The sequence below is a fragment of the Scyliorhinus torazame genome, chromosome 8, assembly GCF_047496885.1.
Source record: "Scyliorhinus torazame isolate Kashiwa2021f chromosome 8, sScyTor2.1, whole genome shotgun sequence".
NCBI lineage: Eukaryota > Metazoa > Chordata > Chondrichthyes > Carcharhiniformes > Scyliorhinidae > Scyliorhinus > Scyliorhinus torazame.
Genome location: NC_092714.1, coordinates 272,279,629 through 272,567,986, shown reverse-complemented (window position 1 = coordinate 272,567,986; position 288,358 = coordinate 272,279,629). Strand labels below are relative to the sequence as shown.

At 50.7% G+C, this 288,358-nt stretch overlaps 1 protein-coding gene across 1 annotated transcript; it reads right to left on the bottom strand.

Annotated features, from left to right (window-relative positions):
* Window positions 1-48,496: 48,496 nt before the first annotated feature.
* rims4 (regulating synaptic membrane exocytosis 4) lies at window positions 48,497-241,693 on the bottom strand. The gene is made up of 6 exons (XM_072515339.1): window positions 241,444-241,693; window positions 131,309-131,450; window positions 81,450-81,562; window positions 64,872-64,973; window positions 59,025-59,164; window positions 48,497-48,884 (listed from the first exon to the last, which is right to left on the bottom strand). Exons 1-6 carry the CDS (start codon window positions 241,469-241,471, stop codon window positions 48,666-48,668), a joined length of 744 nt encoding a protein of 247 aa, XP_072371440.1. The 5' UTR covers window positions 241,472-241,693; the 3' UTR covers window positions 48,497-48,665.
* Window positions 241,694-288,358: the final 46,665 nt, after the last annotated feature.

Genomic DNA, 288,358 nt, shown 5'->3' with positions numbered 1-288,358 from the left:
TGAGGTCCCAGGTTCAATCCCGGCTCTGGGTCACTGTCCGTGTGGAGTTTGCACATTATCCCCGTGTTTGCGTGGGTTTCGCCCCCACAACCCAAAGATGTGCAGGGGAGGTGGATTGGCCACACTAAATTGCCCCTCAATTGGAAAAAATGAATTGGGTACTCTAAATTAAAAAAAAAGACACAGAACACTGTACAAAGGGTCTTAATACTTTAATCCTCTGGTCCACACTCCCCGAAGGCCTGCTCCCACGACCCCGCACAAACTCCCTATTGGCCAGGGTTCGCACGCTCCCAGACGATTGACCCCGAGCCGGTCATGTGGTCCGTGGAGCCCACCTCTCCCGTAAAGAGGAGAGTTAAGCACAGTACCACAGAGTTAAGCAGCACCTCAGCTCACTCATTCGCTCAGCAAAATGTGGTCCGCTGCATTTTTATTCAACTCAATGCTTTGCCCAGAGAAGCCATTGGAGATTCTTGAGAAATGAACCCTCGTTGAGAAATTGAGGGTGTTTCTGTTGAAGGAGAAACAGAAATGGAGTCACGGTGTAAGGTTGTGGTCGGGTGGTGGTTCTTGCCCAGAAACCTACCCAGCAACCCCATACTTTGAGAGTTAGAATCCCGTCAACTGGACTTAATTTAACAAACCTGCTCAATTATGAGTCACCACTTGGAAAATGACATGAAGATTCATTTTTTTTGAAAAAATGGTTCGCTGAGTGTCCTTACGTGAGAGGGATTCGTAGCCACTCCCCCCCACCCCCACAACCTACATGTGACTCCAGTCCCTCAGTGACTTCAATGGGAAGTCAAATTGGCCATTGCATAAAAGTAGGCACTTGCTCTGATTGCAAATCTCCTACTAGTGTTAGGATGTCTGCCTCCTACCCACCCCCCCCCACCCCCCACCCCCACACACACACACCCACCATCCCAGGGGTCAGCAATCTCCAGCTCCGCAACCCCAGGTACCTCCAAAACTCAGTCGAGAAGGCTTGAGCCACGTTGCTGTTGTGGGGATAAAAAGTTGCACTTTATTGTTTGAGATAATTATTTTTGTGAGGAACATCAGCAGGTGAATAAAGGTCTGTGGGTGATGTAGCTACACCATGCTTATCGCTACTGTCTTCGAAATAGAGGAACGTGTTTTCACCATTACTGTTTCCATTATAACTGACATGATCATTTATTCTCATTGTGCTATTAACACCTTTGTTTTAAGTCATGAGAATCAATAGCTGATAACTTCGTCTTAATTCTAAGCATCTTAATTTAAAGTTTGTTTTAAATGTCCCTTTATTGACCAAATTATAGTTTAAAAAGTTTAACTCGATAATTCATTTAGGTGTATTTTCAATTCTATTTATTTTCTACATAAATTCAATACATCTATTTTATTTGTTATATACACAAAATATGCATTCGACCAAAGACATTTTGCAGCAGGGTGCCACAATGGTTAGCACTGCTGCCTCACAGCGCCAGGGACCCGGGTTCGATTACGGCCTTGGGTGATTGTCAGTGCGGAGTCGGCACTTTCTCCCCGTGTCTGCGGGCAGGCAAGCACGGTCGCACAAATGGATAGCACTGTGGCTTCACAGCGCCAGGGTCCCAAGTTCGATTCCCCGCTGGGTCACTGTCTGTGCGGAGTTTGCACATTCTCTGCCGTGTCTGCGTGGGTTTCCTCCGGGTGCTCCGGTTGCCTCCCACAGTCCAAAGATGTGCAGGTTAGATGGATTGACCATGATCAATGCGTGGGTTATGGGGATAGGGCTGGGAAGTGGACCTAGGTAGGGTGCTCTTTCGGAGGGTCAGTCCAGACTCGATGGGCCGAATGGCTTCCTTCTGCACTGGAGGGATTCTATGGATTTGGTAATTTGGCAGGCATTTGGTTGAGAAATGCCAGTATGTTTTGTCTTAAGTCTCCTCATTTTGTGTTAGGCACATTTTTTCAAGAAAGGTTAATTGGGTAAAAAAAGGTTGCCGATTCGCCACCGCACCCGATATGATTGACTCTTCAAAACCCTTTGAACTAGCCAAACAGGCCTCACAAGGTAAAGTCTCCCCCCCAGTGCACGTTCTCAGGGCAAGCATGCCAGACCAATCCTGGGAGCAACTGGAGAGGGAGAGCATCTATTTGGACCCTGACTAAGTCATTCATCACTGACAGATCAGCGCAGAAAGCCCACTGCCTCAGCCTCTGATACCGATGCCTGTGACATTCTCTCTCTCTCTCTGGATCTGAGATTTATTATCAAGCCCTTTGCTGTTGCAGCCTGGGAGGAGATTGGGTTGCAGAGCTACGATGATGTGTTGACTCATCAAAAGCTGCTGGCGCCTACACAAGGTAAAAAGGAAACTAATGACTGGAGTTTCATTTGCACTAATGTATTTCAGCTTTCCTGTGCTGCCCAGTTTCTGATATTGGAATTTAATGGTGGTGGGGAAGTGCTGAGCATGTGAAGTCTGTAAGGAATGTATGTATAAGATAGGGGATTGCAAAGCACTGTCGCTGCAGCAAAAACCTTGTAAAAATGTAATTAGATGCAGATGTTTTCTATTTGATGTAAACAATTTGCCGTGTATACATTTTGGAAAGGATATGGCCTGGATTACCATGACACTTTTATATTTTTATCAATAAAGAAGACGCATTCTGCCTGTGTCCCTGTTTGTTTTATTACCGGTTGGAGCATTGGCCATGAAGCCTCGACAGGTCACGTTAACTAACTCAGTGAGCTCCACAGACCGGCTTTGATGAGTTGGCTTTGCTGGGGGGGGGGGGGCCGGCATGGTAGCACAGTGGTTAGCACTGTTCCTTCACGGCGCCAGGGTCCCAGGTTCAATTCCTGGCTCGGGTCACTGTCTGTGCGGAGTCTGCACGTTCTCCCCCCCGTGTCTGCGTGGGTTTCCTCCGGGTGCAGTGTTAATGGAAGCTTACTTGTGACAATGATAAAGATTAGTAAATTAAATTTGACTTGGACCAGGGTTCCATAAACTTGGCTTAAAGTCCCTGAAATGTCAAAGATGAAAGGGTGATTTAAAGAACAAAGAACAAAGAAATGTACAGCACAGGAACAGGCCCTTCGGCCCTCCAAGCCTGTGCCGACCATGCTGCCCGACTAAACTACAATCTTAAAGAGACGTTGACGTTTTAGGATCTTTAAAGGAACTGACAGAAAGAAACTTTTCCAACTGGTGGGATAGTCTCGGAGAAAGGGATATAAAATCAGAATCCAACCATTTCAGAGAAAGGTTAGGAAATATTTCCTCACACAAAGATACAAGTGTGGAACTCTATCCCACACAATGCACTCGATGCTAACTCAAGTAATCATTTCAAATCTGAGATTTTTGCTGGACAAGGATATAAAAGAACCAAGGCAAGATGATGGGGTTAAGATACCAATCAACTCTGGTCTCACATGCTGCAGGGGTCGATTGACCGCCTCTCCTTTGAAAATGCACAGACATTGGCTGGTGATGAACTGGGTTTACCTCCAATCCCTGAGCCCACAATATCCTCCAAACACTGGCTTAGGTTTGGGGGAGTATTAGGGAGAGAGGAGAAGGGAAGGAATGGGAGGAGGAAAAGGGCAGAAAAACAAGTGGAGGGAGAGGAAAGAGGGGGGGGAAGGAATGGAGAATGAAAGGGAAGCAGAGGAGGAAGAGAATGGGGGAAGGATGAAGGGCCTGAGGGGGAGGAGGGGAAGGGGGAGGGAGAGGGGGAGGGGGAGGGAGAGAGGGAGGAAGTAGGTGGAGGAATGGGAGGGGAGGAGGGGAAAGGGAGGAGGAGAGGGGAGCGGGAAGAGGAGGGTGAGAGGGAGGAACAAAGGAGGGGGCAGGTGGGAGAAGGCAAAGAAGGGTTGGGGGGAAAAAAAGGAGGGGAAAGTGAGGAGGTGAGGCGGCGGAGGAGGGGAGGGAGGGGGAAGGATGTGAAATGGGGTGGGGAGGAAGAGGAGATAGGAGGCGGAAAGGGAGGAGAAGGAGGGAGAAGGAGCATTTCAGAATAGGATTTGATGCCAACACTGTCCTGGCACAGCTTCCACCTCCCCTCACACCCAACCCGAGCTGACCTCCTGAGTCTGGCAGTATTTCCATGGTGGAGATGGGCTTGGCACGCGGCAGGGGGAGTGGGGCGGTTACCAGATCGCGTGTGGGGATGGAAGGTGGGACATGGGGCGAAGGAGGTGCAAGAGGGCAGTGGAGTGAGACATAAAAAGTTGGTTTACAGGTGCAACAGGTGATTAAGAAGGCAAATGGAATTTTGTCCTTCATTGCTAGAGGGATGGAGTTTAAGACTAGGGAGGTGATGCTGCAATTGTATAAGGTGTTAGTGAGGCCACACCTGGAGTATTGTGTTCAGTTTTGGTCTCCTTACTTGAGAAAGGACGTACTGGCACTGGAGGGTGTGCAGAGGAGATTCACTAGGTTGATCCCAGAGCTGAAGGGGTTGGATTACGAGGAGAGGTTGAGTAGACTGGGACTGTACTCGGTGGAATTTAGAAGGATGAGGGGGGATCTTATAGAAACATATAAGGTTATGAAGGGAATAGATAGGATAGATGCAGGCAGGTTGTTTCCACTGGCGGGTGAAAGCAGAACTAGGGGGCATAGCCTCAAAATAAGGGGAAGTAGATTTAGGACTGAGTTTAGGAGGAACTTCTTCACCCAAAGGGTTGTGAATCTATGGAATTCCTTGCCCAGTGAAGCAGTAGAGGCTCCTTCATTCAATGTTTTTAAGATAAAGATAGATAGTTTTTTGAAGAATAAAGGGATTAAGGGTTATGGTGTTCGGGCCGGAAAGTGGAGCTGAGTCCACAAAAGATCAGCCATGATCTCATTGAATGGCGGAGCAGGCTCGAGGGGCCAGATGGCCTACTCCTGCTCCTAGTTCTTATGTTCTTATGTTCTTATAAGCTGAAACACTCTTGACGGGTTCATCATCACGAGAAGAGGAGGATAGACAGCTGATGGAAGGATTATTCGTTGGGAAGGTGTCCAACTCCCATCCCTCAGTGGAACGAGGTCCTGTCCTGAAGATCAGGGGCTGATCTGATTGACCAGCAGCTCTAGAAGACAGTGGTTAGTGGGTGGTGCTGGGGCAAGGGGATGAGAGGGCCAGGCTTTGGAGGCCAGACAGGGAGGCACAAACGGTGGGGGAGGTGTAACACCTTGGGAGAGGGGGCCCAAATGCACACAGAATATACCCCCCCCCCCACACCCCACACCCCACACACCCCCCCCCCCCCATGAAGGAGAAAGCACCCTTCCTTCCTGCCGTTTCATAAACTTTGCTGAAAAACAGCCTGCCCATTCTTGATAGCCTTCCCCTGTCCAGCATGTTCTGGTAGTGGAGGCAGAATTAAGCCTTTAACCGTCCCTCAATCGAGCAGATAAGACCCCCAGAAGGCTGAAGGGCAGGAGGCCTAGCAGGTTGCCCTTCTCACTAACCTCATTCAGACATGGGCCAGGGGTGGGGCTATAAATCCGGCCTGATGTGTGGGATCTTGCTGTGTGCAAATTGGCTGCCACATTTCCTACATTTCAACAGTCTACACATATCAAAAATACTTCACAGTGAAATGCTTTGGGACGTCCTGAGGTTGTGAAGGGCAGTATATAAATGTAAATTCTTTCTCTGGACGGTGCTGGGCAGTGTCACCGGTGAGGAGAGTACGGCAGCAAGGCAGGTAAATTGTGCACCTGACGGCTGGAGCTCACAAGCTTCCATTGATTTCCCTTTACTTTGCATCTCTGTGTGAGATTATATCACACTGTCTCCCTCTGCAGGTGTGATCCTGTAGCACAGCTGTTACCCTTTCAATTAAAATACGTGCCTTTATCTAGCACTTTTCATCAGGGGTCTTAAAGCCTTCACAGCCAATAAAACGCAGTCGCTGCGATACTGTAAGCTGCCAATCAAATTCCAGAGAGAGCAAACTGGCCAGATTGTATTAAATGAGGGACACCAGGAGAATTCACCTGCTCTTCAAAGGAGGACATGGGGATATTTTACAACCACACAGATTGGGGCCCTCAGATGACCATCTCGTTTGAAAGACAGCCCCCAGCACTCCCCCAGTATTGCTTCGGAGTGTCAGGGTTGAGGGTTTTTTGGGTGGATTTTGCACCCAAACCTCATGCTGCAGAAACACGAGTGCCCCCGGTGGAGCCATACCTGACACTAAACAACATTTGTGCATTCCTGAACCCTCACCTCGGTCATTACATTCCTTCATTTCCATAGACTATTGCTCTACTCTTCTCCACGTAGAAGCTAACTTTCCTTTTTTTTTAGAAAATAGGAGCAGGAGGAGACCATTCGGCCCTTCGAGCCTGCTCCACCAATCATTATGATCATGGCTGATCATCCAACTCAATAGCCTAATCCCTCTTTCCCCCCATATCCTTTGATCCCCTTTACCCCCAAGTGCTTTATCTAACTGCTTCCAGAAAACATTCAGGGTGGCATTGTCCAGTCTGCCAGCCATGTGTTCCTAGGTGGCCCAACCTCGCCAGCAGCGGGATGCTCTGTTTCCGCAGCCGGCCAATGGGATTTCCCAATGTGGCCATCCCACACTGCCGGGAAACCCGTGGGCATTGCTACTCTGCCAGCGCAACGGAGAATCCCATCCAAATACTTCCTGTGGTAGCGAATTCCACAGGCCGACCACTCTCTGGGTGAAGAGATTTCTCCTCATCTCTGTCCTGAATGGCCTGCCCCGTACCCTCAGACTGTGACCCCTGGTTCTGGACACCCCCACCATCAGGAACATCCTTCCTCCATCTACCCTGTCCAGTCCTGGTAGAATTTTATAGGTTTCTATGAGATTCCCCCCTCATTCTTCTGAACTCCAGCGAGAACAATCCTAACCGATTCAATCTCTCCTCGTACGTCAGTCCCGCCATCCCAGGAATCAGTCTGGTAAACCTTCGCTGCCCTCCGTCTAGAGCAAGAACATCCTACCTCAGATAAAACTGCACACAATATTCCCGGTGTGAATTCACCAAGGCGCTGTATAATTGCAGCAAGACATCCCTGTTGCTGTGCTCGAATAGAAAATAGAATATAGAACATACAGTGTAGAAGGAGGCCTTTTGGCCCATCGAGTCTGCACCGACCCACTTAAGCCCTCACTTCCACCCTATCCCTGTAACCCAATAACCCCTCCTAACCTTTCTTTTGGTCACTAAGGGCAATTTATCATGGCCAATCCACCTAACCTGCACGTCTTTGGACTGTGAGAGGAAACTGAAACCCACACAGACACGGGGAGAGCGTGCAGACTCCGCACAGACAGTGACCCAGCAGGAAATCAAACCTGGGACCCTGGCGCTGTGAAGCCACAGTGCTATTTACTTGTGCTACCGTGCTGCCCTGAATATTCTCGCTATGAAAGCAAACACACCATTTGCCTTCTTTACTGCGTGCTGCACCTGCATGCTTACCTTCAGTGACTGGTGTACAAGGACACCCAGGTCTCGTTGCACATTCCCCTCTCCTAATTTATGGTCATTCAGATAATAGTCTGCCTTCTCGTTTTTCCTCCCAAAGTGGATAACCTCGTATTTACCCAAATTATACTGCATCTGCCATTCATTTGGCCACTCACTCAGCCTGTCCAAATCACATTGAAGGATCTCTGCATCCTCACAGCTCACCCTCCCACCCAACTTGGTGTCATCTGCAAATTTGGAGATATTACATTTTGTTCTTCATCTAAATCATTGATATATATTGCGAATAGCTGGGGTCCTAGCACCGAATCTGTGGTACCCCACTAGTCACTGCCTGCCAATTTTAAAAATACCCATTAATTCCTACTCTTTGTTTCCTGTCTGCCAACCAGTTTTCTATCCATCTCAATCCACTACCCCTGATCCAATGTGCATTAGTTGAAAAGTTTTCAAAAGTTTTCCTGAAAGTCCAAATAAACCACAACCACTGGCTCCCCCTCATCAATTCTACTGGTTACATCCTCGAAGAATTCCAGTAGATTTGTCAAGCATGATTTCCCCTTCAAAAATCCATGCTGACTCTGTCCGATCCTGCCACTGTTTTCTAAGTGCTCTGCTATAAAATCTTTGACGATGTCAGGCTCACTGGTCTATAATTCCCCATTTTCTATCTACCTTCCTTTTAAAATAGTGGAGTTACATTAGCTACTCTCGGACCTGCAGGAACTATTCCAGAGTCTAAGTTACAGATCCCAGAGACTGACTAGGGCGGACAGTAGCCATGAGCAGGAACCTATTCAAGAGCAGAGAACCATATTATGTGTTCTCCCCCCGGGGGCCATCTCTGGTCTGTCTCTTTGAAATTTCTGCCACCTCCTTGCTGATGTGAAACAAGCTTCCAGCAGAACCCTAATTTCACTCTCACCCATCTATCTCTTTCTTTCTCCCAATCTCTCGTGCTCTCTTCCAATTACCTTTCTCCCACAATCTCTCCCTCTTCGAATCTCCGCTTCTCTCCCCAAAACCTGGTTCTCTGTCTCGCCGTAATCTAACGGAAAAGTCGGGGCAGCTTTCTCCCGGGTCAAGCTCACACTTAGGGTGCGACCTACCTGAATGGAGACAGAGTCCCGTAGCGCGATTAGCCGGGTTTTTCCCAGCACTCGGAGCGGCGGGAATCCCATCCGGGGAGATCGGGGGCTTCAATGGGGAACTCCCCGAAGAGGTCGCGCTTAGCCACGTCTTCAGCTCTTACCTCTCAAACCCCTGACGCGACCCCTGAACTCTCCCAAGACCCCACTCACTATAAGGGGTTCCCAAGGGCCCCCCTGCAACCCCCCCCCCCCCCCCGCCAGCCCAAACAGCACCACACAAACAAATGCCAGCTTGGCACCTTGCCAGTGCCAGCCTGGCACCCAGACAGTGCCTCTCCCAGCTGGCAGCAACATCTTGGCCTCTCCTTGCATCAACCAGCTGTGCCATGTTCCCGTCTGAGGATTCAGCGTAAACCATTTCGGACAGAGATCGGGAGACATTTCACACAGAGAGTGGTGAGCCTGTGGAATTCATTACCACAGGAAGGAGTTGATGCTAAAACTTTGAATATATTGAAGAGGCGGCTGGATATAGCACTTGGGGAGAATGGGATCAAAGGCTATGGGGAGAAAGCAGGATTAGGCTATTGAGTTGGATGATCAGCCATGATCGTGATGAATGGCGGAGCAGGCTCGAAGGGCCGAATGGCCTCCTCCTGCTCCTATCTTCTATGTATCTCTGTAGTTGTGAGGCAGCAAAGTGAGAATCGTTGGAAATCACTGCAACAGAAATGGTTTCTTTCTGTGTTATTTTAGGAATAATGATACCATGAGGTATCGCATGTCAGGGCGTCGACTGACGCTCTGTATCGGGCCTGGTGCATGAAGACGTAACACAAGGGAGAGGGTGGGGGTAGGGAGTCAAAGGTTTCAACCCATTAAGCACGGCTGTAACTTCAAGAGAACTGAAGGAGGAGACAATTCATCACATTGGCAACTGCATCGAACCTCCACCGTGATGCATTGACACTTACAGACAGGTGTCAGAGAGTCATAGAATCGTTACAGTACAGGAGCAAACCATTCTGTCCATAAAACCTAATTTACTCTCTGTGGAGCAATGCCATCAGTGCCATTACCATTTCCATTGGGGGGGGCACGGTAGCACAGTGGTTAGCACTGTTGCTTCACAGCTCCAGGGTTCCAGGTTCGATTCCCGGCTTGGGTCACTGTCTGTACGAAGTCTGCACGTTCTCCCCGTGTCTGTGTGGGTTCCCTCCGGGTGCTCCGGTTTCCTCACAGTCCAAAGATGTGCAGGTCAGGTGGATTGGCTGTGATAAAAAGTTGCCCTTAGTATCCAAAACAAAGGTTAGGTGGGGTTACTGGGTTACGGGGATAGGGTAGAGGCATGGGCTTAAGTAACTTGTGCTCTTTCCAAGGGCCAGTGCAGACTCGATGGGCCGAATGGCCTTCTTCTGCACCGTAAATTTTGTGATTCTATGATTACCACACCCCCCCCCAACCAGGTATAGAGCTACCTAAAATCTAGTACTTGCAACGCAATTCAGTCATACTACCATTGTAGGCTCACGATTCATCGCCAGTGATGTAGTGAGTTAAATGATCTCCGCTGAGATAGGAATTGATTTATAACCGGTGGGCTAGGGGGAGCTGGAGCTCTGTTTGACAGAAGGTATCAGATAGCAATGGGTGTCCAAGCTTAAATGTCGGCCCTCAGGATAGAAGGGAAAAGAGAAAAAGTGAAGTCTAAACCTTATCTCAATCCCTGATACATTCCTATTCAGCATTTGCCACAACACTCGTGCCCCACCGACACCCACAAGTGGTTTAACTAGTTAAAGCAGTGAACAGCTCAATCACATGGAGGAAGAGTAATTTGAATTCCTAACTTACGTTGAGGTACCTGCCCTCACTTGGTTTGTCAGTGAGGGTTCTACAATGTGTCGCCGTATCCTCGGGTTAGGGAGGGGAAGGTGCACATGTTGGGTGAGACAAAAATCAAATTTGGCTCTGATGGTCACACATGTCCTGTCACCTTGCTGCCTCTGAGTGTCGAGCCTCACACAAAGAATTTGGAGGATGGGGAGAAGTATCAAAGTATGACAACATTTTCACACCAGCATGCATCAGGAGCGGGAGAATATTTGTCGAGGAAATGAGGAGGTCTGAACTGGTCAATGTACTGAGAGTTGGTAATCAATCCAAGTCAAATATATTCCAGCTTCCTTCCCTCACTGACAGGTTGTTTGTGTCCCTGCACGCGGTGCTTATTTATTCCTCGATTCCGGACTCTCCCATTTTCCAAGAAAATCGCCTTAAATGTAAGAAACTACATACAAGATTGGTCAACAGATCTACCAATCAGCAACTCTGCCAAGAAGGATAAACCCTAACTGCTCAAAGTAAAAAGCATTGAGATTGAGATTGAGAAGCTTGGGTCACTGTCTGTGCAGAGTCTGCACATCCTCCCCGTGTGGGCGTGGGTTTCCTCCGGGTGCTCCGGTTTCCTCCCACAGTCCAAAGATGTGCAGGTTAGGTGGATTGGCCATGCTAAATTGCCCTTAGTGTCCAAAATTGCCCTTAGTGTTGGGTGGAAGTGTTGACCTTGGGTGGGGTGCTCTTTCCAAGAGCCGGTGCAGACTCGATGGGCCGAATGGCCTCCTCCTGCACTGTAAATTCTATGAAATCTAATGAGAATCATAGTGCAGAAGGAGACCTTCAACTCATCATCCTGTGCTAGCTCTTTGGAAGAGCTACCTCATTTGTCCCACTTTGCCCCCTCCTTTCTCACAGGCCGGCAATTTTTGCTCCTTCAGCACTTACCCAATTCCATTTTGAAAGTTGCCATTGAATCTCTTTCCACCACCTTTCTAAATCTTAATAATTTGCTGCACAACAAATTCTCCTCTGGTCCTTTCACCTTCAATCTGTCTTTTCTGGTTACCAACCTTCCCGCCATTTTACTAGACAAGAGTGAAGCGAATCAAACACTAAATACCATTTTAGATAACTTGTGCTCTAACATTCTGGGCAGGTTTAGCTCAGCTGGCTGCACAGCTGGTTCGTGATGCAGAGCAAGGCCAACAGCGTGGGTTCAATCCCCACACCGGCTGAGGTTTGTCATGAAGGCCTCGCCTTCTCAACCTTGCCCCTCGTCTGAGGTGTGGTGATCCTCAGGTTAAACCACGACCAGTCAGTCTATGGTCATCTGGGACTGCGGTGACTTTACTCTAACATCCAGAATCAATACAAGTAAAACATGAATTAACAGGCAAAATGTGGTTGGTTATGAACTATAAATTGCAGATACAATGAATATAAATCTCACGAACCAGCTCAGCAGGGCACTCAGATTTGGGTGATCACACTCATTCACAAAGTCCTTCAAAGATCTGACTTCCTCATGAAGAATTTCAGCTCCACTCCTCCTACCCACTGCTGTGATATTCACCACAAATGGCACACACCTGCAGAACCTCCTCAACTTGGTTTGGATGGGATAGACCCACCAATGTTATCTTTGAAAAGGAGCATATTCTCAGCTCCTGGAACTGGATTCTCCTTCTTCGGCTTGCCTGTGCGACACTGCTAGGCTCTTAGGAGGAGCCTGCGATTACCCAGCTCGCATTAATCTGTGTCCTCTTATATGTTTCAACGTAGAGGTTTGGTTTCAAAATCAGTTTTTTTTGTTTGTTTTATTAGAAACTGGGATGGTCACTTTTCTTTCCGTTTCTCTTTGCTGTTTCCCTTTTCCAAACAGTTTCTTTTTTCAGTTAGGCCTCTTCTCCAAAAATATTAATGAGAAGAGCACAGATTCCCTCACAGCACCTCTGGCACAGTGGTTAGCACTGTGGCTTCACAGTGCCAGGGTCCCAGGTGTAATTCCCGGCTTGGGTCTGTGGTAGTATGTATTAGGGGTCATGTGGGACTGGAAGCCCTAATGTCATTGGCTGACAGATCCCGGGTCCTGGTTGGCCGTTGACCTCTAGCTCCGCCCTGAAGGCGGAGTATAAGAAGCCGGAGTCCTCCCCCGCAGGCCAGTTTACTACCGAGCTGCGGGGGAACAGACACGCTTAATAAAGCCTCATCGACTTCACTCTATTCGTCTCTCGGAGTCTTTGTGCGCTACAATTTATTAAGCGTGTCTAAAAAGGACTATGGAGCTCAGGATCATCCCGGAATGCCTGAGGATCAGCCCCCACGCAGTGAACGCAGCAGCAGCTTTCAAGCATTGGCAGACTTGTTTCGAGGCCTACCTCAGAACGGCCACCGGCCGGGTCACAGAAGACCAAAAACTACAGGTCCTGCACTCGAGGTTAAGCACGGAGATTTTCTCTTTCATCGAAGACGCAGAGGATTTCCAGACGGCGTTCGCAGCACTGAAAAGTCTCTATGTCCGCCCAGTAAACCAGATCTACGCTCGCTATCAACTCGCAACGAGACGGCAAAGTCCCGGAGAATCATAGAACATAGAACATAGAACAATACAGCGCAGTACAGGCCCTTCGGCCCACGATGTTGCACCGAAACAAAAGCCATCTAACCTACACTATGCCATTATCATCCATATGTTTATCCAATAAACTTTTAAATGCCCTCAATGTTGGCGAGTTCACTACTGTAGCAGGTAGGGCATTCCACGGCCTCACTACTCTTTGCGTAAAGAACCTACCTCTGACCTCTGTCCTATATCTATTACCCCTCAGTTTAAAGTTATGTCCCCTCGTGCCAGCCATATCCATCCGCGGGAGAAGGCTCTCACTGTCCACCCTATCCAACCCCCTGATCATTTTGTATGCCTCTATTAGGTCTCCTCTTAACCTTCTTCTCTCCAACGAAAACAACCTCAAGTCCACCAGCCTTTCCTCATAAGATTTTCCCTCCATACCAGGCAACATCCTGGTAAATCTCCTCTGCACCCGCTCCAAAGCCTCCACGTCCTTCCTATAATGCGGTGACCAGAACTGTACGCAATACTCCAAATGCGGCCGTACCAGAGTTCTGTACAGCTGCAACATGACCTCCCGACTCCGGAACTCAATCCCTCTACCAATAAAGGCCAACACTCCATAGGACTTCTTCACAACCCTATCAACCTGGGTGGCAACTTTCAGGGATCTATGTACATGGACACCTAGATCCCTCTGCTCATCCACACTTTCAAGAACTTTACCATTAGCCAAATATTCCGCATTCCTGTTATTCCTTCCAAAGTGAATCACCTCACACTTCTCTACATTAAACTCCATTTGCCACCTCTCAGCCCAGCTCTGCAGCTTATCTATATCCCTCTGTAACCTGCTACATCCTTCCACACTATCGACAACACCACCGACTTTAGTATCGTCTGCAAATTTACTCACCCACCCTTTTGCGCCTTCCTCTAGGTCATTGATGAAAATGACAAACAGCAACGGCCCCAGAACAGATCTTTGTGGTACTCCACTTGTTACTGTTTCCATTCTGAACATTTCCCATCAACCACCACCCTCTGTCTTCTTTCAGCTAGCCAATTTCTGATCCACATCTCTAAATCACCCTCAATCCCCAGCCTCCGTATTTTTTGCAATAGCCTACCGTGGGGAACCTTATCAAACGCTTTGCTGAAATCCATATACACCACATCAACTGCTCTACCCTCATCTACCTGTTCAGTCACCTTCTCAAAGAACTCAATAAGGTTTGTGAGGCATGACCTACCCTTCACAAAGCCATGCTGACTATCCCTGATCATATTATTCCTATCTAGATGATTATAAATCTTGTCTCTTATAATCCCCTCCAAGACTTTACCCACTACAGACGTGAGGCTCACCGGTCTATAGTTGCCGGGTTTGTCTCTGCTCCCCTTTTTGAACAAAGGGACCACATTTGCTGTCCTCCAGTCCTCTGGCACTATTCCTGTAGCCAATGATGACATAAAAATCAAAGCCAAAGGTCCAGCAATCTCTTCCCTGGCCTCCCAGAGAATCCTAGGATAAATCCCATCAGGTCCCGGGGACTTATCTATTTTCAGCCTGTCCAGAATTGCCAACACCTCTTCCCTACGTACCTCAATGCCATCTATTCTATTAGCCTGGGGCTCAGCATTCTCCTCCACAACATTATCTTTTTCCTGAGTGAATACTGACGAAAAATATTCATTTAGTATCTCGCCTATCTCTTCAGACTCCACACACAATTTCCCATCCCTGTCCTTGACTGGTCCTACTCTTTCCCTAGTCATTTGCTTATTCCTGACATACCTATAGAAAGCTTTTGGGTTTTCCATGATCCTTCCTGCCAAATACTTCTCATGTCCCCTCCTTGCTCGTCTTAGCTCTCTCTTTAGATCCTTCCTCGCTACCTTGTAACTATCCATCGCCCCAACCGAAACTTCACACTTCATCTTCACATAGGCCTCCTTCTTCCTCTTAACAAGAGATTCCACTTCCTTGGTAAACCACGGTTCCCTCGCTCGACGCCTTCCTCCCTGTCTGACCGGTACATACTTATCAAGAACACGCAGTAGCTGATCCTTGAACAAGCCCCACTTATCCAGTGTGCCCAACGTATCCGTCGCGACAAACCCACCCCCACCCCCCCGGACACCCCACAGGCTTGCGCGGTCCAAACGGGGGCGCCCGCTGCTATTTCTGCGGCCAGGCGAAACACCCCCGGCAGCGCTGCCCGGCCCGCGCAGCAATCTGCAAGAGCTGCGGGAAAAAGGGCCAATTTCGCGGTTGTGTGCCGGTCCCGCGAGGTCGCCGCTGTTCGGGAGAACAGGGAGCCCTGCACGCCGCTTACGCTCCCCAACCCCCCCCAGCGCCCCATGCACGACCCGCAGGCGCAGCCACTCTGGGTCCCGACCACCGCGGTCCCGGGAGAACAGCGAGCCCTGCACACCGCTTACGCTCCCCAACCCCCCCCCCGTGCCCCATGTATGACCCGCCGGCGCTACCACTTTGGGTCCCGACCACCGCTCTCCCCGGAGAAGAGGGAGTTCTGCGCGGCTCTAACGCCCCCCAAACCCCCCCCCCCCCCCCGCGCCCCACGTATGACCCGCCGGCGCTACCAATTTGGGTCCCGACCACCGCTGTCCCCAGAGATGAGGGAGCCCCGCGCTTTCCTAATGCTCCCCAACCCCCCCAGCGCCCCATGTGCGACCCGCAGACGCCGCCATTTTGGGTCCCGGCCACCACGAGGGGAGGAAGGGCGCCGCCATCTTGGACCACCCCAGACCTGTACGACGCATGGGGGCGGCCATTTTGTCCACCCCCGCCGCCATCTTGTGACCCCCCAGCCACATGCGATGTATGGGGCAGCCATTTTGTTCATCCCCTACGCCACCTTGGGCCGCAACAACGGACCCCAGTATCGACGGCTCCACGGGGTTCGAGGAAGACGCTCCACTACTACAACCAGGTCTCGCTTCAATAACGCTCGACCAAGCTCGGCCCCGGACACTCCAGACGATGACAACAACGGTGCTAATAAACGGGCACGAGACACCATGCCTAGTCGACTCCGGGAGCACGGAGAGCTTTATCCACCCCGACACGGTAAGACGCTGTTCCTTGACCACCTAACCCAGCGCACAAAAGATTTCCCTAGCTGCAGGATCCCACTCCGTACAGATCAAAGGTTTCTGCATAGTTACCCTAACGGTGCAGGGGAGGGAGTTCAAAAACTACAAGCTACACGTCCTTCCCCAACTCTGCGCCCCCACATTACTGGGATTAGACTTCCAGTGCAATCTACAGAGCCTTACCTTCAAATTCGGCGGCCCAATACCCCCACTCACTATCTGCGGCCTCGCAACCCTCAAGGTGCAACCCCCGTCCTTGTTTGCGAACCTCACCCCGAATTGCAAATCCGTTGCCACTAGGAGCAGACGGTACAGCGCCCAGGACCGGACCTTCATTCGGTCCGAAGTCCAGCGGCTACTAAAGGAAGGCATAATCCAGGCCAGCAATAGTCCCTGGAGAGCACAGGTGGTAGTAGTGAAGACAGGGGAGAAGCAAAGGATGGTCATAGACTATAGCCAGACCATCAACAGGTACACACAACTAGACGCGTACCCTCTCCCCCGCATATCCGACATGGTCAATCGGATTGCCCAATATAAAGTCTTCTCCACCGTGGACCTCAAGTCCGCCTACCATCAGCTCCCCATCCGCCCAAGTGACCGCAAGTACACAGCCTTCGAGGCAGACGGGCGATTGTACCATTTCCGAAGAGTCCCATTTGGCGTCACAAACGGGGTCTCGGTCTTCCAACGAGAGGTGGACCGAATGGTTGATCAACACGGGTTGCGGGCCACGTTCCCGTATCTCGACAATGTAACCATCTGCGGCCACGACCAGCAGGACCACGACGCCAACCTCCAAACATTCCTCCAGACCGCTAAAGCCTTGAACCTCACGTACAACGAGGACAAGTGCGTTTTTAGCACCAACCGGCTAGCCATCCTGGGCTACGTAGTGCGCAATGGGATAATAGGCCCCGATCCCGAACGTATGCGCGCCCTCATGGAATTTCCCCTCCCACACTGCTCAAAAGCCCTGAAACGCTGCCTGGGGTTCTTTTCATACTACGCCCAATAGGTCACCAGTACGCAGACAAGGCCCGCCCTCTAATACAGACCACGACCTTCCCCCTGTCGACAGAGGCTTGCCAGGCCTTCAGCCGCATCAAAGCAGATATCGCAAAGGCCATGATGCGCGCCATCGACGAGTCCCTCCCCTTCCAGGTCGAGAGCGACGCCTCCGACGTAGCTCTAGCGGCCACCCTTAACCAAGCGGGCAGACCCGTGGCCTTTTTCTCCCGAACCCGCCACGCTTCAGAAATCCGCCACTCCTCAGTGGAAAAGGAAGCCCAAGCCATAGTGGAAGCTGTGCGACATTGGAGGCATTACCTGGCCGGCAGGAGATTCACTCTCCTCACCGACCAACGGTCGGTAGCCTTCATGTTCGATAATGCACTGCGGGGCAAAATCAAAAACGACAAGATCTTAAGGTGGAGGATCGAGCTCTCCACCTTCAACTACGAGATCTTGTATCGTCCCGGAAAGCTGAACGAGCCGTCCGATGCCCTATCCCTCGGCACATGTGCCAACGCAAAAATTAACCGCCTCCAAACCCTCCACGAGGACCTCTGCCACCCGGGGGTCACTCGGTTTTTCCACTTTATCAAGTCCCGCAACCTCCCATACTCTTTAGAGGAGGTCCGTACAGTCACAAGGAACTGCCACATCTGCGCAGAATGCAAACCGCATTTTTTCAGGCCGGATGGTGCGCACCTGATTAAGGCTTCCCGCCCCTTTGAACGCCTTAGTCTGGATTTCAAAGGGCCCCTCCCCTCCACCGACCGCAACACATACTTCCTTAATGTGGTGGACGAGTACTCTCGCTTCCCATTCGCCATCCCCTGTTCTGACATGACCGCGGCCACAGTCATTAAAGCCCTGAACACCATCTTCACACTGTTCGGTTGCCCCGCATAAGTCCACAGCGACAGGGGGTCCTCTTTCATGAGTGACGAGCTGCGCCAGTTCCTGCTCAGCAAGGGCATAGCCTCAAGCAGGACGACCAGCTACAACCCCCGGGGGAACGGGCAAGTAGAGAGGGAGAACGGCACGGTCTGGAAGACCGTCCTACTGGCCCTACTGTCTAGGGACCTCCCAGTTTCACGGTGGCAGGAGGTCCTCCCGGACGCTCTCCACTCCATCCGGTCATTATTATGTACGAGCACTAATCAAACGCCTCATGAGCGTCTCCTTGTCTTCCCTAGGAGGTCCTCCTCTGGAACGTCGCTGCCGACCTGGCTGGCGGCCCCAGGACCCATCTTGCTCCGAAAGCATGTGCGGGCACACAAGGCGGACCCGTTGGTCGAAAGGGTTCACCTCCTCCACCCAAACCCGCAGTACGCTTACGTGGAGTACCCCGACGGCCGACAGGACACGGTCTCCCTGCGAGATCTGGCGCCCGCCGGCAACACACACACACCCCCGACACCATTCACCCAACCCTCCCCCTTCCTGCCACCGCCGCACCCCGCGGCCGCCCCCTTCCCAGGAGGATCGGTCCCCTTCCCACCAGGCCCGACCAAGAATAAAGCCCAAGCTGAAACCGTAAGGCTCCCGGAGACGACAACACCGGAACAAACACCACCACCACCACCGGGGCCGAGGCGATCGACACGGACGACCAGACCGCCCGACCGACTCGTGGCGTCGATCTAAATCAATATATGGACTTTTCACAAGAACATTTTGCTTTTTCTCCCGATACCTTCTGTAAATAGTTGAAACAGGACAAAATTGTACATACTGTATTGCCATATGAATGTTTTCCTCCCAGGACCAGCCCTGTAAACCCTTACCACCATGCGAAGCATCACCCCGCCGGGTTCATTTTTGACAAGGGGTGAATGTGGTAGTATGTATTAGGGGTCATGTGGGACTGGAAGCCCTAATGTCATTGGCTGACAGATCCCGGGTCCTGGTTGGCCGTTGACCTCTAGCTCCGCCCTGAAGGCGGAGTATAAGAAGCCGGAGTCCTCCCCCGCAGGCCAGTCTACTACCGAGCTGCGGGGGAACAGACACGCTTAATAAAGCCTCATCGACTTCACTCTATTCGTCTCTCGGAGTCTTTGTGCGCCACAGGGTCACTGTCTGCACGTTCTCCCCTAGTTTGCATGGGGTTCCTCCGGGTGCTCCGGTTTCTTCCCACAAGTCCCGAAAGACGTGCTGTTAGGTGAATTAGACATTCTGAATTCTCCCTCTGTGTACCTGAACAGGCGCCGGAGTGTGGCGACTACGGGCTTTTCACAGTAACTTCATTGCGATGTTAATGTAAGCCTACTTGTGACAATAAAGATGATTATTATTATTGTTATTATTATGGAATTTTTCCTCCTCCACGCTAAGGAGAACAATCCCAGCTTCTCCATTCTCTCGAGTTAGCACTGATGTCACACAGAGCCAGGGACCCGGGTTAGCACTGCTGCCTCACAGCGCCAGGGACCTGGGTTAATACTGCTGTCTCACAGTGCCAGGGATCTGGTTTACCTGCTGTCTCACAGTGCCAGGGACCCGGGTTAACACTGCTCTCTCACAGAGCCAGGGACCCGGGTTAACACTGCTGTCTCACAGAGCCAGGGACCCGGCTTAACACTGCTGTCTCACAGTGCCAGGGACCGGGGCTAACACTGCTGTCTCACAGAACCAGGGACCCGGCTTAACACTGCTGCCTCACAGTGCCAGTGACCCGGGTTAACACTGCTGTCTCACAGTGCCAGGGACCTGGGTTAACACTGCTGCCTCACAGAGCCAGGGACCCGGGTTAACACTGCTGTCTCACAGTGCCAGGGACACGGGTTAACACTGCTGTCTCACAGAGCCAGGGACCCGGGTTAACACTGCAGTCTCACAGTGCCAGGAACCCGGGTTAACACTGCTGTCTCACAGTGCCAGGGACCCGTATTAGCACTGCTGTCTCACAGGGCCAGGGACCCGGGTTTGCACTGCTGTCTCACAATGCCAGCGACCCGGCTTAACACTGCTGTCTCACAGTGCCAGGGACACAGGTTAACACTGCTGCCTTGACAGTGCCAGGGACCCGGGTTAGCACTGCTACCTCACAGTGCCAGGAACCCGGGTTAGCACTGCTGCCTCACAGCGCCAGGGACCTGGGTTAACGATGCTGTCTGACAGTGCCAGGGACCCGGGTAAGCACTGCTGTCTCAGAGCGCCTGGGACCCCGGTTAACACTGCTGTCTCACAGCGCCAGGGACGCGGGTTAACACTACAGTCTCACAGCGCCTGGGAACCGGGTTAACACTGCTGTCTCACAGCGCCATGGACCAGGGTTAACACTGCTGTCTCACAGCGCCTGGGACCCAGGTTAACACTGCTGTCTCACAGCGCCTGGGAACCGGGTTAACACTGCTGTCTCACAGCACCAGGGACCTGGGTTAACACTGCTGTCTCACAGCGCCTTGGACACGGGTTAACACTACAGTCTCACAGCGCCTGGGAACCGGGTTAACACTGCTGTCTCACAGTGCCAGGGACACGGGTTAACACTGCTGTCACACAGCGCCAGGGACCCGGGTTAACACTGCTGTCTCACAGCGCCTGGGACCCGGGTTAACACTACTGTCTCACAGTGCCGGGACCCGAGTTAGCACTGATGTCACACAGAGCCAGGGACCCGGGTTAACACTGCTGTCTCACAGCGCCTGGGACCCGGGTTAACACTACTGTCTCACAGTGCCGGGACCCGAGTTAGCACTGATGTCACACAGAGCCAGGGACCCGGGTTAGCACTGCTGCCTCACAGCGCCAGGGACCTGTGTTAATACTGCTGCTTCACAGTACCAGGGATCTGGTTTACCTGCTGTCTCACAGTGCCAGGGACCCGGGTTAACACTGCTGTCTCACAGAGCCAGGGACCCGGGTTAACACTGCTGTCTCACAGAGCCAGGGACACGGGTTAACACTGCTGTCTCACAGAGCCAGGGACACGGGTTAACACCGCTGTCTCACAGAGCCTGGGACCCGGGTTAACGATGCTGTCTCACAGTGCCAGGGACCCGGGTTAACACTGCTGCCTCACAGCGCCTGGGGCCCGGGTTAACACTACTGCCTCACAGCGCCTGGGACCCGGGTTAACACTGCTGTCTCACAGCGCCAGAGTCCCGGGTTAACACTGCTGTCTCACAGTGCCAGGGACCCGGGTTAACACTGCTGTCTCACAGTGCCAGGGATACGGCTTAGCACTGCTGTCTCACAATGCCAGGATCCCGGGTTAACACTGCTGTCTCACAGCGCCAGGGTCCCGGGTTAACACTGCTGTCTCACAGAGCCAGGGACCCGGGTTAACACTGCTGCCTCACAGTACCAGGGACCCGGGTTAACACTGCTGTCTCACAGCGCCAGGGTCCCGGGTTAATACTGCTGTCTCACAGTGCCAGGGACCCGGGTTAACACTGCTGCCTCACAGTGCCAGGGACCCGGGTTAACACTGCTGTCTCACAGCGCCAGGGTCCCGGGTTAATACTGCTGTATCACAGTGCAAGGGTCCTGGGTTAACACTGCTGTCTCACAGCGCCAGGCTCCCTGGATAATACTGCTGTCTCACAGTGCCAGGGATCCAGTTTAACACTGCTGCCTCACAGTACCAGGGACAGCGTTAACACTGCTTCCTCACAGTGCCAGGGACCCGGGTTAACACTGCTGTCTCACAGTACCTGGGTCCCGGGTTAACACTGCTGTCTCACAGTGCCAGGGACCCGGGTTAATACTGCTGTCTCACAGCGCCAGGGACCTGAGTTAACACTGCTGTCTCACAGTACCAGGGACCCGGATTAACACTGCTGTCTCACAGTGCCAGGGATCCAGTTTAGCACTGCTGCCTCACTGTACCAGGGACCCGGTTTAACACTGCTGTCTCACAGCGCCAGAGACCCGGGTTAGTACTGCTGCCTCACAGAGCCAGGGGCACGGGTTAGCATAGCTGCCTCACAGTGCCAGGGACCTGGGTTAACACTGCTGCCTCACCGTGCCAGGGACCCGGGTTAGCACTGCTGCCTCACAGTGCTAGGGACCCGGGTTAGAACTACTGCCTCTCAGAACCAGGGACCCGTGTTAACCCTGCTGTCTCACAGAGCCAGGAACCTGGGTTAACACTGCTGTCTCACAGTGCCAGGTACGGGGTTAGCACTCCTGTCTCACAGTGCCTAGGACCCGTGTTAACACTGCTGCCTCACAGTGCCAGGGTTCCCGGATTTGCACTGCTGCCTCGCAGTGCCAGGGACACGGGTTAGCACTGCTGCCTCGCAGCACCAGGTACCCGGGTTAACACTGCAGCATCACAGTGCCAAGGAGCCGGATTAACACTGCTGCCTCACAGTGCCAGGGACCCGTGTTAGCACTGCCGTCTCACAGTGCAAGGGACCTGGGTTATCAGTGCTCTCTCACAGTGCCAGCTGCTCTGGTTAGCACTGCTGTCTCACAGTGCCAGGGACCTGAGTTAACACTGCTGCCTCACAGTGCCAGGGACCTGAGTTAGCACTGCTGCCTCACAGCTCCAGGGTCTCAGGTTCAATTCCAGCTTTGGGTGACTGTCTGTGTGGAGTCTGCACGTTCTCCCACATCTCTGTGCATTTCCATCGCCTGCTCCTGTTTCCTCCCACAGTCCAAAGCTGTGCAGTTTGGTAGGGGATATCAGTGGAGTGCTCTTTTGGAGAGCCGGCCATGGGCCGAATGGCCTCCTTTTGCATTGTTGGGATTCTATGTATGCGAAGAGAGGACAATGGGAGGTGTTCCTTTTTATTTCAGATTGTTTCAAAGGATGTGGGTGTCACTGGTTTGGCTAGTGACTTCTCTCCACATTAGCTGAAGTCCAACATTCCGGACAGCATTTTAGTAATTATTCTCTGCACCCACCCTGAAACCTTGACATCATTCCTGAATTATAATACTCCAGGTACTCCAGGTACCAGGTACTCCGCCTTCTCAACCTTGCACCTCACCTGAGGTGTGGTGGTTCCTCAGGGTAAATCGCCGCCAGTCAGCTCGCCCCCTCAAAGGGAAAGTAGCCGATGGCCATCTGGGACTGCGGTGACTTTGCTTTCACCTCTATCCAGGAGCGGTCTAAACACCATTTTATCAAGGTTCAGTGTAATGTCCTTACTTTTGGGCTCTATAGGCTGAATATTTGCTTTGGGGGTGGAAAACAGGAGCCAGGTGTTTTGCCAGATCTCAAACCTCTCCCCAGGGTAAGGCAGTCACTCATTGGAATTTGTATTGGACGACCCACGTGATTGGCATAGAACATAGAACATAGAACATTACAGCACAGTACAGGCCCTTCGGCCCTCGATGTTGCGCCGACCTGTGAAACCACTCTAAAGCCCATCTACACTATTCATTTATCGTCCATGTGTCTATCGAATGACCATTTTAATGCCCTTAGTGTTGGCGAGTCCACTACTGTTGCAGGCAGGGCATTCCACGCCCTTACTACTCTCTGAGTAAAGAACCTACCTCTGACATCTGTCCTATATCTATCTCCCCTCAATTTAAAGCTATGTCCCCTCGTGCTAGACATCACCATCCGAGGAAAAAGGCTCTCACTGTCCACCCTATCTAATCCTCTGATCATATTGTATGCCTCTATTCAGTCACCTCTTAACCTTCTTCTCTCTAACAAAAACAGCCTCAAGTCCCTCAGCCTTTCCTCATAAGATCTTCCCTCCATACCAGGCAACATCCTGGTGAATCTCCTCTGCACCCTTTCCAATGCTTCCATATCCTTCCTATAATGCGGTGACTAGAACTGCACGCACTACTCCAAATGCGGCCGCACCAGAGTTTTGTACAGCTGCAACATGACCTCATGGCTCCGAAACTCAATCCCTCTACCAATAAAAGCTAACACACCATACACCTTCTGAACAACCCTCTCAACCTGGGTGGCAACTTTCAGGGATCTATGTACATGGACACCGAGATCTCTCTGCTCATCCACACTGCCAAGAATCTTACCATTAGCCCAGTACTCTGTACTCCTGTTACTCCTTCCAAAATGAATAACCTCACACTTTTCTGCATTAAACTCCATTTGCCCCTTCTCAGCCCAGCTCTGCAGCTTATCTATGTCCCTCTGTAACCTGCAACATCCTTCCGCACTGTCCACAACTCCACCGACTTTAGTGTCATCTGCAAATTTACTCACCCATCCTTTTACGCCCTCCTTCAGGTCATTTATAAAAATAACAAACAGCAGTGGCCCCAAAACAGATCCTTGTGGTACACCACTAGTCAACCACTGTTGTCCCACGACTGCAGAACAAACAGCTACCAGGTGAACACAACAGGCTTGCTTCTGTCAGAGAAATAGCATTGACCCATTCCACACGATAGCCACAGCTCTCTTGTCACAGTTCCGTCAGATTCCACTGAACCACTTTCACAGGGTACTGAATTCAGCACCAAGGACAGCGAGCAAAGGCTCAAAGCGTTGCAGGCACAAGTTACAGAATGCAATGCAAAGCCGAGGAACATTGCCCGAGTATGATTATATTGCCTGTTAATGTGTTTACGGGTGTATAATTCAGTGCTGTAAAAGAAGGTGGCACTCATTTCCCCTTTCAGAGCCAGGTACATATCCAACATCATTTATTTATGGGATATGGGTTTTGGTACCTTGCCCAGTACCTGTTGCCCATCCCTAATTTTTCCAGTTGAGGAGCAGGAGGTGGCCATTCAGCCCATCTAGTCTGTCCCATCATGCATTGAATCCCTGGATGACCTGCGACCCAGATCCATATGCCCACCTTTGCCCCAGGTGCTGTAACGCCTTTTATTAACAAAAATCATTCAATCTCATTTAAAGTTAACAGCTGGCCTGGAGTCTAATGCTGCTTGCGGGGCAGATGTTCAAAATTTAGACCGCCCTCCGTGTGGGGAAGCGTTTCCCAATTTCAGTCTGAAATATCTGCCTCTGATTTTGAGACTCTGCCTCGCTCCCCAAGCAGTGGAAACAGTTTCTCTCCACCTCAGCTCTCGGTTCACCTTAATATCCTGAAAACTTCCGTTCAATCATCCCCCAGCCGTATAAACTGCAGGGAATACAGCCATCTTTTGTCATTTCTCTTTGTGATTTAACCCTTCGAGTCCAGGTATCACTTTGGTAAATCTACTCTGCACTCTCTCCAATTCCAGTACATCCTGCCTAAGGTGTGGAGTGCCCAGAACTGCTCACAGTGACTCCAGATGCGCGCCATTCGCTGGAGGCAGGATTCTCCAGCGAGACACACCCCGGACCGCAGGCATCCCGGCGATGTGGGGTGGCGTCATTTTGAATTCCCATTGACGGCAGCAGGAACAGAGAATCTCGCCGCCAGCGAACGACGCGGCATTAACCCGCCTCCGTGAAACACGTGGCTGGGAGTCTGGGGAATCCGGAGCACCGTCTAACCAAGGCTTTGTATAGTTGAAACATGACTTCTAGATATAAAGACCAGCATTCCATTAATCTCCTTGATTATCTTCTGTACTTGTTAATGGCAGATTAATGATCTATATGCCAGGACCTACAACCCTGTTTGGAACTCCACAGTATCCAGCGTTTTACCATTTACAAAGTTCCCTCTTCTATCCTATTTCGGTTGAATTTGATGACTTTTAAGTCCATTATAATCCATTGGCCATAGTTTAGCCCATTCACTTAACCAATTAATATCAATGTAATTGTATGTATCTAACTACACTGCTTAAAATGTTGCTCACCTTTGTGTCATTGACTATTTTGGTTCCATGGTTTTATATCTCATTTCGGGCTTGGACTGTGTTAAAGAACTTCACCTGTTGGAAACTGATTAGGCAAACTGAATTTCCGACCTACTCTTTCAGTGGGTGAGACTTTCAGCCGCAACTTACACAATCTACAAAGCTTGCAACATGCAACTGTCCCAAGTCCTGCTGCAATGCACTGAAGGAAACTCCATGTGCCCTGGGTCAATGCCAACACCAGGTTTGCCCAATATTGTGGATTCTCCTATATCTGATATTTGTGGTAGCATTGTTCCTCTGTTCTCTCAGCTCTTTGTGTGTGTGTGTGTGTGACTGTGTGTGTGTGACTGTGTGTGTATCTGTGTGAATCTGTGTGTGTCTATATGTATCTTTCAGCTCTTTCTGTGTGTGTATGCATTTGACTCTGTGAGTGAGTGTCTGTGTCTGTGTGTGTCTGTGTGTGTGTGCATGTGGGGGCATATCTGTGTGTGTGTCTGTGTGTGTGTCTGTGTGTACCTGTGTGTGTGTGAGTCTGTATGTGTGTGCATGTCTGTGTGTATGTGTGTGCCTGTGTGTGTGTGTCTGTATGTGTGTGCATGTCTGTGTGTATGTGTGTGCCTGCATATGTGTGCACGTGAGCATGTATGTGTGTGTGTGCATATCTGTGTGTGTGTATGTGTGTGCCAGTGTGTGAGTGCCTGTGTGTGCATATGTGTGTGTAAGTGTATGTGTGTTTGTGTCTGTGTGCCTGTATGTGTGTGCATGCCTGTGTATGAGAGTGTGTATGTGCCTATACTTGAGTCTGTGTGTGTGTATGTGCGTGCCTGTGTGTGTGGATGGCTGTGTATATGTGGGTGGCTCTGTGTGTATGTGTGTGCATGTGCGTGCCTATCTGTGTGTATGTGTGTGCCTGTGTGTGTGTGCCTGTGTATGTGTGTGCCTGTGTGTGTGGATGAGTGTATATGTGGGTGGCTCTGTGTGTATGTGTGTGTGTATAAATGCCTGTGAGCTTGTGTGTGTATGTGTGCCTGGATGTGTGTGTGTCTGTGTGCATATTTATGCAAGTGTGCGTGCCTGTGTATGTCTGTGTATGTGTCCAGTGTTTGTATGTGCATGTGCATGTGCTTGTCTATGTGTGTGTGTGTGTATACATGTGTTTGTATGCATGTGCGTGCCTGTCTGCGTGTATGTGTGTGCCTGTGTGTGTGCCTGTGTATATGTGTGTCTGTGTGTGTGTAAGTGTCTGTGTGCCTCTATGTGTGTGTGTATGTGAGTATGTGCCTTTGCGCGTGTCTGTGTATATATGTGTGTGTACATGCCTGTGTGTCTATGCGTGCATGTGTGTATGTATGTGTGTGCCTGTGTGTGAGTGCCTGTGTGTATGTGTGTGTATATGTGACTGTGTGCCTGTCTGTGTGTCTGTGTGTATGTGTGTGTAGGTGGCTGTATATGTGTCTGTGTGTGTATTTATGTGTGTGTGCATGCCTGTGTATATGTGTGGTTGTATGTGTGTGTGTATATCGAGGACAGTATAATTCAGACTGGGAATGTTGACAGCAAGGTATTCTCTGGCTAACACAATATTTAGGCTTCATTAGAGCTGTCTAACTTGTGTTAAACCAGCAGGAGGCGCACTCGTGACATACAAACATTCTTGGTGCATGTCATCTCTTTATGTGAGAAACTGTTGGTTTTCATTCCAGATCCCTCCTGCTGGGAAATAGATCCACGGATACCAGGGACGGGATTCTCCCCTTCCCGCGGGGCGGGGGGTCCCAGCGGGATGGAATGCTGGGAAATTGATCACAGATACCAGGACACAGACAAGCGATTTTTCTTTTTCTGACCCTTGGCCACGATTCCTGAACCAATCCCATCCTCAGCTATTTTCTGTAAATATGCTCTGGTCAGTGGAGAGCATTAAGGAGTGAGCCTGAACTGATTGCAACTCTTCCTGGTTACAGATACACAGGCCAATTGAAATTAAAATGACCTTGAACATTCACTAGCTCCACCACTGACACACAGCCGTGTGTACCATCTACAAGATGCTGTGCAGAAACTCGCCAAGGCTCCTGAGACAGCACCTTCCAAACCCACAGGCACTACCAACTAGAAGGACAAGAGCAGCAGACACCTGGGAACCCCACCACCAGGAGGCTCCCCTGCAAGTCACTCACCATCCTGACTTGGAAATATATTGCTATTCCTTCACTGTCGCCGGGGCAACATCCTGGAACTGCCTCCCGAACAGCACAGTGGGTGTACCTACACCTCAAGGACTGCAGCGGTTCAAGAAGGCAGCTCACCCCCACCTTCTGCTGGGCAACTAGGGATGGGCAACAAACAGGGTTGTTTAGCACAGGGCTAAATCGCTGGCTTTGAAAGCAGACCAAGGCAGGCCAGCAGCACGGTTCAATTCCTGTACCAGCCTCCCCGAACAGGTGCCGGAATGTGGCGACTAGGGGCTTTCCACAGTAACTTAATTTGATGCCTACATGTGACAATAAGCGATTTTCATTTTCATTTCACTAGCCAAACCAGTGACAGCCACATCCTTTGAAACAATCTGAAATAAAAAGGAACACCTCCCATTGTCCTCTCTTCGCATACATAGAATCCCAACAATGCAAAAGGAGGCCATTCGGCCCATGGCCGGCTCTCCAAAAGAGCACTCCACTGATAGCCCCTCCCAAACTGCACAGCTTTGGACTGTGGGAGGAAACAGGAGCAGGCGGAGGAAATGCACAGAGACGTGGGAGAACGTGCAGACTCCACACAGACAGTCACCCAAAGCTGGAATTGAACCTGAGACCCTGGAGCTGTGAAGCAGCAGTGCTAACTGAGGTCCCTGGCACTGTAAGGCAGCAGTGCTAACTCAGGTCCCTGGCACTGTGAGACAGCAGTGCTAACCAGAGCTGCTGGCACTGTGAGAGAGCACTGATAACCCAGGTCCCTTGCACTGTGAGACGGCAGTGCTAACCCGGGTCCCTGACACTGTGATGCAGCAGTGTTAACCCGGGTACCTGGTGCTGCGAGGCAGCAGTGCTAACCCATGTCCCTGGCACTGCGAGGCAGCAGTGCAAATCCGGGAATCCTGGCACTGTGAGGCAGCAGTGTTAACACGGGTCCGAGGCACCGTGAGACAGGAGTGCTAACCCCGTACCTGGCACTGTGAGACAGCAGTGTTAACCCGGGTTCCTGGCTCTGTGAGACAGCAGGGTTAACACGGGTCCCTGGCTCTGTGAGGCAGCAGTGTTAACCCGGGTCACCGGCGCTGCGAGGCAGCAGTGCTAATCTGGGTTCCTGGCACTGTGAGTCAGCAGTGTTAAACCGGTCCCTGGCACTGTGAGACAGCAGTGTTAACTCGGGTCCCTGGTTCTGAGAGGCAGCAGTTCTAACCCGGGTCCCTAGCACTGTGAGGCAGCAGTGCTAACCCGGGTCCCTGGCACGGTGAGGAAGCAGTGTAACCCAGGTCCCTGGCACTGTGAGGCAGCAATGCTAACCCGTGCCCCTGGCTCTGTGAGGCAGCAGTACTAACCCGGGTCCCTGGCGCTGTGAGGCAGCAGTGCTAAACCGGATCCCTGGCACTGTGAGACAGCAGTGTTAATCCGGGTCCCTGGTACTGTGAGACAGCAGTGTTAACTCAGGTCCCTGGCGCTGTGAGACAGCAGTGTTAACCCGGGTCCCTGGCACTGTGAGACAGCAGTGTTAACACGGGACCCAGGTACTGTGAGACAGCAGTGTTAACGCTGTCCCTGGTACTGTGAGGCAGCAGTACTAACCCGGGTCCCTGGCGCTGTGAGGCAGCAGTGCTAAACCGGATCCCTGGCACTGTGAGACAGCAGTGTTAATCCGGGTCCCTGGTACTGTGAGACAGCAGTGTTAACCCGGGTCCCTGGCACTGTGAGACAGCAGTGTTAACCTGGGTCCCTGGCACTGTGAGACAGCAGTGTTAACCCGGGTCCCTGGCTCTGTGAGGAAGTAGTGCTAACCCGGGTCACTGGCTCTGTGAGGAAGTAGTGCTAACCCGGGTCCCTGGCTCTTTGAGACAGCAGTGCTAACCCGGGTCCCTGGCTCTGTGAGAAAGCAGTGTTAACCCGGGTCCCTGGCACTGTGAGGAAGTAGTGCTAACCCGGGTCCCAAGCTCTGTGAGGAAGTAGTGCTAACCCGGGGCCCTGGCTCTGTGAGGAAGTAGTGCTAACCCGGGTCCCTGGCTCTGTGAGGAAGTAGTGCTAACCCGGGTCCCTGGCTCTGTGAGGAAGTAGTGCTAACCCGGGTCACTGGCTCTGTGAGGAAGTAGTGCTAACCCGGGTCCCTGGCTCTTTGAGACAGCAGTGCTAACCCGGGTCCCTGGCTCTGTGAGAAAGCAGTGTTAACCCGGGTCCCTGGCACTGTGAGGAAGTAGTGCTAACCCGGGTCCCAAGCTCTGTGAGGAAGTAGTGCTAACCCGGGGCCCTGGCTCTGTGAGGAAGTAGTGCTAACCCGGGTCCCTGGCTCTGTGAGGAAGTAGTGCTAACCCAGGTCCCTGGCTCTGTGAGACAGCAGTGCTAACCCGGGTCCCTGGATCTTTCAGACAGCAGTGCTAACCCGGGCCCCTGGCACTGTGAGACAGCAGTGTTAACCCGGGTCCCTGGCTCTGTGAGACAGCAGTGTTAACCCGGGTCACCGGCACTGTGAGACAGCAGTGTTAACCCGGGCCCCTGGCTCTGTGAGGAAGTAGTGCTAACCCGGGTCCCTGGCTCTGTGAGACAGCAGTGTTAACTCGGGTCCCTGGCTCTGTGAGACAGCAGTGTTAACCCTGGTCCCTGGCTCTGTGAGACAGCAGTGTTAACCCGGGTCCCTGGCTCTGTGAGACAGCAGTGCTTACCCGGGTCCCTGGTACTGTGAGACAGCAATGTTAACCCGGGTCCCTGTCACTGTGAGGCAGCAGTGTTAACCCGGGTCCCTGTCACTGTGAGGCAGCAGTGTTAACCCGGGTCCCTGGCTCTGTGAGACAGCAGTGTTAACCCGGGTCCCTGGCTCTGTGAGACAGCAGTGCTAACCCGGGTCCCTGGCTCTGTGAGACAGCAGTGTTAACCCGTGTCCCTGGCTCTGTGAGGAAGTAGTGCTAACCCGGGTCCCTGGCGCTGTGAGACAGCAGTGTTAACCCGGGTCCCTGGCTCTGTGAGGAAGTAGTGCTAACCCGGGTCCCTGGCTCTGTGAGACAGCAGTGTTAACCCGGGTCCCTGGCTCTGTGAGGAAGTCATGCTAACCCGGGTCCCTGGCTCTGTGAGACAGCAGTGTTAACCCGGGTCCCTGGCTCTGTGAGACAGCAGTGTTAACCCGGGTCCCTGGCTCTGTGAGACAGCAGTGCTAACCCGGGTCACCGGCACTGTGAGACAGCAATGTTAACCCGGGCCCCTGGCTCTGCGAGGAAGTAGTGCTAACCCGGGTCCCTGGCTCTGTGAGACAGCAGTGTTAACCCGGGTCCCTGGCTCTGTGAGACAGCAGTGTTAACCCGGGTCCCTGGCTCTGTGAGACAGCAGTGCTAACCCGGGTCCCTGGCTCTGTGAGACAGCAGTGTTAACCCGTGTCCCTGGCTCTGTGAGGAAGTAGTGCTAACCCGGGTCCCAGGCTCTGTGAGATAGCAGTGTTAACCCGGGTCCCTGGCTCTGTGAGACAGCAGTGCTAACCCGGGTCCCTGGCGCTGTGAGACAGCAGTGTTAACCCATGTCCCTGGCTCTGTGAGGCAGCAGTGCTAACCCGGGTCCCTGGCGCTGTGAGACAGCAGTGTTAACCAGGGTCCCTGGCTCTGTGAGGAAGTAGTGCTAACCCGGGTCCCTGGCGCTGTGAGACAGCAGTGTTAACCCGGGTCCCTGGCTCTGTGAGACAGCAGTGCTAACCCGGGTCCATGGCTCTGTGAGACAGCAGTGTTAACCCGTGTCCCTGGCTCTGTGAGGAAGTAGTGCTAACCCAGGTCCCTGGGTCTGTGAGACAGCAGTGTTAACCCGGGTCCCTGGCTCTGTGAGACAGCAGTGCTAACCCGGGTCCCTGGCTCTGTGAGGCAGCAACGCTGGCTGAAAGTCATTCAGTTCAGATTTGGAATTTTATTATTTTGCATGCATTCCTGGGATAAAATAATTTATGTAAATAAAGAAGCCAATTCCTTTCCTGCGGATATTTCAATGTGATATTCACCGAGACATTGTTGTGTGTACAAATTCAAACGACAAATTTTAATCATTAAAATCAAGCAAACAGGAGAATAACTGAATGGCCAGTTAATTCTGGCTTTGTTTGGGGCATTGATGGGGAACATGTTGGGTGATGATCCCGCTGGACTGGCTGGACTGCATCAAAGACGGGCAATGAGATCTTTTATATTCATCAGAAAAGGCAATCTGGATATGTTTAAAACCTCATCGGAAAAATTAACTTACATGTTGTTCGAACTCACAGTATAGCATGCTCTCAGCACTGCCCTCCAACAAAACAGCTCTCCCTCAGCACTGCCCTCCAACAAAACAGCACTCCCTCAGTACTGACCCTGTGGCAGTGCAGCACTCCCTCAGTATTGACCCTCTGACAGTGCAGCACTCCCTCAGTACTGACCCTCTGACAGTGCAGCACTCCCTCAGTACTGATCCTCTGACAGTGTGTCATTTCCTCAGTACTGACCCTCTGACAGTGCAGCATTCCCTCAGTACTGATGCTCTGACAGTGCAGCACTCCCTCAGTATTGACCCTCTGACAGTGCAGCACTCCCTCAGTACTGACCCTCTGACAGTGCAGCACTCCCTCAGTACTGATCCTCTGACAGTGTGTCATTTCCTCAGTACTGACCCTCTGACAGTGCAGCACTCTCTCAGTACTGACTCTCTGACAGTGCAGCACTCCCTCAGTACTGACCCTCTGACAGTGCAGCACTCCCTCAGTACTGATCCTCTGACAGTGCGTCATTTCCTCAGTACTGACCCTCTGACAGGGCAGCACTCCCTCAGTACTGACCCTCTGACAGAACAGCACTCCCTCAGTACTAACCCTCTGACAGTGCGGCACTCCCTCAGTACTGACCCTCTGACAGTGCGGCACTCCCTCAGTACTGACCCTCTGACAGTGCGGCACTCCCTCAGTACTGACCCTCTGATAGTGCAGCACTCCCTCAGTACTGACCCTCTGACAGTGCAGCACTCCCTCAGTACTGACCCTCTGACAGTGCGGCACTCCCTCAGTACTGACCCTCTGACAGTGCGGCCCTCCCTCAGTACTGAGCCTCTGACAGTGCAGCGCTCCCTCAGTACTGACCCTCTGACAGTGCAGCACTCCCTCAGTACTGACCCTCTGACAGTGCAGCACTCCCTCAGTACTGACCCTCTGACAGTGCAGCACTCCCTCAGTACTGACCCTCTGACAGTGCGGCACTCCCTCAGTACTGACCCTCTGACAGTGCAATGCTCCCAAATACCCCAATGAGTATCTGAATTAGGTTTCATTTATCATTCACAGTGTTTCCCTTATTTACTTGTTATGCAATAGCAAACCTGGAATGTGAGAATAGTAATTTCAACACTCGCAAAGTTTAATCATTCAATTTATTTTGTAAAATATTCAGATTAGATAAACACATCATTTTCCAGTTTTACAAATAGGTGTAAAAGGCCTTTGGCAACAGGCTCCTGAAGTAAATAAAAACTTCACACCAAAGCATTTATCTGGAAAAAAAGGTTCTTTTGCAATTTTAACATTTACATCAAACTGTGCAATTTGCCATACATCACTTTGTCTCAAATTCCATTCTTGAGTGATGTGGCAGGACTGCGATTGACCACCTTACTGATTCATACCAACAGGATTGATCAGACCTACATACTTAGAATTCTACCATCACACGTCACGGGTAAAACATTAAGTTTGACATCAAGGTCTCTTGGTGTTTGATATGTTCCGAGTCGCTCAGAAAGGGGATTGGGTCAGAGGTTGTGGGTGATGCAAATGCTAACGCACAAAACACGACAACTCTCAACTTGTCATTACCGAGGGAACGGGAACAGCTGTTTGATTAACCTAAGGGGCAATTCTGGAATGGTTCTACTCTAATATAAACTTCCTGCACAAAAACCTCTGAAACATTTTACAGTTGGGAGAGAAGAAGTTAAGGAGGAAGCCAAACTTTGCTTCTTTGGCTGTAAGCTCGTGCGATGGGCGTATTTTGTTACAAATGTGAAGTGCTTTTTTTTCCCAGGTCTAACTTTGTCTTAATTTTCGCTCCTTCCAGGGGCTTTGACAAGAGTTCTGCCCCAGAGTTAATTTGATCCACAAAAACCCCACCCTCCAGTTCACTGAAGCAGTGAAGCAAACACCAATCAGTCGTCACAAAGCACCTTCTTGACGAAGGTGAATGAGAGCTTGTCATCTAATGGCAGGACTAACTCCATTGTTTATGGGATGGCATCAACACTCCCTTCTCATTGCGCACATGAAAGCACATGAAAGGCTCTAAGCTACAACATCTCAGTAATTTGTTCATTTCATTGGGAAGGACGCGCTCACAGTGTTTGGGTGATTATTACATTCATTTCTTATTTATCAACTTGGTACAGTTGAGCAATTGGCTTGGGAAAACATTGTGCTAGAAAAGGATTATTACTCTGGGAGATATTTCAATGGGTGTTACCTCAGCTCTTAATATCCTCTAAGCGATTTGATTCAATGTGGCAAAAATGCATTTGATTGAACATTTACACAATAACTCTCTACAATTATCAGGAGAAATAGTGAAGATTTATAGCTGTGGATCTGAGTTAGTCTCACATCTGTGCTTTACATTCTTTCCTTTTATGACTCCAGGTTTAATCCATTCATTTGAATGTTGAAAATGACCTAGAATTACACATCTTTACAGCACAGAAAGAGGTAATTCAGCCCAGCTGGCCCATGGTGATGTTTCTGCTCCGCACGAGGCTCTGCCCATATTACTCCATCTCCCACTATCAACTTATCCTTCTCCCTCATGTCTTTATCTAGTTTCCCATTGAAGGCATATATCCTATTTACCTGAATCATTCCCTTTGGGAGCGAGTTCCACATTCTCCCCACTCCCTGTGGGAGTAAGTTCCACATTCTCCCCACTCCCCGTGGGAGTAATTTCCACATTCTCCCCACTCCCTGTGGGAGTAAGTTCCACTTTCTCCCCACTCCCCATGGGAGCGAATTCCACATTCTCCCCACTCCCCGTGGGAGCGAGTTCCACATTCTCCCCACTCCCCGTGGGAGCGAATTCCACATTCTCCCCACTCCCCGTGGGAGCGAGTTCCACTTTCTCCCCACTCCCTGTGGGAGCGAGTCCCACATTCTCCCCACTCCCCGTGGGAGCAAGTTCCACATTCTCCCCACTCCCCGTGGGAGCGAGTCCCACATTCTCCCCACTCCCTGTGGGAGCGAGTCCCACATTCTCCCCACTCCCTGTGGGAGCGAGTCCCACATTCTCCCCATTCCCCGTGGGAGAGTGTGCCACATTCTCCCCACTCCCTGTGGGAGCGAGTCCCACATTCTCATCTCTCTCTGCGGGAGCGAGTTCCACATTCTCCCCGTTCCTTGTGGGACGAGTTCCACATTCTCTGCAATCCCCGTGGGAGCGAATCCCACATTCTCTCCCCTCCCTGTGGGAACAAGTTCCACATTCTCCCCAATCCCTGTGGGAGCGAGTCCCACATTCTTCCCACTCTGGGCAAAGAGGTTCCTTCTGAATACCCTATTGGATTTATTGGTGGTTGCCTTATATTTAATACTCCCAGTTTTCACCTCACCACATGTGGAAATATCTTCTCTTTGACTACCCTATCAGAATCTCTTCATAATTTTAAAGGTCCCGACTCGAACTTGGGCATGTTTTCTTTTTCTTAAAGTTAAGAGTGAGCATGCAAGTGTCATTTAAATAAAAGGACCTTGACCACATTACACAGCGTTTAATTAATCTGCTCTCAGTGAGGGTCTCAATTTGCAAAGTCTAGCAGTTTAGAAATAAAACAATTCTCGTGATGAATGCGTCACTGGTTATCCAATGTGTTAAGTGGGCACAGTATGGACAGAGGTCAAAGATTGATCAGTGTGCTGGGGTCAAACCCGGGTGCCAGTATCATCAACAGAGTGGATCCAAATACAAGGGACCCAAAGAAGAATCCTTTCACTGAAAGATATGTGCAGTTGGATTCTTTGCTGATGTTGTATATGCTGCATTCATCAACTCAGAGGTTTGCTCGTCGCTTGTGCAATGCCCCTGGGCACTTTGCTTATATCGTGTGAATGAGGATGATTCAGTCCATCAAACTAAATCTGCTGCTTCAAATATGACTGCCAACGATGTTGATGCCCCGTGAACGAATTTAAAAAGCGTTTCTGTCAGAACACCAACCATTGGCTCAGGGTTTGCATTATGGGCACGACCATTTTAATAAACCTGAATTTCATGCTTATTTTAGGCGCTCTGTGTATGAAAGCACCACAAGCTGGCCATGCCTCTGCCACTATTCCCAATGAATCTTGTCATTCCCATGCGCTATGCCATTTTCCATGCATCCCGCCACCAGTTTCCGTGCATCTTGTTATTTTCCGTGCGTTATTTCATTTTCCATGCATCCCGCCACTGTTTTCCGTAGATTCTCCCGTGCAGCATGCTACTACTCATGCACTCCATTAGTCCCCATTCATCTTGTCATTGCTCATGCATACCGATACAATTCCCTTGCATCCCGCCATCGTTTTCCATGCATCCTCAATTTCCTGTGCATTCCTTCAGTTCGGCAATATCCTTCAAAGCCCATTTCCTAGCTGTAGAAAACCTCACTGAGAAACAGAAATTAACTGCCGACGTGGGAACAAGAGGGACCCATTCAGCTCTTTAAGCCTTTCAATTAGATTTGATTGATTTGTGGTCCATATAGGTTTGTATGTTCATCTTTGTCTGTGCAGACATATATGTGTATAAGTGTGTAAGTTCAGCCATTAAAGTAGGAAGTTATTTGGGGTAAGGAATCAGACTTCAAAAAAGTTATTTTCTGGATTGGCCAGTAGGATTTATACCTTAGACTTTCCTAACTGATACTTACACTTCTGTTGTAAAGGGAGTTTGTCTTCTACCAAGTTTATTAACAGTAAAGCATTGATGGATCCACTTACAAGGTAACACCACAGCTAAAGATACCATAATAATAACAATAATAGCTTATTGCCACAAGTAGGCTTCAATGAACTTACTGTGAAAAGCCCCTAGTCGCCACATTCCGGACCAGAACCCCCAAACTCAGTCAAGAAAGGCAATGCTGCAGAATATTGGAAAAAGCCAATAGACATATGAGATACTGCAGTCTAAACTACTGGGCCAGTGATCCAGAGCTTGTGTGTTCAAATCCCACCAGGGCCAGTTCGGAAATTGAATTCAATAATTGGTGAGCTGTGCCTGGAAATTGCCATTAAAAATCTGCCAGATCATCACAAAATCACAACCAGTTTACCAATGCCCTTCAGGAAAAATGGACTTCCCACTGCCACCTGCTGTGGACCGCATGTGACTAAAGTCGCTCGCTTGACTCTTAATTAGTACAAATTAATTTATGGGATGTGGGCGTCGCTGGTTAGGTCGGCATTTATCGCCCACCCCAAGTTTCCCTTGAGAAGATGGTGGTGAGCTGCCTTCTTAAACTGCTGCAGTCCCCGGGAGGTGTAGGTACACCCACTGTGCTGTTAGAGGTGAAATTCCAGGAAGGAACGGCAAAAGTGAAGGAACGGCGATATGTTTCCAAGTCAGGGTGGTGAGTGACTTGGAGAAGAACCTCTAGGTGGTAGGGGTTCCCAGGTATCTGCTGCTCGTGTCCTTCTAGGTGTTAGCGGTCATATGTTTGGAAGGTGCTGTCTAAGGAACCTTGGTGAGTTCCTGCAGTACATCTTGTAGATGGTACACACGGTTACCACTGTTCATCAATGGTGGTGGGTTTGAATGGTTGTGGAAGGAGGAGCAAGCAAGCGGGCTGCTTTGTCCTGGATTGTGTCGAGCCTCTTGAGTGTTGTTGGAGCTGCACTCATCCAGGCAAGTGGAGAGTATTCCATTACACTCCTGACTTGTGCCTTGCAGATGGTGGGCAGGCTTACTCACTGCAGGATTCCTAGCCTTTGATCTGTTCGGGTAGCCACAGTAACTAATATGGCTAGTCTAGTTCAGTTTCTTGTCAGTGGTAACCCCCAGGATGCTGATAGTGGTGGATTCAACGATGATAATGCCATTGAATGTCAAGCGGTGATGGTTAGATCCTCTCTTGTAGGAGATGGTCATTACCTGGCACTTGTGTGGTGCAAATGCAACTTGTCACTTGTCAGCCCAAGCCTGGATATTGTCCAGGTCTTGCTGCATTCAGACACTGACTGATTCATTATCTGAGGAGTCAGGAATGGTGCTGAACATTGTGCAATCATCTGCGAACATCCCAACTATGATGGCCAGCTCGGTCTGTAGTGGTATTCCTGCGCCACCTTTGGTGTTGGACATTGAAGTACTGCACCCATCAAGGCATCGAGAGATGAGCATTAGGTACTCCCCTGTCCAGTGGTGGGATCTGTATGGAGTTGGGGGAGGAAGGATCATGGCTTCCATCAATCATTTTGAGGTCAGTCAATGTTTCTTTGGAGGACCTGCCTCCATTTGACTCCCAGGAACCTCTGTCCCTCCTCATCCTCCAGGATTGTCCTGCAAATCTGGAAGCTTCTCTTCTCGACCTTTGATCTTGGACGTGTCTGTATCATTTGGGTGAGAACTTTTGAATTAGCAAAAAGCTAAGAGGAAAGCGCAACTAGGATTAGTCCTCTTAAAGCAGAAAATAAGTTTTCGGCAAGATGCCCAAATTGATGAGGAATTTTGGTTGAGTAAATAAGGAGAAACTATTTCAGTGGGAGAAAAAATGGTAAAAAAAGGGGTACAAATTCAGGATGACGAGGAGAAATGAGGGGAATTCCTTTTATGCCGGGAGCTGGTATGACCTGGAAAGCGCTGCCTGAATGGACGGTAGAAGCAGATTTAGTCGGAACTTGTGAAAGGAAATTGGATAAATATTGAAGGGGAAAAGTTTGTAAGGCTATAGAACATGGAAAGTGGGACAAATTGCATAGCTCCTTCAAAGAGATAGCATAGGAGTGATGGGCCAAAAGGCCTCCTTCTGTGCTATATGAATTGAGTAGCAGAATGTGACGTCAAGTGAGATACAGCAACATCTGGCCGAGGTTTACTTTTTTGAAAATAAGGGGACGCTTTTTGCCAATAGCCTCATTGCAAAGTGGCGACTGTCGAGAGTTGATGGTCTATAGTTTGAAACTATCTTCGCCCCTCGGCGGTTTAGTTGAGTGACTGCCAATTTTACTCATGCTCGGTCAGAATCTCAAACTGACATTTTGCAGCCAAGTTAAATTCCAGAGAATGTTTATAAATCAGGTTTTGTTTCAGAAATTCATTTCAGGAGCTCAGGCAAACTGGGCAAAATATTCCCAGGAGCCTTTTAAACAAGGATTTTCACCACCAAATTCTTCAATTTAATTTTCTGCTGCAGTAAATTGGCAAAAATTGATTCCTTCCTGAGTTTGAGGGTAGGGCTTATTGCAATTATTTAGTTCATGGCTTCTGTGCTTTAGTATGTAGCTTTTAGTTTTAGAAATTAAAGTTTTAACTGCAAAAAATGAAGTAAATGAGATTATAGCAAGTTTGGAGCTTATTATGCTTAAAAGGTTGTGGCCATGTTGATTTAAAAGGTTAACAGATGGAAAGGTTGGATCAAGGGACAGCAGGTGGACTTACTTAACCTGGAGACTTGATGTCTGCAATGCTTGCAAGAAATGCAGTTCCGAGAGATGCTTTGGTTTCATGAGATGGAGTTTAATTTGTTTAAAAGCATTCAATGAACTCTTAAAGGTTGGAAAATCCATTCACTTCCATCAGGATCAAATAAAAAATTGTAAATGAGGGATAATTAAGCTAAAAGCTGGGCTGAGGAGAGTCCAGAGAAGATTATATTGTTATGGAGATGGGCGGAGTTTAGGGGTGATCTCCAGTTTCAATTTATCGGGATGTTTTTGCTGATAGTTAGTTACAGTTTGGACCTCATGTAGTTTGCAGCTCACCGAGATAAAGTAACCAAAAGGAAGGAGAGTCAGATAGATCTGCGCGATAAGCTGAATAAAAAACTAATTACTTCATGAACCGTGTGGAAGATGGGTGAGGCTTACTCTCAGTTTGAATTTTGTGAGGGATCAGAAGCTGGAAGATTGCTTGGTTAAAAATAGTGGACAACCCTACCGTGGTCTTCACAGAGGCTTGTGCCAAAAAAGTGAGAGTAGAGATATCTTGGAAGTGTTGAAAAGTAACCCCAACAAGAGACTGAGGCCACCACTGTCAAGAGAGGGTGAATTAAAGTTTTACAGCTGGAGCTGAGGGAAATTCTCCAGTGGATTATGGCATACTTAGGAGTGGTCTCTACAGAAGTAAATGACTTTAAGATTGAATTGACTTATAAGAGAAATCATAAGGGAAGTAAGGAGTAAACTTGAGTAAACCACATTGTTAAGATAACAGTGCTTGTCTTGTTTCAGTCTTTTGTGTACAATAAAGTTAGTTTTGTTTTTAAAAAAGCAAAACCCTGTGGTATATTTCTATCGGTTAAAATGAGATGTTCAGATATCTCTTTAAATTTTAAAACTCTCTAACTAAATTGTAACAGGGTGCAGTGAAGAAATATTATACCCTCTCATTGTTTCTTTGATAAAATACTAGTCCAAATCATTGCATATGGAAGGAGTTGGCAAAACAGCCTCATATGCCCATTCGCTATTCAGTCAGATCATGGCAGATCTTGAACCTCAACTCTGTTTTCTCAGCCTATCCCTTGATTCCCCTTGTGTCCAGAAAGCTGTAGAGTAGCTCAACAATGCCATGGTTACACTATCCTCCAAAGGTTGTCCTGGACTATATATACCTAGTGAACACTGCAAAATTGAATTTTAGTATCAACATTAATCAGACCCTAAAATGTTTGTGCTTCACTATACAATGGACATTTATCTAAGCCTTCAACATTGTATGACTCACTTATAAATGCTATTAATGGATTTTACCGCTCAAGTCTCTTGACAATATTTTCCAAACTTGGAAACTAACTTTGAGGCGTGTCACTGATGCCCCGAGAAGGTGGTGAATGCGTGTGAATTATTGCAGTAGTTGTTGTGGCTTACTGCGGTGAAAATGTAGAAGTCACTGCCACTGGGAGTGGTTGCTGGAAGTAGCGTGGGCACATTGATGGTGAAGCTAGATAAACGCAAGAGAGAGAAAGTAACAGAAAGAAATGCTGATAGGGTGAGGCAAAGAGGGATGGGAGGGAGTTCCTGTGGAGCACAAACACCAGCATGGGCTAGTTGGGCCAAATGGCCTGATTCAGAGCTGTAGCTCCTAAATAATGCTCACTGTCCTGAGGATTAGTGATACTCACAATTCAAATAGATTTTTGACAAGTTAACCTTTGTGGATTGGCCTCTACATTCCTTTCCACCAGCCTCTGCACTTCAGAACTGAGTTTACTTTTTTTAACGCAGTTTTCAAATGGTCAGTAAACTTTAAAGTTCTTCCAATATCGCCAGAAAGACACAAGATGAAGGTGGGGACAGGGAACGGGAACTGCTGGATAGGAGGAAGTCTGACACCTGGGAAGCACAACATGACCGAGAGCGATGATCGGGGGGGGGGGCACAAAGAGATTTTACAATCAGCAGTTTCCTACCTCAAAGGTGCCACCTGTCAACAGGTGTAATGGCCCCAAGATCAAAGTTCCAGTGAAACTGAATATTTACTCGTTTGCTAAATAATTTGTTGCACCTTATTGGAGATTCTGGAATGAAATGCAATGGCACCATGGTCCAGGCTTTCTGCCTGAGGTGAGAACATGGGAAATTGGGGCAGAGGGCCATTCAGCCCCTCAGGCCTGCTTGACCATTCAGAACAATCATGGCTGATATTCTACCTCAGCTCTATCTCCCTGCATTCGACCTGTCGACAGTCAGCAGATTTCAGCTGAGACATTGAACACAATGAGCTTGATGAAACAGTTAATCCGATGCCCCCGTCCCCACGCCCCCCTCTCAACCCTCTTCATTTCAATCCACCACAACATCCTTCCATCCCTTTTCCCTCATATACTTCTCTCGCTTCTCCTTAAATTCACCTCGACCGCCCCGTGCTGGTGAGCTGCAGCTTTGTTGAAGGGTCATTCGGACTCCAAGCGCTAACTCTGTTTCTCTCCCCACAGATGCTGTTGAGCTTGTGCAGCATTTTGTGTTGTTTTTCCCTATTCCCCCCCTTTACTCTCTCAGCAAAGCCCTTTCTCCGGGCTTCCTCTGTTAGGTTTATTACTGACTGTGGCCTTAAATGTTGGTCTGCCGACAAGCAGAAACACCTTCTTTACATTTATGTTATCAAACGCTTTCATTAATTTAAAAAACTTCAATCCGGTCAACTCTCGGTCTGCTCTTTCATGGAGAAAAGTGTACTCTCCTGGTAACTCTGGTGCCATTTCTTTCTTTTCACGTTCTGCAACAGCGCTTCTGAGTCCTATTTTGTCATATTATGAAGAGGTTTGATAGGCTGGATGTAGTCAGGTTCCCAGTTGTGGATGAGACCAGGCCTTGGGTCTCTAAACCACAAGTCCCGAAAGACGTGCTGTTAGGTGAATTGGACATTCTGAATTCTCCCTCTGTGTACCCGAACAGGCGCTGGAATGTGGCAACGAGGGGCTTTTCACAGTAACTTCATTGCAGTGTTAATGTAAGCCTGCATGTGACACTAAAAATGGTCTCCTTCTGCACTGTAAATTCTATGATTATGTGCATTTGAGGCCAAACTGGATAAACATATGAGGGAGAAAGGCACAAAGGAGTGCATTAATGGGTTGAGATGAATGATGCGAGGAGGTTTGTGTGGACCATGAACACTGCTGTGAAGCATGGTCTGTTTCTGTGCTGCACATTGTCACATGGTGACTGCACAATGCTCCAATTGCATTAATTCCTCAGGTAGGTGCAGAATGGGATAAGCAAAGGCAAAGATTTCTTAATATGCCCCAGATACTAACCCTGACTTGTAAAAGTTGTTAACCTGAAAAAATTGCAATTTTCTGTCGTCCAGGGGAGCTAAGACTAATTTTGTAAGAAAAACCGACTGAAATCTGCAATTCATCCAAGTAAACTCCAGGGGGCTGGATTCGCCGGCGCCTCAGTCGCGTGTTTCTCGACAGTGCGCCGTCCGCTAGTGGCGTGATTCTAGACTCCCACCGCTGGTCAATGGGATTTCCCATTGAAAACACCCCCCACACCGTCCAGCGGGAACAGAGAATCGCAAGGGGCAGAGAATTCCGGCCCCAATCACCAATAGGGCACTTCACTCTGACTCCTGCACACGTCCAACCACCAGAGTGAGAATGGGTGCAGTGAAGGGGGGGGGGCAGGGGATGAGGAATAATGAGAGAGGGAGGAGAGAAAACGGGAGAGGGAGGGATGAGAATTGAAGAGGGCAGGTTCTGGCTGGCATGGGTGCCCCCGCTTCCGCCAGTTACATGCAAAATAGAAACTCACATGAAATGAATCTCAAATTTTACTGACAGTCTCTGTGAGACTCACTGCTTGAGCAGCTTATGACCCCAAAAAACTGAACAAGGTGATACTGGCTCTGTTATTCCCCAGTAAATTTCACAGCAAAGTTCTGGAACAGGCGTAGATCCTGACACTGGCGTTTTGAAGTGTCAGAGAATGCCAAAATACCACCTGGCCCATTATGACATTTGAGATATCTATGGGCACAGGAAGTAGGACCAGGAAATTGGTTCTTTTTGTCCTTTTCAGTGCCTGAAATGCAACAAAAGGCCCAATTTCTCCCTCGTTGTTTGGCTGTAAGATCAACAATGTAAATAACAACAGAATTAAGAAATCGATAACTCCAACAGAATGAAAACCTCCAGGACAGATAATTAAATGAAAGGGTCCCACAATTTAGCAGCAATATCAACATCCATGCAGATTAAACCTCAGGCCATCCCACTATGAAGTTAATCTGCTTTGAGCATTAGAAGTAGGAGTTAAAATAGGCCATTCAGCCCCTCGAGCCTTCACTAGTATTCAATAAGATAATGACAGACCTTCCACATCAACTCCACTCCCCCACCATAATAATGTCCCAATATCTCTTGATTCTCTTTGATCACAATCTTCAATATGTGCAACAAGTGAGTATCCTCAGCTCTCTCTCCAAAGCCAGGTCCCGTCACTCTGACTCTGTTCCAATCCTCCTAATTCCCATTCACCCTCCCTCTCTGACCCCATTGCCTGCTCTTTGTTCCCCTTTTTCCTTCTGCCTCTGGCCTCCATTCCAGATGTCCACTCCCCACCTATTCCCCAGCTGTCCCCCTATCCCCCCCCCCCCCCCCCCCCGAATGCCAGTCTCCACTACAATCCCATCCTCCAGTCTTACAATTCCCGTCACCACCACCCTAGTGCCCCTCTCCCTGCCCCACCCCTGCCACAACTCAGAAGACCCTCACTAGCTCTCAGTGGCCACTTTGTGCCAGTTCATGACTGTGAGGCGGGCGCAATACAGACCTCAAAGTTTCTTTACCTAGCAGATAAAAGAGGAAGTGGCCCACATGACCGGGAGCACCACCTAAATCCTCCCCCTCATTCACCCCATCTAAGGATGCTTTGATGCCAGTTTCGTAGAACATAGAACATACAGTGCGGAAGGAGGCCATTCGGCCCATCGAGTCTGCACCGACCCACGTAAGCCCTCACTTCCACCCTCTCCCCATAACCCAATAACCCCTCCTAACCTTTTTGGCCACTACAGGCAATTTATCATGGCCAATCCACCTAACCTGCACGTCTTTGGACTTTCGCAGAGGAAATTCATGGTTGCAATTTCAATCGTCAGAAGATATTTCTGTGTAACTTTAAACGGATAGTGGAAAGTGGAATATTCACCTGTCACATTTTTTGCTTTCTGCTAGAGCAATCATTGAGGCTAAAAATTCCTTTGATACAATTTTAAAATAATGTTTAAATCACAGTAATGTACTGAATTGAGGTGAAAATTGGACCCTGTTCCTTAAAGTAGGGCAGGTGGAGGTGTTTGAGTGATGGGACTATCGATGTCTGTTGAAAATTAATCGGGCAAATAGACTTGACAGAGCTCTTGAACAACCATAGTGAAATAGTTGCTTGATGGTACAGAACTTGAAGCTTGCTGAGAAGAGAAATGTTAGCGAAGCATTTCATGGTTTACTTATCAGGACAAACACAAGAATACCAAATTTCAAACAATCACAACAATCTATACTACAGGAAAAAAGGTTGCTGACCTGTTAGCAAGTCGACTCTGATTGGCAGATATTACCATGGAGAAAACAACATGGGGCTATAGAGATTGTTTGAAGTTTGGCATTCTTTCATTTGTCCTGATGTGTGTCAGATGAGATCTTTAGCAACACCTCTCTTTTTTCAGCATGAAAGAGACTAATGATGAGGAGTCACGGACTGCTAACAACTCCTCTGAGAATTATTGTTTTGTGCTCTAACAAGAATTGGAACCCAATATCAATCCATTAACTCTGACTTGGTTACCCATTGCACTAAAAGTACCTGCAGCCTGGGCAGGACAGGTGAACCTTTTTTAAAAGCACGCAATTCAATCCAATACAAAAGAAAGGTTTTATAAGAAGAATGTAATTGGTGATTTGATAGGACAGGAGAGAGCAGTAGACTTCAATCTTCATCTCCTGAGTGTAAAATATCACTCAAGTGAGGGCGTTTAAATTAATTGAAGTGAAACCAGGGGTTACGATGGGAGGGTGAGTTCTGTCATAAATATGTGGTGCTGGATTCTCTGCCGATGGGATTCTCAGTTGTGCCAGCGGAACATCCAGTGGCGTGGGGCGGCCACAACGGAAAATCCCAGGAACTCCGGCTTGCGGACCGGAGAATTTCCCGCCCAATCCTCCTCTCTACTCTACAACCAGATAATAATGCTTCACACTCGGGTGCTAAAGATGCATCCCCGAATGCTTAGCAATTGTTGCTGCCACTCTTAACACGCCACATTATTTTTAAAGAATAGTGAAGGAAAACTCAGGCAAAATGAGACAATCTAATCGTTGATTCCCAGCTTGGTATTGAACAAAACGTCCATTTTGTTTTTTAAATAACAGAATTAGCATTGACGTGAAGTAATCTTTATGCCTGTAACATTCCAAATGGTGGTTGGGATAAATGCAGCAGTTAAAGTCAGTCTCCAGTCCCCTCCCGAGAAACAACTATGAACCCAAATATTACAGAGTTCCTTCTGGAGAGACCCTCACAGTGCACAATTCTAAAGGTTTCAACCACTTTCAAAAGTTCTATATTAGTATACATTTAAAATTAAACCACTAACGGGCTCTCAGAGTTTGATTAAAACAAAGGAAATGTGTCGGATTATACAATTTACCTACTAATAAAGTTTATTCCTACATTGTCACATTTATCTATCTTCCCTCAATTGTAATTAGCAAAATCGCTGTGGGTTTTATGGTAATTTTGAACCCTGTTCTTATCGTTTATTGCTAACGTCTACAGTAAGGCTACTTTTGTCAATGACATTACTCACATTTTCCAACATATATTGAGAAGAGAAATCCGACATGGCTGAGTGCAGCCGGCTCCTAAATTGCTACATGTGCGGCATCTATACATTTTAGTGATTACAGATCAGTGTAGAAATACTGAAAGGTGCCAGAATTTAGAAATGTGCTTTGCCTTTAAGTCACTACAGGGCTAACATTTACCCAAACATGCAGATAGCTAACTCTTCATCAAATTAATCTAACTGTTAACAATTAAATCCGTTGCAACAGCAACACTAAACCTCTCTTCTGTTTTGCTTAAACTCTTTATCGTTAAATATAGAATAAGTCACAAACTTATCTTCCAGCACCATTAAAAAAGAAACAATTGCAAACTTCCTCCGTTAGGCTGCTGTTTGATAATTCTAAAGAAACCAGGCTAATTAGAGTAATATGAGGTTTCGTTTTAAAGAATAACATGGTAATATTAACAATAGGTATTGTAACGTAGCAGCTAGGCTAGTGTGAAACAGAACTGTTTTGTGAATTGGTAAACAATCAGAGCGGGTTAGAAGGGAATGGTCTACAGTGATTCCCTCCCTATTTTTATTGCTTTGAAGGGATTAATTCCTTTAACTGCCATTGACAAATCCTTCAGTATCATAAATTAGACAAAATTAATTTGGATTTCATATTATAATATGGGTAATTATTTCATCTGAAGATTCACTCCAGTCTCACACATTTTGAAATTGATGCAAAGGAAGTGCTTTTTCGACAAATTTATAGCTGGATTTAATTTAATAAATGGCAGTAAAAAAAACTGACTGGGAGTTTCTTCGGAATAGCCAGTGATTTAAATGTAAATGCTGGGGGTTGAGATTGGACATTGACTTTTGCTGATAGATTCAAAGTAAGATTTAGTTTGGAATACGAACTGAAGCTTTAATCAGAATTATCCATCGCTTCAATTAGACCGAAGATCCCTCCCTTCCAACGTGAGCTTCCCAACCTTGTACATCATTTGCTTTCAGTGCAGAGAGGACAAGGCTGGCGCAGTTCCGAACACATTTACTCCATGCTAAGCCCAAACAGCCTTAATCTAAAATGCTATTCTCGCATGCTGCTACCTACAACTACTGCATCCTCTCTCAATACACAGAGAATGTCTAAAGGTTTCAAATCATTCTTAATTAAAGAGAATTCCAGTTTCGTTTTAAAATATTCAATATGCACAGCTGCACGAGCTGCATATTCCGCAAACTCTCTTCCTACCCTCTTACACTCTCTCGTCAAATAAACTGTTATTCTTAATTCACGTCCATCAAACTGATCCTCACCCTTGATCAACATTCAAGGTTGACACGCTTCCCATCATTCAAGACGATTATTGCCAAAAAAAAGAGTCCTGCTATTCTTTTTTTTAAAACCAGTGCTTTAAGTGGTGAGATAGATTAAAGTAGCACTGAAAACTACATTTTACTTATTTATTTATTTATTGGTGTAAACTCTAAGGAAGCAAATTGTCATGTCGAACACGTTGGAAGCATGTGGTGACGTAACGTAAGTGCAATGCCAAGACAATGGAATGTCAATGGTGATCTATCCATGAGAATTGCTTTCCCAACTCTCAGGAATGATAGATTTTCTCTTGGAACTAAAGGACCAAATGTGCTGTTTGCCCTACCAGTTGCCAACACCTCCATTGCAGACTGATTTACGGAGCTTACAATTAGGCTCTAAACCTTTAAGACAACTTTGCACCTTTAATGCAAGTAGTCGAAATACATTGCTTGCTTTCTCAAGAGATGGGCCCTTCAAACAGTCATGGTTTTAGCAGGTGCGTTAGAAATGTGCTGGATCAGAGAATGATAATCTAAGAAACCATCAAAAGAATTCTAAACGGCACTTGGCACATTGACTAGATGGTGAGGTAATAGAAGTCTATTAAAAAACTGAGCATGGTTTTAGACAACTGCCGCATGAAACAATGCAACTACGACCGGCCCTCACAGGGACGGTGCCAGACATAGGGGTGGAAATGACCTCCTCCCCTCTTTGACGTCATTGCCAGTCACTCGATTATCCTTTTGCCGAAAGGGGCTCCAGGTGGGAATGACCGAGTCAAACATGCATCGCGTGGAAGGACACCCCCTCCCTTCAAGGGGCCCCCGCAGCCCGTGCGCTCAGCACCAAATAAAAACTGAGAAAGGTTCCACTGTTATTAGGATCGGTCACAGCAGGGTCCAACGGTGCTCTCCAGGGAGAGTTGCGAGGCGTTGCGCAGGAGCGGAGCCAGAGGCGGGTCCACCATGGAGCAGGTGGGAAAGAGCTTGTACCATCCAATCGCGGTGCTTGACAGATCCAAGTCTTCCAGCAGAACCTGGGCCACACCCATGAAGTACTTACGATCCATCCGCCCGTAATTCCCCCACACAATCACCTTGCAGGATAGAGAGAGAAAGGAAATAAATCACACCGGTGGATTTCAATCACGCCATCGTTGTAAAAATACTTCTTTTTTCATTTTAAAATCTGCAGGGATGGTGGAAATCACTCCTTGTCATGCACATTCTCCGGGCAAGGGCAATAAAGATGGCCGGACCACAGGGCTTCAATGCCCTATTGACCCTGGTCTTTATTCAGGCTCCGACTGCCCTCTCCCCAGAACCCCGCAATGATTTCCTCCTTCAATCGCCTTTTGAAAGCTACTCTTGAACCTGTGCCCACAGACACCAAAGACAATAAAGCAGAATATCAGCAATAAAAACAAATCCCCTGAAAAATAAGGAACTTGCATTTCCACAATGCCTGTTCTGGCCTGTGAAGCAATTTTTGAAGTGTAGTCACTGTTGGAATGTAAGAAGCGCAGCGGGCAATTTTTACACAGCAAGATCCCACAACTGATAATGACCAAAGAATTGTGTCTCTGTGATAGAGCTGAGGGGTAACCCTTGGACAGTTCCCTGGACTCCTTTATGTCCTAGTGCCTCGGTTTAACATTTTTTAAAAAATTTCTTTTATAAATTTAGTGTACCCAATTCATTTTTTCCAATTAAGGGGCAATTTAACGTGGCCAATCATAGATCATAGAATTTACAGTGCACCCTACCCAAGGTCAACACCTCCACCTTATCCCCATAACCCAGTAACCCCACCCAACACTAAGGGCAATTTTGGACACTAAGGGCAATTTATCATGGCCAATCCACCTAACCTGCACATCTTTGGGCTGTGGGAGGAAACCGGAGCACCCGGAGGAAACCCACGCACACACGGGGAGAACGTGCAGACTCCGCACAGACAGTGACCCAAGCCGGAATCGAACCTGGGACCCTGGAGCTGTGAAGCAATTGTGCTATCCACAATGCTACCGTGCTGCCCCCTACCCTGTACCTACCCCTGTACATGCCTCGGTTTAACATTTAATCCAAGATGCTGCCTCTGGCAGTGTGGCACTGGGGGATTTTATGCTTACAGTCTGCGGAGTGGGGTTTCACTAAAATAAATAGTTACTCGGGGACCCAACTGTAGCAGTGAAGAGAGGGGACCTAACAGGTGTACAAAATAATCAGGGGAAGAGATAAGATAAAATTGTTTCCCTTGGTGGAGAATTCTAGAATCAGGGGACATAGATTCAAGACAAGAGGCAGAAGGTACAGAGGGGACATGAGGAGGAACTTTTTTACCCAGAGGGTAGTGAGGAGTCTGGAATTCACTGTCTGGGTCGGTGGTGGAGGCAGAGACCCGAAACTCTTTTAAACAGTACCTGGATCGCCACCTTCAGTGCTGTAAGCTGCAGGGCTGTGGATCAGGTGCAGGAAGGTAGGCCTGGAAGGGGCAGCATGGACAAGATGGGCCGAATGGCCTCCTTCCATGCTGGAACCTTTCTCTGATTCTATAATTCTAACTTGTTAAGAGTCTGATTCAGCAGAGGGGATTTCAGACCTGCCCCGGCCTTTGATGAGTGCATCTGCGCCATGGGAGACATCTCAAAAGTTTATCATGAGGTTTAAATATTTAATTGTAAAAGCAATCAGTTACCGTTGATGTATGCAAATAAGGTGACTTCTGCAACCTCGAAAAATCCTTGCAAAAACAAGGGTCAATCCAGACAAGATCAACAACCAAAACTTGCATTTATATAGCACCTATAACATAGTAAAATATCGTAAGGTGCAATTATCAGGGAAAGATTTGGCAGCAGAACTAATCACACTGACACATGCACACCTTCACACACGCACTCACGCACTCACACACACACCTTCACACACACACACACACACTCACACACACCACACACCTTCACACACACACACTCACACACACACACCACAAACCTTCACACACACACACTTTCACGAACACACTCACACACACACTCACACACACACACCTTCACACACACACACACTCACACACACACCACACACCTTCACACACACACTCACACACACACCACACACCTTCACACACACACACACACACACTCACACACACACCACACACCTTCACACACACACATACCACACACACACACCACACACCTTCACACACACCTTCACACACACACACACCTTCACACACACACACTCACACACACACCTCCACACACACACACCTTCACACACACACATACCTTCACACACACGCACTCACACACACCACACACATACCTTCACACACACACACTCACAGCTTCGCACACACACACACCTTCACACACACACATACTCATGTTTACACACACACACACATGTTCACACACACACACCTTCACACACACACGCGCACTCATCTTCACACACACATGCACTCACCTTCACACACACACCTACTCACATTTACACACACACACATGTTCACACACACACACCTTCACACTCACACACACACTCATCTTCACACACACGCGCACTCATCTTCGTACACACTCACAGCTTCACACACACACACCTTCACACACACACACATACTCATGTTTACACACACACATGTTCACACACACGCACTCATCTTCACACACACACACTCACACACACACCTTCACACACACACACACAACTAATCACACTCACACACACACCTTCACACACACACACACTCACACACACAGCTTCACACACACCACACACCATCACATACACACCCACCTTCACACACACACACCTTCACACACACACACACACGCACACATACACACATACACCTTCACACACACATACCTTCACACACACGCACTCACACACACCTTCACACACACATACCTTCATACACACATACCTTCACACACACACTCACACCTTCACACACACACCTTCACACACACTCACACACACACCGTCACACACACACACACACACACATACACACACACCTTCACACACACACGCTTACACACACCTTCACACACATACCTTCACACACACACACTCACACCTTCACACACACACACCTTCACACACACACGTTCACACACACACACGCCTTCACACACAGGCACTCACTCACACACCTTCACACACACACACTCACACACACAACTTCACACGCACACACTCACACACACACCTTCCTACACACAGGCACTCACACACACACCTTCACACTCATACACACCTTCACGCACACACCCTCACACACACACCTTCACGCACAGGTACTCACACACACACCTTCACACACACACACTCACACACACACCTTCACACACACACTCAAACACACACCTTCACACACACGCACTCACACACACACACACTCACACACACCTTCACACACGCATACACTCACACACACCTTCACACACGCACAGTCACACACACACCTTCACACACGCACACTCAAACACACACCTTCACACACACGCACTCACACACACACACTCACACACACACCTTCACACACACACACATTCACACACACACCTTCACACATGCACGTTCACACACACACACACACACTCACACACACACCTTCACACACATGCATTGAGACACATACTCTCACCTTCATACACACACACACACACACACACACATGCACTCACACACAGGCACACTCAAAGAACAAAGAACAAAGAAATGTACAGCACAGGAATAGGCCCTTCGGCCCTCCAAGCCCGTGGCGACCATGCTGCCCGACTAAACTACAATCTTCTACACTTCCTGGGTCCGTATCCCTCTATTCCCATCCTATTCATGTTTTTGTCAAGATGCCCCTTAAATGTCACTATCGTCCCTGCTTCTACCACCTCCTCCGGTAGCGAGTTCCAGGCACCCACTACCCTCTGCGTAAAAAAACGTGCCTCGTACATCTACTCTAAACCTTGCCTCTCTCACCTTAAACCTATGCCCCCTAGTAATTGACCCCTCTACCCTGGGGAAAAGCCTCTGACTATCCACTCTGTCTATGCCCCTCATAATTTTGTAGACCTCTATCAGGTCGCCCCTCAACCTCCGTCGTTCCAGTGAGAACAAACCGAGTTTATTCAACCGCTCCTCATAGCTAATGCCCTCCATACCTGGCAACATTCTGGTAAATCTCTTCTGCACCCTCTCTAAAGCCTCCACATCCTTCTGGTAGTGTGGCGACCAGAATTGAACACTATACTGCAAGTGTGGCCTAACTAAGGCTCTATACAGCTGCAACATGACTTGCCAATTCTTATACTCAATGCCCCGGCCAATGAAGGCAAGCATGCCGTATGCCTTCTTGACTACCTTCTCCACCTGTGTTGTCACTTTCAGTGACCTGTGGACCTGTACTCCTAGATCTCTCTGACTTTCAATACTCTTGTGGGTTCTACCATTCACTGTATATTCCCTACCTGCATTAGACCTTCCAAAATGTATTACCTTCACACACACTCACCTTCACACACACACAAACACACGCACTCATCTTCACACACACACACACCTTCACACACACACATGCACTCACCTTCACACACACACCACACACTCAGCTTCACACACACACACTCACCTTCACACACACACACTCACCTTCACACACACACACATGTTCACACACACGCACTCACCTTCACACACACACACCTTCACACACACACACACCTTCACACACACATTCACCTTCACACACACACACTCACCTTCACACACACACACACCTTCACACACACGCACTCACCTTCACACACACACTCACCTTCACACACACACACTCACCTTCACACACACATTCACCTTCATACACACACACACTCACCTTCACACACACACATACTCACCTTCACACACACATACTCACCTTCACACACACATTCACCTTCATACACACACACACTCACCTTCACACACACATTCACCTTCATACACACACACACTCACCTTCACACACACACACACTCACCTTCACACACACACACTCACCTTCACACACACACTCACCTTCACACACACACACTCACCTTCACACACACATTCACCTTCATACACACACACACTCACCTTCACACACACACACACTCGCCTTCACACACACACACACTCGCCTTCACACACACACACTCACCTTCACACACACACTCACCTTCACACGCACCCACTCACCTTCACACACACACTCACCTTCACACACACATTCACCTTCACACACACACTCACCTTCACACACACACTCACCTTCACACACACACACATGTTCACACACACACACACACCTTCACACACACACTCACCTTCACACACACACTCACCTTCACACACACACTCACCCTCACACACACACACTCACCTTCACACACACACTCACCTTCACACACACACACTCACCTTCACACACACACACTCACCTTCACACACACACTCACCTTCACACACACACTCACCTTCACACACACACACATGTTCACACACACACACACACCTTCACACACACACTCACCTTCACACACACACTCACCTTCACACACACACTCACCTTCACACACACACACTCACCTTCACACACACACTCACCTTCACACACACACACACGTTCACACACACACACACACCTTCACACACACACACACCTTCACACACACGCACTCACCTTCACACACACACTCACCTTCACACACACACACTCACCTTCACACACACATTCACCTTCATACACACACACACTCACCTTCACACACACACACACTCACCTTCACACACACATACTCACCTTCACACACACATTCACCTTCATACACACACACACTCACCTTCACACGCACACTCACCTTCACACACACACACTCACCTTCACACACACATTCACCTTCATACACACACACATTCACCTTCATACACACACACACTCAACTTCACACACACATTCACCTTCATACACACACACATTCACCTTCATACACACACACACTCACCTTCACACACACACACACTCACCTTCACACACACACACTCACCTTCACACACACACTCACCTTCACACACACACTCACCTTCACACACACACACTCACCTTCATACACACACTCACCTTCACACACACACACACTCACCTTCACACACACACACTCACCTTCACACACACACTCACCTTCACACACACACTCACCTTCACACACACACACTCACCTTCACACACACACTCACCTTCATACACACACATTCACCTTCACACACACACTCACCTTCACACACACACTCACCTTCACACACACACTCACCTTCACACACACACACACTCACATTCACACACATACTCACCTTCATACACACACACTCACCTTCACACACACACTCACCTTCACACACACACTCACCTTCATACACACACATTCACCTTCACACACACACTCACCTTCACACACACACTCACCTTCACACACACACTCACCTTCATACACACACATTCACCTTCACACACACACTCACCTTCACACACACACTCACCTTCACACACACACTCACCTTCATACACACACACACTCACCTTCACACACACACTCACCTTCACACACACATTCACCTTCATACACACACACTCACCTTCACACACACACTCACCTTCATACACACACACTCACCTTCACACACACACTCACCTTCACACTCACATTCAGCTTCATACACACACACTCACCTTCACACAGACACTCACCTTCATACACACACTCACCTTCACACACACACTCACCTTCACACACACATTCACCTTCACACACACACACTCACCTTCACACACACACACTCACCTTCACACACACACTCACCTTCACACACACACACACTCACCTTCACACACACACTCACCTTCATACACACACACTCACCTTCACACACACACTCACCTTCACACACACACTCACCTTCACACACACACTCACCTTCACACACACACTCACCTTCACACACACACTCACCTTCACACACACACACGCACTCACCTTCACACACACACATTCACCTTCATACACACACACACTCACCTTCACACACACACACTCACCTTCACACACACACTCACCTTCACACACACACTCACCTTCATACACACACACTCACCTTCACACACACACTCACCTTCACACACACACTCACCTTCACACACACATTCACCTTCATACACACACACACTCACCTTCACACACACATTCACCTTCATACACACACACACTCACCTTCACACACACACTCACCTTCACACACACATTCACCTTCATACACACACACACTCACCTTCATACACACACACTCACCTTCACACACACACACACTCACCTTCACACACACACACTCACCTTCACACACACACTCACCTTCACACACACACTCACCTTCACACACACACTCACCTTCATACACACACACTCACCTTCACACACACACTCACCTTCACACACACACTCACCTTCACACACACACACACTCACCTTCACACACACACATTCACCTTCATACACACACACACTCACCTTCACACACACACTCACCTTCACACACACACTCACCTTCACACACACACTCACCTTTACACACACACTCACCTTCATACACACACACTCACCTTCACACACACACTCACCTTCACACACACACTCACCTTCACACACACACACACTCACCTTCACACACACACTCACCTTCACACACACACTCACCTTCACACACACACTCACCTTCACACACACATTCACCTTCATACACACACACACTCACCTTCACACACACACTCACTTTCATACACACACACTCACCTTCACACACACACTCACCTTCACACACACACTCACCTTCACACACACATTCACCTTCATACACACACACACTCACCTTCACACACACACTCACCTTCATACACACACACTCACCTTCACACACACACTCACCTTCACACACACACACTCACCTTCACACACACATTCACCTTCATGCACACACACACTCACCTTCACACACCACACACATGCACTCACCTTCACACACATTCACCTTCACACACACACTCACCTTCACACACACATGCACACTCACATATATATTCACTCAGTCCATACACACTCACTCATGTGCGCACACATACCTAAATATTCACACGCACACACACAGAACACACATTGACACAGAGTCTGAAGAGATAGGCGAGATACTAAATGAATATTTTTCGTCAGTATTCACTCAGGAAAAAGATAATGTTGTGGAGGAGAATGCTGAGCTCCAGGTAAATAGATTAGATGGCATTGAGGTACGTAGGGAAGAGGTGTTGGCAATTCTGGACAGGCTGAAAATAGATAAGTCCCCGGGACCTGATGGGATTTATCCTAGGATTCTCTGGGAGGCCAGGGAAGAGATTGCTGGACCATTGGCTTTGATTTTTATGTCATCATTGGCTACAGGAATAATGCCAGAGACTGGAGAATAGCAAATGTGGTCCCTTTGTTCAAAAAGGGGAGCAGAGACAACCCCGGCAACTATAGACCGGTGAGCCTCACGTCTGTAGTGGGTAAAGTCTTGGAGGGGATTATAAGAGACAAGATTTATAATCATCTAGATAGGAATAATATGATCAGGGATAGTCAGCATGGCTTTGTGAAGGGTAGGTCATGCCTTACAAACCTTATCGAGTTCTTTGAGAAGGTGACTGAACAGGTAGATGAGGGTAGAGCAGTTGATGTGGTGTATATGGATTTCAGCAAAGCGTTTGATAAGGTTCCCCACGGTAGGCTATTGCAGAAAATACGGAGGCTGGGGATTGAGGGTGATTTAGAGATGTGGATCAGAAATTGGCTAGCTGAAAGAAGACAGAGGGTGGTGGTTGATGGGAAATGTTCAGAATGGAGTTCAGTCACAAGTGGAGTACCACAAGGATCTGTTCTGGGGCCGTTGCTTCTTGTCATTTTTATCAATGACCTAGAGGAAGGCGCAGAAGGGTGGGTGAGTAAACTTGCAGACGATACTAAAGTCGGTGGTGTTGTCGATAGTGTGGAAGGAAGTAGCAGGTTACAGAGGGATATAGATAAGCTGCAGAGCTGGGCTGAGAGGTAAATGGAGTTTAATGTAGAGAAGTGTGAGGTGATTCACTTTGGAAGGAATAACAGGAATGCGGAATATTTGGCTAATGGAAAAGTTCTTGAAAGTGTGGATGAGCAGAGGGATCTAGGGGTCCATGTACATAGATCCCTGAAAGTTGTCACCCAGGTTGATAGGGTTGTGAAGAAGGCCTATGGAGTGTTGGCCTTTATTGGTAGAGGGATTGAGTTCCAGAGTCAGGAGGTCATGTTGCAGCTGTACAGAACTCTGGTACGGCCGCATTTGGAGTATTGCGTACAGTTCTGGTCATCGCATTATAGGAAGGACGTGGAGGCTTTGGAGCGGGTGCAGAGGAGATTTACCAGGATGTTGCCTGGTATGGAGGGAAAATCTTATGAGGAAAGGCTGATGGACTCGAGGTTGTTTTCGTTGGAGAGAAGAAGGTTAAGAGGAGACTTAATAGAGGCATACAAAATGATTAGGGGGTTGGATAGGGTGGACAGTGAGAGCCTTCTCCCGCGGATGGAAATGGCTGGCACGAGGGGACATAACTTTAAACTGAGGGGTAATAGATATAGGACAGAGGTCAGAAGTAGGTTCTTTACGCAAAGTGTAGTGAGGCCGTGGAATGCCCTACCTGCTACAGTAGTGAACTCCCCAACATTGAGGGCATTTAAAAGTTTATTGGATAAACATATGGATTATAATGGCATAGTGTAGGTTAGATGGCTTTTGTTTCGGTGCAACATCGTGGGCCGAAGGGCCTGTACTGCGCTGTATTGTTCTATGTTCTATGTTCTATTTATCTCTGTTCACCCACACACTGACTCACACACACAAATACCCATACTTACAGTCACAATCCCACACACACTCAGAATCACACACTCACACCAGCATCATCATACTCCCGCACACCCACACTGACAATGCCTGGAATACTTGGTGAAGTTTGTAGATCTGGACACTGACCATTGTTTGTCCAGTCCAGTGAGGTGTGGCCGCTGTGTGTAACAGCCGTGCTCACTCCACCCCTGAATTTAAACATTGTCACCTTCAGCCGCTCAATCGTGTTCCGTACCGACCTGCAGGATCTTTCCCTGCGGAGTCTCGGTGAAGATTAGGATCTGTTGGTACAGGGGGTCCAGAGATTTCTGAGCCATCTTGGTTTTCTTTTTTGCTACACATGTTCCGTTCTCCAACAGGTAGAGTTTGATGTAAGCAGCTGAAACAGAGCAAAGAAAAAGATTACAGACCCTAATCTGAGAGCATGAAACTCCATCCTCTAATGAGTTGTCAGAAGAGCGAAGACACATCGGAGAATGAATGAGCAGTTTGTAACATTTTGTTCTTGCACAATTGAGAACCTCAGTCTGAGCAAAACATGTCCTGCCCAGAAATCCACTGAACTCACACATGTTGCTGATTCCATTGAGGGGGTTAAAGGTGTAGAGTGGGAAATTCCTGAGATGATCCATTAATTCCATCCTGGCAAACCCAATTAGGTGGAGGGAGGAGAGAGAGCACTTACGGGGCAAGTGGATGGTTAGGGCGGGAATGGGTGGATGGTTGAGGGGTGAGTGGATGACCAAAGGGGGGATTGGTTGGTCCAGGAGGGGATTGGATGGCCGGGTAGGAGATTGGATGGTCGACAGGGACTGGATGGTCAAGGGCAGAGTGGATGATCAAAGACGGAGTGGATGGCTGAAGGGTGAGTGATGGTCGAGGAGGGAGTCTGATGACCGAGGATGGGATTGGATGTTTGAGGATGGGAGTGGGTGGTCAAGGGCAGAGTGGATGGTCAAGGGCAGAGTGGATGGACAAGAGCAGAGTGGATGGTCAAGGGCGGAGTGGATGGTCAAGGGCGGAGTGGAAGGTCAAGGAGGAGATTTTGATGGCCAAAGGGAGAGTGGATGGTCGAGGAGGGAGTGGATGGTCGAGGAGGGAGTGGATGGTCAAAGGCAGAGTGGATGGTCAAGGGCGGAGTGGATGGTCAAGTGCAGAGTAGAAGATCAAGGGCGGAGTGGATGGTCAAGGGCGGAGTGGATAGTCAAGGGCGGAGTGGATGGTCAAGGGCAGAGTGGATGGTCAAGGGCGGAGTGGATAGTCAAGGGCGGAGTGGATGGTCAAGGGCAGAGTGGAAGGTCAATGGTGGAGTGGATGGTCAAGGGTGGAGTGGATGGTCAAGGAGGAGATTTAGATGGCCAAAGGGAGAGTGGATGGTCAAGGGCAGAGTGGAAGGTCAATGGTGGAGTGGATGGTCAAGGGTGGAGTGGATGGTCAAGGGCGGAGTGGATGGTCAAGGGCGGAGTGGATGGTCAATGGTGGAGTGGATGGTCAAGGGTGGAGTGGATGGTCAAGGGTGGAGTGGATGGTCAAGGGCAGAGTGGATGGTCAAGGGAAGAGTGGAAGGTCAAGGAGGAGATTTTGATGGCCAAAAGGAGAGTGGATGGTCGAGGAGGGAGTGGATGGTCGAGGAGGGGAGTGGATGGTCGAGGAGGGAGTGGAAGGTCAAGGGCGGAGTGGATGGTCAAGGGCAGAGTGGATGGTCAAGGGCAGAGTGGAAGGTCAATGGTGGAGTGGATGGTCAAGGAGGAGATTTTGATGGCCAAAGGGAGAGTGGATGGTCGAGGAGGGAGTGGATGGTCGAGGAGGGGAGTGGATGGTCGAGGAGGGAGTGGAAGGCCAAGGGTGGAGTGGATGGTCAAGGGCAGAGTGGATGGACAATGGTGGAGTGGATGGTCAATGGTGGAGTGGATGGTCAAGGGTGGAGTGGATGGTCAAGGGTGGAGTGGATGGTCAAGGGTGGAGTGGATGGTCAAGGGTGGAGTGGAAGGTCAAGGGCAGAGTGGATGGACAAGAGCAGAGTGGATGGTCAAGGGCAGAGTGGATGGTCAAGGGCGGAGTGGAAGGTCAAGGAGGAGATTTTGATGGCCAAAGGGAGAGTGGATGGTCGAGGAGGGAGTGGATGGTCGAGGAGGGAGTGGATGGTCAAGGGCAGAGTGGATGGTCAAGGGCGGAGTGGATGGTCAAGTGCAGAGTAGAAGATCAAGGGCGGAGTGGATGGTCAAGGGCGGAGTGGATAGTCAAGGGCGGAGTGGATAGTCAAGGGCGGAGTGGATGGTCAAGGGCAGAGTGGAAGGTCAATGGTGGAGTGGATGGTCAAGGGTGGAGTGGATGGTCAAGGAGGAGATTTAGATGGCCAAAGGGAGAGTGGATGGTCAAGGGCAGAGTGGAAGGTCAATGGTGGAGTGGATGGTCAAGGGTGGAGTGGATGGTCAAGGGCGGAGTGGATGGTCAAGGGCGGAGTGGATGGTCAATGGTGGAGTGGATGGTCAATGGTGGAGTGGATGGTCAAGGGTGGAGTGGATGGTCAAGGGCGGAGTGGATGGTCAAGGGCGGAGTGGATGGTCAAGGGCGGAGTGGATGGTCAATGGTGGAGTGGATGGTCAAGGGTGGAGTGGATGGTCAAGGGTGGAGTGGATGGTCAAGGGCAGAGTGGATGGTCAAGGGAAGAGTGGAAGGTCAAGGAGGAGATTTTGATGGCCAAAAGGAGAGTGGATGGTCGAGGAGGGAGTGGATGGTCGAGGAGGGGAGTGGATGGTCGAGGAGGGAGTGGAAGGTCAAGGGCGGAGTGGATGGTCAAGGGCAGAGTGGATGGTCAAGGGCAGAGTGGAAGGTCAATGGTGGAGTGGATGGTCAAGGAGGAGATTTTGATGGCCAAAGGGAGAGTGGATGGTCGAGGAGGGAGTGGATGGTCGAGGAGGGGAGTGGATGGTCGAGGAGGGAGTGGAAGGCCAAGGGTGGAGTGGATGGTCAAGGGCAGAGTGGATGGACAATGGTGGAGTGGATGGTCAATGGTGGAGTGGATGGTCAAGGGTGGAGTGGAAGGTCAAGGGTGGAGTGGATGGTCAAGGGTGGAGTGGAAGGTCAAGAGCAGAGTGGAAGGTCAAGGGCAGAGTGGAAGGTCAAGGGTGGAGTGGAAGGTCAAGGGTGGAGTAGAAGATCAAGGGCGGAGTGGATGGTCAAGGGCGGAGTGGATAGTCAAGGGCGGAGTGGATGGTCAAGGGCAGAGTGGATGGTCAAGGGCGGAGTGGATAGTCAAGGGCGGAGTGGATGGTCAAGGGCAGAGTGGAAGGTCAATGGTGGAGTGGATGGTCAAGGGTGGAGTGGATGGTCAAGGAGGAGATTTAGATGGCCAAAGGGAGAGTGGATGGTCAAGGGCAGAGTGGAAGGTCAATGGTGGAGTGGATGGTCAAGGGTGGAGTGGATGGTCAAGGGCGGAGTGGATGGTCAAGGGCGGAGTGGATGGTCAATGGTGGAGTGGATGGTCAAGGGTGGAGTGGATGGTCAAGGGTGGAGTGGATGGTCAAGGGCAGAGTGGATGGTCAAGGGAAGAGTGGAAGGTCAAGGAGGAGATTTTGATGGCCAAAAGGAGAGTGGATGGTCGAGGAGGGAGTGGATGGTCGAGGAGGGGAGTGGATGGTCGAGGAGGGAGTGGAAGGTCAAGGGCGGAGTGGATGGTCAAGGGCAGAGTGGATGGTCAAGGGCAGAGTGGAAGGTCAATGGTGGAGTGGATGGTCAAGGAGGAGATTTTGATGGCCAAAGGGAGAGTGGATGGTCGAGGAGGGAGTGGATGGTCGAGGAGGGGAGTGGATGGTCGAGGAGGGAGTGGAAGGCCAAGGGTGGAGTGGATGGTCAAGGGCAGAGTGGATGGACAATGGTGGAGTGGATGGTCAATGGTGGAGTGGATGGTCAAGGGTGGAGTGGATGGTCAAGGGTGGAGTGGATGGTCAAGGGTGGAGTGGATGGTCAAGGGTGGAGTGGAAGGTCAAGGGCAGAGTGGATGGACAAGAGCAGAGTGGATGGTCAAGGGCAGAGTGGATGGTCAAGGGCGGAGTGGAAGGTCAAGGAGGAGATTTTGATGGCCAAAGGGAGAGTGGATGGTCGAGGAGGGAGTGGATGGTCGAGGAGGGAGTGGATGGTCAAGGGCAGAGTGGATGGTCAAGGGCGGAGTGGATGGTCAAGTGCAGAGTAGAAGATCAAGGGCGGAGTGGATGGTCAAGGGCGGAGTGGATAGTCAAGGGCGGAGTGGATAGTCAAGGGCGGAGTGGATGGTCAAGGGCAGAGTGGAAGGTCAATGGTGGAGTGGATGGTCAAGGGTGGAGTGGATGGTCAAGGAGGAGATTTAGATGGCCAAAGGGAGAGTGGATGGTCAAGGGCAGAGTGGAAGGTCAATGGTGGAGTGGATGGTCAAGGGTGGAGTGGATGGTCAAGGGCGGAGTGGATGGTCAAGGGCGGAGTGGATGGTCAAGGGCGGAGTGGATGGTCAATGGTGGAGTGGATGGTCAATGGTGGAGTGGATGGTCAAGGGTGGAGTGGATGGTCAAGGGCGGAGTGGATGGTCAAGGGCGGAGTGGATGGTCAAGGGCGGAGTGGATGGTCAATGGTGGAGTGGATGGTCAAGGGTGGAGTGGATGGTCAAGGGTGGAGTGGATGGTCAAGGGCAGAGTGGATGGTCAAGGGAAGAGTGGAAGGTCAAGGAGGAGATTTTGATGGCCAAAAGGAGAGTGGATGGTCGAGGAGGGAGTGGATGGTCGAGGAGGGGAGTGGATGGTCGAGGAGGGAGTGGAAGGTCAAGGGCAGAGTGGATGGTCAAGGGCAGAGTGGAAGGTCAATGGTGGAGTGGATGGTCAAGGAGGAGATTTTGATGGCCAAAGGGAGAGTGGATGGTCGAGGAGGGAGTGGATGGTCGAGGAGGGGAGTGGATGGTCGAGGAGGGAGTGGAAGGCCAAGGGTGGAGTGGATGGTCAAGGGCAGAGTGGATGGACAATGGTGGAGTGGATGGTCAATGGTGGAGTGGATGGTCAAGGGTGGAGTGGAAGGTCAAGGGTGGAGTGGATGGTCAAGGGTGGAGTGGAAGGTCAAGAGCAGAGTGGAAGGTCAAGGGCAGAGTGGAAGGTCAAGGGTGGAGTGGAAGGTCAAGGGTGGAGTGGATGGTCAAGGGTGGAGTGGAAGGTCAAGGGCAGAGTGGAAGGTCAAGGGTGAAGTGGATGGTCAAGGGTGGAGTGGATGGTCAAGGGTGGAGTAAATGGTCAAGGGCGGAGTGGAAGGTGAAGGGAGGTTTGGATGGCCAATGGGAGAGTGGATGGTTGAGGAGGGAGTGGATGGTCGAGGAGGGGACTTGGTGGTCGAGGAGGGGGTTGGATGGTTGAGGGAGTAGTGGATGGTCGAGGAAGGAGTGGATGGTCGAGAAGGCGAGTGGATGGTCGAAGAGGGGAGTGGAAGGTTGAGGAGGGGAGTTGATGGTCGAGGAGGAGTGGATGGTCAAGGAGGGAGTGGATGGTTGAAGAGGGGGGTGGATGGTTGAGGATGGGAGTGGATGATTGAGGAGGGGGTTGGATGGTAGAGGAGGGGGTTGGATGGTTGAGGAGGGGGTTGGATGGTTGAGGAGGGGAGTGGATGGTTGAGCAGGGGAGTGGATGGTTGAGCAGGGGAGTGGATGGTCGAGAAGGGGGAGTGGATGGTTGAGGAGAGGAGTGGATGATTGAGGAGGGGGTTGGATGGTTGAGGAGGGAGTGGATGGTCGAGGAGAGGGGTGGATGGTTGAGGAGGGGAGTGGATGATTGAGGAGGGGCTGAATGGTTGGGGAGGGGAGTGGATGATTGAGGAGGGGGTTGGATGGTTGAGGAGGGAGTGGATGATTGAGGAGGGAATGGAGGTTGAAGAGGGGAGTGGATGGTTGAGGAGGGGAGTGGATGGTTGAGGAGGGGAGTGGATTGTTGAGGAGGGGAGTGGATGGTCGAGGAGGGAGTGGATGGTTGAGGGAGGAGTGGATGGTCGAGGAGGGGGTTGAATGGTTGAGGAGGGTCAAAGGCAGATTTGTTCCTCGAGGGAAGATGATCAAGGGGGTGTGGACAGGGGTGTATTACCTGGTGGAGACTTGGTGCCTGGTTTCGGGGTAAGTCCTCGAGCCTGAATCACCTCCACCTCAAGCTGCCCGTTCCTCTCCAAAATTCCAATTTCCACATCACCTATCAAACAAATTGAAGCAAAAAATCTCTTGAGTGTTTGTTATTCAGCCCCTTGTGAACCTGAGGCATCTCAACATGACAGAAAGTGAAAAGAATGAATGAATTTAAGCAGAGAAAATTATTCATTCAGATAAAAGCAAAAAGTATTGAAGATTCGGGAAATCTGGAAGGGACATAATTCCCTGAGGTGACCTTCTACTTGGCCTGTCCATACATGCCATCCAATTCAGGATGCCAATAGGTAGCTAGGTGAGGCCCACCCGGGAAGGGACAGCCTGACCCTGCTGAGGCAGGTCAGGGACTGGGAGGGCATCTCAACACAGCAGCCCCCTTCGCTGGCCTTCACTGATTTGATCAAATAACACCGTAGGTCCATCAGTTTGGAGGGAATCCTCTCCGCTGGATCGATCTCAGGCGCAATTTTGATCTTTCCAGACACAGCCACCTCTTTGGGGTATGAAGCCTCCAGCTGTGTCCATTCAGTCTCCACACGTCACTGCAAAATGTCGGAAATGCTTCAAAATCACCTCGAACTGGCTGCCTGCCTCCTGGAATCAAGATTCTGAGGTCAGAAGTCATCCTAATGAGAGCTAATTACTTAGATACATAGAAAATAGAAGCACAAAGAGGCTGTTCGGCCCTTCGAGCCTGCTCCACCATCCATTATGATCATGGTTGATCATCAAGTTCAATAACCTTTAGCTCCAAGAGCTAGATCTAATTCCTTCTTGAAATTACACAACATTTTGGCCTCAACTATTTTCCGTGGTAGAGAATTCCACAGCTCCCCGCTCTCTGAGTGAAGAAATTTCTCCTTACCTCAGTCCTTAAAGGTTTACCCCTTATCCTCAAACTATGACCCCTAGTTCTGGACTCCCCCACCATCGGGAACATTCTTTCTGAATCTACCCTGTCTAATCCTGTTAGAATTTTATAAGTTTCTATGAGATCCCCTCTTACTCTTACTCTTCTGAACTCCAGTGAACTCCTAACCGACTTGTCTCTCCTCATATGACAGCCCCGCCATCGCAGGAATCATCCGGGTAAACCTTCACTGATCTCCCTCCATAGCAAGGATATCCTTCCTCAGAGAAGGAGACCAAAACTGCACACAATACTCCAGGTTTGGCCTCACCAAGGCCCTGTACAATTGCAGTAAAACATCCCTATTCCAATAGTCAAATCTTCTCGTTATGAAGGCCAACATTCCCATTTGCCTTCGTTACTGCCTGCTGTACCCGCTCGCTTACTTTCAGTGACTGATGTACGAGGACACCAAGGTCTCGCTTAGTATCCACCTCTCTCAATTTACACCCATTCAAATAATAATCTGCCTTCCTATTTTTGCTATCTTAGTGGTTAACCTCACATTATATTGCATCTGCCATGCATCTGCCCACTCACTCAGCCTGTCCAAATCCCTCTGAAGCATCTCTGCATCCTCCTCACAGCTCACCCTCCCACCCAACTTTGTATCATCTGCAAATTTGGAGATACTGGGCGAAATTCTCCCCCAACGGCGGGATGTCCGCCGACTGGCGCCAAAGACGGCGCCAATCAGACGGGCATCGCGCCGGCCCAAAGGTGCGTAATGCTCCGCATCTTTGGCATTTCCGCCCCGCCAGCTGGCGGAAATGGCGTTTGTTGCCCCGCCAGCTGGCGCGGACATGCGGCGCATGCGCGGGAGCGTCAGCGGCCGCTGTCAGTTTCCCGGTGCATGCGCGGGAGCGTCAGCGGCCGCTGTCAGTTTCCCGCGCATGCGCAGTGGGGAGAGTCTCTTCCGCCTCCGCCATGGTGGAGGCCGTGGCGGAGGCGGAAGGGAAAGAGTGCCCCCACGGCACAGGCCCGCCCGCGGATCGGTGGGCCCCGATCGCGGGCCAGGCCACCGTGGGGGCACCCCCCGGGGTCAGATCACCCGGCCCGCCCGCGGATCGGTGGGCCCCGATCGCGGGCCAGGCCACCGTGGGGGCACCCCCCGGGGTCAGATCACCCCGCGCCCCCCCCCCCCCCCCCCCCAGGACCCCGGAGCCCGCCCACGCCGCCTGGTCCCGCCGGCAAATACCAGCTTTGATTTACGCCGGCGGAACAGGCAATTTCTGGGCGGGACTTCGGCCCACCCGGGCCGGAGAATCCAGCGGGGGGTCCCGCCAACCGACGCGGCCCGATTCCCGCCCCCGCCCAATCTCCGGTATCGGAGACTTCGGCGGGGGCGGGGGCGGGATTCATGGCGGCCAACGGCCATTCTCCGACCCGGCGGGGGGTCGGAGAATGACGCCCACTATGTTTAGTTCCCTCGTCCACATCATTAATATATAATGTGAACAGTTGGGGTCCGAGCACAGATCCCTGGGATACCCAACTCGTCACTGCCTGCCAATCGGATAAAGACCCATTTATTCCAACATTTTTGCTTCCTGTCTCCTAACCAGCTTTCTCAGAACTTCCGGTACATTATTCATGTCTCCCTTCGTGAAGACAGAAGCAAAGTATAAAAATTTAGTTCCTCAGCCATTTCTTTGTTCCCTGTTATCAATTCCCCCGTTTCTGACTGTAAGGGGCCTACATTCATTTTCTTTTTCTCTTTACATACCTATAGAAACTTTTCCAGTCGGTTTTTATGTTCCCCGCTAGTTTACTTTCATATTGTATTTTCCCCTTCTTAATCAATCTCTGCTGAATTTTAAATTGTTCCCAGTCCTTAGGTCGATTGTTTTTTCTTGCTAATTTGTATGCCTCTTCTTTGAAGCTGACACTGTCTCTAATATCCCTTGAAGCCATTGTTTAGCCACAGCTCCCTTTCAACGCTTGCGTCAAATAGGAATAAACTTTTGTTCACCTATTCGTTCCTTGAATGCCTGCCATAGATCATAGAACATACAGTGCAGAACGAGGCCGTTCAGCCCATTGAGTATGCACCGACCCACTTAAAACCCTCACTTCTACCCTATCCCCATAACCCAATAACGCCTCCTAACCTTTTTGGACACTCAGGGCAATTTGGCTTGGCCAATCCACCTAACCTGCACATCTTTGGACTGTGGGAGGAAACCGGAGCACCCGGAGGAAACCTACGCAGACAAAGGGAGAACGTGCAGACTCCGCACAGACAGTGACCCAGCGGGGAATCGAACTTGGGACCCTGGCGCTGTGAAGCTACAGTGCTATGCACTTGTGCTACCCTGCTTGCCTGTCCGCTATTCTTCCTTTCAGTAATGTTTCCCCATCCGTAGCCAGCTCATGCCTCATACCATCATGGCTACCTTTATTGAGGTTCAGGACCCTGGTCTCAGAATCAATTGCCTCACTGTCTATCTTGATAAAGAATTCTATCATATTATGGTCACTCATCCCCAAGGGTTCTCTCACAACTAGATTGCCAACTAATCCTTTCTCATGACATAACACCCAGCCCAAGGTGGTCTGTTCCCTTGTTGGTTCCTCAATGTATTGGACCAGAAATCCATCCCGTACACACTTCAGAAATTACTCCTCTATTAAACTGTAACTAAGTTGAGTAACCCAATCTATACGCAGATTAAAGTCACCCATCATCACAGATGTTCCTTTAACATACGCATCGCTGATTTCCTGTCTAATGCTATTTACAACATTCCCACTGCAGTTTGGTGGTCTGTATACTATTCCTATGAATGTTTTTTCCCCCGTGGTGCTTCTTAACTCGACCCATTCAGATTCCATAATTTCTGTACTAATGGGGCGGATTCTCCGTTTCTGGGGCTAATTCTATTGGGGCTGTTTAGCACAGGGCTAAATCGCTGACTTTGAAAGCAGACCAAGGCAGGCCAGCAGCACGGTTCAATTCCCGTACCGGCCTCCCTGAACAGGCGCCGGAATGTGGCGACTAGGGGCTTTTCACAGTAACTTCATTTGAAGCCTACTTGTGACAATAAGCGATTTTCATTTCATTTCATTTCAAGTGGCGATGTCGGCGTGGGAACTGACGTTTTACAACGCCAAAGTCGGCGCAAACCCTCACCAATTCTGGGACCAGTGAGGGGCGAGCAGCCGCGCCAGGCAAAACTCCCGGTTCCCGCACCAAAAACGGCCGGATCATTGCCGGGTCCGTGGCCGTGCATGCGCACAGCGATGACCTGCAGAGGGCGCGCCGTACAGCACGCTGCTGGATGTGCACAGACCCAGCCTGCCAAACACTGCCCCACAGGACAAGCCCTGGCCACCCCCCACCAGTACCCCCAGCCCTCGCGGAAGCCCCTCCCCGGCTAGCAGCACAGCTCTCGGCCGACCGTGGCGGTGCTGGACATAGTCCGCGGCCACCACGCTGGCTTCCCGACCGCTCAGACCATACGTCAACCACGCGGACGGGAACTCGGCCCATCGGGGGAGGGCCTTCCGATGACGTGCCAATGGCGTTTGGCGCGTGACGCGGTGATGCCATTTTGGACGGGGTGGGGGATAGGAAACCGGCGCCCGCCCCCCCGATTTTGGCATCGGAAGGGATACTCCGCCCAATCGCCGATTACGACATCGGCGTCCGGCTGCCCTCGGTATTGATCCGGTACAGAATCGGTGGACTTCTACAACAGCAAAATCCCCAGAGCAATGAATCAACCGTTAATGGGCTCGCACGGCTCCACGAGGAACACGATCGATTCCAAACACAGAGTCCGATTCACCGGAGTCGGGATTCACACTCGAGAGACTGACAAGCTGCAGCCGCATATCAGCACCCACCCCCACCCACTCCCACACCCCCTCCCCACACCCACCCCACTCTCCACACCCCCCACCCCCTCCCCACACCCACCCCCCACACCCACCCCCACCCCCTCCCCACACCCACTCCCACACCCACCCCCCACCCCCTCCCCCCACACCCCCTCCCCACACCCACCCCCCACACCCACCCCCCACCCCCTCCCCACACCCACCCCCCACCACCTCCCCACACCCACCCCCACACCCACCCCCCACCACCTCCCACACCCACCCCCACACCCACCCCCCACCCCCTCCCCCACCCACCCCCCACACCCACCCCCCACACCCACCCCCCACCACCTCCCCACACCCACCCCCCACCCCCTCCCCACCCACCCCCCACACCCTCCCCCACACCCCCCCCACCACCTCCCCACACCCACCCCCCACACCCACCCCCCACCACCTCCCCACCCCCACCCCCACACCCACCCCTACTCCCCACACCCACCCCCCACCCCGCTCCCCACCCCCAACCCCCACACCCACCCCTACTCCCACACCCACCCCCCACCCCCTCCCCACCCCCACCCCCACCCCACTCCCAACACCCACCCCCCTCCCCCACCCCCACCCCCTCCCACACCCCACACCCTCCACCCCCTCCCCCACCCCCACCCCCCACACCCACCCCCCACACCCCCTCCCCACATCCACCCCCACCCCTCCCCACACCCACTCCCACACCCCACTCCCCACACCCACCCCCCACACCCACCCCCCACACCCCACCCCCCACCCCTCCCCACACCCACTCCCCACACCCACTCCCCACACCCACTCCCCACACCCACCCCCCACCCCTCCCCACACCCACTCCCCACACCCACCCCCCACACCCCACCCCCACACCCCACCCCCCACCCCTCCCCACACCCACTCCCCACACCCCACCCCCACACCCACCCCCCACCCCCTCCCCACACCCCACACCCTCCACCCCCTCCCCACACCCACCCCCCACCCCCCTCCCCACACCCACTCCCCACACCCCCACCCCCTCCCACAACCACCCCCCACCCCCTCCCCACCCCCACCCCCCACACCCCCCACCCCCTCCCCACACCCACCCCCCACACCCACTCCCCACACCCACCCCCCACCCCCTCCCCCACACCCACCCCCCACACCCCCACCCCCTCCCCACACCCACCCCCCACACCCACCCCCACACCCCCTCCCACACCCACCCCCCACACCCCCTCCCCACACACCCACCCCCCACACCCACCCCCCACCCACTCCCCACACCCACTCCCCACACCCACTCCCACACCCACTCCCCCCACACTGTCCCCACACCCTCACCCCACACCCACTCCCCACACCCCCTCCCCACACCCACTCCCCACACCCTCACCCCCCCAGCACCCATTCCCCAAACCCTCACCCTTCACACACCCTCCCCACACCCACTCCCCACACCCACTCCCCACACCCACTCCCCACACCCACTCCCCACACCCACTCCCCACACCCTCACCCCCCCAGCACCCATTCCCCAAACCCTCACCCTTCACACACCCTCCCCACACCCACTCCCCACACCCACTCCCCACACCCACTCCCCACACCCACTCCCCCCACACTGTCCCCACACCCACTCCCCACACACACTCCCCACACACACTCCGCACACCCTCACCCCACACCCACTCCCCACACCCTCCCCACACCCACTCCCCACACCCTCCCCACACCCACTCCCCACACCCTCACCCCACACCCACTCCCCACACCCACCCCCCCACACCCACTCCCCACACCCACACCCCACACCCACTCCCCACACCCTCACCATCCCAGCACCCACTCCCCACACCCACTCCCGACACCCACTCCCCACACCCACTCCCCACACCCTCACCCCCCCAGCACCCACTCCCCACACCCACTCCCGACACCCACTCCCCACACCCACTCCCCACACCCTCACCCCACACCCACTCCCCACACCCTCACCCCAGCACCCACTCCCCACACCCTCACCCCACACCCCAGCACCCGCTCCCCACACCCACTCCGCACACCCTCATCCCAGCACCCACTCCCCAGACTCACTCCGCACACCCTCATCCCAGCACCCACTCCGCACACCCACTCCCCACACCCTCATCCCAGCACCCACTCCCCTCACCCACTCCGCACACCCACTCCCCACACCCCCTCCCCACACCCTCACCCCCCCAGCACCCACTCCCCACACCCACTCCGCACACCCACTCCCCACACCCACTCCCCACACCCTCCCCACACCCACTCCCGACACCCACTCCCCACACCCACTCCGCACACCCACTCCCCACACCCACTCCCCACACCCTCCCCACACCCTCCCCACACCCACTCCCCACAACCACTCCCCACACCCACTCCCCACACCCACTCTCCACACCCACTCTCCACACCCACTCTCCACACCCATCCCCCACACCCACTCCCCACACCCACTCCCCACACCCACTCCCCACACCCTCACCCCCCCAGCACCCACTCCCCACACCCACTCCCGACACCCACTCCCCACACCCACTCCCCACACCCACTCCCCACACCCTCACCCCACACACATTCCCCACACCCACTCCCCACACCCTCACCCCCCCACACCAACTCCCCACACCCTCACCCCCCAGCACCCACTCCCCACACTCTCACACCCCTAGCACCCACTCCCCACACCCTCACCCCAACACCCACTCCCCACACCCACTCCGCACACCCACTCCCCACACCCACTCCCCACACCCTCACCCCCCCACACCCACTCCCCACACCCACTCCCCACACCCACTCCCCACACCCTCACCCCCCTAGCACCAACTCCCCACACCCACTCCCCACACCCAATCCGCACACCGACTCCCCACACCCTCATCCCAGCACCCACCCCCCACACCCACTCCCCACACCCACTACCCAAACCCTCACCCCAGCACCCACTCCCCACACCCTCACCTCAGCACCCACTCCCCACACCCACACCCCAGCACCCACTCCCCACACCCTCACCCCAGCACCCACTCCCCACACCCTCAGCCCCCAGCACCCACTCCCCACACCCTCACCCCAGCACCCACTCCCCACACACCCTCATCCTAGCACCCACTCCCCACACCCTCACCCCCCCAGCACCCACTCCCCAAACCCTCCCCCTCAGCACCCACTCCCCAGACCCTCACCCCAGCACCCACTCCCCACACGCACCCCCCAGCACCCACTCACCACACCCTCACCCACCCCAGCACCCACTCCCCAAACCCTCACCCTCAGCAACCACTCCCCACACCCTCATCCCGGTACCCGCTCCCCACCCTCATCCCAGCACCCACTCCCCACACCCTCAGCCCAGCACCCACTCCCCACACCCTCACCCCCCCAGCACCCACTCCCCACACGCACCCCCTAGCACCCATTCCCCACACCCTGACCCCCCCAGCACCCACTCCCCACCCTCACCCCAGCACCCACTCCCCACACGCAGCCCCCAGCACCCACCCCACACCCTCACCCCAGCACCCACTCCCCACACCCTCACACCAGCACCCACTCCCCACACCCACCGCCCAGCACCCACTGCCCACACCCATCCCCCCAGCACCCACTCCCCACACCCACCGCCCAGCACCCACTCCCCACACCCTCACCCCAGCACCCACTGCCCACACCCACCCCCCCTGAGCACCCACTCCCCACACCCACCCCCCAGCACTCACTCCCCACACCCTCACCCCAGCACCCACTCCCCACACCCTCACCCCAGCACCGACTCCCCACACCCCAGCACCCACTCCCCACACGCACCCCCCAACTCCCACTCCCCACACCCTCACCCCCCCAGCACCCATTTCCCAAACCCTCACCCTTCCCACACCATCCCCAAACCTACTCCCACACCCACTACCCACACCCACTCCCCACACCCACTCCCCACACCCTCACCCCCCCAGCACCCACTCCCCACACCCACTCCCCACACCCTCACCCCACACCCATTCCCCACACCCACTCCCCACACCCACTCCCCACACCCACTCCCCACACCCACTCCCCACACCCACACCCCACACCCACTCCCCACACCCACGCCCCACACACTCACCCCCCCACACCCACTCCCCAAACGCACCCCCCAACACCCACTCCCCACACCCTCACCCCCCCAGCACCCATTCCCCAAACCCTCACCCTTCCCACACCCTCCCCACACCCACTCCCCACACCCTCCTCACACCCACTCCCCACACCCACCCCCCACATCCACCCCCCACACCCACTCCCCACACCCTCACCCCGCACCAACTCCCCTCACCCACTCCCCACACCCACTCCCCACACCCTCACCCCCCAGCACCCACTCCCCACACCCTCACACCCCTAGCACCCACTCCCCACACCCTCATCCCAACACCCACTCCCCACACCCACTCCGCACACCCACTCGCCACACCCACTCCCCACACCCTCACCCCCCAGCACCCACTCCCCACACCCACCCCCCACACCCACTCCCCACACCCACTCCCCACACCCACTCCCCACACCCACTCCCCACACCCACTCCCCACACCCACTCCCCACACCCTCACCCCCCTAGCACCCACTCCCCACACCCACTCCCCACACCCTCATCCCAGCACCCACCCCCCACACCCACTCCCCACACCCACTCCCCACACCCTCACCCCCCTAGCACCCAATCCGCAAACCCACTCCCCACACCCTCATCCCAGCACCCACCTCCCACACCCACTCCCCACACCCACTCCCCACACCCACCCCCCAGCAGCCACTCCCCAAAGCCTCACCCTCAGCACCCACTCCCCACACCCTCACCCCAGCACCCACTCCCCACACCCTCACCCCAGCACCCACTCCCCACACCCTCAGCCCCCCAGCACCCACTCCCCACACACCCTCATCCTAACACCCATTCCCCACACCCTCACCCCCCCCCCAGCACCCACTCCCCAAACCCTCACCCTCAGCACCCACTCCCCACACCCACTCCCCACACCCTCAGCCCAGCACCCACTCCCCACACCCTCACCCCCCCAGCACCCACTCCCCACACCCACTCCCCACACCCTCAGCCCAGCACCCACTCCCCACACCCTCACCCCCCCAGCACCCACTCCCCAGCACCCACTCCCCACAACCTCACCCCCCTAGCACCCACTCCTCACACGCACCCCCCAGCACCCACTCCCCACACCCTCACCCCAGCACCCACTCCCCACACCCTCACCCCCCCAGCACCCACTCCCCACACCCTCACCCCAGCACCCACTCCCCACACCCTCACCCCCCCAGCACCCACTCCCCACACCCTCACACCAGCACCCACTCCCCACACCCTCACCCCAGCACCCACTCCCCACACCCTCACCCCAGCACCCACTCCCCACAACCTCACCCCCCCAGCACCCACTCCCCACACCCTCACCCCAGCACCCACTCCCCACACCCTCACCCCCCCAGCACCCACTCCCCACACCCTGATCCCAGCACCCACTCCCCACACCCTCACCCCAGCACCCACTGCCCACACCCACCCCCCAGCACCCACTCCCCACACCCACCCCCCAGCACCCATTCCCCACACCCTCACCCCAGCACCCACTCCCCACACACCCTCATCCTAGCACCCACTCCCCACACCCTCACCCCCCCAGCACCCACTCCCCACACCCTCATCCCAGTACCCACTCCCCACACGCACCCCCCAACACCGACTCCCCACACCCTCACCCCCCCCCAGCACCCATTCCCCAAACCCTCACCCTCAGCACCCACTCCCCACACCCTCATCCCGGTACCCGCTCCCCACCCTCACCCCAGCACCCACTCCCCACACCCTCAGCTGAGCACCCACTCCCCACACCCTCACCCCCCCCAGCACCTACTCCCCACACGCATCCACTAGCACCCACTCCCCACAACCTCAACCCCCCAGCACCCACTCCCCACACTCATCCCAGCACCCACTCCCCACACGCACCCCCCAGCACCCACTCCTCACACGCACCCCCCCAGCACCCACTCCCCACACCCCAGCACCCACTCCCCACACCCTCACCCCAGCACCCACTCCCCACACCCTCACCCCAGCACCCACTCCCCACACCCTCGCACCAGCACCCACTCCCCACACCCTCACCCCAGCACCCACTCCCCACACCCTCACTCAGCACCCACTGCCCACACCCTCACCCCCCCAGCACCCACTCCCCACACGCACCCCCCAGCACCCACTCCTCGCACGCACCCCCCCAGCACCCACTCCCCACACCCTCACCCCAGCACCCACTCCCCACACCCTCACCCCAGCACCCACTCCCCACACCCTCACCCCAGCACCCACTCCCCACACCCTCGCACCAGCACCCACTCCCCACACCCTCACCCCAGCACCCACTCCCCACATCCTCACTCAGCACCCACTGCCCACACCCACCCCCCCAGCACCCACTCCCCACACCCACCCCCCAGCACCCACTTCCCCCACCCTCATCCCAGCACCCACTCCCCACACCCTCACCCCAGCACCCACTGCCCACACCCACCCCCCCAGCACCCACTCCCCACACCCACCCCCCAGCACTCACTCCCCACACCCACACCCCAGCACCCACTGCCCACACCCTCACCCCAGCACCCATCCCCCACACCCACCCCCCAGCACCCACTCCCCACACCCACCCCCCAGCACTCACTCCCCACACCCACACCCCAGCACCCACTGCCCACACCCTCACCCCAGCACCCACTCCCCACACCCATCCCCCAGCACCCACTCCCCACACCCTCACCCCAGCACCCACTCCCCACACGCACCCCCCACCCACACCCTCATCCCTGCACCCACTCCCCACACCCACACCCCAGCACCCACTTCCCACACCCACCCCCCAGCACCCACTCCCCACACCCACCCCCCAGCACCCACTCCCCACACCCCCCAGCACCCACTCCCCACACCCTCACCCCAGCACCCACTCCCCACACCCACCCCCCCAGCACCCACTCCCCACACACACACCCCCAACACCCACTCCCCACACCCACACCCCAGCACCCACTGCCCACACCCTCACCCCAGCACCCACTCCCCACACCCATCCCCCAGCACCCACTCCCCACACCCTCACCCCAGCACCCACTCCCCACACGCACCCCCCACCCACACCCTCATCCCTGCACCCACTCCCCACACCCTCATCCCAGCACCCACTTCCCACACCCACACCCCAGCACCCACTCCCCACACCCACCCCCCAGCACCCACTCCCCACACCCCCCAGCACCCACTCCCCACACCCTCACCCCAGCACCCACTCCCCACACCCACCCCCCCAGCACCCACTCCCCACACACACACCCCCAACACCCACTCCCCACACGCACCCCCCAGCACCCACTTCCCACACGCACCCCCCAGCACCCACTCCCCATTCGCACCCCCCAGCCCCCACTCCCCACACACACCCCCCAGCACCCACTCCCCACACGCACCCCCCCAGCACCCACTCCCCACACCTTCACCCCAGCACCCGCACCCCACACACACTCCCCACACGCACCCCCCCAGCACCCACTCCCCACACCCTCACCCCAGCACCCACTACCCACACCCACCCCCCCAGCACCTACTCCCCACACACACACCCCCAACACCCACTCCCCACACGCACCCCCCAGCATCCACTTCCCACACGCACCCCCCAGCACCTACTCCCCATTCGCACCCCCCAGCCCCCACTCCCCACACACACCCCCCAGCACCCACTCCCCACACGCACCCCCCAGCACCCACTCCCCACACCCTCACCCCAGCACCCGAACCCCACACACACTCCCCACACCCACACCCCCAGCATCCACTCCCCACACCCCCCCCCCAGCACCCACTCCCCACACCCCCCCCCCAGCCAACAAGATGGTTGCACAGAGAATGAGACCCCGATTTGCAGATGTGGAGCTGGAGATCCTACTAGACACCGTGGAGGAGGCCACCCTGTGTCCCGGGGTGGGAAGGAGGTTGCCACCCACCAGCGTGCATCAGGCCTGGGCGCAGGTGGCAGAGGCCGGGAGCGCCGTGAGCAACACCGCCAGGGCTGGCCAGCAGTGCAGGAGGAAACTGCACGGCCTCCTCAGAGCAGCCAGGGTGAGTGACACCCTTAACCCAATCCCTGCCACCCGGAGGGCGACTGAACCCCACCCCACACCACATGCCAGCGTCCATACCAGCCGTGAAGGCCAGCTGCCCTGGCCACAAGCACCACATGCTGCCCACCCCCTGTGCTGCCTACGTCCGTGTGTTTTCTGTCCTTCCTCCTCTCGCTCCCTCATCAGCCGCGGCGTCAGTTTCCGGAATTTTGAAGCCACAAGTGAAACTCGCCGTCAGTAATTCCTCCTCGCGGATGCGCAGCATCGCGGACGCCCCGGGGAATGCCTGGTCAGGCCCGCTAATGATGCGCAAACGTCATTAACTGCCCGTGCGGAGCGGAACGCCTTGTCGCCGCGTTCGAGTCTCCAGAGCGCTCCATTCTGACGGGCGCCCGGCACCAGCCACGATTTTGGCCTGACGGCCGATTCTCCGCCCAATCTCCCCTCCCGATTTCAGCGTCGGCCAACGGAGAATCACTCGCCATCCTGACTTGGAAATATATCGGCCATTCCTTCACTGTCGCTGGGTCCAAATCTTGGAACTCCCTCCCTCACGCAGTATGGACGTACCTACGCCAGCCACGTGGGTTCAATTCCCCCGTACCGGCTGAGGTTGCTCATGAAGGCCCCGCCTTCTCAACCTTACCCCTCGCCTGAGGTGTGGTGACCCTCAGGTTAAATCACCACCAGCCAGCTCTTCCCCCTCCAAGGGAAAAGCAGCCTCTGATCGCCTGGGACCGTGGTGACTTAACGCTACACCACAGGGACTGCAGTGGTTCAAGAAGGCAGCTCATCACCACCTTCAAAGGGGTAATTAGGGATGGACAATAATCGTTGGCCTAGCCAGCAACACCATATCCCGTGAAAGAGTAAAAATGGTCCTGAGTGTGCCATGGGTCCTTGGTTTAAAGCTCCACCCAGAAGGTGCCACTTCGACCCGTGCAACTTGTGTTTCCTCAACACCTTACTGTGTGAGTTGGCCTCAATTCTGGGGGTAGGTATCTAGGTGGGGCCTTGACCTTCTGGCTCAGAGCTGTGAGCGCCGCCCGAGTGAGTGGCAGCTGCTACCCAGGATAACTTCGAAAATGAACTTTTCTCTCGCTTTTCAAGCACACGTGCTCAGTAGATTTTTGGAAGTAGAATTGCGTGAGTCTGAAAACTGAGATCTAATTCAAGTTCCCAAATCGCATCACAATCCAGGGGACGGAAGTTTGATCGTGTTATCAATAGTGCCCGACTCTGGAGATTCAATCACGTACCGCTGACCAGCTGTCCTTGTGAGATTGACAACTCTCTGGGAAAGCGTTTACGGGATTTTCATTGTAACCTGCGAATTGGGTGAAGACGTGGCAGCTGGTTGGCCTGAGAAGGCGGGAAGGGACTATGACTTTGTTTCATGAGGAATTGTTTGCAGGGGATCAATTGTTCTCAATTGTCCACGAGAAGCATTTCAGTTTTATTGGTTTGATAGTTCGAAGGAGAGCGGAATGTGTGATATTGCAGCAGGGGCAGCTTGGTGGAATTAGGATGGAGCTTGTGTGGAAAATAAACACAACCTTTGAGTGTTTGTGAACATGGCTCCTTTCCAAATAACGCCCGTGAGCAATTCAGTAACGCTGGTGAATAGCTTTGATTAAAGGGTTCATTTGTGGTGCTCTACTGGCCCCATGTGGTAGGAAGACAGAATTGATGCTGGATTCAGCAACATGAAGACAAACGTGCAGGTAGAGCCCGTTACTATACCGAATAGGGACTCCAGGGTTATCAATCTACTTACTTCAGATTGGCTAAGACATGGATGTGACCTGGCACTGACCTTATAAAAGAATTCAATGGCCATATTATTTACCTATTAAGAGATTTTTCCGGCTCAACAGATTGGGAAAGAACAGGTGTTGGAGTAGGGATAGGTTAGACGATGGGCAGCTCCTCTTTTCCCAAAGAGCAGTGAAATTCTGGAATGTATTCCCAGCTCTTGAGCTGAATGTGCAGCAGTGGTTAGCACTGCTGCCTCACAGCTCCAGGAACCCGGATTCAATTCCGGCCTCGGGTGACTGTATGTGCGGAGTCTGCACGTTCTCCCCGTGTGTGCGTGGGTTTCCTCCGGGTGCTCCGGTTTCTTCCCACAGTCCAAAGATGCGCAGGTTAGGTGGATTGGCCATGCTAAACTGCCCCTTAGTGTCCAAAAGGTTAGGTGGGGTTATGGGGATAGGAAGGAAGCGTGGACTTAAGTTAGGTGCTCTTTCCAAGGGCAGGTGCAGTTTCGATGGGCCAAATGGCCTCCTTCTGCACTGTAAGGATTCTAAGATTCCAGAGGCAGAGTAACAGAGCCAAGTGTTTGACAAACATCATTTGCCATCTGAGATCTCCCAGTTTTGATCAACTGTGGAGATCGGAGAAGAATTTTCCATAGTATTTATTCCCTGATTGGCCCTGGGATTTTCTCTGCTTTTTTAGGTCTCTGCGGGAAGATTATAGGGGAGGGGAAATTAAAAAGAAAGACTTACATTTCTATCGTGTCTTTCCTGACCATAAACTTTCCCAAAGTGCTTTGCAGCGAATGAAATATTATTGAAGTGTCGTCGCTGTTATAATGTAGGAAACACAGCAACCAAATTATACACAGCAAGATCTCACAGACAGCAAAGAGACCATTCTTCTCCGGTCAGTGCCTTACTGACCGATCTGTTACCCAGAGGTTAATAGAGACACCTGCCCCTAGCGGTGGAGCTCGTACTGTGCAAGAACCACGGGGAAAATAATAATTCCCACCCCAGAGGCTCCTTGTGGGCTGTTACAATGTTGATTGTGGAATAAATATTGGCCAGGACGCTGGGGAAATCTGAAACAAAAACAGAAAATACCGGACAATCTCAGCAGGTCTGACTGCATCTGTGGTGAGAGAAGGGAGCCAACGTTTCCAGTCTGGGTGACTCTTTATCAAAGCTCGGAATCGGTCCTGCGCATGTGCAGCACGGGTCCCGCCGATTCTCCGATCATTTTCCGCGTGTTCTGCGGGTGTTTCACGCAGCACCCGTGCTAGCCCCTCACCGGTTCCGGAATCGGTGAGGGTTTTGCGCCGATTTTCACACCACGGATCCTCTGTTGGCGCCGACAATTAGCCTCAGGATCGGAGAATCAAGTCTTCTATTTCTTTGTGCCTTACTGATCTTCTCTCTCTCTTTCGCACTCTCAAACACATTGGCCAGAAACTATTCCCCAATATGTCCCAGCGTGCAACATAGCCGCCTGCTGTCACTGTTACAGTAAGGGGGTAATTAATGTGTATGTGTGTGTTCTGTGCGGATGGGATGGGGAAAATCATATTGTCATCAGGCCCTCGAGATGCCGATGGGAGCCTGATTTGAGTTGAACACCTGTGGTCGGATTTCCCAGGATCCAGGAAACCCGGGAATGAACGGGCGGAATGAGCTGCCAGGTCCCACAGCATTAGCGCCTCCTACAGCTTTCAGTGTGCATCAGGAGGACCACATTCTCTCAGAGGCCCTGGAAAGCTGAGAGGGTCTCACTGCTGGAGTTCTAGTTGAGGTAACAAGTGTGTCTTACCCATCGATGGTGTGGCCAGGGTTTGCCGACCCACAAACTGTGCAGGACCCATTCCGTCCAGGAAATCTCTGAACAGCCCATCAGATGCCAGGCAAACTCCACTGTAGTTCAAGCTGGAGAGAGAAGAACAGTCCAGTTATTTGGAGGACAAGTTGTTGAATCTGGCAAACCAAATGTGGTTGCAACCCAATCATTTCACTGCATTCAACCAAGTATAGACCCAAACAATGTCACAATGCAGCAGACATAATGGATGGAAACATAAATCTTCATCAATCCTTCTGATCAAGACCCCCTCTGCTATTATTAAAGAAAGTTCCTGGCCTTTGCGGGGCTCTCGTCACAGACAAAATCCTAGGTAGCTCCTTATAACTTACAAACAGTGATGGTTAACAAGGTCCCCAGTGATTCTTATAAAGCATCACATGCTAACTTGTTCACTATCCTGGTGTCATCCACATCCTATCTGAAGAATGTTTGTCTACCTCACTCCGCACAGAGGAGTGCATTGAGGATGCAGGCTTGGTACACGTGCAGTTTGGTGTTTCACAGCCAGGTTGCTGTTGTTCCACACTTCCTTACTCAGCTAGGACATAGCAGCTGCTGCTTTTGTGAATCATGTGTTGGCTTCAGCGCAAGTGACAGATCATTGGTGACTGTGCAGACATGTGAAACTCTCAACAACTTCCAGTGTCAATGGGGGTAGATGGCAACATCCTGAACCATGACACGTATCTATCTGATCCTGCGGCTCAAACCAAACTCTTTACAGTAACCCGGCCCCAGACCAGACCCCAACAGTTGCTAGGATACGGGACAGAAACCCCAATATTTTAATTTAACTTCGTAAGACTGTGAGGAAAGGACACTTCACTCTAGCACTGATTCCTCGTACAAATAGGGATGTGGTTAATTAAAACAAACTTTATTACTCACACAATATTAAAATATCTTTGACATCACACCAGAAAATAACTTACAATTACTTTTTAAATAATACTACTCGATACAGTGAATGCAATAACACTCAATTGCTATCTTTATTCCCACTTAAGCAACAAGGAAAAAAGACATCTCAGCATTCAATATATTGTACCTACCAATGGCACTCAGGAATACTTGCTTTACAGAGATGTTCTCTGAGAAAGAGAGATTTTTGACACTGCTTTAAATACAAGATCTGACTCCTGTCAGACTCATGAAGAAACGCAGTCTGTATGGCATCAGAAGATGTTTCTCAGCTTGCTTCAACTTCCCCCCTTGTCCTCAGACAATGCTGCACTGCTTCAAAGATTGTTAATCTCATTTTAACCGAATTGCAAAGAGCAAAACCTGACTTGTGATCACAGCTTCACCCAGAACTACACTGACCTGCTTTTCCCAGAAAATGCCTCACATGTAGCTCCAGCCAGTAATTACATCATCTTACCCAGCTGAAATCTAAGTACTCCACACGGAGTCCCCTTAATCAAACCAAATTCCATTCGCCCAAGATTTTCACGATACTTTTAATTGCACCGTCGGCTCCCAAAATATATTTGCCTTTCAAACGAGGATTTCTTTGAAAACATGACCACAGCAGTTAAACACGCTCTAACTCAGGCCTTTAACCCTTACTACAACCAAATAGTAAGTTGTATAATACAATACATTTGAAATTTCTACACCTTAAAAAAATTGAACCAGCACTATAAAAAGATGGTTTAATTTTGCAAAAGGCTTTATTCTGAAACTACCCATAACTTCCTCGAATAATTTTGACAAAAACTGGATCCCTGATCTGATTGGAATTCTTTTGTTAGTCCGTATCTGGTAAAAGAAATGTGGTTGATCCCTCTGCGACCCTCCTTCCTGTATGTTTCTTAATAGAATGGCCTCCGGAAATCTAGTAGACACATCCATTATGGTCAACATTTTTGTTTTAGGCAGGAGGCCCACGCAGTCAATTAGGACCCGAGTTAACGGTTCTCAAATGCTGGAATGGGTATTAAAGGTGATGGTTTGATTGCCGCTTGGGGTTTCCCTATTACCTGACATGCATGACTCTTATGATAACATTCAATTACATCCTTATGCAGTCCAGGCCAATAGAAATGTTTTTGTATTTTTGCATGGGCTTTCTTACTCCTAAGTTATCCCCTGCTGCCACCACTTGCACTACCATTGAAACCATTAACTCATTAAAACCTCCTTTCTACAGCGCACTGATAACACCGCATGATGAACTTCTGCACATTTCTCATTTGTTTGAATATGTAAAGGTCTCCATTTTCTCATTAATACATTATTTCTAATGTTGCAACGCTCTGGTATACACTCAGATTCTGTTTACACTTATGCTTACTGATAGAATCATAGAATCTCTGCAGTGCAGAAAGAGGCCATTGGGCCATCGAGTCAGCACCGACCCTTGGAAAGAATACCCTGCCTAGGCTCACGTCCCCAACCCTATCCGCTAACCCCACCTAACTTTTTGGACATGAAGCAGCAATTTAGCAAAGCCAATCCACTGCACAGCTTTGGACTGTGGGAGGAAACCAGAGCACCCGGAGGAAACCCACGCAGACACAGGGAGAACGTGCAGACTCCACACAGACAGTGACTTAAGGCCGGAATTGAACTGATACAAGTAAGACAACTGCGTTATCTTTGAATCTTTCTGCTCCATTTCAACAAACTTTCTTGAACTAAAGATATCCGCTCCACCCACCGGCTGCTCTTGTTCTTTACCAACCATCTGATTAAACATCTGATCTGACACCTGAACCTCAGCCTCCCTATCGGAGCTCCTCGAGTTGTTTTCCTCCTGCCTCACCCTGTGACTGTCTGATCTTGTCAGACACAATCAGGAAACCCCCCAGGAGATGCTCCTTGCAACATCTTGACTTTCCACCGACTATTCAACCACAGTAGGCTGCACCCCCAGCTCTGATCCAGCTACACCATTACCCAGGATAAATTGTACCCCTGGAAAAGGTCAGTTTTCTATTCCTTCTACCACCACTTTCCACTGGACCCTCTAACCTTGCCTTACGTAATGGCACACTATTCCTCTCGCCACTAATTCCACATATTACCAACATTCCTGTCAATACTCCTTCCAAACTACATATCTCCTTAGTCCTCACCAATAAAGATTTTAATCTCCTTACCTACTCCTCCTTGCACATATGAGTAAACCTTACCCTCACAAATAAAATCCTTTAAACGTTCTGGCAGTTGCTTATCCACCGACCTCTGAACAGGCCGTATGCTCTGTCACACCTCTTCCATTACGAACACAGCATTACGAACACAGTATTAAAATCTTTAACATCACACCAGAAAATAATGTACAATTACCCCTTAAACAATAGTACTCAATATAGTGAATACAATAACCCTTAACTGCTATCTTTATTCCCACTTAAACAATAAGAAAGAAAACCTTCTCAGCTCTGAATCCGCTACCATTGGCAAAGAGTAATAATTGCTTTACAGAGTTGTTCTTTGAGAAAAAAAGATCTTTTGATACTGCTTTAAAGACAAAGGACAAAGAACAAAGAAAAGTACAGCACAGGTACAGGCCCTTCGGCCCTCCAAGCCCGTGCCAACCATGCTGCCCGACTAAACTACAATCGTCTACACTTGCTGGGTCCGTATCCCTCTATTCCCATCCTATTCATGTATTTGTCAAGATGCCCCTTAAATGTCCCTATCGTCCCAGCTTCCACCACCTCCTCCGGTAGCGAGTTCCAGGCACCCACTACCCTCTGTGTAAAAAACTTGCCTCGTACATCTACTCTAAACCTTGCTCCTCGCACCTTAAACCTATACCCTCTAGTAATTTACCCCTCTACCCTGGGGAAAAGCCTCTGACTATCCACTCTGTCTATGCCCCTCATAATTTTGTAGACCTCTATCAGGTCGCCCCTCAACCTCCGTCGTTCCAGTGAGAACAAACCGAGTTTATTCAACCACGCCGCATAGCTAATGCCCTCCATACTAGGCAACATTCTGGTAAATATCTTCTGCACCCTCTCTAAAGCCTCCACATCCTTCTGGTAGTGTGGCGACCAGAATTGAACACTATACTCCATGTGTGGCCTAACTAAGGTTCTATACAGCTGCAACATGACTTGCCAATTCTTATACTCAATGCCCCGGCCAATGAAGGCAAGCATGCCATATGCCTTCTTGACTACCTTCTCCACCTGTGTTGCCCCTTTCAGTGACCTGTGGACCTGTACACCTAGATCTCTCTGACTTTCAATACTCTTGAGGGTTCTACCATTCACTGTATATTCCCTACATGCATTAGACCCTCCAAAATGGATTACCTCACATTTGTCCGGATTAAACTCCATCTGCCATCTCTCCGCCCAAGTCTTCAAACAATCCAAATCCTGTTGTATCCTCTGACAGTCCTCATCGCTATCCGCAATTCCACCAACCTTTGTGTCGTCTGCAAGCTTACTAATCAGACCAGTTACATTTTCCTCCAAATCATTTGTATATACTACAAACAGCAAAGGTCACAGTACTGATCCCTGCGGAACACCACTAGTCACAGCCCTCCAATTAGAAAAGCATCCTTCCATTGCTACTCTCTGCCTTCTATAACCCAGCCAGTTCTGTATCCGCCTTGCCAGCTCACCCCTGATCCCGTGCGACTTCACCTTTTGTACTAGTCTACCATGAGGGACCTTGTCAAAGGCCTTACTGAAGTCCATATAGACAACATCCACTGCCCTACCTGCATCAATCATCTTTGTGACCTCTTTGAAAAACTCTATCAAGTTAGTGAGACACGACATCCCCTTCACAAAACCGTGCTGCCTCTCGCTAATACGTCCATTTGCTTCCAAATGGGAGTAGATCCTGTCTCGAAGAATTCTCTCCAGTAATTTCCCTACCACTGACGTATGCCTCACCGGCCGTAGTTCCCTCGATTATCCTTGCTACCCTTCTTAAACAAAGGAACAACATTGGCTATTCTCCAGTCCTCCTGAAGACAGTGAGGATCCAAAGATTTCTGTCAAGGCCTCAGCAATTTCCTCTCTAGCCTCCTTCAGTATTCTGGGGTCGATCCCATCAGGCCCTGGGGACTTATCTACCTTAATATTTTTCAAGACACCCAACACCTCGTCTTTTTGGATCTCAATGTGACCCAGGCTATCTACACACCATTCTCCAGACTCAACATCCACCAATTCCTTCTCTTTGGTGAATACTGATGCAAAGTATTCATTTAGTACCTCACCCATTTCCTCTGGCTCCACACATAGATTCCCTTGCCTATCCTTCAGTGGGCCAACCCTTTCCCTGGCTACCCTCTTGCTTTTTATGTACGTTCAAAAAGCCTTGGGATTTTCCTTAACCCTATTTGCCAATGACTTTTCATGACCCCTGCTGGCCCTCCTGACTCCTTGCTTAAGTTCCTTCCTACTTTCCTTATATTACACACAGGCTTCGTCTGTTCCCAGCCTTTTAGCCCTGACAAATGCCTCCTTTTTCTTTTTGACAAGGCCTACAATATCTCTCGTCGTCCAAGGTTCCCGAAAATTGCTGTATTTATCCTTCTTCCTCACAGGAACATGCCGGTCCCGAATTTCTTTCAACTGACACTTGAAAGCCTCCCACATGTCAGATGTTGATTTACTCTCAAACATCCGCCCCCAATCTAGGTTCTTCAGTTCCCGCCTAATATTGTTATAATTAGCCTTCCCCCAATTTAGCACATTCACCCTAGGACCACTCTTATCTTTGTCCACCAGCACTTTAAAACTTACTGAATTGTGGTCACTGTTCCCAAAATGCTCCCCTACTGAAACCTCTATCACCTGGCCGGGCTCATTCCCCAATACCAGGTCCAGTGCAGCCCCTTCCCTAGTTGGACTGTCTACATATTGTTTTAAGAAGCCCTCCTGGATGCTCCTTACAAACTCTGCCCCGTCTAAGCCCCTGACGCTAAGTGAGTCCCAGTCAATATTGGGGAAGTTGAAGTCTCCCATCACAACAACCCTGTTGTTTTTACTCTTTTCCAAAATCTGTCTACCTATCTGCTCCTCTATCTCCCATTGGCTGTTGGGAGGCCTGTAGTAAACCCCCAACATTGTGACTACACCCTTCTTATTCCTGATCTCTACCCATACAGCCTCACTGCCCTCTGAGGTGTCCTCCCGCAGTACAGCTGTGATATTCTCCAAAACCAGTAGCGCAACCCCGCCACCCCTTTTACATCCCCCTCTATCCCGCCTGAAACATCTAAATCCTGGAACGTTTAGCTGCCAATCCTGCCCTTCCCTCAACCAGGTCTCTGTAATGGCAACAACAGCATAGTTCCAAGTACTAATCCAAGCTCTAAGTTCATCTGCCTTACCCGTAATACTTCTTGCATTAAAACATATGCACTTCAGGCCACCAGACCCGCTGTGTTTAGCAACGTATCCATGTCTGCACTGCCTCAGAGCCATACTGGCCCTATTCCCTCATTCTCCCTCAATGCTCTCACCTTCTGACCTATTGCTCCCGTGCCCACCCCCCTACCATACTAGTTTAAACCCTCCCGTGTGACACTAGCAAACCTCGCGGCCAGGATATTTATGCCTCTCCAGTTTAGATGCAACCCGTCCTTCTTATACAGGTCACACCTGCCCCGGAAGAGCTCCCAGTGGTCCAGATAACGGAAACTCTGGCTGTATGGCTTCAGTTGCTGTTTCTCAGCTTGTTCAGCTCCCTTCGTTCGCAGCCAAGTCTGCACTGCTTTAAAGACTGTTAATCTCATTTTAACCGAATTGCAAAGAACAAAACCTGACTTGTGATCATTTTAACTGACCTGCAGAGAGCAAAACTGCATGACTGTTGCATCACAGCGCCAGGGATCCGGGTTCGATTCCCGGCTTGGGTCACTGTCTGTGCAGAGTCTGCATGTTCTCCGGTGCCTGCCTGGGTTTCCTCCGGGTGCTCCGGTTTCCTCCCAAAAGACGTGCTGTTAGGTGAATTGGACATTCTGAATTCTCCCTCCGTGTACCCGAACAGGCACCGGAGTGTGGCAACTAGGGGATTTTCACAGTAACTTCATTGCAGTGTTATTGTAAGCCTACCTGTGACAATAATAAAGCTTATTATTATTATTACTTGTAGTCACAGCTTCATACAGAACTGCACTGACCTGCGTTTGCTCCAAAATGTCTGATACCTTAGCTCTACCCAGCAATGACATCATCTTACCAATCTGAAATCTCATTAACTCCACAGGGAATTCCCCTAATCAAAACAAAATTCCATTCGCCCAATCTTTTACGATGCTTTAATTACATCCCTGGCTCCTAAAATATACTTGCCCTTCAAACCAGGATTTCTTTTAAAACATGACTACAGCAGTCAAACACACTCTAACCCAGGCTTTAAACCCTTACTGCACCAAATACCTATAATACATTGCATCTGAAATTCCTACATTCAGCACAACAGGCCTGGGTCAGTCCTTTTGTTGCTGACGATGTTCCTCGTATGGAATGCTAATGTAGCCTAGAGCGACTCTCTCTGGTGAGCCTGGTGCTCATTTATTTTGGTTCTCAGACAGCCAAGGTTGAAAGTTGTCCATTACTTCAGGTATGGAAGCAGACATCAAAGAACAAAGAACAAAGAACAAAGACCTGGGTGGAATTGTCCGTCCCGGCAGCTGGTAAATGGGGGTCTCCCATTGTGACCACCCCCACGCCGTTGAGAAATTCGCGGGCGTGAGTGTGCTGCCGGTGAAGCGGAGGATCCCACCCATGGAGAAACCAGCCCCCTGTGTGATTGAGTTGAGTTTAAACCTCACGGCGACTCATTTGTTTTGGAGATCTACCTTTTTGACAAAGCTTTTCTTCTCCTGTCTTAAGATCCCCTTCTGCCACTCAATGCCATATATTTGACCAGCCTCCTGTGAAGCACATTTCACTGCATTAAAGTGCTATATAAATACAAGTTGTTGTTGTACCATCTACTGTGGCCCAGAGTTAAGCAGCAAATCAATGATTCGAGGCAGACCGCATTAACCTTACTCAGTCTGGCTTTGAAACATTTACTCAGCAGTATCATAAAACCAATTTTGAACTGGGACTGAGCAATTGTTGTGTCTCAGTTCATCATTCTGGCTGTATTTTACCGTCTGGAATGATTATTAAAAAGCTTTTTAGAATAACAAGACTAGAAAGTGCAGCCATAAGACAGCAAAAGATCACCACATGTTCACATTCCTGGTCCATATTGAGACAGGGTGACAGCCGGTGCAAAGGATCGACAATTAGACACTGTTCACTCCGTTAGTTTTTTAAAAAAGATTTTAAAACAATTGCTGGAGTTTTCAACTATTAATTGCTCCATAGTGCCTCCTTCAGCTGAAACAGCAACAGCAATTCCACGATTGGTGTAAAAGGGTGGAGTGGATGGAGGTTAGTAACTGTAGCAGATTTATTTCCATTAGACCATAAGACATAAGAGCAGAATTAGGCCACTCGGCCCATCGAGTCTGCTCCGCCATTCAATCATGGCTGATAGTTTCTCATCCCCATTCTCCTGCCTTCTCCCCATAACTCCTGATCCCCTTATTAATCAAGAACCTATCTATCTCTGTCTTAAAGACACTCAGTGATTTGTGTTGTGTTATTCACCCTGGGGTAACACCATGCAGCTAAATGATCAAGCATACACCAAACGTAGGCATTGGTCCAATAAGATTTATTGAACTTCCGCAATGAAGCACACAGCTGCCTGTGGGCTGACTCTCTACTACTCTAAGTAAACTAACATTAACTATCTAGACCAGGCTAGCTCTGATCCACAGGTAGAAGGTGTTGAATGATTTGTACACCCTGACTGTCACTACAGTTGTCACCAGTGGAAAGAGGCGGAGTGCTGATGCCTCGTGTGTTTTATAGTTGGAAGCCCCCCTCTGGTGTTCTGTCTGGTGATTGGTTGTGTTCTGTTCTGTATGTTGATTGGCTCACCTGGGTGTCTGTCACTGCCTGTTTTTACCTCATGATGTGCATGGGTGCATATTATGACAATTTGTTCTCCATTATGAAGCCCTGGAGCTCACAGATCACAGGCCGCCTTCTCCACATCTACCCTATAGAACAGATTCATCATGTTAAAGACCTTTAAACCTTCTCTTTTCTGCAAAGTGAATGAGGATGTCTCGCACTCAGTCCATGAAAGCATAAGACCATAAGGCACAGGAGCAGAATAATAAAAATAATAATCATCGCTTATTGTCACAAGTAGGCTTCAATGAAGTTACTGTGAAAAGCCCCAAGTCGCCACATTCCGGCGCCTGTTCAGGGAGGCCGGTACGGGAATTGGACCTGCGCTGCTGGTCTTGTTCTGCATTACAAGTCAGCTGTTTAGCCCACTGTGCTAGACCAGCCCCTAGGCCACCTAGGCCACTCGGCCCATCGAGTCTGCTCCGCCATTCAATCAGGGCTGATATTTTCTCGTCCCCATTCTCCTGCCTTCTCCCCATGACCCCTGATCCGCTTATTAATCAAGAACCTATCTATCTCTGTCTTAAAGATACTCAGTGATTTGGCCTCCATAGCCTTCTGCAGCAAAGAGTTCCACAGATTCACCACCTTCAGGCTGAAGAAATTCCTCCTCATCTCTGTTTTAAAGGATCGTCCCTTCATCCGAGGCTGTGCCCTCTGGTTCTAGTTTCTCCTACAAGTGGAAACATCCTCCCCATGTCCACTCTATCCAGGCCTCGCAGTATCCTGTAAGTTTCAATGAGATCCCCCCCCCACATCCTTCTAAACTCCATCGAGTACAGACCCAGAGTCCTCAACCGCTCCTCATATGACAATCTGTTCATTCCAGGGATCATTCTTGTTACCCTCCGCCAGACCCTCTCCAAGGCCAGCACACCCTTCCTTATGCACAGGGCCCACTTTCCCACTGATACCCCATTTTAGTAAAATAAAATCAGAAGCAGAAATGGATAAATAAACTTAGTGAATCAGGTCCTGCTGGCTCTTATCATCAGCTTATCCCTTGTGTTGTTCATACTCTTCCTTGCTCTTTCTCTGCTTCCGCTTCTCTCTTTCAGAGACACAAGACAAGATAATTAAGTTGCCCTTGATAAATATATCGCTACATGCAGTGCTAGATAAATAGTAAGACAAGTTACAATTTGATTGTTGAATGGAAAGATGACACTTTCAGCTGGTGAGAGCCATCACCATTAACCAAGATAGCAGAAAGAATGTAGCTGAAATTTGAAGGCTTTACTTATCTTTTATACATTTATCTTCAGAGTTGTCACATGCATTTTGACAACATACATTTATAAAAGAAAACTATTGTTCCAGGTTCTAGGATATAATGGATATATCACCAATGTTGAACAGTGTCAGTTATCAAAACAAGGACAACTGGGGCAGATCCATTAAAATCAAAAATAGCAATGAAATCTCTTTGCCTGAATCTGCATTCAGCAGTGTGGTGATATGCATGTACACATCAATGTATATAGTTGTCTTTTCAGTGTACATAGTTAGCGGTATGACCTCTGACCAGCAGGTGGTGATAGAGATCTACCATGTGACTTGAGACACCAGCCAGTTGGTAGTGAGTGGTACAAGAGGATAGTCGCACTTAGAGTGGCTCCAGGAGAATTCAATGAATTCATTTAGTAGCCATTGTCTGTTTTACAGTTTGTTAGTTTCTTTCCGCGGGCGGGATTCTCCGCAATCGACGAGATGTCCGTCGACCGGCGCCAAAAACGGCGCGAATCAGTCCGACATCGCACCGCCCCAAAGGTGTGGAATTCTCCGCATTTTGGGGGGCCGAGCCCTCACCTTGAGGCGCTAGGCCCGAGCCGGACTGATATCCGCCCTGCCAGCTGGCGGGAAAGGCCTTTGGTGCCCCGTCAGCTGGCGCGGAAATGACTTCGCCGGGCGGCGCATGCGCGGGAGCGTCAGCGGGCGCTCAAGGCATCCCCGCGCATGCGCAGTGGAGGGGGTCTCTTCCGCCTCCGCCATAGTGGAGACCGTGGCGAAGGCGGAAGGAAAAGAGTGCCCCCACTGCACAGGCCCGCCCACGGATCGGTGGGCCCCGATCAAGTGCCAGGCCAGATCGCCCCGCGCCCCCCCCCGGACCCCGGAGCCCGCCCGCGCCACCTTGTCCCGCTGTTTGAAAGGTGGTTCAATCCACGCCGGCTGGCGTGGGTTGACAGCGGCGGGACTTCGGCCCATCGCGGACTGGAGAATCGCCGGGGGATTTCCGCCGACTGGCGCGATTCCCGCCCCCGCCGAATCTCCGAGGCGGGGTTCACGCTGGCCCCCGGCAATTCTCCGGCCCGGTGGGGGTCGGAGAATCGCGCCCCACGTGTTTGTTAATAAATCATCTTTCTAGGTAAAGAGCGAGATGTTCTGTGAGCATCATTACAAATGTTATAATACAGAGCACAAGCAGGAAGGACATGATGACATTGCTTTGAATTTTGTAATTTAGAAGGTAGTGGAACTCCATTATTAAACTTCTGCAGAGCAACATTATCCCTGATTCCTCTGACAAAGTATTGTGGTTACCCGTGTGCGAATGGGTGGCAATTTTACCCAAGCTAGATACATGGCTAAACTTGGATCTCCAAAGGTTATGCTGTTCCAATGTTAGCTTCGCAAGTACGACATCTCACTCACCACATGTGTGCACACCACTGAAATAAACACTGTCAAGTTGTTCTGTTTCTACATTCCATTTTGCTACCCATGCCTGATGTTATATGTTTTAGAAGAATAGCCTTTTAGTTTTAGAAATTAAATTTTGAATGTAAGCATAGTGGAGAGGGGTGGGGACTCAGTGAATATCCAAAGGCAGACAATCTCACAGGCTTAAGATAATTACAAATCAAAAGGAAACTTGTGTTTACTGGTAAAGTAAAACGCTGAGAGTCAGAAGATGGCAGATGTGTTTACTTAACTAAACAGCTGGAGACATGGGCCAGGGTTTTCCATTTCCAGTTCGCCCCGCGATCACTGGCAGAGAGGGCAGAGAATTGGCCGCTCAACCAAATCTCCCATTTAAAAAAATTTATTGCCCATCCCTAGTTGCCCTTCAGAAGGTGGGGGTGAGCTGCCTTCTTAAACCGCTGCAGTCTTTCAGATGTAGGTACACCCACTGTGCTGTTAGGGAGAGAGTTCCAGGATGTTGGCACAGCGACAGTGAAGGAGTAGCAATATATTTCCAAGTCGGGGTGGTGAGTGACTCGGAGGGGAACCTCCAGGTGGTGGGGTTCCCAGGTATCTGCTGCTCTTGTCCTTCTAGATGGTAGTGGTCGTGGGTTTGGAAGGTGTTGTCTAAGGAACCTTGGTGAATTTCTGCAGTGCATCTTTTAGATGGTGCACACGGCTGCTGTTCGTCAGTGGTGGAGGGTTTGAATGTTTGTGGAAGGGGAGCAATCAAGCGGCTGCTTTGTCCTGGATGGTGTCGAGCTTCTTGAGTGTTGTTGGAGCTGCACTCATCCAGGCAAGTGGAGAGTATTCCATTACACTCCTGGGGCGAAATTCTCCGGAAACGGCGCGATGTCTGCCGACTGGCGCCCAAAACGGCGTCAATCAGACGGGCATCGCGCCGCCGCAAAGGTGCGGAATGCTCCGCATCTTTGGGGGCTGAGCCCCAACATTGAGGGGCTAGGTCGGCGCCGGAGGAATTTCCGCCCCGCCAGCAGGCGGAAAAGGCCTTTGGTGCCCCGCCAGCTGGCGCGGAAATAACATCTCCGGGCGGCACATGCGCGGGAGCGTCAGCGGCCGCTGACAGTTTCCCACGTATGCGCAGTGGAGGGAGTCTCTTCCACCTCCACCATGGTGGAGACCGTGGCGGAGGCAGAAGGGAAAGAGCACCCCCACGGCACAGGCCCGCCCGCGGACCGGTGGGCCCCGATCGCGAACAGGCCACCGTGGGGGCAACCCCCGGGGTCAGATCGCCCCACGCACCCCCCAGGAACCCGGATCCCGCCCACGCCGCCTTGTCCCGCCGGTAAGAGAGGTGATTTAATTTATGCTGGCGGGACAGGCAATTTATCGGCGATAAATTCCCTCTGCCAGGAACTGACGGAGAATCCCGCTGCCGGGTAATCCCACTCCCGCTGGTGAGAAACGACGGAGAATCCCGCTGCCGGGAACCGACCGAGAATCCCTCTGCTGGGAACACGCGGAGAATCTCGCTGCCGGGAATCGACGGAGAGTCCCGCTGCCAGGAACCAACGGAGAATCCAGCAGCCGGGAATCAACGGAGAGTGCCGCTGCCAGGAACAGGCAGAGAATCCCGCTTGCGGGAACTGACGAAGAATCCCGCTGCCGGGAACAGGCAGAGAATCTCGCTGCCGGGAACCGGCGGAGAATCCCGCTGCCGGGACCCGGCGAAGAACCCCGCTGCCGGGAACCGACGAAGAATCCCGCTGCCGGGAACCGAGGAAGAATCCCGCTGCAGACAACAGGCAGAGAATCCCGCTGCAGACAACAGGCAGAGAATCCCGCTGCCGGGAACCGGCGGAGAATCCCGCTGCCGGGACCCGGCGGAGAATCCCGCTGCCGGGAACCGATGAAGAATCCCGCTGCCGGGAACCGAGGAAGAATCCCGCTGCCGGGAACCGACGGAGAATCCCGCTGCCGGGAACCGACGGAGAATCCCGCTGCAGCCAACAGGCGGAGAATCCCGCTGCCAGGAACAGGCAGAGAATCCCGCTGCCAGGAACAGGCGGAGAATGCCGCTGCCGGGAACAGGCGGAGAATCCCGCTGCGGGGAACCGACGGAGAATCCCGCTGCCAGGAACAGGCAGAGAATCCCGCTGCCAGGAACAGGCAGAGAATCACGCTGCCGGGAACAGGCAGAGAATCCCGCTGCCGGGAACCGACGGAGAATCCCGCTTCCAGGAACCAACGGAGAATCCCGCTGCCGGGAACCGACGGAGAATCCCGCTGCCGGGAACAGGCAGAGAATCCCGCTGCCAGGAACCGACGGAGAATCCCGCTGCCAGGAACAGGCAGAGAATCCCGCTGCCGGGAACCGACGGAGAATCCCGCTGCAGGGAACCGACGGAGAATCCCGCTGCAAGGAACAGGCAGAGAATCCCGCTGCCGGGAACCAACGGAGAATCCCGCTGCCAGGAACCGACGGAGAATCCCGCTGCCGGGAACCGACGGAGAATCCCGCTGCCGGGAACAGGCAGAGAATCCCGCTGCCAGGAACAGGCGGAGAATCCCGCGGCAGGGAACCGACGGAGAATCACGCTGCAAGGAACAGGCAGAGAATCCCGCTGCAGGGAACAGGCGGAGAATCCGCTGCCGGGAACCGACGGAGAATCCCGCTGCCGGGAACCGACGGAGAATCCCGCTGCTTGGAACAGGCGGAGAATCCCGCTGCCGGGAACCGACAGAGAATCCCGCTGCCAGGAACAGGCAGAGAATCCCGCTGCCAGGAACAGGCTGAGAATCCCGCTGCCGGGAACCGACGGAGAATCCCGCTGCCGGGAACCGACGGAGAATCCCGCTGCCGGGAACAGGCGGAGAATCCCGCTGCCAGGAACAGGCGGAGAATCCCGCTGCCGGGAACCGACGGAGAATCCCGCTGCAAGGAACAGGCAGAGAATCCCGCTGCAGGGAACAGGCGGAGAATCCCGCTGCCGGGAACCGACGGAGAATCCCGCTGCAAGGAACAGGCAGAGAATCCCGCTGCAGGGAACAGGCAGAGAATCCCGCTGCCGGGAACCGACGGAGAATCCCGCTGCCGGGAACAGGCAGAGAATCCCGCTGCCGGGAACCAACGGAGAATCCCGCTGCCAGGAACAGGCAGAGAATCCCGCTGCCAGGAACAGGCGGAGAATCCCACTGCCGGGAACCGACGGAGAATCCCCCTGCCGGGAACCGACGGAGAATCCCGCTGCCGGGAACCGACGGAGAATCCCGCTGCCAGGAACAGGCAGAGAATCCCGCTGCCAGGAACAGGCGGAGAATCCCGCTGCCGGGAACCGACGGAGAATCCCGCTGCCGGGAACCGACGGAGAATCCCGCTGCCGGGAACAGGCGGAGAATCCCGCTGCCGGGAACCGACGGAGAATCCCGCTGCCGGGAACCGACGGAGAATCCCGCTGCCGGGAACCAACGGAGAATCCCGCTGCCGGGAACCGACGGAGAATCCCGCTGCCGTGAACAGGCAGAGAATCCCGCTGCCGGGAACCGTTGGAGAATCCCGCTGCCGGGAACAGGCAGAGAATCCCGCTGCCGGGAACAGGCGGAGAATCCCGCTGCCGGGAACCGATGGAGAATCCCGCTGCCGGGAACAGGCGGAGAATCCCGCTGCCGGGAACCGACGGAGAATCCCGCTGCCGGGAACAGGCAGAGAATCCCGCTGCCGGGAACCGACGGAGAATCCCGCTGCCGGGAACCGATGGAGAATCCCGCTGCCGGGAACCAATGGAGAATCCCGCTGCCGGGAAGCGACGGAGAATCCCGCTGCCGGGAACCGACGGAGAATCCCGCTGCCAGGAACCAATGGAGAATCCCGCTGCCGGGAACCGACGGACAATCCCGCTGCCGGGAACCGACGGAGAATCCCGCTGCCGGGAACCAATGGAGAATCCCGCTGCCGGGAACCGACGGAGAATCCCGCTGCCGGGAACTGACGGAGAATCCCGCTGCCGGGAACCGACGGAGAATCCCGCTGCGGGGAACAGGCGGAGAATCCCGCTGCGGGGAACAGGCGGAGAATCCCGCTGCCAGGAACAGGCAGAGAATCCCGCTGCCGGGAACCAACGGAGAATCCCGCTGCCGGGAACAGGCAGAGAATCCCGCTGCCAGGAACAGACAGAGAATCCCGCTGCCGGGAACCAACGGAAAATCCCGCTGCCGGGAACAGGCAGAGAATCCCGCTGCCAGGAACAGGCAGAGAATCACGCTGCCGGGAACCGATGGAGAATCCCGCTGCCGGGAACCGACGGAGAATCCCGCTGCCGTGAACAGGCAGAGAATCCCGCTGCCGGGAACCGTTGGAGAATCCCGCTGCCGGGAACAGGCAGAGAATCCCGCTGCCGGGAACCGACGGAGAATCCCGCTGCCGGGAACCGATGGAGAATCCCGCTGCTGGGAACAGGCAGAGAATCCCACTGCCGGGAACCGATGGAGAATCCCGCTGCCGGGAACAGGCGGAGAATCCCGCTGCCGGGAACCGACGGAGAATCCCGCTGCCGGGAACAGGCAGAGAATCCCGCTGCCGGGAACCGACGGAGAATCCCGCTGCCGGGAACCGATGGAGAATCCCGCTGCCGGGAACCAACGGAGAATCCCGCTGCCGGGAACCGACGGAGAATCCCGCTGCCGGGAACCGACGGAGAATCCCGCTGCGGGGAACAGGCGGAGAATCCCGCTGCGGGGAACAGGCGGAGAATCCCGCTGCCGGGAACAGGCAGAGAATCCCGCTGCCAGGAACAGGCAGAGAATCCCGCTGCCGGGAACCAACGGAGAATCCCGCTGCCGGGAACAGGCAGAGAATCCCGCTGCCGGGAAAGGACGGAGAATCCCGCTGCCGGGAACCGACGAAGAATCCCGCTGCCGGGAACCGATGGAGAATCCCGCTGCTTGGAAAGGACGGAGAATCGCGCCCATGAGGTCTGCAGTTGTGTGAGTAAAGCTTTGTGTTGTACAAGGGTATCCGGGCAGAACGAGGGTTAATGTGGGACTGGACAATATTACTCCCCACAGCACGATGTGGAGAGTGACACGATAGCCGGCTGTGTGTAGTAGAGTCTGAAAGAAGCGAGCAATGAGACAGCACCCATGTAGGGTTGTACCTTGTAGAGGTTTAGCAATAAATGGTTTATGTTAAACCCATACAGGTCTCCAGATCCCAACAACACGGTATCAGTGAAGCATGGAGCCCAAAATCCTGAAAACATGAAAAAGTTTAGAAACAGGGGTGAAATTCTCCCCCAACGGCGCGATGTCCGCCGACTGGCGCCAAAGACGGCGCCAATCAGACGGGCATCGCGCTAGCCCAAAGGTGCGGAATGCTCCGCATCTTTGGGGGCCGAGCCCCAACATTGAGGGGCTAGGCCGACGCCGGAGGGATTTCCGCCCCGCCAGCTGGCGGAAATGGCGTTTGTTGCCCCGCCAGCTGGCGCGGAAATGCGGCGCATGCGCGGGAGCGTCAGCGGCCGCTGAAAGTTTCCCGCGCATGCGCAGTGGGGAGAGTCACTTCCGCCTCCGCCATGGTGGAGGCCGTAGCGGAGGCGGAAGGGAAAGAGTGCCCCCACGGCACAGGCCCGCCCGCGGATCGGTGGGCCCCGATCGCGGGCCAGGCCACCGTGGGGGCACCCCCCGGGGTCAGATCGCCCCGCGCCCCCCCCAGGACCCCGGAGCCCGCCTGCGCCGCCTGGTCCCGCCGGTAAATACCAGCTTTGATTTACGCCGGCGGGACAGGCAATTTCTGGGCGGGACTTCGGCCCTTTCGGGCCGGAGAATTGAACGGGGGGTCCCGCCAACCGGCGCGGCCCGATTCCCGCCCCCGCCCAATCTCCGGTACCGGAGACTTCGGCGGGGGCGGGGGCGGGATTCACGGTGGCCAACGGCCATTCTCCGACCCGGCGGGGGGTCGGAGAATGACGCCCCAGATATCGGCCTGCAAGAAGTGTGCCAGTATTGCAGATACAGTTGGACATTGCAGACATTGAGGCTGAAGGAATGTAATATGAAGGTCCAATTCCAGACTCAATCAAACACGGAGTCCATGGACCAAGCCCGATCACAAAAAGGCGGAGCAGAATTCAGTAAAAAGACAGACGTGACGCTGGAGTCACCAAAAATGGGGCTACTGCCCCACACACCGGCGTGAAAACGCTGGAGTTTCACTCCCCAGTTTCCTGCAAAAGATGAAGTGCTATTCACCTAACCGCAGGGGGCTGGCAGGGGGCCAGCAGGGGGCCGGCAGGGGGCCAGCAGGGGGCCAGCAGGAGGCCAGCAGGGGGCTAGCAGGGGGCCAGCAGGGGGATAGCAGGGGGCCAGCAGGGGGCCGGCAGAGGGATAGCAGGAGGCCGGCAGGGGGATAGCAGGGGGCCGGCAGGGGGCTGGCAGGGGGCCAGCAGGGGGATAGCAGGAGGCCGGCAGGGGGCCGGCAGGGGGCTGGCAGGGGGCCAGCAGGGGGCCAGCAGGAGGCCGGCAGGGGGCCAGCAGGAGGCCAGCAGGGGGCTAGCAGGGGGCCAGCAGGGGAATAGCAGGGGGCCAGCAGGGGGCCGGCAGGGGGATAGCAGGAGGCCGGCAGGGGGATAGCAGGGGGCCGGCAGGGGGCTGGCAGGGGGCCAGCAGGGGGATAGCAGGAGGCCGGCAGGGGGATAGCAGGGGGCCGGCAGGGGGCCAGCAGGGGGCCGGCAGGGGGCCGGCAGGGGGCCGGCAGGGGGCCAGCAGGGGGCTGGCAGGGGGCCAGCAGGGGGATAGCAGGGGGATAGCAGGGGGCCGGCAGGGGGATAGCAGGGGGCCGGCAGGGGGCCAGCAGGGGGCTGGCAGGGGTCCGGCAGGGGGCCAGCAGGGGGATAGCAGGGGGCCGGCAGGGGGATAGCAGGGGGCCAGCAGGGGGCCGGCAGGGGGCCAGCAGGGGGCTGGCAGGGGGCCGGCAGGGGGCCAGCAGGGGGATAGCAGGGGGCCGGCAGGGGGATAGCAGGGGGCCGGCAGGGGGCCGGCAGGGGGCCGGCAGGGGGCTGGCAGGGGGCCGGCAGGGGGATAGCAGGGGGCCGGCAGGGGGATAGCAGGAGGCCGGCAGGGGGCCGGCAGGGGGATAGCAGGAGGCCGGCAGGGGGCCGGCAGGGGGCCAGCAGGGGGCCGGCAGGGGGCCGGCAGGGGGCCGGCAGGGGGATAGCAGGAGGCCGGCAGGGGGCCGGCAGGGGGCCGGCAGGGGGATAGCAGGGGGCCAGCAGGGGGATAGCAGGGGGATAGCAGGGGGCTGGCGGGGGGCCGGCAGGGGGCCGGCAGGGGGCCGGCAGGGGGCCGGCAGGGGGCCGGCAGGGGGCCGGCAGGGGGATAGCAGGAGGCCGGCAGGGGGCCGGCAGGGGGCCGGCAGGGGGATAGCAGGGGGCCGGCAGGGGAATAGCAGGGGGCTGGCAGGGGGATAGCAGGGGGCCGGCAGGGGGCCGGCAGGGGGATAGCAGGAGGCCGGCAGGGGGCCGGCAGGGGGCCGGCAGGGGGCCGGCAGGGGGCCGGCAGGGGGCCGGCAGGGGGATAGCAGGAGGCCGGCAGGGGGCCGGCAGGGGGCCGGCAGGGGGCTGGCAGGGGGCCGGCAGGAGGCCGGCAGGGGGCCGGCAGGGGGATAGCAGGAGGCCGGCAGGGGGCCGGCAGGGGGCCGGCAGAGGGCCGGCAGGGGGCCGGCAGCGGGCCGGCAGGGGGATAGCAGGAGGCCGGCAGGGGGCCGGCAGGGGGCCGGCAGGGGGCCGGCAGGGGGCCGGCAGGGGGCCAGCAGGGGGATAGCAGGGGGCCGGCAGGGGGCCAGCAGGGGGATAGCAGGGGGCCGGCAGGGGGCCGGCAGGGGGCCGGCAGGGGGATAGCAGGGGGCCGGCAGGGGGCCGGCAGGGGGCCGGCAGGGGGCCGGCAGGGGGCCAGCAGGGGGATAGCAGGGGGCCAGCAGGGGGATAGCAGGGGGATAGCAGGGGGCTGGCAGGGGGCCGGCAGGGGGCCGGCAGGGGGCCGGCAGGGGGCCGGCAGGGGGCCGGCAGGGGGCCGGCAGGGGGCCGGCAGGGGGATAGCAGGGGGCCAGCAGGGGGATAGCAGGGGGATAGCAGGGGGCCGGCAGGGGGCCGGCAGGGGGCCGGCAGGGGGCCGGCAGGGGGCCGGCAGGGGGCCGGCAGGGGGATAGCAGGGGGCCGGCAGGGGGCCGGCAGGGGGCCGGCAGGGGGATAGCAGGGGGATAGCAGGGGGCCGGCAGGGGGATAGCAGGGGGCCGGCAGGGGGATAGCAGGGGGCCGGCAGGGGGCCGGCAGGGGGATAGCAGGAGGCCGGCAGGGGGCCGGCAGGGGGCCGGCAGGGGGCCGGCAGGGGGATAGCAGGAGGCCGGCAGGGGGCCGGCAGGGGGCCGGCAGGGGGCTGGCAGGGGGCCGGCAGGAGGCCGGCAGGGGGCCGGCAGGGGGATAGCAGGAGGCCGGCAGGGGGCCGGCAGGGGGCCGGCAGAGGGCCGGCAGGGGGATAGCAGGAGGCCGGCAGGGGGCCGGCAGGGGGCCGGCAGGGGGCCGGCAGGGGGCCAGCAGGGGGCCGGCAGGGGGCCAGCAGGGGGATAGCAGGGGGCCGGCAGGGGGCCGGCAGGGGGCCGGCAGGGGGCCGGCAGGGGGATAGCAGGGGGCCGGCAGGGGGCCGGCAGGGGGCCGGCAGGGGGCCGGCAGGGGGATAGCAGGGGGCCGGCAGGGGGCCGGCAGGGGGCCGGCAGGGGGCCGGCAGGGGGATAGCAGGGGGCCGGGAGGGGGCCGGCAGGGGGCCGGCAGGGGGATGGTAGGGGGCCGGCAGGGGGCCGGCAGGGGGCCGGCAGGGGGCCGGCAGGGGGCCGGCAGGGGGATAGCAGGGGGCCGGCAGGGGGCCGGCAGGGGGATAGCAGGGGGCCGGCAGGGGGATAGCAGGGGGCTGGCAGGGGGATAGCAGGGGGCCGGCAGGGGGCCGGCAGGGACCCGGGGAGCTTCATGCAGCTTTGGCTACGGATACGGGCCCCCGCACATCCGGTTCCGAGTCCTCGCATGCGCACGGCGGCGTCCTCCAGCGGCTGCGCCAATCGCCATGGTGGACTCGGACCACGGACCATCACGAAGAAACAAGGGCCCCTGATCGGCCCCACGCCACTGCATCGGTCCGGCCCGATCGCTGCCCCGGCCACCCATAAGGACACCCCCCCTCGGTGCCTGAACCCCCCGCCCCCCACCAGGGCGGCCGCGGAGATGAGCCATACCACATTAGGTCCACGCGGTCAGGGTCGGGGGGGCCTCTGGCAATGGCCCCCAGCCGTGCGGTTTCGCGGATGAGCGTTTCTCTGGGGGCCAGACAATCGCTGGAGCGGCGCAGGGCCCGATTCGGTCGGAAGCACCGATTCTCTGCCCCCGCGCCGAACGCGATTTTGGCACGGAGTGCGGAGATTCCAGCCCGTGACCTTTTAAAACCTGCAGCAATGAGGTTTAGCCCCAGCAGACCAGAGCGTGCAGCTGGAAGAGAGTTGCAGCACTGTCCACAGCCACAACTGAGCTCGGCTCAATGAAAAACAACTCCTTAGAACAGTAGCCTGGGTGGCATGTACCAACTCCTGCTCCTGCATGCGGACTCCTCCACCTGCACCTGCAGGAGCTGTATGTTCACCGACAGCCCCTCATGTAGCCCCTGGCTCTGCGTCTGCGTCTCCACGATCGATGGGACTGTCCGTTCCAGAAGCCCGAGACCCGCCTGGACGGCAGCTAGTCCCTGGGACCGGCCCTCCGACCGTCCGCCCCCTCGGGAGTTCCCCCCTCCACCTGCTGTGGTCAGCTGTGAGGTGAGCACCAGATAGTGCCCCAGGAACCGCTTCACTAAAGTGCCCGACCGAGGTGAGTGTCTCTGGGATGTTGAGGGTGTCGGAGAAGCTGTGATGGGAGATCAGTGTGTCCCTCCGACCCGAACTCCGGGGTGACCTGGGCCTTGGGCAGAGGGCTGGTTTCCGGGCTGCTCTCCCCCTCAGTGCTCCGCTCACTGGGGGAGCTCCGGCTGTGACACTCGCTGGGGGCGGGGGCGCCAGGTGGACTCACCCTATCTTCAGCAGGTCCTGCAAGACACAGGACAGGACACATGACGAGACCGCGAGCCGGGGGGGGGGTGAGGGTGAAGTGAGGGTGGCGTGGGGGTGGTGTGGGGGTAAATGTGAGGGTGAGGGTGGGGGTGGGGTGGGGGTGGGGGAGTTTGACACACGTGTTATGGGGGAGCCACAATTCACCGGGGTCTGACTTCCTCGCCCGCGGCCGAACTCCACCCCGGTGACCTCCCTTTCCTCCGGGTCTCCCACCACGCCCAGGGCACTCTGCTCACCACAGTGAGAGGCCGCAGGTCCGGCGGTCCCTCTTCAGTCCCCTTCCGCTGCCGGCGGTTGTGGCGGCCTTCTGCTGAGAGGGGGCAAACGGAAAACGACAGCGATAGCCCAGGGTTTGGGTAGCTGGTGGGCTCAGTGGCCAGGGCACCAATCCACGGCAGCCGGCATCGGTGCCAGCATGCGGTGCAGGTTCACAGGGATAGGCTTACGGGTTTGTGGGTTTGTGGGATGGGGTTAGCGCCAGGGGCACCGTGTGGCCGACTCATCCTGGCCGCCCTGAGAAGGTTGTGCAGTTTTTTCCGGCACTGCTGGCCGGACTGACGGTGTTGCCGTTGGCGCTGACGCCCTCTGCCACCTGCGCCCAGCCACAGTGAATGGTGGCGGCTGGCCACCTCCTTCCTCCGAATTCTGCGCTGGCGTCAACACTTTAGTCTTCGAAATGGAGAATCCAGCCGGTTGGATTTCTCAAACATATTGAGAACCGCTGAGTTGTTGAAAAATGACGTGGTCGAAATGAAAACCAGGAACTGAGAAAAAGTTGAACAGTTGCAAAAGAAAGTGGAGCTTCTCACACAGGAGCAAGAAGAGTCTCGGAAACAATTAGCAGAAGGAAAAGTACAGAAAATGAGCTTGATGGATAGCACAGGGGAGTTAGGCTCTGCCATTTGGGCAGCACAGTAGCACAGTGGTTAGCACAATTGCTTCACAGCTCCAGGGTCCCAGGTTCGATTCCGGCTTGGGTCACTGTCTGTGCGGAGTCTGCACATCCTCCCCGTGTGTGCGTGGGTTTCCTCCGGGTGCTCCGGTTTCCTCCCACAGTCCAAAGATGTGCAGGTTAGGTGGATTGGCCATGATAAATTGCCCTTAGTGTCCAAAATTGCCCTTAGTGTTGGGTGGGGTTACTGGGTTATGGGGATAGGGTGGAGGTGTCGACCTTGGGTAGGGTGCTCTTTCCAAGAGCCGGTGCAGACTTGATGGGCCGAATGGCCTTCTTCTGCACTGTAAATTCTATGATAAGGAAAAACTGTTCAGTGCAGAGAACCAATTTTCACATCCGGAAGAAGAATTTGTTCATGATAAATTAGAACTTGGTGAGCTTCATGCATCGACTGGGTAATGTGAGTGAAAATATTTCACCCAATCTCCCCTTTAAATCAAATGATTTTTAAGTCTCTGGTTATTGTACTGTACCGGGCTCCCCGAACAGGCGCCGGAATGTGGCAACTAGGGGCTTTTCACAGTAACTTCATTGAAGCCTACTTGTGACAATAAAAAATTATTATTTTTTTTTTATTATTGGTTCACCCACCAGGACAAATAACTTTCCCTGTTTATCCTATCAAAACCTCTCAACATTGGGCAGCAAGGTGGCGCAGTGGGTTAGCACTGCTGCCTCACGGCGCCGAGGTTCCAGGTTCGATCCCGGCTCTGGGTCACTGTCCGTGTGGAGTTTGCACATTCTCCCCGTGTCTGCGTGGGTTTCGCCCCCACAACCCAAAGATGTGCAGGGTAGGTGGATTGGCCTCGCTAAATTGAACCTTAATTGGAAAAAATAAATTGGGTACTCTAAATTTTTTTTTTTAAACTCTCAACATCTTGAAAAACTCAAATCAGTCGTCTCATAACCTTCTCTGTTCCAAGAAGAGCAGAAACGTTTGCACCTTTGCTTGTAACTGAAGTCCCTCATCGTTGGCAACATGCGGGTAAACCTTCTCTCTATTCTGTCTAAGGCTTTGGCATCTAATTGGGTGAGAATGTACCCTGTTGCTTGGCTTCTTCACCCTAACGCCAGAGCCCCAGTTTCTCTCGCAGACACATTATCAGTTCCTGCTGTCAGTAACTTGCCACAGCCAAAAGATACAATCCTAAACATGCAAAGGAGCAAGTCTAGCAAATGGCAAAAGCCAATAGATGCCCTGTTACAGCAGGATGGGCCCAATCTTTAGCAAATAATCCCATTGATTGGATTCCAAAGAATGAATTCAATGGTTCTTGTCATGATATTCAAACATACATCATAACACATACATAATGATAGACAGACCAACGGACCAATTAGCACACATAACACGACAGCCAATCACAGACAAGAGCAGACACAGTATAAGACAAGAAACACAACACCTCCTGGCCAGTCCATCTGGAGACAGCACAGGGCCAGGACCTCATTAACAAGACACTCACACAGTCACAACGTGCTGAGTACCAAATCAGATGTGTAAATAGTTTAATGGAATAAAACTGCGTTGTACCAATCGCAACCGTGTTGGTTCGTCTGTACCTCAGAGCACCCAACACTTCAGTTCTGACTGAAAGAAATGGCATTTGATGGGATGGAGAGGAATTCGGACTGAGTTACGCCCATTGGGATTCAACATAACAGGTTGAATATGACAGAGGTTTGTTTAATTCCTCCTGAGCAGTATCAATGGAGAATGTTTTAGATTATTTAAATATTACACAATCAAAATGAATGACAAGAGGTTTTCCCATTTGCTACACAATGTGGCGGCACAGTGGTTAGCACTGCTGCCTCACAGCGCCAGGGACCGGGTTAGCACTGCTGCCTCACAACGCCAGGGACCCGGGTTAGCACTGCTGTCTCACAGCATCAGGGACCCAGGTTAGCACTGCTGCCGCACAACGCCAGGGACCGGGTTAGCACTGCTGTCTCACAGAATCAGGGACCCAGGTTAGCACTGCTGCCTCACAGCGCCAGGGACCGGGTTAGCACTGCTGCCTCACAATGCCAGGGACCGGGTTAGCACTGCTGCCTCACAGCATCAGGGACCCAGGTTAGCACTGCTGCCTCACAGCACCAGAGACTCGGTTTAGCACTCATGCCTCACAACGCCAGGGACCTGGGTTAGCACTGCTGTCTCATAGTGCCAGGGACCCGGGTTAACACTGCTGTCTCACAGCGCCAGAGACCCGGGTTAACACTGCTGCCTCACAGTGCCAGGGACCCGGGTTAGCACTGCTGTCTCACAGTGCCAGGGACCCGGGTTAACATTGCTGCCTCACAGAGCCAGGGACCCGGGTTAACACTGCTGCCTCACAGAGTCAGGGACCCGGGTTAACACTGCTGTCTCACAGAGCCAGGGACCCGGGTTAACACTGCTGTCTCACAACGCCAGGAACCGGGTTAGCACTGCTGCCTCACAGTGCCAGGGACCCGGGTTAGCACTGCTGTCTCACAGTGCCAGGGACCCGGGTTAACATTGCTGCCTCACAGAGCCAGGGACCCGGGTTAACACTGCTGCCTCACAGAGTCAGGGACCCGGGTTAACACTGCTGTCTCACAGAGCCAGGGACCCGGGTTAACACTGCTGTCTCACAACGCCAGGAACCGGGTTAGCACTGCTGCCTCACAGCATCAGGGGCGCGGGTTAGCACTGCTGCCTCACAGCGCCAGAGACTCGGCTTAGCACTGATGCCTCACAGCGCCAGGGACCTGGGTTAGCACTGCTGTCTCATAGTGCCAGGGACCCGGGTTAACACTGCTGTCTCACAGCGCCAGAGACCCGGGTTAACACTGCTGCCTCACAGTGCCAGGGACCCGGGTTAGCACTGCTGTCTCACAGTGCCAGGGACCCGGGTTAACACTGCTGCCTCACAGAGCCAGGGACCCAGGTTAACACTGCTGCCTCACAGAGCCAGGGACCCGGGTTAACACTGCTGCCTTACAGCGCCAGGGATGGAGGTTCAATTCTGGCTTTGGGTGACTGTATGTGTGGCGTTTGCACATTCTCCCCGTGTCTGCGTGGGTTTCCTCTGGGTGCTCCAGTTTCCTCCCACGATCCAAAGATGTGCAGGTTAGGTGGGGTTACAGCATAGAGTGGGGGTCTGAGTCTAGTTAGGGTTCTCTTTCAGAGGGTCTGTGTAGACTCGACGGACTGAATGGTCTCCTTCTGCACTGTAGGGATTCTCTGGTTCTATATGATCAATGGGCAGTAAATTAAAATGGGTTTGCCTATTTAGATTCAGCATATTGGGAGAGTGAGCGAGTGAATGAGTGAGTGAGTGATTTTCTCCATTGGGATTTGAAACACAAAGTGAATTGGAAAACAGTCCATTAGAGTTTCAGATAAAAGATTTGTCTATCAGTGACCGTACAACATGTACAATAACGCATTGATTATAGTACTAGGCTAAGAGAGGTGTGGAATTTAAATTCTCATTGTAATTTGTGAAATGGAGACAAATTGTGGAATGGAAAAGAAGCCAAACTCCTTTACCTGATCTGTCTTAGACGTAACTCTAATCCAAGATTGCAAAGGTTGACTCTCAATGGCCAGTGAAGTACCCTTGTTGAAACAATATAGAAATCCCAGCATCTTTCCGGGGCAACTCGGGTTAGGTAATAAAAGTGGCAGCGACACACATTCCTAGAACGAATGCAGGAGTATCCATTGGGATTCTACACAGTGCCAATAAGCAGATAGGAGTTTGATTATTTGGAATAATGCACAAAGAGAATGATAAAGAGAAAGTCGCACTATGGGTTAATGGGATGTGATCCCAATGAATGGGATTATTTGGGAAAAGTGCGTTCGTCCACTGGAATTCTCAATGGAAGTGGATAGAGAGAGAGTTGCCCCATTGGAATTCCACCCAAAGAAGGTGCACGAGGACGGATTTATCCATTGGGATTAAACTCTATGTAAGTGGGAGGAAAGGTGACCAGCTATTGAGTTTCCCCATAACGGGAATGGGAAAGGCTTGTCGGTTGAGATTCCTGTGAACAAAGGTGAGAGTGGGTTTGTGCGTTTGGGATGCTGCAGACCGGAATGAATGTTTGACCAACGGAATGCGTCTCCTGGATCTGGTCTCAATGCGGTGGGAGTTGACTTTGATAAAATAATCGACCAAGGCGTGATCAGCAAAAATCTTCAGCTGAGTATTTCAGTAATATGAAATCCGCCTGGACAATTATCATAAGTGGATGGCTGCAAGGCCTCAGCATAAAGTTTAAATAAATCTTGCTCAACTGCTGAACAAAACAAATGCACTCAATTAACATCATTAAAGAAGGATTTATTGACTGTTCACCAATCAGGCGGGTCTTTGGCAGGATGACTGAATCTCACTGGGGTTAGAGGGAGTCCTGACTCAGCGACAACACTGAAATGCAAGAAAGGACCAATATCGATGCCTTTTTAAAGGATTAACATTTACCATTTTTCCTGCAAATTTTCTTGATTAAATAAAAGATTGGTTCAGGGCAAATGGTGTTAACTAATTTAATAGAGTTTTTTGATGAGGTAACAGAAGGGTTGATGAGAGTTATGCGGTTAAATGTGTTTGATTAAGTGCCACATAACTGGCTTCTCAGCAAAGTTGAAGCCCTTGGAATAAGAGCGAGTGCGGCTGAATGGATGTAAAGTTGGCTGAGTGACGGGAAACTAAGAGTAGAGGTGAACAGTTTGGACTGGAGGAAGGTGGAGATCCCCAGGGGCAGTTTGAGGATCATCGCTTTTCTATATTAATGACCTAGAATTGGGTCTTCAGGGCACAATTTCAAAATTTGCTGATGGCACAATACTGGTGAGTATCGTCCACGTCCCATGAACGAATTTTTTAAAAATTGGACCCAACTGCTCCATGCTGGTGTCCATGCCCCACGCTCCACACCACTCTCTTCCCATCCCTCTTCATTGCACCCTTTCAACATACCTTTTTATACCGTTCTCCCTCATGTGCTTACCTTGCTTTCCCTATCTTACTTAATGATCTGTTGAGCTGCTCACAGAAAAATACTTTTCACTGCAGCTTGGTACAAACAAACAAATCCAAATCCTTAAATGATTAATGATCATAATAGTACAAAGTAGACGTCCAAGGTTGTTGGGTGCCTGGGTTGGATGCGTTTGGTACAATTCATAGATTACACATTTTATTTCTTTTTCTATTTAACAACCACTTCGGTATCTCCATTTATGCTTTCACTGGAAGTTGTAATCCACTCCGCTCTCTCTATTTTGGGCACAGCGCAATGTGTTATCTATCAGCAATTCCGCTGGATCGATGCTCCCTGGAGGAAGAGGAGTAACAGAGAAATGTCCAGCCAGATCGGAGGCACCTCCCTCCCCACCCTGCCCGTGCCCCAAGCCAAGGAGTGGCAGCAACGATGTGCCTCCCTGTGTTTGGTTCATTGGAGGGTGCAGTAAACGATTGGGGTGAATGGACAGCTGGCATGGTCGCTAAATTTCCTGATGTCACAAAGTAAGGTAGGGAAGCAAGTTGTGAAGAGGATATAAGGAGGCTACAAAGTGACATAGATGTGTTAAGAGAGTGGGTAAAGATCTGGCAAATGGAGTAAAATGTGGGCAAATGCGAATTGTCCATTTTGGCAGCAGGAATAAAAAAGAAGCTTATTATCTAAATGAGGTCTTGTGGGACAGTGGGTAGCCTCTCTGCATCTGAGTCAGAAGCTTCAGGTTCGAATCCCACCCCAGTGGCTGGCACTAAGGGTGGCAGAGACTCCTGGTCAGCCACGCTTGACGTGGGGTGGGCCCCCCCCCCACCCCCACCCCCACCCCCCCCCCACCCCCACCCCAACCCCCACCCCCACCCCCACCCCCACCCCCACCCTCCCCCCCAACCAATACGCCCCTGACAACAGACTACCAACCTGTTCCGGGAATTACTAGCTATGGAAATGGATGGAATTCTGCCTTAGTGACCACTAGGTGGGGGAAGAGATTTGGAATATTATATAAACATTAGAGAGATTGCAGGGTTCTGAGGTGCAGAGGGATCTGGGTGGCCTAGTGCATGAATCACAAAAGGCTGGTATATAGGTACAACAATTAATTAGGAAAGCTCATAGAATGTTATTGTTTATTGCGAAGGGGATTGATTACAAAAGCAGGGAGGTTATGCTTCAGTTGTACCGGGCACAGGTGTGGCCACACCTGAAGTATTGTGTACGGTACTGGTCTCCTTATTTAAGGAAAGATATAAATGTGTTGGAAACAGATCTGAGGAAGTTTACCAGACTACCAGGAATGGGAGGGTTGGCTTCTGAGGAACGGTTGGAGAGGTTGGGTTTGTATTCACTGGAGTTTAGAAGACAAAGAGGCAACTTGATCAAAACCATTAAGATCATGAGGGGTATTAACATGGTGGATGTGGAGAGGATGTTTCCTCTTGTGGGAGAATGTAGAACTCGGGGTCACTGTTTAACAATAAGGGGTCGCCCATTTAAGACAGAGATGAAAGAATTTTTTTCTCTCAAGAGGGCCGTGAGTTTCCGGAACTTTCTTCTTCAAAAGGTGGTGGAGACTTTGAATATTCCTCAGGCAGCGGTAGATAGATTCTTGAGTAACATGGGGGTGAAAGGTCATCGGGGGGGTCAGCAGGAATATAGGGTTGAGGTCACAATCAGATCAGCCATTACTTTATTGAATGGGAGGGCAGGCTTGAGGGGCAGGGTAGCCACACCTGCTCTTCGTCTACGTGTTTGTATAAAGAGACTGGAAAGGGGTTGATCCGTGAGCGTGTGTGTGAAGCATGATTGAACGAAAAGGGACCGAATTCTAATCAGTCAGAGGAACTGGAAGGGAGTTGGTCCGCTGGAATTCTACATAGCAGGAATGAATGAGAAAGTCGATTTCAGCGGGAGCGGAGCAGGCTGGTCAATTTCAGCGGGAGCAGTGCGCAAGTGATTTCTGGGAGGTAAGTCTCTCCTTTAAAAACACTTGTCTTTGCAGGAGCAGGCCAGTCGATTTCAGCGGGAGCGGAGCAGGCTAGTCAATTTCAGCGGGAGCAGTGCGCAAGTGATTTCTGGGAGGTAAGTCTCTCCTTTAAAAACACTTGTCTTTGCAGGAGCAGGCCAGTCGATTTCAGCGGGAGCGGAGCAGGCCAGTCGATTTCAGCGGGAGCGGTGCGTTAGTGATTTCTGGGAGACCTTCACAGGAGCAGGCTAGTCAATTTCAGCGGTAAACACTTACCTGGTCCCCTTTTCGGTCCCTCTTTGCTGTTTTTAAAAAAAAAATTAGTGTTTAAGGCGGGAACAGGAAGTTCGACCCGCGGACTTCTGGGAAGACCCTCACCAATAAATTCTGGTGGAGAGGAAACCCGAGACACTACACGTGTAGTGTCTCCCACCCGCCCTCCTCCTCTAACCTAATAATAAAACCCTTTGGTGTGAGGTAAGTACCATATTTTATTATTATTATTATTTTTTTTTTTAATTTAATTTAGTTGTTAGCCAAATCTTGGTAGAAAGTTAGAGGGATGGCAGGGAAGGGAGTGCAATGTTCCTCCTGCAGGATGTTTGAGGTGAGGGATGCCGTTAGTGTCTCTGCTGATTTTACCTGCAGGAAGTGCTGCCATCTCCAGCTCCTCCAAGACCGAGTTAGGGAACTGGAGCTGGAGTTGGAAGAACTTTGGATCATTCGGGAGGCAGAGGGGGTCATAGATAGCAGCTTCAGGGAATTAGTTACACCAAAGATTGAAGATAGATGGGTAACTGTAAGACGGACTGGGAAGAAGCAGTCAGTGCAGGGATCCCCTGCGGTCGTTCCCCTGAGAAACAAGTATACCGCTTTGGATACTTGTGGGGGAGAAGACTTACCAGGGGTAAGCCATGGGGTACGAGCCTCTGGCACGGAGTCTGTCCCTGTTGCTCAGAAGGGAAGGGGGGAGAGGAGCAGAGCATTAGTAATTGGGGACTCGATAGTCAGGGGCACAGATAGGAGATTTTGTGGGAGCGTGAGACACTCACGTTTGGTATGTTGCCTCTCAGGTGCAAGGATACGTGATGTCTCGGATCGTGTTTTCCGGGTCCTTAGGGGGGAGGGGGAGCAGCCCCAAGTCGTGGTCCACATTGGCACTAACGACATAGGTAGGAAAGGGGACAAGGATGTCAGGCAGGCTTTCAGGGAGCTAGGATGGAAGCTCAGAACTAGAACAAACAGAGTTGTTATCTCTGGGTTGTTGCCCGTGCCACGTGATAGTGAGATGAGGAATAGGGAGAGAGAGCAATTAAACACGTGGCTACAGGGATGGTGCAGGCGGGAGGGATTCAGATTTCTGGATAACTGGGGCTCTTTTTGGGGAAGGTGGGACCTCTACAGACAGGATGGTCTACATCTGAACCTGAGGGGCACAAATATCCTGGGGGGGAGATTTGTTAGTGCTCTTTGGGGGGGTTTAAACTAATGCAGCAGGGGCATGGGAACCTGGATTGTAGTTTTAGGGTAAGGGAGAATGAGAGTATAGAGGTCAGGAGCACAGATTTGACGTCGCAGGAGGGGACCAGTGTTCAGGTAGGTGGTTTGAAGTGTGTCTACTTCAATGCCAGGAGAATACAAAATAAGGTACTGGTACAAATAAATAACTGGCAGCATGGGTTGGTACCTGGGACTTCGATGTTGTGGCCATTTCGGAGACCTGGATAGAGCAGGGACAGGAATGGATGTTGCAGGTTCCGGGGTTTAGGTGTTTTAGTAAGCTCAGAGAAGGAGGCAAAAGAGGGGGAGGTGTGGCACTGCTAGTCAAGAGCAGTATTACGGTGGCGGAGAGGATGCTAGATGGGGACTCATCTTCCGAGGTAGTATGGGCTGAGGTTAGAAACATGAAAGGAGAGGTCACACTGTTGGGAGTCTTCTATAGGCCTCCAAATAGTTCTAGGGATGTAGAGGAAAGGATGGCGAGGATGATCCTGGATAAGAGCGAAAGTAACAGGGTAGTTATTATGGGAGACTTTAACTTTCCAAATATTGACTGGAAAAGATATAGTTTGAGTACATTAGATGGGTCGTTTTTTGTACAGTGTGTGCAGGAGGGTTTCCTGACACAATATGTTGACAGGCCAACAAGAGGCGAGGCCACGTTGGATTTGTTTTTGGGTAATGAACCAGGCCAGGTGTTGGATTTGGAGGTAGGAGAGCACTTTGGGGACAGTGACCACAATTCGGTGACGTTTACGTCAATGATGGAAAGGGATAAGTATACACCGCAGGGCAAGAGTTATAGCTGGGGTAAGGGCAATTATGATGCCATTAGACGTGACTTGGGGGGGATGAGGTGGAGAAGTAGGCTGCAAGTGTTGGGCACACTGGATAAGTGGAGCTTGTTCAAGGATCAGCTACTGCGTGTTCTTGATAAGTATGTACCGGTCAGGCAGGGAGGAAGGCGTCGAGCGAGGGAACCGTGGTTTACCAAAGAAGTGGAATCTCTTGTTAAGAGGAAGAAGGAGGCCTATGTGAAGATGAGGTGTGAAGTTTCAGTTGGGGCGATGGATAGTTACAAGGTAGCGAGGAAGGATCTAAACAGAGAGCTAAGACGAGCAAGGAGGGGACATGAGAAGTATTTGGCAGGAAGGATCAAGGAAAACCCAAAAGCTTTCTATAGGTATGTCAGGAATAAGCGAATGACTAGGGAAAGAGTAGGACCAGTCAAGGACAGGGATGGGAAGTTGTGTGTGGAGTCTGAAGAGATAGGCAAGATACTAAATGGATATTTTTCGTCAGTATTCACTCAGGAAAAAGATAATGTTGTGGAGGAGAATGCTGAGACCCAGGCTAATAGAATAGATGGCATTGAGGTACGTAGGGAAGAGGTGTTGGCAATTCTGGACAGGCTGAAAATAGATAAGTCCCCGGGTCCTGATGGGATTTATCCTAGGATTCTCTGGGAGGCCAGGGAAGAGATTGCTGGACCTTTGGCTTTGATTTTTATGTCATCATTGGCTACAGGAATAGTGCCAGAGGACTGGAGGATAGCAAATGTGGTCCCTTTGTTCAAAAAGGGGAGCAGAGACAACCCCGGCAACTATAGACCGGTGAGCCTCACGTCTGTAGTGGGTAAAGTCTTGGAGGGGATTATAAGAGACAAGATTTATAATCATCTAGATAGGAATAATATGATCAGGGATAGTCAGCATGGCTTTGTGAAGGGTAGGTCATGCCTCACAAACCTTATCGAGTTCTTTGAGAAGGTCACCGAACAGGTAGACGAGGGTAGAGCAGTTGATGTGGTGTATAGATGGATGTGGTGTATGGATTTCAGCAAAGCGTTTGATAAGGTTCCCCACGGTAGGCTATTGCAGAAGATACGGAGGCTGGGGATTGAGGGTGATTTAGAGATGTGGATCAGAAATTGGCTAGCTGAAAGAAGACAGAGGGTGGTGGTTGATGGGAAATGTTCAGAATGGAGTTCAGTTACAAGTGGAGTACCACAAGGATCTGTTCTGGGGCCGTTGCTGTTTGTCATTTTTATCAATGACCTAGAGGAAGGCGCAGAAGGGTGGGTGAGTAAATTTGCAGACGATACTAAAGTCGGTGGTGTTGTCGATAGTGTGGAAGGATGTAGCAGGTTACAGAGGGATATAGATAAGCTGCAGAGCTGGGCTGAGAGGTGGCAAATGGAGTTTAATGTAGAGAAGTGTGAGGTGATTCACTTTGGAAGGAATAACAGGAATGCAGAATATTTGGCTAATGGTAAAGTTCTTGGAAGTGTGGATGAGCAGAGGGATCTAGGTGTCCATGTACATCGATCCCTGAAAGTTGCCACCCAGGTTGATAGGGTTGTGAAGAAGGCCTATGGAGTGTTGGCCTTTATTGGTAGAGGGATTGAGTTTCGGAGTCAGGAGGTCATGTTGCAGCTGTACAGAACTTTGGTACGGCCGCATTTGGAGTATTGCGTACAGTTCTGGTCACCGCATTATAGGAAGGACGTGGAGGCTTTGGAGCGGGTGAAGAGGAGATTTACCAGGATGTTGCCTGGTATGGAGGGAAAATCTTATGAGGAAAGGCTGATGGACTTGAGGTTGTTTTCGTTGGAGAGAAGAAGGTTAAGAGGAGACTTAATAGAGGCATACAAAATGATCAGGGGGTTAGATAGGGTGGACAGTGAGAGCCTTCTCCCGCGGATGGAAATGGCTGGCACGAGGGGACATAGCTTTAAACTGAGGGGTAATAGATATAGGACAGAGGTCAGAGGTAGGTTCTTTACGCAAAGAGTAGTGAGGCCGTGGAATGCCCTACCTGCTACAGTAGTGAACTCGCCAACATTGAGGGCATTTAAAAGTTTACTGGATAAACATATGGATGATAATGGCATAGTGTAGGTTAGATGGCTTTTGTTTCGGTGCAACATCGTGGGCCGAAGGGCCTGTATTGCGCTGTATCGTTCTATGTTCTATGTTCTAATTGTCCGTTGGGATTCTACAAGCGGGACTGCAAAAGATTTGATCCAATGGGAATCTATTCAATGGAAACAAGTGAAACTGTGATGATTGAAATTCCGCACAATGGAATAAATATAATGGCCCAGATTTCCCCATGACGGAGAGGCTCTCCGTCGTGGCAAAAATCGACGAACATTCGAAGTCCCGCCCCCTCCAAACAAGTCATTTCCCATCTTTATGGGGGCAGGAGTGGAGTTACGCCACGGTTCATGTGTGTACCATTCACTGAGGGAGCCGGCCAGTTAAATCACCAGCTACCTACACTGAAGTGGGGCATTGGAAAGCCAGGAGTGTGAAACACTGAGTGTGCAGGTTAGAACAGGCCAGAGGAAGGCTGCACTTGATGGATTCATTTGAAGAGCCAGGGTAATCCTTTGATGACACAGGTTCCCCTTTAGATAGGTCCCGGGACACCCTTGGGAGAGGTAAGGCACCAGGCAAGGGGCCCTTTGAGATTGCTCAAATTAAACACGATTATGCACTTTTAATGCACAAACTCATTGGAACTGTCAAATAGTTAAACTGTCCAGCTGTCAAGGAACTGTCAAACTGTCAAAGAACTGTCCATCTGTCAAGCAGCTGGTAAGGAACTATCGCAGCTGTGAAGGAGCTGTCAAAGCTGCCGTCCAGAAAGAGTCCAAGAATACTAGATGAATTGGAATAGTGGGGGTAAGGGAAAAAATGTGGTGGATAAGGGATATGGGCTGGAATAAGGAGTATGAGCACTTTGGGGGGGAGGGGGTGGAGGTAGGGGGCACGAGTTGACATTGGTTGACATGAATGGGGCATAGGGTGTGTAGAAGGAAGGTGACGGTATGGACAAGAGGGCTGTTTTTTTGTTTTCATCTTTTTTTATTTATTTAAACACAGTGCAGGTGCACAGAGGCAGGTCTTCTACCCAACGCGCTTCTGCACCCAACGGTCCCCACACTCGTTCTGGGGTCACCCACCCTGACTACTATTTCAGCCTGACCCCAGTGGAAATTCTGACCTGGGTGCAAGCATCTTTAAAGGTCAGGTTTGCCTAGCCGGGGGAATCTCCTGACTGTGTACACCCGACCCCGGGATGAAACTCTGGGCCTCCGCTTCTTCCTTCACAGACGCTGCCCGATCTGCTGAGGAGTTCCAGCATTTTATGCTTGTATTTCAGATATCAGGCATCCGTCGCATTTTTCTTTCGCACAGAAACCGTTTGATCATTTTAGTCTGTGAAAATCTAATTTGGACTTTGATCATTTTTATTGTGAGGATCCTTATACGAATTCCAAAATTTATTGCGATGGGTGTTTAATTTTAGCGACCTTCCCACTGTGAGGTCAATTTGCACATCACAAGGGATCAATGGACAAAATCTACAGAAAGCTGTTTGAACAATAAAATTGTCTTTCAGTCAAGAAATTAAACTGAGCTCCTCTCTGTACCCTCGGCTGGGAATATAAGATAGACATAGACACGGTGCAGAAGATTCAGCAGCACAATTTTGAGGAAGAACAGCTGAGTTTGTCCCGTGTCCTTTCAAATATTTGTCTCTCAATCCACATCACAAAAACATTACCTGGTCACTATCAATTTGCTGTTTGTGGGATCTTACTGTGCCCAGTTAGGCTGCTGGGTTTCCTACATTACAATCATGACAATTTGGGGCAGCACGGTAGCATTGTGGATAGCACAATTGCTTCACAGCTCCAGGGTCCCAGGTTCGATTCCAGCTTGGGTCACTGTCTGTGCCGAGTCTGCACATCCTCCCCGTGTGTGCGTGGGTTTCCTCCGGGTGCTCCGGTTTCCTCCCACAGTCCAAAGATGTGCAGGTTAGGTGGATTGGCCATGATAAATTGCTCTCAGTGTCCCAAATTGCCCTTAGTGTTGGGTGGAGGTGTTGACCTTGGGTGGGATGATCTTTTTACAGTTTATATAAATGACCTGGATAAAAGGGTTGAAGGGACGGTTGTGGAATTTGCTGTCAATGCAAAGAAAGGTAGGAAAGTAAATTGTGAAGAGGACATTGGAGGATACAAAGGGTCAGTGGAGGATGTGGTCAACAGGGCAGTGGTCAGTGAGGGGGTGGTCAAAGAGGGCTTGTCAGTTGGTGCTGACCAGTGGGGTGTGGGGTGGTCAGTGAGGGGGTCAGGTGATCGCTAAGCGGGTGGTCAATGGGGGAGGTTGGCAGGTGGTCAGTGAGTGGGTGGAGAGTGAGCAAATGGTCAGTGAGAGGTCAGCTGGACAGTGGAGGGTTGGTCCGTTGGATGCGATAACCAGCGGGTGGTTCAGTGGGGGGGTGTTCATGGAGGATGAGTTGGGTAATCAGGGGGAGGGAGAGGTCATTGGGGCGGAGTTAGTCAGAGGGCAGTCAGGGGGCACAGTCAGGGGATGGTGGCATAGTCAGAGGATCCCATGGGCTAGGGTGGAGGTGGGGAGGGCAGTGCTGTAGATACCCAGAAGTACAAATTGGTGACCATCGCTGTAAAACAGTCAGAACCACCAGGCGTTTGTGGTTTAGAATATACTTCCAGATCATTCCCCTTGCAGGGCAATTGCCCAACGCAAATGTGAATATCTTGGGTAATTTCCGAGCCATCTTTACCTGGGGACTGGTGGGGATCGTTCCCCAGCACATCTTTGGGGACCACCCCCACCTCCGTCATGACGCCCTGGCGCTCGCAGATCATGGGCCGCCTTCTCCACATCTACCCCATGGAACAGGTTCATCATTTTAAAGACCTTTGAAGCTCCTCTTTTCTGGAAAGTGAATGAGGATGTTTAGCACTCAGTTCATGAAAGCATAAGACCATAAGACACAGGAGCAGAATTAGGCCACTCGGCCCATCGAGTCTGCTCCGCCATTCAATCATGGCTGATAGTTTCTCATCCCCATTCTCCTGCCTTCTCCCCATAACCTCTGATCCCCTTATTAATCAAGAATCCATCTATCTCTGCCTTAAAGACACTCAGTGATTTGGCCTCCACAGCCTTCTGCGGCAAAGAGTTCCACAGATTCACCACCCTCTGGCTGAAGAAATCCCTTCTCAACTCTGTTTTAATGAATTGTCCACTTATGTCTGAGGTGGTGTCCTCTGGTTCTAGTTTTTCCTACAAGTGGCAACATCCTCTCCACGTCCACTCTATCCAGGCCTCGCAGTATCCTGTAAGTTTCAATAAGATCCCCCCTCCACCTTCTAAACTCCAACGAGTACAGACCCAGAGTCCTCAACCGTTCCTCATACGACAAGCTCTTCATTCCAGGGATCATTCTTGTGAACCTCCCCTGGACCCTTTCCAAGGCCAGCACATCCTTCCTTAGATACGGGGCCCAAAACGTCTCACAATACTACAAATGGGGTCTGACCAGAGCATTATATAGCCTGTGGTGTGGTGCTCTTGTTTCTGGCCCTGGTGCTCAAGAACTGGAGGAGTAATTGGCCGTCTAGTGGTAATTTGATTAAGTATTTCCAGACTTGGAATTTAAATACAATAAACAAGGGTGGAATTGAAAAGCTGTGACAGGATCACTGATGGAGACCATTGCTGTAAAGGCCCAGGCGGTTCATTAGTATCCCTCAGGGATAGAAACCCAGTGAAGGTTTTGGCTGGCATGGCCTTTATACAACTCCAACATGGTTGTCTCTGAAATAGCCTACCTCGCCACACAGTTAGGGGTGGACGGCATTGCCAGTGATGCCCTTTGCCTGTGAATTTTGCTACTTAATGAGATCAAATTTTGCGGGTACCAGTCACAATCAACCTCGCCAAGGGATGATCTCGCATGAGTGGATACAGTTAGTGAGTGCTCCCAGGCCACACACTCTTCTCCTCTTTGTCAGATTTTCTGTGCTCCCCTCCCCATCTGCTTTTCAGCTGTGACCATTGTGGCCACCTGGGTTGGCCGCTTCCTGACTTAAAATGGAGAACCGCAAAGACTAAAGGGAAATTCAGCCAACACAGGCAAAGACTAGCAAGTGCAGAAATCATGTGCATTGGAACTTGCAAAAACCAGACAGCACTGAAACCAGCAGCCATCTGCATAGTAATGAGCGATTCCAAGGCACAGTGGCAACACTTAAGGTGAATAAAGCCAAGCCAGACTCCTCGGCGCCAGCAGGAGCCAAGACAAAGGAAGGCCAACGGACATTTAGGGACCGCCCAGCAATCAGGGAACAACTCCAGTATTGGAGAAATCGATCCAAGTGATCAGAATGCAGTCCAATCATTTGGAACCAGGTACGGGGTCCGCCCCGAAGGGCGGGAAGCCCCTGGGGACTATAAAGTAATGCCCCCAAGTTCAAATCGGTCTTCTTGGCAGGGTCACTCAGCAACGCGAATCAGCCCTTGACAGTGACCTGCCTCGCTGCTGCACCGACCAAGTAAGTCTCCAGTCAACGCTCGCTACGAGACAGGCGCTCCTAGCTACAAGTCCATACCAGCTTTTGAATCCTGCAGACTCAGGACCTGAACGAAAGGCCATTTGTTCCCCTGACCTGGTGGGCCAATTCCGAAGCTAAGTATAGGCCTTTTAGTGATAGGAAGGGTCGAGAAAGTAGAGTTTATGCATGAGTAGTGATTTACTGTGTATAATAAATGTGTTTTGATTTGAATCTTACTAATTGGTGTGTTGAGTTATTGATCAGTACTTGAACTTGAACCTCGTGGCGGTATCATAAAGATACCTGGCGACTCTAGAGCAAAGGTTAAACAAACAGAGCAAATTACGAATTAAGAGCCAACCAAAAGTTAGCAACACCTTGGGCGAAATTCTCCCCCAACGGCGCAATGTCCGCCGACTGGCGCCAAAAACGGCGCCAATCAGACGGGCATCGCGCCGGCCCAAAGGTGCGGAATGCTCCGCATCTTTGGGGGCCGAGCCCCAACATTGAGGGGCTAGGCCGGCGCCGGAGGGATTTCCGCCCCGCCAGCTGGCGGAAATGGTGTTTGGTGCCCTGCCAGCTGGCGCGGAAATGCGGCGCATGCGCGGGAGCGTCAGCGGCCGCCGACAGTTTCCCGCGCATGCGCAGTGGGGAGAGTCTCTTCCGCCTCCACCATGGTGGAGGCCGTGGCGGAGGCGGAAGGGAAAGAGTGCCCCCACGGCACAGGCCCGCCCGCGGATCGGTGGGCCCTGATCGTGGGCCAGGCCACCGTGGGGGCACCCCCCGGGGTCAGATCGCCCCACGCCCCCCCCAGGACCCCGGAGCCCACCCACGCCGCCTGGTCCCGCCGGTAAATACCAGCTTTGATTTACGCCAGCGGGGCAGGCAATTTCTGGGCGGGACTTCGGCCCATCCGGGCCGGAGAATTGAGCGGGGGATCCGGCCAACCGATTCCCGCCCCCGCCCAATCTCCGGTACCGGAGACTTCGGCGGGGGAGGGGGCGGGATTCACGCCGGCTGACGCCCCATTTCTTTTTTTGTAAATATTTTTTATTCTCCTCCTTTTTCACACTTTCTCCCAAATTTACACCCAACAATAAACAATAATCAGTAACGAATTTAATATCAATCCCCCATATCAATAACAACAATCCCATCTTCCCACCAAACCCCAAACATTAGCACCCATGTTAACATAAACAAATGACAAAAAGGAATCAGGAATCACCCACAGTCACCATTAACACAGACAGTCCCCCTCCCCCAACCCTCCCAGCAACCCCCCCAATGTTCGATGTAATCCAATTCTCGAAAGTGCACAATGAATAATGCCCATGAATTGTAAAACCCCTCCATCCTTCCCCTCAGTTCAAATTTGGCCTTATCAAGTGTCAAGGATTCCAGCAGGTCCCCCCGCCACGCCAGGGCACAGGGTGGAGAGGTTGATCTCCACCCTAACAGGATCCGCCTTTGGGCGATCAATTAGGCGAAGGCTACAACATCTGCCTCCGCACCCGTTTCCAACCCCAGCTGGTCTGACACCCCGAATATGGCCTCCCGAGGGCCCGGGTCCAGTTTCACATGCACCACTATAGAGATTACCCTAAACACCTCCTTCCAGTTATCCTCCAGCTTTGGACAGGACCAAAACATAAACGTGGTTTGAGCCCCCCCCCCCCGCAATGTTCACACACATCTTCTATCCCCTCAAAGAGCCGGCTCATCCTCACGCTTGTAAGGTGCGCTCTATACACCACCTTCAGTTGTATCAGCCCCAACCTCGCACACGTGGTGGAGGCGTTCACCCTCCGGAGCACCTCACACCACAACCCCTCCTCCATACCCTCTCCCAACTCTTCCTCCCACTTTGCTTTGATCCCTTCCAGAGGTGCCTTCTCCTCTTCCAAAATAGCTCCGTAAACTGCCGACACTACCCCCTTCTCCAGCCCCCCTGTCGTCAGCACCTCCTCCAGCAATGTAGCTGTAACCGTTCCTGAGGGTGTTCCTCAGGATCAAGGACGACTCGATCTCACTTCTGATCGATGGGTCTGAGATGCCTAAAGTCCATTTTCGGGAGGTTGGTGCGCTCCCTCGAATGCCTCAACTTCCACCCTCCGCCCTTCACATTCCTGATGAAGCCTCTCAAATGTGTTGGTGTTTTCCCAAATAAGTCTTCTCCATTTTGGTTGGACGCAAGCTGGGGTCTCCCATGAGTGGGTGGGGATTTTAAAATCTTCAGCGATGCTTTGAGAATATCCCGAAAGCATTTTTGCTGCCTTCCAGGGAGTCTCCAGCCGTGATTGAGTTCCGAGTGGAGTGGTTGCTTCACGGATCTGGGGCGAGATTCTCCGACCCCCCGCCGGGTCGGAGAATCGCCGGGGGCTGGCGTGAATCCCGCCCCCGCCAGTTGCCGAATTCTCCGGCACCGGAGATTCGGCGGGGGCGGGAATCACACCGCGCCGGTTGGCGGGCCCCCCTCGGCCATTCTCCGGCTCGGATGGGCCGAAGCCCCGCTGCTAGAATGCCTGTCCCGCCGGCGTGGATTAAACCACCTCTCTTACCGGCGGTACAAGGCGGCGCGGGCGGGCTCCGGGGTCCTGGGGGGGGCACTCTTTTCCTTCCGCCTTCGATACGGTCTCCACCATGGCGGAGGCGGAAGAGACTCCCACCACTGCGCATGTGCGCGGATGCCGTTAGCGGCCGCTGATGCTCCTGCGCATGCAGCGCCCGGCATTGTCATTTCCGCGCCAGCTGGCGGGGCACCAAAGGCCTTTCCCACCAGCTGGTGGGGCGGAAATCAGTCCGGCGTGGGCCTAGCCCCTCAAGGTTAGGGCTCGGCCGCTCAAGGGGCGGAGGATTCCTCATCTTTGGGGCGGCGCGATGCCGGACTGATTTGCGCCGTTTTTGGCGCCGGTCGGCGGACATCGCGCCGACTACAGAGAATTTCGCCCCTGGTATCAGGCATTGAATGGCATGCCCTGTCCAATGGAGCTGGAGCTGGCTATCAGTGATTCGCACCTTGCTGAGCATATTGGAAGAGCAATCTGCTGGTGGACTGACTCTCTTGTCTGCTTATTTGGATGACATTATGGAATTTCTCGAATCCTTTGAGGTGCCTTCTTATCGGAGTCACTTACAATTAACCATTTACAGATCCTCTGGACATATCTATTCTTTCTCGGTCTCTGTACTTCTCTCCCCTCCTTTAAATTGCTCCTTCAAATGTACCCCTATAACTCAGCTCTCCTAATATCTCTTTACCTCTCCATTTTGACTAATAGCTCTCCTGTGAAGCACCTTCAGATGTTTTGCTCTGTTAAAGAAGCTAAATAAATACAAGCTGTATTTTTCTCATTTTCCATTGCACCATCAATTCCTTTTGTCATTTAATCACTCCCACTCGATCACAATCCGTTACTTCTTTTCCTCCCTCCCTGTCCTGATTTCCAGTCTTTGTATTACTTAAAAGCTCCGAACTCTCGGAAATCTGCCCAGTTGATGAAAGGTCCGAGAGCTGACCTATTAACCTGTCTTCCTCTTTTTCCACAGAAGCTGGTTGACCTGCCGTGGGTTTTCAGAACTTTATGTTTTGATTCCGGACCACTTCTTCTTTGTTCAATTTATGATGTTGCCTCGGCGACATTGCCATGAGGTTGGGGAGGTTCAGGCCCACCAAGAACCTGTGTATCCCATCCGGAGAACTGAGTTTGTTCCTGGATCCCTCGGGAAGGATACATTCCAGCCGGTGGCACCTTCCAGACCCGCCGAAAGACGCTGGGAATCCTGCGGAGAGTAACTCAATTCCTGACTCCCCAACTCCTGTCCACCATCTACAAGGCACAAGTCAGGAGTGCGATGGATTCTCTCCACTTGCCTGGATGAGCGCAGCTCCAACAACACTCAAGAAGCTCAACACCATCCAGGACAAAGCAACCCATCGAACCATAGAATTCCATAGAATCTATACAGTGCAGAAGGAGGCCACCTGGCCATCAAATCTGCACCGATCCTCTGAAAGAGCAGCCTACCTAAGCCTATTCCTCCACTCTATCCCCTTAACACCACCTAACCTGCACACATTTGGACACAATAGTACAATTTTGGCATGGCCAATCCATGCTTGGCTCCGTCCAGGACAAACCAGCCTGCTTGATCTCACCCGATCTACAAACATCCATTCCCTTCATCATCGACGCACAGTGGCACCATCTTCAAGATTCCCTGCAGCAACTCGCCAAGGCTCCTTAGGCAGCTCCTTCCAAACCCACAATCACTCCCATCTAGAAGGACAAGAGAAGCAGATACCTGGGAATACCACCACCTGGAGGTTCCCCTCCAAGTCACTCACCATCCTGACTTGGAAATATATCGCCGTTCCTTCACTGTCGCTGGGTCAAAGTCCTGGGTAACAGCACTGTGGCTGTATCAGAGGTTGCAGTGGTTTACGAAGGCAGCTCACCACCTCCTTATCAAGGACAACTAACGATGGGGAACAAATGCTGGCCTAGCCAGAGACACCCACATCCCATAAATGAATAAAATTAAAAGTACAGAGGCACAGCAAATGGAGGACAGGGCAAGAATGGGACATCAGCAGAACACAGAAGTACAATGGAGGAAGGAGAAGATGTCCTGTTCCTCTGAGCTCCACATTCAGGCAAGATCAAATTTATAAAATGACATTCATGTTTGTAACTCCAGCTCATCACTGGGGAGACAACAGCAACTTCTATTGATGGGCACATCACCCACAGTGAAATGAGGAATGGAAGATGACGAAATACAATGAGCCAGATAAAGGGCAGATGGCCAAAGACTTGGTCAAAGAGGTAGGTTATAAATATGGAGAGGCTTAAAGGAGGGTAAAGAGGAGGAAAGTTTCAGGGAGGGAATCCCAGGGCGCAATCTAACAGCCACGTCGCAGTCGACTGGCGACCCAACACGGCCGGTAAATGTCGCAAGAGATTCACGCCCCCGCCTCACAAGGTCTAATGGGACCTCACAAGACGTCGCGATCTGGATCACGCCCATTGTGGGCAGGGCCTAGATTTGTACATTTAAGTGTGCAGTTAGGCACACTCAAATATGTCTCCACCAGAGCTAACCGGCCCCCGGATCTAACGGCCTCACTGAGGAGACTCCATCATCTGCGAGGCCCTTGGCTGGTCAGCCTGCGGGCAGGGTGGCACCCTGGCAGTGCTGGTGCCACCCCGGTGCCAGGCTGGCAGTGCCGAGGTTGCATTTTGTCCGTGCCGGGGATCGGGTTAGGGGGTGCCCTGTCCTTATGAGGTAGGGGGTGTGGGGACTCGAAGGTCCCTCAACAGGTAAGTTAGGGGGGGGGGCGGTCTGGGGCTGCGTTGGAGGATCGAGATCGAGAAATTAGGGCGCCATCTAAAAATGGAAATAAAAGCCTGTCTCCTTTTTATCGGCCGTGTCGAGTGGGCCATGGCCGTTGAATATCGATAGCGGGGTCGCTATCTGTTTTTCCGTTAAATCACGCCACCAGCGTTCAGGGGGAATAGCTGCAAATATAGTCGATGCTTGCTCTGCTCAGAATGGGTCATGAAACATGTATACAATCCTCATTAACATCAACAATTAGCTTAACACCTGTTGCAGGCTGCCACGAGGAACTGTATCATCGAGGCAACCTGCGGGAAATGGGTGCTACTTTCCTACATTTTGTACCCGAGAATAGGAGTGCAGGATCGGGCCCACCTTCTCTTGAACAATTCTCATCATTTATACATTAAAATGTTTCAGATCCCTTGAATGGATGTTCTTTGTCTTGTTTTGTCCTTCCAATCTGTGATTCAAAAGTCAATCGCTCCCAAGAGGCAGACAGTTCCTGTCGGTTATCAGGAGCAACCACCGCTGTGACTGTGATTTGGGGAGAAGGCGGTGAGTGCTGACAGGCAGTAAGAGGAATCAGCCTGGAGCAGGCTTGAAGAAGAGGACCTCAGTGTCGAGCGGGAAGCCTGATTTGACAGGCATTCGAGACAGCCAAAGTGGGCAAGGAGCACTTCAGACGGAAACAGAAGGCGAGGTCGCAATGGAGCAGACCCAACAAGAGAAATGCTAATTATGTGGTGAACTCATTGACAGAGCAACTACATTCCGGGAATATCACTGTGAGCGGTAGGAAAAGCAGACAGGCTGTGGGGTCTGATCTCTCGACAGGGCAGGTAACCTGGAGTCTTTCAGATTCTGTAGGGATGGATAGGTTAGATATGGAGATGGTGTTACCACAAGGGGGGGGGGGCAAGGGGTTTGCAAAGACTAGAGGCCATAAACTTAACACAATTACTAATAAATCTAGAAGGGAATTGACAAGAAACTTCTTTCCCCAGTGGTTCAAGAGGTGCAGTACAGATTCACTCCAGTGACATTGGGTGAAAAGGATTAAATTACAAAACCAGTTTGCATAATCCGTGTTTGTATTCCCGCGAGTCAAGAAGATTAAGCGGTGATAAAGATCAGGATGATTAAAGGATTCGATCGGATAGATTAGAGAAGAAACTATTTCCTCCGGCATGAGACTCCAAAATAAACCTTAAAATTATATCCATGTTGTTCAGGAAATATTTCTTCAAACAAATGGTAGGAATCTGGAGCTCCTCCCGCAGAAAAGCTGCTGAGCCTGGATCAAGAGGAAATTTCAAAACTGAGACTCGGCAAGGAGACTGAATCAGGAGAGGAAAATGGAGTTGAGATACAGCTCAGCCTTGATCAATTGTTTGAACAAGCTTGATTGGCTGATTGTCCTTCATAGAATCAAATCACCGAATCCCCACAGTGCAAAAGGAGGCCATTCAGTCCATCGAGTCTGCACTGACCCTCCGAAGGAGCATCCTATCAAGGCCCACATCCTGCCCTAGCCCCGTAACCCCATCTAACCTTTTGGACACTAAGGGACAATTTAATGTCAGCACAGCTTTGGACCGTGGGAGGAAACCGGAGGAAACCTACGCAGACAAGGGGAGAAATTGGTCAGATTGGGAGAGGGGCAGCATGGTAGCATTGTGGACAGCACAATTGCTTCACAGCTCCAGGGTCCCAGGTTCGATTCCTGCTTGGGTCACTGGCTGTGCGGAGTCTGCACATCCTCCCCGTGTGTGCGTGGGTTTCCTCCGGGTGCTCCGGTTTCCTCCCACAGTCCAAAGATATGCAGGTTAGGTGGATTGGCCATGATAAATTGCCCTTAGTGACCAAAATTGCCCTTAGTGTTGGGTGGAGGTGTTGACCTTGGGTGGGATGATCTTTCCAAGAGCCGGTGCAGACTCGATGGGCCGAATGGCCTCCTTCTGCACTGTAAATTCTATGAAAGTGCAAACTCCACACAGACAGTCACCGAGGCCGGAATTAAACCACGGTCTCTGGCGCTGTGAGGGAGCAGCGCGAACCATAATGCTGCCTTGCCACCGTGCCACCGTGCCACCTTGCCACCGTGCCACCTTGCCACCGTGCCACCGTGCCACCGTGCCACCTTGCCAGGTAACTACTGTGTTAGTTTTTCTACACTTTGAAGTATGAAGTCCATGGAAGATATAAATGCGGCAAGGTTTTCAAACACACCTTGAAAGAAAAGTGTCTTACATTTATATAGCCCCTTTCACAACCTCAGTATGGCTTAAAGGGCATTACAGACAATTGAGTACTATTTTGATGTGTTCCCACTGTTGTGATGCAGTAAACGCAGCGGCCCATTTGCACATAGCAGGTCCCCACAAGCAGCACTGTGATAATAATAAAGGTATTCAGTAAAACCAAACAGGCTGAAGTGCAGTGCTAATTACATCGAAAAATTCACATATAGATTAAATATCAGGTTAAAAACAAGCAAATATGTAACCGTCATAGAGAAACATAAATAGAAAAGCAAATTCAGCAGTTAACAGGGTGTGGAACTGGTGCATAGCATTGTAAAGGAGAGTAAAATTGAATTAAAAACACTACCTCAATGTTGGCCTCTGACAGTGCAGCGCTCCCTCAGTACTGACCCTCTGACAGTGCAGCGCTCCCTCAGTACTGACCCTCTGACAGTGCAGCACTCCCTCAGTACTGACCCTCTGTCAGCACTCCCTCAGTACTGACCCTCTGACAGTGCAGCGCTCCCTCAGTACTGACCCTCTGACAGTGCAGCGCTCCCTCAGTACTGACCCTCTGACAGTGCAGCACTCCCTCAGTACTGACCCTCTGACAGTGCAGCGCTCCCTCAGTACTGACCCTCTGACTGTGCAGCGCTCCCTCAGTACTGACCCTCTGACTGTGCAGCGCTCCCTCAGTACTGACCCTCTGACAGTGCAGCACTCCCTCAGTACTGACCCTCTGACAGTGCAGCGCTCCCTCAATGTTGCCCTCTGACAGTGCAGCACTCCCTCAGTACTGACCCTCTGACAGTGCAGCACTCCCTCAGTACTGACCCTCTGACAGTGCAGCGCTCCCTCAATGTTGCCCTCTGACAGGGCAACACTCCCTCAGTACTGACCCTCTGACAGTGCAGCACTCCCTCAGTACTGACCCTTTGACAGTGTAGCACTCCCTCAGTACTGACCCTCTGACAGTGCAGCACTCCCTCAGGACTGACCCTCTGACAGTGCAGTGCTCCCTCAGTACTGACCCTCTGACAGTGCAGCACTCCCTCAGTACTGACCCTCTGACAGTGCAGCACTCCCTCAGGACTGACCCTCTCACAGTGCAGCACTCCCTCAGTACTGACCCTTTGACAGTGTAGCACTCCCTCAGTACTGACCCTCTGACAGTGCGGCACTCCCTCAGTACTGACCCTCTGACAGTGCGGCACTCCCTCAGTACTGACCCTCTGACAGTGCAGCACTCCCTCAGTACTGACCCTCTGACAGTGCAGCCCTCCCTGAGTACTGACTCTCTGACAGTGCAGCACTCCCTCAGTACTGACCCTCTGACAGTGCGGCACTCCCTCAGTACTGACCCTCTGACAGTGCAGCACTCCCTCAGTACTGACCCTCTGACAGTGCAGCACTCCCTCAGTACTGACCCTCTGACAGTGCAGCACTCCCTCAGTACTGACCCTCTGACAGTGCAGCACTCCCTCAGTACTCAGAGCTAACATCAACCTGGGGCAGGTCTTACACCTTGCTGCCTCAGCAGAGGGGACAGTTACCTCCTCTGCCATTCCCTCAGTGTACTACTCATGCCCGGTGCAGTAATGGTATCAGACATTGCTGAATATCGCACTGAATGCACATCACTCCACATTGGGTGGAATGCTCGGAGGGGAGGGAGGGGGCACTAATAATACTTTGACGTAATTTTCTTATAAATGTTTTTTTATCTGTTCACATTTGCTTTGAATTTTGTGTTTAATTCCGCTGTGTGCCGTTTGAAACCAGCTTAATTCTGCATTGAGCCAGCCCTGCTGTTAACATGGTCCTACACTTGTAAAATTAATTCACTGGTGATGACACGCTCCTTGTCAAGTATTGGGGGTAAAAACCCCAATGGGAGGCAGAATAAAAAGGGGGACGGCAAATCAGCAGCTCGTGATACACTCCGTGTCGCATTGGCCTCGTCGGGCAGGAAAACAAGGCGGAATTTTACAGTCCCGTCACCACGAGGACAGCCCTGGAAACCGTACGCTGAGCCGTCCATTGACTTTGGTGGGGCTGGAAATTCCTGGCGGCAGGAGGGGCGGTAAAATTTCACCTAAATGGCAGTTTGAAAAATCAACTCATCTGCTTTTGGCCTGGAGCAATGTCACCTCTGTTACTTTCTTCATTTTCATTGTATTATTCCCAGTTTTGTAATTCCAAGGAAACGTGTGCTGGGAAGCTCGTTCAGCTTCATTGTCCACACTTGGCTTGCACTCCCCAGAGCCACTGGTTGAAGGGTTATCTGATCGCAAACTTTAAAATGCTCAAAGGTTCAACAGGTCAGATGGGAGGAATCTATTTCCTCTGGTGGAGGAATCCCGATCAAGCGACATGTAGCAAAGGTGGGTACATGGAGTTTGAATACGGATCTGCCCCTGAGGTCCTGCTTTCCAACTCTTCCCTGAAGGAAGTCAACAGATCCACTGCAGTACCTGGCAATATGTCCTACAGGTCCACTCCTCTCTGGGGGAAAGAAACACTGAGCTCTGGACCTCCTGGTCGGGTTTGCTTTTCTGAAGGCAACTTCCAATGAGTATTCTTGGCATTAATTTCACAGAGTAACAGGGAAGGCACATTGGGGTGGGGCTTATAGCTGTTGTATTCCAGAAAACCAGAAGGTGAAGGACAGAACTGAACTGAAACTGAACTGGACCCAGCCATATAAATACTGTGACTATAAAAGTAGGTCAGAGACTGGGACATCCAGGACAAAGCAGTCACTTGATTGATATCCCATCCAACATCCACCATCTCCAACATTCACTCCCTCCATCACTGATGCACAGTGGCAGCCGTGTGTACCATCTACAAGATGCACTGCAGCATCTCGCCAAGGCACCTTCGACAGCATCTGCCAAACCTATGATATCTATCATCTAGAAGGACTAGGGCAGCAGAAATATGGGAACACCACCACCTGGAGGTTCCCCTCTGAGACACTCACCATCCTGACTTGGAAATATGTCACAGTTCCTAGGTCAAAATGCTGGAATTCCCTCCCTAACAGCAGTGTGGGTGTACCTACACCGCATGGACCAGCGGTTCAACAAGGCAGCTCACCACCACCTTCTCAAGGGCAGTTAGAGATGGACAATGAAACCTGGCCTCACCAGGGACGACCATATCCCAAGAATGAGTAAAGTATTGAGTCAGGATTCTGCTGCTACCAGAGTGTGTGTGGGGAAGGTGAGGAAGGCGTGACGGAGAGCGGATCTCCTCCGGTCCATTTATTTCCAATGTTTGGAAGAATCAAAGGTATCTCAACCGGTGAAATGTGTGAGAAAATTACAATCAGAAACAAGCGAAAGGCAATAATTGCACAATGTTTGATAGCAGATTGGTGTTATTGGCAAATGGGCCTATCACCAATTGGACCAACACTTTGTGCTTTCGTTTTCACAACTATTGGGACATGGAAGAGATTTGAAATATTGGGATCAGTGGGAGGGAAATTGGTTTTGGACACGTTAAAATCTCCTGTCCGATTTACACTTTTTCCAATTCTCCTTTCCCACTGCCCTCAGTTCCGTCCCCCTTCTTTCATGGAGATGCTAGGATAACACAGATTTCTCCCATTCCCCTCTCACCGCCTCGGAGCCCCAATGCCCCCAGGCTGGGCTCATCAGTCGTTTTGCCACTTACTTTCCTTCGGATCCGTAGCTGTTCATGCTTTCCTCAATGGACTCATGGCTGGCTTGACGCACCGTTCTGCTTGGCATCTCGACGGCCAGTCCTGTCTCCGTGCTGCGCTGGATTGCCCCTCGTAGTTTTCGACCATCTCCATCTAGAAGAAGAAGATGAACCCGTCAGACAGTGTTGGAGTTTCCTCCCTCGGGGGTTACGCGGCACCCAATCCGGTGTTCCAATACCCCCCCCCCGCCCAAGGCGAATCACGAGGCCACTCGTGTTCAGATAAGTGGAGAATGCCCTTATCGGGTCTCCCAAACTCCTGTGGTCAGGTGCCGGATCCCCCCCCCCCCTCGCCACCAACCCCTCCCCCCACTCCCACCCAGCGAGTCCCATGTATCTGAGACACTAAACTGTTGGGTAGAAACAATGACAGAACAAACAGCACCCAGCCACGTGACTCCAACCCATGGCAACCTTTCTTTATTTGACTCCGGGGGCTTTCGATTCCATAATATTTATCAGTTTTAATTTACTCTCCATCCACCATATTAAAATTCCAAGTCATAAAAATGATTCAAGAAATGAAAGTAATTATAGTTTGGCATTTTCATCTCCAAGTGACTCATTACAATTATGTAATTGATTTATCGACCATCAGCTCCTAACTCGACAGAGTCACGGTATCTGCTTGAACAGAACAATCCAGGAGTTAATGGTTTGGGTATAATGGGTCCTGTCACAGAGGGGAAATTACGGTTTTGAAGCGGGATTGGGAGTATCCGCCAGACTGATTCCAGGGATGGCGGGACTGTCATATGAGGAGAGGTTGACGAGGTTGGGATTGTTTTTGCTGGAGTTCAGAAGAATGAGGGGGATCTCATAGAGACTTATAAAATTCTAACAGGACTGGACAGGGTAGATGCAGGGAAGATGTTCCCAATGATGGGTGTGTCCAGAACCAGGGGTCACAGTCTGAGGATTCAACGTAAACCATTTCGGACAGAGATAAGGAGACATTTCTTCACAGAGAGTGGTGAGCCTGTGGAATTCATTACCACAGGAAGTACTTGATGCTAAAACATTGAATATATTCAAGAGGCGGCTATATATAGCACTTGGGGAGACTGGGATCAAAGGCTATGGGGAGAAAGCAGGATGAGGCTATTGAGTTGGATGATCAGCCATGATGGTGATGAATGGCGGAGCAGGCTCGAAGGGCCAAAAGGCCTCCTCCTGCTCCTATCTTCTGTGTATCTATGTATCTACACTGGCAAAGCCAAGGGGATTATGGGAGGTTTTGGAACCGTAAGAAGGCATAAGTACTCTGGCTGGTAAAGTTAATGAAGTAAGAATTATACCAGGCACAATGTTGGGTGTGGCTCAGTTGACGGCACTCTCTGCTCCTGAATCATGAGGTTCAAGTCCAGCCCACAGTTTGAGGACAAAAATCAAGGTTGAACCTCCGCTGTGGGTGCTGAGGGAGTACTCCGTGGTCAGAGGTGCTGTCTTTTAGGGTGACATGTCAACCTGCGGCCCCGTTTGAAATGAAATGAAAATGAAAATCGCTTATTGTCACAAGTAGGCTTCACATTCCGGCACCTGTTCAGGGAGGCTTGTACGGGAATCGAACCGTGCTACTGGCCTGCCTTCAAAGCCAGCGATTTAGCCCAGTGTGCTAAACCAGCATCTCATACGTCAGAAACATCCTGTGCTGCTATTTTGTGGAAGAGTAGAGGAAGCTCTCCAGTGTGTACTCACTGGCACTCAATCAACATCTCAAATAAAACCCAGATTATCTGCTCATTATCACATTGGTGTTTGTGGGATCTTGCTATGCACAATTAGCAGTTGCGTTTCCTACGTGACGACAGCAACTACACATCTAAAATACTTTATAGAGGACGAGATGTCTCGTGGTTGTGAAGAACACTGTATAAACGCTGGGGTTAGCGTAGCATGGTGGCACAGTGGTTAGCACTGCTGCTTCATGGCACCGAGTTCCCAGGTTCAATCCCGGCTCTGGGTCACTGTCCGTGTGGAGTTTGCACATTCCCCCCGTTTCTGCGTGGGTTTCGCCCCCACAACCCAAAGAAGTGCAGGGTAGGTGGATTGGCCACGTTAAATTGCCCCTTAATCGGAAAAAAATGAATGGGAAACCCAAACTTTTTTTTAAGAAAATGTAAAAAATAAACGCTGGGGTTTATTACAAATTCCGCAACCTCATGATTGTGACTTTTTTATGGCTGAGGCCTGGATAAACCTCATCACACCGAGAGCGGGATTCTCCGGACCCCAACACCATGTTTCTCGGCGACGCCCCATTCGCTGGCAGAGGTCATTCTCTCTTCCCGTCGTTTGTCAATGGGATTTCCCATTGAAGCCAACCAATGGCGCTGGGAAAGCTACAGGCGTGGGAGAGCGCTGCCGGTGGGAAGAGAGAATCCCAATGGTCAGAGAATTCCGGACAGAGAGTTATAAAGTTTTGGAATTCAGTTTGAAGATTAATGGCTGAGACAGAAGCTATGTCAAGATTAGATTGAATTGGTGGATGAAGAGAAGGGTGATGAAGGGGATATAGGAACAGGGAGGGCAGATATGATTCGGACTATTTTCCCAGCGGTGGGTGAGCCCAGACATGGACCAGTTGGGCTCAATGGCCTGTTCCATGTATCAACACCATTATTAAGGGGCAGTGGTTCGCACTGTGGCCTCATGGCACCGAGGTCCCAGGTTCGATCCCGGCTCTGGGTCACTGACTGTGTGGAGTTTGCACATTCTCCCTGTGTCTGCGTGGGTTTCACCCGCACAACCCAAAGATGTGCTGGATAGGTGGATTGGCCACGCTAAATTGCCCCTTAATTTGAAAATGTTTTTTAAAATGCTCCTTAAAACTCCCTCTTTGATAAATAAAGCTTTTGGTCACATGTCCTAATGTCTCCTTTTTACGGCTCAATGACAAATGTTGTTTGATAACATTTCTCTGTGGTGCTTCGAGACATTTTACTATGCTAAAGGTGCGACATAAATGCAAGGTTTTGTTGTTGGCTGTGTGAGCCTTTATAGAGACAATGAGAGAGAAACATGTCTGCATCCTGCCCATTCTGGGTGTGAAAATACACCAATTTAGCAGTGCCCAATTTACACAGAAACTGGCACCACTACGACATTCACAGGACCCAGATTTTAGACAACTCTAAAGCCAACCTTTAAACACCTTGAATACATAAATGAGAAAAGTGCCTCAGATTATTTAATTTTATTCTCCTCTGGGATGTGGACATCTCTGGCAAGGCCACAGTTTGTTGCACTTGAACTGAGCAGTTTGCTCGACCATTTCAGAGAGGCAGTTAAGAGCCAATTACATTGCAGTGGGTCTGGAGTCACATGTAGGCCAGACCAAGTAATGATGGCGGCACGGTGGCACAGTGGTTAGCACTGCTGCCTCACAGCTCCAGGGTCCCCGGTTCAATTCTGGCCTCAGGTGACTATGCGGAGTCTGCACGTTCTCCCCGTGTCTGCGTGAGTTTCCTCCGGGTGCTCCGGTTTCTTCCCACAATCCAAAGATGTGCAGGTTAGGTGGACTGGCCATGCTAAATTGCCCCTTAGCGTAGAAAGGTTAGGTGGGATTACTGGGTTACAGGAATAAGGTGGATGTGTGGGCGTAAGTAGGGTGCTGTTTCCAAGGGCTGGTACAGACACGATGGGCCGAATGGCCTGCTTCTGCACTGTAAATCCTATGATTCTATGATTTCTTTCCCTAAAGGACATTAGTGAACCAGATGGGTTTTGATAAACATCGATCGTAATTTCATGGTCACTATTTCTGAGACGAGCTTTCTATTCCAGATTTTATTAATTGAATTTATGTTCCACCTGAGCCTGGGCCTCTGAGCTATTAGTCCAGTGACATTACCAATATGCCACCGTCGCCCCAGCGTATAATCAGAGTTGTATAACTGGGCAAGCTGCCAACAGTGCCCGTAACAGCCGCAGAGTGAACCCAGCCAAAGTCAGTGATTTTGTTTGTTTATCAGCGCAATTGTCCCGTGGAAGTTAGCACTTCTGGGCAATTGCCGGGTGAACCCTTACATAGGAACATTCGAGAGGAATTCCCAGTGCATTATTGGGGCACCCTCTAAATGTGACCCTGGGGAACTAGGAACTTCTGGAGTGACTCCTGACCTCCAGGAAATGTAACTAGATATACATTCAGATTCAGCTCCATCCTGAATAATCCTATATTTCAGTGTTTTAATGAATTCAACCTTCAGAAAGACAGTATGAGTCCTCGCATTAATAGATGTGTCACCAGTTTCTCATTCCAGAGGCCCCCTCACCCCCGCTTCTCTACTCGGATTGTTAATGACCCCTGCAGTCACTCGCTGAAGTTAAGTTGGGAAAAAGGCTTTATTTGGAAAGAAATCTTTATGGGAGCCACACTGCCCTCCCAACCCATCGCCCCCCCCCCCCCCACTGTCAAACTCCCCCAATCCCAGCTCCATGTCCAAACCCATCTCTGTAAGGGGCTGGTTTAGCACACCAGGCTAAATAGCTGGCTTTAAAGCAGACCAAGGCAGGCCAGCAGCAGGGTTCAATTCCCGTACCGGCCTTCCCGAATAGGCACCGGAATGTGGCGACTAGGGGCTTTTCACAGTAACTTCATTTGAAGCCTGCTTGTGACAATAAGTGATTTTCTATTTCTATTAATCAACTTCAATTTCTATCGGTCCTCAAGATCGTTGAGAGACTGCTGGACACAAAACACGATTCAGGATCAGAAAATCACTCCAGACTAATCTCCACTGCCCTTACATGGAAAGTGCCCAATTGGTCTGCACCACTCCTGTTTTTCATGTCACCTTAATCAAGGTTTTTTAAATTCATTCATGTTGCCCATCCCTAATTGCCCTTGAGGGGGCCATGGGTCTGGAGTCACATGGAGAACAGGATACAGCAGATTTTATGATAATGGTTTCGTGGTCATCATTAGACTTTTTAATTCCAGACTTTTTTTTATTGAATTTAAATTTCACCGTTTGCCCTGCTGGGATTTGAACCCAGGTCCCCTGAGCCTTCACCCTGGGTTTCTGGTTTACTATCCAGTGACAATACCACGACGCCACCACCTTCCCATTGCGTCAACTGATTAAAAGCATGAACAGGATAGATAGAGAGGAACTATTGCCTGTGATGTGGGCAAAACTTTAAAATTGGAGCCAGTTCATCCAGCGGTGATGTCAGGAATCACCCTCTCCCCACAAAGCTGCTGAGACCGGGGTCAATTTAAAATGTCAAAGGTGAGATTGCGAGATGTTGGTGAGACCAAGATATAAAGGGTTATTTAATAAAAGGCAGTAGTCAGAGAATGTTCCTCCGGTATAACCAGGCTGCCGATAGACTCTCACAGCAGCCTCATTGCAAATGACACATCCTGAACGTATAACATCCACTCACTTTGTAGGCTCACCACGTGCCCAGCATTGGTGGGGAGAAAGGAGGTGGGATTGGGGGTGAAGGGGGTGGGATTGGGGGTGAAGGGGGTGGGATTGGGGGTGAAGGGGGTGGGATTGGGGGTGAAGGGGGTGGGATTGGGGGTGAAGGGGGTGGGATTGGGGGTGAAGGGGGTGGGATTGGGGGTGAAGGGGGTGAGATTGGGGGTGAAGGGGGTGGGATTGGGGGTGAAGGGGGTGGGATTGGGGGTGAAGGGGGTGGGATTGGGGGTGAAGGGGGTGGGATTGGGGGTGAAGGAGGTGGGATTGGGGGTGAAGGGGGTAAGATTGGGGGTGAAGGGGGTGGGATTGGGGGGAAGAAGATGGAATTTGGGTGAAGGGGGTGGGATTGGGGGTGAAGGAGGTGGGATTGTGGGCGAAGGGGGTGGGATTGGGAGTGAAGGGGGTGGGATTGGGAGTGAAGGGGGTGGGATTGGGGGTGAAGGGGGCGGGATTGGAGGTGAAGGGGTGGGATTGGGGGTGAAGGGGTTGGGATTGGGGGGGAAGGAGGTGGAATTGGGGTGAAGGGGGTGGGATTGGGGATGAAGGAGGTAGGATTGGGGATGAAGGCGGTGGGAATGGGGGTGAAGGGGGTGGGATTGGGGGTGAAGGGGGTGGGATTGGGGGTGGAGGGGGTGGGATTGGGGGTGAAGGGGGTGGGATTGGGGGTGAAGGGGGTGGGATTGGGGGTGAAGGGTGTGGGATTGGGGTGAAGGAGGTGGGATTGGGGGTGAAGGGGGTGAGATTGGGGGTGAAGGAGGTGGGATTGTGGGTGAAGGGGGTGGGATTGGGAGTGAAGGGGTGGGATTGGGGGTGAAGGGGGCGGGATTGGGGGTGAAGGGGTGGGATTGGGGGTGAAGGGGTTGGGATTGGGGGGAAGGAGGTGGAATTGGGGTGAAGGGGGTGGGATTGGGGATGAAGGAGGTAGGATTGGGGATGAAGGAGGTGGGAATGGGGGTGAAGGGGGTGGGATTGGGGGTGAAGGGGGTGGGATTGGGGGTGAAGGGGGGTGGGATTGGGGGTGGAGGGGGTGGGATTGGGGGTGAAGGGGGTGGGATTGGGGGTGAAGGGGGTGGGACTGGGGGTGAAGGGGTGGGATTGGGGGTGAAGGGGGTGGGATTGGGGAGAAGGGGGTGGGATTGGGGATGAAGGAAGTAGGATTGGGGATGAAGGAGGTGGGATTAGGGGGTGAAGGGGTGGGATTGGGGGTGAAGGAGGTGGAATTGGGGTGAAGGGGGTGGGATTGGGGATGAAGGAGGTGGGATTAGGGGTGAAGGGGGTGGTATTGGGGGTGAAGGAGGTGGGATGTGGGTAAGGAGGTGGGATTAGAAGTGAAGGAGGTGGGATTGCCGGTGAAGGAGACAGGATTGGGGGGGTGAAGGAGGTGGGATTGGGGGTGAAGGAGGTGGGATGGGGGTAAGGAGGCGGGATGGGGGTGAAGGAGGTGGGATTGGGGGTGAAGGGGGTGGGATTGAGGGTAAAGGAGGTGGGATTGCCGGTGAAGGGGTGGGATTAGGGGGTGAAGGAGGTGGGATTGCCGTTGAAGGAGGTGAGATTAGGGCGTGAAGGTGGTGGGATTGGGGGTGGGATGGGGGGTAAGGAGGCGGGATGGGGGTGAAGGAGGCGGGATTGGGGGTGAAGGGGGTGGGATTGGGGGTGAAGGAGGTGGGATGGGGTGAAGGGTGTTGGATTGGGGGTGAAGGAGGTGGGATTGGGGGTGAAGGGGGTGGGATTGGGGGTGAAGGGGGTGGGATTGGGGGTGAAGGGGGTGGGATTGGGGGTGAAGGGGTTGGGATTGGGGGGGAAGGAGGTGGAATTGGGGTGAAGGGGGTGGGATTGGGGGTGAAGGAGGTTGGATTGGGGATGAAGGAGGTGGGAATGGGGGTGAAGGGGGTGGGATTGGGGGTGAAGGGGGTGGGATTGGGGGTGAAGGGGGGTGGGATTGGGGGTGGAGGGGGTGGGATTGGGGGTGGAGGGGGTGGGATTGGGGGTGAAGGGGGTGGGACTGGGGGTGAAGGGGTGGGATTGGGGGTGAAGGGGGTGGGATTGGGGAGAAGGGGGTGGGATTGGGGATGAAGGAAGTAGGATTGGGGATGAAGGAGGTCGGATTAGGGGGTGAAGGGGTGGGATTGGGGGTGAAGGAGGTGGGATTGCCGGTGAAGGGGTGGGATTAGGGGGTGAAGGAGGTGGGATTGCCGTTGAAGGGGGTGAGATTAGGGCGTGACGGTGGTGGGATTGGGGGTGGGATGGGGGGTAAGGAGGCGGGATGGGGGTGAAGGAGGCGGGATTGGGGGTGAAGGGGGTGGGATTGGGGGTGAAGGGGGTGGGATGGGGTGAAGGGTGTTGGATTGGGGGTGAAGGAGGTGGGATTGGGGGTGAAGGGGGTGGGATTGGGGGTGAAGGAGGTGGGAGGGGAGTAAGGAGGTGGGATTTGGGTGAAGGAGGCGGGATTGGGGGTGAAGGGGGTGGGATTGGGGGTGAAGGGGGTGGGATTGGGGGTGAAGGAGGTTGGATTGGGGGTGAAGGAGGTGGGATTGGGGGCGAAGGAGGTGGGATTGCTGGTGAAGGGGTGGGATTAGGGGGTGAAGGAGGTGGGATTGCCGGTGAAGGGGGTGAGATTAGGGGTGAAGGAGGTGGGATTGGGGGTGAAGGGGGTGGGATTGGGGGTGAAGGGGGTGGGATTGGGAGTGAAGGGGGTGAGATTGGGAGTGAAGGGGGTGGGATTGGGGGTGAAGGGGGTGGGATTGGGGTGGAAGGAGGTGGGATTGGGGGTGAAGGGGTGGGATTGGGGATGAAGGAGGTAGGATTGGGGATGAAGGAGGTGGGATTAGGGGGTGAAGGGGGTGGGATTAGGGGGAAGGAGGTGGAATTGGGGGTGAAAGAGGTGGGATGGGGGTAAGGAGGTGGGATTAGGAGTGAAGGGGCTGGGATTGCCGGTGAAGGAGACGGGATTGGGGGGGTGAAGGAGGTGGGATGGGGGCGTAAGGAGGCGGGATGGGGGTGAAGGAGGTGGGATTGGGGGTGAAGGGGGTGGGATTGGGGGTGAAGGAGGTGGGATTGTCGGTGAAGGGGTGGGATTTGGGGATGAAGGAGGTGGGATTGCCAGCGAAGGGGTGAGATTAGGAGTGAAGGAGGTGGGATTGCCAGCGAAGGGGTGAGATTAGGAGTGAAGGAGGTGGGATTGTCGGTGAAGGGGGTGAGATTAGGGGGTGAAGGTGGTGGGATTGGGGGTGAAGGGGGTGGGATGGGGTTAAGGAGGCGGGATGGGGGTGAAGGAGGCGGGATTGGGGGGTGAAGGGGGTGGGATTGGGGGTGAAGGAGGTGGGATGGGGTGAAGGGTGTTGGATTGGGGGTGAAGGAGGTGGGATTGGGGGTGAAGGGGGTGGGATTGGGGGTGAAGGTGGTGGGATTGGGGGTTAAGGGGGTGGGATTGGGGATGAAGGAGGTAGGATTGGGGGTGAAGGAGGCGGGATGGGGGTGAAGGAGGTGGGATTGGGGGTGAAGGGGGTGGGATTGGGGGTGAAGGAGGTGGGATGGGGTAAGGAGGCGGGATGGGGAGGTAAGGAGGTTGGATGGGGGGTAAGGAGGCAGGATGGGGGGGTAAGGAGGTTGGGTGGGGGTAAGGAGGCGGGATGGGGAGGTAAGGAGGCGGGATGGGGGGTAAAGAGGCAGGATGGGGGATAAGGAGGTTGGATGGGGTTAAGGAGGCGGGATGGGGAGGTAAGGAGGCAGGATGTGGGGTAAGGAGGCAGGATGGGGGGTAAGGAGGCAGGATGGGGGTAAGGAGGCAGGATGGGGGGTAAGGAGGTTGGATGGGGGTAAGGAGGCGGGTTGGGGAGGTAAGGAGGGATGATGGGGGGTAAGGAGGCAGGATGGGGGGGTAAGGAGGTTGGATGGGGGTAAGGAGGCGGGATGGTGAGGTAAGGAGGCGGGATGGGGGGGTAAGGAGGTGGCGAGTGAGGGCAGTGCTGCGAGAGTGACCTAATGGTCGTCTTGGAAATGATTTGCTACAGCAGGTGTAAAAAGATGTTTGCACTCATGGGGGAGACTAAAAATTCAGCCATATAACTCCCCACCAATGGCCCCACATAGGAGAAAACTGTTCAGAATTAGAAGTGAATAGTTTGAGAACAGTAATTTATTAATTAATATGTTTGCAGGTCACACACAAAGGCAGGAGTAGTTTGTAAATCAATGGCAAATAGTGCGTAAATCAGTGGTAAATAGTGTGTAAATCAGTGGTAAATAGTGTGTAAATCAGTGGTAAATAGTGTGTAAATTAGTGATAAATACTGCGTAAATCAGTGGCAAGTAGTGTGTAAATCAATGACAAATAGTGTGTAAATCAATGGTAGATAGTGTGTAAATCAATTGCAAATAGCGTGTAAACCAGCGTGCAAAATGTGTAAATCAATGGTAAATAGTGTGTAAATCAATGGTAAATAGTGTGTAAACCAGTGGTAAATAGTGTGTAAATTAGTGATAAATACTGCGTAAATCAGTGGCAAGTAGTGTGTAAATCAATGACAAATAGTGTGTAAATCAATGGTAGATAGTGTGTAAATCAATTGCAAATAGCGTGTAAACCAGCGTGCAAAATGTGTAAATCAGTGGTAAATAGTGTGTAAATCAATGGTAAATAGTGTGTAATTCAGTGGCAAATAGTGTGTAAATCAATGGTAAATAGTGTGTAAATCAGTGGTAAATAGTGTGTAAATCAGTGGCAAATAGCGTGTAAGTTAGTGGTAAATAGTGTGTAAATCAATGGTAAATAGTGTGTCAACCAATGGTAAATAGTATCTAAATCAGTGATAAATAGTGTGTAAATCAGTGGTAAATAGTGTGTAAATCAGTGATAAATAGTGTGTAAATCTGTGGTAACTAGTGTGTAAATTAGTGGGAAATAGTGTGTAAATCAGTGGTAAATAGTGTGTAAATCAATGGTAAATAGTGTGTAATTCAGTGGCAAATAGTGTGTAAATCAATGGTAAATAGTGTGTAAATCAGTGGTAAATAGTGTGTAAATCAGTGGCAAATAGCGTGTAAGTTAGCGGTAAATAGTGTGTAAATCAATGGTAAATAGTGTGTCAACCAATGGTAAATAGTATCTAAATCAGTGATAAATAGTGTGTAAATCAATGGTAAGTTGTGTGTAAATCAGTGATAAATAGTGTGTAAATCTGTGGTAACTAGTGTGTAAATCAGTGGTAAATAGTGTGTATATCAGTGATAAATAGTGTGTAAATCTGTGGTAACTAGTGTGTAAATTAGTGGAAAATAGTGTGTAAATCAGTGGTAAATAGTGTGTAAATCAGTGATAAATAGTGTGTAAATCTGTGGTAACTAGTGTGTAAATTAGTGGGAAATAGTGTGTAAATCAGTGGTAAATAGTGTGTAAATCAATGGTAAATAGTGTGTAATTCAGTGGTAAATAGTGTGTAAATCAATGGTAAAAAGTGTGTAAATCAGTGGTAAATAGTGTGTAAGTCAATGGTAAATAGTGTCCGAATCAATGGCAAATAGTATCAGTTTGATGTAGATAATTTGCATGTTTGTAAATAATTTTAGTCTTCAGACAGAATTGGCAGCTGCATAACCTGCGTTCATCCGTGGCTACATTTCATTGGCTGTTAACATTTAGGTACAGCAAGCAATTAGGGAGGCAACTGGCATGTTGGCCTCTATTGCAAAAGGGATCTGGGTATAGGAATAAAGAGGTCTTGCTCGAGTCGTACAGAGTTTTAGTGAAACCACACCTGCCGTATATGTGCAGTGTTGGTCTCCTTCTGCAGCAGGAAGCAATGAAGACTGCCTTGAAATGAAATGAAAAATGAAATGAAAATCGCTTATTGTCACAAGTAGGTTTCAAATGAAGTTACTGTGAAAAGCCCCTAGTCGCCACATTCCGGCGCCTGTTCGGGGAGGTTGGTACGGGACTTGAACCGTGCTGCTGGCCTGCCTTGGTCTGCTTTCAAAGCCAGGGATTTAGCCCTGTGCTGAACAGCAGAACGGAAGGACAAAGTCGAAGAGACTCTGGTAAATGCCAGGAAAACTCAAAATGAAGCAACGCAGCTTAGCAAAGTGTTGAGGGACCTTCACAGGCTACCCGGTTCCCTCAGGTCAAACTGTTCTTCTGGAAAATTACAAAAGAGAAGCAAAATAGATTTACTGGCGCTCTAAATGAATTGAAGAGCAATCGGCAGAGAAGACTCAGCGATGTTCAATATTCCAGGAGGAAGTCAAGAGGTACCAGGAAGAGATTGAAGAGCTAAAGAACCAGCTGAATGGAAAAGCATTGAAAGGAAAAGCGTGGAGCTTTCCAAGCTGCGAGCAGATAACGAAGCCGTGAGAATCACAATTACAGAACTGAAACAAGCTACGACTTCACCGGAGACAGACCTGGTCAACAGGGAAATCAAAATGAAGGACAAGGGCAAAGATTTGCTGCGGATGGAGAAAGAAAATACAGAAATAAGGTCAGAAAATCTAAATCAGTGCTGAAGATCAAGGAACCGATAGGAAAATATGAATGCCTCAAACATATTGAGAACCACTGAGTTGTTGAAAAATGACGTAGTCGAAATGAAAATCAAGAACCGAGAAAAGGTTGAACAGTTGCAAAAGAAAGTGGAGCTTCTCACACAGGAGCAAGAAGTGTCTCGGAAACAATTAGCAGAAGGAAAAGTACAGAAGATGAGCTTGATGGATAATACAGAGGAGTTAGGCTCTGCCAAGGAAAAACTGCTCAATGGAGAGAACCAACTTCACGTCCGGAAGATGAATTCGTTCATGAAAAATTAGAGCTTGGTGGACTTCAAGGACCAGAATTCTCTTGAAAAATACCTGGAACAGGAAAAGCAATTGCTAATGAATCAGAACAGCTGGTTGATTGCCAAATTAACGTCTAAAATTGGTGAAATGTTGAAACTTCATCAAGAAAACAGCAATGAAATTCTTGAACTTCGATCCAACCTGAAGAACATGAAAGATGAGTTGCACAGAGAGGAAGGTTAGATCCAGACTTTAAAAGCAGATAAGGGAATTTCTAAGGAACAGATTGAGGATCTAGCAAGTAATTTCAGAGTCGAGGGAGAAGTCAGTGACCCCGGAAGAAAGATCCGAAAAGGCAGTGAATGCCGAGCTGATGTTCACCTTATAGAACTTGTTCATAGAATTTACAGTGCAGAAGGAGGCCATTCGGCCCATCGAGCCTGCACCGGCCCCTGGAAAGAGCAACCTACCTCCATCCTATCCCCAAAACCCAGTAACCCCACCTAACCTTTTCGGACACTAGGGGCAATTTATCATGGCCAATCCACCTAACCTGCACATCTTTGGACTGTGGGAGGAAACCGGAGCACCCGGAGGAAACCCACGCAGACACGGGGAGGACGTGCAGACTCTGCACAGTGACCCAAAGTGGGAATCGAACTTGGGACCCTGGAGCTGTGAAGCAACTGTGCTAGGCTACTATGCTACCGTGCTGCCCTCATATAAGTGTTCTGCAGATAACTCTAAATCCAAGACAACTGAATTACCAGAGTGGATGCTGGAATGAATGAAAAGCTTCATAAGCTTGAAAAAGGATTGGAAACTGAGAGGGTTAGCTGAAATGACAACTGGAGATGAAGGTCCCATTTTTGGAAGGACAGCATCCCAGAAGAACCTAGCTGAGCCCACAGAAAAAGAAAACCTGAGTCCATTCTATGAATGAACAGAGCGATATTCCCTCCAGAAGAAATGTAACAAATCCATTGTCTGAACAAAAGCACATGGGTCATTGATAAAGGGGCAGCTCTAAGGAGTGCAAAGCACAATCAGAGAGAGTCACCCAGGTACTAGAAACACTGAATACCACACTTTCAACTCCAAACCAACAAGAGCTGTCCAAAGCAATTGAGACCACCACTCCTCCGAATGTGACAAGAAAGAAATCTGGAAGAATCCAAAAGCAGACAGACCTTTTAAATTGGTAAATGCAGAGACTTCAGGAAGTTTGGGGGAGGAGGAGAGGAGGGATGGCATTGAAATAAAGATTATATTGTTAATATGTTTGGGTCAAGATATAGGGAGAGGCATAGACAAAGGGGGCAGGATTCTCCACTCCCGCGCCGATGTGCCCACGCCGTCGTGAACGCCGTCGAGGTTCACGACAGCGCGAAACGGCCCCGATCCCGACCGATTCAGGCCCCGACAATGGGCTAGGATCGGAGCCGTGTCATCTACACACGCCAGGCCTTGTTGCCACGTAAAGGCGGCGCCGCATAGATGACACGGCCGGCGCCGCATAACTGGCGTCACCCGCGCATGCATGGTTGCCGTCCTCCCTAAGTCGGCCCTGCAAGAAGATGGCGGACGCATCTCGATCGGTGGGCACCGATCGCGGGCCATCCCACATTTGAGGTACCCCCCGGTACAGGATCCCCCCTCGCCCCCCCCCCCCCCCCCCCCCCCCCGCAGGCCGCCCCCCCCAGCGTTCGCACGCTGTTCCCGACGGCAGCGACCAGGTGTGGACGGCGCCGGGGGGAACCCGCCGTTTTGGCCTGGCCGCTTGGCCCATCCGGGCCTGAGAATAGCGGGGGTGCCGGAGAATCGCCATTTTGGGTGTCTCCGGCGATTCTCCAGCCTGCGGCCCGCGGAACTTGATGGGGCCATTCCCGCCGCTTGGGAGAATCGCGGGAGGGCGTCGGACCGGCGTCCCGGGAAATTCTGGCGGCCCAGGCGATTCTCCCAACCGGCGCGGGAGTGGACAATCTCGCCCAGGGTGTTTGGGTTGGTAAAGGAAATTCCTAAATTGTTTTTCAAATACATTAAGGGTAAAAAGATAACGAGGAAAAGAGCCAGGCCCATTAAGGACCACAGGGTAATGTGTGTGTGGAGCCGGAGGATGTAGGTAGGGTTCTAAATGAATACTTTCTGTCGGATTCTCTCGTGAGAGGGACGGTGTGGGTATAGAAATCAGGGAGCATGGGCGTCATTCTCCGACCACCCGCCGGGTCGGGGAATCGCCGGGGCCTGCCGTGATTCCCGCCCCCGCCGGTTGCCGAAGTCTCCGGCACCGGATATTCGGCAGGGGCGGGAATTGGGCCGCGCCGGTTGGTGGGCTCCCCCGCTCGATTCTCCGGCCCGGATGGGCCGAAGTCCTGCCGATAAATTGCCTGTCCCGCCGGCGTAAATTAAAGTACCTATTTATCGCCGAAGTAGCTAATGTGATACCATTATTCAAGAAGGGAGGAAGGGATAAACCAGGAAGCGACAGGCCAGTCAGTCTAACCTCAGTGGTGGGGAAACTATTGCAAGCAATTGTTGTTTGTGGTTTATATAAATGATTTAGACATGAATGTAGGAAGATTGATCAGTAAGTTCGTGGATGATATGAAAATTAGTGGGGTGGTGAATAGTGAGGAGGATAGCCTCAGATATAGATGGGCTGATCAGATTGGGCTGACCAGTGGCAAATGCAATTCAAGTGTGAGGTGATGCACTTGGGCAGGACAAACAAGGCAAGGGAATACAAGGTAAACAGCAGGACCCTGGGAAGCACCGAGGATCAGAGGGACCTTGGTGAATACGTACACCCGTCCCTTAAGATAGCAGGGCAGGTAGATACAGTGGTTAAGAAGGCAGATGGTATTCTTGTCTTTATTAGCCAAGGCATAGAGTTTAAGAGCAGGGAGGTTATGCTGGAACTGTAAAGAACATTGGCTGGGCCACAGCTGGAGTATTGTGAGCAGGTCTGGAATCCACATTATAGGAGGGATGTGATAGCCACTGGAAAGGGTGCAGAGGAGATTTACTAGCATGTTGCCTGGGCTGCAGAGTTTTAGCTCTGCAGAGGGATTGGATAGACTGGGGTTGTTTTCCTTGGAGCAGAGGAGACTGAGGGGGGACGTGATTGGGATGTATAAAATTATGAGGGGCACAGATAGATAGACAGGAAGAGACTTTCCCCTTGGTGGAGGGATCGATGACCAGGGGGCAGAGATTTAAGGTAAGGGGCAGGAGGTTTAGAGGGGATGTGAGGAAAAACCTTTTCACCCAGAGGGTGGTGGGGAGTCTGGAACTCGCTGCCTGAAAGGGAGGTGGAGGCAGAGACCCTCAGAAGATTGAAGAAGTATTTAGATTTGCGCTTGCGATCCCAGGGCAGACAAGGCTATGAGCCAAGTGCTGGGATATGGGGTTAGAATAATCAGGTTGTATTTGACTGGCGCAGACGTGATGGGCTGAAGGGTCTTTTCTGTACTGGAGGCCTCTATGACTCTACCTTTGGACTGTGGGAAGTAACCGGAGCAACCAGCCGAAACCCACGCAGACACGGGGAGAAAATGCAAACTCCACACAGACAGTCACCCGAGGTCACAATCGAACCCAGGTCCCTGGCGCTTTGAGGCAGCAGTGCTAACCACTGTGCCACCGTGCCACCCGAAATGCACTGCGTAGAGTACTGGCCAAGAAGAAGTCAGCATGGAGATAGTATCTTGTTAGGACTATCCCTTGGAGATGTGTATAGAACATAGAACATACAGTGCAGAAGGAGGCCATTCGGTCCATTGAGTCTGCACCGACACGCTTAGGCCCTCACTTCCACCCTATCCCCATAACCCAATACCCCTCCTAACCTTTTGGACACTAAGGGCAATTTTATCATGGCCAATCCACCTAACCTGCGCATCATTGGACTGTGCGAGGAAACCGGAGCACCCAGAGGAAACCCACGCAGATACATAAGAACATAAAAACTAGGAGCAGGAGTAGGCCATCTGGCCCCTCGAGCCTGCTCCGCCATTCAATGAGGGAGCTTTACTCTGTATCTAGCCCCATGCTGTACCTGGCCTGGGAGTGTTTGATGGGGACAGTGTAGAGGGAGCTTTACTCTGTATCTAACCCCGTGCTGTACCTGTCCTGGGAGTGTTTGATGGGGACAGTGTAGAGGGAGCTTTACTCTGTATCTAACCCCGTGCTGTACCTGGCCTGGGAGTGTTTGATGGGGACAGTGTAGAGGGAGCTTTACTCTGTATCTAACCCCGTGCTGTACCTGTCCTGGGAGTGTTTGATGGGGACAGTGTAGAGGGAGCTTTACTCTGTAACTAACCCCGTGCTGTACCTGTCCTGGGAGTGTTTGATGGGGACAGTGTAGAGGGAGCTTTAGTCTGTATCTAACCCCGTGCTGTCCCTGGCCTGGGAGAGTTTGATGGGGACAGTGTAGAGGGAGCTTTACTCTGTATCTAACCCTGTGCTGTGTCCTGAGAGTGTTTGATGGGGACAGTGTAGTGGGAGCTTTACTCTGTAACTAACCCCGTGCTGTACCTGTCCTGGGAGTGTTTGATGGGGACAGTGTGGAGGGAGCTTTACTCTGTATCTAACCCTGTGCTGTACCTGTCCTGGGAGTGTTTGATGGGGACAGTGTAGAGGGAGCTTTACTCTGTATCTAACCCCGTGCTGTACCTGTCCTGGGAGTGTTTGATGGGGACAGTGTAGTGGGAGCTTTACTCTGTATCTAACCCCGTGCTGTGTCCTGGGAGTGTTTGATGGGGACAGTGTAGTGGGAGCTTTACTCTGTATCTAACCCCGTGCAGTACCTGTCCTGGGAGTGTTTGATGGGGACAGTGTAGAGGGAGCTTTACTCTGTATCTAACCTTGTGCTGTACCTGTCCTGGGAGTGTTTGATGGGGACAGCGTAGAGGGAGCTTTATTCTGTATCTGACCCCGTGCTGTACCTGTCCTGGGAGTGTTTGATCGGGTCAGTGTACATAAAAAGATAACAACTAGGAGCAGGAGTAGGCCATCTGGCCCCTCGAGCCTGCTCCGCCATTCAATGAGATCATGGCTGATCTTTCATGGACTCAGCTCCACTTTCCGGCCCGAGCACCATAACCCTTAATCCCTTTATTTTTCAAAAAACTATCTATCTTTATTTTAAAAACATTTAATAAAGGAGCCTCAATTTCTTCACTGGGCAAGGAATTCCATAGATTCACAACCCTTTGGGTGAAGAAGTTCCTCCTAAACTCAGTCCTAAATCTACTTCCCCTTATTTTGAGGCTATGCCCCCTAGTTCTGCTTTCACCTGCCAGTGGAAACAACCTGCCCGCATCTATCCTATCTATTCCCTTCATAATCTTATATGTTTCTATAAGATCCCCCCTCATCATTCTAAATTCCAACGAGTACAGTCCCAGTCTACTCAACCTCTCCTCGTAATCCAACCCCTTCAGCTCTGGGATTAACCTAGTGAATCTCCTCTGCACACCCTCCAGCGCCAGTACGTCCTTTCTCAGGTAAGGAGGCCAAAACTGAACACAATATTCCAGGTGTGGCCTCACTAACACCTTATACAATTGCAGCATAACCTCCCTAGTCTTAAACTCCATCCCTCTAGCAATGAAGGATAAAATTCCATTTGCTTTCTTAATCACCTGTTGTACCTGTAAACCAACTTTTTGCGACTCACACCCAGGTCTCTCTGCATAGCAGCATGTTTGAATATTTTATCATTTAAATAATAATCCCTTTTGCTGTTATTCCTACCAAAATGGATAACCTCACATTTGTCAACATTGTATTCCATCTGCAAGACCCTAGCCCATTCACTTAACCTATCCAAATCCCTCTGCAGACTTCCAGTATCCTCTGCACTTTTTGCTTTACCACTCATCTTAGTGTCATCTGCAAACTTGGACACATTGCCCTTGGTCCCCCAACTCCAAATCATCTATGTAAATTGTGAACAATTGTGGGCCCAACACTGATCCCGGAGGGACATCACTAGCTACTGATTGCCAACCAGAGAAACGCCCATTAAGCCCCACTCTTTGATTTCTATTAATTAACCAATCCTCTATCCATGCTACTACTTTACCCTTAATGCCATGCATCTTTATCTTATGCAGCAACCTTTTGTGTGGCACCTTGTCAAAGGCTTTCTGGAAATCCAGATATACCACATCCATTGGCTCCCCATTATCTATCGCACTGGTAATGTCGTCAAACAAATTCCACTAAATTAGGTAGGCACGACCTGCCCTTTATGAACCCATGCTGTGCCTGCCCAATGGGACAATTTCCATCCAGATACCTCTTCCTTGATGATAGATTCCAGCATCTTCCCTACTACCAAAGTTAAGCTCACTGGTCTATAATTACCCGCTTTCTGCCTACCTCCTTTTTTAAACAGTGGTGTCACGTTTGCTAATTTCCAATCAGCCGGGACCACCCCAGAGTCTAGTGAATTTTGGTAAATTATCACTCGTGCATTTGCAATTTCCCTAGCCATCTCTTTTAGTACTCTGGGATGCATTTCATCAGGGCCAGGAGACTTGTCTACCTTTAGCCCCATTAGCTTGCCCATCACTACCTCCTGAGTGATAACAATCATCACAAGGTCCTCACCTGTCATAGCCTCATTTTGATCAGTCAGTGGCATGTTATTTGTGTCTTCAACTGTGAAGACCGACCCAAAAAACCTGTTCAGTTCCTCAGCCATTTCTTCATCTCCCATTATTAAATCTCGCTTCTCATCCTCTAAACGACCAATATTTACCTTAGCCACTCTTTTTTTTGTTTTATATATTTGTAGAAACTTTTACTATCTGTTTTTATTTTCTGAGCAAGTTTACTCTCATAATCGATCTTGCTCTTCTTTATAGCTTTTTTAGTAGCTTTCTGTTGCCCCCTAAAGATTTTCCAGTCCTCTAGTCTCCCACTAATCTTTGCCACTTTGTATGCTTTTTCCTTCAATTTGATACTCTCCCTTATTTCCCTAGATATCCACGGTCGATTTTCCCTCTTTCGACCGTCCTTCCTTTTTGTTGGTATAAACCTTTGCTGAGCACTGTGAAAAATCGCTTGGAAGGTTCTCCACTGTTCCTCAACTGTTTCGCCATAAAATCTTTGCTCCCAGTCTACCTTAGCTAGCTCTTCTCTCATCCCATTGTAATGTCCTTTGTTTAAGCACAAAACACGGGGAGAACGTGTAGACTCCGCACAGACAGTGACCCAGCGGGGAATCAAACCTGAGACCCTGGCGCTGTGAAGCCACAGTGCTATCCACTTGTGCTACCGTGCTGCCCTTAAATATAGTATAGTTATGCATAGCCGATAAACACTCTGGGCAGATATTACCTGTATTGGCAGAGAGTGACAACAGGTGGGAAATGTGGCCTTGAAATCATCAACATCAAAAGCAGCTTCCTCCACAATCGTTGGGAATAAAGAAGGAACAAATGCACGGGGTGAATCTGTCGGAGCTCAATCAGACCCACCCTGACACGGAGCTCAATCAGACCCAACCTGACACGGAGCTCAATCAGACACACCCTGACACGGAGCTCAATCAGACCCACCCTGACACGGAGCTCAATCAGACCCACCCTGACACGGAGCTCAATCAGACACACCCTGACACGGAGCTCAATCAGACCCACCCTGACACGGAGCTCAATCAGACCCACCCTGACACGGAGCTCAATCAGACCCACCCTGACACGGAGCTCAATCAGGCCCACCCTGACACGGAGCTCAATCAGACCCACCCTGACACGGAGCTCAATCAGACCCACCCTGACACGGAGCTCAATCAGACCCACCCTGACACGGAGCTCAATCAGACCCACCCTGACACGGAGCTCAATCAGACCCACCCTGACACGGAGCTCAATCAGACCCACCCTGACACGGAGCTCAATCAGACCCACCCTGACACGGAGCTCAATCAGACCCACCCTGACACGGAGCTCAATCAGACCCACCCTGACACGGAGCTCAATCAGACCCACCCTGACACGGAGCTCAATCAGACCCACCCTGACACGGAGCTCAATCAGACCCACCCTGACACGGAGCTCAATCAGACCCACCCTGACACGGAGCTCAATCAGACCCACCCTGACACGGAGCTCAATCAGACCCACCCTGACACGGAGCTCAATCAGACCCACCCTGACACGGAGCTCAATCAGACCCACCCTGACACGGAGCTCAATCAGACCCACCCTGACACGGAGCTCAATCAGACCCACCCTGACACGGAGCTCAATCAGACCCACCCTGACACGGAGCTCAATCAGACACACCCTGACACGGAGCTCAATCAGACCCACCCTGACACGGAGCTCAATCAGACCCACCCTGACACGGAGCTCAATCAGACCCACCCTGACACGGAGCTCAATCAGACCCACCCTGACACGGAGCTCAATCAGACCCACCCTGACACGGAGCTCAATCAGACCCACCCTGACACGGAGCTCAATCAGACACACCCTGACACGGAGCTCAATCAGACCCACCCTGACACGGAGCTCAATCAGACCCACCCTGACACGGAGCTCAATCAGACCCACCCTGACACGGAGCTCAATCAGGCCCACCCTGACACGGAGCTCAATCAGACCCACCCTGACACGGAGCTCAATCAGACCCACCCTGACACGGAGCTCAATCAGACCCACCCTGACACGGAGCTCAATCAGACCCACCCTGACACGGAGCTCAATCAGACACACCCTGACACGGAGCTCAATCAGACCCACCCTGACACGGAGCTCAATCAGACCCACCCTGACACGGAGCTCAATCAGACACACCCTGACACGGAGCTCAATCAGACCCACCCTGACACGGAGCTCAATCAGACCCACCCTGACACGGAGCTCAATCAGACGCACCCTGACACGGAGCTCAATCAGACCCACCCTGAAACGGAGCTCAATCAGACCCACCCTGACACGGAGCTCAATCAGACCCACCCTGACAGTAACACGTTTTTTTCAAGATCAGGACGCCATTTCTGAAGACCTTCCAGATGTACAGAAGTTCACATGGAACCCCGCCACCCCTGAAGAAACCTTCCCCCAACCCCAGCACTGACCGGAGATACCGACCAGCGGCACTGACCAGGTGGCACTGCTGGGGGGCAGTGCCCGGGCATGACCCTCTCGTGTGGGAGGTCTAATTCATGCCGGTTTGCCCTCACGCTGATGTGAATGGACTTTTTTACAGAGGAGAATAATTCAGGAGATCTGATAATGATATATGAATAACGTAGAATGCTGGTTCAGATGTTACGTCCTGGTGGGCGGCAGAGATAATGACGGTGCGATTTGTGCCTCTCGTGGGATTTTCCACTTTCAAAACTACCAAAAAGAAGACGAGCAAAAAGTGCTGGCCCCATGTTCAACTTCACAAACCTAATAATCTCTTCAAGAGACACTGAAACCTTACTACACAAATAGGCCCTCTGAGAGTGCGGCACTCCCTCAGTACTGACCCTCTGACAGTGCGGCACTCCCTCAGTACTGATCCTCTGACAGTGCGGCACTCCCTCAGTACTGACCCTCTGACAGTGCGGCACTCCCTCAGTACTGACCCTCTGACAGTGCGGCACTCCCTCAGTACTGACCCTCTGACAGTGCAGCACTCCCTCAGTACTGACCCTCTGACAGTGCGGCACTCCCTCAGTAATGGCCCTCTGACAGTGCAGCACTCCCTCAGTACTGACCCTCTCACAGTACAGCACACCCTCAATACTGACCCTCTGACAGTGCAGCACTCCCTCAGTACTGATCCTCTCACAGTACAGCACACCCTCAATACTGACCCTCTGACAGTGCGGCACTCCCTCAGTACTGACCATCAGACAGTGCGGCACTCCCTCAGTACTGACCCCCTGACAGTGCAGCTCTCCCTCACTACTGACCCTCTGGCAGGGCAGCACTACCTCAATACTGACCCTCTGACAGAGCGGCACACCCTCAGTACTGACACTCTGACAGTGCGGCACTCCCTCAGTACTGACCCTCTGACAGTGCAGCACTCCCTCAGCATTGGCCCTCTGACAGTGCAGCACTCCCTCAGTACTGACACTCTGACAGTGCAGCACTCCCTCAGTACTGACCCTCTGACAGTGCGGCACTCCCTCACTACTGACCCTCTGGCAGTGCAACACTACCTCAATTCTGACCCTCTGACAGTGCGGCACACCCTCAGTACTGACACTCTGACAGTGCGGCACTCCCTCAGTACTGACCCTCTGACAGTGCAGCACTCCCTCTATACTGACCCTCTGACGGTGCAGCACTCCCTCAGTACTGACCTCTGACAGTGCGGCACTACCTCAGTACTGAACCTCTGACAGTGCAGCACTCCCCCAGTATTGACCCTCTGACAGTGCAGCACTCCCTCAGTGTTGACCCTTTGACAGTGCGGCACTCCCTCAGTACTGACCCTCTGACAGTGCAGCACTCCCTCAGTATTGACCCTCTGACAGTGCAGCACTCCCTCAGTATTGACCTTTTGACAGTGCGGCACTCCCTCAGTCCTGATCCTCTGACAGTGCAGCACTCCCTCAGTACTGACCTCTGACAGTGCGGCACTCCCTCAGTACTGACCCTCTGACAGTGCAGCACTCCCTCAGTATTGACCCTCTGACAGTGCAGCACTCCCTCAGTATTGACCCTTTGACAGTGCAGCACTCCCTCAGTACTGATCCTCTGACAGTGCAGCACTCCCTCAGAACTGACCCTCTGACAGTGGAGCACTCCCTCAGTACTGACCATCGGACAGTGCAGCACTCCCTCAGTACTGACCCTCTGACCGTGCAGCACTCCCTCAGTACTGACACTCTGACAGTGCAGCACGCCCTCAGAACTGACCCTCTGACAGTGCAGCACTCCCGCAGTACTGACCCTCTGACAGTGCAGCACTCCCTCAGTACTGATCCTCTGACAGTGCAGCACTCCCTCAGTACTGACCTTCTGACAGTGCGGCACTCCCTCAGTACTGACCCCCTGACAGTGCAGCACACCCTCAGTACTGACCCTCTGACAGTGCAGCACTCCCTCAGTACTGACCCTCTGACAGTGCAGCACTCCCTCAGTACTGACCCTCTGACAGTGCAGCACTACCTCCATACTGACCCTCTGACAGTGCAGCACTCCCTCAGTACTGACCCTCTGACAGTGCAGCACTCCCTCAGTACTGACCCTCTGACAGTGCGGCACTCCCTCAGTACTGACCCTCTGACAGTGCAGCACTCCCTCAGTGTTGCACCTCCGACAGCGATGCACTCCCTCAGTACTGACCCTCTGACAGTGCGGCACTCCCTCAGCACTGACCCTCTGACAGTGCAGCACTCCCTCAGTACTGACCCTCTAACAGTGCAGCACTCCCTCAGTACTGACCCTCTGACAGTGCAGCACTCCCTCATTACTGATCCTCTGACAGTGCAGCACTCCCTCAGTACTGACCCTCTGACAGTGCAGCACTCACTCAGTACTGATCCTCTCACAGTGCAGCACTCCCTCAGTACTGACCCTCTGACAGTGCAGCACTCCCACAGTACTGACCCTCTGACAGTGCGGCACTCCCTCAGTACTGACACTCTGACAGTGCGACACTCCCTCCGTACTGACCCTCTGACAGTGAGGCACTCCCTCACTACTGACCCTCTGCAGTGCAGCACTACCTCAATACTGACCCTCTGACAGTGCGGCACACCCTCAGTACTGACACTCTGACAGTGCGGCACTCCCTCAGTACTGACCCTCTGACAGTGCGGCACACCCTCAGTACTGACACTCTGACAGTGCGGCACTCCCTCAGTACTGACCCTCTGACAGGACAGCACTCCCTCAGTATTGACCCTCTGACAGCGCAGCACTCCCTCAGTACTGACCCTCTGACAGTGCAGCACTCCCTCATTACTGACCCTTTGACAGTGCGGCACTCCCTCGGTCCTGACCCTCTGACAGTGCAGCACTCCCTCATTACTGACCCTCTGACAGTGCAGCACTCCCTCAGTACTGACCCTTTGACAGTGCAGCACTCCCTCCGTACTGATCCTCTGACAGTGCAGCACTCCCTCAGAACTGACCCTCTGACAGTGCAGCACCCCCTCAGTACTGACCCACTGACAGTGCAGCACTCCCTCAGTACTAACCCTCTGACCGTGCAGCACTCCCTCAGTACTGACCCTCTGACAGTGCAGCACTCCCTCAGTACTGACCCTCTGACAGTGCAGCACTCCCTCAGTACTCACCCTCTGACAGTGCAGCACTCCCTCAGTACTGACCCTCTGACAGTGCGGCGCTCCCTCAGTACTGACCCTCTGACAGTGCAGCACTCCCTCAGTACTGCTCCTCTGACAGTGCAGCACTCCCTCCGTACTGATCCTCTGACAGTGCAGCACTCCCTCAGTACTGACCCTCTAACAGTGCAGCACTCCCTCAGTACTGACCCTCTGACAGTGCAGCACTCCCTCAGTACTGATCCTCTGACAGTGCAGCACTCCCTCAGTACTGACCCTCTGACAGTGCAGCACTCCCTCAGTACTGACCCACTGACAGCGCAGCACTCCCTCAGTACTGACCCTCTAACAGTGCAGCACTCCCTCAGTACTGACCCTCTGACAGTGCAGCACTCCCTCAGTACTGACCCTCTGACAGTGCAGCGCTCCCTCAGTACTGATCCTCTGACAGTGCAGCACTCCCTCAGTACTGACCCTCTGACAGTGCAGCACTCCCTCAGTACTGACCCTCTGACAGTGCAGCACACCCTCAGTCCTGCTCCTCTGACAGTGCGGCACTCCCTCAGTACTGACCCTCTGACAGTGCGGCACTCCCTCAGTACTGACCCTCTGACAGTGCAGCACTCCCCCAGTACTGACCCGCTAACAGTGCAGTACTCCCTCAGTACTGACCCTCTGACAGTGCAGCACTCCCTCAGTAGTGACCCTCTGACAGTGCAGCGCTCCCTCAGCCCTGACCCTCTGACAGTGCGGCACTCCCTCAGCCCTGACCCTCTGACAGTGCGGCACTCCCTCAGTCCTGACCCTCTGACAGTGCGGCACTCCCCCAGTCCTGACCCTCTGACAGTGCAGCACTCCCTCAGTACTGACTCTCTGACAGTGCGGCACTCCCTCAGTACTGACTCTCTGACAGTGCAGCGCTCCCTCAGCCCTGACCCTCTGACAGTGCGGCGCTCCCTCAGTACTGACCCTCTGACAGTGCGGCACTCCCTCAGTACTGAAGCTCTGACAGTGCGGCACTCCCTCAGTACTGACCCTCTGACAGTGCAGCACTCCCTCTGTCCTCTTCAGGGTCTGTTCACTGCAATGTGTTGCTCAGGTCCCTGAACTGGCGCCTGAACCGAGACCCATGATGTCAGAGGCAATTGTGCTTTCCACCGAGTCTCAGATGAGAAAATCAGAATTTAGCCACCTCAACTTAACCCAGACCTGAACACTCTACCTGCGGCCACCTGGATTGATGTTCAGAGTGAAAAGAACAGAAGTCAAGCTTCGTTCCTGACTGTAGTTCAGTTAAAGATGTGTCGATAGACAGATTAGCAGTTTCTTTCCAAGCAGTTCAGACTTGTGTGATTGGATGGTGAGTTAAAACAAGCTGAGAAGCAGTTTTTGAAGAAACACAGCCAGAGTTTCTGCCTGGTTCTGACAGGATTCAGGGCTTCTCTTTAAAGCAGTGTTGAATTGCATCTTTGTCTCAAAGTAGAGTGTCCAGACATCTTTGTCAAGATGATATTCCTGAGTGCTGACTGTGTTTGGAAGTGGATTGTGGGTTGTAATGTTGTTTTGTTGTTGTTTGAGTGGGAGTAAAGATAGCAGTTAAGGGCTATTGTGCCACTGTATTAATTAGCATTGTTTAAGGGGTAATTGTAAACTACTTTCTTGTGTGAGGTTAAAGATACTAGTGGGCGTCATTCTCCGACCCCCCGCCAGGTTGGAGAATCACCGGAGGCTGGCGTGAATCCCGCCCCTGCCGGTTGCCGAAGTCTCCGGCACCGGATATTCGGCGGGGGCGGGAATCGGGCCGCGCCGGTTGGCGGGCCCCCCCGCTGGATCCTCCGGCCTGGATGGGCCGAAGTCCCGCCGATAAATTGCCTGTCCCGCCGGAGTGGATTAAACCACCTTTTGAACGGCGGGACAAGGCGGCGTGGGCGGGCTCTGGGGTCCTGGGGGGGGCCCGGGGCGATCTGGCCCCGGGGGGTGCCCCCACGGTGGCCTGGCCCGCGATCGGGGCCCACCGATCCACGGGCGGGCCTGTGCCGTGGGGGCACTCTTTCCCTTCCGCCTCCGCCACGGTCTCCACCATGGCGGAGGCGGAAGAGACTCCCTCCACTGCGCATGCGCGGGAAACTGTCAGCGGCCGCTGACGCTCCCGCGCATGCGCCGCCCGGAGATGTCATTTCCGCGCCAGCTGGCGGGGCAACAAAGGCCGTTTCCACCAGCTGGCGGGGCGGAAATTCCTCCGCCGCAGGCCTAGCCCCTCAAGGTTGGGGCTCGGCCCCCAAAGATGCGGAGCATTCCGCACCTTTGGGGCGGCGCAATGCCCGTCTGATTGGCGCCGTTTTGGGCACCAGTCGGCGTACATCGCGCCGTTTCGGGAGAACTTCACCCACTGTGATAGCAATTAATTTTGTTTTAATAAATCGTATCCCTATTTTGTGTGAAATCCCTCACAGTCTGACAAAATTAAAATAAAATATTGGGGTTTCTGTCCCGTATCCGAGTCACTGGTCTGGTCCAGGATCACAATAATATCCCCTGTAAGAATTCCTTCGCTCATAACCGTAAATGCTACATCTCCATCTGCCTCTGCCCAATACGTGTTTGTGTAACTCACACTCATTGCGAACTGGACACTGACACAGGGTGTTTCTCAATGTCTGTGAGGTGAGGGGTGTGAGCAGTCAGTTGGTGTGACCTGTCATAGCGAATCACCCAACTTGGCAAATACCAGAGCACATTTGAATTCAAGGTGGTGTCAGGAGAAGGCAGCTCATTCAATTTAATTGCTGAAATTAAAAATTCCGTGTGCTGCTTGACAGTCAGCGACATTCGCTGATTGATCTCCAGCTGAAGGGGAGGCCATGAACGCATGACATAATTTTTGACAAAGCAGAATGGAGAAACTATTTTGGTGGCTTTCAAATCGCCAGCACAAATTAGACTGCTTTTAAAATGTATCTTGTTGCTGACACATTAATATTGGTTGGAGAGATTGCAGAGTTAAGTACATAGCTGGACAAGTCAGCAGCCACTATTGTACTGAGTTATAGACTGGGGTCAAAGTATTGAGCAAACAGCACAATAAATGACAGAGATAAATCTGGCGATTAATCTGTGTCATACTAATGATATAATTTCTTAAAGAAGTGAAAGATCGAGTGGGTGGTAACCATCCCTTTGTCGCGAAGCAGGGGAGATGTCCCAATTTCTGGACCAATATTTTTCCCTCAGCCAACATCCCCAATGAAAAAAGATTATTTGTGGGATACTCCTGTGCGTGTGTTGGTCGCTGACATTACAATAGTGGCTCTGCTTCAGAAATGACTCCTTTTGCTGCACAGTGCTTTGGGACAACCTGATTTCGTGGACAGCGCAATGGAAATGCAAGTCTTTCTTTTGTTTAAAAATAAACCTCAGCAGTCAGCAGATCTGGCAACCCTCCCATATTCACTCCAACCAGCTGCAGTTTCTCTGTTGATAAGAAGATTTTAACGGGAACATCTCGACACAGGTGCTGTGGAGCCCAACCACCCAACCTGCAATCTCTCACTTCACCGAGAAATGGTTACAAATCCGTTCTGTTTATTGCATCGCAATTACAGAACAGAAACAAGCACTTGACCGAATAGATCCATCCCAATATTACTGCTTCATATCCCACCTCATCTCACTCTTTAAGGTATCCCTCTATTCCCTTCCTTCTCATGTGTTTATCTAGTTTTGCCTTAAATGCAACACAACCTCCCTAAATTATCCGACTATTAACAATTAGCTAGAGACACATGAAAACAAGAGAACAGGCCACTCAATAGAATGTATAAATCCACCACGTTATGTTAACTCAACATTATTACAATTACAGAGCTCTCCCTTGAGGATGTTCCCTGCCTGGTTGATGATCTGTAACTATAAAGTTGAAGAAATAATTTTTTTAAGCGTTTCCATCCCACTGGGGACGCATTAGACAACCCATATCCAACAACCTGCTCTGTAAACTCTGCTCACATTTTGGCAGTTGTGACCACAGCAGCTGAGTCAATCCACAACATTCTAAAACAATCCAACAATATTCCAAATAAAACACCCCACAGAGGTCTAAAAGAGAAAGTCAACTTGACATATCTCCCAATGTTAATGGATCCTTAAAAAAATTCCAGAATCTGGACCTGGATCCATATTATCTTCCTTGGGCCATGCCCTATCTGTATTCCAAGTTTCATGAAATCGGCCCACTAGTTTTTGAAATATATAATTTACAGACAAACCGACGAACAAACAGGGGTGAAAACATTGACTTCACTCATCTTCAGTAGCAGAGGTAATAACACGTAAATTCAGTGAAGCACTTCTGCTACCATGCAGGACGGTAGTGTAGATGGGGATGGTGGTGAATCATTATATCTTAATCCCAATCTATGCTCTGGCATAACGAGACTCTGTGCCGGGAGCCTGCCCTGGTGAAAATTTCCCATGCATTGGCCGATTCCAACTTTCTCTCCTGCAAAAGAGCCCTCCAACACTTCACCCAGGCCCTAGACAGTGACTGAAGGTGGGCAACATGATGGCTATATAGCTGAGAGCAGTACTGTACATGATGAACCTCCAAGTCCACACAGCTCCCTATCTCTGTGACCACCTCACTTCAAAACCTTGGCACTTCTCTACTTTTGGGCTCTTGCACATTCCCGATGTCCATCATTCCACCATCAGTTGAATGGCTCAGGTTGCCTAAGGTTGTTCACTGAAATTCCCTCTCTAAACAATGTTGCCTCCCTGTCTCTCCCTCTCCTGCTTTTAGTCACCTCTTGTTACCGACTCTTTGACCATGGCTGGTTACGAACCGACACAAAAGGGCCAGTAGAAAGCCACTCAGCCCCGCGCTCCTGCTCCACCATTCAATAAGATCATAGTTGATATATTTGTTTCTCAGGTGCACGTTCCTATCTATTCCTGATAACATTTGATTCTCTTGTCTCATAAAAATCTAACCACTTCTGTCTTAAAAATATTCAATGACCCCTTCCCCCACTGTCTTCTGATCTCTTCATGTGGCTCAGTGATATTGTTCTTGTAAAGCTCCGAGCGACATTTTCCTATTGGTCTCATTTGACTGAATTTTTTCAGACTCTCAATGGCCACTCACTTCAGGGGCAAATAGGGATGGGCAACATTTGCAGCCTTTGTCAGCGATGCCTAAATCCGATGAAAGAATAAAGAAAATGCCATTGTGGGATCGGACGGCAGGTGTCCAGAGCATTAGCCTGGGCCTAGATTTCTAACCTGGCGACGCTGCCACCACCCCCCCCCCATCCCCCGCCCCCCAGTACCGACTTGCAATCAGAACTGGGAGAACTGCCAAAAGTCACTCCTTGCACGTGCGACTGGAATCCGCAGCAGGAAACCCATCCTGGCTGATGCTAGATTCTAGTGTTTTATTTTATTCAAGCTTCAAAAACTGAGCCCTCGCACTAATAAAGACATCACCGTGGGGATAATTACTTATTTCAGCGTCTCTCCCACCCATCGGGTGCTGTACCTAAAATATGGCAGTATCTCCAGGAATATGTGACAGGCACATTGCTAATCACACTCTCACTGTACATCAACATTTCAGAAAACAAATGATTCCACACATTGCAGCCTTGGAGAATGTTTCCCTAAACACTGCAGTATAAAATAATGCTGTAACAGGCAGATATACTGCATACTGAAGCATTAAACACTGGTGTTCTTACCCAAGAGGATGCAGTGTTCCATTACTGTTACAAGATGCAGTGTTAAATAATGCTGTTAGGCATTGATGTTCTGTACTTTAGAGTGTTAAATCACGCTATTGTGAACTTCTATGCTCGATAGTCAGGCATTAAACAATGCTGCTTTCTACTACTTTCCTGGATAAGAATATAAGAAATAGGAGCAGGACTGGGCCACTTAGCTCCTCAACCCTGCTTCGTAATTCAACAGGACCTACTTCAAACTCTACCGTACTCTCCTCCATATCTCTCAATCCCCTTACTACCCAAAAACCATCGATCTCCGTCTTTAATCTACTCAATGGCCGAGCCTCCCCAGCTCTCTGAGGTACGGAATTCCAAGGATCCACAACCATCCAAAGAAGACTGAGGCCATAATTATCCGCACCTGTCCTGTTCGATCCGGGCCTGGTGACGGGATCGGAAAATCTTGCGAGAGGCCCAAATCGGGCTTTATGTCGGTGGGAAGTCTCACTGCAATTGCCCCGCTGGTCAGTGGCGTTCCGGGAATCCCGACATTCAACATGGGGAACACCACAAATTTGAATCTCATTGTCAGGTCTCTACGCCTGAGAATAATCAGGTAAAATAATCCATCCCCATCGGCATCAATTACGACTAGTCTCCCTTGGCATGCACCTGGTGGGCAGACCTGCCAGAGGGCCTCAGGTGGGTGCATCGCATTACCTGGGCAGTGGGCCTGGGCACTACCCCTGTCACCGCCCCCTGCCCAGGCAGTGACAGAGGGCAACGCCCTGGGGGAGGGGGGGTGGTTCCATTTTCACTTTTGTGCACTGGGGCAGCCGTTAAAAATAGTGCCCCGATCTTTAAAAAGCCAAGGGCGGGATTCTCCGATTGCCGATTCTTAAAACGTGTTCGGCGATCGGCCGGAGAATCCCTTTTTACGCCAAAAAGTGGGCGGAGCCGTTTTTCCGATGCTCCACCCCCCCATAAACGGCGTACGCCGTTGGGATGGCCTCAGGACGTCACCTGAGGCCCTTCCCCGATGCTCTGCCTCCGATGGGCCGACTTACCGACGCCATCGGTCCCGTGTCCGCTCACTTTACGGGGACCTCGCATGGCGGCTGCAGACTGTGTCCAGCACCGCCTCAGTCGGGTGGGGGGGGGGGAGCCGTTCCGCAGGCCGGAGGGCTTCGGCGGGGACTGGGGTACTGGTGGGGTGTGGACCGGGGATGGCGACAGTGGGGGGGGGGGGGGGGGGGGGGGGGGGGGGCGGGTTACAGGGCTGCAGGTTTTGGCAGGTCGGGTCTGGCCGTGGCCAACGCATGCGCAGCATGGACTGGGCTATTCTGCGTCGGTATCGGCAGGTAAAGCCCATGGCGCGGCTTCTAGCCCCCAACCGGGCGGAGCATCGGTGCAGGGGCGGCACAGACCTTTTGGTCATAAGACCAGACGGATTCTGTGGACATAGCCGCAGAATCGGAGAATCCAGCCCTAAGTTTCTGGCTCAATCAGAGCCTGCCCCACCAGAATGGCATCCTGGGAACTGCCTCTTGAAGCTTTCTACACAACGTTGCCAACAATACATCGGAGAAAGCCGCAGTCACTGCCGACACTCCAGTGCCACTTTTCTCACCCGCTGCCACACACTGTGGTAAAGTTCCACCTTGCACGACTGATACACCGATGTGTTAAATCCCGCAGATTTGTATTATCCCCAATACAGGCATGGACTGCTTCATTAACTAAGTTATATCATGATTGCATGTATATTGTAGGGGAGGCGGGGGCGTAGTGGCATTGTCGCTGAACTAGTAACTAGTACCCAGGTTCGAATCCCACCATGGCAGATGGAGAAATTTGAATTCAATAAAAAAAACTATAGAATTAAAACCCATCTGGTTCACTGACGTCCTTTAGGGAAGGAAATCTGTTGATCTTACCTGGTCTGGCCTACATGTAACTCCAGATACACACCACAGCAAATGTGATTGACTATTCAATACCCTCAGGGAGGGGCAATAAATGCTGGCCCAGACAGCGATGCCCCTGAACGAATAAACAAAATTACAAGCTTGAAAGTTGCGCAGTGCAGTAATTTCGCCATTAAAATGCTGTGTTAACAAATCATATCATTTTGTGCAATGCACAGAATCGAATTATGTGGAAATGTACTGTTCCCCTAGATACTGCATTGAATCATATTCTGCTGCCCTACATGCTGCAGTGCCAATTAAACTTCCCTGCTCCCATATAAACTTGTGCTTTTTACAATTTAGCCCTGTTGCCATAGAAATGAGCAGCAAGGCTTGAGAGGCAGAGCTGTCCGACTGATTGAAAAACTGGCATCAATACCCAACTCACCAGTACCAGCTCTCAAACACCAAATTGTAAAGTGTGTGGCAGTACGTAAATGGAAAATAGAAGCAGGGGGAGGCCATTCAGCCCTTCGAGCCTGAGGCACGATCAATTTGGCTGGAGACGAAGTTGGATTCAAACTGAGGCTTTATTAGTATCTGAAGTGCGGCCTCCCACAGCAGCTGGCGAAATGGCTGCGAGCTGAAGGCCACGGATATTTATAACCCGGCTCCTGGGCGGAGCTTGCATGCAGGGGCCCAGGTGAACCTGTAGTGCAGGTTTTACCGTACAACCCTTAATATAGGAACACAGTGGTTTACCACAGAGCCTGCTCCGCCATTCATTACGATCATGGCTGATCATCAAGTTCAATACCCTGATCCTGCCCTCCCCCCCATATCCCTTGAACCCTTTAGCCCCAAGAGCTATATCGAATTCGGTAGTGAATTCCACAGATCCACCACTCTCTGAGTGAAGAAATTTCTCCTCACCTCAGTCCTAAAAGGTTTCCCCCTTATCCTGAAACTATGACCCCTAGTTCTGGACTCCCCCACCATCGGGAACATTCTTTCTGAATCTACCCTGTCTAATCCTGTTAGAATTTTAAAGTTTTTATGAGACCCCCTCTCACTCTTCTAAACTCCAGTGAATGTAATCCTAACCGATTTAATCTCTCTTAATATGACAGCCCCGCCATCGCAGGAATCAGCCTGGTAAACCTTCACTACACACCCTCCATAGCAAGAACATGTCAGCAAACAGGGCAGCACAGTAGCACACGGGCAGCACGGTGGTTAGCACAGTTGCTTCACAGGGACCCAGGTTCAATTCCCGGCTTGGGTCACTGCCTGTGCGGAGTCTGCACGTTCTCCCCGTGTGTGTGTGGGTTTCCTCCTGGTGCTCCGGTTTCCTCCCACAGCCCAAAGTCGTGCAGGTTAGGTGGATTGGCCATGATAAATTTCCGTTAGTGTCCAAAAAAGGTGAAGTGGGGTTATGGGGATAGGGTGGAGGTGTGGGGATAGGTTGGAGATGTGGTGCTCTTTCCAGGGGCCGATGCTGACTCAATGGGCCGAATGGCCTCCTTCTGTACTGTAAATTATATGATGATTCATACTGCATTGTCCACTTGCGCCTGAGACAAGATATGGAGTGCCTTGGCAATATCCACTTGCGCCTGGGACACGTCCTCCAGTGACTGGAAAAGGCTGCCAAGGCCCTAAGCCATGACCATCACTGACTGAGCTGTGCTTTGGACGGCACCACTGAAAACGTCACTTCATTCTGCAGACTTGCCACTGCGAGAACCACCCTAGCAGTGCTGGTCACGGTGCCCTGTATTGTCGGCATCATTTCATGTGCCCATAGCCTTTGGAGCTCCTCCAATCAGCTAGGCACTCTCTGGAGTGTCGCTGACATCCCCTCCTGAATGTCACAGCTGTGCCCCAGCACCTGCATCAGCTCCGGGAGAACCTTGTCCAGAGGCACAGCATTTAATGAGACCCAGCTGAGTCCTGGGATCCAGCAGACCTCCGACTGCCGTCTCCCTTGGATGTTCCTGCCTCCACTTGATGTACATCAGCAACTGTTTGGGGCTCGGCAGCCTGTCCGCTAATGTTGTCCCCCTGAGGTTTTTGTCTCTGTGCTGGTGGAGGGTTGGGGTGAGAACTGTGATGCTTCAATGGTGGCATATCCTCGAACTCTCCTCTCAGGTGTTCACTTGGGTGGCAGTGGGGTGGGGGTGGGGGGGGTGGCGCGGGGGGAGGCGGGGGGGGGGGGGGCAATCCTGGATGGTCCGGCCCCGTCAGGCGGTGATGATCCTGGGAGAGAATGGGCATGTGGTCAGTGAGAGGGAAGGATCATTTTGTTGGGGGGTGACTGACAAAACGTTCTCCTTCTGACTGCATGTGGGGACCAGACATTTGGAATCATCAGAAGTTTGACCTACCAGCCTGCACTAGATTCCAGGTCGTTCGATGTACTCCTGGCAATGGTTTTGGACCACTGCGACCCCAAACCGCCTGTGATTGTGCCAAGGTACACGGCAATACGCTCCCCCTGGTGAATCGGTTACAGACTTTTTAAACTCGTTTATGGCCCTTTAAGTTCTTCCTTTTCATCAACCTCTGCATTACCTGTTACTATTCGGATGATTTTAGTATCCTCCACCATGAAAACCAAGGGAAAATATTGAATTAATGTCTCTGCCATTTCTGCATTTCCCACTTATTAACTCCCCAGCCTCGCCCAGTCTTGGCCGCTAAGGGACCAACATTGGGCGCAATTCTCTGGCCACCGACGCCAAAATCGCGTTTGGCAATCAGCCGGAGAATACCCGTTTCTGACAGAATCAGAGGCAGCGCCGCTTCGCGGTGCTCCTCCCCCTCCAAAGCAGCGTATTCTCAGAGTAGCGATGGCCTCAGGACGATGCCTGAGGGCCCCCCCCTCCCCCCCGGGCGGGAACTCGGCGTGGCGGCTGCGGACTCAGTCCAGCATCGCCACAGTGGGGGGGAGAACCAATACACGGGTGGGGGGGACTTTGTCAGGGGCTGGGGGCACTAAGCGGCCTAAGGGAGGGGAACTATATTGCAGGCCGGGTGCGCGCTCGGCCGATGTCATGTTGCTGCCGTGCGCATGCGCGACCACGGACCCGGCAACTCTCCGGGCCGTACGGCAGCTAGGTCTGGGTGCTCTACGCTGCTCGGCTCCTAGCCCCTAGCCAAACAGAGGATCAGTGGCCATTTTGCGCCGAATGCTCGTTTAAAATGCCACCGTTACCACGCCATCATCAGGATATAGCCTCACAGCCGGAGAATCCAGGCCATTGACTTTACTTGCTTTCTTTCTTTTTATATAATTATGGAATCTTTTGCAATCCATTTTTATATTTTGCACTTGTTTTTTTCATAATTTACCTTTATCTTTTTATTACTTTTTCATTAACTCTCTGTTCGTCCCAATCCTCCAGCCTGCCACAGACCTATGCTTAGTTTTTGCCTTTATGTTATCTTTGACCTCCTTGTTTAGTCACAAACGGATTTTCCCCCTCTTGCAATCTTTCTTTCTGTCGGGAATATATTTCAGTTAGGATTGCATATCTTCTTCAATATCTGCACTGTTCATAAAGACCTTTCCGCCTTTCTGCGCAGTCCACTAGGACATAGCCGTGTACTCCTGCCTCAGTAAATACCTGGGTTTAACTCCACACACTAGTGTGGCACTTAGGTTTATTGTCCTCAAACTGAATTTGAGATTAAATCATGCAGTGATCACTCGTCCCCCTTACTACCAGATCATTAATTAATCCCATCTCATTCCATTATACTAAATTACCAGTTCCCTGATTGGCTCGATAACATATTGTTACAAGAAACACTTTCTAATGCATTCTATTATCCCCGAACCCACCACAATGGAGGCCATGCTTTTCCCCCAGGCCTTCAAAAAGCCGCACCAGTGTAACCATTTGGGTTTTCAAATGGCCCCTTGGAGGAGGAGGGGGGTGGGGGGGGGGGGGGGGGGTCTTGCTATCAACCAGTTTGTGCCCGATTGGGGGACTTGGCATTGGGCATGGAGTTGCTGCTGAAAGCTATTTCCTCCCCTTTCCTCAGGCTCCCTCTCCCCTACCCCAGGCCACCCTCACTCACCATGGCCTGGGCCTCACATAGGTGCAGTGGAGCCAGTGTCCACCGCTCCCGCCAGCGCTGCCAACTTCTGATTGGGCGGGAGCTCTTGGTGGGTGTGGTTTCTGCCACTAGGACCCTCAATCACGGGGAAGACCCCGATGGGGGCTATTTAAGTGCCTGGCGGGAAGCTGGTTCCATCAAGTCTCGCCCCACGGAACTGTTTGGGGATCTCCACCTGTTCTCCGGCCGCCGGTGGGACCCCCATTAGCCCAGCAAAATCCCGGCCTGCACTCCAGCTGCGAATCAAGTCTCTCTGTTCCTGCACACATTTAAAATTGAACCGTTTAGTTTCCATAGTCTCGACTTATTCCTTCTACCAAAATGAATCACTTTGCACTCCTCTGCATTAAATGTCATCTGCCATCTGTCCACCCATTTCACCAGTCTGTCATTGTCCTTCTGGATTCTGCTAACTACATTTTCCAATCTCATATCATAATCAGCACGTCCAAATCATAACAACTGCTGCATCTGGAATTAGTGGGCGCGATTTCACAGGAATAAAATCGGAGTCCTCTTTTGGGCGCGGTTAGCGGGATGTCTCCTGGTGCCTGCAGTGCCAAGGAACACCCCACTATTCCATGGCACTTTGCCGTTCTTTTGGACTCAGCGGGGAACGCCCTGTCGATGCCGCACTTACACCATTTCCTGCACTGACGAGCTCAGCTCACCAGTGCAGGAAGATGATCGCGGACTGGGCCGCCATTTTTAAAGGCAGCTCCAATCTTTCGACGCCCGTCAGCATCCCCACTTCGACCTCTGGAAACCAGCCCCCACTGCACCCAATGTACCTCATCCAAGATCCTCAAGCACTCCCCCTCACCCCACCTCTTAAGGGCAAGGAGCCCGGGCCTGACCCCTGGCAGGGGTAACCCAGGCAACCGGGCACCTGGGCACAACCAGCCTGGCACCTTGGCAGTGCCATCTGGGCACCCTGACAGTGCCACAGTTCCCGGGTGCCAGCGAGAACGCCAGGCACCACCCTACCCAGATATCGACCACCCGGAGTCTCCAAAGGCCTGGGAGACCCCCACAGGTAGCGGTACATCAGGTCCATGTTTGTGTGGTCGAGTATTACACTGCGCCCGGTCGAGGCCTCGCTGAGGAGGCCGTTGGTTCCCAGGCCTAATGGCTCATTTAAATATGTTGATCTGGATCACGCCCAATGAGGGCAAGACCCAGGTCATGACGTCTCGCAAGGTTTTGTTAAATCTCGCTCGGCATTTCGAGGGTCGCAAATCTCGCGAGAGGCCATTCACGAGTTTCAATGCCCTCGTCCTGACGCCAAGGCGGGTGCAACCAGGCCGTGAAATCGCGCTCAACATTTTCAATTAAAAATATAACGATAACCATGAAACCCATTGCCGATTGTAAAAACCCCATCTGGGTCACTAATGTCCCTTCGGGAAGGAAATCTGCCGCCCTTACCCGGTCTGGCCTGCATGTGACTCTGTCTGAAATGGCCTCGCAAACCACTCTCAACGGTAGCAATAAATGCTGGCCGGGCCAACACTGCCCACATCCCATAAATGAATTAAATAAAATGTCAAAACAAAATCTTTCCTCATCTTTCCTTTTGTTTTTTTTGCCAATTACTTTGAATCTGTGCCTTCTCACTGACCCTCTCGTTAATGGAAACAGCGGCTCCTTATTCACTCTGGAAAACATTTCATAATTTTGAACGTTTCTATTAAGTCCACGTCTCTCATCCCTCCACATGACTCATTACTCGTCATCCTTGCCAAACTGAAAGATCCATCGTGACCAGGGCTAGAACAGCAACAGGAGAACATTCCGGTACCTTTCTATGATGACTGGGAAAAGGAGCAGATTCGTTGGCAGGAATATGACAGAGAAAACTATGAAACATGACTGCTCATTTCATACCAACCTCCCAACCAAGCACCTTCTGAAGAAAACCAGGAATTCTGTCAAAAAGGTCAGCAAGTTCGGACAGAAAATTTCTGGAAGCCACATCAAGAACGAACATGGGGATTGCCGGACTATTTGGGGGAATTTTATTAATAATGATAATCACTTAGTGTCACAAGTAGGCTTCAATGAAGTTACTGTCATCATCATAGAATTTACAGTGCAGAAGGAGGACATTCGGCCCATCGAGTCTGCACCGGCTCTTGGAAAGGGCACCATACCCAAGGTCAACACCTCCACCCTATCCCCATAACCCAGTAACCCCACCCAACACCAAGGGCAATTTATCACGGCCAATCCACCTAACCTGCACATCTTTGGACTGTGGGAGGAAACCGGAGCACCCGGAGGAAACCCACGCAGACACGGGGAGGATGTGCAGACTCCACACAGACAGTGACCCAAGCCGGAATCGAACCTGGGACCCTGGAGCTGTGAAGCAATTGTGCTATCCACAATGCTACCGTGCTGCTGTGAAAAGCCCCTAGCCGCCACATTCCGGCACCTGTTTGGGGAGGCCGGCACGGGAATTGAACCCGCGCTGCTGGCATTGTTCTGCATTGCAAGCCAGCTGTGTAGCCCACTGTGCTAAACAAGCCCACAAAGTTCACCAGGAATTATGTCAGGAGTCACAGCAGTGACATTGGCAGGAAGCTTATCAGGAATCTCACTGGGAATGCAGGGAGCACACAAGAAATCCTATGAAGAAACACATCAGGAATTTGATCAGGAGCTTCACTGGGGACAATGTTCGGGACACGAGAACCACAAAGAAGTTACATTAAAAAATCCCATCAGTTATGGGGCTCAGTGGTTAGCACTGCTGCCTCACAGCGCCAGAGATCCAAGTTCAATTCTGGCCTGGGGTGACTGTCTGTGTGGAGTTTGAATTTCTGCCCGTGTCTGCGTGAGTTTCCTCCGGGTGCTCCGGTTTCCTCCCACAGTCCAAAGCTGTGCAGGTTAAATGCATTGGCCATGATCAATGTGTGGAGCTATGGGGAGAATGCGGGGGAGTGGGACCTAGGTAGGCTGCTCTTTTGGAGGGTCAGTGCAGACTCGATGGGCCGAATGGCTTCTTTCTGTGCTGTAGAGACTGTCCTGATGGACAGGAGGAATACTATGGAAACGTCATCCAGAACCACTTCAGGAAGACTGGAGTTCTGAGGAAACTCATCAGGAATCCCATCAAACATCTCTTCAGAAAAATCATCAAAAACTTCCTGAGACAGCCATCACGGAGCTGCGTCTTTGGAGAACAAGATCGTTCCTGGAAAACATCAGGAAGATTTGAAGGAACAAACTGGGATTACAGATCTTGGCTTGAAGCAATTTACAAAAATGGAATCTCATAGAGTCATACAGCACAGAAAAGGCCCTGGGCCCATCAAGTCTGTACTGGTCAAAAACAACCAACTAGCTATTCTAATCCCATTTCCCAGTACTTGGCCCATAGCCGTGTCCGCCTTGGCATTGCAAGATATAGTCAGAGTCATAGAGATAGAATCCGCCTGTAATGAAAACTAACCTTCATGGTAAGCAGGTGCTAACACCTCACGGAAGCCGCTGCTACTCTGGGCAAGTTTTCCGACGGCAGAGGCAGCCCGTTATTGGCCACCGGTGGGATCTTGCGGCCCCCCCCCCCCAATGTCGACGACATTTTGAGCGAATCGCCCGTCCTGCTGCCGGGGAACCTACCACGATGGGGTCGCCTCGACTGAACCGGAATATCCCACCAGCCAGTAAGATCAGAAAATCCCACCCTTTGTCTTATTCAGGGGCTGGTTTAGCACAGGGCTAAATCGCTGGCTTTGAAAGCAGACCAAGGCAGGCTAGCAGCACGGTTCAATTCCCGTACCAGCCTCCCCGAACAGGCGCCGGAATGTGGCGACTAGGGGCTTTTCACAGTAACTTCATTTGAAGACTATTTGTGACAATAAGCGATTTTCATTTCATTTCATTTAGTTTCATTTACAAAGTAAATCCAGAATCTAACCAACTCCATATGATGGTGCTCTTGGACCGATTGAAGAACTTTTTAAGCCCCCCCCGCATTGACTTTAAACAGTTATGACATGTTTTTATACTGATATAAAGACATCAATCACTCATAGTTATACATTTATTTAGAATAAAATGAAATGAATATCGCTTATTGTCACAAGTAGGCTTCAAATGAAGCTACTGTGAAAAGCCCCTAGTCGCCACATTCCAGCGCCTGTTCGGGAAGGCTGTTACAGGAATTGAACCGTGCTGCTGGCCTGCCTTGGTCTACTTTCAAAGCCAGCGATTTAGCCCTGTGCTAAACAGCCCCCTGTGTTAAACAGAATAAGCACATGAGAGCAATGATACATTGGTAAAAAGCTTGAAGACATTAAGAACAGAGCTGTATGTGTGTGTTCTGCTCAAAGGCCAAAGTGTAACTAAGACTGCATCACCTGACACACCTCCCTTCTACTGATGTCATGCTGCAATCGTGTAAAGGGATTTTACAACAAGCTAGACAACATTCCCACAGCCATGAACTGCATCTGCCGGGCATGGAGCAGGATTAGCAGACCAGTCTTCGGAACGTGTCTTCGATGGAGCCTGTGACAGCCTCCTCTACAAACATCGACAGAGGTCCTGAATGAAATGAGGTAGAACTATTTCAGCCGGGCTTCCGGTGAATGAGAAGAACAAACTGCCCTGAATTTGAGAAAATTGGCACCAGCCCAACAATCTCATCAGTAATTGGCTTGAGGACATCAGTGAGCTTCAGTTTTACCACAGTGCTTTCATACTCAATGCGGGAATGTAATAGCCCCTCGGGGCCCATGGGGATGACCCGGTTGATCTCCCCGTGGAGCTCATGGAATATGAGCTCCCCCGGCTGAGGAGCGGAGGCTGTTAAATCAAATCAATAAAAGCTGGCACTCCTGTGAATATTATACTGGCGATGAGGAAAAACAGAACTGCAGGCTGCAATTCTGGACATCTGGACCACGGGGATAGGGTGGAAGTGAGGGCTAAAATGGGTCGGTGCAGACTCGATGGGCCGAATGGCCTCCTTCTGCACTGAATGTTCTATGTTCTAAGTTGAACTTCGCTATGAGGGAGCAAGGCCAGAACAAATTTTAAACACTTTTCTGGAGGCAAGCGTACAAGGCTGGGCCCAGTAAGCAGAGAGAATGTGCTGCTTTTCCCAGGAGAGTACTGCCAACAGGTGTTGCTTCTGACCGTCTGTGGGGCCCCGACCTTTAGTGCCGTCAAAAGCCTGACTTGCCCGACAGCCACAGGCTCGAGACCCTTTGAGGAGCTGGTAGCACTTGTGGTGGACCATTACCGCCCCAACACAACGGTGATTTTGCAGAGGTACAGGTTTAACACACCCGGGCAAACCCCCAGGGAGTCGGTCACAGAATTCCTACTGGCCGGAAGAGGACTCACAGCGGGGCTACCCCTGTGGTCGGAGGGAGCGTGGGGACCAGGGACGCCAGGACGACCAGCGAGCGGGTCAGCCTGGTTGGGGGATGTGCCTGCCCAGAGCCAGAACTTTACACCTAGCAAAGCCCAGCAAGGGCCAGAGCATGCCGCTAACCTGCCTCACCAAGAATAGCCCTCATCAAAATTATCGTCCAGGTTAATGGCCATCCTCTAGAGATGGAAATTGACACAGGGGCTGCTGTCTCGGTCATAGGGCAGCAGACGCATGGGAAAGTCCGTGCAGGAATCCAACGCCTGGGCCTGAGGGGTAGTAAGGCACGTTTGGCAACATACACCGGAGACCCCCTGGCCATCGCGGGCTAGATGCCGACTCCGGTTGCCCAGGGGCAGTAGTACTGATAATAGTACTAGGGCCCGGACCCAGTGTGTGGGGCTGTGATTGGCTGCAGAGGCTCCAGCTGAACTGGCAACAGGTTTCCAACATGGGCACTGGGGGATTGTGTGAGGTCCCAGTGAAATAGCCGGAATTTTTTCAGGATGACTTGGGGAAAATAATGGGAGCCGTGGCCAAACTCTACGTGGACGCAGAAGCCCAACCAAAGTATTTCAGGTTCCGCCCAGTTCCCAATACCTTGTGGGCGACGTGCTCAGCCAAATGGAAAGCCTGGAGATTAGTCGCCCTGTACATTTCACGGAGTGGGCAGCACCTGTATTCTCAGTGTTGAACCCGGATAAAACCGTCTACCTCTGTGGCGATTACAAATTGACGGTGAACAAGACCTCTCGTTTGGATGGGTATCCGACGCCACCAATGGAGGATCTCTCAGCGAAGTTAGCTGGGGGTCACTCGTCCTCCAAATTCGACATGAGCCATGGATACTATTAAGACCCAGGGAGTCAGCAGTAAGAAAGACAGAGGCTTTAATCAAGTTAACATAAAGTCTGCCCACAGCAGTGAAAAATTTACACAGCACAGTCCCGTTGGGACAACCAACATGCTGGTCCCTGTCCAGGCCAGCCTTTACACTCGGTTCTTACCAGTCCCAGCTGGGTGGGGCTGTGCCCCTAGTGGGGAAGCCCATATCCACAAGCCTCACGGAGAGATCAATCACAGTTTTCCCTTATGCGGGTTTTTACGGGTCAAACGATCAGGTTAAACGACGAAGGAAACCTCCTCCACCCTCTATGACAGAATGACTTGTGGACTTCGGCAGGGGGGGGTGTAGTAACCCCCACAAGACCCACGTGGAAGACGAGCTCCCCCGCTGAGACCGATAAAAGCTGGCCAGGATTGGAACCGGCATCTTCTGCCGGGCCCGGCTGGGAGTGGTTGAACTGCCCGCTGCGTCGCGGCCTTGCATTTCTTTAGCTGAATAAACCTATGAGTTTAAGCCTTCTCGAGACTCCGGTGAATATTATTGGGAATGACACACTGCTACTAAACTGCATCAAATCGTCAGCAATGACATGCAACCCACAACAGAACTGAAATACACGGCAATATGAATAAATGTAAACTCCCCAAATTCCCAAACTTTGGAAGTGGCTTTGGAATCTCTGGTCACTCCAATAAACTGAAAGGGTGGCTGAACGCAACGATGGAGAAACAATCTTGCAACCATCGGCGAGATTCCCTCTTAGAAAACTTGGCAAGAAAACAAAGAGAGAACGTTACAAATCGTTTTGCACATCCGCAGGATGAACCAATGAGTTCCACGGCCATTGAAGTCCTTCTGAACTGTAGTCGCTGCTGCAATATTGGAAAAGCAGCAGCCAATCTGTGCACAGCAAGATCCCACAAATAGCAATGAGGAAATGGCCAAAGATAACAAATATTTATTTATAAAGTTCTTTCAAAATCATAAACTGTCCCAAGGAGATTTTATAAAGCACAATTTGACACCAAGGCACCCACAGGCGATATCACAGCTGTTTGTCAAATACCTGGTAAATGAAGTATGTTTTAGAGAATGTCAGTTGAGCAGATAGTCTGTTTTGGGGTTTTGGTTAAGAGATAAATGTTAGTCCGGATGCCAGGGAGAAGGTCCTTGTTCTTGCCTGAATTAGGGACCTTTTATGTACACCTGAGAAGGCTTCGGTTTAATATTGCATCAGAATGGCAACCCTGTGTGGCAGTGCAGCACTCCCTACACTGGCAGGTACAGCCTCAGGCTCTGTGCTCGTCTCTGGTGTGGGGCCCAATCCAACAGATCGCTGGCTCAGGGGGTGAGAGTGCTACCCAGTGAACCACAGCTGAGACAGAAGACTGCACCAGATCGCGCATCAAGGCCTGAGAACTGTTAAGTGTCTTTTGCTTTATTCGAGAATGGATTAGAAGCCTCCCCTTTCCAGAGCTGTCATCTGTCACCTTGACAAGAAGCACAAAAATACCTCCGAAGCATGTGGGCCAGCCCCTGTGAGGCTGGCGGTTGGGTTGGCTGGTCACCACAGAGTGCCTCTAAGCAGACATGATGCTCCAGCTGGCATTTGCAGGCTACTGTAAGCGTAGCAGCTGTCTGATCAAACACCTCTTCCTGATAAGTCACTTTCCCTGTTTTGTGATTCTTTCCACATCACAGGAAGCAGGAATTTCTGAGGTGAAAATTTTGATTGTTTGCTTTTTGGCCTGCTGTTGTTTTTCAGCTGCTAATACTGAGCTTAGCTCTGGGCCCATCTCCTCAATGGGAGACTGAGCTCCATTTAGCTGAGAAGCTGAGGGGTGACCTGATGAAGACCTTGAAAATTATGAAGGAGTTTGATGGGGTTTGATCAGAAGATATTTAAACCTGGAGGGGAATCGAAAACTAGTAATCATAAATTTAAGATAAGCATCCATGAATTCAATCGTGAATTCAGGAGAAATGTTTTAGCAGGGGAGCGGTGAGAATGCATTACCACAGGGGGTGCCTGTGGTGAATAGTCTCGAGGCATTTAAGGGGAAGTTGGAAAAATACACGAGGGAGAAAGGAATGGAAGGATCTGGTGAGAGGGTGAGATGAAGAGAAGGAGGGAGGGGAGGTCCACGCGGAGCAGAAACATCAGCACAGAGCATTTGGGCAGAATGGCCTATTTTCCTGTGCTTTAAACACCATGTATTTCAATGACATTTGCCTTGGAGCTCAATCACCGGACAGAGACAACCCCGGAATCAGCGTTAATTCTGTAGCCCCTGAAGTAAAGCTCAGATATTCATGATAATGCAATCTGCAAACCTGTAAGTCAGCAATGCAGTGATTGTACTATATGGGGGTTGGTTAGCTCAGATGACTGGTGTGTAATGCGGAGCGACGCCAACAGCACAGGTTCAATTCCTGCCCCGCCTTCTCAATCTTTCCTCTCACCTTCGGTTCAATCACCACCAGTCTGCTCTCTCTCAAAATGAGGGAGCAGCCGACAGTCCCTGGGGACTGTGGCAACTTCCATTTTTTGTTGATTATGCTTGTAATGTTCTTGTCGGATGCCCTGATTTATATTACACTTAGACATAGACATACAATTTACAGTGCAGAAGGTGACCATTCGTCCCATTGAGTCTGCACCGGCCCTTGGAAAGAGCACCCCACTTAAGCCCACACCTTCGCCCTATCCCCATAACTCAGCAACCCCACCCAACCCCTTTGGACACAAAGGACAATTTAGCGTGCATGTCTTTGGACTGCGGGAGGAAACCGGAGCACCCGGAGGAAACCCACGCACACACGGGGAGAACGTGCAGACGCCGCACAGACAGTGACCCAAGCCGGGAATCGAACCTGGGACCCTGGAGCTGTGAAGTGACAGTGCGAGCCACTGTGCTACCATGCCACCCACTTGTAGCTAAAGCTATGAACGATTTATTAACATTAACTGTGGCTCAAAAATATACAAAACAACAGATGAATAACAGTATGAACATGCACAAGCAACTTCTCTCCCAGCTCCCTCATCAGTCTGAGGTCACCCGACTCTAACATTCACTTATACACTAATGAGACTCCTAGTGGTCAGTCGGTGAATTGCAACACAACCATGACATCACCACAATGCTACTGAGCTATTAGTCCAAGAAATGTCAGTTCAAATCTTGGCAGTTCAAGAATTTGAATTAATATTTTTTTAATTAGAACTAAAAGGTTGATATCAGAAAAATGACCACTGAAGCTGTTAGATTGTTATAACATCCAAACAGATTCTCTAATGTCCTTTAGAGAAGAAAACCTGCCTTCCCTACTTAGTCTGGGCCTGTATATGAATCCAGTCTCGCATCAATGTAGTTGACTATTAGATTCCCACTGAAGTAGCCACTCTGATGCATCAAACTGCTTGGTTTAAATGTGAAGCCAACCATCAACTTCTGAGGCGCTCTTTGGGGTGGGAAATGAACTTTGCTAGTGATGCCGACATCCCGATAAAGAACAGCAAAAAAATTAGCTGCTGAACATGTTTCTCCCTGGAGTATTTTAAAGTGACATTCAGGAGCTGAAACACCAGATAATAGGATAAGTAAGCGTTAGAAAGATCAAAAATAGCCGAACAATTAAAACAGTGAAGGGAACTCACGCCCAAGGTGTTCAACTCCTCAATAACACAGAGGAACATTAAGTTTTAAATGTCAATCTAACTCAACAGATGAGGTGAACTCTGGAGTTTCTGGTCCTTCACCAGGGCTTGAGTGCACAATCTAGACTGCCTTGCAACTGGACGAATGTCACACTGTCATTCTGAAACTTGTGCCACACAACGCCACGCACTGAACCTCACCAACAAGAGAGAATCTAAGCATCTTCCATTAACATTCAACAGCATTACCACTGCTGAATCCCTCACTATCAACATCCTGGGGATTATCATTGACCAGAAACTGAACTGCACCAGCCATCTTGTGGCTACAAGAGTAGGTCAGAGGTAGAGAATTCTGCAGCGGGTAACTCACCTCCTGACTCCCCAAAGACTGTCCACCATCTACAAGGCACAAGTCAGGAATGTGATGGAAGACTCTCTATTTGCCTGGATTAATACAGCTCTAATAACACTGACAAAGCTCAAACCCATCCAGGACAATGCAGCCCGCTCGAATTACACCCAACCCATCATCTTAAACACTCAATCTCTTCATTATCGATGCATAATGGCAGCAGTGGGTACAATGTACAAGATGTACTGCTGCAACTTGCCAAACATCCTTCGTCTGCACCTTCCAAACCGGAGAGCTCTACCACCTATACCTGGAACATTTTGTTCTGTTCTGGGCACCACACTTCAGAAAGGACATGAAGGCATTAGGGAGAGTGCAGAGAATATTTATGAGAATGGTTCTAGGGATGAGGAACTTCCATTATGGATAGATTGGAGATGTTGGTTCTGTTCCCCTGGACTAGAGAAGGTTGAGAGGAGATTTTATAATCTTTATTAGTGTCACAAGTAGGCTTACATAAACACTGCAATGAAGTTACTGTGAAAATATTTGATAGAGGTGTTCAGAATCATGGGGGGTGGGGGGGGGGGGGGGCACCTGGACAGGGTAGAGAGAGAAACTGTTTCCATTGGTGGAAGGACCGAGAACCGGAGGCCAGTGATTTAAGGTAATTGACGAAAGAAGCAATGGCGGCACAAGGAAATGCTTTTTCATGCAGCGAGTGGTTAGGGGCTGAATTGGATTGGATTTGTTTATTGTCACGTGTACAGAGGTACAGTGAAAAGTATTTTTCTGCGTGCAGTTCAGACAGATTATTCCGTACATGAAAAGAAAATGCACAGGGCAAACATAAAATACGCAATGTAAACACATAGACACAGGTATCGGGTGAAGCCTACGGGAGTGTCGTACTACTCAGTAGAGAAGATGTGTGAAGTGATCAGATCAGTCCATAAGAGGGTCGTTTAGGAGTCTGGTAACAGCGGGGAAGAAGCTGTTTTTGAGTCTGTTCGTGCGTGTTCTCAGACGTTTGTATCTCCTGCCCGATGGAAGAAGTTGGAAGCGTGAATAAACCGGGTGGGAGGGGTCTTTGATTATGCTGCCCGCTTTCCCAAGGCAGCGGGAGGCGTATCCCAATGGATGGGAGGAGGGTTTGTGTGATGGACTGGGCTGTGTTCACGACTCTCTGTAGTTTCTTACCGTCTTGAGACGAGCAGTTGCCATACCAGGCTGTGATGCAGCCAGATAGGATGCTTTCTATGGTGTATCTATAAAGGTTGGTAAGAGTCAATGTGGACATGCTGAATTTCCTTAGTTTCCTGAGGAAATATAGGTGTTGTTGTGCTTTCTTGGTCATAGTGTATTCTTGGACTGCACTGCATGAGTGTGTGGTGGAGCCAGATTCAATCAAAGTTTTCAAAAGGGAGTTGGATGCTTATCTGGCACGGTATAATTTGCAGGACTGTGGAGAAAAGGAAGTGGTGTGGCCAGAACAGACATGATGGGGTGAATGGCCTCGTTCGTGTAACCATTCTATGATTCCAGAATAAGGCAGTGGCTGCATGGGAACACCACCTTCAGCAAGCTGCCCTCAAGTCACACATCATCCTGACTTGGAATTCTGGGCAGCACGTAGCACAGTGGTTAGCACTGTTGCTTCACGGTGCCAGGGTCCCAGGTTCGATTCCCGGCTAGGGTCACTGTCTGTGCAGAGTCAGTACGTTCTCCCCGTGTAAGCGTGGGTTTCCTCCGGGTGCTGCGGTTTCCTCCCACAAGTCCCGAAAGACGTGCTGTTAAGTAATTTGGACATTCTGAATTCTCCCTCAGTGTACCCGAACAGGCGCTGGATATGGCGACTAGGGGATTTTCACAGTAATTACATTGCAGTGTTAATGTAAGCCTACTTGTGACAATAAAGATGATTATTATAGGCTATAAGTCCTACGATGAAGGATGAGTTCCTTCATCATTGCTGGGTCAAATCCTGGAGCTCCCTTCCTAACAGCACAGTAGGTGTACCTGCACCACATGGCTGCAGTGAATCATCTCAAGTACAATTGCGAATGGACAATAAATGCTGTCCTTGCCAGCGATGCCCATGTACGATGAAAATAATTTTTAGAAGTGGTTTTCCGCTCAAAGTAGATATTAAACATTAAGTATATTTGTCAAGGATCCTAGGGTTCCTTCAGTGAAGTGACCTTCATTTATCCCAATGATCTGGCCCATATTCATACCTCAATCATTGCCAATAAAAGCAGATACCTATCGAATACTCAGCACATTGCTGTTTTTGGAAACTTGCCGAACATTTTTGAGCCAATAGGCCGAACACAATGAAGCTTCATGATATTCACACCAGCAGTGAAAGTATAATTGTACAACTCCTCCAAAACTCTTTGGCTGCATCATAACTCAGACTGAGCCCCACTCACCCATCACCCTATACATGCTGACGTACATTGGCTCAAGACATGACAATGCTCCTGTAGTGATATTCAGTTATCAATATACATGATCAATGTATGTAAATGTAGTACAGTCATTTCAACACTAGATGACTTACAGTCAGATACTATAAGAACTGATTTCCAGCCTTTTCTAAGTCAGGTGACAAGATGATATCAGAACAATGAACAAGCAAGACATAGAATAGCTAGAGTGAGAGAAGTTAGAACTAGTTTGTTATAACAGTGTATACTCATATAGTTATCTGTATTGTACTTTAATTCTTTATTGTTAGTTTGGTATTGAGTAAAAGGACTCACAGTTTATTATTTTATTACTCATTAAATAGTTCATCTTTCAACAAGAAGACTATTGGTCATTTTATCATCCTGGTGGATGCAAGAGTAATATATACATTTTAGATAAGTCATTATTTAAAATATAACAGCTCCCATTTTAAAATTCTCATTTTTTTTATCGTATCCTTCCATTTACTTCACCTCTCCCTATCACTCTAAGCTCCTCCAGCCCTATAACCTTTGCAGATCTGGGCCCTCCTTCAACTCTGGTCTCTTGCACATCATTTTACTGATCACTTAACTATTAGTGGCCCTTCCTTCAGCTGTCTCGGCCCAAAGCTCTGGAATTTCCCCCGAAACCCCTTCGCTTCTAAAACGGGCCCTGAAATCTATCTCGGTGATCACCCTTTTGAATATCTAGCCCAATATCTCCTGATATAACTTGGTGTTCAATTGTGTTTGATGATTTGTGCTGTGAAGAACCCGATGACATTATGCTGTTGAATTATTGCAAGTTCTTGTTGTTATTGAGACTATACAGTTATCTCCACGACACACAGAGGAAGTGCTGGGCTGCTGCTGGATTACTACACGATAGACTGGAACCTGCAACTCACACTCTCTCCAAAAGAACCTGAAATGTCCCAGCAAAAAACATCTGTGGAGTATGGAAATGTTATGCAGTATGGACATTCTTTGTGTTTTATGGGACAGTGTAGAGGGAGCTTTACTCTGTATCTAACCCCGTGCTGTACCTGTCCTGGGAGTGTTTGATGGGGACAGTGTAGAGGGAGCTTTACTCTGTATCTAACCCCGTGCTGTACCTGTCTGGGAGTGTTTGATGGGGACAGTGTAGAGGGAGCTTTACTCTGTATCTAACCCCGTGCTGTACCTGTCCGGGGGGTGTTTGATGGGGACAGTGTAGGGGGAGCATTACTCTGTGTGGTAGTATGTATTGGGGGTCATGTGGGACTGGAAGCCCTAATGTCATTGGCTGACAGATCCCGGGTCCTGGTTGGCCGTTGACCTCATACTCCGCCCTGAAGGCGAAGTATAAGAAGCCGGTGCCTTCCCCCGCAGGCCAGTTTACTATCGGGCTGCTGGGGAACAGACACGCTTAATAAAGCCTCATCGACTTCACTCTTTTCGTCTCATGGAGTCTTTGTGCGCTACAATTTATTAAGCATGCCTAAAAAGGACTATGGAGCTCAGGATCATTCCAGAATGCCTGAGGATCAGCCCCCACGCAGTGAATGCGGCAGCAGCCTTCAAACACTGGCAGACTTGCTTCGAGGCCTACCTCAGACCGACCACTGGCCGGGTCTCAGACGAACAAAAACTGCAGGTCCTGCACTCGAGGGTGAGCACGGAGATTTTCACCCTCATTGAAGACACTGACGATTTCCAGACGGCGTTCGCAGCACTGAAAAGTCTCTATGTCCGCCCAGTTAACCAAATCTACGCTCGCTACCAGCTCGCGACGAGACGGCAAGCTCCCGAAGAATCGATGGACGAGTTCTACGCCGCGCTACCCGCGCCTACGGCCCCGACCGCGCGGCAGGCCATTGGGCCCCGTACGTACCCGTCGCGGCAAACCCCCCCCCCCCCCCGGACACCCCACAGGCTTGCGCGGCCCAAACGCCGAGTCGCACCAGGGGCGCCCGCTGTTATTTCTGCGGCCAGGCGAACCACCCCCGACAACGCTGTCCGGCCCGCGCAGCCATCTGCAAAAGCTGCGGGAAAAAGGGCCACTATGCGGTGGTGTGCCGATCCCGCGAGGTCGCTGCCGTCCCGGGGCCACAGGGAGCCCTACAGGCAGTCTATGCCTCCCAACCCCCCCAGCACGCCATGTGCGACCGGCAGGCGCAGCCGCTCTGGGTCCCGACCAGCGCGGCCCCGGGAGAACTGGGAGCCCTGCACGCCGCCTACGCTCCCCAACCCCCCTCCCCGCAGTCCATGTACGACCCGCCGCCGGCGCTCCCGATTTGGGTGCCGGCCAACACTCTCCACGGAGAGGAATGGGTCTTTCGCGTCCCGAACGCCACCCTCACCCCCCTCCCGCGCCCCACGCCTGACCCGCTGGCTCCGCCGACTTGGGCCCCGACCGCCGCTGTCCCCGGTGAGGGAGCTCCGCGCGGTCCTAGCGCTCGCCGCCCCACGCCTGTCCTGCCGCCGCCGCCGACCTGGGCCCTCACCCCCGTCCCGCGCCCCACGCCTGTCCCGCCGCGCCGCCGACCTGGGCCCTCACCCCCGTCCCGCGCCCCACGCCTGACCCGCCGGCGCAACTTACCTGGGCCCTGACCACCGCTGTCCCCGGCGAGGGAGCTCCGCGCGGTCCTAGCGCCCGCGGCCCTGGCGCTCGCAGAGAGGGAGCTCCGCGCGGTCCTAGCGCCCGCGGCCCTGGCGCTTGCAGAGAGGGAGCTCCGCGCGGTCCTAGCGCCCGCGGCCCTGGCGCTCGCAGTGAAGGAACTCCGCGCGGTCCTAGCGCTCCCCAGACCCCCCAGCACACCATGTGCGACCCGCAGACGCCGCCATTTTGGGTCCCAACCACCAGGAGGGGAGGAGGGGCGCCGCCATCTTGGACCGCCCCCGACCTGTACGACGCATGGGGGCGGCCATTTTGTCCAACCCCGACGCCATCTTGTGACCCCTCAGCCACGTACGATGTATGGGGGCAGCCATTTTGTCCATCCCCGACGCCATCTTGGACGGCAACAACGGACCACACCCCACTACTACAACCACGGCTTGCTTCGGTTACGCTCGATCAGGCTCGGCCCCGGACTCTCCAGTCGACGACGACAACGGTCCTAATTAACGGCCACGAGACGCCATGCCTAGTCGACTCCGGGAGCACGGAAAGTTTTATACACCCCGACACGGTAAGACGCTGTTCCTTAACTACCTACCCCAGCGCACAAAAGATTTGCCTAGCTGCAGGATCCCACTCCGTACAGATCCAGGGATTCTGCATAGTCACCCTAACGGTACAGGGGAGGGAATTCAAAAACTACAAACTTAACGTCCTTCCCCAACTCTGTGCCCCCACCTTGCTGGGCTTAGACTTCCAATGTAACCTACAGAGCCTTACGTTTAAATTCGGCGGCCCCATACCCCCACTCACTATCTGCGGCCTCGCTACCCTCAAGGTGCAACCCCCGTCCTTGTTTGCGAACCTCACCCCGGATTGCAAACCCGTCGCCACTAGGAGCAGACGGTACAGCGCCCAGGACCGGACCTTCATTCGGTCCGAAGTCCAGCGGCTACTAAAGGAGGGCATAATCCAGGCCAGCAATAGTCCCTGGAGAGCGCAGGTGGTAGTAGTGAAGACAGGGGAGAAACAAAGGATGGTCATTGACTATAGCCAGACCATCAACAGGTACACAAAACTAGACGCGTACCCTCTCCTCCGCCTACCATCAGCTCCCCATCCGCCCAAGTGACCGCAAGTACACAGCCTTCGAGGCAGACGGGCGATTATACCATTTCCTACGGGTCCCTTTTGGCGTCACAAACGGGGTCTCGGTCTTCCAACGGGAGATGGACCGAATGGTTGATCAACATGGGTTACGGGCCACGTTCCCTTACCTCGACAATGTAACCATCTGCGGCCACGATCAGCAGGACCACGACGCCAACCTCCAAAAATTCCTCCAGACCGCCAAAGCCTTGAACCTCACGTACAACGAGGACAAGTGCGTTTTTAGCACCGATCGGCTAGCCATTCTGGGCTACATAGTGCGCAATGGGATAATAGGCCCCGACCCCGAACGTATGCGCGCACTCATGGAATTTCCCCTCCCGCACTGCCCAAAAGCCCTGAAACGCTGCCTGGGGTTCTTTTCGTACTACGCCCAGTGGGTCCCCCAGTACGCAGACAAGGCCCACCCCCTAATACAGACCACGACCTTCCCTCTGTCGACAGAGGCTTGCCAGGCCTTCAGCCGCATCAAAGCGGACATCGCAAAGGCCACGATGCGCGCCATCGACGAGTCCCTCCCCTTCCAGGTCGAGAGCGACGCCTCCGACGTAGCTCTAGCGGCTACCCTCAACCAAGCGGGCAGACCCGTGGCCTTTTTCTCCCAAACCCTCCACGCCTCAGAAATCCGCCACTCCTCAGTGGAAAAGGAAGCCCAAGCCATAGTGGAAGCTGTGCGACATTGGAGGCATTACCTGGCCGGCAGGAGATTCACTCTCCTCACTGACCAACGGTCGGTAGCCTTCATGTTCGATAATGCACAGCGGGGCAAGATTGAAAATGACAAGATCTTAAGGTGGAGGATCGAGCTCTCCACCTTTAACTATGAGATCTTGTACCGGCCCGGAAAGCTGAACGAGCCGTCCGATGCCCTATCCCGCGGCACATGTGCCAACGCACAAATTAACCGCCTCCAAACCCTCCACGAGGACCTCTGCCACCCGGGGGTCACTCGGTTTTACCACTTCATCAAGTCCCGCAATCTCCCATACTCTTTAGAAGAGGTCCGTATAGTCACAAGGGACTGCCACATCTGCGCGGAATGCAAGCCGCATTTTTTCAGGCCAGATGGAGCGCACCTGATTAAGACTTCCCGCCCCTTTGAACGCCTCAGTCTGGATTTCAAAGGGCCCCTCCCCTCCACCGACCGCAACGCATATTTCCTTAATGTAGTGGACGAATACTCCCGCTTCCCTTTTGCCATTCCCTGCTCCGACATGACCGCGGCCACAGTCATTAAAGCCCTGAACAGCATCTTCACGCTGTTCGGTTACCCCGCATACGTCCACAGCGACAGGGGGTCCTCTTTCATGAGTGACGAGCTGCGCCAGTTCCTGCTCAGCAAGGGCATAGCCTCAAGCAGGACGACCAGCTACAACCCCCGGGGGAACGGGCAAGTAGAAAGGGAGAACGGCACGGTCTGGAAGGCCGTCCTACTGGCCCTACGGTCCAGGGATCTCCCAGTTTCACGGTGGCAGGAGGTCCTCCCGGACGCTCTCCATTCCATCCGGTCGTTATTATGTACAAGCACTAAACAAACGCCGCACGAGCGTCTCCTTGTCTTCCCTAGGAGGTCCTCCTCTGGAACGTCGCTGCCAACCTGGCTGGCGGCCCCAGGACCCATCCTGCTCCGAAAGCATGTGCGGGCACATAAGGCGGACCCGTTGGTCGAAAGGGTTCACCTCCTCCACGCGAACCCCCAGTACGCCTACGTGGAGTACCCCGACGGCCGACAGGACACGGTCTCCCTGCGGGATCTGGCGCCCGCCGGCACCACGCACACCCCCCCGACACCATCAACCCAACCGCCCCCCTTACTGCCGCCGCCGCACCCCGCGACCGCCCCCTTCCCAGGAGGATCAGTCCCCCTCCCCTTTGCACCGACAGCTGAAACCGTGCAGCTCCCAGAGGCGACAACGCTGGTACAAGCACCACCACCACCGCCGGGGCCGAGGCGATCGACACGGACGACCAGACCGCCCGACCGACTCATGGCGTCGATGTAAAACAAAGATGGACTGTTCAATGAACATTTTGTTTTTCCTATACCCTCTGTAAATAGTTGTAACAGGACAATACTGTCCAATACTGTACTACCATGTAACTGTTCTATCCTCCCAGGACCAGCCCTGTAAACCCTTACCACCATACGAAGCATCACCCCGCCGGGTTCATTTTTGACAAGGGGTGAATGTGGTAGTATGTATTGGGGGTCATGTGGGACTGGAAGCCCTAATGTCATTGGCTGACAGATCCCGGGTCCTGGTTGGCCGTTGACCTCATACTCCGCCCTGAAGGCGAAGTATAAGAAGCCGGTGCCTTCCCCCGCAGGCCAGTTTACTATCGGGCTGCTGGGGAACAGACACGCTTAATAAAGCCTCATCGACTTCACTCTTTTCGTCTCATGGAGTCTTTGTGCGCTACACTCTGTATCTAACCCCGTGCTGTATCTGCCCTGGGAGTGTATGATGTGGACAGTGTAGAGGGAGCTTTACTCTGTATCTAACCCCGTGCTGTACCTGTCCTCAGAGTGTTTGATGGGGACAAAGTAGGGGGAGCATTACTCTGTATCTGACCCCGTGCTGTACCTGTCCTGGGAGTGTTTGATGGGGACAGTGTAGATGGAGCTTTACTCTGTATCTGACCCCGTGCTGTACCTGTCTGGGAGTGTTTGATGGGGACAGTGTAGAGGGAGCATTACTCTGTATCTAACCCCGTGCTGTACCCGTCTGGGAGTGTTTGATAGGGACAGTGTAGAGGGTACTTTACTCTGAATCTAACACCAAGCTGTACATGTCATGGGAATGTTTGATGGGAACAGTGTAGAGGGAGCTTTACTCTGTACCTAACCTCGTGCTGTCCCTGTCGTGGGAGTGTTTGATGGGGACAGCATAGAGGGAGCTTAACTCTGTACCTAATCCCGTGCTGTACCTGTCCTGGGAGTGTTTGATGGGGACAGTGTAGAGGGAGCTTTACTCTGTTTCTAACCCCATGCTGTACTTGCCGTGGCAGTGTTTGATGGGGACAGTGTAGAGGGAGCTTTACTCTGTATCTAACCCCGTGCTGTACCTGTCCTGGGAGTGTTTGATGGGGACAGTATAGAGAGAGCTTTACTCTGTATCTAACTCCGAGCTGTACCTGTCCCGGGAGTGTTTGATGGGGACAGAAGAGAGGGAGCTTTACTCCGTATCTAACCCCGTGCTGTACCTGTCCTGGGAGTGTTTGATGGGGACAGTGTAGAGGGAGCTTTAGTCTGTATCTAACCTCGTGCTGTACCTGTCCTGGGACTGTTTCATGGGGACAGTATAGAGGGAGCTTTAGTCTCTGTATCTAACCCCGTGCTGTACCTGTCCTGGGAGTGTTTGATGGGGACAGTATAGAGAGAGCTTTACTCTGTATCTAACCCTGTGCTGTACCTGTCCTGGGAGTGTTTGATGGGGACAGTATAGAGGGAGCTTTAGTCTCTGTATCAAACGTCGTGCTGTACCTGTCCTGGGAGTGTTTGATGGCGACAGTATAGAGAGGGGTTTACTCTGTATCTAACCCTGTGCTGTACCTGTCCTGGGAGTGTTGATGGGGACAGTGTAGAGGGAGCTTTACTCTGTATCTAACCCCGTGCTGTACCTGACCTGGGAGTGTTTGGTGGGGACAGTATAGAGGGAGCTTTACTCTGTATCTAACCCCGTGCTGTACCTGTCCTGGGAGTGTTTGATGAGGACAGTGTAGAGGGAGCTTTACTCTGTATCTAACCCCGTGCTGTACCTGTCCTGCGACTGTTTGATGGGGACAGTGCAGAGGGGGCTTTACTCTGTATCGAACCCCATGCTGTACCTGTCCTGGGAGTGTTTGATGGGGACAGTGTAGAGGGAGATTTACTCTGTATCTATCCCCGTGCTGTACCTGTCCTGGGAGTGTTTGATGGGGACAGTGTAGAGGGAGCTTTACTCTGTATCTAACCCCGTGCTGTACCTGCCCTGGGAGTGTTTGATGCGGACAGAATAGAGGGAGCTTTAGTCTCTGTATCTAACCCCGTGCTGTACCTGTCCTGGGAGTGTTTGATGGGGACAGTGTAGAGGGAGCTTTACTCTGTATCTAACCCCGTGCTGTAGCTGTCCTGGGAGTGTTTGATGGGGACAGTGTAGAGGGAGCTTTACTCTGTATCTAACCCTGTGCTGTACCTGTCCTGGGAGTGTTTGAAGGAAACAATATAGAGGGAGCTTTAGTCTCTGTATCAAACGTCGTGCTGTACCTGTCCTGGGAGTGTTTGATGGCGACAGTATAGAGAGGGCTTTACTCTGTATCTAACCCTGTGCTGTACCTGTCCTGGGAGTGTTGATGGGGACAGTGTAGAGGGAGCTTTACTCAGTATCTTACCCCGTGCTGTACCTGTCCTGGGAGTGTTTGATGGGGACAGTGTAGAGAGAGCTTTACTCTGTTTATAACCCCATGCTGTACTTGCCCTGGGAGTGTTTGACGGGGACAGTGTAGAGGGAGCTTTACTCTGTATCTAACCCCGTGCTGTACCTGTCCTGGGAGTGTTTGATGAGGACAGTGGAGAGGGAGCTTTACTCTGTGTCTAACCCCATGCTGTACTTGCCATGGTAGTGTTTGATGGGGACAGTGTAGAGGGAGCTTTACTCTGTATCTAACCTCGTGCTGTACCTGTCGTGGGAGTGTTTGATGGGGACAGTGTAGAGGGAGCTTAACTCTGTACCTAACCCCATGCTGTACCTGTCCTGTGAGTGTTTGATGGGGACAGTGTAGAGGGAGCTTTACTCTGCATCTAACCCCGTGCTGTACCTGTCCTGGGAGTGTTTGATGGGGACAATGTAGAGGGAGCTTTACTCTGTATCCAACCCCGTGCTGTAACTGTCTTGGGAGTGTTTGATGGGGACAGTGTAGAGGGAGCTTTACTCTGTATCTAACCCCGTGCTGTACCTGTCCTGGGAGTGTTTGATGGGGACAGTGTAGAGGGAGCTTTACTCTGTATCTAACCCCGTGCTGTACCTGTTGTGGTAGTCACCAGTAGCAGTATTATATGTATTACGGTAAGACACGTACAATAGAGGTACATGGGTCAATCCCTGCCTGTTGGCTCCGCCCAGTAGGCGGAGTATCAATGTGCTCTCTCGCCGGTGCTGCAGCCATTCTGGTTCCAGCTACAGGAGGCACAACATCTTTGCTCAATAAAGCCTCGATTATTCCACTCCTCTCGTCTTTGTGGTAATTATAGTGCATCACCTGCCCTGGGAGTGTTTGATGAGGACAGTATAGAGGGAGCTTTACTCTGTATCTAACCCTGTGCAGTACCTGTCCTGGGAGTGTTTGATGGGGACAGTGTAGAGGGAGCTTTACTCTGTTTCTAACCCCGTGCTGTACCTGTCCTGGGAGTGTTTGATGGGGACAGTGTAGAGGGAGCTTTACTCTGTTTCTAACCCCGTACTGTACCTGTCCTGGGAGTGTTTGATGAGGACAGTGGAGAGGGAGCTTTACTCTGTATCTAACCCCGTGCTGAACCTGTCCTGCGAGTGTTTGATGGGGACAGTGTAGAGGGAGCTTTACTCTGTATCTAACCCCGTGCTGTACCTGTCCTGGGAGTGTTTGATGGGGACAGTGCAGAGGGAGCTTTACTCTGTATCTAACCCCGTGCTGTACCTGTCCTGGGAGTGTTTGATGGGAACAGTGTAGAGGGAGCTTTACTCTGTGTCTAACCCCGTGCTGTACCTGTCCTGCGAGTGTTTGATGGGGACAGTGTAGAGGGAGCTTTACTCTGTATCTAACCCCGTGCTGAACCTGTCCTGCGAGTGTTTGATGGGGACAGTGCAGAGGGAGCTTTACTCTGTATCTAACCCCGTGCTGTACCTGTCCTGGGAGTGTTTGATGGGAACAGTGTAGAGGGAGCTTTACTCTGTATCTAACTCCGTGCTGTACCTGTCCTGGGAGTGTTTGATGGGGACAGTGTAGAGGGAGCTTTACTCTGTATCTAACCCCGTGCTGTACCTGTCCTGGGAGTGTTTGATGGGGACAGTGTAGAGAGAGCTTTACTCTGTTTCTAACCCCGTGCTGTACCTGTCCTGGGACTGTTTGATGGCGACAGTGTAGAGGGAGCTTTACTCTGTATCTAATCCTGTGCTGTACCTGTCCTGGGAGTGTTTGATGGGGACAGTGTAGAGGGAGCTTTACTCTGTATCTAACCCCGTGCTGTACCTGTCCTGGGAGTGTTTGATGGCGACAGTGTAGAGGGAGCTTTACTCTGTATCTAACCCCGTGCTGTGCCTGTTGTGGTAGTCACCAGTAGCAGTATTATATGTATTACGGTAAGACACGTATACTAGAGGTACATGGGTCAATCCCTGCCTGTTGGCTCCGCCCAGTAGGCGGAGTATAAATGTGCTCTCTCGCCGGTGCTGCAGCCATTCTGGTTCCAGCTACAGGAGGCACAACATCTTTGCTCAATAAAGCCTCGATTATTCCACTCCTCTCGTCTTTGTGGTAATTATAGTGCATCACCTGTCCTGGGAGTGTTTGACGGGGACAGTATAGAGGGAGCTTTACTCTGTATCTAACCCCGTGCTGTACCTGTCCTGGGAGTGTTTGATGGGGACAGTATAGAGAGAGCTTTACTCTGTATCTAACTCCGAGCTGTACCTGTCCCGGGAGTGTTTGATGGGGACAGAAGAGAGGGAGCTTTACTCCGTATCTAACCCCGTGCTGTACCTGTCCTGGGAGTGTTTGATGGGGACAGTGTAGAGGGAGCTTTAGTCTGTATCTAACCTCGTGCTGTACCTGTCCTGGGACTGTTTCATGGGGACAGTATAGAGGGAGCTTTAGTCTCTGTATCTAACCCCGTGCTGTACCTGTCCTGGGAGTGTTTGATGGGGACAGTATAGAGAGAGCTTTACTCTGTATCTAACCCTGTGCTGTACCTGTCCTGGGAGTGTTTGATGGGGACAGTATAGAGGGAGCTTTAGTCTCTGTATCAAACGTCGTGCTGTACCTGTCCTGGGAGTGTTTGATGGCGACAGTATAGAGAGGGGTTTACTCTGTATCTAACCCTGTGCTGTACCTGTCCTGGGAGTGTTGATGGGGACAGTGTAGAGGGAGCTTTACTCTGTATCTAACCCCGTGCTGTACCTGACCTGGGAGTGTTTGGTGGGGACAGTATAGAGGGAGCTTTACTCTGTATCTAACCCCGTGCTGTACCTGTCCTGGGAGTGTTTGATGAGGACAGTGTAGAGGGAGCTTTACTCTGTATCTAACCCCGTGCTGTACCTGTCCTGCGACTGTTTGATGGGGACAGTGCAGAGGGGGCTTTACTCTGTATCGTACCCCATGCTGTACCTGTCCTGGGAGTGTTTGATGGGGACAGTGTAGAGGGAGATTTACTCTGTATCTATCCCCGTGCTGTACCTGTCCTGGGAGTGTTTGATGGGGACAGTGTAGAGGGAGCTTTACTCTGTATCTAACCCCGTGCTGTACCTGCCCTGGGAGTGTTTGATGCGGACAGAATAGAGGGAGCTTTAGTCTCTGTATCTAACCCCGTGCTGTACCTGTCCTGGGAGTGTTTGATGGGGACAGTGTAGAGGGAGCTTTACTCTGTATCTAACCCCGTGCTGTAGCTGTCCTGGGAGTGTTTGATGGGGACAGTGTAGAGGGAGCTTTACTCTGTATCTAACCCTGTGCTGTACCTGTCCTGGGAGTGTTTGAAGGAAACAATATAGAGGGAGCTTTAGTCTCTGTATCAAACGTCGTGCTGTACCTGTCCTGGGAGTGTTTGATGGCGACAGTATAGAGAGGGCTTTACTCTGTATCTAACCCTGTGCTGTACCTGTCCTGGGAGTGTTGATGGGGACAGTGTAGAGGGAGCTTTACTCAGTATCTTACCCCGTGCTGTACCTGTCCTGGGAGTGTTTGATGGGGACAGTGTAGAGAGAGCTTTACTCTGTTTATAACCCCATGCTGTACTTGCCCTGGGAGTGTTTGACGGGGACAGTGTAGAGGGAGCTTTACTCTGTATCTAACCCCGTGCTGTACCTGTCCTTGGAGTGTTTGATGAGGACAGTGGAGAGGGAGCTTTACTCTGTGTCTAACCCCATGCTGTACTTGCCATGGTAGTGTTTGATGGGGACAGTGTAGAGGGAGCTTTACTCTGTATCTAACCTCGTGCTGTACCTGTCGTGGGAGTGTTTGATGGGGACAGTGTAGAGGGAGCTTAACTCTGTACCTAACCCCATGCTGTACCTGTCCTGTGAGTGTTTGATGGGGACAGTGTAGAGGGAGCTTTACTCTGCATCTAACCCCGTGCTGTACCTGTCCTGGGAGTGTTTGATGGGGACAATGTAGAGGGAGCTTTACTCTGTATCCAACCCCGTGCTGTAACTGTCTTGGGAGTGTTTGATGGGGACAGTGTAGAGGGAGCTTTACTCTGTATCTAACCCCGTGCTGTACCTGTCCTGGGAGTGTTTGATGGGGACAGTGTAGAGGGAGCTTTACTCTGTATCTAACCCCGTGCTGTACCTGTTGTGGTAGTCACCAGTAGCAGTATTATATGTATTACGGTAAGACACGTACAATAGAGGTACATGGGTCAATCCCTGCCTGTTGGCTCCGCCCAGTAGGCGGAGTATCAATGTGCTCTCTCGCCGGTGCTGCAGCCATTCTGGTTCCAGCTACAGGAGGCACAACATCTTTGCTCAATAAAGCCTCGATTATTCCACTCCTCTCGTCTTTGTGGTAATTATAGTGCATCACCTGCCCTGGGAGTGTTTGATGAGGACAGTATAGAGGGAGCTTTACTCTGTATCTAACCCTGTGCAGTACCTGTCCTGGGAGTGTTTGATGGGGACAGTGTAGAGGGAGCTTTACTCTGTTTCTAACCCCGTGCTGTACCTGTCCTGGGAGTGTTTGATGGGGACAGTGTAGAGGGAGCTTTACTCTGTTTCTAACCCCGTACTGTACCTGTCCTGGGAGTGTTTGATGAGGACAGTGGAGAGGGAGCTTTACTCTGTATCTAACCCCGTGCTGAACCTGTCCTGCGAGTGTTTGATGGGGACAGTGTAGAGGGAGCTTTACTCTGTATCTAACCCCGTGCTGTACCTGTCCTGGGAGTGTTTGATGGGGACAGTGCAGAGGGAGCTTTACTCTGTATCTAACCCCGTGCTGTACCTGTCCTGGGAGTGTTTGATGGGAACAGTGTAGAGGGAGCTTTACTCTGTGTCTAACCCCGTGCTGTACCTGTCCTGCGAGTGTTTGATGGGGACAGTGTAGAGGGAGCTTTACTCTGTATCTAACCCCGTGCTGAACCTGTCCTGCGAGTGTTTGATGGGGACAGTGCAGAGGGAGCTTTACTCTGTATCTAACCCCGTGCTGTACCTGTCCTGGGAGTGTTTGATGGGAACAGTGTAGAGGGAGCTTTACTCTGTATCTAACTCCGTGCTGTACCTGTCCTGGGAGTGTTTGATGGGGACAGTGTAGAGGGAGCTTTACTCTGTATCTAACCCCGTGCTGTACCTGTCCTGGGAGTGTTTGATGGGGACAGTGTAGAGAGAGCTTTACTCTGTTTCTAACCCCGTGCTGTACCTGTCCTGGGACTGTTTGATGGCGACAGTGTAGAGGGAGCTTTACTCTGTATCTAATCCTGTGCTGTACCTGTCCTGGGAGTGTTTGATGGGGACAGTGTAGAGGGAGCTTTACTCTGTATCTAACCCCGTGCTGTACCTGTCCTGGGAGTGTTTGATGGCGACAGTGTAGAGGGAGCTTTACTCTGTATCTAACCCCGTGCTGTGCCTGTTGTGGTAGTCACCAGTAGCAGTATTATATGTATTACGGTAAGACACGTATACTAGAGGTACATGGGTCAATCCCTGCCTGTTGGCTCCGCCCAGTAGGCGGAGTATAAATGTGCTCTCTCGCCGGTGCTGCAGCCATTCTGGTTCCAGCTACAGGAGGCACAACATCTTTGCTCAATAAAGCCTCGATTATTCCACTCCTCTCGTCTTTGTGGTAATTATAGTGCATCACCTGTCCTGGGAGTGTTTGACGGGGACAGTATAGAGGGAGCTTTACTCTGTATCTAACCCCGTGCTGTACCTGTCCTGGGAGTGTTTGATGGGGACAGTATAGAGGGAGCTTTACTCTGTATCTAACCCCGTGCTGTCCCTGTCCTGGGAGTGTTTGATGGGGACAGTATAGGGGGAGCTTTAGTCTCTGTATCAAACATCGTGCTGTACCTGTCCTGGGAGTGTTTGATGACGACAGTATAGCGAGGGTTTACTCTGTATCTAACCCTGTGCTGTCCCTGTCCTGGGAGTGTTGATGGGGACAGTGTAGAGGGAGCTTTACTCTGTATCTAACCCCGTGCTGTACCTGTCCTGGGAGTGTTTGATGGGGACAGTATAGAGGGAGCTTTACTCTGTATCTAACCCCGTGCTGTCCCTGTCCTGGGAGTGTTTGATGGGGACAGTATAGGGGGAGCTTTAGTCTCTGTATCAAACATCGTGCTGTACCTGTCCTGGGAGTGTTTGATGACGACAGTATAGCGAGGGTTTACTCTGTATCTAACCCTGTGCTGTCCCTGTCCTGGGAGTGTTGATGGGGACAGTGTAGAGGGAGCTTTACTCTGTATCTAACCCCGTGCTGTACCTGTCCTGGGAGTGTTTGATGGGGACAGTATAGAGGGACCTTTGCTCTGTATCTAACCCTGTGCTTTACCTGTCCTGGGAGTGTTTGATGGGGACAGTATTGAGGGAGCTTTAGTCTCTGTATCAAACCTCGTGCTGAACCTGTCCTGGGAGTGTTTGATGGCGACAGTATAGAGAGGGCTTTACTCTGTATCTAACCCTGTGCTGTACCTTTCCTGGGAGTGTTGATGGGGACAGTGTAGAGGGAGCTTTACTCTGTATCTTACCCTGTGCTGTACCTGTCCTGGGAGTGTTTGATGGGGACAGTGTAGAGGGAGCTTTACTCTGTTTCTAACCCCATGCTGTACTTGCCCTGGGAGTGTTTGATGGGGACAGTGTAGAGGGAGCTTTACTCTGTATTTAACCCCGTGCTGTACCTGTCTTGGGAGTGTTTGATGAGGACAGTGGAGAGGGAGCTTTACTCTGTGTCTAACCCCGTGCTGTACCTGTCCTGCGAGTGTTTGATGGGGACAGTGTAGAGGGAGCTTTACTCTGTATCTAACCCCGTGCTGTACCTGTCCTGCGAGTGTTTGATGGGGACAGTGCAAAGGGAGCTTTACTCTGTATCGAACCCCATGCTGTACCAGTCCTGGGAGTGTTTGATGGGGACAGTGTAGAGGGAGCTTTACTCTGTATCTAACCCCGTGCTGTACCTGTCCTGGGAGTGTTTGATGGCGACAGTGTAGAGGGAGCTTTACTCTGTATCTAACCCCGTGCTGTGCCTGTTGTGGTAGTCACCAGTAGCAGTATTATATGTATTACGGTAAGACACGTATACTAGAGGTACATGGGTCAATCCCTGCCTGTTGGCTCCGCCCAGTAGGCGGAGTATAAATGTGCTCTCTCGCCGGTGCTGCAGCCATTCTGGTTCCAGCTACAGGAGGCACAACATCTTTGCTCAATAAAGCCTCGATTATTCCACTCCTCTCGTCTTTGTGGTAATTATAGTGCATCACCTGTCCTGGGAGTGTTTGACGGGGACAGTATAGAGGGAGCTTTACTCTGTATCTAACCCCGTGCTGTACCTGTCCTGGGAGTGTTTGATGGGGACAGTATAGAGGGAGCTTTACTCTGTATCTAACCCCGTGCTGTCCCTGTCCTGGGAGTGTTTGATGGGGACAGTATAGGGGGAGCTTTAGTCTCTGTATCAAACATCGTGCTGTACCTGTCCTGGGAGTGTTTGATGACGACAGTATAGCGAGGGTTTACTCTGTATCTAACCCTGTGCTGTCCCTGTCCTGGGAGTGTTGATGGGGACAGTGTAGAGGGAGCTTTACTCTGTATCTAACCCCGTGCTGTACCTGTCCTGGGAGTGTTTGATGGGGACAGTATAGAGGGACCTTTGCTCTGTATCTAACCCTGTGCTTTACCTGTCCTGGGAGTGTTTGATGGGGACAGTATTGAGGGAGCTTTAGTCTCTGTATCAAACCTCGTGCTGAACCTGTCCTGGGAGTGTTTGATGGCGACAGTATAGAGAGGGCTTTACTCTGTATCTAACCCTGTGCTGTACCTTTCCTGGGAGTGTTGATGGGGACAGTGTAGAGGGAGCTTTACTCTGTATCTTACCCTGTGCTGTACCTGTCCTGGGAGTGTTTGATGGGGACAGTGTAGAGGGAGCTTTACTCTGTTTCTAACCCCATGCTGTACTTGCCCTGGGAGTGTTTGATGGGGACAGTGTAGAGGGAGCTTTACTCTGTATTTAACCCCGTGCTGTACCTGTCTTGGGAGTGTTTGATGAGGACAGTGGAGAGGGAGCTTTACTCTGTGTCTAACCCCGTGCTGTACCTGTCCTGCGAGTGTTTGATGGGGACAGTGTAGAGGGAGCTTTACTCTGTATCTAACCCCGTGCTGTACCTGTCCTGCGAGTGTTTGATGGGGACAGTGCAAAGGGAGCTTTACTCTGTATCGAACCCCATGCTGTACCAGTCCTGGGAGTGTTTGATGGGGACAGTGTAGAGGGAGCTTTACTCTGTATCTATCCCCGTGCTGTACCTGTCCTGGGAGTGTTTGATGGGGACAGTGTAGAGGGAGCTTTACTCTGTATCTAACCCCGTGCTGTATCTGTCTGGGAGTGTTTGATGGGGACAGTATAGAGGGAGCTTTACTCTGTATCTAACCCCGTGCTGTACCTGTCCTGGGAGTGTTTGATGGGGACAGTGTAGTGGGAGCTTTACTCTGTATCTAACCCCGTGCTGTCCCTGTCCTGCGAGTGTTTGATGGGGACAGTGCAGAGGGAGCTTTACTCTGTATCGAACCCCATGCTGTACCTGTCCTGGGAGTGTTTGATGACGACAGTATAGCGAGGGTTTACTCTGTATCTAACCCTGTGCTGTCCCTGTCCTGGGAGTGTTGATGGGGACAGTGTAGAGGGAGCTTTACTCTGTATCTAACCCCGTGCTGTACCTGTCCTGGGAGTGTTTGATGGGGACAGTATAGAGGGACCTTTGCTCTGTATCTAACCCTGTGCTTTACCTGTCCTGGGAGTGTTTGATGGGGACAGTATTGAGGGAGCTTTAGTCTCTGTATCAAACCTCGTGCTGAACCTGTCCTGGGAGTGTTTGATGGCGACAGTATAGAGAGGGCTTTACTCTGTATCTAACCCTGTGCTGTACCTTTCCTGGGAGTGTTGATGGGGACAGTGTAGAGGGAGCTTTACTCTGTATCTTACCCTGTGCTGTACCTGTCCTGGGAGTGTTTGATGGGGACAGTGTAGAGGGAGCTTTACTCTGTTTCTAACCCCATGCTGTACTTGCCCTGGGAGTGTTTGATGGGGACAGTGTAGAGGGAGCTTTACTCTGTATTTAACCCCGTGCTGTACCTGTCTTGGGAGTGTTTGATGAGGACAGTGGAGAGGGAGCTTTACTCTGTGTCTAACCCCGTGCTGCACCTGTCCTGCGAGTGTTTGATGGGGACAGTGTAGAGGGAGCTTTACTCTGTATCTAACCCCGTGCTGTACCTGTCCTGCGAGTGTTTGATGGGGACAGTGCAAAGGGAGCTTTACTCTGTATCGAACCCCATGCTGTACCAGTCCTGGGAGTGTTTGATGGGGACAGTGTAGAGGGAGCTTTACTCTGTATCTATCCCCGTGCTGTACCTGTCCTGGGAGTGTTTGATGGGGACAGTGTAGAGGGAGCTTTACTCTGTATCTAACCCCGTGCTGTATCTGTCTGGGAGTGTTTGATGGGGACAGTATAGAGGGAGCTTTACTCTGTATCTAACCCCGTGCTGTACCTGTCCTGGGAGTGTTTGATGGGGACAGTGTAGTGGGAGCTTTACTCTGTATCTAACCCCGTGCTGTCCCTGTCCTGCGAGTGTTTGATGGGGACAGTGCAGAGGGAGCTTTACTCTGTATCGAACCCCATGCTGTACCTGTCCTGGGAGTGTTTGATGGGGACAGTGTAGAGGGAGCTTTACTCTGTATCTATCCCCGTGCTGTACCTGTCCTGGGAGTGTTTGATGGGGACAGTGTAGAGGGAGCTTTACTCTGTATCTAACCCCATGCTGTGCCTGTTGTGGTAGTCACCAGTAGCAGTATTATATGTATTACGGTAAGACACGTACAATAGAGGTACATGGGTCAATCCCTGCCTGTTGGCTCCGCCCAGTAGGCGGAGTATCAATGTGCTCTCTCGCCGGTGCTGCAGCCATTCTGGTTCCAGCTACAGGAGGCACAACATCTTTGCTCAATAAAGCCTCGATTATTCCACTCCTCTCGTCTTTGTGGTAATTATAGTGCATCACCTGTCCTGGGAGTGTTTGATGAGGACAGTGTAGAGGGAGCTTTACTCTGTATCTAAGCCCGTGCTGTACCTGTCCTGGGAGTGTTTGATGGGGACAGTGTAGAGGGAGCTTTACTCTGTATCTAACCCCGTGCTGTACCTGTCCTGGGAGTGTTTGATGGGGACAGTGTAGAGGGAGCTTTACTCTGTATCTAACCCCGTGCTGTACCTGTCCTGGGAGTGTTTGATGGTGACAGTGTAGAGGGAGTTTTACTCTGTATCTAACCCCGTGCTGTACCTGTCCTGGGAGTGTTTGATGGGGACAGTGTAGAGGGAGCTTTACTCTGTATCTAAGCCCGTGCTGTACCTGTCCTGGGAGTGTTTGATGGGGACAGTGTCGAGGGAGCTTTACTCTGTATCTAACCCTGTGCTGTACCTGTCCTGGGAGTGTTTGATGGGGACAGTGTAGAGGGAGCTTTACTCTGTATCTAACCCTGTGCTGTACCTGTCCTGGGAGTGTTTGATGGGGACAGTATAGAGGGAGCTTTAGTCTCTGTATCTAACCCCGTGCTGTACCTGTCCTGGGAGTGTTTGATGCGGACAGTGTGGAGGGAACTTTAGTCTGTATCTAACTCCGTACTGTACCTGTCCTGGGAGTGTTGATGGGGACAGTGTAGAGGGAGCTTTAGTTTGTATCTAACTCCGTACTGTACCTGTCCTGGGAGTGTTTGATGGGGACAGTGTGGAGGGAGCTTTACTCTGTATCTTACCCCGTGCTGTACCTGTCCTGGGAGTGTCTGATGGGGACAGTGTGGAGGGAGCTTTACTCTGTATCTAACCCCGTGCTGTACTTGTCCTGGGAGTGTTTGCTGGGGACAGTGTAGGGGGAGCTTTACTCTGTATCTAACCCCGTGCTGTACCTGTCCTGCGAGTGTTTGGTGGGGACAGTGTAGAGGGAGCTTTACTCTGTATCTTACCCCGTGCTATACCTGTCCTGGGAGTGTCTGATGGGGACAGTGTGGAGGGAGATTTAATCTGTATCTAACCCTGTGCTGTACCTGTCCTGGGAGTGTTTGATGGGGACAGTGTAGAAGGAGCTTTACTCTGTGTCTAACCCCTTGCTGTACCTGTCCTGGGAGTGTTTGATGGGGACAGTGTAGAGGGAGCTTTACTCTGTGTCTAACCCCATGCTGTACCTGTCCTGGACAGAGGTTTCTCTGTATCTGCTCTGGGAGTGTTCATTCGGATGGAAGTTGCTAAGATTGAACATGTTTTATCGTCCATCATTGAAACCCTCTCTTCAGTGAGCACATAAAAAGTCAGCAATGGAATGAGCTCAGTGTTTTAGAGCCCTATGATCTACGAAATATATAAGGCAGGGTCAATCATGAATAATGGCACATTAATGCAGTGTGAAAAATGAATTTTAGACAGCAGAAATTATTAAAATTCATGTTATATAAACTGAGAGAGTTCGCACATGCTTAGCAGTTGCTATGACTCCAGTTGAAATTATGAATGAAAATATCTGGGGGAAGAGTTACACTGCTCGTGAATAACTCCATGGTGAAAGCAGTCACAAAGGTTTCCTTTGGTTTGATGTTTCAAAGGGTGCATTCAGGATTGTACTACAGGTTGCAATTGGAACAATTACTGTCTCCTTCCATTTCAGATTAACTCTCTTTGAATGACTATGACGTGTTTATATAATGAATTGTGCAGGGTAACATGAATATCTCGGCAGCCTTCTGTATTTAGTGCAGTTATTGTGTGTTTCTGTCACTTTCATTGACTCATCGAATCATTGAATGATACAGAATAAAAGGAGGCAATTTGGCCCATCATGCCCTGTGCAAGCCCTTTGAAAGAACTGTCAAATTAGATTTGCCCATTCGTCATGTATTTCGAGTGCTTGTCGAATTCCACTTCCAAAGTTACAATCGAATCTGTTTCCACTGCCCTTTCAGGCATCGCATCCCAGATCATGACAACTTATGTTATAAAAAGAATTCTTTGGTTCATTTGCCAACCCATTTTATTTATTTGTTCATGAAATGTGCATGTCATTGCCAAGGCCCAGTATTTGTTGCCCATTTCTAATTGCCCTTGAACGGAGTGATTTGCTCGGCCATTTCAGAGGGGCAGTTCAGAGCCAACCACATTGCTGTGGGATCTGGAGTCACAGGTAGGCCAGACCGGGTAAGGGCAGCAGATTTCCTTCCCGAAAGGACATTAGTGAACCAGATAGATTTTTACGACAATCGACAATGGTTTCCTGGTCACTTTAACTGAGATTAGCTTTTAATTCAAGGTCTTATTCATTGAATTTAAATTCTACCATCTGCAGAGGCAGGATTTGAACCCATGTCTCCAGGACATTAGCCTAAACGTCTGGATTACTAATCCAGCGACATTACCACCACCCCACCAGTGGAAACTAATCCACTTATCTACTCCTAGTGAATACTTTATCATTTCAAACTAGTGGGTAGTGGGTGCCTGGAACTCGCTGCCGGAGGAGGTGATGGAAGCAGGGACTATAGTGAAAGAGCTGGCTTTTAAAGCAGACCAAGGCAGGCCAGCAGCATGGTTCAATTCCCGTACCAGCCTCCCCGAACAGGCACCGGAATGTGGCGATGAGGGGCATTTCACAGTAACTTCATTTGAAGCCTACTTGTGACAATAAGCGATTTTCATTTTCATTTCATTTCATTTAAGGGGCATCTTGACAAATACATGAATAGGATGGGAATAGAGGGATACGGACCCCGGAAGTGTAGAAGATTGTAGTTTAGTCGGGCAGCATGGTCGGCACGGGCTTGGAGGGGCCGAAGGGCCTGTTCCTGTGCTGTACCTTTCTTTGTTCTTTGTTCATACTTTCTATCAAAAAAATGTTTTCTGATTTTACTGACTGGAAATCCCTAATTGATTATTTTAAGATGACTAAAGACAATGTCCAGTGGCTTGAGATTATAATCAAAGATGGCTGCACATTTGCATCACTGTACATTCTGTATTCCAATACTATTGAATTGGAGGCAACCTGTCTACACAGCCACGCCAGGAACAATTGCCTTGAAAGAGGTAAATGGGAGCCACTTCCTTTCCCTTCAGCAAAGCATCCAGACAATCATTTGGATATTCAAACTGGTGGAGACAAGTCATTAGAAATAATGACTTGGACAATGGGATCCTGGCTGAGTGAGGAATTCTCTTGTACAATCTCAATCAAAGCAACTGGACTGTGGCCATATTTGGGTCACTGCTTGGTTGAAGAGAGAAGCCATGTGACAATCCAACCTTTTCTAAGGCCACAAGGGAGTCCACACCGAGTAGATCAAAGAAAATTAGTTTATTTACGATAACTATTATATACATCACATAGTATGTCCCAAATGGGTCTGCTTTGCTGGTCTCAAATTGGCCGGCTTTGTATGCCATACAACTATACATTGTAACACTCACTGATATACCCCACACCCCTCACTGTAACACTCTGATATATCCCACACCCCTCACTGAAACACTGATATACCCCACACCCCTCACTGTAACACTCTGATATACCCCACACCCCTCACTGTAACACTCTGATATACCCCACACCCCTCACTGTAACACTCTGATATACCCCACACCCCTCACTGTAACACTCTGATATACCCCACACCCCTCACTGTAACATTCTGATATACCCCACATCCCTCACAGTAACACTCTGATATATCCCACACCCCTCACTGTAACACTGATATACTCCACACCCCTCACTGTAACACTCTGATATATTCCACACCACTCACTGTAACACTCTCTGATATACCCCACACCCCTCACTGTAACACTCAGTGATATACCCCACACCCCTCACTGTAACACTATTTGATTTCCAACACACCCCACACTGTAACACTCATTGATTTATCCCACACCACGCACTGCAACACTCTCGGATATACTCCACAACGCTAACCGTAACACTCACTGGAACACCCCACACCCCGCACTGCAACACTCGTATATACCCCACACCGCTCACTGTAACACTCACTGTAATAACCCACAACCCTCATTGTAACACTCTCTGATTTCCATCACACCCCTCACTGTAACACTCTCTGATATACTCCACAACCCTCACTGTAACACTCTCTGATTTCCATCACACCCCTCACTGCAACACTCTCTGATATACTCCACACCCCTCACCGTAACACTCTCTGATATACTCCACACCGCTCACTGTAACACTCTTGTATACCCCACACCGCTCACTGTAACACTCTCTGAAATATCCCACACCCCGCACTGTAACACTCACTGATATACGCCACACCCCTCACTGTTAACACTCTCTGATATACTCCGCACCCCTCATTGTAACACTTTAATATATCCCACAACCCTCACTGTAACAGTCTGATATACCCCATACCCCTCACTGTAACACTCTGAAATATCCCACACCCCTCACTGTAACACTCTTTGATATATCCCACACCCCACACTGTAACACTCACTGATTTACCCCCACACCCCTCACCGGAACACTCAGTGACATAACCCACACCACTCACTGTAACACACTGATAAACTCGACACCCCGCACTGTATCATTCTGATATACCCCACAGCCCTCACTGTAACACTCTTTGATATACTCCACACCCCACACTGTAAAAGTCTTTGATATACACCACACCCCTCACTGTAACACTGATATGCCCCACACCCCTCACTGTAACACTCTTTGATATGCTCCACAACCCTCACTGTAACACTCACTGATATACACCACAGCTCTCACTGTAACACTCTGATATACCCCACACCCCTCACTGTAACACTCACTGATATACCCCACACCTCTCACTGTAACACTCTGATATTCCCCACACCCCTCAATGTAACACTGATATACCCCACACCCCTCACAGTAACACTCACTGATATACCCCACACCCCTCACTGTAACACTCACTGATATACCCCACAGCTCTCACTGTAACACTCTGATATACCCCACACCCCTCACTGTAACATTCTGATATACCCCACACCCCTCAATGTAACACTCTGATATACCCCACACCCCTCACTGTAACACTCTGATATACCCCACACCCCTCACTGTGACACTCTGATATACCCCACACCGCTCACTGTAACACTCACTGATGTAGCCCACACCCCTCACTGTAACAATCTATGATATACCCCGTAGCGCTCACTGTAACACTCTGATATACTCCACACCCCTCACAGTAATACTCTGATATACCCCACACCCCTCACTGTAACACTCTGATATACCCCACTCCCATCACTATAACACTCACTGATATACCCCACACCCCTCACTGTAACACTCTGATATACCCCACTCCCATCACTGTAACACTCACTGATATACCCCACACCCCTCACTGTAACACTCACTGATATACTCCACACCCCTCACTGTAACACTCTGATATGCCCCACACCCCTCACTGTATCACTCGGATATATCCCACACCCCTCACTGTAGCACTCTGATATATGCCAAATCCCTCACTGTAACACTCTGATATACCCACACCCCTCTCTGTAACACTCACTGAAATAACCCCCACCCCCACTGTAACCCTCTGATATACCCCACACCACTCAGTGTAACACTCACTGATATATCCCACACCCCTCACTGTAACACTCTGATATACCCACACCCCTCACTGTAACACTCACTGAAATAACCCACATCCCTCACTGTAACACTCTCTGATATGCCCCACACCCCTCATTGTATCACTCTGATACACCCCACACCCCTCACTGTAACACTCACTGAAATACTCCACACCCCTCACAATAACACTCTGATAGACCCACACACCTCACTGTATCACTCTGATATACCCCACACCCCTCACTGTAACACTCTGATATACACCACACCACGCACTGTAACACTCACTGATATACCCCACACCCCTCACTGTAACACTCTGAAACACCCCACACCCGGCACTCTAACACTCTGAAATATCCCACAGCCCTCACTGTAACACACTCTGAAATACCCCACACCCCTCACTGTAACACTCTGATATACTCCACACCCATCACTGTAACACTCTGATATACCCCACACCCCTCACTGTAACACTCTGAAATACCCCACAACCGCACTGTAACACTCTCCGAAATACCCCACACCCCTCACTGTAACACTCTGATATCCCCACACCCCTCACTGCAACATTCTCTGGTATTCTCCACACCCCTCACTGTAACACTTCGATATACCCCACACCCCTCATTGTAACACTCTGATATACCCCACACCCCTCATTGTAACATTCTGATATACCCCACAGACCTCACTGGACCACTCTGCTATACCCCACACCCCTCACTGTAACACTCTGATATTCCCCACACCCCTCAATGTAACACTGATATACCCCACACCCCTCACAGTAACACTCACTGATATACCCCACACCCCTCACTGTAACACTCACTGATATACCCCACAGCTCTCACTGTAACACTCTGATATACCCCACACCCCTCACTGTAACATTCTGATATACCCCACACCCCTCAATGTAACACTCTGATATACCCCACACCCCTCACTGTAACACTCTGATATACCCCACACCCCTCACTGTGACACTCTGATATACCCCACACCGCTCACTGTAACACTCACTGATGTAGCCCACACCCCTCACTGTAACAATCTATGATATACCCCGTAGCGCTCACTGTAACACTCTGATATACTCCACACCCCTCACAGTAATACTCTGATATACCCCACACCCCTCACTGTAACACTCTGATATACCCCACTCCCATCACTATAACACTCACTGATATACCCCACACCCCTCACTGTAACACTCTGATATACCCCACTCCCATCACTGTAACACTCACTGATATACCCCACACCCCTCACTGTAACACTCACTGATATACTCCACACCCCTCACTGTAACACTCTGATATGCCCCACACCCCTCACTGTATCACTCGGATATATCCCACACCCCTCACTGTAGCACTCTGATATATGCCAAATCCCTCACTGTAACACTCTGATATACCCACACCCCTCTCTGTAACACTCACTGAAATAACCCCCACCCCCACTGTAACCCTCTGATATACCCCACACCACTCAGTGTAACACTCACTGATATATCCCACACCCCTCACTGTAACACTCTGATATACCCACACCCCTCACTGTAACACTCACTGAAATAACCCACATCCCTCACTGTAACACTCTCTGATATGCCCCACACCCCTCATTGTATCACTCTGATACACCCCACACCCCTCACTGTAACACTCACTGAAATACTCCACACCCCTCACAATAACACTCTGATAGACCCACACACCTCACTGTATCACTCTGATATACCCCACACCCCTCACTGTAACACTCTGATATACACCACACCACGCACTGTAACACTCACTGATATACCCCACACCCCTCACTGTAACACTCTGAAACACCCCACACCCGGCACTCTAACACTCTGAAATATCCCACAGCCCTCACTGTAACACACTCTGAAATACCCCCACCCCTCACTGTAACACTCTGATATACTCCACACCCATCACTGTAACACTCTGATATACCCCACACCCCTCACTGTAACACTCTGAAATACCCCACAACCGCACTGTAACACTCTCTGAAATACCCCACACCCCTCACTGTAACACTCTGATATACCCACACCCCTCACTGCAACATTCTCTGGTATTCTCCACACCCCTCACTGTAACACTTCGATATACCCCACACCCCTCATTGTAACACTCTGATATACCCCACACCCCTCATTGTAACATTCTGATATACCCCACAGACCTCACTGGACCACTCTGCTATACCCCACACCCCTCACTGTAACACTCTTATATACCCCACACCCCTCACTGCAACACTCTTTGATATACCCCACAGCCCTCACTGTAACACACTCTGATATATCCCACACCACTCACTGTAACACTCTGATATACCCCCACACCCATCACTGTAACACTCTGATATACACACACCCCTCACTGTAACACTCACTGAAATAACCCACATCCCTCACTGTAACACTCTCTGAAATGCCCCACAGCCCTCACTGTAACACTCTGAAATACCCCACACCCCTCACTGTAACACTCTGAAATACCCCGCACCCCTCACTGGAACACTCTCTGATACAACCCACACCCCTCACTGTAACACTCTGAAATACCCCACACCACTCACTGTAACACACTGATATACTCGACACCCCGCACTGTATCATTCTGATATACCCCACAGCCCTCACTGTAACACTCTTTGATATACTCCACACCCCACACTGAAACACTGATATGCCCCACACCCCTCACTGTAACACTCTTTGATATACTCCACAACCCTCACTGTAACACTCACTGATATACACCACAGCTCTCACTGTAACACTCTGATATACCCCACACCGCTCACTGTAACACCCATTGATGTACCCCACACTCCTCACTGTAACAATCTATGATATACCCCTCAGCCCTCACTGTAACACTCTGATATACTCCACACCCTTCACAGTAACACTCTGATATACCCCACACCCCTCACTGTAACACTCTGATATACCCCACTCCCATCACTGTAACATTCACTGATATACCCCACACCCCTCACTGTAACACTCTGATATACCCCAATCCCATCACTGTAACACTCACTGATATACCCCACACCCCTCACTGTAACACTCTGATATACCCACACCCCTCACTGTAACACTCACTGAAATAACCCACATCCCTCACTGTAACACTCTCTGAAATGCCCCACAGCCCTCACTGTAACACTCTGAAATACCCCACACCCCTCACTGTAACACTCTGATATACCCACACCCCTCACTGTATCACTCTGATACACCCCACACCCCTCACTGTAACACTCCCTGATATACCCCACACCCCTCACTGTAACACTCACTGAAATACTCCACACCCCTCACTGTAACACTCTGATATACCCACACACCTCACTGTATCACTCTGATATACTCCACATCCCTCACTGTAACATTCTGATTTACCCCACACCCCTCACTATAACACTCTGAAATACCCCACAACCGCACTGTAACACTCTCTGAAATACCCCACACCCCTCACTGTAACACTCTGATATACCCACACCCCTCACTGTAATATTCTCTGATATTCTCCACACCCCTCACTGTAACACTTCGATATACCCCACACCCCTCACTGTAACACTCTGATATACACCATACCACGCACTGTAACACTCTGATATACACCACACCACGCACTGTAACACTCACTGATATACTGCACAACCCTCACTGTAACACTCTGAAACACCCCACACCCGGCACTGTAACACTCTGAAATATCCCATACCCCTCACTGTAACACACTCTGAAATACCCCACACCCCTCACTGTAACACTCTGATATACTCCACACCCCTCACTGTAACATTCTGATATACCCCACACCCCTCACTGTAACACTCTGAAATACCCCACAACCGCACTGTAACACTCTCTGAAATACCCCACACCCCTCACTGTAACACTCTGATATACCCACACCCCTCACTGTAATATTCTCTGATATTCTCCACACCCCTCACTGTAACACTTCGATATACCCCACACCCCTCATTGTAACACTCTGATATACCCCACACCCCTCATTGTAACATTCTGATATACCCCACAGACCTCACTGGACCACTCTGCTATACCCCACACCCCTCACTGTAACTCTCTGATATACCCCACACCCCTCACTGTAACACTGATATACCCCACAACCCTCACTGTAACACTCTGATATACCCCACACCCCTCACTGTAACACTGATATACCCCACACCCCTCACTGCAACACTCTTTGATATACCCCACAGCCCTCACTGTAACACACTCAGATATATCCCACACCCCTCACTGTAACACTCTGATATACCCCACACGCCTCACTGTAACACTCACTGATATACCCCACACCCCTCACTGTAACACTCTATGATATACCCCTCAACCCTCACTGTAACTCTCTGATATACCCCACACCCATCACTGTAACACTCTGATATACCCCACAACCGCACTGTAACACTCTCTGATATTCTCCACACCCCTCACTGTAACACTCTGAAATACCCCACACCCCTCACTGTAACACTCTGAAATACCCCACACCCCTCACTGTAACACTCTCTGATACAACCCACACCCCTCACTGTAACACTCACTGATATACCCCACACCACTCACTGTAACACTCTGATATACCCCACATCCTTCACTGAACACTCACTGATATACCCCACACCCCTCACTGTAACACTCACTGAAATAGTCCACACCCCTCACTGTACATAGAACATAGAAAATACAGCACAGAACAGGCCCTTCGGCCCACGATGTTGTGCCGAACCTTTCTCCTAGATTAATCATAGATTATCATAGAATTTACAGTGCAGAAGGAGGCCATTCGGCCCCCTGAGTCTGCACCGGCTCTTGGAAAGAGCACCCGACCCAAACTCAACACCTCCACCCAACACCAAGGGCAATTTTGGACACTTAGGGCAATTTATCATGGCCAATCCACCTAACCTGCACATCTTTGGACTGTGGGAGGAAACCGGAGCACCCGGAGGAAACCCACGCAGACACGGGGAGGACGTGCAGACTCCGCACAGACAGTGACCCAAGCCGGAATTGAACCTCGGACCCTGGAGCTGTGAAGCAATTGTGCTATCCACAATGCTACCGTGCTGCCCTTAAGAACAAATAAATCTACACCATATCATTTTACTGTAATCCATGTACCTATCCAATAGCTGCTTGAAGGTCCCTAATGTTTCCGACTCAACTACTTCCACAGGCAGTGCATTCCATGCCCCCACTACTCTTTGGGTAAAGAACCTACCTCTGATATCCCTCCTATATCTTCCACCTTTCACCTTAAATTTATGTCCCCTTGTAATGGTTTGTTCCACCCGGGGAAAAAGTCTCTGACTGTCTACTCTATCTATTCCCCTGATCATCTTATAAACCTCTATCAAGTCGTCCCTCATCCTTCTCCGTTCTAATGAAAAAAGGCCTAGCACCCTCAACCTTTCCTCGTAAGACCTACTCTGCATTCCAGGTAACATCCTGGTAAATCTTCTTTGCACCTTTTCCAAAGCTTCCACATCCTTCCTAAAATGAGGTGACCAGAACTGTACACAGTACTCCAAATGTGGCCTTACCAAAGTGTTGTACAGCTGCATCATCACCTCACGGCTCTTAAATTCAATCCCTCTATTAATGAACGCGAGCACACCATAGGCCATCTTCACAGCTCTATCCACTTGAGTGGCAAATTTCAAAGATGTATGAACGTAGACCCCAAGATCTCTCTGCTCCTCCACATTGCCAAGAACTCTACCGTTAACCCTGTATTCCGCATTCATATTTGTTCTTCCAAAATGGACAACCTCACACTTTTCAGGGTTAAACTCCACCTGCCACTTCTCAGCCCAGCTCTGCATCCTATCTATTTCTCTTTGCAGCCGACAACAGCCCTCCTCACTATCCATAACTCCACCAATCTTCGCATTGTCTGCAAATTTACTGACCCACCCTTCAACTCCCTCATCCAAGTCATTAATGAAAATCACAAACAGCAGAGGACCCAGAACTGATCCCTGCGGTACGCCACTGGTAACTGGGATCCAGGCTGAATATTTGCCATCCACCACCACTCTCTGACTTCTATCGGTTAGCCAGTTTGTTATCCAACTGGCTAAATTTCCCACTATCCCATGCCTCCTTACTTTCTGCAGAAGCCTACCATGGGGAACCTTATCAAATGCCTTACTAAAATCCATGTACACTACATCCACTGCTTTACCTTCATCCACATGCTTGGTCACCTCCTCAAAGAATTCAATAAGATTTGTAACACAAGACCTACCCCTCACAAATCCGTGCTGACTATCCCTAATCAAGCTGTGTCTTTCCAGATGCTCAGAAATCCTATCCTTCAGTACCCTTTCCATTACTTTGCCTACCACCGAAGTAAGACTAACTGGCCTGTAATTCCCAGGGTTATCCCTAGTCCCTTTTTTGAACAGGGGCACGACATTCGCCACTCTCCAATCCCCTAGTACCACCCCTGTTGACAGTGAGGACGAAAAGATCATTGCCAACAGCTCTGCAATTTCATCTCTTGCTTCCCATAGAATCCTTGGATATATCCCGTCAGGCCCGGGGGACTTGTCTATCCTCAAGTTTTTCAAAATGCCCAACACATCTTCCTTCCTAACAAGTATTTCCTCAAGCTTACCAGTCTGTTTCACACTGTCCTCTCCAACAATATCGCCCCTCTCATTTGTAAATACAGAAGAAAAGTACTCGTTCAAGACCTCTCCTATCTCTTCAGACTCAATACACAATCTCCCGCTACTGTCCTTGATCGGACCTACCCTCGCTCTAGTCATTCTCATATTTCTCACATATGTGTAAAAGGCCTTGGGGTTTTCCTTGATCCTACCTGCCAAAGATTGTTCATGCCCTCTCTTAGCTCTCCTAATCCCTTTCTTCAGTTCCCTCCTGGCTATCTTGTATGCCTCCAATGCCCTGTCTGAACCTTGTTTCCTCAGCCTTACATAAGTCTCCTTTTTCCTCTTAACAAGACATTCAACCTCTCTTGTCAACCATGGTTCCCTCACTCGACCATCTCTTCCCTGCCTGACAGGGACATACATATCAAGGACACGTAGCACCTGTTCCTTGAACAAGTTCCACATTTCATTTGTGTCCTTCCCTGCCAGCCTATGTTCCCAACTTATGCACTTCAATTCTTGTCTGACAACATCGTATTTACCCTTACCCCAATTGTAAACCTTGCCCTGTTGCACGCACCTATCCCTCTCCATTACTAAAGTGAAAGTCACAGAATTGTGGTCACTATCTCCAAAATGCTCCCCCACTAACAAATCTATCATTTGCCCTGGTTCATTACCAAGTACTAAATACAATATTGCCCCTCCTCAGGTCGGACAATCTACATACTGTGTGAGAAAAGCTTCCTGGACACACTGCACAAACACCACCCCATCCAAACTATTTGATCTAAAGAGTTTCCACTCAATATTTGGGAAGTTAAAGTCACCCATGACTACTACCCTGTGACTTCTGCACCTTTCCAAAATCTGTTTCCCAATCTGTTCCTCCACATCTCTGCTACAATTGGGGGGGGGCGATAGAAACTCCTAACAAGGTGACTGCTCCTTTCCTATTTCTGACTTCAACCCATACTGCCTCATTAGGGTGATACTCCTCGAACTGCCTTTCTGCAGCTGTTATACTATCTCTAATTAACAATGCCACCCCCCCACCTCTTTTACCCCCCTCCCTAATCTTATTGAAACATCTATAACCAGGGACCTCCAACAACCATTTCTGCCCCTCTTCTATCCAAGTTTCCATGATGGCCACCACATCGTAGTCCCAAGTACCGATCCATGCCTTAAGTTCACCCACCTTATTCCTGATGCTTCTTGCGTTGAAGTATACACACTTCAACCCATCTCTGTGCCTGCAAGTACTCTCCTTTGTCAGTGTTCCCTTCCTCACTGCCTCATTACACACTTTGGCGTCCTGAATATCGGCTACCTTAGTTGCTGGACTACAAATCCGGTTCCCATTCCCCTGCCAAATTAGTTTAAACCCTCCCGAAGAGTACTAGAAAACCTCCCTCCCAGGATATTGGTGCCCCTCTGGTTCAGATGCAACCCGTCCTGCTTGTACAGGTCCCACCTTCCCCAGAATGCACTCCAATTATCCAAATACCTGAAGCCCTCCCTCCTACACCATTCCTGCAGCCACGTGTTCAACTGCACTCTCTCCCTATTCCTAGCCTCGCTATCACGTGGCACTGGCAACAAACCAGAGATGACAACTCTGTCTGTCCTGGCTTTTAACTTCCAGCCTAACTCCCTAAACTTGTTTATTACCTCCACACCCCTTTTCCTACCTATGTCGTTGGTACCAATGTGCACCACGACTTCTGGCTGCTCGCCCTCCCCCTTAAGGATCCTGAAGACACGATCCGAGACATCCCTGGCCCTGGCACCCGGGAGGCAACATACCTTCCGGGAGTCTCGCTCGCGACCACAGAATCTCCTATCTATTCCCCTAACCATTGAATCTCCTACAACTATTGCCTTTCTATTCTCCCCCCTTCCCTTCTGAGCCCCAGAGCCAGACTCAGTGCCAGAGACCTGGCCGCTAGGGCCTTCCCCCGGTAGGTCATCCCCCCCAACAGCATCCGAAACGGTATACTTGTTTTGAAGGGGAACGGCCACGAGGGATCCCTGCACTGTCTGCCTGTTTGTTTTTTTCCCCCTGACGATAACCCAGCTATTCTTGTCCTGTAGCTTGGGTGTGGTTACCTCCCTGTAACTCTTCTCAATCACCCCCTCTGCCTCCCGGATGATCCGAAGTTCATCCATCTTCAGCTCCAGTTCCCTAACACGGTCTTTGAGGAGCTGAAGTTGAGTGCACTTCCCGCAGGTATAGTCAGCGGGGACACCGGTGGTATCCCTCACCACCACATCCTACAGGAGGAGCATGCAACTGGCCTAGCCTCCATCCCCTCTTACCTTACAGAATATAGCTGCCCTGTGGACTAACTAGATCTCCGCCCTCCGACTCTGCTCCCAGTCAGCTACACTTTCTGTAAACTCCTGGCTCTCTTCTCACTCTTTGTGGAAATGTCAGAAACAAAATGTAAGGAGCACCTTACTCCCACCTCACCTAACTCCCTCGGTCACCAAGCTCTTACTATAGCACTCAAAATGCACCAAATTCAGCACTCCCTCGGTCACCAAACTCTTACTATAGCACTCAAAATGCACCAAATTCAGCACTCAGTGCAAACAAAATCTGCACTGCAGGGGATCACTTTTACACTGTGAATCTAGCCTCTGAAAACAGGCCTAATCCAATTAACTAATTAACAAGCTCCAGCTGCAAGTCCCTACAAGTAGAAACCTGTTTAAAGCTGATTGAAAATTCACCTTCTTCTAAACCAAACAGCAACTTTTAAGTTAATTAACAAAATAAAAGAAAGACTAAACTTTGGATAAAAATGAAGCCTTATACTCCCTTGGTCACCAAACTCTTACTATAGCACTCAAAATGCACCAAATTCAGCACTCAGTGCAAACTGTATCACTCTGATATACCCCACACCCCTCACTGTAACACTCTGATATACCCCACACCCCTCACTGTAACACACTCTGAAATACCCCACACCCCTCACTGTAACACTCTGATATACCCCACACCCCTCACTGTAACAAACTGATATACCCCACACCCCTCACTCTAACAAACTGATATACCCCACACCCCTCACTGTAACACTCTGATATACCCCACAGCCCTCACTGTAACACTCTGATATACCCCACAGCCCTCATTGTAACACTCTGATATACCCCACACCCCTCACTGTAACACACTCTGAAATATCCCACACCCCTCACTGTAACACACTGATATACCCCACACCCCTCACTGTAACAAACTGATATACCCCACACCCCTCACTGTAACAAACTGATATACGCCACACCCCTCACTGTAACACTCTCATATATACCCCACACCCCTCACTGTAACACTCTGATATACCCCCACAGCCCTCACTGTAACACTCTGATATACCCCACAGCTCTCACTGTAACACTCGGATATACCCCACAGCCCTCACTGTAACACTCTGATATACCCCACGCCGCTCACTGTAACACTCACTGAAATAACCAACACCCCTCATTGTAACACACTCTGATTTCCATCACACCCCTCACTGTAACGCTCTCTGATATACTCCACAACCCTCACTGTAACACTCTCTGATTTCCATCACACCCCTCACTGTAACACTCTCTGATATACTCCACAACCCTCACTGTGACACTCTCTGATTTCCATAACACCCCTCACTGCAACACTCTCTGATATACTCCACACCCCTCACCGTAACACTCACTGAAATACCCCACACCGCGCACTGTAACACTCACTGATATACTCCACACCGCTCACTGTAACACTCTCTGAAATATCCCATGCCCCTCACTGTAACACCGCACTGTAACACTCTCTGAAATATCCCACACCCCTCACTGTAACACTCTGATATACCCCACACCCCTCACTGTCACACTCTGATATACCCCACACCCCTCACTGTAACACTCTGATATACCCCACACCCCTCAATGTAACACTCTGATATACCCCACACCCCTCACTGTAACACTCTGATATACCCCACACCCCTCACTGTGACACTCTGATCTACCCCACACCGCTCACTGTAACACCCACTGATGTACCCCACACCCCTCACTGTAACAATCTATGATATACCCCTCAGCCCTCACTGTAACATTCTGATATACTCCACACCCTTCACAGTAACACTCTGATATACCCCACACCTCTCACTGTAACACTCTGATATAGCCCACTCCCATCACTGTAACACTCACTGATATACCCCACATCCCTCACTGTAACACTCTGATATACCCCAATCCCATCACTGTAACACTCACTGATATACCCCACACCCCTCACTGTAACACTCACTGATATACTCCACACCCCTCACTGTAACACTCTGATATGCCCCACACCCCTCACTGTATCACTCGGATATATCCCACACCCCTCACTGTAGCACTCTGATATATGCCAAATCCCTCACTGTAACACTCTGATATACCCCCACACCCCTCACTGTAACACTCTGATATACACACACGCCTCACTGAAACACTCACTGAAATAACCCCCACCCCCCACTGTAACCCTCTGATATACCCCACACCCCTCAGTGTAACACTCACTGATATATCGCACACCCCTCACTGTAACACTCTGATATACCCACACCCCTCACTGTAACACTCTCTGAAATGCCCCACAGCCCTCACTGTAACTCTCTGAAATACCCCTCACTGTAACACTCTGATATACCCACACCCCTCACTGTATCACTCTGATACACCCCACACTCCTCACTGTAACACTCCCTGATATACCCCACACCCCTCACTGTAACACTCACTGAAATACTCCACACCCCTCACTGTAACACTCTGATATACCCACACACCTCACTGTATCACTCTGATATACTCCACACCCCTCACTGTAACATTCTGATATACCCCACACCCCGCACTGTAACACTCTGAAATACCCCACAACCGCACTGTAACACTCTCTGAAATACCACACACCCCTCACTGTAACACTCTGATATACCCACACCCCTCACTGTAATATTCTCTGATATTCACCACACCCCTCACTGTAACACTTCGATATACCCCACACCCCTCACTGTAACACTCTGATATACACCACACCACGCACTGTAACACTCTGATATACCCCACAGCCCTCACTGTAACACTCTGAAACACCCCACACCCGGCACTGTAACACTCTGAAATATCCCACACCCCTCACTGTAACACACTCTGAAATACCCCACACCCCTCACTGTAACACTCTGATATACTCCACACCCCTCACTGTAACATTCTGATATACCCCACACCCCTCACTGTAAGACTCTGAAATACCCCACAACCGCACTGTAACACTCTCTGAAATACCCCACACCCCTCACTGTAACACTCTGATATACCCACACCCCTCACTTAATATGCTCTGATATTCTCCACACCCCTCACTGTAACACTTCGATATACCCCACACCCCTCATTGTAACACTCTGATATACCCCACACCCCTCATTGTAACATTCTGATATACCCCACAGATCTCACTGGACCACTCTGCTATACCCCACACCCCTCACTGTAACACTCTGATATACCCCACACCCCTCACTGTAACACTGATATACCCCACAACCCTCAATGTAACACTCTGATATACCCCACACCCCTCACTGTAACACTGATATACCCCACACCCCTCACTGCAACACTCTTTGATATACCCCACAGCCCTCACTGTAACACACTCAGATATATCCCACACCCCTCACTGTAACACTCTGATATACCCCACACCCCTCACTGCAACACTCTTTGATATACCCCACAGCCCTCACTGTAACACACTCAGATATATCCCACACCCCTCACTGTAACACTCTGATATACCCCACACGCCTCACTGTAACACTCACTGATATACCCCACACCCCTCACTGTAACACTCTATGATATACCCCTCAACCATCACTGTAACTCTCTGATATACCCCACACCCATCACTGTAACACTCTGATATACCCCACAACCACACTGTAACACTCTCTGATATTCTCCACACCCCTCACTGTAACACTCTGAAATACCCCACACCCCTCACTGTAACACTCTCTGATACAACCCACACCCCTCACTGTAACACTCACTGATATACCCCACACCACTCACTGTAACACTCTGATATACCCCACACCCTTCACTGAACACTCACTGATATACCCCACACCCCTCACTGTAACACTCACTGAAATAGTCCACACCCCTCACTGTACATAGAACATAGAAAATACAGCACAGAACAGGCCCTTCGGCCCACGATGTTGTGCCGAACCTTTCTCCTAGATTAATCATAGATTATCATAGAATTTACAGTGCAGAAGGAGGCCATTCGGCCCCCTGAGTCTGCACCGGCTCTTGGAAAGAGCACCCGACCCAAACTCAACACCTCCACCCAACACCAAGAGCAATTTTGGACACTTAGGGCAATTTATCATGGCCAATCCACCTAACCTGCACATCTTTGGACTGTGGGAGGAAACCGGAGCACCCGGAGGAAACCCACGCAGACACGGGGAGGACGTGCAGACTCCGCACAGACAGTGACCCAAGCCGGAATTGAACCTCGGACCCTGGAGCTGTGAAGCAATTGTGCTATCCACAATGCTACCGTGCTGCCCTTAAGAACAAATAAATCTACACTATATCATTTTACTGTAATCCATATACCTATCCAATAGCTGCTTGAAGGTCCCTAATGTTTCCGACTCAACTACTTCCACAGGCAGTGCATTCCATGCCCCCACTACTCTCTGGGTAAAGAACCTACCTCTGATATCCCTCCTATATCTTCCACCTTTCACCTTAAATTTATGTCCCCTTGTAATGGTTTGTTCCACCCGGGGAAAAAGTCTCTGACTGTCTACTCTATCTCGTCCCCTGATCATCTTATAAACCTCTATCAAGTCGCCCCTCATCCTTCTCCGTTCTAATGAGAAAAGGCCTAGCACCCTCAACCTTTCCTCGTAAGACCTACTCTCCATTGCAGGTAACATTCTGGTAAATCTTCTTTGCACCTTTTCCAAAGCTTCCACATCCTTCCTAAAATGAGGTGACCAGAACTGTACACAGTACTCCAAATGTGGCCTTACCAAAGTGTTGTACAGCTGCATCATCACCTCACGGCTCGTAAATTCAATCCTTCTATTAATGAACGCGAGCACACCATAGGCCTTCTTCACAGCTCTATCCACTTGAGTGGCAAATTTCAAAGATGTATGAACGTAGACCCCAAGATCTCTCTGCTCCTCCACATTGCCAAGAACTCTACCGTTAACCCTGTATTCCGCATTCATATTTGTTCTTCCAAAATGGACAACCTCACACTTTTCAGGGTTAAACTCCATCTGCCACTTCTCAGCCCAGCTCTGCATCCTATCTATTTCTCTTTGCAGCCGACAACAGCCCTCCTCACTATCCATAACTCCACCAATCTTCGCATCGTCTTCAAATTTACTGACCCACCCTTCAACTCCCTCATCCAAGTCATTAATGAAAATCACAAACAGCAGAGGACCCAGAACTGATCCCTGCGGTACGCCACTGGTAACTGGGATCCAGGCTGAATATTTGCCATCCACCACCACTCTCTGACTTCTATCGGTTAGCCAGTTTGTTATCCAACTGGCTAAATTTCCCACTATCCCATGCCTCCTTACTTTCTGCAGAAGCCTACCATGGGGAACCTTATCAAATGCCTTACTAAAATCCATGTACACTACATCCACTGCTTTACCTTCATCCACATGCTTGGTCACCTCCTCAAAGAATTCAATAAGATTTGTAAGGCAAGACCTACCCCTCACAAATCCGTGCTGACTATCCCTAATCAAGCTGTGTCTTTCCAGATGCTCAGAAATCCTATCCTTCAGTACCCTTTCCAATACTTTGCCTACCACCGAAGTAAGACTAACTGGCCTGTAATTCCCAGGGTTATCCCTAGTCCCTTTTTTGAACAGGGGCACGACATTCGCCACTCTCCAATCCCCTAGTACCACCCCTGTTGACAGTGAGGACGAAAAGATCATTGCCAACAGCTCTGCAATTTCATCTCTTGCTTCCCATAGAATCCTTGGATATATCCCGTCAGGCCCGGGGGACTTGTCTATCCTCAAGTTTTTCAAAATGCCCAACACATCTTCCTTCCTAACAAGTATTTCCTCAAGCTTACCAGTCTGTTTCACACTGTCCTCTCCAACAATATCGCCCCTCTCATTTGTAAATACAGAAGAAAAGTACTCGTTCAAGACCTGTCCTATCTCTTCAGACTCAATACACAATCTCCCGCTACTGTCCTTGATCGGACCTACCCTCGATCGAGTCATTCTCATATTTCTCACATATGTGTAAAAGGCCTTGGGGTTTTCCTTGATCCTACCTGCCAAAGATTGTTCATGCCCTCTCTTAGCTCTCCTAATCCCTTTCTTCAGTTCCCTCCTGGCTATCTTGTATGCCTCCAATGCCCTGTCTGAACCTTGTTTCCTCAGCCTTACATAAGTCTCCTTTTTCCTCTTAACAAGACATTCAACCTCTCTTGTCAACCATGGTTCCCTCACTCGACCATCTCTTCCCTGCCTGACAGGGACATACATATCAAGGACACGTAGCACCTGTTCCTTGAACAAGTTCCACATTTCATTTGTGTCCTTCCCTGCCAGCCTATGTTCCCAACTTATGCACTTCAATTGTTGTCTGACAACATTGTATTTACCCTTCCCCCAATTGTAAACCTTGCCCTGTTGCACGCACCTATCCCTCTCCATTACTAAAGTGAAAGTCACAGAATTGTGGTCACTATCTCCAAAATGCTCCCCCACTAACAAATCTATCACTTGCCCTGGTTCATTACCAAGCACTAAATCCAATATTGCCCCTCCTCTGGTCGGACAATCTACATACTGTGTTAGAAAAGCTTCCTGGACACACTGCACAAACACCACCCCATCCAAACTATTTGATCTAAAGAGTTTCCACTCAATATTTGGGAAGTTAAAGTCACCCATGACTACTACCCTGTGACTTCTGCACCTTTCCAAAATCTGTTTCCCAATCTGTTCCTCCACATCTCTGCTACAATTGGGGGGGCCGATAGAAAACTCCTAACAAGGTGACTGCTCCTTTCCTATTTCTGACTTCAACCCATACTACCTCATTAGGGTGATACTCCTCGAACTGCCTTTCTGCAGCTGTTATACTATCTCTAATTAACAATGCCACCCCCCCACCTCTTTTACCCCCCTCCCTAATCTTATTGAAACATCTATAACCAGGGACCTCCAACAACCATTTCTGCCCCTCTTCTATCCAAGTTTCCATGATGGCCACCACATCGTAGTCCCAAGTACCGATCCATGCCTTAAGTTCACCCACCTTATTCCTGATGCTTCTTGCGTTGAAGTATACACACTTCAACCCATCTCCGTGCCTGCAAGTACTCTCCTTTGTCAGTGTTCCCTTCCTCACTGCCTCATTACACACTTTGGCGTCCTGAATATCGGCTACCTTAGTTGCTGGACTACAAATCCGGTTCCCATTCCCCTGCCAAATTAGTTTAAACCCTCCCGAAGAGTACTGGAAAACCTCCCTCCCAGGATATTGGTGCCCCTCTGGTTCAGATGCAACCCGTCCTGCTTGTACAGGTCCCACCTTCCCCAGAATGCACTCCAATTATCCAAATACCTGAAGCCCTCCCTCCTACATCATTCCTGCAGCCACGTGTTCAACTGCACTCTCTCCCTATTCCTAGCCTCGCTATCACGTGGCACTGGCAACAAACCAGAGATGACAACTCTGTCTGTCCTGGCTTTTAACTTCCAGCCTAACTCCCTAAACTTGTTTATTACCTCCACACCCCTTTTCCTACCTATGTCGTTGGCACCAATGTGCACCACGACTTCTGGCTGCTCGCCCTCCCCCTTAAGGATCCTGAAGACACGATCCGAGACATCCCTGACCCTGGCACCCGGGAGGCAACATACCTCCGGGAGTCTCGCTCGCGACCACAGAATCTCCTATCTATTCCCCTAACCATTGAATCTCCTACAACTATTGCCTTTCTATTCTCCCCCCTTCCCTTCTGAGCCCCAGAGCCAGACTCAGTCCCAGAGACCTGGCCGCTAGGGCCTTCCCCCGGTAGGTCATCCCCCCCAACAGCATCCGAAACGGTATACTTGTTTTGAAGGGGAACGGCCACGAGGGATCCCTGCACTGTCTGCCTGTTTGTTTTTTTCCCCCTGACGATAACCCAGCTATTCTTGTCCTGTACCTTGGGTGTGGTTACCTCCCTGTAACTCTTCTCAATCACCCCCTCTGCCTCCCGGATGATCCGAAGTTCATCCATCTTCAGCTCCAGTTCCCTAACACGGTCTTTGAGGAGCTGAAGTTGAGTGCACTTCCCGCAGGTATAGTCAGCGGGGACACCGGTGGTATCCCTCACCACCCACATCCTACAGGAGGAGCATGCAACTGGCCTAGCCTCCATCCCCTCTTACCTTACAGAATATAGCTGCCCTGTGGACTTACTAGATCTCCGCCCTCCAACTCTGCTCCCAGTCAGCTACACTTTCTGTAAACTCCTGGCTCTCTTCTCACTCTTTGTGGAAATGTCAGAAACAAAATGAAAGGAGCACCTTACTCCCACCTCACCTAACTCCCTCGGTCACCAAGCTCTTACTATAGCACTCAAAATGCACCAAATTCAGCACTCCCTCGGTCACCAAACTCTTACTATAGCACTCAAAATGCACCAAATTCAGCACTCAGTGCAAACAAAATCTGCACTGCAGGGGATCACTTTTACACTGTGAATCTAGCCTCTGAAAACAGGCCTAATCCAATTAACTAATTAACAAGCTCCAGCTGCAAGTCCCTACAAGTAGAAACCTGTTTAAAGCTGATTGAAAATTCACCTTCTTCTAAACCAAACAGCAACTTTTAAGTTAATTAACTAAATAAAAGAAAGACTAAACTTTGGATAAAAATGAAGCCTTATACTCCCTCGGTCACCAAACTCTTACTATAGCACTCAAAATGCACCAAATTCAGCACTCAGTGCAAACTGTATCACTCTGATATACCCCACACCCCTCACTGTAACACTCTGATATACCCCACATCCCTCACTGTAACACTCTCTGAAATACCCCACAACCCTCACTGTAACACTCTGATATACTCCACACCCCTCACTGTAACACTCTGATATACCCCACACCACTCACTGTAACACTCTGATATACCCCACAGCCCTCAATGTCACACTCTGATAGACCCCACACCCCTCACTGTAACACTCTGAAATACCCCACACCCCGCACTATAACACTCTGAAATATCCCACACCCTGCACTGTAACACTCAGTGATATTCTCCACACCCCTCACTGTAACACACTCTGAAATACCCCACACCCCTCACTGTAACACTCTGATATACCCACATCCCTCACTGTAACACTCTCTGAAATACCCCACACGCCTCACTGTAACACTCTGAAATACCCCACACCCCTCACTGTAACACTCTGAAATACCCCTCACTGTAACACTCTCTGATATTCTCCACACCCCTCACTGTAACACTCTGATATACTCCTCATCCATCACTGTAACACTTCGAAATACCCCACACCCCTCATTGTAACACTCTGATATACCCCACACCCCTCATTGTAACACTCTGATATACCCCACACCCCTCACTGTAACTCTCTGATATACCCCACAGCCCTCAATGTAACACTCTGATAGACCCCACACCCTTCACTGTAACACTCTGAAATATCCCACACCCCGCACTATAACACTCTGAAATATCCCACACCCTGCACTGTAACACTCAGTGATATTCTCCACACCCCTCACTGTAACACACTCTGAAATACCCCACACCTCTCACTGTAACACTCTGATATACCCACACCCCTCACTGTAACACTCTCTGAAATACCCCACACGCCTCACTGTAACACTCTGAAATACCCCACACCCCTCACTGTAACACTCTGAAATACCCCTCACTGTAACACTCTCTGATATTCTCCACACCCCTCACTGTAACACTCTGATATACTCCACATCCATCACTGTAACACTTCGAAATACCCCACACCCCTCATTGTAACACTCTGATATACCCCACACCCCTCATTGTAACACTCTGATATACCCCACACCAATCATTGTAACATTCTGATATACCCCACAGACCTCACTGTAACACTCTGATATACCCCCCACCCCTCACTGTAACACTCTGTTATACCCCACACCCCTCACTGTATCACTCTGCTATACCCCACACACCTCACTGTAACGCTCTGATATACCCCACACCCCTCATTGTAACACTCTGATATACCCCACACCCATCATTGTAACACTCTGATATACCCCACACCCCTCACTGGAACACTCTGCTATACCCCACACACCTCACTGTAACACTCTGATATACCCCACACACCTCACTGTAACACTTTGATATACCCCACAGCCCTCACTGTAACATTCTGATATACCCCACACCCCTCACTGTAACACTCTGATATACCCCACAACCCTCACTGTAACACTCTGATATACCCCCACACCCCTCACTGTAACACTCTGATATATCCCACACCCCTCACTGTAACACACTGATATACCCCACACCCCTCACTGTAACAAACTGATATACCCCACACCCCTCACTGTAACAAACTGATATACCCCACACCCCTCACTGTAACACTCTGATATACCCCACACCCCTCACTGTAACACTCTGATATACCCCACAGCCTCACTGTAACACTCTGATATACCCCACAGCTCTCACTGTAACACTCGGATATACCCCACACCCCTCACTATAACACTCTGATATACCCCACGCCGCTCACTGTAACACTCACTGAAATAACCAACACCCCTCGTTGTAACACACTCTGATTTCCATCACACCCCTCACTGTAACGCTCTCTGATATACTCCACAACCCTCACTGTAACACTCTCTGATTTCCATCACACCCCTCACTGTAACACTCTCTGATATACTCCACAACCCTCACTGTGACACTCTCTGATTTCCATCACACCCCTCACTGCAACACTCTCTGATGTACTCCACAACCCTCACTGTAACACTCTCTGATATACTCCACAGCCCTCACCGTAACACTCACTGAAATACCCCACACCGCGCAGTGTAACACTCACTGATATACTCCACACCGCTCACTGTAACACTCTCTGAAATATCCCCTACCCCTCACTGTAACACCGCACTGTAACACTCACTGATACACTCCACACCCCTCACTGTGAACACTCTCTGATATTCTCCACACCCCTCACTGTAACACACTGATATACCCCACACCCATCACTGTAACACTCTGATATACCCCACACCTCTCACTGTCACACTCTGATATACCCCACACCCCTCACAGTAACACTCTGATACACCCCAGACCCCTCACTGTAACACTCACTGATATCCCCCACACCCCTCACTGTAACACTCAGTGATATATCCCACATTCCTCACTGTAACACTCTCTGATATACCCAAAAGTCCTGACTGTAACACTCATTGATATACCACAGACCCCTCACTGTAAAACACTCTAATATATCCCACACCCCTCACTGTAACACTCTGATATAGGTCAGATCCCTCACTGTATCACTCTGATACGCCTCACACCCCTCACTGTAACATTCTGATATACCCAACACCCCGCACTGTAAAACTCTCTGAAATACCCCACACCATTCACTGTAACACTCTGATATACCCCACACCGCAAGACTTTGATGTGCACCACATGCCTCACTGTAACACTCTAATATACCCCACACCTCTCACTGTCACACTCTGATATATCCCACTCCCCTCACTGTAACACTCTGATATACCCCAGACCCCTCATTGTAACACTCTGATATACCCCCACACCCCTCACTGTAACACTCTGATATACCCCACACCCCTCACTGTAACACTCTGATATACCCCCACACCCCCCTCACTGTAACACTCTGATATACCCCCACACCCCTCACTGTAACACTCTGATATACCCCACGCCCCTCACTGTAACACTCACTGATATATTCCACTACCCTCATTGTAACACTCACTGAAATACTCCACACCCCTCACTGTAACACTCTCTGATATATCCCCACACCCCTCACTGTGACACTCTGATACACCCCATACCACTCACTGTAACACTCTGATATACCGCATACCCCTCACTGTAACTCTCTGATTCATCCCACACCCCTCACTGTAACACCCTGATATACCCCACACACCTCACTGTAACACTCTGATATACCCCACACCCCTCACTGTAACACTCTCTGATATATCCCCACACCCCTCACTGTGACACACTCATATACCCCACAACCCTCACTGTAACACCCTGATATACCCCACACCCTTCACTGTAACACTCTGATATACTCCACATCCATCACTGTAACACTTCGATATACCCCACACCCCTCATTGTAACACTCTGATATACCCTACACCCCTCACTGGAACACTCTGCTATACCCCACACCCCTCACTGTAACACTCTTATATATCCCACACCCCTCACTGTAATACTCTGATATACCCCACGCCGCTCACTGTAACACTCACTGAAATACCCCACACCCCTCACTGTAGCACTCTTATATATCCCACACCCCTCACTGTAACACTCTGATATACCCTACACCCCTCACTGTAACACTCTGATGTACCCCACAGACCTCACTGGAACACTCTGCTATACCCCACACCCCTCACGGAAACACTCTTATATATCCCACACCCCTCACTGTAATACTCTGATATACCCCACGCCGCTCACTGTAACACTCACTGAAATAACCCACACCCCTCATTGTAACACTCTCTGATATACTCCACAGCCCTCAGCGTAACACTCACTGAAATACCCCACACCGCGCACTGTAACACTCACTGATATACTCCACACCGCTCACTGTAACACTCTCTGAAATATCCCATACCCCTCACTGTAACACCGCACTGCAACACTCACTGATACACTCCACACCCGTCACTGTTAACACTCTCTGATATACTCCACACACCTCACTGTAACACTCACTGATATACCCCACACCCCTCACTGTAACACTCTTTGATATACCGCACACCCCTCACTGTAACACTCACTGATATACCCCACAGCTCTCACTGTAACACTCTGATATACCCCACACCCCTCACAGTAACAGTTTTTGATCTACCCCACACGCCTCACTGTAACACTCACTGATATACCCCTCAACCATCACTGTAACACTCTGATATACTCCATACCCTTCACTGTAGCACTCTGATATATGCCAAATCCCTCACTGTAACACTCTGATATACCCCCAAACCCCTCACTGTAACACTCTGATATACCACACACCCCTCACTGTAACACTCTGATATACCCACACCCGTCACTGTATCACTCTGATATAGCCCACACCCATCACACTAACACCCTGATATACCCCACACCCCTCACTGTAACACTCACTGATATATTCCACTACCCTCACTTTAACACCCACTGAAATACTCCACACACTTCACTGTAACACTCTGATATACCCCATATCCCGCACTGTAACACTCACTTATATACTCCACAACCCTCACTGTGACACTCTCTGATATATCCCCACACCCCTCACTGTGACACTCTGATACACCCCACACCACTCACTGTAACACTCTGATATACCCCATACCCCTCACTGTCACTATCTGATTCATCCCACACCCCTCACTGTAACACTCTGATATACCCCACACCCCTCACTGTAACACTCTGATATACCCCACACCCCTCAGTGTATCGCTCTGATATACGCCACAACCCTCACTTTAACACTCAGTGAAATACTCCACACCCCTCACTGTAACACTCTGATATACCCCACACCACGCACTGAAACATTCACTGATATACTCCACACCCCTCACTGTAACACTCTCTGATATACCCCACACCCCTCACTGTAACACTCTGATATACCCCACACCCCTCACCGTAACACTCTGATATACCCCACACCACTCACTGTAACACTCTCTGATATACCCACACCCCGCACTGTAAAACTCTCTGAAATACCCCACACACCTCACTGTAACACTTACTGATATACCCCACACCCCTCACTGTAACACTCTGATATACCCCACACCTCTCACTGTCACACTCTGATATAACCCACGCCCCTCACAGTAACACTCTGATATACCCCAGACCCCTCACTGTAACACTTTGATATACCCCAGACCCCTCACTGTAACACTCTGATATACCCCACACCTCTCACTGTCACACTCTGATATATCCCACGCCCCTCACAGTAACACTCTGATACACCCCAGACCCCTCACAGAAACATTCACTGATATACCCCACACCCCTCACTGTAACACTCAGTTATATACCCCACATCCCTCACTGTAACACTCTCTGATATACCCAAAAGCCCTCACTGTAACACTCATTGATATACCACATACCCCTCACTGTAATACACTCTGCTATATCCCACACCCCTCACTGTAACACTCTGATATAGGCCAGATCCCTCACTGTATCACTCTGATATGCCCCACACCCCTCACTGTAACATTCTGATATACCCAACACCCCGCACTGTGAAACTCTCTGAAATACCGCACACACCTCACTGTAACACTTTCTGATATACCCCACACTCCTCATTGTCAGACTCTCTGAAATACCCCACACCATTCACTGTAACACTTCCTGATATACCCCACACCGCAAGACTTTGATGTGCACCACATGCCTCACTGTAACACTCTAATATGCCCCACACCTCTCACTGTCACACTCTGATATATCCCACTCCCCTCACTGTAACACTCTGATATACCCCACACCCCTCATTGTAACACTCTGATATACCCCCACACCCCTCACTGTAACACTCTGATATACCCCACACCCCTCACTGTAACACTCACTGATATACCCCACACCCCTCACTGTAACACTCTGATATACCCCACACCCCTCACTGTAATACTCTGATATACCCCACATCCCTCACTGTAACACTCTGATATAGCCCACACCCCTCACTGTAACACTCTGATATACCCCACACCTCTCACTGTCACACGCTGATATATCCCACGCCCCTCACAGTAACACTCGGATACACCCCACACCCCTGACTGTAACACTCTGATATACCCCCACACCCCTCACTGTAACACTGATATACCCCACACCCCTCACTGTAACACTCTGATATACCCCACACACCTCACTGTAACACTCTAATATATCCCACACCCCTCACTGTAACACTCTGATGTACCCCACACCCCTCACTGTAACACACTGATATACCCCACACCCCTCATTGTAACACTCTGATATACCCCACACCCCTCACTGTAACACTCACTGATATACCCCCACACCCTCACTGTAACACTCTAATATACCCCACACCCCTCACTGTAACACACTGATATACTCCACACCTCTCACTGTAAAACTTTGTTACACCCCACACCCCTCACTGAATACTCTGACGTACCCCAAATCCGTCACTGTAACATTCTGATATACCCCCACACCCCTCACCCCAACACTCTTTGATATACTCCACACCCCGCACTGTAACTCTCTGATACACCCCACACCCCTCACTGAACACTCTGACATACCCCACACCCCTCACTGTAACACTCTGATATACCCCTCACCCCTCACTGTAACACTCTGATATACCCCTCACCCCTCACTGTAACACTCTGATATACCCCACACCCCTCACTGTAACACTGATATACCCCACACCCCTCACTGTAACTCTCTGATATACCCCACACCCCTCATTGTAACACTGATATACACACCCCTCACTGTAACACTCTGATATACCCCTCACCCCTCACTGTAACACTCTGATATACCCCACATCCCTCACTGTAACACTGATATACCCCACACTGTAACTCTCTGATATACCCCACACCCCTCACTGTAACTCTCTGATATACCCCTCACCCCTCACTGTAACACTCACTGATATACCCCACACCCCTCACTGTAACACTGATATACCCCACACCCCTCATTGTAACACTCTGATATAGCTCCACACCCCTCACTGAACACTCTGACACACCCCAAATCCCTCACTGTAACATTCTGATCTACCCTTCACCCCTCACTGTAACACTCTGATATACCCCTCACCCTTCACTGTAGCACTCTGATATATTCCACACCCCTCACAGTAACACTCTGATATACCTCACACCCCTCACTGTAACACTCTTATATACCTCACTGTAACACTCTGATATACCCCTCACTGTAACACTCTGATATACCCCACACCCCTCACTGTAACACTGACATTTCCCAAATCCGTCACTGTAACATTCTGATATACCCCTCACTCCTCATTGTAACATTCTGATATACCCCACACCCCTCACTGTAACACTCTGATATACCCACACTCCTCACTGTAACACTCACTGATATACCCCTCACCCCTCACTGTAACACTCTGATATACCCCACACCCCTCACTGAACACTCTGACATACCCCAAATCCGTCACTGTAACACTCTGACATACCCCTCACCCCTCATTGTAACATTCTGATATACCCCACACCCCTCACTGTAACACTCTGATATACCCCACAACCCTCACTGTAATACTCTGATATACCCCACACCCCTCACTGTCACACTCTGATATACCCCACACCCCTCACAGTAACACTCTGATATACCCCCACACCCCTCACTGTAACACTCTGATATACCCCACACCCCTCACTGTAACACTCTAATATATTCCACACCCCTCACTGTAACACACTGATATACCCCACACCCCTGAATGTAACAGTCTGATATACCCCCACACCCCTCACTGTAACACTCTGATATACCCCCACACCCCTCACTGAACACTCTGACATACCCCACACCCCTCACTGTAACACTCACTGATATACCCCCACACCCCTCACTGAACACTCTGACATACCCCACACCCCTCACTGTAACACTCTGATATACCCCACACCCCTCACTGTAACACTCTGATATACCCCACACCCCTCACTGTAACACTGATATATCCCACACCCCTCACTGTAACACTGATATACCCCACACCCCTCACTGTAACACTCTGATATACCCCACACCCCTCACTGTAACACTCTGATATACCCCACACCCCTCACAGTAACACTCTGATATACCCCACAACACTCACTGTAACACTCACTGATATACCCCCACACCCCTCACTGTAACACTCTGATGTACCCCACACCCCTCACTGTAACACACTGATATACCCCACACCCCTCACTGTAACACTCTGATATACCCCACACCCCTCACTGTAACACTCACTGATATACCCCCACACCCTCACTGTAACACTCTGATATACTCCACACCCCTCACTGTAACACTTTTTTACACCCCACACCCCTCACTGAATACTCTGACGTACCCCAAATCCGTCACTGTAACATTCTGATATACCCCCACACCCATCACCCCAACACTCTTTGATATACTCCACACCCCGCACTGTAACTCTCTGATATACCCCTCACCCCTCACTGTTACACTGATATACCCCGCACCCCTCACTGTAACTCTCTGATATACCCCACACCCCTCACTGTATCACTGATACACACACCCCTCACTGTAACACTCTGATATACCCCTCACCCCTCACTGTAACACTCTGATATACCCCACACCCCTCACTGTAACACTGATATACCCCACACTGTAACTCTCTGATATACCCCACACCCCTCACTGTAACACTCACTGATATACCCCACACCCCTCACTGTAACACTGATATACCCTTCACCCCTCACTGTAACACTCTGATATACCCCTCACCCCTCACTGTAGCACTCTGATATATTCCACACCCCTCACAGTAACACTCTGATATCCCTCACACCCCTCACTGTAACACTCTTATATACCTCACTGTAACACTCTGATATACCCCTCACCCCTCACTGTAACACTCTGATATACCCCACACCCCTCACTGTAACACTGACATTTCCCAAATCCGTCACTGTAACATTCTGATATACCCCTCACTCCTCATTGTAACATTCTGATATACCCCACACCCCTCACTGTAACACTCTGATATACCCACACTCCTCACTGTAACACTCACTGATATACCCCTCACCCCTCACTGTAACACTCTGACATACCCCAAATCCGTCACTGTAACACTCTGACATAACCCTCACCCCTCATTGTAACATTCTGATATACCCCACACCCCTCACTGTAACACTCTGATATACCCCACAACCCTCACTGTAACACTCTGATATACCCCACACCCCTCACTGTCACACTCTGATATACCCCACACCCCTCACTGTAACACTCTGATATACCCCACAACCCTCACTGTAACACTCTGATATACCCCACACCCCTCACTGTCACACTCTGATATACCCCACACCCCTCACTGTAACATTCTGATATACCCCACACCCCTCAGTGTAACACACTGATATACCCCTCAGCCCTCATTGTAACATTCTGATATACCCCACACCCCTCACTGTAACACTCTGATATGAAATGAAATGAAAATCGCTTATTGTCACAAGTAGGCTTCAAATGAAGTTACTGTGAAAAGCCCCTAGTCGCCACATTCCGGTGCCTGTTCGGGGAGGCTGTTACTGGAATTGTACCGTGCTGCTGGCCGGCCTTGGTCTGCTTTAAAAGCCAGCGATTTAGTCCAGTGTGCTCAACCACACCCCTCACTGTAACACTCTGATATACCCCACACCCCTCACTGTAACACTCACTGATATACCCCACACCCATCACTGTAACACTTTCTCCTTTGCTTTACAATTTTATGAAATAACTGATACCACAAACATTATTCGCTGGTAGAACCCATACTCCCTGTTCTATAATTCAGTTACAGATCCATGATGTCACCGAGAGACGCTAGTACCTGAAGAGATAACTAATTCCAAAAACTATACCATCCGATTCCTCTTTTAATGTCCCAAGCTGCCTCACATGGCGCTCGCAAGTATAATAAGACTCTGCGGAGATATTAATACAAAAGCAACATTTTGCTGGGAGCCTGAAATGGAAACAGAAATGGCTGGTTGTCTTCAGCCCGGATGCTGGTATCAGTGGAGAGCAAAATGGTTCCAGGTCTCTGACCTTTCATATTTCTCACCATCCTGGCTGGGCCTCAGAGAGTGAGAGGGACAGAGAGAAGGGCGTGTTAGTGAGGGAGACAGCTAACGCAGGTGTTTTGATATTCCAAGGTAAGTATAGCTCCCTGGGGGAGACGGACATGCCCGCGCAGTACCTTGGCACTGCTCCCTTGAGCTGCCCCGGCCCAGGTTGTCCCTGTCAAACTGGCAGTGCCAGCCTGCGCCAACCTGTGCTGGGGCAGTGCCAGGTTGGGCCCTCTAGGGAGCCCCATTAAGGAGGGGGAGGGGGGGCTGATCTCCCATCATGTGTAGCGGGGTGGGGGAGGAGGGGGGGCGAGTGAAAGGCTGATGCCATCGAAGTTGGGGCGGGCTTGCCAGTGAAGGGGGAGAATCTTTCCGATACTTCCACGGTGGTAGGGCTGAGGGGGAGAGCCCCCGATACCTCCATGGTTGGGCGGGGAGGAGGGGGGGGGCGTCATTCTGATGCTTATGTGGGGGATCCTTTGTCTGTAGGCAGAAAGCGGATGGGGGGGGGGGGGGGTATAACATCAGCACTGATGGTTTTTAAACACGATGCCCCGATCTCTGTGGACCCGGCCTGCTGGCTCCCTCAGACCCAACCACACCAGAGTGATAGCATAAAACACGCCCCCAGATTTATTCTGTCCAAGTGGCTGAAGATGTGGTCTGAGAATTTGGCAGTGCATCTGGAGAGGTGCTCACCGGTCCTCAGCCTTAGTGTTGACACTTTGACAAATGATGGCAAAATTCCATTCATTGAGCGTCACCAATAACGAGGCAGATATCAGCAAGGGAACACAGTAGGTGTCAGTGAGTAACACCACTGATAGGATAGATTCAAGGGCCAATCACCTTGAGACAGAATCTATGGGTCACAGTGCTCCCCTCATTTTAGTGTTTAATTTTACTTTAATACTCCCCTCATCAATAAACCAAGGTCAGGAAGACTGTCCCATCCAGTCCACACTGCTGTTTGTTACACAATTCTAACAGGATTAGACAGGGTATATTCAGAAAGAATGTTCCCGATGGTGGGAAAGTCGAGAACTAGGGATCATAGTTTGAGGATAGTTCACGGATGACACAAAGTGGAGTGGCAGATAGTGTTGAGGACTGTCAGAGGATACAGCAGGACATAGATAGGTTGGAGACTTGGGCAGAGAAATGGCAAAGGGAGTTTAATCTTGACAAATGTGAGGTAATGCATTTAGGTAGGTCTAACAAAGAGGGGAAATATACCGTAAATGGTAAAACTCTTAGGAATATAGAAAGTCAGAGAGATCTGGGCGTGAAGGTCCACAGATCTTTGAAGGTGGCAACACAAGTGGACAAGGTAGTCATGAAAGCATACGGAATGCTTGCCTTCATTGGACGGGGCATTGAGTATAAAAACTGGCAAGTCATGCTGCAGTTGTGTAGAACCTTGGTAAGGCCGCACTTGGAATATTGCGCACAATTCTGGTCACCACACTACCAGAAGAATGTGGAGGCTTTGGAGAGGGTGCAGAGGAGGTTTACCAGGATGTTGCCTGATCTGGAGGGTGTTAGTTATGAGGAGAGGCTGAATAGACTCAGACTGTTTTCATTAGAAAGACAGAGGCTGAGGGGGTGACCTGATAGAGATCTGCAAGATTATGAGGGGCATGGATAGAGTGGATGGGCAGGCACTCTTTCCCAGGGTGGATGGGCAGGCACTCAGGGGGCATAAGTTTAAGGTCCGTGGGGCACAGTTTAGGGGAGATGCGCGAGGCAGGTTTTTTACGCAGAGGGTGGTGAGTGCCTGGAACGCGATGCCAGGGGAGGTTGTGGAAGCAGATACATTAACGGCCTTCAAAAGGCATCTCAACAAATACATGGATAAGACGGGTATAGAGGGATACGGCACAAGGAAGTGCTGAGGGTTTTGGCCAAGGGTGGTATCATGACCGGTATGGGCTTGGAGGGCCGAAGGGCCTGTTCCTGTGCTATATTGTTCTTTGTTCTTAGATAAGAGGTAAACCTTTTAGGACTACCATAGAACGTAGTTTAAGCCAAAACGTTATGTAACTTCAGGAAGGAATTAGATATAGCTCTTGTGGATAAAGGGATCGAGGGATATGGGGAGAAGGCGGGATCAGGGTATTGGACTTGATGATTAACCATGATCATAATGAATGGCTGAGCAGGCTCGAAGGGCCGAATGGCCTCCTCCTGCTTTTATGTTTCTATGTTCTGCTTTGGAGATATGCAAAGATGTTACACTGACGGTCCTGCTGCACAAAAAGATGTATTCAATGCTTTAAAAAGTCTGTTCTCATGTTTTTGCTAGTTTTCCTACAGTTTAGTTTCTTATGAAGTTAGGAAGAGCGGTTGGATAGACTTGGGTTGTTTTCGTAGGAGCAGAGAAGACTGAGGGTGACCTGATCGAGGTGGACAAGATTAAGAGGGGCATGGAGAGGGTGGATAGGGAGCAGCTGTTCACCTTTGTTGAAGGGTCAGTTATGAGGGGGCACAAGGTCAAGGTGAGGGGCAGGAGTTTCAGGGAGGATTTGAGGAAAATACTTGTTACCCAGAGGGTGGTGACGGTCTGGAATGCACTGCCCAGATGCGCACATTCAAGGCTATGGGCCAAGGGCTGGTAAATGGGATTCGGTAGGTAGGTCAGACGTTTTTCACATGTTGGTGACTCCATGGGTCGAAGGGTCTCTTTTGCATTGTGTGATTCTGTGATTGTTCTGAGTGACCACATCCAGCTCTAACTAACCATACACAATGAGCAGTCAACAGACACGCTGTGATAATCAAACACTGTGCAACTGAACACTGCGCATACCTTTCTCTGTGTGAACCTGTGCCTGGGAGTACTGACACCTGACGTACAAAGAACAAAGAACAAAGAAAAGTACAGCACAGGAACAGGCCCTTCGGCCCTCCAAGCCCATGCCGACCATGCTGCCCGTCTAAACTAAAATCTTCTACACTTCCGGAGTCCTTATCCCTCTATTCCCATCCTATTCATGTATTTGTCAAGATGCCCTTGAAATGTCACTATCATCCCTGCTTCCACCACCTCCTCCGGTCGCGAGTTCCAGGCACCCACTACTCTCTGTGTAAAAAACTTGCCTCGTACATCTACTCTAAACATTGCTCCTCTCACCTTAAACCTATGCCCCCTAGTAATTGACCCCTCTACCCTGGGGAAAAGCCTCTGACTATCCACTCTGTCTATGCCCCTCATAATGTTGTAGATCTCTATCAGGTCGCCCCTCAACCTCCGTCGTTCCAGTGAGAACAAACCGAGTTTATTCAGCCGCTCCTCATAGCTAATGCCCTCCATACCAGGCAACATTCTGGTAAATCTCTTCTGCACCCCTCTCGAAAGCCTCCACATCCTTCTGGTAGTGTGGCGACCAAAATTGAACACTATACTCCAAGTGTGGCCTAACTAAAGTTCTATACAGCTGCAAGATGACTTGTCAATTCTTATACTCAATGCCCCAGCCTGTGAAGGCAAGCATGCTGTATGCCTTCTTGTACTTCTGAAAGAGATTTTTAAATCTCCAACATCATAAGTGCCATAAACAATTAGACGATTTATAAGTGATTTATTCAGAAAGGGAGGGAGACAGAAAGCAGAAAAGCATAGGCCAATTAGTTTAACTTGTGTCATTGGGAAAATATTCGTAGCAGTTATTCAAAGAACAAAGAACAAAGAACAATACAGCACAGGAACAGGCCCTTCGGCCCTCCAAGCCTGTACCAGTCAAAATACCACCAAATGTTATAACAGGGCTCTTGGAAAAAGTTAAGTTAATCACGCTAAGGCAGCATGGTTTTGTGAAAGGGGAATTATGCTTTATCCATTTATTGGAGTTCTTCCAAGGTGCCACATGTGCCGTGGATAAAAGGGAACGGTGAATGTACTGTATTTAGATTTCCAGAAGGCATTTGATAAGCTGCCACATCAAGAATGGAGAGGTCTTGTGGCACATTGGGTACCATCATTGCCTCTGACCCAGAAGCTCCGGGTTCGAGTCCTATCCCAGGACCTGATGCCAAAGGAAGGTGCATTCATGACGCGGCCAACAGATTGAGTATCAACCCGCAAAATCCTACCAACGCGCCACTGGCAAGTGGTAAGAGTGGGAGAGACTCCTGGTCAGCATGCTTGGTGCAGAGTGGTGACCCTCAGGTTGTAAGTCTCTGGCAACAGATGAGTGACCTGTTCCACGTAAAACTTACCATGGAATCAGGTGAAAGTCTGCTTTGTGCACCACGGAGTGTGTAACGAGAAACAACACATCAAAGGTTATTGTGAAACATAAAACTCATGTTGTAGGGGGAACATGTTGACATGGATGGAAGATAAGCTAGCTAACAGGAAACAGCTAAGAGGAAACAGGGGATAGGCATAAATAGGTTGGCAGGATGTATGAATGGTCGGTCACAGGGCCTCAACTTTTTACAATTTATATAAATTACTTGGATGGAGGGACCAAAGTTACAATTGTTAAATTTACTGGTGACATAAAGATAGGCGACAAACAGATAACAGCAAATTACTGCTGATGCTGGAATCTGAAACAAAAACAAAACACTGGACAATCTCAGCAGGTCGGACGGCATCTGTGGAGAGCGAAGGGAGCGAACGTTTCCAGTCTGGGTGACTCTTTGACAAAGCTGAAGAGAACTCCAGCTCTTTCTCCCCAGCTGTGACAAAGAGTCACCCAGACTGGAAACGTTCGCTCCCTCCGCTCTCCACAGATGCCGTCCGACCTGCTGAGATTGTCCAGTGTTTCCTGTTTTTGTTACAAAGGGATGGAGACAGGTTCAGTGAGTGGGCCAAAACCTGCCAAATGGAGTACTATCAAGCAGCTGGCATTGGTGTGATGGACCAAATGGCCTCCTTCTGTAAGATTCTATAAATCTAATTGGTCAATGCGGTAACATAGGACATGGCTTGTACATGGGTATCTTTATAGTATCATCGACAGATTCTGCCATTTAATAGAATGTACTTCTGCTTGAATGAGGGCAGGGTGAGTCCTGTGCAATTATCTTTGACTCACTAAGACTGTTTTGTATAAAGAGGATGTGAGGAAATGCATTGGTCCAAAGACAGGTCCACTCCTTACACTTCCATCTTGCATCATTGGCTTTGTCTATATATGCTGTGACTGTGTAACCCACCTCTTCACTCACCTGATAAAGGAGCTACGCTCCGAAAGCTAGTGATTCCAAATAAACCTGTTGGACTTTAACCTGGTGTTGTAAGACTTCTTACTGTGGCCACCCCAGTCCAACACTGGCATCTCCACATCATTGCACTGGGTAATGGGTGTGTGTCCATCTGATCATAAAGGATAAGGTAACTTTCATCTCCATTCCCAGGGACCACGGCACTGTCAGACATTAAACCCAGGCCCTGTCTGCCCTCTCAGTTAGGAAGAAAAGAGTCAAAGCCACTATTTTAAAGAAAAGCGAGGTGCCCAGACATAAGATTATCGCTCAACCAAGACTGCTAAAAGGCAAATTATCTAGTCATTATCACATTGCTCTTTGTGAGATCTTGCTGTGCACAAATTGGCTGCAGCATGTCCTACATTGCAACAGTCTGCACGTCAGAAGTTTTTCATTAGTTGTAAGAACCTTGGGACGTCAGAACATCATGAAAGGTGCTATGGAAATGCAAGTAATTTTTCTTATTTCAAGCCAAGACAATGGAATTCTAGAAGTTCTCAACATCGAGGTGATCATTCGACCCTCGGTGTTTGTGCGAGCTCTTTGTTGGAGTCCTCTAATATTAATCCCACTGTCCCATCTCTCCCATGGCCCTGTGCCTCCCTTTGTTTTGAGAGCTCACGTCACTTTAAAAAATGCAATAATCCCTGCATCCAGGATTCCCCATCACTAAGCATTCTGTGCTCTAATAATCCTGAAGGTATTTCGCCCAGCCTGTCTCCGTATTCTTTCAGCGATAAGTTTAAATTGACGATTCTCTGTTACTGCCTCCCCAACTACAGGAGATAGTAATTCCCTAATCTCTCTATCAAAATCCGACAAAATATAAAATAATCCTTAATCCAAGTGAGGAAGGAATTTTTAGAATACTGGTTGCTTTGTAAATTAACCACACCTGATATTATCTTATTATTTTTGTTGCATTTTTTTTATTCCTCGGGATGATATTGCACAATATGTCTGGATCATTCAACAAATATTGAACGGCTTCGCAGGCAGCTCCCTTTCTTTGCATTTGACACCAAACGACCAATGATCAGCTCTTTCCAGTCACAAAATCTCATTACATTTCCTTCGAGTCTCCGTCAGAAGGTAGATCTGCAGACAGACTGTGTGGAAAACATCACGGCCGGATTCTCCCTTTTGGGGACTTCCCACGCTCGCCGGAAAATCGGCGAGAATCACTCCGGACTTTATCCTCGAAAGTCTGGGGTGATTCTCTGTTTTCCAGGGGGCTAGCAGAGCCCCGGCATGCGTCCCGCAGCTCTGGCTGATGGTGGAGCCCTGCTGTCCAGACTGCGGGTCCGCGCATGCGCGTGGCAGCCCACCTCGGCGCGGGCGCCACCGACATAGGCCCGGTCCCCCCAGATCGCGGTGGCCCCTGATCGCGGGCCTGACCACCGCTGAGGCCCCCCCCCCACCCAGAGTCAGATTCCTCCCCCGCCCCCCCCACCAGGGCCGCCACTGCGGCCGCAGGTCCGAGCTCCTGCCGGGTGGTACCAGATGTAAACCACGCCGGCGGGAGTTCAGCCAGTCGCCCACGGAGAATCACCGCAGGGGCCTATTTCAGCGGCCCCCGACCGGCGCCACGGCGACCGCACAGGCGCGGTTGGCACCGATTCTCTGGTCGCTGGTGCAGGCTCAGAGAATCCCCGCCCACATCTCTCCACCCATTCTTAACTGTTTGGCTTTCATCACTAACAACTTCCATTATATAGCAAAATACTACAGATGCTGGAGATCAGATATAAACAGAAAGGTCTGGAAATCTCAGCTGGTCTGTCAGTGGAGAGAGAAACAGAGTTAACAATATGACTGTCGCATTGGATTCGAAATGTAAACTCTCTCCACAGTCACTGCCAGACCTGCTGAGATCTCAGATAATAAATAATCTTTATTATTGTCACAAGTAGGTTTGCATTAACGCTGCAATGATGTTATTGTGAAAAGCCCCTAGTCACCACACTCCGGCGCCTGTTCGGGTACACAGAGGGAGAATTCAGAATGTCCAATTCACCTAACAGCACGTCTTTCGGGACTTGTGGGAGGAAACCGGAGCACCCGGAGTAAACCCACGCAGACACGGGGAGAACGTGCAGACTCCGCACAGACAGTGACCCAAGCCGGGAATCGAACATGGGACCCTGGAGCTGTGACACAACAGTGCTAACCACTGTGCTACCGTGCTCTTCCTGTTTTTATTCCATTTGTATAACACCTGTAATTTAGCTTAAAGCTGTAAGACAATTCATAGATTGGTCAAGGAGGCAGGTTTTAAGAAGCTACTTAAAGGAGAAACACAAAAACAGAGGAACACACGAAAGAGTGGCAGTGAGGTTTAGAGAGCGAATTTCAGACCCTAGCAGTCAAACGGCTGAAGGCCACAAGCACCAATGATTGAGTGATTAAAATCGAGGATGCTCAAGAGAGCAGAATTGATGGAAAGCAGATCTCCGAGAAGGTTGTGGGGGGAGAGGAGGTTACTGAGATCAGCAGGTGTGAGACCACAGAGGAATTTGGAGACAAGGATGAGAATTTTGAAGTCAGTGCATTGCTGGACCAGGATCGAATGTAGGTCAGCCACGATGATGTGGGCATGTGTTCCAGTTTCTAGCTCACGTGGACTGTTTGAGGGTCTTGATGATGAGGCTCAACAATGAATCGACTACAAAATGGAATGGCGTGATTCCAGATACCTGGCTAAACATAGTCAGTTCCAATGAGTTACTTTGAGTCAATCAATGAGAATGAGGGGACAGTGGAGTGACATCAAACAAGCGCCACCTGAAAAGGCAAGTGAAACAAGCGAGCTCATTGTCCCGCACTCCAGAATGGTTAACAGCATGCTTTCAATTCCTGCCTGCTCTCTCAATGGGAAATAAGAGATGGAGTCAAGCAGCTAATCACTTTCCCACTCTGGAAGACACACACCGCGTGAAAGGCCTTGAAAAGATTGGGATGGGCAACAATTAGAATCTGCAATGAGAAACAATGGACTCGGTTCAGTATCATGGTCCTGTCAAAATAAAATCCCTTACGCCAATCAATTTTCCTGTACACCGATACAGCATTAACCTGCAACCAATAATCCTGGGACTGCTCACAGTGACCCAGTGAAATGAACCAGGTCTATAATCATCTCTCACATCATTAAACTTTGTCCATCACCTTCTGCAAACCTTATAGTGCAACCACAAGACAGAGCTGCCACACCCTCATTACCTTTCTCTCTGACTCTGCTATCCTTTGTTCATCTCTCTCATGCATATTTCCCCTTGCTTTCTTTCCTCCCTCTCAGCTTTTCAGCATGATTCACTCTTCTTGGCCCATTCTATTGCCTCGGACAATGCTTTTCTTCCTCTCTCTCTCTCTTTCTCACGAAATCCGCCCTGACCTGATTCCACATTTTGTCTGTCTATTGTGTGTGATTAGGAAAGAGAGAGAACTGCTTCTTGCAAATATTTCTAGCAGACAATCACAGATATTCAGAATAAACCAGCACTCTGAATACTTTCTCAGATTAGTTTGATAGGATTCTGTGTTTCCCAATACATTAGTTACTGCATTCCGAAGTTTCATTCCTCGCTCTCGCACTCCCTCTTTGTGTCTGTCTTTCTCCCTATAATTTCCAGCAACTCTCCCTCTCATTCTCTCTCACCTTATTATTTACATTGGCTCACTCTCGTTCCCTCTCTCTCTCTCTCATTCTGTCTTTCTGCATATCATTTCCACAGACTCTCTCTCTCTTTCTCTCTCATCCCGTTATCATTCCTATAGACGCTTGCTCTCCCATTTTTTCTTTCTTTCTCAAATTCTGTCCTTTTTCTCTGCCGTTCCTGCAGACCCCCTCCCGCTCTCATTCTTTCTTTCTGCCCCGCTTCTGGATCTCAGCTCTCCACCGTATTAAGGTAGCCTTTCCCTTGTGACCTCTTTTGTTTCCTTGGCCAAGTTCAGATTCACCCCATCGCGCTCGGGAACACTATCCGGGGAAACTCAGCAGGCAAACAACCCACCCCTTTGCTTACCGGCATCGTCCTCATCGAAGGAGTTCATACATGGGAAGTAGATGGCCAAGGCTTCGAAGGAAGCTGACAAACTGATCCTACTCTGCGACCTCTCAATGTTAAATCCCGCTGGACCCAGATCGGAAGTGGGCGCTGGCTTGGGCGCTCTTGGGGGCGCATTTTTCACTCGTATCACCGCACGCGGCGTCTTGGCAGTTTTGTAGGGTCCGGCAGCTAAAAAGAAACTTGCACCCTTAGGAGCCTTTCCCCACTCGTGTGGTTTCGAAGGGCTGACTCCCTTACCTCTAGTTCTTCACCTCCTTCTCGATGTTCCTGTCAGTCACAATCTCTCTCTTTCTTCAAAATGAAACTGCACAGCGCACTTCTGCCAGGGGGCTGTTGCTAGATCTGTCCTTGTCTTCACAAGCAGCCTTTGTTCATTCTCCCCCACAGTGAATAATTTTCCCTGCTCCTCACGCTGCACAATGACATTTCTTAGCTGTGGATATAACACACACAAACCATTAGCTCCTGCAGTTTCCTCTTGCACTCTAATTCACTGAGAGCTTAGTGTTTGGAGCTGGGGAGGGGAGTGAGTTACAGAATGAGAGGTGGGATTGAACTTGCATCTGACGTCTTAATCCGCCAATCTGTGACTGGGGTGGGAACTGGGGCGGGTAGCCACTGGGAGGAGGAAAGGCTGAAGCGAATGAATTAAGGATCAAAATAGGCAGCAGTTCTGCATCTCACTGCCATTTTCTATCTCCCTAAATGTACCTGTGTCTCTGTGACTGTCAATGTGTTTGTGTTCTATGTCTGTCAATGTGTTTGCGTATCTATGTCTGTCAATGTGCCTGTGTATCTCTGTCTGTCCATGTCTTTGTGTATCTGTGCCTGTCGATGTCTTTGTGTATCTGTGTTTGTCGATGTGCCTGTGTATGTGACTGTCAATGTGTTTGTGTATCTGTGTCTGTCGATGTGTTTGTGTATCTGTGTCTGTCAATGTGTTTGTGTATCTATGTCTGTCGATGTGCCTGTGTATCTCTGTCTGTCCATGTCTTTGTGTATCTGTGCCTGTCGATGTGTTTGTGTATCTGTGTCTGTCGATGTGTTTGTGTTTCTCTGTCTATCAATGTGTTTGTGTATCTGTGTCTGTCAATGTGTTTGTGTATCTGTGCCTGTCAATGTCTTTGTGTATCTGTGTTTGTCGATGTGTTTGTGTATCTCTGTCTATCAATGTGTTTGTGTATCTGTGTCTGTCAATGTGTTTGTGTATCTGTGTCTGTCAATGTGTTTGTGTATCTGTGCCTGTCAATGTCTTTGTGTATCTGTGCCTGTCAATGTGCCTGTGTATGTGACTGTCAATGTGTTTGTGTATCTGTGTCTGACAATGTGTTTGTGTATCTCTGTCTGTCAATGTGTTTGTGTATCTGTGTCTGTCAATGTGTTTGTGTATCTATGTCTGTCAATGTGCCTGTGTGTCTGTGTCTGTCAATGTGCCTGCATATCTGTTTCTGTCAATGTGTTTGTGTATCTATATCTGTCAATGTGCCTGTGTATCTGTGTCTGTCAATGTGTTTGTGTATCTATGTCTGTCAATGTGCCTCTGTATCTGTGTCTGTTAATGTGTTTGTGTATCTATGTCTGTCGATGTGCCTGTGTATCTGTGTCTGTCAATGTGTTTGTGTATCTGTGTCTGTCAATGTACCTGTGTATCTGTGTCTGTCAATGTGTTTGTGTATCTATGTCTGTCAATGTGCCTGTGTATCTGTGTCTGTCAATGTGTTTGTGTATCTATGTCTGTCAATGTGCCTGTGTGTCTGTGTCTGTCAAAGTGCCTGCGTATCTGTTTCTGTCAATGTGTTTGTGTATCTATATCTGTCAATGTGCCTGTGTATCTGTGTCTGTCAATGTGTTTGTGTATCTATGTCTGTCAATGTGCCTGCGTATCTGTTTCTGTCAATGTGTTTGTGTATCTATGTCTGTCAATGTGCCTGTGTATCTGTGTCTGTCAATGTGTTTGTGTATCTGTGTCTGTCAATGTACCTGTGTATCTGTGTCTGTCAATGTGTTTGTGTATCTATGTCTGTCAATGTGCCTGCGTATCTGTTTCTGTCAATGTGTTTGTGTATCTATGTCTGTCAATGTGCCTGTGTATCTGTGTCTGTCAATGTGTTTGTGTATCTGTGTCTGTCAATGTACCTGTGTATCTGTGTCTGTCAATGTGTTTGTGTATCTGTGTCTGTCAATGTGCCTGTGTATCTGTGTCTGTCAATGTGTTTGTGTATCTATGTCTGTCAATGTGCCTGCGTATCTGTTTCTGTCAATGTGTTTGTGTATCTATGTCTGTCAATGTGCCTGTGTATCTGTGTCTGTCAATGTGTTTGTGTATCTGTGTCTGTCAATGTACCTGTGTATCTGTGTCTGTCAATGTGTTTGTGTATCTATGTCTGTCAATGTGCCTGCGTATCTGTTTCTGTCAATGTGTTTGTGTATCTATGTCTGTCAATGTGCCTGTGTATCTGTGTCTGTCAATGTGTTTGTGTATCTGTGTCTGTCAATGTGCCTGTGTATCTGTGTCTGTCAATGTGTTTGTGTATCTGTGTCTGTCAATGTGCCTGTGTATCTGTGTCTGTCAATGTGTTTGTGTATCTATGTCTGTCAATGTGCCTGCGTATCTGTGTCTGTCAATGTGTTTGTGTATCTGTGTCTGTCAATGTGCCTCTGTATCTGTGTCTGTCAATGTGTTTGTGTATCTATGTCTGTCAATGTGCCTGTGTATCTGTGTCTGTCAATGTGTTTGTGTATCTGTGTCTGTCAATGTGCCTCTGTGTCTGTGTCTGTCGATGTGTTTGTGTATCTGTGTCTGTCAATGTGTTTGTGTATCTATGTCTGTCAATGTGCCTGTGTATCTGTGTCTGTCAATGTGCCTCTGTGTCTGTGTCTGTCGATGTGTTTGTGTATCTGTGTCTGTCAATGTGTTTGTGTATCTGTGTCTGTCAATGTGTTTGTGTATCTGTGTCTGTCAATGTGCCTCTGTGTCTGTGTCTGTCGATGTGTTTGTGTATCTGTGTCTGTCAATGTGTTTGTGTATCTGTGTCTGTCGATGTGTTTGTGTATCTGTGTCTGTCAATGTGTTTGTGTATCTGTGTCTGTCAATGTGTTTGTGTATCTGTGTCTGTCAATGTGCCTGTGTATCTGTGTCTGTCAATGTGTTTGTGTATCTGTGTCTGTCGATGTGTTTGTGTATCTGTGTCTGTCAATGTGCCTGTGTATCTGTGTCTGTCAATGTGCCTCTGTGTCTGTGTCTGTCGATGTGTTTGTGTATCTGTGTCTGTCAATGTGTTTGTGTATCTGTGTCTGTCAATGTGTTTGTGTATCCGTGTGTGTGTCTGTATACTTCGATCTGTTTGTGCATGTATATGTGCAGAAAGCACAGAAAGAATGACGGCTGCAGAAGGAGACAGTGTCAGTCTTCAGACTGGGTGAATGACTTTCAATCCCATTCCCAGGTCACCAGAAACTGACAATATATTGTCGCCACAAGCAGCCAATGCCACTGGTTTGAGCGTCCAGTTTTGCTGGGCTTTTTAGGGACCTTCTTGTGTCTTGTTTAACACCCTGTCAGCAAACTGCCACCAAAATAGGAAAGACCGACAATGGGTAGAAGCCATGTCCTTAAACTCCTGACAGAAATATTGCTGAGAGCAACTGAGAAAATCCCTCTGCCTCGAGTTTAATCAAACAGGCCGTACTTGAGGTTGTATTAAGCTCCCGCTTTCATCCCAACTAAATGTGCTGCTGTTGAATGGCGGTTATTACAAAACTATGCAGCGCTGAATGAGGACATTCAGGCCCTTCTGCCTGTGCCAGCCCCCTGGGGGAGCTATCCAATCAGACACACACCTGCTTCTTCCCCGTATAGCCGCAGGTTTTCTTTTGCTTTTCAAGTATTTATATGAAGAGATCAATGCATTCGACCCTTGGTCAATACTGAATCGGAAAGCCGGATAGAATGCTGACCTCTATCTCAAGAGAGTTGGAATTTAACAATGAGGAATCTGATGCCGCAGTTGTGCATGGTCTCAGTTAGTCTCCAGCAGGAATAACGCTGTCCATTCTGGACACTGCATCAGGAGGGATACATTAGCCGGAATTCTCCGGCCATTGGGATTCTCTTTTCCCGCTGGCTACGCACCCCTGCCTGTGGGTTTCCCATAATAATAACAATCTTTATTATTGGCACAAGTAGGCTTACATTAACACTGCAATGAAGTTACTGTGAAAAGCCCCTAGTCGCCACATTCCGGCGCCTGTTCGGGTACACAGAGGGAGAATTCAGAATGTTCAATTCACCTAACAGCACGTCTTTCGGGACTTGTGGGAGGAAACCGGGGCACCCGGAGGAAACCCGCGCAGGCACGGGGAGAACGTGCAGACTCCACACAGACAGTGACCCAAGTGGGAATCGAACCCGGGTCCCTGGCGCGGTGATGCAGCAGTGTTAACCAGCAGTGTGGGGTGCCTCCAAGCGGCGGGAAGATAGAATCCCACCGCCAGCGAACGGTGCAACGCTGGGAAACATGAGGCTGGGGGACCGGAGAATCCCGCCTATTGTCCTTGGAGAGGGTACAGTGCAGATTCACCAGAATGATACAGTGTTCGGTTATGAGGAAAGGTTGCAGAAACGTTACGTGTAGTCCCTCGAGTTTAGAATGTTGAGGATGATCGGTCCGAGGTGTTTAAAATGATTAAGGCGGATAGGGCAGATACAGAGAAACTATTTTCCTTGTGAAAGCAAAAGGCACAACCTTAAAATAAAATCTGGCCTGGACTTGCGGAATCCTACCAACTGTCCTGTCTTGAGACAATTCACACCTCTTTAACCTGGGATTACCCCTCTCTCTGGATCTGTAAAGACTTAATTACCTGCAAATGCTCGCGTTCTAAGTATCGTCTTGCATCTTTGACTTTGTCTACATATATGTTTCTGGAACCTACCTCTTCATTCACCTGAGGAAGGAGCAGCGCTCCGAAAGCTAGTGATTCGAAACAAACCTGTTGGACTTTAACCTGGTGTTATAAGACTTCTTACTGCGCCCATCCCAGTCCAACGCCGGCATCTCCACATCTTAAAATAAAAGCCAGGTCCTTCAAGAGCGAAATCAGGAAGCTTTTATTCACAAAAGGATAGTGAAAACCTAGGGGCGGGATTTTCCGTCCCGGGACGCCTAGATTGCCTTCCCCAGTGGGATGGCGAACCGTGCACTGGAGATCTTCCCCCAAAAGGCCGCACAATTTCAGCACGGTAGCATTGTGGATAGCACAATTGCTTCACAGCTCCAGGGTCCCAGATTTGATTCCCGGCTTGGGTCACTGTCTGTGCGGAGTCTGCACGTTCTCCCCATGTCTGCGTGGGTTTCATCCGGGTGCTCCGGTTTCCTCCCACTTTCCAAAGATGTGCAGGTTAGGTGGATTGGCCATGATAAATTGCCCCTAGTGTCCAAAATTGCCCTTAGTGTTGGGTGGGGTTACTGGGTTATGGGGATAGGGTGGAGGTGTTGACCTTGGGTAGGGTGCTCTTTCCAAGAGCCGGTGCAGACTCAATGGGCTGAATGGCCTCCTTCTGCACTGTAAATTCTATGATAATCTATGATAATTCAAGGGCAACTAAAATTTTCCCAACAGCGATTGGCAGATTGTTTGTTGGATACAGAAATTCTTTTAGATTGCAACGGCTTGGTGGGACAACTTTTAAAGTGTGACCCCAAAGTCAAGAGTGCTCGCTGCTAAACAGAGAGGCATACCGAAAATTGAAATTAATCAATAAGATGTGTCATAATATACACCAGTATACCATGGTGCCAACACACACTGATGGACATACAGTGGGACCAATCAACACACACAACACCACAGCCAATCACCAGTTAGAGCACGCGCACTATAAAGACAGGGGGCATCAGAGTTCCCACTCATTCGAGCTGCAGCTAGCTAGGAGGACAGACCTCACAGCCTGCAACACAGACATTCACCATGTGCTGAGTGCTTCGACTGGTTAGGACAAGGCAAACGTCTTTAGTTAAAGCTGGTATCGTGTTAACCCACAGTCAGAGTATGTTAAACAGTTAATGATTCAATAAAATAGTGTTGCACTATTTCAAGTGTTGGTGACCTGTATGTGTTCCACGGAACCAGAACACCCAACACAACATGATACCAGGAGTTGAGGGATATTAGCACTTCTTAGACCTACCTGCAAGTGATCTGCCTTCCGCCAGCATTCTGTCATCCTGCAACATGGACAACATCAGCCCGCCGCCGCCGCTCCGCATCGCCGGCAACCTCGGGGCTAACTGGAAGCGCTTCCAGCTCTTCCTCAAAGCCACGGGCAGGGAGGATGCCTCGGACACCAGGACGATCGCTCTTCTCCTCTCCACGGCCGGGGAACATGCCATCCACATTTTCAACTCTCTCACCTTTGAGGATGATGAAGACAAAACAAAGTTCAAGACGGTCCTCCTCAAGTTTGACACTCACTGCAGCGTAGAGGTGATTGAAAGTTTTGAGCGCTAAGTGTTCCAACAGCGTTTGCAGGGTAAGGATGAACCTTTCCAGTCCTTTCTCACGCACCTCCGCATCCTTGCGCAGTCTTGCAGCTACGGGCCCACCTCCGACTCCATGATACGCGACCAGATCGTTTTCGGTGTTCAGTCAGACCCCCTACGCCAGCAGCTCCTCAAAGTAAAGCAGCTCACCCTAGCGACCGCCATTGAGACCTGTGCCTTACACGAAAATGCCACGAGTCGGTATTCCCACATCCAAGCGGCTGAAACGGCACGGCAAGGTTACCACGAGGCGGAATGGGTCCAAGTGGTTGAACACCTCCAGGGCCTCAGCCTGGATGAGGGCAGCCATTTCGCACGCTTTTCGCGGACTCCCGCGATTGTGCGCACCAGGCGAGGGGACGGCGACGTCGAAGAACGCAATGCGCAGGCGCGCACCATGCACGACCGCACCGTGCATGCGTGGTGGTGCAGCGAAGGTGCTGACGCTACGACGTGCGGCAACTGTGGCTCCGCCAATTTAAAACATCAATGCCCTGCAAAATTTCGACAATGCCTACGATGTGGCAGACTTGGCCACTATGCTGCCTTATGCCGAGCAGCTCAGCCTGCCAATTCATATCGCTTCAGCCAGCCTCGCAGGAATGTCCGGGCAATTCAACCCACGGTCACCGAGTCCGATGCGGACCTCCCACACAGCAGTGACACCGAGGACCCGAAGGGGCCTTTTTGAGTCAATGTTGTGACACAAAACAGGCTGTCCCCGAAGCAAAGACACCAGCCGCTGTCGGTATACAGCATCGATCCAGACAATGAGTGGTGTGTCACCCTGACGGTCAACCGGTCCCAAATACGATTCCGCCTGGAGACTGGTGCCTCCTCCAATCTCATTGCGCGGTCTGATTTCCAAAGCCTTCATGTCAAACCAGCCATCCTTCCATCAGCCTGCCAGCTATTGGATTATAATAGCAATGTCATTCCTGCTAGCGGCTCGTGCCAATCATCGCCCAGCACCACGACGTCTTCGAAGGCATGGGCACGCTCCCATATACTTACAAGATCCTATTCAAACAGAACGCCACACCTGTGGTGCACGCACCTCTCAGGGTCCCAGCACCCCTTAAGGACCACTTCAGGCAGCAGCTGCAGGACCTCCAGGACCAAGGAGTGATCTCCAGAGTTACGGAACCAACCGACTGGGTCAGGTCCATGATATGTGTAAAGAAGCCTTCCGGTGAGCTGAGAATTTGCATTGATCCCAAGGATCTGAATCGCAATATCATGAGGGAGCATTATCCAATTCCCAAGCGCGAGGAGATCACATGTGAGATGGCTCACGCCAAGCTCGTCACCAAACTCGACGCCTCAAAAGGGTTTTGGCAAATCCAGCTTGACAAATCCAGCAGGAAACTGTGTACATTCAATACCCCCTTTGGCAGATATTGTTACAACAGGATGCCATTTGGGATCATATCTGCTTCAGAAGTGTTCCACAGGATCATGGAACAAATGATGGAAGGCATTGAAGGTGTTCGCGTCTATGTCGACGACATAATCATTTGGTCCACCACCCCGCAGGAGCATGTCAGTCGCCTCCAGCGCGTATTCAGACGTATACGTGAGCAGGGCCTACGCCTCAACAGGGCCAAATGCTCTTTTGGTCAGACGGAACTCAAGTTCCTCGGGAACCACATCTCCCAGTTGGGTGTGCGGCCGGATGCGGACAAGGTAGCTGCTATCACAGCCATGAAAACGCCAGAGGACAAGAAGGTGGTCCTCCGATTTCTGGGCATGGTCAACATTTTAGGGAAGTTCATCTCTAACCTCGCTTCTCATACCACGGCTCTCAGGAACCTGATCAGGAAGACGACAGACTTCCAATGGCTCCCTGCCCACGAGCGCGAATGGAGAGAACTAAAAACCAAACTCACCACGGCCCCGGTCTTAGCTTTCTTTGATCCAGCAAAAGAGACCAAAATTTCGACCAATGCCAGCCAATCTGGCAATGGGGCGGTGCTCCTGCAACGTGATGAGGCCTCATCATCCCCGTTGCATATGCGTCACGCGCCATGACCCCCACGGAACAGCGATACGCGCAGATAGAACAGGAGTGCCTGGGCCTTCTGACCGGTGTGGTTAAGTTTCACGATTATGTGTACGGACTTCCTCAATTCACCGCCGAGACCGACCATCGCCCGCTGTTCAATATAATACAGAAAGACTTGAAAGACATGACGCCTTGCCTCCAGCCTATTCTTCTCAAGCTCCGGCGATATGACTTCCAGTTGTATACACCCCAGGCAAAGACCTCATCATTGCCGACGCTCTCTCCAGGGCAGTCAACAACCCATGTGACCCAGCGGGATTTGTCTGCCAGGTTGACGCCCATGTGGCGTTCGTGGCCTCCAATCTACCTGCCATGGATGAACGCCTCGTCCAAATTCACCGCTGACCCTTTGCTACAGCGTGTCATGCGCCACCTAACAGACGGGTGGCTCAAGGGCCAATGCCCTCAGTTCTACAGCGTCAGAGATGATCTGGCGGTAGTAGATGGTGTTCTCCTGAAGCTGGACCACATTGTTACCCCGCACAGCATGCGCCAGCTCGTCCTGGAACAGCTACACGAGGGCCATCTTGGCGTGGAAAAGTGCCGCCGACGGGCCCGAGAGGCGGTGTACTGGCCCGGCATTAATGACGACATCGTCAACACAGTGCTCAACTGCCCCACCTGTCAGCGCTTCCAGCCGGTCCAACCACGTGAGACCCTACAGCCCCATGAGTTGGTCACATCACCTTGGACCAAGGTGGGCATCGACCTGTTCCACGTGCTGGGCAGGGACTATGTTCTGATTGTAGACTACTTTTCAAACTACCCGGAGGTGCTACGTTAGCACGACATCACATCGTCTGCAATCATCCGTGCCTATAAGGACACCTTTGCTCGTCACGGCATCCCACTCACGGTGATGTCGGACAATGGCCCCTGCTTCGCAAGCCAGGAATGGTCCAACTTTGCCAGGCGGTACAACTTTGCACATGTGACATCCAGTCCCCTGCACCCCCAATCCAACGGCAAAGCGGAGGAGGGCATCCACATAGTCAAACGGCTCCTCTGCAAGACTGCTGATGCTGGATCCGATTTCTACCTCGCCCTGCTCGCCTATTGCTCAGCCCCACTGTCCACTGGCCTGTCGCCAGCCCAGCTGCTCATGGGTCGCACCCTGGGGACGACGGTGCCGTCCATTCATGTCCCAGACCTCGACCACGTTCCGGTCCTTCAACGAATGCAGCTGTCTCGTGCACAGCACAAGGCTCTTCATGACTCCCGTGCAGCTGATCTCCCTGCTCTGGCTCCAGATGACAACGTCCGCATCCACCTTCCGGGTGGTGGCTGGTCTGTAACCGCTGTGGCCCTTCGGCAGGTAGCCCCCCGCTCGTTCCTGGTTCATCTACCGGATGGCTCCATTCTGCGCCGCAATCGACGTGCCCTTCGTCTCGTTCCGCGCTCGCTAGGTGATCCTCCACTGTCGCCTCGCCCTCCTGCTGACCCTGCCATGGACTATACAGAGATTCCGGTCACTCTGCATCCTCCTCACTCTGACGCAGTCCAGCCCGCTCCTCAGCCGGTGGCTCCCGACCCACCCCTGAGGCGGTCAACCAGAATTCATCGCCCACCTCAGAGACTTAATTTGTGAACTTTGTGGACTTATGGACTTTCTGATTTGTTCTGTTCTTCCGTTTAATCGTTTACGTGGTTTGTATATAGTGTTCATCTCGTTATTCTTGTGACACACTGTTTCTCTGCACCAGGCACCTCCCCATGTAGCTTAGTTTTCATGCACAGAGTACTGTAAATATTCAGGGACATTCACCATACACTATTTATTGCCACGCAGGTACATTTTTTATAAAAGGGGGGATGTCATAATATACACCAGTATATCATGTTGCACACACACACTGATGGACACACAGTGGGACCAATCAACACACACAACACCACAGCCAATCACCAGTTAGAGCACATGCACTATAAAGACAGGGGGCATCAGAGTTCCCGCTCATTCGAGTTGCAGCTAGCTAGGAGGACAGAGCTCACAGCCTGCAACACAGACATTCACCATGTGCTGAGTGCATCGACTGGTTAGGACAAGGCAAAGGTCTTTAGTTAAAGCTAGTATCGTGTTAACCCACAGTCAGAGTGTGTTAAACAGTTAATGATTCAATAAAATAGTGTTGCACTATTTCAAGTGCTGGTGACCTGTATGTGATCCAGAACACCCAACACATCAAGATGGATGAAGTTGGTGATGAAAAGAGTGGACTTTGACAGTTGCCTCTGGACGAAGAATTTGGTTTGCTGACCACATTCATAACACCCTTTGGTCAACATTGTTTCAATAGATTGCTGTCTGGAATAGCGTCCACTCCAGCAATGTTCCAGAGAACAATATCTCACACTCCAGAAAGCATAGAAGGAGCAATATGTTAAATGGACTACATACTTACACATGTCCGCACAAGTGAAGAGTATGATCTCAGAGCCAGAGGAATCCTGAGAGTCCTATAAAATACAGGTCTAACATTGAATGAAAACTGTGAGTTTGGCAATGCCATGGTCACATTTCTAGGGCACAAAGTCCAAGTCAGTGGAATTACATGGTTGCACAAAGAATTTCCACAACCCAGGAACATAACTTAGCTTCAAAGATTGTTTGAGATGATCAATCGCGCAAGCAGGTTTCTACCAAATTTCGCAGAGGTCGCTGAGCTCTTGCGACAGTTGTTGAGACAGGTGGTGGAACATGGACCAACAAATTGCTTTCGAGAGGATTCAAGAACGTTTAATCTTTTCTGAAATCTTGGCAAGTTACAACTCAGAATTATCGAAAATAGTAGCAGCAGGTTCATCATCTACAGGTCAGGGGGTAGATTTATTTAAAGTGCAGAGAGATGGCAAATGTACACCAGTCTACCATGCCACTAATAATAAGTAAAGTAAAGTTGCCATCGTCCCAGGTGACCATAGGCTGCTTGCCCCTTTGTGGGGGAGAGCTGACTGGTGGTGATTTAACCTGAGGGTCACCACACCTCAGGCGAGGGGTGAGGTTGAGAAGGTGGGGCCTTCACAAGGCCACTAGGTCACTAACAGAAACGGAACGACGTGACACCATGATAGAAAAAGAAGCATTGGCAGCGACGTGGACATGTGAAACTTGCTCAGACTATGTACTGGGATGGTATTTCAGAATCTAGACAGACCATAAAACTCCACTGAAGGTGAAAGAAATTGTAACGGTGCCGCCCACAATCCAATGGTTCAGACTAAGATTGATGAGAAATTACTCAATAACAGAGTATGTGTGAGGGGAAGATCAAACAATGGCAGTCACACTGTCACGAATACCATCAGAAGGAACCAAACATGAGAATTTACATTTCATTGAACAGGGTGAAACACCCTTAATCACTCAGAGTTCACCAACTACTGCTAAAATGTTGCAGAAGATAAAACAAGTCAGCATTGAGGTGAAGAATTCTCCAAATCCAAGTATATTGTCTGGAAGGATGGTCAGACTATATCCTGACTATTCCAATACTATGGAAGTAATTTGAACAGTGCAGCATCTCACAATCATTGACAACTTATTAATCTTCAATGAGCGAATAATCACGCCAGTTTGGCTTCATATTCTTCAAATGTCATCTAGGAATAACAAACTATCATGTCAGAGCCCAGCAATCAGTCTGGTGGCCAGGCGTTACTCACTCTACAGAAGAAACAATTTATAACTGTCTTACTTGTGTTATAAATAGCCAAGAACAAAAAGAACCACTATTACCTTCTACATTTCCATCAAGACTGTGAGAGCGCCAGGGAAAGGACTTATTTGAATTTAAGGGGGAAACCTTCCTTCAGGTTATTGATTACTATTCACATAGTAAATCGGAACAGGAGGCGGCCTTCGAACCTGCTCCGCCATTCACTATGATCATGGCTGATCATCCAACTCAATAGTCTGATCCCACCTTCCCCCCATATCCTTTGATCCCCTTCACCCCAAGTGTTACATCTAACTGCCTCTTGAAAACATACAATGTTTTGGCCTCAACTGCTTTCTGTGGTAGCGAATTGAAGTAAGGAGATTGCATTGCGTCACAGCGGATACCCCATTCTCGGGATGTGAGCATTTCTGGACATTGATTGTCCATCCCTAATCACCAGTGAGAAGGTGGTGGCAAGCGGCTATTTTGAACCGCTGCAGTCCATGCGTTGTAGGTGCACCCATAGTGCTGTTAGGGAGGGAGTTCCAGGATTTTGGAAGAGCGCAGACATTTGGGAGTGTTGTAGGGTTGGAGGAGGTAACAGGGGTATGGTGGGGCAAGGCAATGGAGGTATTTGAAAAGAGCGCTGAATAATTTAACTTTGCGGCATTGTCAAACAGTGAGCTGACGTAGAACAGCAAGCCTAAGGTGTGACGGGTGAATGGGATTTGTGCACGTTAGGATACAGGCAGCAAAAGGTTTGGATGTGTTCAAGTTTACACAGGATGGAATAGAATCCACAGAATCCCTACAATGCCGAAGGAGGCCATTCGGCCCATCGGGTCTGCACCAACCCTCTGAAAGAGCACCCCACCTAGGCCCACTTCCCCGCCCTTTCCCCATAACCCCACCTAACCTGCACATCTTTGGGCAGATGGGAGATGGGAGACCAGCCAGGAGAACATTGGAATTGTTAAGAACTCCACTGATGGCAGCACGGTGGTGCAGTGGGTTAGCATTGCTGCCTCACGGCGCCGAGGTCCCAGGTTCGATCCCGGCTCTGGGTTACTGTCCGTGTGGAGTTTGCACATTCTCCCCGTGTTTGCATGGGTTTCGCCTCCCACAACCCAAAGATGTGCAGGCTAGGTGGATTGGCCGCGTTAAATTGCCCCTTAATTGGAAAAAATGAATTGGGTACACCAAATTTTTTTTTAAAAGAAAGCCACTGATATTACCTGTGAGAGTGTCTCAAAACCCCAAAACATAACTTGAAACATTGGTTTATAGTGGTGTATTTTTGTTTGGAATAATGCGAGGAAGCATACCAATCATTGTATAAACAATCAATAAAGAATATTTATTAAAAGAAAAGAACATTTTAAAACATACGACAAAAGACAAATATACTCTATTGCACATAAGTGTATTAATAACTAAACACATTGTTTTATCTGAAGTTATCTCATATTCCCAAAATATATCCATGTTCCCTGAACTCACTGAGACACTCCTTTTCCTAAGCAACATCGAATTTTAGTAACTGTATAGGTCAAATCCAACTCATAGTTACCATACAATACCGCTTAGGTGACCAGGTTTGGGAAAACGACTCTTGCTAGTTCAGCAAAGGCACAAAACTGTCTTTTAGAGGAGAATATCTGCAATCTGCTGTGGCTCTAAATGTTGGACGGTACAGGCCTCCATGGCTCGGATCACAGATGGAACTGACTGTCTGACTGTTGGATGGAGAATTAGCTTGCTTCCCCAATGAGGGTGCCGGCATTATACGGTTCAATCTCTTTGATATCCCACCCTGTGGATTCAACTATCCACCTCACTCAAATTCCTTCCCTACAGACGTTATCATCTGTATAGCCTCATTGATCTCTGCTAAACAATGTTTCTGATGTGGCCATTCTCACTTCAATGTCTCTAGATGCCTGCTAATCTTGTTACTGGGGCAATCGCACCTCATCATTCCTCTAGACGCCTGCTAGCCTTGTTACTTGTCTGTTATTTTGTTTTCATCTCAAGTTTACTGTTAACCTCATTAATTTCCCAAATTCCAACAGGATACTTGATTCGAAGACCTCTATCACACTGTTCTGAATAATCGAGAGCTTCTCCAACTGAACCTTGAACCTCAAACTCTGCTGCATGTGCCACACAATCACTGCCCTCTGAAAATCTTATAAGCCCTCATTGATTGATAAAATAAAGAACTGGCATTTATATAGCATTTTTATGACCTCAGGATGTTCCTCAGTGCTTTCCAGCCAATACGTTACTTTCAAAGTGTAGTCACTGTTGCTATATTAGAAATGTAGCGACCAATTCTGTGCATAGCAATCTCCCACAATTAGCCACGTGGCAATGACCAGATCATTAGTTTACGATGTTGATTCAGGGACAGACATTGGTCCTGGACAACAGGGAGAAACCCCTACTCTTCTTCAAATATTCCCTTTTACATTTCCCTGGAAAGGCGCCCAGCGGACTGCACCTCCGATAAGGCAGTGCAACCTCCGTTTTGCATGTCAGGGGTACAGGTAGTGTTTGATAACAATACATATTCCATTTAGTTGCTTCTTGGTGATCCAATTATACAAGTGAGCTTTAAAACGTCTCCACTCAGCCCACACACATCCATTAATGTCTCACCGTGCCCAATTAGTGATTCTATAAATAACTGTAGGGATTCAGGATATTTAGCGATCTCAATACCTCTATTGCATTAATAGAAAGCTGGGTTGTATTTCTGAAACTGTGTCATACTCTGAAAGAAACCTCGCTCATTCACAGGTTCACAGTTTCCGATGTTACTGACTGAGTGAAGTAGTGAAGAATTACAGTTGTTGAGTGAATAATTGACTCAGTAGCAAATGTAATTCCTGGGATTAAACTCATACTGGTTAGCAAGATCCCACATTTAATTGCCCACCCCGCTACGGGGTCGCTCAGAGGCCCCCCTTTTCAGACCTTCCCACCTCCCTCTTTCAGGTCCCTCTCTTCCAGGACCACCACCCCTCAACCCCCCCAACCATCCAAAGGCCCCTTCAAACCTGCCCTGCACCCCCCCCCCCCCACCCTTTATACCGTCCTCCACCCTCCTTTCACCCTCAGGCACTGGCACCCTGGAAATGCCACCCTGGGACCTGGCAATGCTCCTGCCGGCTTTGCAGTGCCACCCAGGCACCTTGGCAGCGTCAGGGTAGCAGTGTTAAGGTGCCAGCATGGCAGTGCCAAGTTGTCCACATTCCCGGGAGAGGACCAGGTGGCCGCCCCACCCCGCCCCTGTCCCTTATGACCCAAGGGCTTCCGATGAGCAAGCCCCCAGGTGTCGTTCCACCTGGCCCACGTTTGTTGTCACCAGTACAGAACAGTGCCCGGCTGGGAACTCCCTGTGGAGGCCAGGGGGTACCGAGAGGTTGGTGGTTCCCGGGTGAGTACGCCTTAGTAGATTTAAAACCTACTTAGGCATGCAGCTTGATCCTACCCACTGCGGGCAGGATCCGCATCACGCCACCTCATGAGGTCTGGGTAAATCTCACGGGTCATACTGGCTGCCGGGAAGCCAGCGGGAAGCTTCTCCCAACATCTACCCACCACGCCACGCCAGTCAGGAGCAATGCAGCCGGTAGATCGCAACCAATATAGATGCATGTTTGTTTGTTGTTTAAACATTCCCCTCACACAGTTAAGACACTTACATTTAAGGTGCACAGATTGGTTGTGAGAGCAAGGAGCGCAATCAGCAGGTTGAGAGCTGAATCTCAGGGACGGTCCAGTGTCCTGACTGATTTGTTATGTTGTCGGTGTAACATAAGCGATCGCCATGGTACTGGAGCCGCTGCGGAACCCGGATCTCGAACATCTTGCCTGGGTACCATTGCTGGTTGTCACTGTACGCTGAGGTATGGCTATATGGATTAAAACAGTTTAGTCCTGGTACCATGATTTGTTATGTTGTAGGTGTAACATAAGCGGCTTCCTTGTGGTGCACTTGACAAAGGAAGATTCAGACGTGGAGATAACTTCAACACGTTTATTAAACTATTTACACTTCTATTACTCGGGTTCGACACTACTGCTAATCCTACTATAGCTACCCAGACTGAATAACCAGCTGCTGCAATCCATGTGGTGGGAGTGATATTGAATCAACCCTGTGTCTGTTCTCACTGACTGTCTCCACTGGAAAGAGGCAGATCATGTGTGTGGTGTCCTTTATATATGGGTTGGTGTAATGCCCCCCTGTGGTCGTGTCACCTCCTTGTGTATTGTGAATGTCTATTGGTCGTGTCCTATCTACTTGATCTATTGGCTGAGTGTGTGTGTGTGTGATGTCTCTTGTGTTCCCTCCAGTGTCTAGCTAGCCTACATGTATTTACATTGATGCACATCACCACATCCCCCCTTTTTTATATGTTACATATTTTCTGCACACTTTGAGAAAATTGAACAAAGAACAGGTAGATAAGGTAAGGTATATACAAGTCATGGGAACAGAGATTAAACAATAAGTCCAAATCATGTGTGTGAGTCCAAAAACCACCAATCATCATGGTTAAATGTCTCTCTTGGTTATGAACGCCATCAACGTCCCTGTGCCACAGGAACCAAGAAGTGGTCAAATCACTTTGCTGTCTGATTTGGAGTCCCTTTCTTTTTTCGATGTTTGTGATGGTGCTGTCGGATGGCATCCTGTGGCTGATAAGGTGTTGATGTTGAAGAGGTACCATCAACAGTATCATTCGAGGTCATGGATGTGCCATATGGTGAAGTTGGATAAGACTGTATATACTGGTTCTGGCCACGTGCTGTGCTGGAAGGGTGATCCCGCTGAGAACCGTTGAAGCTTGTCGAATTGGAAACAGAATTGCTGCTGGCATAAATATCTGGTGATGGTGTGAAACTAGAACCTTGCATCTGATAGGAATATGCCGTCTGGCCAGGCTGGGGTGCAGCAAATCCTGGGCTGTAACTAAGGCATCCAGTCTGTAGTGCAGATTGCGCTTGTGGTAGTCCTCCTTCGGTCTTGATTCCATTAGTGGGCAATCCGTAGTGCTGGCCTGTTTGAGAATATGCTGCATAGACTGCTGGCTGCTGCATGCCTGAATACTGGGTTTGTCCAACATGAGCTGTCATTGGCTGCACTGCTGGTGTGGAAAGAATGTGTGGATATAGCTGTGGTGAATACTGGTGTATTCCTCTTGGACTGTAGCCGCTGCTTGTTATTACTGACTCAGTGTAATTGTTAAGTGGCCCATCTCCTGTCGTTGTGGCATCTGCTGTCACTCTGAGCGTGCCACCACTGAGGTTGCGGCACTCCCTGTCTGGAGTAAAGTCCGGCTTACGTGAATCAGAGTCGGCGTTTGGTTGTTCCCCATCTCGAGTCTGGTCTGTCTTAACTGAGTCATGGTTGGTTTGTTGATGCTTCCTGTCCGGAGTCTTAGCAGGTTCACTGGAGTCAGCTGAGATTTCTTGAAGCTGCATGTCTGGAGTCGGAACATGCAGGAATGCATTGACTTGTGGAGAGGCCCGAGCGAATGAGGGTGGAAGTATCATGGTGTCACCGGAGTCACCAGTGGTCTCACCGTGATCATTGAGTGCCTCTGTACACACTAGCTGAGGTCTGTCACTGCACATCATGCATGGGAAGTGGGATGCTGTCGTCACTCGTCTCACATACCGTGGGTATATCCTCAGTAGCTGCTTGTTGTTCACTTGGGTTGGGTAAATTGCCAGAGCTCTTCATCTGATGGCGCAAACAATGTGGGTGGACTGTCATTGTCTTGCTGTTGTCCTTCATTTGGGCTTGGACTGTCATCGTTACTTTGTTCTTCACTGTAGCATGATAGACCGTCATGGTCGTCCTGCTGTGCACTGGAGCGTGGTAGACTGTCATAGTCTTCTTGCTGTTTACTTGAGCATGGCAGACTTGCATCGTCTGCCGCTAGTTGGTCAGAGGAGGTTGCTGGACCCTCATGGTCTTGTTCCTGCAAGGACTGCGTGTCGGAGTCTTACGTTGCTTCTATCGTGGAGTCTGTCCATGAGCTTGCTGTGGAGGCTTGTGACACAGGAGTCACTTCTTGTTCATGCAAGGACTGCGGCGTGGAGTCTTGCGTATCTTCTTTCGTAGAGTCGGGAACCCTGAGCGGTGCGTGGACCACGCTCTGTGTGGCAGCAGGCCGCTCTCTGTGGGCTTGTACCGCTCTCTGTCTCTTGGTTTCAGGCTGCAGCATCATCCTGCACTCACGAGTCGGGACGTCATATCTGCTGGGCTGAAGATCCTCAAATCCGAAGAACGAATCCGCGTCTGCGTCGGATTCAGTACGGGGGGTCGCCAATGTGCAACACGTCTAGTTGCGGTTCGGATTTGGTACTGGGGTAGCCTCCCAAGGTGAAAGGTTCGTCCGAGTCGTACTCTTCTAGGACCATATCATCACTGTTTGCGTCGGAGCTTGCATTGGGCTCGCGAGGTCCAGAGAAAATGTAAAGGTCGGTATCGAAGTATTCAATGTCGGAATCATCGGTTTGGGTGTAGGTAACTTCTTGTTGCAGGGTTCTTCCGAGGTTAATTTCATTTCCTGGTTCAATTTGAGGCATTGTGCTGTCATTCCAGGTGAAGGAAGGTTGTTTTACGGCTTTAAAAGATTTTTTCTTTGATTTGGGATATTTCCCCTTTAAATGGGCGTGGTCCGGGGCCTCTGACGTAATGACGCATGTGACGTAGCGCGTTGGAAGCGATTGCACATGCGCAGATCGCGGTTCCTTTACTTGGGGCCTTTTTCGCAATCGCGCATGCGGGGCTTCTCGTGCATGCGCAAACGGACCTTCCCGTTCTGTGCGCTTCTCGCGCAACTGTGCAAGTGCAGTCCCTTTCGAAAGATGGCCATCAAAACTGTTCTCTGCTCCGGGATCTTGGCCTCGTGAGTACTGGCGCTTCTCTTACCTTTTCTTGCTGGTTGGAGTGTGTTTTCCTCACAGTATTTGCCGAATTTGTCCAGGACTGCCTGGAAGTCGCTCCTGTTTTGCCCCTTGGAGAACTTGAATTTTTAAAAGATTTCTTCTGCTCTGGCACCGGCGATGGTGAGGAGAAGCTCTGTTTTTTCAGCATCGGCCACGTCTTCTAGTTCGGCTGCTACCAGGAAGATTTCAAACCTTTGCCGGAATGCCCGCCAGTTTTCGCGGAGATCGCCATGGCAGTGGAGCCGCTGCAGAACCCGGATCTCGAACATCTTGCCTGGGTATCGTTGCTGGTTGTCACTGTACACTGAGGTATGGCTATATGGATTGAAACAGTTCAGTCCTGGTACCATGTCTTGTTATGTTGTAGGTGTAACATAAGCAGCTTCCTTGTGGTGCACTTGACAAAGGAAGGTTCAGATGTGGGGATAACTTCAACACGTTTATTAAACTATTTACACTTCTATTACTCGGGTTCGACACTACTGCTAATCCTACTATAGCTACCCAGACTGACTAACCAGCTGCTGCAATCCATGTGGTGGGTGTAATATTGAATCAACCCTGTGTCTGTACTCACTGACTGTCTCCACTGGAAAGAGGCAGATCATGTGTGTGGTGTCCTTTATAAATGGGTTGGTGTAATGCTCTCCTGTGGTCGTGTCACCTCCTTGTGTATTGTGAATGTCTATTGGTCGTGTCCTATCTACTTGATCTGTTGGTTGAGTGTGTGTGATGTCTCTTGTGCTCCCTCTAGTGTCTAGCTAGCCTACATGTGTTTACATTGATGCACATCACCACAATGACAGAGATCGATATCTCAACATAAACCCACGGGGCTCCATTGTTCGCAATGTGAAGGGGCTTTGAGATGTCAATACTCTGAAGGAAAATACTTGTCCTCTCAAACAACCCCTTTTGTTTTACAGTTCAATTTTATTAACAATCTCGTCCTCCAAATATTCCCATTAACAACTCTGCATGCCAAGTGTTGGCCTGTGGGCATGGCGAATGTGTGCGGGTGAATCAGCATTGGAAAATCAGAAGCAGACTCCCTCAGGCACATTCAGTTTTCTTGTCCGTACCCAGTGAGAAAGAAAGTGGATCGATCCAAACGATATTAAACTTCATGCAGGAGGCCTGTTCTCTCAGTCCAGCTGCACTGGCAGGGGGCTGTGTGAGTTGTGTCTTTAGATTCCTCATGGGCCGTGTGCTTACTTAGTCATGTCTAACAAATAGGGAGCAGCAAGTTTACAAACCCATCGTACCCCCCGCACCCCCTCTCACCAATGTTATCCCTTGCTCTCAGCTCCTGAAGCTATTGAATCCTCACACCGTAGCAGTTCAATAAATGCCCAGCATCCTCAGTGCTGTGGATTAGGGAGTGTGAATCAGTCACAGTGCCCTGCCTGATCACTATCCAGTCAAAATGTTGGAAGGCGTGTGCGTGTAACCGTTTCTACATGTATTTGTGTGTGGGCGCATGTGTGTATGTTTGCACATGTTTGTATATGTAGGTTTCTGTGTGCACGTGTGAACATTTGTGTAGGTTTGTCTGTATTGTTTGTATATGTTTGTGTATGAATATTTATTATAATATCTTTATTGTCACAAGTAGGCTTACACATTAACCCTGCAATGAAGTTACTGTGAAAAGACCCTAGTCACCACATTCCGGCACCTGTTCGGGTACACTGAGGGAGAATTCAGAATGTCCAATCCACCTAACACCCGTCATGTAGTCTTGGCTCTGCGACTGTATCTCCAACATCGATGGGACTGGTGTTTTTAGAGGCCCGAGACCTGTCTGGACGGCAGCTAGTTCCTGGGGTCGGGCCGCTCTCTGACTGTCCACCCTCTCGAGGGTCCCTATCTCCACCTGCTGTACCGCTGCGTGTGTGTGGTGCGCACCAGAGAGTTTCCGGGGAGTCTCTTCACTAACGGAGGTTAGTGTCTCTAGGGTGGTGGAGAGTGATAGCAGTGACAAGAAGCCAGTGTCATCTCTGGACATGTGCTGCGGGGTTGGGAGGGTTGGGGGAGGGGGGGGGGGGGACCCCGGACGGTCCTGCCGCATCACCCGGTAGGCTGCGGGGTTGGGAGGGTTGGGGGTGGGGGGGGGTGGGGGGTGGGGGGGTGGGGTGGGGGGGGGGGGGTGGGGGGGGGGGTGGGGGGGGGGACCCCGGACGGTCCTGCCGCACCACCCGGTAGGCTGCGGGGTTGGGGGTGGGGGGGGGGGGGTGGGGGGGGGGGGGTGGGGGGGGGGGGTGGGGGGGGTGGGGGGGGGACCCCGGACGGTCCTGCCGCACCACCCGGTAGGGCTGCGGGGTTGCGCAGGTCTGGAGGGAAGATCTTTTGAGGAAAGGCTGAGGGATTTGAGGCTGTTTTCATTGGAGAGAAGAAGGTTAAGAGGTGACTTAATTGAGACATACAAGATGATCAGAGGATTAGATAGGGTGGACAGTGAGAGCCTTTTTCCTCGGATGGTGATGTCTAGCACGAGGGGACATGGCTTTAAATTGAGGGGAGATAGATATAGGACAGATGTCAGAGGTAGGTTCTTTACTCAGAGAGTAGTAAGGGCGTGGAATGCCCTGCCTGCAACAGTAGTGGACTCGCCAACACTAAGGACATTCAAATGGTCATTGGGTAGACATATGGACGATAAGGGAATAGTGTAGATGGGCTTTAGAGTGGTTTCACAGGTCGGCGCAACATCGAGGGCTGAAGGGCCTGTACTGCGCTGGAATGTTCTATTCTATTCCATTCTAACAGCACGTCTTTCGGGGTTTGTGGGAGGAAACCGGAGCACCCGGAGGAAACCCACGCAGACACGGGGAGAACGTGCAGACTCCGCACAGACAGCAACTCAAGCCGGTTGCTGTGAAGCTACAGTGCTAACCACTATGCTACTGTGCCGCTACTGTGTTTGTGAATGTACGTGTTTGTTTGTTTGTGTGTTTGAATGTTCTTGTATCTGTTTGCATGTGTTTGCATGTTTGTGCGTGTGTGTATGTTTGTATCTGTTTGCATGTGTTAGTATGTATGTATATGTTTGTGTATGTATGTTTATGTGTATGTTTGTATATGCTTGTGTGTGTATGTTTGTGTGTGTATGTTTGTATATGTTTATGAGTGTATGTTTGCGTATGTTTGTATGTGTTTGTGTCTGTATGTTTGTGTATGTATGTTGATTGAGGATACAGTCACCCTGGCAGCAATTCCTCATGTGTGACTTCAGGCATTTTCTGCCAATGTGGATATTGCACTGTGGGTGATATCGCAACTCCGCCCAATCCCATTTATTCCTGACATGTACATTTCCTGCAGGGATCACCGGAACCTTGTGACCAGCTCTGACCTCCCTGAGCCTGGGAGTGCTGGTTGGGAATTGTGATGTTAACAGTACTGGGCTGACCAAGTCCAGTTAACATTACAGATTGGGGGTGTCAAACTTCGGAACTTCACACTTTGCATTCAAAAATAAGTCGGGAGAAATTGTTTCCACTGGCTTGAAGTCGGTAACTAATGGACACAGATTTAAGATAATTAGCAAATGAGAGTGCGGGGAAATGAGGAGAAATTTATTTAAAGCACTGAGTGATCTGGAACACATTGGCTGAAAGAACAACAGAAGCAGTTCAAAGTAACTATCAAAAGAGAATTGGATATGTGCTTGAAGGAGTCAAAAGAATTGCCGAGCTCCAAGGAAGCATCAGGGGAGAAGGATTCATTGGATAGCTCTTTAAAAGAGCGAGCACTAGGACAAAGGGCCGAATGGCCTCCTGTTGTGCTATATGATTCTACAATTGTATGTATACCAAACTAATCACTACTTTAACCTGCTGTGCCCTGAATACTTTTCATTAAAAATTAACATCTCTTTAAGATGCACTAATTAAAACATTGTCCTATTTTTATTCATGGGATTAGTCACTGGCAAGACCAGCAGTTCTAGCCCATCCCTAATTACCCTGAACTGAATCGCCATCGACCTAGACCACTTCAGAGGGCATTTAAGAGTCAACCACATTGCTGTAGGTCTGGAGTCACAGGTAGGCCAGACCGGGTAAGGACGGCAGATTTCCTTCTCTAAAGGACATTAGTGAACCAGATGGGTTTATGTGACAATCAATGATAATTGCCACAGTCGTCATCCATGAGGCCAGCTTTCAATTCCAGACTTTATTAATGAATTTAATTTAAATTCCACCACTGGAATTAGAACATATATCCCCAGGGACCCGAGACTTATTCTAATCGTTATTATTGTCACAAGTGGGCTTACATTAACACTGCGATTAAGTTACTGTGAAAATCCCCTAGTCACCACATTGTCCAGCACCTGTTCAGGTACACTGAGGGAGAATTCGGAATGTCCAATTCACTGAACAAGCACCTGTGGGAGGAAACCGGAGCACCCGGAGGGAACCCACGCAGACACAGGGAGAATGTGGAGACTCCGCACAGATGGTCACCCAAGCCGGGAATCGAACCCAAGTCCCTGGTGCTGTGAAGCAACTGTGCTAACCACTGTGCTACTGTGCCGCCCATAGTGACATGACCACCATCTCCCCTGTAAGACACATTACTTCTCCAATTTGGAACAGTTACAAGATGTTTGCTGACATGTGACACAATCACAGAAATCACTGAATCAGAGAATAATACTGTGCAGAAGAGGCCCTTCGGCCCATCCAATCTGCACCGACGCATGAACAACACCTGCCCTACCTACCTAATCCCATTTACCATTGGCCCATAGCCTTGAATGTGTCAAGTGATTATCCACATACACTTTAAAGGATGTGAGGCAACCCGCCCCTACCACCCTCCCAGGCCGTGCGTTCCAGACCCTCCCCACCCTCCCAGACAGTGCGTTCCAGACCCTCCCCACCCTCCCAGGCCGTGCGTTCCAGACCCTCACCACCCTCCCAGACAGTGCGTTCCAGACCCTCACCACCCTCCCAGGCAGTGCGTTCCAGACCCTCACCAACCTCCCAGGCAGCGCGTTCCAGACCCTCACCACCCTCCCAGGCAGCGCGTTCCAGACCATTACCACCCTCCCAGGCAGTGCGTTCCAGACCCTCACCCCCCTCCCAGGCAGTGCGTTCCAGACCCTCACCACCCTCCCAGGCAGCGGGTTCCATACCCTCACCACCCTCCCAGACAGTGCATTCCAGACCGTCACCACCCTCCCAGGCAGTGCGTTCCAGACCCTCACCCCCCTCCCAGACAGTGCGTTCCAGACCGTCACCACCCTCCCAGGCACTGCGTTCCAGACCCGCCTCTACCACCCTCCCAGGCAGTGCGTTCCAGACCCTCACCACCCTCCCAGGCAGCGGGTTCCAGAACCTCACCACCCTCCCAGGCAGTGCGTTCCAGACCCTCACCACCCTCCCAGGCAGCGGGTTCCAGACCCTCACCACCCTCCCAGGCAGTGCATTCCAGACCCTCACCCCCCTCCCAGGCAGCGCGCTCCAGACCCTCACCACCCTCCCAGGCAGTGCGTTCCAGACCATCACCACCCTCCCAGGCAGCGGGTTCCAGACCCTCACCCCCCTCCCAGGCAGCGGGTTCCAGACCCTCACCCCCCTCCCAGGCAGTGCGTTCCAGACCCTCACCCCCCTCCCAGGCAGTGCGTTCCAGACCCTCACCACCCTCCCAGGCAGTGCGTTCCAGACCCTCACCACCCTCCCAGGCAGTGCATTCCAGACCCTCACCCCCCTCCCAGGCAACGCGTTCCAGACCCTCACCACCCTCCCAGGCAGCGTGTTCCAGACCCTCACCACCCTCCCAGGCAGTGCGTTCCAGACCCTCACCACCCTCCCAGGCAGTGCGTTCCAGACCCTCACCACCGTCCCAGGCAGTGCGTTCCAGACCATCACCACCCTCCCAGGCAGTGCGTTCCAGACCCTCACCCCCCTCCCAGGCAGCGAGTTCCATACCCTCACCACCCTCCCAGGCAGTGCGTTCCAGACCCTCACCACCCTCCCAGGCAGTGCGTTCCAGACCCTCACCACCCTCCCAGGCAGCGAGTTCCATACCCTCACCACCCTCCCAGGCAGTGCGTTCCAGACCCTCACCCCCCTCCCAGGCAGCGAGTTCCATACCCTCACCACCCTCCCAGGCAGTGCGTTCCAGACCCTCCCCACCCTCCCAGGCCGTGCGTTCCAGACCCTCACCACCCTCCCAGACAGTGCGTTCCAGACCCTCACCACCCTCCCAGGCAGTGCGTTCCAGACCCTCACCAACCTCCCAGGCAGCGCGTTCCAGACCCTCACCACCCTCCCAGGCAGCGCGTTCCAGACCATCACCACCCTCCCAGGCAGTGCGTTCCAGACCCTCACCCCCCTCCCAGGCAGTGCGTTCCAGACCCTCACCACCCTCCCAGGCAGCGGGTTCCATACCCTCACCACCCTGCCAGACAGTGCATTCCAGACCGTCACCACCCTCCCAGGCAGTGCGTTCCAGACCCTCACCCCCCTCCCAGACAGTGCGTTCCAGACCGTCACCACCCTCCCAGGCACTGCGTTCCAGACCCGCCTCTACCACCCTCCCAGGCAGTGCGTTCCAGACCCTCACCACCCTCCCAGGCAGCGGGTTCCAGACCCTCACCACCCTCCCAGGCAGTGCGTTCCAGACCCTCACCACCCTCCCAGGCAGCGGGTTCCAGACCCTCACCACCCTCCCAGGCAGTGCATTCCAGACCCTCACCCCCCTCCCAGGCAGCGCGTTCCAGACCCTCACCACCCTCCCAGGCAGTGCGTTCCAGACCATCACCACCCTCCCAGGCAGCGGGTTCCAGACCCTCACCCCCCTCCCAGGCAGCGGGTTCCAGACCCTCACCCCCCCTCCCAGGCAGTGCGTTCCAGACCCTCACCCCCCTCCCAGGCAGTGCGTTCCAGACCCTCACCACCCTCCCAGGCAGTGCGTTCCAGACCCTCACCACCCTCCCAGGCAGTGCATTCCAGACCCTCACCCCCCTCCCAGGCAACGCGTTCCAGACCCTCACCACCCTCCCAGGCAGCGAGTTCCAGACCCTCACCACCCTCCCAGGCAGTGCGTTCCAGACCCTCACCACCCTCCCAGGCAGTGCGTTCCAGACCCTCACCACCCTCCCAGGCAGTGCGTTCCAGACCATCACCACCCTCCCAGGCAGTGCGTTCCAGACCCTCACCACCCTCCCAGGCAGCGAGTTCCAGACCCTCACCACCCTCCCAGGCAGTGCATTCCAGACCCTCACCACCCTCCCAGGCAGTGCGTTCCAGACCCTCACCACCCTCCCAGGCAGCGAGTTCCATACCCTCACCACCCTCCCAGGCAGTGCGTTCCAGACCCTCACCCCCCTCCCAGGCAGCGAGTTCCATACCCTCACCACCCTCCCAGGCAGTGCGTTCCAGACCCTCACCACCCTCCCAGGCAGTGCGTTCCAGACCCACACCACCCTCCCAGGCAGCGAGTTCCATACCCTCACCACCCTCCCAGGCAGTGCGTTCCAGACCCTCACCACCCTCCCAGGCAGTGCGTTCCAGACCCTCACCACCCTCCCAGGCAGCGAGTTCCATACCCTCACCCCCCTCCCAGGCAGTGCGTTCCAGACCCTCACCACCCTCCCAGGCAGTGCGTTCCAGACCCTCACCACCCTCCCAGGCAGCGAGTTCCATACCCTCACCACCCTCCCAGGCAGTGCGTTCCAGACCCTCACCACCCTCCCAGGCAGCGAGTTCCATACCCTCACCCCCCTCCTAGGCAGTGCGTTCCAGACCCTCACCACCCTCCCAGGCAGTGCGTTCCAGACCCTCACCACCCTCCCAGGCAGCGAGTTCCATGCCCTCACCCCCCTCCCAGGCAGTGCGTTCCAGACCCTCACCACCCTCCCAGGCAGTGCGTTCCAGACCCTCACCACCCTCCCAGGCAGCGAGTTCCATACCCTCACCACCCTCCCAGGCAGCGCGTTCCAGACCATCTCCACCCGCTGGGTAGAAACGCTTTTCCTCAACTCCCCCCTAAACCGCCTGCCCCTCACCTTGAATTTGTGTCGCCCTCATAGCTGACCGTTCAACTAAGGGGAACAGCTGCTCCCTATCCACCCTGTCCATGCCCCTAATAATCTTGTCCACCTCGATCAGGTCTCCCCTCAGTCTTCTCTACTCCAGAGAAAACAACCCAAGCCGATCTAACCTCTCTTCAAACTTAAATGTTCCACCCCAGGCAACATTCTGGTGAATCTCCTCTGCACCCCCTCCAGTGCAATCACATCCTTCCTATAATGTGGCGACCAGAATTGAACACAGTGCTCCAGCTGTGGCCTCACCAAAGTTCTATACAACTCCAACATGACCTCCCTGCTTTTGTAATCTATGTCTCGATTGCTAAAGGCAAGTGTTCTATATGCCTTTCTCGCCACCTTATTAACCTGCCCATCTGCCTTGTTATTGAAAATATGAAAGATGTGTCATTTGAAACATGGAAGTCTGGCAATATCTGGTCTGAGAGAAACATGAGAGGATACAGGGAAAGATCCCACAAAGGGTTAACAGCAGCTGCCAGGGAAGGATTGTAAAATGCAGATAGCCTTGGTCAAGCAAGCTTAGCAAACAAGACAAACAGGATTTTGAATGAAGCCAAAAACAATGGCTCACACCTTCATAGATTATCATAGAATTTACAGTGCAGAAGGAGGCCATTTGGCCCATCGAGTCCGCACCGGCTCTTGGAAAGAGCACCCTACCCAAGGTCAACACCTCCACCCTATCCCCATAACCCAGCAACCCCACCCAACACGAAGGGCAATTTTGGACACTAAGGGCAATTTATCATGGCCAATCCACCTAACCTGCACACCTTTGGACTGTGGGAGGAAACCGGAGCACCCGGAGGAAACCCACGCACACACGGGGAGGATGTGCAGACTCCGCACAGACAGTGACCCAAGCCGGAATCGAACCTAGGACCCTGGAGCTGTGAAGCAATTGTGCTATCCACAATGCTACCGTGCTGCCCCAAATTTAGTGTACCCAATTCAATTTTTCCAATTAAGGGGCAATGTAGTGTGTTCAATCCACCCAGCCTGCACATCTTTGGGTTGTGAGGGCGAAACCCACGCAAACACGGGGAGAATGTGCAAACTCCACACGGACAGTGACCCAGGGCCGGTATTGAACCTGGGACCTCGGCGCCATGAGGCAGCAGTGCTAACCACTGCGCCACGTGCTGCCCCTACCTTCATTGAAAGTAACTAACTTAGTAAGGATCTGGAGAAGAATGGATGAGGTTCAGTTGAATTTGGTGAGAATTCTAGGTGTGAAAATTTGCTAATCGAGGTAAATTAAAGAAAACTGGAGACTATCCGTCTACGAGAAACATAATTCAAAGCCAAAATCAAAGTCAAAATTATGAGCTGAGGACAGAATTGGAAAATAAAACTATAGAAATTACAGGATTTAAAAGTAACACCTCTTGAAGTCAAAGCATTTTGAACATCACAAAGGAAACAATGCATCTGAGTTTAGGTGAGTGACTGAGTTCGGGTGAGTGGCGAGAGAGGGCTGTGTTTTTGTTGGTGTTCGGGTTTATCCTTGAGGTTCTATTTTCTTTTTTTAAATTATTTAAATTAATTAACTAGTTGAATATGGCTGGACAGGTGATGTGCTGTTGCTGTATGATGATGGAACTGGTGGATCCCATTGAGACCGTCAGTGACCACATCTGCAGCAAGTGTTGGCTGTTCGAGGAACTTCGGCTCAGAATTGATGAGCTGGAGACCGAGCTGCACACACTACGGCACATCAGGGAGGGGGAACATTACCTGGACGCTTTGTTTCAGGAGGCAGTCACACCCAGTAGAATAAGTACTGTTAATTCGGTCAGTGGTCAGGGACAGAGTGGTGTGACTGCAAGGGAGGCAGGTAGGGGGATCCTGAGTTTAGGAGTTGAGGAGCCTCAGCCCTTGACCTTATCCAACAGGTATGAGGTACTTACTCCCTGTGTGGTTGTGGAAGAGGGCTGCAGGAAGGATGCGTTGACTGACCACTGCACCGTGGTACAGGAAGCCATTCAAGAAGGGGGAGCAAAAAGACAAGTGGTAGTTGTAGGGGATTCTATAATTAGGGGGATTGATGGCATCCTTTGTAAGCCAGATCGAGAGTCCCGCATGGTATGTTGCCTGCCCGGTGCCTGGGTGAGGGACATCTCTGATCGGCTTGAAAGGATTTTGGAGAGGGAGGGGGAGGATCCAGTTGTTGTGGTCCACGTTGGGACTAACAACATAGGTAAGACTAGGAAAGAGGACCTGTTTGGGGATTATCAAACACCAGGGACTAAATTAAAGAACAGGTCCTCCAGGGTTATAATCTCTGGATTACTACCCAAGCCACGTGCCAATTGGCATAGGGTTGAGTAAATTAGGGAAGTTAACACGTGGCTAAAGGAGTGGTGCGGGAAAGAGAGATTCCATTTCATGGGGCATTGGCATCAGTACTGGGGCAGGAGGGACCTGTACCGTTGGGACGGTCTTCACCTGAACCATTCTGGGACCAGTGTTCTAGTGAATAGGGTAAATAGGTTGGTCACAAGGACTTTAAACTAGCAAGTTGGGGGGAAGGGAAGGGTAAAGCTATGGACAGTATAATGGTTAATGGAGAGCAAGGCAGCAGGTTACGTGACAGGTTATTATGTAGAGATATGGGTTCAAAGACAAGGAAAATTAGGAGAAAGGGTAAGAGGAAAAATAATTTGCGAAAAGTTACTGATCAAGGTGTTAGGATTCATAACAAAGACATAAAAAACAGCATAAGTGTACTTTACCTGAATGCTCGTAGTATACGGAATAAGGTGAATGAGTTGATGGCGCAAATCATCGTGAATGACTATGATTTAGTGACCATTACTGAAACATGGTTAAAAGATGGTCACGACTGGGAGTTAAATATCCAAGGGTATCAGACTATACAAAAGGATAGAATGGACGGTAAGGGCGGTGGTGTAGCTTTGTTGTTTAAGGATGGCATCCGGGCATCCTATCGGGCTGCATCACAGCCTGGTATGGCAACTGCTCGGCCCAGGACCGTAAGAAACTTCAGAGAGTCGTGAACACCGCCCAGTCCATCACACAAACCTGCCTCCCATCCATTGACTCCATCTACACCTCCCGCTGCCTGGGGAAAGCGGGCAGTATAATCAAAGATCCCTCCCACCCGGCTTACTCACTCTTCCAACTTCTTCCATCGGGCAGGAGATACAGAAGTCTGAGAACACGCACAAACTGACTCAAAAACAGCTTCTTCCCCACTGTCACCAGACTCCTAAACGACCCTCTTATGGACTGACCTCATTAACACTACATCCTGTATGCTTCACCTGATGCAGGTGTTTATGTAGTTACATTGTATACCTTGTGTTGCCTTATTATGTATTTTCTTTTATTTCCTTCCCATGTACTTAATGATCTGTTGAGCTGCTCGCAGAAAAATACTTTTCACTGTACCTCGGTACACGTGACAATAAACAAATCCAAAAGACTGTCACGATCTCCCTCTGACAGGAAAGCGCAGAGAAGAGAATCCAGGAACTCCAGGGGATGTCAGGCATGGAAGTCAACAGCGTAGCAACCCCCCCCCCCCCCCCACCCCCCCAGCAAACAACACCCCCTAGGACTGGGACCCCCAGGACCCCACACTGGCCCGAACATCGTCAGGGCCAGACGGGTAGGCCAAGGGTCACTGCAGTCAGCGGGAACAGCTCCCGAACTCGATTGAGGATGATCCAAGGTGGTGCGGCACGTGCGCCAGCAAACCCGTGGGGGATAGGCAACCCCAGGTCAGCCAGCGAACTCACCGTCCAGCCTGAGGGAGATACCAGCCCAGAGCCAGGACTTCGAGCAACCTGATGATGAGGAATGTTTGCAATTGCACTGCACTGTCACACCACGTGTCGCCCCCACCAGGATTACTGTCCAAGTGAACGGCATAATAATAATAATATTCTTTATTGTCACAAGTAGGCTAACATTAACACTGCAATGAAGTTACTGTGAAAAGCCCCTAGTCGCCACTTTCCGGTGCCTGTTTGAGTTCGGGTTAGAGGTGGAATTGGACACGGGGGCCGCAGTTTCAGTAATAGGGAGGGAGGCCTTTGAACGAATCAGGACTGGAGTTCAACAGTTGGGTTTGTGGGACACCGAGGCGAGGCCAGCGGCCTAGACGGGGCACCCATAGCCATAGCGGGCACAACGGTGATGCCAGTTACGTAAGGGCCGAAGTCCACTCAGCTGCCGTTAACGATGGTGCACCGCCCCGGACCAAGTCTGCTGGGCCGTGACAGGCTACCGGACCGAGTCTGCTGGGCTGGCTACACTCCTCCGGCAGGACTGGCAACAGATCGTCCCAATGGGCACCAGACGACTTGGGAAAGTATCCAGGAGTTTTCCAGGAGGCATTTATCAAGATTACGGAGGCCACGGCCAAGATATATGTGGACCCTGAGGCCCAGCCAAAGTACTTCAGACCCGCCGGCCCCCTGTGCGCTGCTGCAGAAAGTCGAGGACGAACTCAACTGATTGGAAAGCCTCAGTGTCTCTGACCGGTGCAGCTTGCTGATTGGGCAGCGCCAGTAGTCCCTGTACTAAAACCTGACAAAACCGTACCCCTCTTCGGTGTTTTTAAGTTGGCTGGAAACAAGGCCTCCCTTCTGGACAGGTACTCAATACCACAGAGAGAGGACCTGTACGCAAAGTTGCTTGGCGAGCTTTCCTTTTCCTAACTCGACTTGAGCCCCGCCTATCTTCAGTGGGAGCTGGACACAGATTCCAGGTGTCAGGTAACCATTAATACCCACGGGGGCCTCTGTGAGTGCAGAAGGTTGCCGTTTGGCGTATTGTGGTCTGTGCATATTTCAGCACATTATGGAGAAGATCCTGAGAGGGCTACCACAAGTGGTGGTCTACCTGGATGACGCCCTGGTCACCCATGCCATGCAAAGGGAGCACCTCAACAACCTGGAGGAAGTCCTCCGCCGGTTTTCCGAGACACGTGTCCGCCTCAAGAGGGGAAAGTGCCTTTTTTATGCCAAGGAAGTTACAAGCTTGGGGTATCGCGTGGATTGGGATGGACTGCACCCAGCTGAGGAGAAAGAGTGGTCAATAGAGCAACCCCCACGAAAAACGTGACGGGGTTATGGTGGTTCTGGGGTCTTATAAAGTACTACGGAAAATGTTTTCCTGGCCTAGTGACCATCCTCGCAACACGACACACTTTGCTGAAGAAGCAACAAGCATGGGTATGGAGAACGCCTCAGCAGGCCGCCTTTGACAGGGTGACCCAACAGCTAACGTCATCGGGTTTTTGACGTATTATGGCCGCTCCAATGCCTGTTGGTGCCATGCGACGCCTCGCCTTCAGAATCGGAGCAGTGTTGTCCCACCGCATGGCTGATAGTAGGGAAAGGCCAATCGCATACGCGTCAAGGAAATTGGCCGCTGCGGAGCGCAATTACGTCCACATTGAAAAAGAAGGGCTTTTGCGCTGAAGAAATTTCATCAGTACGTGTATGGGTGTCGATTCACCCCAGACCATAAACCATTGCTAGGGCTTTTTATAGGTGACCCCGCCAACAGCATCCATCTGGATTTAGAGAAGGACTCTGTTGCTCGCAGCATAGGAGTACCCCTTCGAGCATCGCCCTTCGAGCATCGCCCAGGTCCGCATTTGCAAACGCGGATGTGCTGGGCAGATTCCTGCTGCCAACACGCCCTGCAGCCACAACGAGGGCCAACGGAGTCATTTTGAGGCTTAACTTCATGGATACTTTGCTGGTCACAGCCGCCCAGATACGCGGCTGGACACAAAAGGATCTAGTACTGGCGAATGTACGCCACATCATCTTGCACGAGAGCAGCAACAGAAGCTGCCCGAGGACCTATGGGCCTTTGACACCAAGGTGCAGGAGTTCAGTGTGGAAGACAGCATCCTCCTGTGGGGAGATCGCCTCGTGGTCCCAAGCTGGGCAGACAGGCGATTCTCCAGGATCTGCACAACCCACACCCAGATGCTGGCCAGAAGCTATGTTTGGTGGACAGGCCTGGATGATACGATCGAACGGCTGGCCCAACAATGCACCATATGCCAGGAACAGAAGAAGCTCCCACCAGCCACCCCGCTACATCCATGGGAACAGTCAGGCCGACCTTGGGTGCGCCTGCGTGCCGACTTTGCCACCTATGGTCGGATGCTAGAATTGCAAGCACTAATGTTTATATACAGTTGGGTTATTATGTTATATACATAAATTATATTCCACATATCATTACACTTGAAGCAGAGCCTTGGGTGTCGCACGGATTATCTATCTCCAGCTACCTCGGCATACAGACAGTCTTTGGGTCTGCGACCATGCCCAAGTCAGCAAAGCTGCCTTGCTTTGATGGGTCTAACAAACCTGGGACCTCTGCCTTTGAGGGGACTGCCATATTCGTGATTTTGCACTGCTAATAATGTTGTACATAATGTGGCACAGACAGGGGAAATTAAAATGATTGAACCCCTTTTCTTGATAGCTTTAAGTCATCTATATATCCCATCTCACTAAACCATGTTGCCCAACATTTCTGGTATGTTATTTAAGTCCTCCTTCGTGAAGCCAGAACCAAAGTATGTATTTAGTTGCTCAGCCATTTCTTTGTTCGCCATTAAAAATTCCCCTGTTTCCAAATGTAATGGACCTACATTTGTCTTCACCAATCTTTTTCTCATCACATACATATAGGGCGGGACTGAGCGGAAAAGTTTCGAAGGGCGTGACCTACTGACCAAGTTATACCTGAAAGGCAACGCAGCGCAGCACAGCGCGGCAAGTAGATGCCGGGAGATCCCTCTTCCGGGATCTACCCGCTCACCATACCTCGCGAGATCCAGCGGGATCTCACTCTAATACACACTCCTTACATAAGAACATAAGAACAAGGAGCAGGAGTAGGCCATCTGGCCCCTCGAGCCTGCTCCGCCATTCAATGAGGTCATGGCTGATCTTTTGTGGACTCAGCTCCACTTTCCCACCCGAACACCATAACCCTTTATTCCTTTATTCTTATGATCAAACCAAGACGTTGGGATATTACCCCTTCACCTTGGAAATCGCAGGGGAGTGCCGTTCAGTTCTGGCCCCCACAAAAGAGGACCAGACAGAATGGCACTCGTGGGGGGGGTCTCCGAGAGGGCCTGGTCAGTTCTCACGAGACATGGCGGCCGTCGGGGATCCCGGGGGTGGCATTTACCGGCCATGTCCCACTCCAATACCGGTGGGATGTGGCCGTAGATCGTGCCCGTGGAAACTTTTACAGTCAGTTTTTATGCTCCTTGCAAACTTTCTCACGTACTCTATTTTCCCTTTCTTAGTCGTTCCCTTTGCCCTCCTTTGCTGAATCCTAAACTGCTCCCAATTCTCAGCTCTGCTTTTTTTCGTTGCTAATTTATACACCTCTTCCTTGGACCCAATACTATCTCTTCTAATTTCCCTTGCAAGCCATGGTTTGGTCACCTTTCTTAATTCATTTTTGTGCCAGACAATAAACAATTGCTGCAGTTTCTCCAATTGGCTCTTTGAATGTTTGCCATTGCCTATCCACCATCATCCCTTTAAGTATAGTTTCCAAATCTATCGTAGCCAACTCACGCCTCATATCATTGTAGTTTCCTTTGGTAAGATTCAGGTCCTTCTCTCAGAACCAACTACTCTCCATCTTGATGAAAAGTTCTATTGTGTTATGGTCGCTCATCCCAAAGGGGCCTCGCACAACAAGATTACCAATTATTCTTTTCTCATTGCACAACACACAGTCTAGGATGGCCTGCTCCCTGGTTGGTTCCGCAAAGGATTGGCCCAGGAAACCATCCCGTATACACTCCAAGAATTCCTCCTCTACAGTATTGTGACTAATTTGATTTGCCTGAAACTATCAAATTAGTAACAATACTCTCAGTAACAATTCTGACACTGTAGCACTCCCTCAGCACTGACACTCTGACAGTGCAGCACTCCCTCAGTACTGACCCACCGACAGTGCAGCACTCCCTCAGTACTGACCCTCTGACAGTGCAGCACTCCCTCAGTACTGACCCTCTGTCAGCACTCCCTCAGTACTGACCCTCTGACAGTGCAGCACTCCCTCAGTACTGACCCTCTGACAGTGCAGCACTCCCTCAGCACTGACCCTCTGACAGTGCGGCACTCCCTCAGTACTGACCCTCTGACAGTGCAGCACTCCCTCAGTACTGACCCTCTGACAGTGTGGCACTCCCTCAGTACTGACCCTCTGACAGTGCGGCACTCCCTCAGTACTGACCCTCTGACAGTGCAGCACTCCCTCAGTACTGACCCTCTGACAGTGCAGCACTCCCTCAGTACTGACCCTCTGACAGTGCAGCGCTCCCTCAGTCTAAATTGAGTGCTGAAGTCAGTGAAATGAATTACAGTGAGAAATTACCTGTGTGGAGCATTAACACCAGCTTTGAACAGTTGGAACAAATAGATTTTACAAGGCAGGAACTGGCTCTGCTAATTAGGGCTTTATTTAATGCACTTTAGTTTTGCAGCAGGAGGGTCTTTGAGAGGAAGTAAGCTCCGTCTCCACTCTGGGAGACTGTAGGACCGTGAAGCTCGCACAGAAAATTCATGTTGTTTCCCATCTGTCTGATCTCCAGACCCGTCCAGTGACCTTTCGTTGAAGATTAGACTGATTAAATATTTAATTCTAAAGCATCTATGAAATATTTTTTTCTCCCCTGTTCAGTTCTCCATCCGAAAGCACTTTCCTCGTTTCCCTCTGTTTCAATCAAGGGCTCTTGTCCCAACTGGAAGTTGCCTCCGCTCCAGCATTGGCCTCAAGTTGAAGGTTACTCTCCAGTCTGCTCCAAACAGACCAGGAAAATATTCCCGAGACATGAAACATTGCACCTTCTCTTTAAACTCTCCTGTTTATTAACTATCAAAATAGTGGAGCAGGCTCTTTGATCCACAGTCAAAATCATCCAGTTGGTCGCCCGTGAGAGGGGTCTTTGATTATGCTGCCCGCTTTCCCCAGGCAGCGGGAGGTGTAGACCAAGTCAATGGATGGGAGGCAGGTTCGTGTGATGCACTGGGCTATGTTCACGACTCTCTGAAGTTTCTTACGGTCTTGGGCTGAGCAGTTGCCATACCAGGCTGTGATGCAGCCCGATAGGATGCTTTCTATGGTGCATCTGTAAAAATTGACAAGAGTCAATGTGGACATGCTGAATTTCCTTAGTTTCCTGAGGAAGCATAGGCGCTGTTGTGTTTTCTTGGCCGTAGTGATGACGTGGGTGGACCAGGACAGATTGTTGGAGGTGTGCACCCCTAGGAATTTGAAGTTGTTAACCATCTCCACCTCGGCCCCGTTGGTGCAGACAGGGATGTGTACGATACTTTGCTTCCTCAAGTCAATGACCAGCTCTTTAGTTTTGCTGACATTTAGGGAGAGATTGTTACACCACTCCACTAGTTTCTCTATCTCCCTCCTGTATTCGGATTCCTCGTTGTTCGGGATCCGATCCACTTCAATCGTATCATCAGCAAACTTGTAGATGGAGTTGGTGCCAAATTTTGCCACCTAGTCGTGTGTGTATAGGGAGTATAGTAGGGGCTAAGTACGCAGCCTTGCGGGGCCCCGGTATTGAGGACTATTGTGGAGGAGGTGTTGTTGTTTATCCTTACTGATTGTGGTCTATAGTTCAGGAAGTCAAGGATCCAGTTGCAGAGTGAGGAGCCAAGTCCTAGAGCTTTGATATGAGCTTGGCTGGGATTATGGTGTTGAAGGCGGAGCTGTAGTCAATAAATAGGAGTCTGACGTCAGAGTCCTTGTTGCCGAGATGCTCCAGGGATGAGTGTAGGGCCAGGGAAATGACGTCTGCTGAGGACCGGTTGCGGCACTATGCAAATTGCAGTGGATTCTGCATTCTGGGAGTATGGGGTTGATGTGTCTCATGACCAAGCTTTCGAAGCACTTCATAATGATAGATATCAAGGCCACCGGATGGTAGTCGTTGAGGCACGTTGCCTGATTCTTCTTTGGCACCAGAATGATGGTGATCTTCTTGAAGCAGGTGGGAATCTCGGAACGGAGTCGGGAGAGGTTGAAGTTGTCCGCGAACACACCCGCCAGTTGGTCTGCAGAGGATCTGAGTGCAGGACCAGGGAACCTGCCAGGACCCATTGCTTTCCGAGAATTCACCTTCTCCTCCAGCAGGTGCAGGCTCTCTCGGTCGACACAACACCATAAGTACATGTAAAATATGCACCTTTATCTCTTAAGGTGGGCGCCTGTCTCGGGAAAACCAACGGAGGACTTCCTCCAAGTTGCTCAAGTTCTCTGCTTCGGTGGCTCCGGTGACCAGAACATCATCCAAGTAAACCACCAGCGGCGATAGTCCTTGGAGGATGTTCTCCAGGATTCTCGGGAAAATACTCCAATCTGATGACACTCCAAATGACAACCTTGTATATTCATAGAGGCCTCTGTGGGTCTCAATGACATGAATATTCTGGAAACTGGGTTCAGCTCCAGTTGGAGGTACACGTGACACATGGACAAGTTTAGAAAAAGAGGGTCCTCCAGCCAGCTCTGTGTAAAGGTCCTCGATTCACGGTATCGGAATCTGTCCAAACGAAAAGCCTTGTTCGCGGTAATCGCCGCTCAGGGGAACGGTTTTCTCAGTTTCAGTACCAGGACTACAGGCGCTGCCCCATCTGCAATATTGTACCGGTCGGTTGATTCCTGGCTTTCCAAGTGGTTGTGTTCATCCCCTAGCTTTATCAGCAATGCGTAGGGAATGAGTGGGCCCTGAAATACTTTAGTTGGCCCTCGGGGTCTACGCGTATCTTGGCCACAGCACCTTTGATTTTGGCCAGACCCTCCTAGAAAACTTCCAGGTACTTCCCCAGAACTTTGAATAATCCTGCAGAGCCCAACAATGCTTTGGGCAAGGGCAGGGGCCCAGAGGTCTCACACTGAAGGGGCACCAATCATCTGAATGGGAGGCGTCCGATACTATTCACCTCCATCCCTGACATACCGTGGAGCTCCTGGACTCTCGCGTCCACTCTCGCCCGAGAGAGGGAGATCTCAATGGCCCTTTTTCGGTCCAACGACAGTTCGATCAGCGATGCCCGCTTGGTAGCCATGTTTGTTATGCCACACACAAGGCGGTTTCATAGCATCTCAGGTAGGGATGGCCCAGTTTGGCCAACTGGGTGCCCAATTGGTGCCCAGTTTGGGGCAGCACGGTAGCACAGTGGTTATCATGGTTGCTTCACAGCGCCAGGGTCCCAGGTTCAATTCCTGGCTTGGATCACTGTCGGTGCGGAGTCTGCACATCCTCCCCGTGTGTGCGTGGGTTTCCTCCGGGTGCTCCGGTTTCCTCCCACAGTCCAAAGATATGCGGGTTAGGTGGATTGGCCATGCTAAATTGCCTTTACTGTCCAAAAAGTTTAGCTGGGGTTATTGGGTTACAGGGATAGGGTGAAGATGTGGGGCTTAAGTGGGGTGCTCTTTCCAAAGGGCCGGTGCAGACTCGATGGGCCGAATGGCCTCCTTCTGCGCTGCAAATTCCATGTTCTGTGGCCCGTAGTCACAGTGTTCCGTCACTTTGCATAATTGTGTCAGAAACTCAGTAACAGACTCCGTGGGGTCCTCTTGCCTGTATTAGGTCAGTATGTTTGGACGATGACCGACAGCTTGGGGCTGTAGTGGTTTGTAATGAGACCCACCAATTTCTCTGGGGCCACAGGGCAGGTTTGGCTCTTTATGATGCTCAAACTGGCTGCCGTACAGGCGGTCAAAAGAATCACCTTGTGGGAGTCTTCCTCAGTAATAGCGTTCATCCTGAGGAAATAACAAATAAGCTGCACCTACTGGGCCCAGTCATCCACACTCCCATCAAAGAGCAGCATTTTTGAACCAGTCCAAACCTTGCTCCTTTGCATTGAGAAGTAGCTGTAAAACGAATGGCCAGCAGTGCCGGCTGTAGTTCCGTTTTATCCTCGTTGCCACTACCGTAGCCAATGGGGAGTCCCGAAAAGGTGAGTCAAAAATAATTTATTCCCGACTCACAGCTGGGAAATGCAGCAAGTAAGCAACAGCCCAAGTCCCAGCCGGGTCATCCTGAGATTCCGGCTCCCGACTGGGCCGGCTTTAATCTCGGGGAATTAACGAGCCCGCCGGACCTCCGCCCCTCAGCTCGGGCACCATGAGCTCCACGGGGAGATCAATCGGGTCGTCCCAGTGTGCCTCGTGGGGATTCTAACAGTTCCTACATGGTGGAGGGGGTAACATATTCACATGGATAGAGGATTGGTTAGTCAACAGGAAGCCGAGAGTAGGGAAAATGGGTATTTTTCGGGTTGGCATTTGACATGAGGGATGGAGTCACTGGGGATTGGGGGGAAACTCTTAATTGGTTGAAGCCACATTCAGAACAAAGTTACCTGGTTATGGTTGTTGGAGATAAATCACCTCAGTCCCAAGACACCACTGCAGGCTTTCTTCAGGATAGAGTCTTTGGCCTAACCATTTTCAGCTGTTTAAACAAATACCTTCCCCCATGATACGGTTAGAACTTGGGTTGTTTCCTGATGAATGTTCAGCACCATTCGTGACTCCTCAGATACTGAAGAAGTCCCTGTCCAAATGCAGCAAGACCTGGACAACATTCAGGCTTGGACTGCTAATCGACAAATTCATGTCACACAAGTGCCTGGTAATGGTCATCTCCAACAAGATAGAATCTAATCATCGCTCTTTGACACTCAATGGCATTATTGTCGCTGAATCGCCCACTATCAACATCCTGGAGGTTACCAGTGACCAGAAACTGAACTGGACTAGCCATATAAATACTGTGGCTACAAAAGCAGGTCAAAGGCTGAGAATCCTGTGATGATTACTCACCTCCTGACTCCCAAAAGCCTGTCCACCATCTACAAGGCACAAGTGAGGCGTGTGATGGAAAACTCGCCATTTGCCTGAAGCTCCAACAACGCTGCAGAAACATCCCAACATCCAGAGCAAAGCAGCTGCCTTATTGGCATCCCATCCGCCAACTTAAACATTTGTTCCCTCCACCACCAACAACACACAGTGGCAGCCGTGTGCACCATCTACAAGATGCACTGTAGGAACTCACTAGGGCTCCTTCGACAGCACCTTCCAAACCCTTGAATCTATCACCTAGAAGGACAAGGAAATGAAAACATGGGAATCCCACCACCTGGAGGTTCCCCTCCAAGTCACTCACCATCCTGACTTGGAAATATATTGCCGTTCCTTCACTGTCGCTGGGTCAAAATACTGGAACTCCCTCCCTAACAGCACAGTGGGTGCACCTACACCACTTGTGGGTTCAAGAAGGCCGCTCAAGGGCAATTAGGGATGGGCAATGAATGCTGGCCTAGCAGCGATGCCACATCCTGTGTTTTGGAATGTTTTTTTTCAATTTCTTTTTGATTTCTCTGTGTGTACATCTGTAAATATACCAGCTGGATTCTGCGTTTTGGGGACTATGCCCCCACGCTGGCGTCAAAACGGTGGAGTTTTACTCCTGAAAATCCTGGATCAAAGGGACACGAATTCCCAGTCCTGCAGGGGTCTAGCAGGGACCCGGAGTAGATATCGCAGCTTTTGCTGCAGATACGGGCCCCCGCACGTCCAGGACAGAGGGCGCGCATGCGCACGGCGGCAGCCCCCAGCTCCATGGCGGACTTGGACCGCGGGGGTAGACCCACAAAGGAGACCCCCCCCCCCTCCCCCGATCGCCGGGCGCCTGACCCTCTCCCTCCACACGAACATTCCCCGGCCGCCTATAAGGCCGTTAGATGAAGCGGGGGAGGGGAGCAGATTTGTGTGGAGTACCAACAGGGGCACTGGCCAGTTGGGTCAAGATATGGTTCCTGTGTTGTAGAATTTACTTAATTCTAATTCACCTCCCAGAAGCTTTGATCGGCAGCATTTTTTAGCGAAAAAAAGCAGAGTATTCATGTTTTTTTCATTGAAGATGGTTTGGGTCATTTAAATTCACCTCCATTTACAGGATTAGATGATTGAGAATTCAGATAACACCCAGCTGGTCAGTTTTATAAGCTCGAGAAATTATTCATAAACGTTTCTCAGCAAGCTGCCTTTATTGTGATTTAAATGCACTATATTATTGTCTCAGAATCTTTTTAAGGTGCGACATTCAAAAAGAATCTTGTTGTCTGTCCTATTTTCTTGAACTGTGAATTTAAGAAAAATGTATAAGTCTTGTTTGGTGCCGGAAAGCGAACTGCATTAATGACTATCTAAAGCACCGGTTTAAAATAAAACACCTTGGGTGCCATAGAGATGCTTACAGTTCTTCAGCTTAGTTCAAATCACATCGGACTGGCCGTGTGGTTAGGTTACTATTTATAGCTCCACAGTAGGGTTTGACTGCCAGGGAGGGCTGGACAACTGGGACAAGAGGATGAGAGACTACAGCAAGATTCAGAGCATGCTTTTTGCAGAGAGACCTGAGCAGCACCGAGGAGTTAAATCTTACAGAAAATAGGCATGCCGATGTAGGGAATGGTGAAGACAGGACTGAAGATGAGAAAACCTAAAGCAATGGAAAATTTGTGGGAATTTGTGGGGGTAGGGGGTATGACAACAACAAACTTTGGGAGACCCACATCCCGAGGGCCATTTTGCAGCCATCTGTAGCGACCATCGCTGAACAGAAATAAGAACGGGGGAAGGTTGCATGACCCTTTGCGCCTACTCTGCTATTCAACAAGATCATCTGTCTGTACTACCTCACCTCCACATTCCCATCCCACTCTCATTTCCCTTAATTGCTGTAACGTCCAACAAAGTATTAATCCCTGTTTTGAATGATCTGAACAGCGCAGCATTCTGGAGTAGAGGAATTGGAAAATTCACAACCCGCTGACTGATGAAATGGCTCCGTATCGCTGTCCAAAATAAGCAAACTATTATCATTGAATCTATGAGATCTTATTCTCGGAATATAAGGATTAGGAACAGGAGGAAGTTTGTTTATCAGCTACAAAAGGTATTGGCGATGGAAAGAGATATGTGGAGTGGAAGGAGATGATAGGTCCTGATATCAGTCCTCGTACCAATCTCAAAATAAAGGTTCCGCCATTTAGGAATGAGGTGCGGAACATTTTCTTCCCTCAAAGGGTGATGATGCTTTGGAATCTCTGGCAAAGGATGGTGGTGGCTAAGTCATTGAGCAAATTCAAGATCAATTGATTATTGGACATTAAAGGAATTAAGGGATATGGGGATAATGTGGGAAGCTGGGGTTGAGGTGGAAGATTAGACATGATGGCCCTGACTGGGAGAACGGTTCAAGGGGCCGAATGGCCAACACAAGCTTATGTTCGTATTTCATGTGATGAAACATTCCAGGAATATGGCCAACCCTGACCCTTTGCACATGCTGAGGCAGATGATGCCTGTTTTAGAGCGCCTCAGGGAAATTGAGCTACTCTGAGATAAGCAGGCTTTGGGGCCCACTCTATTTAGGCCTGCCCGGTACAGATTCAATGCAGCAAGTGGTCACCATCAAAATGGCGAGGTTATATTTGACCTGTGATAGAGACGTGAACCTGGTGGCCAAATCAAATAACATAAATGGGGCCCATTCTTAATTTCAGAGTATCCTGTCCACCATATACACCTGTATGTTCTCACTTTGTCCAAGGAATGTCTTATGGTCAGGATTTCAAGATGTTAACCGACCCACTTGGCTCCTACTAGCTCATCAATCTTAACTTCCCTGATTTTCCTTTCAATAAATAAAGGGCAGTTCTTCCACCAGGGGGTCCCAACCATACCCTTTCAGGAAATTTCAGTATATTTTTAAGTGACAGAGCTTGCCTGGATTTATGTCGCTGTAATAATGTAAGTATGGTTCAAATCCTGTTTACAATGTGGCAGAAACTCTGAGGAGGTTCAGGGATATGATGACAACAATTACCCTGATGTGGAGATGCCGGCGTTGGACTGGGGTGAGCACAGTACGAAGTATTACAACACCAGGTTAAAGTCCAACAGGTTTGTTTCGATGTCACTAGCTTTCGGAGCGCTGCTCCTTCCTCAGGTGAAACAATTACCCTGGTCAGTCATAACTCTATTCCTGTAAACTCAGAAAATACTAATGCCGAAAGATCAGGAACTGATGCAATTGTCATTGCAATAGGAGTTAGTACCAGTGTTACCCTACTAGGAGTCCAACAATTATTGGCAGCACAATGGTTAGCACAGTGCCTTCACAGCTCTGGGCCTCAGGTTCGATTCCAGGCTTGGGTCACTGTCTGTGCGGAATCTGCACATTCTCCCTGTGCATGCGTGGGTTTCCTCCGGGTGCTCTGATTTTCTCCCACAATCCAAAGATGTGCACGTTACGTGGATTGGCTATGCTAAATTGCCCTTAGTGTCCAAAAAAAAAGGTTGGGTGGGGTTACTGGGATAGGGTGGAGGTGTAGACTTACTATAGGGTGTTCTTTCCAAGGACTGGTGCAAACTCGATGGGCCGAATGGCCTCCTTTTGCACTGTAAATTCTATGATTCTATGAATTAGCGGGTTGCATGGTAGCACAGTGGGTGGCACTGTTGCTTCACAGCTCCAGGGTCCCAGGTTCGATTCCCGGCTTGGGTCACTGTCTGTGCGGAATCTGCATGTTCTCCCTGTGTCTGCGTGGGTTTCCTCCGGGCGCTCCGGTTTCCTCCCACAAGTCCCGAAAGGCGTGCTGTTAGGTGAATTGAACATTCTGAATTTTCCCTCTGTGTACCCGAACAGGCTCCTGAATGTGGCGACTAGGGGCTTTTCACAGTATCTTCATTGCAGTGTTAATGTAAGCCTACTTGTGACAATAAAAAAGATTATTATTATTAATAAAAAAATTAAGTCCAGGGCTGACCCCTCTCTTGTAGGTTCTTCTACGTACTGGTTTAAAAGTTCTCCTGGAAGCATTTTAAGAATTCCGCTCCCTCTAAACCTTTCACTCAATGACTACCCCAGTTAATGTTGGGGAAGTTGAAATCCCCCACTGACACTACCCTATTACTTTTGCACTTCTCTGAAATTTGCCTACATATCTGCTCTTCTATTTCTCTCAGACAGTTCGAGGGCCTATAGATAACTCTCAGCAATGTGATTGCTCCTTTTTGGTTTTTAACTTCTACCCATGTGGCTTTCTTTGAAGAACCTTCCAAAATGTCATCCCACTTTACTGTTTTAATCTATTCTCTGATCAAAATTGTGACACTCCCTCCTCTTTTGCCCAGTTCCCTGTCTTTCCTAAAGATCCTATATCCTGGAATATTGAGCTGCCAATCCTACCCCTCTCTTAACCAGGTCTCAGTGACAGCAATGCCAACAGATCTCCTTGTTTTAATTTGTGCCCTCAACTCATCTGCCTTGTTCGTCAGATTCCTTGCATTAAAATAAATACCATTCAATCTTGCCAAACTCCCTTGTGACTTGACTGGCCTATAACTTCTGTGCCTTCCTGACTCACTTGTAACATAAAACCATAGGACCACATTTGTTCAGGGAATCGGAGATTCCATAGGGCATGTGTAATGTGATCCAATATTTACAAAGCAATATATCTCATGTTGTGTTAGACGACAGGAGTTGAACATTGAAACAGGGAGAGATCATTCAGTCACTCACTCGAACCTTCTCTGACATTATCAGATTATGGCTGTTCAGTTGTCAAGCTGCATGTACCTACCTTTGGTCCACATTACATCATACCCGCAACCAACAAACATCTGGTGATATCAATTTTGAAAGTTCCAACTATTTCTTCACGTCCATATCCTTTAGGAGGGGGAGTGTTCCAGATTGTCAAAATTCTTCACTTGAAAACGTGCTCCCTAATTTCACTCCCGTATCGGTATCGTTTCAGCTTTAAGGGTATACCCCCCTCCCTCCTTTTGATTCCCGCAACAGAGTAAATACTTTCTCCATAACTACCATATCAAGTGGCAGAATCATTTCAAAGACCTTGATTGGATCGCCCCTCAACGCACCAAAGTGGACAGCTGGCTTGATTCTTTCGGCGAATTCAATATCAAAGATTCGATCAGAAACACAAGACTGTAAACTGAGCTGTGATCCCAAGTTTCCTGGTCGGATTTGCTCGTCATGTTTTCTGCTTCCTATCTCACACACAGAAGACACTTTTGTGTATTTTGGTGGTTTGCTGTTGCAGAATGCTGTTACCTTATTCAAACCTAAACACCTGGTGGAGAGAGTTTTTTACAAAATGATTCACTGGTACCCAGAACATGTTCAAGGGTCTATTTTTTGCTTCATTCGTTCAGAGGATGTGGACATCCCTGGAAAGGCTAACTTTTGTTGTCCATCCCTAATTTCCCTTGAACTCTGTCATTCCAGAGGGCAGTTAAAGGTCAACCCCATGACCGTGGGTCTGGTGTCACATGTCAGCCAGACCAGATAAGGATGGCAGATTTCCTTCTGATTCCTTCCGATTCCCAGACGGGTTTTTAAGAACAATGATAGTTGTGATGGAAACCATTACCAGATCTTTGAATTGAATTTAAATTCCACAAGTTGCCATGTTGGGATTTGCCTAGGCCTTTGGATTGCGATTCCAGTGCCATCACCATTAGCCCCGATATTAAACCAAATCATCGAAAAGTACAGCGGAGGAGGAGGCCACTAGCTCATTAAGTCTGCGCTGTTTCTTTTGAAGAAATCCCTTATCCTCACTCTTTATTCAAACCCCTTCAAATTGTTCCCCTTCAAGTATTGATCCAATTACCTTTTGAATTATATTTTCAATCATTCAGATGTGCCTGGAATGTCCCACCAGGTATTTAATTATCAAAGTCTAAACTCACTGCTACAGTCAACACTCCAGTTTTTAAACTAAAATCAATTGAGTTTGTTTCTTTCTTTCAAAAGGAATTAATTATGATTACCATAACTGTAATTTCAGAAGGTCGGTTCAATTGATCTCCTTCCATGTGTGAAGGAATTCTTCAGTTGTCTGACCTTGATTGAAACTGGTTAATTGCCCTCGTCTGGTTCTCTTTCACCACCGGACTGGAAGGCACATTTTCAAAGAATGTACAAATTATGCTTCAGATTGAAACTGATTAACATCATAACGTAACAAGACACAGGAGAAGGTCTTCAGAGCATCAAACCCGACTATCCACTGCAATCCTGGAGTGGGGATGTGGTGGTGTAGTGGTATTGTCACTGGACTTGTAAACCAGAAACCCAGGGTAATAATCTGAGGTCCCAGGTTCAAATCCAGCCAGTGCGGATGGTAAAATCTGGAATTAAAAATCTAAGCATGGCCACCAAATCATTGGCGTAAAAACCCATCTGGTTCACTAATTTAGGGAAGGAAATCTGTCGTCCTTACCCGGTCTGGCCTACACGTGACTCCAGACCAACAGCAATGTGGTTGACTCTTAACTTCCCCTGGAGGGCAATTAGGGATGGGCAAAAAATCCAGGCACAGCCTGCGACGCCCCGTCCCATGAACAAATAAAATAACCATTAATTTCCTTCGTGGAGATTTCGCTGATTCCTTGAGAG

Bases quoted from the DNA above. Each gene is read 5' to 3' on its own strand.
- rims4 (XM_072515339.1), bottom strand. From the start codon at position 241,471: ATGAACTCCTTCGATGAGGACGATGCCG. The intron at 64,974-81,449 runs GTAAGACACACT...TTTGTTTGATAG, and splicing joins CCTGGCCACACCATCGATGG to GTGATGTGGAAATTGGAATT. The intron at 48,885-59,024 runs GTCGGTACGGAA...CTATCCTGCAAG, and splicing joins CGCAGGGAAAGATCCTGCAG to GTGATTGTGTGGGGGAATTA.